Below are 211,774 nucleotides of genomic sequence, written 5' to 3'. Positions count from 1 at the left end.
CTTACGTGAAATATCTAGAAAACGCAGATTCACAGAGACAAAGTAGAGGTTCCTAGGAACCGCGAGAAGGCAGAATGGAGAGTTATTGCTTCATGGGTACAGAGCTGTTGTTTGTCGTGATGAAAGAGTTCTGGAAATAGATAGTGGTGATGGTTGCACAACGTTGTGAATGTAATGAACGCCACTGAATGGTACACTTCAAATGGTAAATTCTATAGGTTTTTCCAACTTCAAAAAATTAACAATGTATTCCATCAAATCATCAAAACTGTGTGCTTTAAATGGGTGAGTTGTATGGTGTGTGAATTATATCTCTGTAAGGCTGTTGTTGTTGTTTTCAAATCTAACAAGAACATCAGAGTTGGTCCGAGAGGGATGGCCAGGGGGAAGTGTCGCCAGGAGGCTATGGCTGTGCTTTGGGCTGGGGCTTTGCGGGCGCAGAGAGAAGGGGCAAGTGGCCAAATTGGAAAGGCATTGGGAGGGGGTGGATAGTGCTGGATGACCAGGCGGCTGTGGGACACGGGACGAGGGACCCTGAAGAGAAACTCCAGCTGCCCTCGGCTTTGCCCTTAAGCTGCTTGCTGTTAAGCCAGACTGTAGTCCTAATCTGATCTCTTTAAGGATTTTGGAAGCTTGGATGCCTGGGTGGCTCAGTCGGCTAAGTATCCAACTTTTTATTTTAGCTCAGGTCATGACCTCACAGTTTGTGGGTTCGAGCCCTCCATCGGGCTCTGTGCTGACACCGTGGAGCCTGCTTGGGATGCTGTCTCTCCCTCTCTCTCTCTCTCTTTCCCTCCCCCTTCTCAAAATAGATAAATAAACTTTAAAAAGAAGAATTTTGGAATCTTGCAAGAAAATCAAAGAATTCCATTTATCTTCCTCTCTGGACCCCACACTTCCAAGTCCCTTTATGCCCCGAACCAAATGGAAACCGGTTACTGCCTATGCCCATTCCCTCTCTGTAAATATCGTACAAACACCTCAACCCTGGGGCACCGTATAAACTCTAAGGACAGGAAGATGGGAAGAAAGCACGCACTTCAAAGACAAGGAAACTCTTGTAAAAATCAATCTGGGGCATGAAGAGCAACCTTTCCACCAAGACAATTTTCCCCTGAACTCTTTCTCCTATGATGAAATTTTAAAAATCACGAGTAATCACAGCCACTTGGGTAATTCAGCACTACTGCGGGAGCTGGAATCAAAGCAAATGTAGTCCGAGGAGAATGAGCCAAACAACAGTGCTCCTTAAATGTCAATACTCACAGCAGCCCTTTGAGATACGTACTAACCAGGACCAACTGCGTCATTTACTGGTCTAATGCAAAATGAAAGCGAGGGTTTTGTATTCAAAAATAATTAAGAGTTTCAAGATAGTGATAGCAGAGCATTAAGACAAACATGGGTGGGGGGCACGTGGGTGACTCAGTCTGTTAAGCATCTGACTCTTGGTTTTGGCTCAGGTCGTGATCTCACGGTCTGTTGGTTCAAGCCCTGCATCAGGCTCTGCGCTGACAGTGCGGTCAGTGCAGAGCCCGCCTGGGAGTCTCTCTCTCTTTCAAAATAAATAAATAAACATTAAAAGAAACCTACAAAGACACAGAAAGCAGGGATGGATGCTGGTACGGAGTAAAAGTGTTCCTTTCTATGCCATGGCACCATTGGATAGTCTTGACCCTCCTTGCACGCATGTGAGAACTGCCTCTGCACCTGCCACATTTATTCTGGGTGAAAGGCACCTGTGCAGGACATTGTAAGTTCCGTGCCTTTTTTCTTCTTCTTCTTTTGAAGCAATCCTGCCCCTTCTTTCCAGCTCTAAGGAGCATTCCTATTTTCCTTCCTTTGGAGACCCTGGCTACTTCCCTCTCCACGGAGGCAAGCCTATTTTGGAGGCTGTTTGTGTGCTGTGTGCTCAGACTCCAGTCCTGAGCCTGACCTCTCTCCTGGGCCATCAAGGTAAGGCTTTGGGCTTTCAACAAAGACAGGCTGTAGCCGTCCTCAGAAGACATAAGCCACCATTTGTCAGCCTCAAAGAAACCAACCTTTCAGCTCAGCAGAGTGAGGCCGAATGTTGTCCAGAGCTAAAAAGGCTTATTTTTAGAAAGCAACAAATGGTGGTTTGTTTATAGAGCTGGCACCAAAGAGCCACATCAATAGCAAAGAGTCTGCTCACTAAAACTGAAAGCTGGGGGGTGCACTAGGAAGGTTGTGTAGGGAATGTTTGGGCCCAGAAGCCTGTGGAAGGAGGCCTTTAAGAATATGCGCACAGAACTGATGTCTGTATGACAGTCCATTCAAAGTCAAAGGCATCAAGGGCAATAATGTCTACATTGCCATGCCTGGAGGCATTTAACCTCCCTGCCTTCATTGTTCCACATCTGCAAAATGAAAAGCTTGGACCATAAAGTCCACTGTGGCTCTGAAAGCCCGTAGCCTATTTAAATTAGATGTGGAATTTCAGAAAATTGGGCTAAGTCTATACTGATTCCTTGACATTCCTTGATGTTTTCTCAAATACGTATTTTCGTTCATTTTTTTTTTGTATATGCTATCTGTTTGTTTCTATGTGAATCATATTTTTTATCTTTCTTAAAGAAGAAAAGCAGCACAAGCAAACTTCTGGGGCTTCTTGGAGCATTGTGGATGATTGGTTGGAATCTGATCCGTGGGAGTTTTCAGGGTGAAAATTCCCAAACATGCAAAGCGGTAAACTCAATTCCTGAAGGGGAGCAGACCCTTCCCCCGCAAGATGTGAAGGTGCTGGGTTCCCACGGAAGCTCTAAGGCTTTCCTGCTGCCTTCTAGCAAGCGCTACAGGAAGCCAGATCTGCCTGAGAGAGACCGTAGTCTGCTCCAGGGACCCCTAACCGCCTCTCCACCCTCTTGTCTCCTCCTCCCTTCCCTGTTGGGGACCAGGCACCCTCCCTCCCCAGCTCTCCATCAGAAAGGAAAGTGTACTGATGGAAGGAAACTGTAGTATGCTGGAAAGAAGCACATAAACTAAGCTTGCCCTGCAGGCTGGCACAACCTAAGGCAATGGTGAATTGTATGGGTTTTGTGTTCGGAGTTTGCGCACACAGGTTCGAATCCTAGCTCCGCCAGTACGGACTCTAGCGGAAGGTGGTGCCGTTTAGAGCTAATGTAGCTGAAAGACTAATCAGAGTAGAGGCCTCATAGGTGGTAGCCGTGATAATAAGTGTAACCGTTTCAGGGACTTAGTGAATTATTATTTATTGAGCAGAAGACAGTGTTTGATTCCCATTTGAGCCCCTGGGAATGTCTTCGTGATCAAATATACTTTTCCTTCTTAGACTATAATTAAAATGTTTTCCAACTTGTTCCTTTCAATAACAGTGCCCCTGGTCCCCTGGTGGGACCCTGGAATGGGTTTAATTAGCAGAATTTAGTTTTCCTTTTCCTGTGAACTGACTAGGACACTCTCCCCAATCCTGGTTTTTGACTATTCCCTTCTTCCCCCCACCTCTGATCCACTCTGTCAGTCTCCTCAGGCTTGGCTCACCTCCTCACCCTCTTCCTCTGCCTGGAGGTGTCCCTGTTCCCAACCCTCTGTGATACACCCGAGTTCTTGGGACCGGGCTTTCCTTCAAAATGGCAGCCAAATCTGACACCAGCTCTTCAAAGCGTCAAAGGTCTGACACCGTAGATATAGATATAAATATACTTAGATAGATATTACTTTTGTGGTGATAAAATGCACATGACATAAAATTTAATGTCTTAACCATTTTGTAAGTGCAAAGTTCAGTGACATCAAGTACGTTCACATAGTTGTGAAACCGTCTCTCCCTCCATCTCCAGCACTCTCCATCTTGCAATCCTGAGACTCCGTTCCCATTAAATACTAACTCCCCGTTCCCCCCCTCCCTCCAGGGCCTGACAACCACTATTCTACTTTTTGTCTTTAGGAGTTTGACTAATTCAGATGCTCGTATAAGTAGAATCATACAGCATTTGTCGCTTTTGTGACTGGTCTGTTTCACGTAGCAGTATGTCCTCAAGATTCATCCGTGCCTTAGCATGTGTCAGCATTTCCTTCTTTCTCATGGCTGAGGAACATTCCATCGTATGTATGTACCACATTACCATCTCTAGTGACATCGTCTCTCCCCTAAAGCAGAAAAGGGGATGGTCAGTTTCCCCCTTGGTCAACAGCAGTAAAAACCCTTCAGCAAAAGTCTCAGGGAGGTGAGGGATTGGCCGGGAGGCCCAGGACTGTTGCACAGGCTCCGGGAAAGGAGAAAGCTGGAGCTTCAGGAGGTTCAATTACCGCTTGCCAAAGAAATGCCGCCAGCAACTGTCAATGGCGCCCTCTGTAGGCGAGAATCTTAATTTTTTCTTAGTAATGGTGACAGGAGCCCATGAACTCCAAAAATAAATTTTTTTATTGTGGCAAAATACACATCACACAACATTTACATTTTAGCCATTTTTAAAGGTATAGTTTAGTGGTATTAAGCGCTATCACTTCTATCCACCTCCAGAACTTTTTCATTCTCCAAAACTGTGAGATACTATACACGTTAAACACGAACTCCCCATTTTCCCTCCCCTCAGTCCTTGGCAATTCCCATTCTACTTTCTGTGCCTAATGCTTTGACGACTCTAGAGTGGAGTCCCATATGAGTGGAATCATACAATATTTGCCCTTTTGTGACTCGCTTATTTCACTTAGTATAGTGTCTTCAACGTTCATCCATGTTGTAGCAAATGTCGGAATGTCTCTCCTTTTTGATGTGGACTAATATTCCATTGTATGGACCTATCACATTTTGTTTATCCAGTCATCTATCCATGGAACTTAGGTGGCTTACACCGCATTGGTTACTGTGAATAATGAACATGGGTATAAAAAAAAAAATGGTTTTAATTTAAATTATCATTCCCAAGATAAAGGGTAAAGCTACCAAAAGGAAAACAAATACAAGTCCGTTGACAGGAATTCAGAATCAACAAAAGTGATTTCCAATTAAGGGTACAGAGCAGAGATTCCAGAACTTTTTCAGTTCATGGTATCCTGAGTGTCTCAGTGATTTTGCATAGAGCCTCTAGGTCAAAACAAACAAAAATCTGAACTGCTCTGTTAAGTAGCTAGATCCAAACTTAATAAGTATTTATGTTCCAACAATTAAGTAGTTGTTTGAAAAAAACACACATTTATTGAAAGAAAATGTTTTGTTTTTGTTTTCGAGAGAGAGAGTGTGAGCAGGGGAGAGGGGCAGAGGGAGAGAGGGAGAATCTTAAGCAGGCTCCACGCTCAGCACAGAGTTCGACGTGGGGCTTGATCCCACGATTGTGAGATCATGACCTGAGCTGAAATCAAGAGTCTTCCGCTTAACCGACTGAGCCAGCCAGGTGCCCCCCCCCAAAAATCCATTTGTATTTTGTTCTTATCTAACCACCATTATTTACTAGTGAGGTATGTGCACCTGTTGGGCATGTTGCTAACTCTCCAACCTTGAAATCAGATTGGACACCGCCATCTTTATTTTCTGCCCTATGTTGTTTTTTCTCGGTACTTGCTTTTTATCAAAATCGGGCGCTTCACTGACTGAGCCACGCAGGTACCCCTAGCACCAAATTTAAATGGCTAAGTGGGACAAACAGTTCTGAGACTGTTCTCCCATCGCTGATTAATTTAGGGGTGGTACGTATTCAGGTTTGTATTCATTTAGCCTTCTGAATGTTCTGGACAGACTTGGTGACCTTGCCAGTTCCGGCAGCCTTCTTGGCCACTGCTTTGATGGCACCCACATCACCGTCTCTCTCATGTCAGGAACAGCAAAATAACGCAGAGGAGGGTAGTCAGAGAAGCTCTCAACACACGTGCATTTGTCAGCAATCGTATCAACAATGGCTGCATCAACTGATTTCAAGACTTTGGAGCCATCTTTCTGCTTTTTCCCTGAACAGCCATCAATCGCCTTCAGCTCAGCACATTCACAAAGCAGTGGGAGCTACGCGACCATCCAGCACAGGTGTGTAGCCAGCACTGATTTGGCCTCGATGGTTCAGGATAGTCACCTGGGTCACACCACCAGCTGCTTAGATTGGTGGGTCATTTTTGCTGTCATCAGCGAGGTTGCCATGATGAACATTTTTGACAGACACGTCCTTGGCATTGAAGTCCCTGTTGTCCCCGGGAAGAGCTCCTGGCAAAGCTTCATGGCACATTTCAACACATTTGACTTCAGCTGTAATGTTGACTGGAGCAAAGGTGACCGACCACCATCTCAGGTTCCAGAACACCAGACTCCACTAGGTCCACGGGGACAGTACTAGCACCTCCAATTTTGTGGACATCCTGGAGGGGCAGACAAAAGAGCTTGCCAGGTGGATGAGTTGTGGCAGACGCAATACAGAATTTCCAGCAGCGTGGTTCCACGGGCATTGCCATCTTTGGGGGTGACTTTCCACCCCTCGAACCAAGGCATGTTAGCACTTGCCTCCGGCACATTGTCACCATTCCAACCAGAAATTGGCACCGAGGCTACAGTGTCGGGGTTATAGCCAACTTTTTAAATGTAGGTGCTGACTTCCTTAGCGATTTCCACATGCCTCTTCTGGCTGAAGAAATTCACCTTGTTAACACGGACAATTAGTTGCATCACGCCCAGTGTGTAAGCCCGAGGGCACGCTCTCAGATCTGCCCGTTCTTGGAGATACTGCTTCAAATTCACCGACACAGCAACAATCGGGACCCCACAGTCAGCTCGAGATGTGCCGCGATCACGTTTTTGATAAAGTCTCTGTGTCCTGGGACATCAACGCTGGTCACATAATACTTGTCTCCAGTTTCTGTGGAGAGCTATCAGTGGTGATACCAACTCAGGTTCAGCTCTCAGTTTATCCAAGACCCAGGCACCTTGAAGGGCCTCTTTCCCATCTCAGCAACCTCCTTTTCAATTCTTCAACGATTTTTTGGTTGATCCCACCACATGTGTAGATCAGATGGCCAGTCGTGGTGGACTTGCCTGAATCTACACGTCCAATGATGACCCTGCTGATAGGAATCTTTCCCTTCCCACTTGGCTGAGATTCAGCGGTGGTTTCCACCACACCTCTGTTCTGGTGGCCAACCCGTGACAAAAAAGGGGTGTCATCGTCACCATGCACCAAGTTGCTATATATGCATAGGCATAGGTCTTTGTTTTGGATAAACTTCCTATGTTGGAATATTCTCGATTTACAGAAAAGTTGAAAAGAGAAGGATTCTGTATACTCTCACCCAGTTCCCTCTAATACTTGTATTTTTCACACTTCTACGATACGTTCGATAAAACTAAGAACCCACATGCGTACACTGCTATTAACTAAACTCCCGACTTTATTTGTAGTTCACCAGCTTTTCTCTCAGGGTCTTTTCTCTGTTCCAGATCCAGCCCAGGGTATCATGTGCTTTTAGTTATCGTATCTCCTGAATCTCATCTGATCTGTGACAATTTCCAAGTCTTTCCTTATTTTTCATGGCCTTGACAGTTTGAAAGAGCACAGGTGATGTATTTTTTAGACTGTCCTTCAATTTAGATTTATTTGACATCTTTCATGTGACAGGGCTGGGTTATGGGTTTGGGGAAAGAGACTGTGAAGGTGATGTCCTTGTCATCATGTCACAACAAGGGGACAAGATAGCAACAGAACTTATCACTGGTGATGTTAGCCTTGATCACGCAGTTAAGGTAGTGTTTACCGTGTTTCTCCACAATAAAGCACCAATTTCCCTCTTTCCTAATCTAATCTTTGGAAGTTACTCAGTATACGTCTACACTGGGGGAGGTGGAGGGAGAGTGTGAATTAAGCTCCATTTCTTGGAACAGGGAGTATCTACGTATATTATTTGGATTACTTGTATAAGAAAGATTTGTAAGGAAACTTGGTTTGTAAGGAAGATTTTCTCCCCAATTGGTTTATTTTTGCAATCATTTTTATATCATTTTATATTACATCATTTTATATCATTTTATATTATATAGACTTATGTATATTTATTTTATACCTTAGGTGATAATCGAATACTATATTCATTATTTAGTCACTCATATTATTTTATTGGGAATTATTTCCGATTGGTTCCTGTGTCCCTCTGACATATTCCCTCTCCCTTGCTATTTTTTTTTCTCCAGCATTTTCTACTTTATGGTACTACAAGATGCTCCAGGCTTATTTTGTGTGTGCTCTGTCCCAGCCTTAGAATCAGCCACTTCTCCAAGGAGTCATGGTTCCTTTTATTTGATAATGGTATTAAACCCCAAGTTCCGGGCACTGGGTATGCTAATTACTACCGGCCCCTTCAGTGAACAGAACTAAAAAATATGCGTATGTACCAACCCAGGTAGAACGTACCCATATACTTATTTCAGTATCTATCCATCTCTGTTTACATTAAGCTAAACATGAGATCATACTGATGTCTCTAACTCTAATCCAGTCCTACAGGGTTCATTCTAGCCCACCCTTCTCGATTATAGGTAACTTTCCTTTCCAGTAGTGGGAAGCGTGGCCCACATCTTCTCCCATCCGTTTACTGATTTCCTCAACCCCAGGATACATGAAAAGCAGTTTCAGAGTTGGTAACCCGTATTGCCGTAACACGGGTCTGTTTTTGAGTCTATATTCTGTTCTACTGGGCTATTTGTCTAGTCTTTTACCATTCCCTGTAGAATTTGATTATTAAAACTTTGACATATGTCTTCATACATGATAAGGAAGATCTCCTTATTCTTTTTGGCTTAGCCATTCACAGACCTTTGTCTTCCCGTACAAAGTAATCATGATTTTTTGAGTTTCCTAATTTTGATTGAAATGGCAATGGCTTTATAGTTTGATTTAGGAAGAGTTAACAAATTTGCAACATGAAGACTTTCTTCTACAGACACAGCATGCCTCTTTATTTAGTCAAATCTTTTACAATGTTCTCCTTAAACATGCTGTGCACTCTTTTTTAGTTTAATTCTGAGATAATTTACTGGTTTCCCCCACTCCCCTTCGTGAATGGTGTCTTGTTTTCTATTACATTTTTAAATTAGCTACTGCTAAAGTAGAGGGGACGATACTGACTTGGTAATTTAATCTCATATCTGACGACCTTGTGAAACTCTAGTTACTATTTCTGTTGAATATTCTAACTAGATGACAGTTTTATCTCTTTTCATTCTTTCATCTCTTTTTTGTCTTATGTCATCTCATCACCCAAGATCTTTAGTAATAGACAGTAGCATAAACAGTGGGTATCCCTATCTTTCCTATTGTCCCCTATCACAATTCAAGTGCATCTACAGTTTTTCTATTAACGCCTGATGATTGCTGCAGGCTTTGGGACATAGAGCCTTTATCAAGTTTTTTCTATTCCTAGTTTTATGTGAATTTAATAAATCATAGATTTTTTCAAAAAATAGATTTCAAAAAACCTTTTTTTTCAAAACAATATGCCTTTTCCCATCTATTGAGATAATAACTTGTTTTTCTGCTTTAATCCATTAATGTGGTTAATGACAGACATGATATTAAACCATCCTTGTATTTCTTTTTTTTTTCAATTTAAAAAAAAGTTTATTCATTTTTGAGAGACAGAGAGACAGAGTGTGAGCGGGGGAGGGGCAGAGAGAGAGAGAGGGAGACACAGAATCTGAAACAGGCTCCAGGCTCTGAGCTGTCAGCACAGAGCCTGACATGGGGCTCGAACCCACAGACAGTGAGATCATCGCCTGAGCAGAAGGCAGATGCTTAACTGACTGAGCCACCCAGGTGTCCCTTGTTTTTTTAAGTACAGTGTTGGTTCAGGTTGGCTAATATGTTATTTACACATATGTATGTCCACAAGTGAGATTAGCCCATCATTTTCTCACTTTGTGTTACCCTTAGCTAGTTTTGTATTTAAGTTCTATTAGCCTCAAAAAAGATACTGGGACACTTTCCTTCTCTCTTGTTTTATGGAGCAAACTGAATAAGATAAAGGTTATCTGTTTCCTAAAAGATTGGTAGAATTTACCTAAAAATTATCTGTACCTCGAGAAAGGCTTGATTATCACGTCATTTTATTTAATGATTGTTGGTTTATTCAAATTTTCTGGTGCCTTTTGTGCCAGTTTTGGTACGTTTGCTTTTTCTAGAAATGTATCCATTTCTTTTAGTTTTGAAAGTTTCGGGGATCGGTGTTTCTAATATTCTTTATTATTTAAAATCCTGCCAGTTTTGCTTACTTAATCTAAAAAACAAAAACAAATAGCTTTTGGTTTCTGGATATTCTTTAGTTTAGTGTTTGTTTTTTAAAATTCTCTTTGTAATTGATTTCTCTCCTCATCTTTGCTTCTTTTCCCTTCTATCTTTGGGTTGTTTCTGTTGTACTTTTTCCAATTCTTCATTTGAACATGTATTATTAGCTCATTTGTTTTCAATTTTTCTTGACTTCTGACAAAAATATTTTAAGCTATAAATTTTCCTCTAAGAACTGTGCCCTGCAGATTTTGCTGTATAAAGTGTTCCTTTTGTTGCATTCCAAATCTTTCATGATTTTCCAGATGCTTTCCAAGGATTACTTAGGAGAAGATTTTTTCTCCCTCCCAGCCTTATGGGATTAAAAAAAAAAAAACTATCTTCTTATTATCAAGGTTAAATTTTATTGCTTGGTGGCTAGAGAACATGGCCTGTAAATGTTGATTTTTTAAAAAAATTATGGGGGCCTCTTTTGTGGCCTAGAACATGGTAAATTTTATGTCTTTCAATGTTATTTCAAAAGAACATATATTCTCTATTCATGGGTATAAAGTTCTATTACTATCAACATGAATATATTGTTGTTACTCAAATTTTCTATATTTTCTAAAATTTCTGTGTGATGAGAAGACGGTAGGTAGACCAGTCTCCATAATACCCTTGAAATTATCATTTGATATTTTATTCTCTAAGTTGGGTGTGGGTTTTGCTACATTTTGCTGTTCAAAGAATAGGGCCGTCAATTCAATAACCTTGTATTTTGAGTGGTCTAGTCTAAGATTCTGGTCATTGACATAACACATGTTTATTGAGAACATGGCTCTTGTACCAGGATCAGTGCAGACTTCCTGAGTGGATTTGGAAGTATATTTTTAAAAATTGAGGGGCACCTGGGTGTCTCGGTTGGTTAAGTGTCTGACTCTTGATCTTGACTCAGGTCATGATCTCACTGGTCATGAGATCGACTCCTGCACTGGGCTCTGTGCTGACAGTGCAGAGCTTGCTTGAGATTATCTCTCTCCGTTCTCTCTGCCCCTCCTCCCATTGGCGCCCACTCTCTCTCCAAATAAATAAATAAACTTTTTAAAAAAGGCAATAAAGGAGAATAGAGGAGGGTGAGAAGAAGGGGAGTGAAAGATGGATAGGAAGAGCCCACATGAAAGGAAAGTATGAGTCATGTGAGGTCTGGGCAGAGTTTCAGAAGAAACAGCAAGTGCAATAGCCCCATAAAGGATACCAGCTTAGAATGTCATGGGGGCAGTGGTGTTTATCTTTAACAGAGCAGAGTGTTCTTCGGGACAAATAAAGCCCTTTCTCTCCATGAAGTCCTTTAATATAGAAAGCCATGTCACTACTTGGAAGTTTACTACTTGGAAGTTTGGTAAGCCTGATACATGAACGAGTGGGGTTAGGGATCTGGCATCAGTGACTCATGGCACTAGGCTGACTGAGTCTGAAGCCTCCATCCACACACTTCTGAGCCACTTTAAGTTTTTACCTACTCATTTAAACCTCTACTTTACTGCAAAGCATTTAATTCGGCTCTCAAGTCATTGACATCTTACAAGAACACAGAACTTTTTGTCCCCCGTCAAAGCAGTTTTTCGTACACAATGTATTACTTTCTCAGCTCAGGACAGCCCCAAAGATTAGGTAGGGCTGGCTCTGCTGGCTCCATTTCAAGGACGGGAACTTGGATGTGGAAGCCGCTGCACTATTCACGAAGGGTTTTCACAGAAGTTACGTCTCTCCTCGCACCTGCCTGGCCAGAAGGGCTCACGTCCTCCCATTAGTTTGGGGAAGCCTGGGATGGAGGCCAGTGTGGGGCGACATCCCACCAGACAAGCCGGTCTGGTTCGGGCTGTGAGACAAGGTGCGGTCAGAGTTAAGGGCACCTGCACGACCCTCGGCCCAGGTGCCAGAGGAAGACCTCCCGCTCAAGCCCGCCTGGCATTTAGCCAGGGGCAGTCACCCTCCCGGCCAACCCGAAGGCCCTTAAATAGGGAAAGCATCGAAGCCCGTTGTTTGACAAGAGAGTTCTTCTACCGGCAGCGTCAGGGCGCCCCAGGTCGAGAACTGATCCGACTGTGCAGCCGCTTAGCACCTGGGCTCGTGCCCCCAGGGAATGGAGAACCCAGGGGCTCCACCCGCCAAGACCCTCGAGAGAGCCGCTGGGGCAGGAGGGCTCCTCCTCACTGTGGCAGGGCGGTGTCGGTTCGTCCTAAGAAGCGAGCGAGCCAGCGTGAACAACAGAAACAGGAGAAACCTCGGGGTTCGGCGCCTGCAGCACCTCCCCGAACGGTGTCTAGCTTCCCGGCCGCCCGCCCTGGTTCAGGCCCCGCCCCGCCCCAGGCCACGCCCCTTCCGCCGGCCCCGTCGCGCAGGCCCGCCCCGACCTCCCACTGAGGCCCCGCCCCTTCCGCTGGTCCCGCCCCTTCCTGCGCACGTGTGGGCACCTGGCACCCCGAGGTGGTACTCCGCTGTCCGCACGTCCTCTTGCCGGGTTTCCTGGTGTGTAGATCCCGGCGCGCCCCTGCCCTCTCGGCCATGGGGGTCCCCAAGAGGAAGGCCGCGGGCGGCCAGGACAGCACGGCTCTCCGCGCGGGCGCAGCCAAGCGGCCCCGCTCCGAAGAGCTCACGGGCGTGCGCTTCAAGGCTGAGCTGCGGGGTCCGCAGGGCGCGGAGCCGGGTGAGTGCGGGGCTGGCCGGGGCGGGGAGCACGTGCGGGCGAGGCGGGTCGCGGCCGCGTGCCAGGCTCAGCCCTCCTCTGTGCATTGTTCGGTCCCGGAGTCTCAGAGCTGGGCCTTCCGGTTTGCAGACGGGAAACCGTGGCCCCGGTGCTCGGGCGTCCAGGGTCCTGGGCGGCCGGGGCCGCTGTAGGGCAGCGCGCTGCACTGTCTTGCCCTGGGCTGTCAGCTGGTGGAATCCGCCTTGCTCGGTCGTGACAGTTCCACGCGACTGCACGCCTCCTTTGGCCGGGCAGCATTCCTTAGCAACCTCTAAAACTTCTATTGCAGTTGTCAGAGAAGCATATATGTATACTTGCAGAGTCCCAACTGTGAGTCAGCTCGGGGCCGTTCATTGAGACAGTTTGCTGGCTCTGTGGCCGTCAGCGCTGTTTTCAATAGCTTTGAGCCCCCAACACTCACGCTGATCCGATGACATGTAATAAACTACCGCATGAAGCGTCCCAGGGACTGGTCAGTTGACCAATATGGAACTGGTCTAGTCACTGGACTAGTGACCAATACGGAACAGATTCTGTAATTTCACTTTCTGAAAAGTGCGATCACGCTTCACAACCTCGTGTAATCCATTGGAAAAGTATGTAGGTTAGGAGGAAAATAATGCAATTGAATTTTTAAAAGAAATTTAAGGTTTTTATTTATTTTTGAGGGACAGAGAAACAGTGAGAGCACGGGAGAGGCAGAAAGAGAGGAAGACACAGAATCTGAAACAGGCTCCAGGCTCCGAGCTGTCAGCACAGAGCCCATCTCGGAGCTCAAACCCACTAACTGTGAGATGATGACCTGAGCCGGAGTCGGCTGCTTAAGTGACTGAGCCACTCCTGAGCCACCCAGGAGCCCCAACAATTGAATATGCTAGTATGTGAGAGCACTGGTAGTGTGTCAAAATAGAAGTGACAGCATTTCTCCCTGGTTAAAGAGATTATTAAGTTGATGGCCAGGATAGCCCCACTTAACAATTTGTCCTCCCATAAATTGTGTTTTTAAACATTTGATGCCTGCAACTGCCAGCCAGTGCTTTGAAGATGATACCTGCTTTAGCTCAGAGTGCTACATTTCAGTCATTTGTTCATTTCTGCGTTATTTACTAGGGGCTGTGATGTGCTAGAGAGAAAATGGTGAGTAAAAAATCAGACCTGGGCCTTGCCATTCTGGAGCACATGAACAGTGAGGTGGAGAAGGCAGGTGTCAATGAATATAATTACATATGAAGAGTTCCAAGTACCGGTCCTCCAAAGGAGGGGTACATAGGGCCTTCAGTCCTCAGACCTAATCTGGGGGATCAAAGAGGTCTCCCCAGAGGGAGTGGCTTTTCAGCGGAGTTGTAGGCTGGGGTAGGAACAGGGACAGGAACCATTCTGGCAGAAGAAAGAGCATGCTCAATGATTTCAAAGATTGTATTCATGTACGTGTTCACGGTTTTGCTCAGGCAGCTCCTTGGCGTTCAGGTGCTGCATTTGAACAGGTCTCAGAAGGAAACTCGGGTTGACGGGCAGTGGGTACAGATGAGGTAGTTGGAAGACGCGGCGAAGCTGAAGTCAGTGGGTGAAAGCGTGAATCCGTTGGGTGAGGTTGTGTTGAATTTGTGTTTGAATCTGGTGTCTCTCTTGGATTCTGTCTCCCTTTTCATGTGTTCTCATAGCTTCCTGTGATGCGATCTCCTGACAGATCAGAGAAGTAGAATTGACAGATGTTGGGGGTTTTGATTTCATCCAGGCATTAGGAAAGGTTTTTTTGTTGTTATTTTTGTGTTGTCTTTTTACGTAGCTTTATTGACAGACGATTGACGTAACTGATGTAAGTTTAAGATGTACGATGACAGGTGCCTGGGTGGCTCAGTCAGTTAAACATCCCACTCGTGGTTTTGGCTCAAGTCATGACCTCACGGTTCGTGAAATTGAGCCCTGTGTCGGGCTCTGCGCTGACAGCGTGGAGCCTGCTTGGGATTCTCTCTCCCCCTCTTTATCTGCTCCTCCATCGCGCGTGCTCTCTCCTTCTCTCTCAAAATAGAAAAACTTAAAAAGATGTACAGTGAGATGATGACACACATATACTGTGAAATGATTACCACAGTAAGCTTCAAGTATATACTACAGTACTGTTAATTACAGTCACCATGCTGTACATTAGATCCCCAGAACTTACTCATCTTTCTCATTATTTTTTTTCTTTTAAGCAAACTCTGGCCGCAATGTGGGGCTCAGACTCTCCACCCCCAGATCAAGGGTCGCATGCGCTACCTACTGAGCCAGCCGGGTGCCCCAGAATGTACTCATCTTTATAGCTGAAAGTCTGTACGCTTTGACTGACATCTCCCCATTTCTCCCACCCCCTCCCCCCCAATCCCTGGCCACCATTCTGCTCTCTGTTTGTATGAGTTTGGCTCTTTTAGGTTCCACCTATAAGTAGAACATACAGCGTTTGTCTTTCTCTGACTTACTTCACTCTGTGCCCTCAAAGGTCCATACGTGTTGCAAAAGGCAGAGTTCCTTCTCTCTTCTGGCTGAATAATATATATACACTTAGATACAGATCAGCTGTGCCACATTTTCTTTATCCGTTCTCTGATTTTACCCCCTTCATGGAGGTGGGTGTATGGCTTCAGGGTTAGATTGGTCTAGACCCAGAGGGTGCCCAGGAGTGGATCGATGTCAGCGGTGGGGAGGATCCCTGCCCCTAGAAGGCTTGGCTTCAAAGCTCTTCCTTTGAAAGTTGTTCCCCTTTACCTCAGTGGAGATAGAGAAAAGGCCATGTCAGAACTCTGGATGGCCCCGTCTCCGCATTGCTGCCGTGTTCTCCCTCCGGGTGAGCGGCACCTCCAGCCGCCTGGATGCTTCTGCTGGAAATCTGCCTCTGTCGCAGCCGCGGCTGTGATTGTTGCTAAGGAGACCATCCCTGTTAACATTTGAACGTTACTCTTATTTCAGCCTTGGAAGCATTTGTCGCTGCTGCCAAGAAGCTACCGAGGGAAGACGTGTATGATGTTGTGGAAGGGTACATAAAGATTTCGGTTGAATGTGCAGAGATTTTCCAGCTCCTGAGCGGGGAGAAGCGGCCGGAAAGTGAAGTATGTCATTCCTCACCTGGCTCGCTGAAGAGAAGACAAAGTTCACGCCACTATGGTGTTGAGCTTGATGGAGAGAAATGTGATAGAAATTTCCAGAACATTATCACCTTTCTGTAGAAGACTATGTTTTGTTCCTGTGTCATAGGAATACATCCAATTTTGCATCATGACTTTTTAAAGCATGTGAATGGAAAGTGCTAACTTCATGTTAGTGAATGTTACCAGAGGGAAGGACCATAGACCCTTAATCGCAATGCACTTGGTTTTGCCATGGTTTGTTTTTAAGCAATCTCTGCACCCAACCTGGGGCTCAGACTTGTAACCCCAAGATCAAGAGTCGCATGCTCCACCAACTGAGCCAGCCAGGCGCCCCCTTGACGTGGTTGGTTTGTTTTGACAAAAGGGAAATAGGTAGAAACTGCATGTCATAGTTGCAGACACATATTGAGTTGAGACTTCTGGTTCCAGAGAGGTTCAGAATTCGGGATATTTATGAACCTGTTGAAATCTCAGGGTTATTGCTGTAAGACTGTCGACCTGAATATCCCCAGAGCAGGGAGGTCCAGTCATGAGTAGAGATCGCTCTTTTCATTTCATTTTGTGTAATTATAAGCAGGGAAGAGTTCTCCACTTAGCTGGACCGTGGGAGCAGGACTAATTCCAGAGCTGGGGGTCTGCCGAGCAGCCTGTGAAGCTGTCACCTTCCTGCCTTTGGCTCAGGATCTGAGCAGGCCTGTCATGCACGTTGAAGGCTTTAAATGACTGGCTAGGACAGGAGGAGCGTATGTATAGAGGAAAACCAGAAATGAGCTGATTCATAAGCATTTTAATTCTGTCTTTGCAGACGCTATTAATATTTCAAGTTTTTGAGGCCATACTATTGCGGACAGCGAGTGACCTTTCCCATTTTCATGTTGTGGGAACCAACATCGTGAAAAAGCTGCTGAACAGCCACATGAAGCTCATCTGTGAGTCCCTGTATGCCTCGGGCTACAGGTAAGTTGCCCGCTGTTATGTGGCAAGACCAGCCGTGGGCTCGGTCTGCGTTCAGCTCTCTGGGAGTGCTCTTGACCTTTCCTTCCCTCGTAAAGCCATGGCTCTGCCTCTGCTTCCCGTGGGGCCAGCCCCTCACGCCATAGACTCCTACCACGCGTCCTTGTCATGCCTGTGCTGCTGTTCTTTTTGCTGTTATGGGAACACTCTGGATATTCTGCCCTTCTGCCCTAGCGGCTCTTTGTGGTCACCGCAGTCTCCCTCCCTCTCTCCTTCAGGACCCTGTGGTCCAGAAGTGTCATCTCAGGGAGGCCTTGCTCCACTGTCCTCCATTTGCTGTCACTTTCTGTCCTTTTAGCTGGCAGGCAGAAGTATCCATTTGCAGGTCTGTTCGTGCAGCCAGACATTTGACATAATGTTCTAGGTCCGTCTATTGACTGTCCACTTCCCTTTGCTGGGATGCAAGGTGCATGCAGGTGGGGGCCTTGAGTGTCGTATGAGATGCTGTCTTCCAGCACCTCGAACGGGGCCTGGGGTGTGGTAGGCACGCAGTCAACCACGGGTTTTGGGGGGCAGTGGAACCGAAAGGCAGCTGAGAGCTTGCTTTTGGAGACACCCACTCCGAAGATGTCTTTGTGCCCTCAGTGGCGGGGACGAGCCACGGGTCTCCCAGTTACATGATGAGTTAGTGGGGAGAGACCTTGCCATCTTCTTTGTGTCTCACATTTTGTATTCTTGGATCCTCTTCAGACTCTGTTTTTAAGCTTTATTTGGAGATTGTGTGAAGTTTTGGTTTTGGGTGTTTTTGTTTTTGTTTTTGTTTTTTTAAGCATGCCTGCCTATCTGTTTCCTTCCTTTTTCTGATTTGGGGACAGCAGACCGCGCAGCCTGGAGCGCACTTGGCTTTGCAGTGAAGTGGCTTTGTGCTTCTGCTCTTCCTCACGTGCCTGATGTTCCCACAGGATGGCTCGAGCCTGTCTCAACCTGATGGCCGCCATGGTGACCCAGGGTCCTGAGGCCGCCAGGGACGTCTGCAGCCATTTTGATTTGAATAAAAAGACCTTGTACACCCTGGCGACCAAGAGGGATTCAAAGGTGAGGAGCTCCTAGCGTCTTGTACCTCCCGTGTGTTTCCTTGCTCCCTGGAGGGCCGTAGCAGTTTGTTTCTTGTCCTTTCTTCGACTTTGGTCTTCATGTGGGCGGAGTAGAAGGCCTGTATGTGTGGCAGAGCCTGGATGACAGGGACATCTGAGGACGGCTTCTCTGGGGGCTCAGCATCGCCGTGCCCTCCTGGCCCGTGAGGATGACATAGCTCGTGAGCGTCTTCACAGAGTAGACGGAATAACTTCCCACGTACCTCGTGGGGTGTCCCGGTCCTGGTCCCATTCTGTACATTTTGGAGAAAACCCTTGGAAGTTTCAACTAGGAAGTGGCATCATCAAGGAAGATACTTAAGGCTTTTTAATGTTTCTTGTGCCTCCTGTTTGTACGTCTTATAAGGAGTAGGTGCTGGACTGTGCCAAAGAGAATGGAAGTGTGAATGGTTTTCAGGAGAGTTTTTTTTTTTTAAATGTTTATTTAGTTTTGAGAGAGAGGGAGACCGAGGAACTGAAGCGGGCTCTGTGCTGACAGCAGTGGGCCCAACGCGGAGCTCAAACTCACAATCCATGAGGTCATGGCCTGAGCGGAACTTGGACATGCCCCTCAGGAGAGCTATGTTTTTTTTAAAAAAAAAAAAAAAAAGTTCCCAGGCGCCTGGGTGGCTCAGTCGGTTAAGCGTCTGACTTCAGCTCAGGTCACACAGTTTGTGAGTTCGAGTCCCACGTCGGGCTCTGTGCTGACAGCTTGGAGCCTGGAACCTGCTTCGGATTCTGTGTCCCCCTCTCTCTCTGCCCCTCCCCCGCTCACGTTCTGTGTGTCTGTCTCTCATAAACATTAAAAAAAAAAAAAAGTTCCCTGGTGGCCCTAGAAGTTTCGCTTGGGTTGAGAGAGGTTCTTGAGGAGAAAGCACGAGTTTGAGGACACAGAAGCTGCAAAGAGTTGTGTGAGCCCTCCCTGCTGGCACGGCTGTGCCGTCGACAGCTGGGGCTCCGTTCTCCACACCCCCATCCCGAGCACAGATGGCAGACCGACGGTCAGCAACCTGTCTGCCCAGGTGGAGGGCCACGTGAGCGTGATTTACTTCCGCACCCCGTTCTCTAACTCTTCAGGGATTCGGAGTTTCCGCACCTCCAGGTAATAGACTGAAGGTTAATCATAGTAACACCAAGTAACTTGTATGGCTTCGGGAGGTTGGGCCCCGTGTTGAGGGTTTTCCTGGAATTACAAACAAGGTGTTCCCTGAGGAAAAAAAAAAAAAAAATCCCAGGTCTTAGTGTCTCGTGGATTCTCTTTTTTCAGTACCGTGAATTATTCACATACTCTGTGTCAACAAATTCCGTTCATTGAGTGATGGCTCCCGACGTTTAAATGCATCTCTAAAAAGAATCTGCGTGCCGTTTGCACAATAGGGCAGATGTAATGCTTCTTTGGTCTTACCTGGCAGTCAGCCTGCCAGTAATTACCCATCAGATTCCCTCCCTGCTTCCACTCCCTCTCTCTTGACCTCAACTAGCTCAGCCTCCTAAGTAAAATATGTCAGTGCCCAGACCACCCACCAAGACACGACTGGGGCGTCCCTGCCTGAACCCCGGCTGTAGGCCGCGCCCGCTTCACCTCGGGGTCTCGGCAACTTATTTTATGTTTCCTCGGTCTGTAAAATGAGAATTATCATCAAGATGAAAGTGTTTTTACTTTGTGGCATACCTTAAATGTTTTGTTTCAGGAAATGGTTTTAGACATTAATTTTTTTTTTTTTCCCATATAGGGATGTCAGGGACATTAAAAAAGAGAGCAGCACAGAGAATCCCCACCTACCTGTCCTCCAGCTGCAGGCACGGCCCCCTCTCCCACATGTTTGGTTGTTTCGGGACCGTCTAGTGCCGCAGATCCCACCCGGGAACCGCATTTCCCCGTAAAAATTTCAGCGTGTACCTTTAACAAAAAGTGAGCTTTTAAAACAAAACCACACTACCATCACCACACCTAACACTGCTCACAATTCTTAGTGTCAGTGAATGCCCAGTTCGGTCTCCGTTTTTCCCACTGTCTCAGAAATGTCTTAACGCTTTGTGATTCAGATCAGGATCCAGACAAGGGCCACCCATTGTGTTTGGTGGGTATGTTTCTTAAATTTCTTCCCTGGCTTTGAGTTTTCTCAAAGCCCCGCCCCCAACCTTTTTCTCCTGCCCTTCGGTTATTGAAGAAGCTGATAGATCTACAGATCTATTTTTTCTTAATGGGTGTGTTTTAGCATCTTGGAGGGAATTCTTAAAGCTTTGTGAAAAGAGTTATTTTTCATCCAGCCAAAGAAAGCGCTGTTCAAATCCTTTGCCAGAGAGCAGTTTTACCAAATATGTTTTGGTCTATTTTAGACAACGTTTTGTGGAATGAGCCGTAAAGAGCCCAGGATGCTTTCTTCCTAGGATAATAACGCTGTGAAGTCAGAGAGTAGGAATGGGGCATGTGGCCCTCTTGCCTTCGATGGAGCTTGCTGGGACGGAGGGCAGAGGCCCAGGGGACGGTGAGGGGCTGTCTGGCCGGGGGCGTGAGCGGGAGGCAGGGCAGTGGCTGCTTGGAGGGGGTGCGCACTGTGTCTAGGGTGATCTTGGTGTGTTCACAGTCAGGGGTCTGAAATTGGGGGCTGGCTGGGATATGCGAGATGGAGGCCGGGAGGTGAGGACCCACTTGCATATCAGTTCAAAATTCATTGCTGGGGGGACCCTTGAGGGGATCTAGTCCAGCTGCTGTGTACAAGCAGGATGGAAGGATCCAGAGTGGCACATAACTGCGACCGACCTTCCAGGGCCCTGACTCCCAGTACTTCAGTGGACACCCCCCCCCACCCCCCCAAACTTGTAGAACCTTTCCAGCCAGCCAGCTAGCAGTACCTCACTGAACCTCACCAGGCAAGTTTTGGCATGTCGCCAGCATTTTTGCAGAACACAAGGCACACGTGGGTCGAGATAACAAGTTACCTGTGCTTGAGTTAGTTGATGTGTTTCTTTTAACGAGGCATCTAGATAATTCGGGAGCGGTGGCTCCTTTAAGCTTCCTGAGGTCAGGGACGGTATCTTAGTCGTCTTTGAGTCGTCTCTCAGCCCGAGATTATGGCATCTTGAATATAACTGCTGTTTGCACACCACTGAATTGTTGTGTTTTTTTTTTATTTTTTTTTTTAAATTTTTTTTTTTTCAACGTTTATTTATTTTTGGGACAGAGAGAGACAGAGCATGAACGGGGGAGGGGCAGAGAGAGAGGGAGACACAGAGTCGGAAACAGGCTCCAGGCTCCGAGCCATCAGCCCAGAGCCCGACGCGGGGCTCGAACTCACAGACCGCAAGATCGTGACCTGGCTGAAGTCGGACGCTTAACCGACTGCGCCACCCAGGCGCCCCTGAATTGTTGTGTTTTGAAGGCACTAAAGCGTTGCAGGTACGCTGAGGAAGAGCAGCTCACTTTCAAGACCTTAGTGACCGTGGTACCCAAACTCTGTCTTGTGAGGAGGCCCACAGAGTCGTCCCCGGAATGGGGAGCATAGTTTTGAGCGCTTAGTGTATTTGGAATAAACCGGGATCGGTCTGAGAGGGTCTTGCTGAAATGTCGTGGGGCACGGATGGAAGTGGAGACCCAGTGAGGACAGTGAATGTGCAAGGCCTCCATCTGGATGTTGCAGGGTAGGGGTCTGATGGCCTTTCTTTTCTCCCTAAGAAACAGACACCCGACAAAATAAGACAGAATTAATTCAGTTCTCATGTAGAGGCCTAGGTGGTTCCAAGTGCGATCCTTGCAGATTGAGAAAAAGCAAGATGAAAATGCCGTGGCAGCTCGGAGAAGAAAGCACTTGTCCAGTCAGACGTAAAGTCGAGCACGAGGCAGTATGTTTGTACAATTATTTCCTGTTTTCCAGTTCCAGTACGTACTCACTTAGTAGCTGCATGTCCTTGAGTGAGTTTTTAAAGCCTGTTTCCTCATCTGTAAAATGGGCGTAGAAGGCGTCTCCACCTCAAGTTGTTCAGAGGAGTAAATGAAGTAACAGATGTGCAGCCTTTGACTTAGTGTCTGGTGTAGTGAATGCTCAGTAAATGACATTCGCCACCGCCGCCGCCTCCTCCTCCTCCTCCTCCTCACCACCACCCTGCCACTACTAAATGGAATGGAACCATCTGGAGGGCAGACTTCTTAATCTTTCCGGGCATTCAGGGAACTAATGCTCCTTGGCATTAACTTATTTCTTGGCAACCAATTAGGGTATCTTTGGGATAACTCAAGTAGGGAGGAGGTGACAGTTGAAGGAGTGGAGGATCCCAGCGTATGAGCTGCTGCTGGTACAGCCCGTGAGCGATCCACATGACTCCTGGCGTGTGAACCCGATGAGGAGACACGCGTGTGTCTTAAAATTACTGGGAGGGAAAGCTGACCAGATGGCCCCCGCGACTTCCCCTGAAGTGTTGGCTACTGGTCATGGCCTGTGGGCCTCCCCGGGGACGCCCTCTGTCTTGGGTCGCGGCTGACACTGTCTTGGGTCGTGGCAGAATAGTGCAGATGTCAGTCCCAGGAAGGCCACGCAGCGTTGGTAACAGGACAGCGTCTGGGCCGCGGTGTCTGGTGTGAATTTATAATACCTGATAAAACCCAGACAGCACCTCATTGGTGTCAGCAAGAGCAGAACCAGTCTTTCCATTGGCTCTGGATTTTCAAAAATGCGTATATTATTTCATTGGCAAGTGAAGTAGATGGTGTCTGGACAGGCTGGGAATCTTCTGCTCCATACCAAAGTGGTCCAGACACCCAAAATGTTTACGTTATGACCGGGAAGGGGACTCAGCCAAACTTTACCCATGCTTCTCTCTTTTTTTTTTTTTTATTTTTTTATTAAAAAAGATTTTTTTTTTTTTTTCGGGGCGCCTGGGTGGCGCAGTCGGTTAAGCGCCCGACTTCAGCCAGGTCACGATCTTGCGGTCCGTGAGTTTGAGCCCCGCGTCGGGCTCTGGGCTGATGGCTCGGAGCTGGAGCCCGTTTCCGATTCTGTGTCTCCCTCTCTCTCTGCCCCTCCCCCGTTCATGCTCTGTCTCTCTCTGTCCCAAAAATAAATAAAAAACGTTGATAAAAAAAAATTAAAAAAAAAAAAAAGATTTTTTTTTTTTTGATCTTTATTTTTTGAGAGAGAGACAGCGTGTGAGCTGGGGAGGAGCAGAGAGAGATGGGAGATGCAGAATTCGAAGCAGGCTCCAGGCTCTAAGCTGTCAGCACAGAGCCTGACGTGGGGCTCAAACTCACAACCTGTGAGATCACGACCTGAGCTGAAATCAGACGCTTAACCGACTGAGCCACCCAGGTGCCCCTACCCATTCTTTTCTATTTAAAAACAGCTTGAAAGACAAGGAAAAGTAGAGCAGAAGATTGAGGGAGAAGAGCAGAGAAAAGGTTCCATGTTCCCATAGAGACATGACCATTGTTTTAGCCTTTGAGCCTTCTGACGGGCACAAGCCCCAAGGCCTCTGTGCCATTGGGACGGGAGGGGCGTGCGTGCTGCCAGGTCGCTGCTTCCTGCACGTGACACGTGGTCTCCTTCGCCCCCCAGGGTGTGCACGACGTCCGGCTGGCCTACATTCAGTTCGCCCTCTCCTTTCTGATCGCCGGCGATGACAGCACGATAGCACAGGTGCTGGAGTTGAAAGGTAGGTGCGCCTCTTTGTCTCGTAGCAAAGCCTGGTGGCGATTGTGTTTTGGAAAATCCGCTGCAAAACATTTTTCCAGGTTGAGCAGTCTGCAACCTTTACGGCCGCTGCACACACTAGAATGGAGGACGCGTGTGCGGCGAAGCCGCGGTCGGTGCGGTTTTGATGTCGCTCGTGAGTACTGACAGAGGCATTCCTGTCATGCTACCTGGAATGCTGGGCGACGTGCTGACAAAGGAGAGATGCAAACTTGAGAGACCCGTACGAACAAAGGAGGCTCTGTGGCTCCAGAACATGCACAGATACGTAGCCCTGGCTGCCCGGCCCTCCTTAGTAATTGGCTTCGGAAAACTAAAGTTTAGTTACTTCGGTGGCCTTGCTGAGTGTTACCAGAATATCGGTAATGGAGCTTCAGAGAAGTCTGGCTGGACCACCTTCTGGTGGCTGTGGCCGAGAGCCTGTTCGGGCCGCTTGCTTCTCATCGAGAGATTGAGTAAGACGGAGAACGATGGCGCCAGAAGGCACTTCGCACGTAGCAGGTGTTCGGTGTGATACCAGGCTCTGTGCGCAGGTTCCACGTCCTTGCCAGAGCTCTGGGAGTCGGAGGAACAGCACGGTGCCTGTGGCCCGGGGTGGCCGGGTCTCCAGTCCTTCTCTCACCTCCCCCAGGGTGGGAGCCCTGAGCTGTCTCCGGACGACTGCCGGCGACCGTTTAAGAACAGGGTGGTGGGTGCCGGTCACTCCATACGGTGTCAGCCCTGGTCTGCGCAGGTAGCCCCATCGACGGGGGAGGCGGTGCCACGGAGGAGACCCCTTCGTTGCACGGTGCAGCAGACAGGCCTTAACCGCTTGTGGCCGCTCCTGTGTGAGGTCTGCTGCTGCTGCTCCCAGGGCTAGGGTTCTTCCGAATTCCCGTGGTCGTCTGCGCCGTCCGGCCTTTATTAAAGGACGGCGGTTTGGGGTTACTCATGTGCGCTGCTGATGGTGCAGGGTTGTACTTCAGTTAATGTTTTTGCAGGGCGCTTTGCAAAACTTGAGAAATGCGTCGAAACTTTAAAAATGTGTGATCCAGCAGCCATTCCACGTCTGGCCATTTATCCTAAGGGTAGAATTAAGGATGTGAGTGGAGGTTTTCTTAGTGGATAATTTTTTCATGTTCGCTGAAAATTGGACTCCTCCTATCTGTTGACCGTCAAGGGATTGATTGCAGAAACAAGACTAATCGTAAGGTGGAACGCAGCTGTTAGAAATGACGTAGAAATATGCTTCCCGATGTCAGCCTTTTAAACAACATATGCTTGGGTGTAGACCCAGTTATAAAACTGTCGAGTATCCCATTTTACTGAAAGATACATTTAATGGACTGTGGGACTATGAATATATCAGAAGGTTAGCGGTTAACTAGTTAGCTCTGGGTAGTGGAATTATGTTTGCTTTCAGATTTCATCCTTTTGGATTGTTTGGTATTTTCTGATTTTTCTTCTTTTGAGAATGAATTTCCTTTGTAGAAAATATGTGTGTGCCCTTTGAGCACCTCTGGAGCAAGCAAAATTCTAATTGCTTTGATGTTTCTGCCCAGTGTCACCATTACGTTAGTCATGATACGGCATCGAGCTGTGGTAGCTGATTCCTTGGAGATCAAAAGCATGAAAAGAAAGCAGACAAACACATCATCCCGAATTCTACCACAGTCAATAAAATGATTTAAAATATAAATCTGGGGGCCCCTGGGTGGCTCAGTCGGTTGAGTGTCCGACTCTTGATTTCGTCTCTGTTGAAGACGGATCGAGTTCTACATCTGGCTCCGTGCTGAGCATGGGGTCTCCTTAAGATTCTCTTTCCCTCATTCCCTCTGCCCCTCTCCCTGCTAGCCCTCTCACCAAAAAAACATATATAGATAAAGATATAGGTATCAGCAAATCTAAGCAAAGAGAGAAATTCAGCAAAATTGTACGTACATTCTCTGTCAAATAGTCAGTATGAAGGACAGTAAAACAGAACTAGTGAACCTCTTTAATGGCTCTGTCATTGTTTCACCTTTAGATACTGATTTCCCATGTCATGAAGTGGTTTATTCCTACTGTGAACATGTGTAATCGAAAACGACAAAACCTTCAAAAAATAAAAAAGGGAGCGAATGGCATTGTTTGCTGTGCCACTTTATGAAGTCATTTGTTCTCTCATCTGCTCTCGTGTTCAAAATATTTTTGAGTTTAATGCTTTGAACCTTTTCCTTTCAGAATTTATTCCTTGCATTTTTAGCTCGGGCATAAAGGAAGACAGGATTTCTACCGTCAATATTTTGTTATCCACGCTGAAAACAAAGGTACGTGTTTGGTACTCAGTGTTGTTCTGTGGTTTGTCTCCTCCGGGGTGTGACAGGACCCTAGAGCTACAATGTCTTAGGGCGCACAGGCTGTGGGATGGCAAACTGTTCCTTCGGGCTGCAGCTTTATCACCCAGGAGACACGCTGTTGCTCGCCCTTTCACGGGAAGCCACAGGGATAATTGGGAGCTGTAAGTTACGGCTGTTTTCATTTACACACCCGGCAGAATGTGACTTTGTATCGCCTTATATATTCTGCCTTTTACAAGCATCTTGTAGAAACTTTAAAACTGGCTGAACGAATCACTGACTTTAATACAGAAGCAACTTAAATGCTCAGTTAGAAAAACTCTATGACTCTGCCAACACAAAAAGTCGTTAAAAGCCATGAACTGGCAGTCCATATAAAAATGGCTGATTAGCATAGTATTTAAAACTGTGGTTCTCAGCTGGGGGTGGTTTTGCCCCCTCCACGGTAGACATTTGGCAGTGTTGGAAACATTTCTGGTTGTCATAACCAGGGAAGTAACAACTGGCACCCAGTGGGTAGAGACCAGGCCCAGCGTCCTGCCCGCACAGGTCCGTCCCCTGCAGCAGTTATTTGGGCCAGAATGTCAGTGGTGCTGAGAAGCCCCGATTTAAAGTAATACAGGTCATGAGGTACAGGTTTTTTTCGCCAACCAAATTAGCACTGACCTTTTCAAACAATGCCGTTCGGTGCTGGCAAAAGTACCTTTGAGTCGGGTGCTTTTGTGGAGGCAGTGTTCTAGCAGGTCTGGCGGTGTGCGTTAGAGGTCTTCAACATGTTCCCAGACTTGGGAACCTCAGAACCACCCAGGACACCCTGGGAGGCACCGGGAGTGGGTTTGAGGGGAGCTGAGGCCTTGTGCCACAATTCCGAGTGCATAATCAGGGATGCGGGCAGGACTCGGCTCAAGGAAGCAGACGATAGGGTGCAAACAACCTCACTTTGCACCCCCCGGGGAACGGTGACATAAATTATGGTCGCTAGAATGATAGCCTTCCAAAATGGTGTTCTAAAGGAGTTTTTAATAATGTGGGAAAAGTTTATACTATTTAAAAGTAGGCAGAAAACTATAATCTCACAGAGACAAAAACAAAACAAAACACAACAGTGATACACATACATCTTCTGTGTTGCAGGATGGAGGGATGAAAGGAAGTATACCAGATGCTAACTGTATCCTAGGACGGTTCAGATACCGATGAATTTTGTTTTTCTCTTTATGTTTTTCCTTTTTCTGGTCAAATATTTTGCCGTGGGCCCACAGGATTTTGGTAATGATGAAAAACAATACACACTGTTGTGAAAATCGAGCTCCTTGAAATTCATGTGTTTTATTGTTTTCAGGTAGTTCACAATAAAAATATCACAAAAACCCAGAAGGTGCGTTTCTTTACGGGGCAGTTGTTGAACCATATAGCAGCTCTCTACAGCTGGAATGGGATTGTTGACGTGAACCTGGAACATGGCAAGGTACAGTCCTGTTGGGTTTGAGTTGACCTCACTGTTAGTGTGTGAGCCTCACAGCTGGAGACTGGGGAACGTACCCCCTAAAGTCCCTCCATTCGATCTGTTTCTCTTGGCTCGTGGTTATATTGATTCTCCGCTTAGATGAAATATGATCTTTTTAAAGTTTTGGTTTTTTTCTTTTTTTTTTTTATAAGATTGTTTCTATTCTCTGAGGTATTTTGATATTAGACTTTTTTTTCTCCCTTGAAGGGAAAACCGTTACTCCTTTTAGCTGAGCGACATGCTGGTTTTCCCTGCTGGCCTTGCCCAGTACACGCATAGTATTGACCCAGGCTCTCTCCTCCTCTCATTTACTTCTTCTTTTCCTTCTTTCCATCCTGTTCATACCAGCTCTTAGAGTTTCAAGGCCCGTCGCTTTTACTTCCAAGTGTCTAGGAAAACCCCAATTTCCTCACCTACTGACATGTGTAATTTATTTTGTAATAGTTCCTCAAACGTTGAATTAGAACAGTTGCTTTCAAGTTGACCCAAGGCCAGTGTACATTTTAATCCTCATTTTGATTTTCTTCAGGGTGTTTCGGAACATGGACTTGGCCAGAGTAGTGAAGGCTCAGACTTCCTGTGAACTTTATAGTAATTTACCTCTCAAGAGCCCTGTGTTTTATGTCCTTTTATCTTTGTGACTGGCCTATGTCCTCTTGTTTTGAACATGTTTTGTATGCCCTATTATCAGGAAGCCTCGGGGGCTTAATAAAAACACTCCCAAATGTGGAATTTTATTCAAAAGACCAAGAGAAATTAAGTCATTCTTAAGCTTGTTTAAAACTACAGGTTTAAACTTGCCCCTCTTAAGAGTATTTTTTAATCTTTTTTTTTAATGTGTCTGCTTTATAGGTGAGGACATTCAAATTCAGGGAGGTCAGTAATGCTCTCACTACTGGTTACATTCTGGTGTCCAGCCAGAAGCTGTCCAGGAGCCTGTTAAGAGTTGCCTCATTAGAATAAAAAATGTTCCTACCACGTAGAACATTCCAGGGGATTTTGGAGCCCTGTGTGAGAATTGGTGTTACCCCCATCACACAAGAAATTACCGGGGTTCTAGGGGCTCTCCGCCAGGAGCTGGGGTTGAAGACCAGATACAGTTGACCCCTGAACTATGCAGGGGCTGGGAGGGCCGACCCCCATGCAGTCAAAATCCGTGTATAACTTTTAACTCCCCAGAATCTTAACTACTGGGGCACCTGGGTGGCTCAGTAGTTAAGCACCCATCGCTTGATTTCAGCTTGGTTACGATCTGGTGTTCATGAGTTCGAGCCCTGCTTCGGACTCTGTGCTGATAGCGCAGAGGCTGCTTGGGATATTCAGTCTCCCCCTCTCTCTGTCTCTCTCTCTCAAAAAATAAATAAATACACATTAAAAAAAAAAAAAACACTTGGGGTGCCTGGGTGACTCAGTCAGTTAAGCATTCAACTTCAGCTCAGGTTATGATCTCATAGTTGGTGGGTTTGAGCCCGGTGTCGGGCTCTGTGCTGATAGTTCAGAAACCTGGAGCCTGCTTTGGAGACTGTGTCTCCCTCTCTCTCTCTGCCACTCCCCTGCTCGCTATCTGTCTTTCTGTCTCAAAATAAATAAACATTAAGAAAAAAAATTTTTTTTAACTCTACTAATAGCCTACTGTTGACTGGAACACTTATGCGTAGCAAAAACAGTCAATGAACACATATTTTGTATGTCATATGTATTGTAAACTGTATCCTTACAATAACGTAAGCTGGAGAAAAGTAAATGTTATTAAGGAAATCATAAGAGAACACATTTATAGTACTGTACTGCATTCATGGGAAAAAAAAGTACACATAAGCAGATCTGTGCAGTTCAAACCTGTGTTGTTCAAAGGTCAGCTGTATTTCTTTCTTTTTTTTTTTTTTTAATATATGAAATTTATTGTCAAATTGGTTTCCATATAACACCCAGTGCTCATCCCAAAAGGTGCCCTCCTCAATACCCATCACCCACCCTCTCCTCCCTCCCACCCTCCTATCAACCCTCAGTTTGTTCTCAGTTTGTTTTTTTTTTTAAATTTTTTTTTTTTTTTCAACGTTTATTTATTTTTGGGACAGAGAGAGACAGAGCATGAACGGGGGAGGGGCAGAGAGAGAGGGAGACACAGAGTCGGAAACAGGCTCCAGGCTCTGAGCCATCAGCCCAGAGCCCGACGCGGGGCTCGAACTCACAGACCGTGAGATCGCGACCTGGCTGAAGTCGGACGCTTAACCGACTGCGCCACCCAGGCGCCCCTGTTCTCAGTTTTTAAGAGTCTCTTATGCTTTGGCTGTCTCCCACTCTAACCTCTTTTTTTTTTTTTCCTTCCCCTCCCTCATGGGTTTCTGTTAAGTTTCTCAGGATCCACATAAGAGTGAAAACATACGGTATCTGTCTTTCTCTGTATGGCTTATTTCACTTAGCATCACACTCTCCAGTTCCATCCACGTTGCTACAAAGGGCCATATTTCATTCTTTCTCATTGCCACGTAGTACTCCATTGTGTATATAAACCACAATTTCTTTATCCATTCATCAGTTGATGGACATTTAGGCTCTTTCCATCATTTGGCTATTGTTGAAAGGGCTGCTAGAACTATTGGGGTACAAGTGCCCCTATGCATCAGTACTCCTGTATCCCTTGGATAAATTCCTAGCAGTGCTATTGCTGGGTCATAGGGTAAGTCTATTTTTAATTTTTTGAGGAACCTCCACACTGTTTTCCAGAGCTGCACCAGTTTGCATTCCCACCAACAGTGCAAGAGGGTTCCCCTTTCTCCACATCCTCTCCAGCATCTATAGTCTCCTGATTTGTTCATTTTAGCCACTCTGACTGGCGTGAGGTGGTATCTCAGTGTGGCTTTGATTTGTATTTCCCTGATGAGGAGCGACGTTGAGCATCTTCTCATGTGCCTGTTGGCCATCTGGATGTCTTCTTTAGAGAAGTGTCTATTCATGTTTTCTGCCCATTTCCTCACTGGATTATTTGTTTTTTGGGTGTGGAGTTTGGTGAGCTCTTTATAGATTTTGGATACTAGTCCTTTGTCTGATATGTCATTTGCAAATATCTTCTCCCATTCCTTCGGTTGCCTTTTAGTTTTGTTGAGTGTTTCCTTTGTTGTGCAGAAGCTTTTTATCTTCACGAGGTTCCAGTAGTTCATTTTTGCTTTTAATTCCCTTGCCTTTGGAGATGTGTCAAGTAAGAAATTGCTGCGGCTGAGGTCAGAGAGGTCTTTTCCTGCTTTCTCCTCTAAGGTTTTGATGGTTTCCTGTCTCACATTCAGGTCCTTTATCCATTTTGAGTTTATTTTTGTGAATGGTGTAAGAAAGTGGTCTAGTTTCATTCTTCTGCATGTTGCTGTCCAGTTCTCCCAGCACCATTTTTTAAAGAGACTTTTTTCCGTTGGATATTCTTTCCTGCTTTGTCAGAGATGAGTTGGCCATACTTTTGTGGGTCTAGTTCTGGGGTTTCTATTCTATTCCATTGGTCTATGTGTCTGTTTTTGTGCCGTGTATTTATTTCTTATATCACAATATCAGTCACAACGCAAAAGCAAATAGAAGCTTAGGAAAATGATTTTCTAATTGAAGTGTGTGCTGTAAAGAGAGACTCTATTTTTTTTTTTTTAATTCATTTCTGAGAGACAGTGAGAGAGCACATGCACTTGCTTGCGTAAGTGGAGGAAGGGGCAGAGAGAGAGGGAGACACAGAATCCAAAGCAGGCTCCAGGCTCTGAGCTGTCAGCACAGAGCCCGATGTGGGCCTCACACCCACAAACCGTGAGATCTTGACCTGAGCCAAAGTCAGATGCTTACCCGACTGAACCACCCAGGTGCCCCAAGAGAGATTCTTTAATGATGGGGGTACGGATACTGATCTGCTCCGTATTTGCTAACGCAGTGGGGAGTTCCACTATGTGATCCATGGTTTGCCCTTACATAAAATGGTGTAATCATCTCTACCCTGCCAGACTCATAGGCCTGCCATAAAAATTAAACGAGAACCCTTACTGTGGAGTGCTTGGAAACAATGAGACATGACTTAAAGTGTCCCCTTACCTGTTGTTTCTTGTTCCAGCAACTCCCTGTTTGTTCAATGTTAAAAATAAATATTTTCTTTTTAAATTCAGCTTATTTAAACTAAAACAAAAACGGTTCACCCATTTTTTTTTCACTCCCCCCAACCTCTACCTCTGGCAACCACCAGTCTCTTCTCTGTATCTATGAGGTTTTTTTTTTTTTTTAATTTATTACTCAGTTTATTCTTTTTATATTCCACATATGAGAGTATTTTTGTCTTGTCTTGATTGGTGTTTCTGTTCTTTGGGGGTTTTTTTGAATGATACCAAGCATGTAAGATGTTTTCTAAGTCATCAGGCACGTGGTATCGCCCAGTTTTTACTCTGTAGATGTTACCGAGGCTCATGAACGTGAGATTTTCATTGAATTTTAAAAAACTCTTGTAGACTTCTTCTGAGGACGCAGGGAAGATCCTGGTGAGGGAGCTTGTTCACACCTTCCTGATGGATCTTTGCTGTTCGCTCAAGCATGGGATTAATTTTTACGACGCATCTTTCGGTACCGTCGGCAGGTAAAGTGGCACATTTGAGAAGCGCGGGCCTGTGTTCCGTCACGTACATGACTTCCAGCGGAAGTCTGTAGAATAACGGAATTGTGGTGGTTTACAACTAGAATTTTAGACATGACCTCACTCGTTATAGGGACGAACATTTGGAAGCCCAGAGACTCCCTGCTCATCACGTGCCCTTAGGGCACAGGGCTCAGGGTAGACGCTGACTTAGGCCCCCAGTAGGAGGTGGCTCACCCAGGGGGGTGCTGCGGGTTTCACTCGAGACTGTGGCGTCGGCTGGGTCCGAGGAAAGTCTTACGGCCACCTTGCCAGAGAGGGTAGGCCCCTTTGCAGGCCTCCACACAGGCCGGAGGCGGGAGCCACCGCTCTCCCAGTTTTGCAGGTGAGGGAAATGGGCACAGAGAAGTTGGGTCACTCAGCGGGTGTCAGAGCTCTGATTTACACCCAGGGAATCTGGGGGCCCCTGGCTGACTGACACTTGATTTCAGCTCAGTCATGATCTCACAGGGGACCGAGCCCCATGTTGTGCACTGAGCTAACAGTGCTGAGCCTGCTTGGGATTCTCTCCCTCCCTCCCTCTCTCTCTCTCTGCCTCCCTCCCCCTCCTCCTCCTCCACCTTCTTCTTCTCTCTCTCTTTCTCTCCCAAAATAAATAAACTTTAAACCCCGGGAATTTGGCTCCAAGTCTATCCTCATAACAGCTAAATAGTCCTTCCTCTCCTCAAAGCTGCCGATGTGCTGGGTTTTCAAAATTTGTTTCATGTTGCACACTTATGGCAATGTTTCATCAGTAAGGAAACATAAAGTCCCTACCTGATGGTTTAGATGATATTCTTTTAGATTTTCTTTTAGTCTAATGGTAAACACATATCCATGTTACTATTTTTAATAACCAAAATACTCTAATGTTAGATTTATCAACCTGCTTTTCTTCCCCCCCTGACGGCAAAAATATTAGGTATATTTTCTGTTCATTGTGAATACCCTCATTTTTAAAAAAAATTTTTATTTTACCTCTGTGGCGCTTTTATCATAAGGATCTGGATGGTTTGGTTTAGTTTCTACCAGTTAGGAAATGACTGATTCCTTCAGAATGGGATAACACCATGGAAATTTTTCTCTCTGCTTGTGACTTGTTTTGATTCTGAGATTATTATGACTTAATTTGCCACATTATTTCTTTTTCTTTCAACTTTGTTTCAGCGATAGTGTAACTTTGCTCTCATCAGGGAAAACAAGCTCACCTTCCTGGTAACATGTAACAGCAGACTTTTATCGTCTAGTATGATGTAACACCATGCTTAAAACACACTTTTTTCCCCCTAAGTAAGTAAGACCCATAAAATAGGTCATTTGATGAGTGTATTTGAATCAGCTTGTGGGTGTGGGTCTGTTCGAATAAGCTGTGGTTTATGTCAGTTTTTGAAGCCAGGGACAAAAGACAAATGTTTGCGCTTAGGGGAGAGGAAGGGAATTTTGTTTGTGGGGCGTTAATGGAAAGTTTTGGGAAAATCGACATGTGCGGTTCCCCAGCGGAGGTGAGGCTTGCTCCCTCCCTCCCTCCATTCAGGTGTCTGTGCACATGTCACCATATCCAGGAGGCCTTCCCCAGCAGCCCTTTTCTGAAATAGCCCTTCCACTGTCCCTGTCCTTTTGCCTTGCTCTTGACTATGACTTACCACCACCTTGCACATTTATTTATTTGCTTGGTCATTATGTGATAGATGAGAACCAATGTGAACAGAGGCTGGTCTGTTTGGGATTCCCAGTGTCTAGGACAGTGCCGGGCACCCAGTGGGTGTGTGAAAGCCAGGCATTATAGTTGGTAAACTTCTTCTCTAAGGGAAGAAGTAAGTATTGGAGGCGTGGTGTGCGGTCTGTATTGTGACCTCTCAGCTGTGACATTGTGGTGCCGGAGCAGACATGGTCATAAACAAATGGGTGTAACTGTGTTCCGATAAAGCTTTATTTACAAAGATAGATAGTGGGCCACAGTTTGCCAACCCCTGGAGTGGAGGTTGAGAGAACAAATTCTGGGGTCAGCTCTGAGACCTTGACAAGTCCTACTGCTCTCTGCCTCTGTTGCCTCATCTGTAAAATGGAAATAAAGTTGGCATCCACTTCAGGGGGAAGTAGAGCGTGGGGAAAGCCTAGAGCAGTGCCCGGCCCACGCTGTACACTGTGGAAATACGTTACTTTATTGCATTGTCTGTTAAAATAACGTGGATGTTTATAGTATTTTTAGCGTACTTTGTAGTATTCAACGTGTTTGTTTGACAGCAAAAACTGTTTTGTTCGTGAAATTTTCATATTAGGAATTTTAAACTTTTTTTTTTAAGTTTATTTATTTTGAATCGAGCCAGAGCACGAGCAGAGGAGGGGCAGAGAGACAGACAGACAGACAGACAGACTCCTAAGCAGGCTCCACACGGTCAGTACAGAGCCCAGTCGGGCCTCAAACCCATGAGACCAGGAGATCATGACCTGAGCTGAAACCAAGAGTTGATTGCTCAACCGACTGAGTCACCCCAGGCGCCCCAAGAATTTTAAGTTTTTGAAAAGATAGCTTTCTGATCAAAATTCCACTCTAATTAAATTTTTGAAAAATGTTTTATTATAGGTAAAGCTGTCATAATGCATCTTAATTTTAGTCAATTCATAAGGGGACACAGAACAGTGAGGATTCTGGAAGCCGTCAACGTGGCATGCTAGTGATACATTCTGAGATGTTTTGGATTTGGTGACTTCCCGGGAACAGGCAGCTCTGAAAAGTCATCCTCCCTTAGAAGGATCTGGGGGTAACCCTAGAGTACCGTGGGCTTGGCTGTGTAGATCCTGGGCTAGCTCCTTCCTTTACGCAAGGTTTAATGTCTACAGGTTTTCCTGATTCTTATTTTTATGATCTTTTGAAAACTGCTCACTTAGGGACAAGTTTTGAGTATTTTCACACAGTAGATTTTTTTTTTTTCTGCGTTAGCTTCTTGCAGCAGCTCAGTGAAGGCATAGGAATTTGAAATACGTTAGAAACGGAGGAGGCAGAAAACCTGTGGAAAGACTTGGAGCCATTTTGTCGAGTTTTAGAAATAATTTATGGCACTGTGGACTGTGGGGCAGTTCATTCGCCCTTCACGTAAAAGTCTTTTCAAAAGCTAAATGCGTTCTCTGTTTTTTTATACCTAATGCTTACACGTCTATTTATTTACATACATGCCTTTTCGTGTGCGGTTGGAGGAGAGAGGTCAGGAAAATCCCACGGGGAAATTAGGGGAGTGGATTCCTCCCTGTGGGTTTGGCCCTTTCTTTACATTAGCCTTGACTTCTGGGTAGACTGGTAGGTGGCCAGGGTGGAGACAGAGAGTGGGTTTCTTCCTTCTCTTTAAAAGTCAAACAGAGGAGTGCCTGGGTGGCTCAGTCTGTTGAGTGTCAGACCCTTGATTTCAGCTCAGGCCATGATCTCAGGGTCGTGGGATCAAGCCCCGTGTTAGCCCCGTGCTCAGCATAGAGCCTGCTTGGGACTCTCTCTCTCTCTCTCCCTCTGCCCCTACCCCCCGCCCCCCAAATAAATAAAATAAAAGTCAGATGGGACTCAAGGGAGGGAAGGAGAGGTTGGAGACAGGAAAGGAGAGACTTTTTCAGCTACTCAGAAATAGAGGAGAGAGATTCAAGCCCTTTCTTGGGGAGCTGGAACCCCGCAGGCCATGAAAACACCCCACTTAGTGTCACGAGGGAAATTCAAAGGTGAAATTTGCCGGTTGCCGTGTTTCAACTGTGTTTCCTGAGGGCGATTTCGAGGAGCTGCCGCTCTGACCCTGAGCTCTCAGTTTAAGTTTATTTGTTTTGAATAGAGGCTTGTTTTTATTCTGAGATTATTATGAATGAATCATGAATTACGAATTATCTCAGTGTGCTGTGGAAATTCCCTGCCGACCCTTGTCTCTCTCTCTCTCTGGCAGAGGGGGGAACCTGACCCTCCTGCACTTCCTGTTGGGTTTGAAAACTGCAGCAGACGACGAGCTGGTGGCCGAGCTGGTGGTGAACATCCTCAAAGTGTGTCCAGACTTGCTGAACAAGTACTTCAAGGAAGTAACATTTTCCTTTCTGCCAAGAGCGAAGTCCACTTGGTCAAATAACATCAAACTACTGAACAAGGTGAAACCCCTGGGGCTCTGGCCTGTGTCAGGGGCCGGGAGAGGGGGAGTGACGAGCCGACAGACTGCAGGAAGGACGGAGAACTTGTCCAGCCATTCTGCAGGGGCGACGTCAGCTCACATCGGGCTGGCGTCCCGGTCCTCTGAGGACATCCTGCTCTTCGCTGAGCAGAACTTCGAGGTGGACGCCTTTTGCATCTGTTAAGACAAATGCGTCTCCTTCGTCCAGATTTTGCTTAGAGGGAGATCTCGGTGAATTTTGGCACGTTGAGGCTGACGTGAGCGAAAGGTGTGAAATGGAGAACCATGTTTAAAGACCGCCGTCTTAAGTACTTAGAACGACGTAGGACACGCTGTGAAACGATGCTGTGTCTGTCTGGGTGCCAGCGTGCGAATGTCCTCCTGATCAGAGCCCGCCCTCCTTCACCCACCGCCGCGGACGTGCCTGCTGCACGCTCTTTCGCAGCGCTGCCTGGCTCGGGGCGCGCTGTCCAACTCGCAGTCTGGTGGTGAAATAGTGAGGGTTGCGGTCTCATGCCTCCGCTAGGCAGGCGCGGGTTATCTGCCAGACAAGCTCTCACCCACGCTGGCTTCGTTCTCCTTGAGCGCGTGCGGTCCCCATGTGGATCTTGGGGCGAGAAGGAGACCGTTTGCCCCTTACGTTGCGGGGGGGGGGGGGGGGGGGGGGCGCGGTTCGTGGCCACCCCCGCCCCCGCTGGGGGCTGCTCTGGTTCCGCCCTCCCCCGGGGAGGGGTGGGGGGCCAGGTGCGCAGCCTTTGCCGGCCTGGGTGCGAGCCCTCATGTCACTGCTTCCTAGCCGGGTGCCCCCGCGGGAAGTTACGGGATCTTACTGAGATCCAGCTTTGTCATCCACGATTGCTTTTTACTGTTAGTGTCCGAGGTCTCTACCCTAAAGGGTGGTCATGAAGTGTTAAAAAGATGACACAGTGTGTCAGGTGCCACAGCCGGTGAGTAGCGCTTAGATTGGATTGTAGCGCTGGATTGTTACTTCCAGCGGTGACTTCCTCACCATCAGAGGTTTTAAGAGGCTCCCCAGGCCGCAGGCAGAGCTCTGCTTTGAAGGTCACGGCCCTGCTAGCAGGCAGGCTCGTGAGCTGACTTTTCTCTGACTAGTAGAGTTGGGGGTTGACCGTCCGGAGCCTGTTCTTGGAAGTCCCCAGACGTCCGTCACTAGGACTGCTGCATTGGACTGGCTTCGCTGTGGGGTGCCTACAGTTGGCCTGGTTTGCGACGGAACCTGTAGCAGCTCATGCTCTCGTCTCTTTGTCGTAGATCTATGAAGCCCAGCCAGACGTTTCCCGGGCCTTTCAGACCAGAGAGTTCATCCCCTTGCCGCGGCTCCTGGCAATGGTGATGGTGACCACCGTGCCCCTGGTGTGCAATAAGACGATGTTCACCCAGGCATTAAATGTAAGTGGTCACCTTTCTTCTAGAACTTTCTGTTCACTGCACTGGCCATGCTGGGGATTGTTCCGAGAACGCCTGCCTGGATTCAGCGGCTGGTATTTTGTCAGCGAGCCTCAGGCTTTCCATGTTTCCACTCACCTGGACAAGGGCCCCTGGAGCCCAAGGCACGTTCCGGCCAGGGGATCTTCCTGCTCCAGCACAGCCAGGACCATGGACCCCTGGATGGCTCTGCACTCGCCTGGGGGTGGGAGCCTGTTAGACTCAGAGGAAGGGAAGTGTGTTCAGCTACAGCCCAGTGTCACGTATGAAAGTGTTAGCTCAGGGTTTGTGGAAGGGGTAGGACTGAAATTTGTCTGGCAAATCCTGTCTCTTGTGGTTTAAGTGAAGAAGCGTTAAGATTTCTGGGGAACATTTACTTTGAGGATGAGCTGTGTCGGACATTTTGACAGGACATGTGCACGGAGAAGTGAAATTCCATATCATTCGTGATGGCAGTCCCTGAGTCCCTCCAGAAGCCACCTTCTCAGGGACTCATGTGTCTCCCACCACAGCACCGTGGCCTCAAGCGAACGGCTGTGAGCTGTCTGCACACGTGGGTCCCGTGCCCTGCCAGCCCCTCCTAAACCCAGCTTCCTCAGCACTCAGCTGGGAAGGCCGAGTGTCCCCACACTTCTAGCAGGCTGGGTTGTTGTATGGGCACAGTGGGACCAGGGTCAGCCAGGGTGGGCCGCACAGGCAGGAGGGGGCCCCGGCAGCGAGGGGGCAGTCAGCACAGAGTGGTGAGGACCCCCTAGGATATGCAGCCGGGCTCAGCGTTGTTTTTAAAAATGCTTATTTTGAGAGAGAGAGGGAGAGCGTGTGAGCAGGGGAGGGCAGAGAGAGAGGGAGAGAGAGTCCCAAGCAGGCTCCACACTCAGCATGAAGTCCATTGTGGGGCTCGATCCCATGACTGTGAGGTCGGGACCTGAGCTGAAATCAGAAGTCAGATGCTTAACCAGCTGAGCTACCCAGGTGCCCTGGGGCTCAGCATTTTCGATGCCTGTCCAGGGTTTGTGCTGGCAGTGGGCTGTGGGCGAGGAGCAGGGAGGCCAGAACGAAAGGCCTTTTGTTCTGGTTGCCAAATGATAACAGTCAAAATTGGGACCCTGCTCGCTTGCCCATCTGTCTGGTGGGGGAGACAAAGTGTTTTATCTCAAGGGGCTTTCAGGGAAACAGCTGAAAGGCATGTGTCTAATGCAGTGCTACTTTAGCATACCGCACACGTACGAAATGAACCCCCGGCTCGCTGGAACGCCGAGGGAATGGGGCGTTGTAGTTGTTAAACTGAAAGCCCATCGGGTAGCCGTTTTGTGTCTCCCTGCCCCTCACTCTGCTGTGGCCCAGCTGGCTCGCCCCAGCCCACCCTGCCCCTGGGGTGCCCCTGGGCCTGAGTTGGTCGCGGCCGGGCCTGAGACGGCATCTCCCGGGAGTACCCTCGTTCTGGTGATCGCTCCGGTTCTTGGATTCTGTTCAACCTCTGCAGCGAGGGAGGATTCGGAAGTCTCCTGGCTGTCCTTATGAAGGTCCCTGGGCCCATGTTTGGGGGCTGCACGCTTCCCAAGCCTGGAGGTGGTTTTTCCTACTAAGTGTGTGGTGCCTTCTCTTGTCACCTGCGCGCCTGACAGGGAGTGCTAGTTGGGGCTGGGTGGGTGCTGGTGAGATCGTGGCCATTCTTGATGTGGATAATCCATGTGAGGTCAGTGGCTGTTGGAAAAGACTTACCAAACACAGTGAAACAAAATTGAGAATAACTCTCAGACTCTTCGTAGCCATCTCTTCAGCAGGTGCTGAGGTCAGATCTGTGGCAGGTCAAAGGGGCAGGGTCCCCAGGCCACCTCTTCTTGCAGCGTCGAGGGTACCCAACTCACGCAGCCTTCCCTGGGAGTGACCCCCGGAGAGGCCAGAGCCAGCCACACCCGGGGCTTGGGAGGTCTGTGTCCACAGTGCAGCCTACAAACGTGTGGATTTAGCTCTTTTTCTTCCCAGTTGGACAGCATATCAGTGAAGCACACAGCCTTGTCCCTTGTTTCCGTCATTTTGAAAAGAGCATTAAAAACGATCGAGCACTGCCTGAATAAAGAGACGTGGCAGGAATCAGGCGTGTACACGGCCGCGGCGATAGAAGAGTTTGTGCGCCTCTTCAGAGAAGCCCTGAGCAAGGTAGGCACGGGAGCTGGGTTTGGCCTTTCCGGGGAAGTTTCCGGGGCTTTCCTCACAGCTGTCACAGGTGAGCATGCCAGGTGGAAGAGGCAGCTCCGGGAGCACAGAGGGCAGGTGCGAAACGAAACGTAGCATAGGGGTCGGGGTGCTCCTCGCTAGAAGCTGACGTGCTCTCCCACTGCCGCACGCACGAGGGCCAGGGCCATGGCGAGGGGGTGGCTTGGGAGGCCTGTTCTGGTGAGTAAGGAAGGGCAGTCATCTGCAGACGGGGTACCTGCCCCAAAGGAGCCGAGGTCATGATGGACGCGGCCCCCGGCCCGTCGTCGGACATGTGTCTTCATTTCTAGTGTTTGGCTCAGGTGAAGGAGGCCTCGGAGCTTTGTCACAATTATCAGCGCTTGTGTTTTCAACCACGTCCTTGTTGTGCACAGTTGTGGGGATTCCAGCGCGAAGCAGAGCTCACAGAGGGCGCCGGCCCGTTCTCCCCCCACGTCCCGTCTCGTACACACTCACACCACGTGTGCTCGTGTCCTCCCTTTGTGTTTAGCTTCTCCTCAGTGGATTCATTTCATCCGCGTCTCTCTCTTGTTTAACGTGACTGTCTTTTCCCTTTCAGGTCTTACCAGACCTGAACACCATCGTGTGGGTCTGGCAGTCACTTCGAAGGCAGGAGACAAAACAGGATGATGAGAAAGGAAAGAAAAGGGGCATCCGGACTCCTGCTGCCTGCGTGGCTCCCCAGTGCGGTGAGGGCTGCGTGGGGCCCTGCTCTTTGCAGACAGGTGACACAGGCAGCCAGGGACCCCTCCAGCCTACAGGGGCTTTGGAGGCATCTGTTGCAAATGTGCCCAGGCTTTACACAAGCACTGTGACTCTCTAAAGATTTGAGCGATGGGCACCGTGTGCTCTGGCCTTTCCATGGGGGCCTCTCTTTGGCTGTGCAGGCAGAGGTGGGCTTCACGGTCCTCCTCCCCACCCCCCCAGTAACGAGACACATTGACTCAGACCTTGCTGTTGGCCTGCCGGGCAGTGGGCTTTGTACCTTCTGTCTATATCCTATTTAGTCCCCGTTGTTCACACGAAGGCGCTGACACACAGAGAGACAGTCGCTTTAACCTGTCCAAGGTTACAGCCCCGAAGTGAGGACTTACACCCAGTCTGTTTGAACAGTCTTGACTCTTGCCACGTAGACTCTGTAGGGATCCGTCCGCAGCCTCTGCCTGTGGCCGTTGACCGCATACCACCTGCTGACTAAGGACAGAGACCGACTGTGTTTCCTAATTTAAGGTGTTTTATCTTGGTTCAGATGATGCGGAAACCATTCTTCTGAAGGCTGTTCTGCTCCAGGTCATATGCCTGTACCAGAAGGTGGTCCCCCACGTGGTCCTGCAGTACAACTTCGACTTCAGCAAGCTCCTGAAAGGTGCGTCTCAGGAGACAGCGGGGGCCCCTCTGCTCTTTCTGCCAGCGGGGATGAAGGAAACGCTCGTGAACTGGAGCCGAGGCCCGGGGAGGCCAGTGGGCAGTTTGGCTGGTGCACACGATCCACCTGACTGGTTATTTTTATTTGCACTAATGTTTTTTAAATCGCCAGTTGTCCTTAAGTAAATATCGGATGAACATTTAGCAGCAGTGGGCACAGCAGGGAGAAGCCAGGCTGCCAGAGGTTTCTGCCTTAGATAAGTGACAAATCAGATTGTGTGCATTAATGCTAAAGCCCCTCTTCAAAGGAGCAGGGGTGCAGAAATGAGAGCCCCTTAGAAGGGATGTCCCCGTTCCCGCAGAGGCACTTTGGACATAGTTACTCATGGTTTACCCAGTGAGTCAGGTTCAAACAAACCACATCTTGTAAAAGTAACGTTACGCTTGTCTGGTCACGTTTCCTTGATGGAAAAGTGTGTCTAATAACTTCATAATTGGGCCCACGGAGGAAAACTTGCAGAAGCGTCATTCCTGGGGTTTATATAAGCTATTGGGATGGTTCCACTGAAAAGCTGTAATTAACTTCTTAATCGTTGGAAGGCGAAAGGTTCTTTTTGCTGTGAGAATACGAAATTTACTAGCACTGTGTCATTCCCAAGCAAAGGGAAATCCAGAAATCAGGCCAGCGGATGAGGACGCGGTCTTGGGCTCGCGTGGCCACAGTCTGTTCACAAAACGTCTGCGGTCTGGGGAGCAAGGCGGCGCCTCTCGCCCGAGACAACGTTAATGAGAGACCGCACCCAGGAGGCAGCGAGAGGTGTGGGCCTCACGCTGTAGGGAGAGGTCACTTCAGGCCAAGGGGCTATTCTGGGCAAGTGGAGTTAGGGCTTATTGCTGAAGATTTGGATAGACCACAGGAGGGGAGGTTGTGCCAGGTGGGGCGCACCTGGGCAGAGGAGAGGAGAGAGCCCCCAAGCCCCCTTCTTATTTCTACAGCTGGAGCTCCTTATCTGGCCCCCGTGGCCAGGGGCAGCCTTGCTGGGCGCCCCCCTGCACACGACTTCTGGTCTGTTTCCCTCTTTCTGCCACAGGAGTCCTCTCCGAGCAGGGCCTTCGAGAGGAGGTGCCTCCCGTTCTGCAGCACCACATCCTGAAGGTGGCTCTGGAGCTGCCCGCCAGCAAGTTCTTGTGGTTAAAGGCACAGGTAGGAAGCGGACAGCTTCTGCGTCTGTTAACTAACTCCCGGGCATGTTTTGGCCTGGAAGTTTCTAACTGGATCAGAACCCGACAGTTGGTTATACAGAAGACATGCACGATTCCCCTCTTAGATGCATCTAGAGCAGAGGCCAGGTTCCAATTCAGGAACCAGGAGGCCTGTGAGTCTGTTTACTTTTGCAAAATGGGATGTTGAGTGTGCCCTTACTGAGACAATATTGTTGGTGGGTATTGGGAGGGGTTTTGTTTTGTTTTGCTTGTTTTATCTTGATTACTTTATATTTTGTTTGTCATTTTAAAACCTTTTCGGAAATAGATACGTTTTGAAATACAAAATAACTCCTCTTCCTTTGTCCTCATCCTGGAAGAACTTAAGACGGAGATGGAAATAGATACCAAGCCGGGAGAGGACCGAGGCTGGTGCAAAAACCAGTAAAGATTGCTGGAATTTTTTTCTGCCTGTCATAATGTCTTCTAGGACCTTCTGGAGAATGTAATGCTAACTCATAAAGGCAACTCAGGCTGCAGCAGACACTTACCTGTGTGTTTAGGCACAGGACGCTCTATCATTTCTATCCAAGGAGGAAAAATAACCAGGCAAAATTAAGCATTTTCTAAGTGTGTTTCATAGTAGCTCTGATGGTGATTTTTTTTCAGTGATTTAGGTCTTATTTAAAATTTTATGGAACCACGGTTAAGTCGGTTAAGTGTCTGACTTCGGCTCAGGTTATGATCTCACGGTTTGTGGGTTCAAACCCCACACGGGGCTCTGTGCTCACAGCTCAGAGCCTGGAGCCAGCTTCGGATTCTGTGTCTCCCTCTCTGTCTCTGCCCTTCCCCCACTCATTCTCTCTTCTTCTTCTCTCTCTCTCTCTCTCTCTCTCTGAAAACTAAATTAAAAAAAAGTTTTTTGGGGGGCGCCTGGGTGGCTTGGTCGGTTGAGCGTCTGACTTCGGCTCAGGTCATGAACTCAACGGTCCGTGAGTTCGAGCCCCGCATCGGGCTCTGTGCTGACAGCTCAGAGCCTGGAGCCTGTTTCGGATTCTGTGTCTCCCTCTCTCTCTGCCCCTCCCCTGTTCATGCTCTGTCTCTCTCTGTCTCAAAAATAAATAAACGTTAAAAAAATTTAAAAAAAAAAAAAAAGTTTTTTTGAAATTTTATAGAACCAGTAGCATGGAAACGTATGTAAGTATTTTTACATGGCACATTTCCAGAAAAGCGTGAGAATGTGGGAGCACTGGCATCTGTGCATGTTCCTCGAGGTCCTCTCCTGAGGTTCACCTGCATCATAGTTGAGGGTTGACACGTGTGCCCTGTGCATCCGCGCCTTTACCACCACTTAAAGAGGCAGCCGGGGGGTGCCTGGGTGGCGCAGTCGGTTCAGCGTCCGACTTCAGCCAGGTCACGATCTCGCGGTCCGTGAGTTCGAGCCCCACGTCCGGCTCTGGGCTGATGGCTCAGAGCCTGGAGCCTGTTTCCCATTCTGTGTCTCCCTCTCTCTCTGCCCCTCCCCCATTCATGCTCTGTCTCTCTCTGTCCCAAAAATAAATAAATGTTGAAAAAAAAAATTAAAAAAAAAAAAAAAAAAAAAAAAAAGGGGCAGCCGGGGCACAGAGTAGTACAGACACCTTGCAGTGTGCCGGCCGTGACTGGAGGATCCAGGGTTGGCCGTGGGCAGTGTTGCCCACGGCCCTGCTCTCAACCTCTGCACCCACCATGAGGCCGTTGCCACAGACCCCAGAGAGATGACCAGCCCGGGGAGCCATTGAGTTTTTTACCGCAGCTGAACAGGGCCAGTGGGATCCTGGTGATTCATTTGGGAAGTGAACAGAGGGAGGCCTCTTAACTTTGAAAGAACTGGTATAAAAAATAGTAATTTATATTCTGTGCCCCACCTTCTGCTTATAAGATGAAGTCTGCTGGGCTTTATGAACACCAGCACTTCCCATGTTCAGGGTCACCCTCATTGCCAGGGGCTGCAGGGACGCCAGCCAAAAGCCTCGGTGGTATTTGGGCGGGGGATCTGGAGCTCCATGAACTCTGAGACGTATGTTCAAAGCTCACAAGCCTTTGTGAGAAGCTAAATTACGTATAAGGGATCGACTCTGTCGGCACCCGCATCTTGCTGAAATGCAGCAAATACAATGACCCGGCTGCTGTTGGGGCTTTGGTTGAGCACCTGGCCTCTGAGCCTCCTCGTGTAAAATTCCAGCCGTGTTGCCGAGTTGTAGTTAAAATGAGATAAGAGGCCTGGAGCCATATTGGGCTCCATGTGTATCCGTGACCTGTGTAATGTTTATCATCTGTTACTGTTCAAACTCCAGGAAGGCCCAGAGGCAGAAATTATTGGAGGAGAACGATCTGTGTTTTACTTGCTGATGAAAATGTTCGTGACCAGTAGCCATCTACAGCTCAAGTCATCCACCAAACTTCTGATCACAAAGGTGAATGTTCCCTACCCATTCCTAGTTCTGAGAAGCGTTTTCACAGTCTTCATTACAGAAGGTGCTTGGTAAACAGCTGTCGAATTCAGGAAGCGTCAGGGCTTCTGTAAATTTAAAACGCAGAGGTTTTAAGGCAGTTTTAATTTATCATGTCTAAACTTAGCTACGTTCCCGAGGCAGCACGGTGAAGTGGAGAACATGGGCTCTGAAGTCTTGTTCCTGGATTTGAGTCCTGGTCCTACTTCTTCCTGGATGGCATTAGGCAGATGACCCAACCTCTCTGAACGTTGTTTTCCCAGGTGAACGGGAAGGATGAAACGGTAGGGTTGCAAAGGAGGGCGCACGTGAGATCAAGCAGTAGATCAGGCCCGGCACACGGTAGGCTCAGTAACGTGTCCGGTTTCCGGCCCTCCGGGGAACTGTTGAATGGGCGGTGCCTTTCCGCACCTGTTCAGACTCCGCCTTCTCCAGGGGCTCAGCCTTTCTGACCTCCTTCGTCACCTGCAGCACAGGTATCCTCACAGTCGCTGGAAGGGATCGGGGAGTTGGGCTGTTAGCTTCTCTTTCTCACACGTGATCCTCACTCTACAGGGCTACTGCCCCCCCGTCTGGACGTCACTGTAGGAAATCTCGTTTCCGCCACCCAGCAAATGTCTTGGGTGCTACAGATGCAACAGACTGCACATTCATTGTTTGGGGGGGGGGGGGGTGCAGAGATTTTATCTTTGCAGCGTTGATATAACCTCCTCACCTGAGCTGCTTGAAGAGCATGAACATCTCAGCCTTGACCTTTACAAGCTGCCGTTTCCCTGTAGGCGTGCACTTGACCCAGACCTGATTTCGTGTTCTCTTAGTGCACGTAGGCGGGCTTGGCACAGTCAGGTCACTCTTTGGTGCGCTGTTGGGGCTCGTGCCGTGGGAGTCTGTGCCACCAGGCCATTTGGGGACATCATTTAATGGTGTTGGCTCAAGGTCCTGCCTCTTAACACGTTCCATTCTCTTAGAAACACCGCTGCTTCTTGTCCCGGGTCTGAGGCTCCAGGGGGCCGCATTGAGGTGACGTGACGTGACTGGTTTGTTACCTTGGAGAACGTCACGCAAGCTGACGGTTGGGGGCTGTGAGGGGCTGAGTCGTGCTCGTTTACCTGGTTGTGAAAATCCAGCTATAAAAATCAGCCTCTGAAGCAGCAGCTGGGTTTTGTTTTTTTTTTGAATCTTTTTATTGTTTAGGAGTTGAAGGAAAGGAGTAAGCAGCAAGACCAAGGATTATGTGGTCTTTAATAGAGCTCAGAATGGTCTCTTTTCCTCGTTTCCCTCAAGTCTGGGAGCGCTGTTGTGAAAGAGTGGCTTTTGGAGTAAAACTGCAGATGAGACTTTGACCCCCTCTGTGCTGTGCTGCTTTGTCTCCACGGGGCGCTGGCTCCGTCCTGACGCCCTGCCCCGGGTCTGCTTCCTGACAGATTCTTCGGGACACGGGGGTGTTTGAGCACACCTGGAAGGAGCTGGAGCTGTGGCTGGAGCACTTACATGACACCGTGGAAGAGAAGAGAGAAACCGTGATTCAGTTTTTGGAACGCGTAAGCACCTATTTCCAGTGTGAAGGAGCCTGTTAGTAAACGTGCCCTGTGGTCTTCAGCGTGACGAAGGCATTTTTGGTGCACCGGTGCCAGGAGCCCTGTGTTTCTGGCTTCTTTCCTAATTCCTGCTGAGATGTCAGAATCTGCTCAGTTTTAGAATCTGTAAAATGGGCCTCTATTACTGTGTACCGTGTAATTTCCTTTTGGGGATTTGTTTTTGCACCAAGAGAATAGAGGTGTGCTTAGCGCAATATTCAAAGCAGTGGTTTAAACCAAAAGGAAATTTTTTTTAATTCTGTAACAAAAAGTTAAGAAACTTTGCAGAAAAATTGTTCTTATTGGGGGCTATTAACATTTTAGCTTTTCCCTTTGTATTACTGGTGACTTTTTTTTGGCTTTTTTTTTTTTTTCCATTTCATTTGTGACCACCTAAGTGTTCTCTGCTTGGCTCTTCAACACCCAGGTTTTACTGACGTTGGTGGCGAATCCCTATTCCTACACAGACAAAGCATCTGACTTTGTCCAGGAAGCCAGCACACTGCAGGCCGCGGGGACGAAGCAGGAGGCTGATGATGTCAGCATTCCGGTCTCCCACATCGATGGTAGGCGCCACTGCCTCTTTGCTCCTCGGGCTTCTGAAGCTCCAGCCGCCGTGGCAGATCAGTGATGAAAATGAGAATTGCGTTAATGTCTTACGCCAAGTGCAGGTGTCCGTTTCTTTGAGTTAAAGATCAGCCTACTCCGGAAATGAAAATTGCCTTCTTTGCTCATCCAAGGGGGAGTAGGCACAGAGCCTATTTGCTGGGTTATTTTTGTTTGTGTAGTGTTCACTCTGTGCCAGGTGCTGATCCTAGCTCTTTACAGATCTAACTCCTGGAACCACATAAGCCGCCCTAAGCGGCAGATGTCATCATCCTCACTTTATACAGTGATAATGCAGCCGAGGCCCAGAAAGATTAGGGAATTAACTCAAGCTCACACAGCTAGTACATAGCAGACTCAGGATTTGAAATCCAGACCCGGGCTCTGGTCTGTGCTGCAGCCCCTGACCCTATTTTGCTTCTCCGATTTTGACTCGTTCACCTGAATATCCAGGTTAAGGTTTTGGGGCTTCTTAGGGTCACTTGAGGAAACTTCAGATTATTATTACACGAGCTAAACATCCTGTGTTTCGTCTGGCAGAGATCTTAAGATTTGATAGATGATGTCCTTGTGTGTTTAGAATCAAACTTCATATTAAATCTTTTCTCCCCAGAGATGTTTGGCTTTTATGCCTCCTTTTTTTCTCAGACATCCTCTTATGTATCCCTTCCTGCGGAGCTCTTTGCAGTGGGGTCCTTCGGTGTCTCTGGCCTTAGTTGGACTGTCCTTTTTCTGTCTCAGATGTTCTTGACATGGTGGACGTCCTGGTGGAGGACAGCGAAGGCTTAGATGAGGAAATTGGATTCTTACTGAACGAAGACATGATCCTGCTCACGTTCCCCTTCAGTGCGGTGGTCCCTGCAGCCCTGGAAGCCAGGAATAAGTTGCTCCTTGGGACGGAAAGTGAAACAGGTACCCATGTATAGTTGGGATATTCTGGGTGCACCCAGCTGGGTCTTTGTGGGGTAGGAGGTATGATTCCAGAGGCTCTGGGAATAATTGCTGAGAACCCAAGGTAGCAAGGTTCAGACCCACTGAGTGACAGCCACCTGGCCTTTAGAGCTAAGCATGTTGGGATAAGAATCTAGAGGCTAGTGGACTTCTGGGAAATTGGCCATTTAAGGGATAAGTCCATAATAATGCATTTTTTGTATGGCTGCACAGACACCTGTTGTAACACTGATGTTTTCTCTTCAAAGTTTATTCTTGCCCTCACCATGCTAGGGTGTGAGTCTTTCATACTTGTTGGAAGTTACTGGAACTTAGAGCCAAGGAAATACTCATAGATCACAATGGTGTAATTAGTCAGGGTTGCTCAGGCTTTGCTGCAGTAACAAATAAGGCCCAACTTAACAGTGGTTTAATGGGCAAACGTCTCTCTTTGGACCTTTTCATAGTTCAGTACAGGTGTGGTTGCTCTTTTGGGTGCCTGTCCTCAAGGAGGCAGCTCAGGGATCAAGGCCACTCCCATCTTGTAGCCGCACCATCTCAACATACGGCTTCCAAGGTCACTGTGGAAGAGGAAGACAGAGCGCGCAGTCAAGCAGAGGCTGTTCTGGCCAGGCCTGGAAGTGGCTGAATCAGCCACATGGTCCCAGCCTAACCACAGGGGGAAGCCCATGTGCCAAGGACCAAGAGATGGATTAGTGAGCACCAAGCAAGTCTTGGCCCCAGATGAGTTTTGTGTCACTTCTTCTGTGCCTGGGTCTCCACTCCCAGGCCTTGGGAACTGAAGCCTGACTGTGCATCACACGTTTAGTGAAACGGAGCCTGGTGTGCCGTGCGGTGATAGCATCTGCCCTCCAGTGTGTTTGCGTGACCCCTTGTGGAATTGGCGCGTGTTTTTCTGGATCTTGAATACCTGTGGGAGTTGGTGTTATCGACGGGTCACGGAAGGGTCCCGGCGAGCCACCCACACAAATCTCATTTCTTTGCAGGAGAGAGCATCGTGGCTTATATGACGGCGGTGCTGACAGACCTCCTCCACACCCAGAGGGACCCGCTGGCTCTGTGTCTGTTGCTTCAGGCTTATGACAAGTTGGAGCCTCCGGTGCCACCCTGCTGCCACCAGCTCTGTCGGTTCCACACGTACTACAGCCGCTGGATCCCAGAGCCAGTCCGCGAGGCCTTGGTGAGCCACGGCGTGACCGCCCCCATGGAAACCCAGCCTTTCCCTGGAAAACCCCACAACGGCTTCCGTGGGCCGCACCTGCTGTGCCCCAACGGCGTAGTCTTACCGCTGTGCAGCCTGCAGGGAGAAACCTGTTAGCCTTGTGCTTTCCCCGGGCGGGAGAGGAAGCCCCGTGGCCTCACTGCTGCTTAGCTGGTGTGACGGGGGCACAGATGGCTCAGTGGTGCAGCAGAATTGCAGTTTCCGCTGGCTGCAGGATTGCCTAGTCACCGTGCCAGCTTTGGGGCGGGAGGGAGGTTGCTTTTTCTGGTCTCCTCACCGAGTGATGTGGTGTGCCTGGGTCCTAGCCTCCTTTAGCGGGCCTCAGCCTGCCCCTGGGCTCCGCATGCTCCGCTGTGCGAGGGGGCCGCTGGTGGCCCCTGGCAGTCTCCAGTCTGTGAAGACTGGGAAAATGGAAGCAAAGAAAGAATGTTCTTTGCGTGGGGGCTACATACCTGTAACAGGGTCCTGCTCATCTGGCTCCAGCACCAGAGTATTTACAAATGTTGGGGGCTGGGGGTGGGAGAGGTTAACTTTGTGGTGTGCCTTTTGTGTATTCATTCACAAGTGTTAGCTGTTTGTGAAAAAGCAGGCGGCTGGGGACCTCTTTGTCTTGTGATAACTTGTGGCAGACGCTTTTGTTGAGGGCACATTTCCCGTTCGTCAGGGCCTGGTACCATGGGTACTACGTGTAATTCAAGGCATTTAATCCTTACGGCACCTCTGGGAGGAAGGTTAGGACCTGCTGTGCTCGTTACACGAATGGGGAACCTGAGGCATAGCCATTCCGCCACTAGGCAGCAGTGGTGGGGGAGGGGGGGTGGCCAGGATTCGGCTCAGGCAGTCCGCCCCAGCACCACGCCCTGCCCGGCCGCTGCTACCTTCCCCTGCAGGCTCAGCTGTGGTGCAGAATTGGATGTAGCCGTTCAGAGCTTAGCAGGTCAGTGCTGTGTCTCACGGGTACTCGAAGGAAGGTGTCCACTCTCTGGTGGGTAGGTCACAGCGGGGCTTCTCACCCTGGAGGGGACGTCAGTCCCCTGGCGGCTTGTTCAGACATGGTCACCGAGCCCCACCCCGAGTGGGTTTGGCTAAGCGTATCCGCGGCGGGCCTGGAGATTGGCCTTTCTCACCCGGTCCCGGGCGACCCTGCTGATTGGTCCAGGGACCCCACCCGGAGACCTGCTGTGTCTCCAGGCCTTGTGACCTGGTTTTGTTGGCTTTAGAAAGTAGAGTGTTTGTGGAGATACGGTAATAAAAGGCACGTGGGGTCAGTAAAGAAGGCAGTTTGGCAGTTATTGTAGAAGAAATTAACAACTTCAGTGTGAGGTAGAGTTCCAGAAATTTCTTTTCATTCTGTCCACTGTCTTGTTTTTCTCCCAACAAGAGAGTCCGACCGAGGCTCCTGGCAAGGGCCTTTGGAAGGCAAAGAGCTTGCTGAGCTGGCTCCTTTACAGGATTGGCAGTGATTAGTCACAGTGACTCCTCAGAGTCAAGTGAGCGCCCCTCATGGCTCCAGCCTGCGGCGTCTGTTCTCGGTGTGTGAGCACCTTCCTGATCCAGTGCCTTCGTGTTCACGCACTCTGGGAACGGATGTGTGACTGAAAACATTGGGCTTAACTTCTTCCTTAAATAAAATGCCGGGCAGTCACATATTTTTTAGTTTGAGGACACAATTGTGAAATGTCCCCTTGTCATGAATGCCACCCTGTACCTTTTTTAGCAGACTGTGCACCCTGTTCATCTGTGGTGGTTTTTCTTTCCTTCTGTCCGGGCTTTTGCTGCCTTCCCAAGCCCTTTCAGACGCCGGGCAGTCTCGCCCCCCAGGGTCCTCCGGCCTCCTCCTTCTCCGCCCTGTTGCAGACGGCCTACGAGAGCGAGGGCGCGCTCCTGGACGAGCAGGTTCAGGCGCGGCTGCGGGCCGCCCTCCCGCACCTCCCGATGCACCAGGTCCTGCGCTCGGCGAAGCACCTGCTGCTCTACATCAGGAGCACCGTGGAGACCTTCGGCCAGGTGAGCGCTGCTGCCCCCCGGGCCCACAGCCCCTGCGTGCTCCCACGTCTCTGCCTACAGAGTGGCCGCCTCTCATTTGAGTCCAGACCCAGCGACCGTGTCGATAGAGTATTGGAGTCTCGCTGTCACCCCATTGCACACAAGGGGACTTAGTGATGTGACACACGCAGGGCCACGGAGGTTCCTCCCCGCCCCTGCCGCTTCCCCACAGCTGGGAGCCTGAGCTGCTGGTTCACCGCCGCTCTGTGCCGGGCTGCACCCCCTCCCGGAGCAGACGTGCAGAGGCGGCTGCGGCACCCGTTTTCTGCAGGCCTCACTTGCAGATTCTGGACCTTCAGCAGGCGCAGACAGCATGGCCGACCTCTGTTGCTGGGGCAGCTGTCAGTCGGGCCAGGGCCCCTCCCACGGCAGACCGGACCGATGCGCGGCCAGATGCTGCCTCTCTCAGAAGCGTTAGTTTAGTAGTTCGTTGGTGAGCTTTCTGTCTCCAGTGTGGTTTACAGAGTTTTAGTTTGCGTTTTCCTCATCTTGGTCAAAATAAACCCGGTTCCTTCATGAAGGTTGAGGGCGCACATCTTCCTGAGAAAGGACCTTGAGGTTGTTGGGGTTTTGTAAGGACCGGCCGCGCTGGCCTGCCTCCCTCCTCAGTCCTTGTTTCTGGGAACATGGCACCTTCTGGTCGCGGAGGGACTCGGTCACTGTCGCGGTGACTGGGAGCCCTTCCCTGGCCTGAGCTCTCGTGTGTGTGGCTCTCATCCTCACAGCTGGGCCGAAGCGCAGGGCCCCCCGTCCTGCAGCTCCTCCTGGACCTCCTCAGGCTTCTGGTCGTCCACTGTGCGCAGCTGGACGCGCAGAACCAGCAGAAATGCGAGGCTGCCCAGGCCGAATCCGACCTCTTTTTGGACGTGGAGTCCGTGGCCTCGCTGGAGCTGGCCAGTGACAAGGTACCGCTGCCCTCCTTCCGTGGGTCTCCTTCCTGTTAGCCTTCTCCTGTAGAGTCTCGGACCCTGGCTTTCCCTCTGCTTCTTGCCCTAGACAAGTACGTGTTCATCGCAGGTAAGCAAGGAAACGCAGCGTAGAGGAGATGCTGCAAGCCATCCGTGACCCTCACACCCACACACAGATGAGCATGGTGCCATTGGGCGTTTCTCTTTCCAGTCGGTTCCCTGCTCCCACTCGCCCTCCCTGCAACTTGTTTCCCCTCTCCTTACACCGGGAGACGTGAACATCTTGAGAAACCCAGGAGGAATGTTTTTCTTTTGAACAGTTGCAGCCTGTGTCGAATAAAGGCTGGGTAGTGGGTGCGGCTCGTCCCAGCAAATACACGCTGGGAACTTGCAGCTCGGAGAAGGGGCCTTTGTCCTGCTGTTAACCTTGTGCGGCCTCTGTGGGGCTGGGGCCAGGGTGAACCCTTCTCTCTCAGTCTGCATCTCACCTGCAAACAAGTTCCTCATCTCACAGTCTAATGACAGCCTCCTTCCTTTGATCTCCAGGTTGACTTCCCGGGAGGTGGCTGGGGCGGCAGGACCACCTATGAGCCGTTTGACAGGGGCAGGGCGGTGCTAACATGAAATCACGCTTTTCTGTTTTTTTTGTGTTTTTTTTTTTTTGACGTTTATTTTATTTTTGAGACAGGGAGAGACAGCATGAACGGGGGAGGGTCAGAGAGAGAGGGAGACACAGAACCTGAAACAGGCTCCAGGCCGAGCTGTCAGTACAGAGCCTGACGCGGGGCTCGAACTCACGAACTGTGAGATCATGACCTGAACCGAAGTCGGATGCTTAACCGACTGAGCCACCCAGGCGCCCCACGCTTTTCTGTTTTTAACGGGCGCAGCTCTGTTGGAAGGTGTGATGGATTCCTCTTTCCTTCCTTGACGAGTAAAGGAGGAAGGACAGCGTCTTCCCATCCTCGGGGACTGTTGTTGGGACTTTGTTGGCTAGGAACCCTGTTCCGCGAGGCTGCTTACAAAGATCATTCCCTAACCTGGCCAGGCTGCTCACTGCTTTGTGCTCGGTGGTTTAAACCCAGTGCTAGGTCCGAGCGAGTTCCCCAGGGGTCACTCAAGGCTCAGCCTCCTGGAACGTGACCTTTAGTTCCAGACCGTGGTCTTGCAGCTGTGTCCCCATGTGCTGTTCCAGGCCCGGGGTCTCTCCCAAACCGTGATCACGCTGCTCCGGTTGACGGGAGATCCCCACGTCCCCCCAGTCAGATTGATGCTGGAGGGCAGGGCTGCTGAGCGGAGTCCAGATGACTGGCCTTCATCGCATTTCAGCTTTCCTACACAGCCCGTCCCCTGTCCAGAGGGACTGGAGAGCAGTTTCACTGTGCAGTAAATTCACTCAAGCTGAACTCCTCAGACACGTGCCGGTGTGGGTGGGGCCCCCACCGAGTCACGGTCGAGCCGTCACAGTCGCCCCGGGGAGGGGGTGTGCTGTAGTCGGGTTACAGCTGTGATGGGCTCAGATTGGGGTGCTGCGGGGCACCCCCGAGAAGGGCATCAGAACTCGGGCCGGGGGATGGGGTGGCTTAGGAATGCTCCTCCCTGCCCTTCATCCTACTCCCCGCTGGCCCTGGGCCGCGAGTGAGGTCTGTGCCTTGTTGCCGTATTTCAGACGCTGGAGGAGGTGCTGGTGGCCATCCTCAGACATCCCACGCTGGAGGGCTGGTACCTGGCCCTGGAGCGACGGGCCCTCCCTCCGCACGCCCTCAGCCCCATCCTCATGAAGCTCCTGGCGGCCCAGCTCAGTGCGGGGGTCCTGCAGCTGCTGCTGGCGAGCGCCCCGATCCTCCGGAGCATCCGTCAGCTGGGCCTCCTGGCCGGGTACTCGGAGGCCATCACCCGGAGCGTGTTGAACGAGCTGCAGAACAGGAGGGCGGGCCGGGCCACGTCTCGGGCAGAGACCCTCCCGCAGCTGGAGGCCCTGCAGGAGCTGCATCCGTACATGGAGGGCGCCCAGCTCCGTGAGGTCACCCTGGCTTTGCTTAGCCTGCCCGAGGCCCAGCTGGTGGCCCCGGGACCCCCAAAGTCCCCCGGGAAGGAGAGACACCTGAACGCTCTCGGCAAGACGCTGGTCCAGCTGTTGACCCACAGCCCCCAGGATCAGCTGCAGAGCTGCGAGCTCCTTTGGGCCTCTGAGTTTGTGAAAGGCCTGGGGGCTTTGCTCCCCACGTTGGCCGTGGACGAGCTGGACGCCGTGTTTCTCCACACTCTACAGAGAGAGCCCGTGTTGGTCCCCGTGGTCGGGGTCGACGTGCTGGACTACTGCCTGGCCCGGCGGACGCAGGCGGCCCTCAGCACCGCCGCCCTACTTGTGAGGCTGAGCTCCACCCACCTGCTGTGGTTTGAGCTGTGGTGCGGGCGGCCCGGCTCGGGACTCTGCCTCCAGGAAGGCCTCGACGACTTCCTCCCCCTCGTCCACGTGTACCTCCGGTGCAGGACGCGGGGACGCTTCACACGCCCGGCGGGAGGTACGGGAACAGGTGACGTCGGGCAGCTGGAGGCGTTAAGTCCGAGGATGGGGAGGTGGGAGCCGCAGGTCCGTTGCTGCGCCTGGAACGTCCACGTTTAGGCTGTGGTGTAGTTCTGTTGCTCCTTCAGCCGCTGACTGACCCGCCTCTGGACACTGAGAAAGCGGGGAGATTCTCACTCGCCACCCCTCCCCTGTCTGGGCCTGTGGCTTGAGGTGCCGCCCCCACGCTCCTGCCCACCCTGAGCTCCCCACAGGAAGGGGGCAGGGGTGGGTCAAGGAGGGAGCCGCACCGGGGCCAGAGGAGGCGTTTGGGATGGCCGTCCTTGTCCCACCCCGTTGTCCCCCCCCAAAGCGTCCATGAGTTTACCCGGAGTCCGGGCAGCTCGGGCTCAGCCCTTTCGCTCCACCCGTAGAGTTTCAGGCGAGTCAGCGGTTCTTGGTGCACTGCTGCTCACGTGCCTCTCCAGCTCCCGTGTCCTTGAGGCACGAACCCCGAGTGAGTTCAGGGCTTTGGTACTCACGCGCTCGTTACCAGCATCGAGCCAGGCGCTGTGCTCGGGACCTAGCGTCAGAGCGTCGACTGACCAGGTGACCTGTGTGTTGTGCTGGTCAGCATCTATCCTGCCGGCCCTTGCGTTTGCCACTTTGCACGGCATCAGCACTCCCGCCCTGGCCAGCATCAAGTTGCGAGCGTGACCTCTCCCCGTCACAAGATGCCTCAGGGTTAGCCACGGGCTCTGTGAGCTGCTGCACACTAACTCCAGCACAGAGTGGTGTGTGATTGTCCTTTTTGTCTCTGCCTAGTGTCCTCTGCTGTCATTCCCGTCTTGAGGAAAGCTCTGTGGAGGCAGCTACAGACCAGGCTTCTCAGTGCGGATGGGCCCCCAGGGTCTGGGCTGCATCACGAGGTCCTGGCCCAGCTGGTCCCGTTTGCAAGAGCCAAGGACCTTGGTATCCTCATGGACCGTTTGCCTAGCCTGCTTCAGACCCCAGGCAGGCACGAGAGGTATGAAGGCTTAGATTGTCTGACGGCCGTTCCTCTCCCCGCTTCACTTTTCCCTGTAGTTTTTACATAAACTAGTGAGAAATTGCTTCCCTGCTCGTTCGGGGAGAAGGCACTTCCTACAGGAAGTCTGCCTCCAGCCATCCTGCCTGGAGCGAGCGCATCTCCATAAGCGGATGGTTGGTTCTGATTCCCTGAGAGCGGCGGTTCTTATCTAGGGCTGATTTTGCCGCCTCCAGAGGACCGTTGCCAACATCTGACATTTTTTTATCATCGTGCTGTGAGTGAGGGGTAGTTGCTCCCGGCATCTAGAGAGTGGAGGCCAGGGGTACTGCTAAATACCTTACGCACAGGACTGTCCCGTCTTCTCCCCCACGAGAAAGAATAATCTGGCTCAGGATGTCAGTAGTGCTGACTTGGAGATAGTCTCATTTAGGCGAAGCCCGGACAATGTTATCTTTTTTTCTGGTGCACTAATATTGTTTCCCCTAATTGTAAAAATGCTGGTACCCCTGTGACGCCGGAGCAAGGAGGCAGGGGCGGCCTGTGATTCCTGTCTTCGGGTATTGTAGGGGCAGGGGACTCGGGGCACCAGTCCCAGGTGCCCAGTGTAATGGTGGTAACACTTAAGCTGGAAGGATTTAGGCCATCCCTCTGACTTTGTGCCTTTTGTCTGCTGCAGCTGGAGCGTGGCCGACTCTGTGTCTGCAGTCCTGGACGGGTCGGCAGAAGAGCTGCGTGCCTGGAGAAGGACTCTGTTGGCGTCCTGTGTAAAATGGCTGGTCGTGTCTTTCAGTGGCGACCAGCAAGGCCAGGACGGCACCCAGGATCAGGAGAGGCAGATGCTGCTGAGATTTAGTGAGCTGTTGGTAGGCGTCTTTCCTCTTCTTAGGGACCCTGGCTACGTTTTTAAGGGAAGGAGTGAAATAGACCAAGGTGGACAGACGGACCCCAGGCTAGGTGGCTTGAATGGAAACCAGAGGGAGACGAGCCGGGCCGGGCCGTGTCTGGGAGGCAGAGCGGCAGGTGACAGGCAGCCCTGAAACGGTGGGCCTCCTTGTACCAGCCACGGATGTTGGATCTTTTCAGGCACTTTTTTGCTTCTACTGAGATGGTCGTGTGGTCTCGTTTTTCGTTTACTCTGTTAAGATGACTTTCATAAATTGATTTCAGTCATTAACCCAACTTTACCAGGATATACATATATGGTTCTAACGTATTATGGCTTTTCCATATTATTGGATTTGACATAGTCATGTTTTATTAACAATTTTTTCGTGCATGTTGGGTATTTGTAATTTTATCTTCTAGCGGTGTCTTTCTTTGGTTTTAGGAACAGGTAACACAGCTCTCAGAATGAGTTGGGAAGAATTTCAGTGGGCATAAAAATCTAGATTTTATATATTTTTTAGGCTTTTTGAAAGAGTGGCTTTAGTGTTTTCTGGTACGCATAGGTTTTGATAAGAAATCTGTCATTCTTATCTTTGTTTCCTCCCCTTTAGGATTTTTTTTTTATTAGGATTTTTTTTTTTTTTTTAAAGCAATTTGATTATGGTGTACCTTAGTGTAGTTTTCTTTAAGATTTTTATGCTTGAGGTTCATGGAGCTTCTTGGCTCTGTGAGCCCAGGGCTATCATAAAATTTGGAAATATTCAGCTCTTATTTTTGGCCATTATTCCCTCCTGTTGAAGTGTACTTTTTTAAAAAAAAATTATTTTTTGGTACAGAAATAATATCCTGAAGCGAAGGCATTATTTCTCAATGCACGATGTCAAATTGTGTTAAAACTCCTAGAGTCTGTGACTAGTGTTAAAACCCTGCACCCAAAATTTAAAAAGTAATCCTCAGGAAAATAACCCCAAGTGACAGTTGTGTGATAAATGTTTATAGGTCATAGATCAAGCAGTGTGCTTAAGAGATCTTGCAACCTGTGTTTCAGTCTTAATTCATTGTTACAGGTTTATGCATTCGAGGCTCACAGGAGCCCAAATACGGCAGTGCAAGGAGGGAGGAAGGGACATCCCTGATATCTAGAGAGAGCTGAGCGTAGAGGAGGGTGCTGGGCTCCCCCACCACAGGTGACAGTGGACCCTCCTGTGCGGCCCCATGGTCAGCCCCCCACCCAGCAGGCCGGCTTGATAGCCGATGAAGATTTGTGTTCTTCAGGCATGCCTTCTTCCTCCCCTACCTTTCTTTCTCTCTTCTTTTTCCCTCTTTAATAGATGTAACATTTTTAGAATGGTTTTAGGTTCACAGCAGTGTTAAGCAGCCAGTACGGAGTTCCCCTGTGTTCCCTGCCCCTAGGCACACACAGCCTGCCCCACTGTCAGCACGCCTCACCAGCCCCCCCTTTTAAAAAACTTTTTTTTTTAACGTTTCTTTGTTTTTGAGAGAGTGCGAGCTGGGGACGGGCAGAGAGAGAGGGAGACACAGAATCCAAAGCAGGCTCCAGCTCCAGGCTGTCAGCACAGAGCCAGATGTGGGCTCTCATGAACCGTGAGATCATGACCTGAGCCAAAGGTGGGTGCTTAACCGACTGAGCCACCCAGACCAGCCCTTTTTGTTTTTGTTTTTTTTTAACTGAGGAATAATTTTCATGTTGGGAAATACAGGCTCTTAAGTAGAGTTTAATGTTGACAAACGTACCTACGATTGTGCCCACACTCCTGCCGAAGATTTTCATCGTCCCAGAAAGTTCCTTCCCTCGAGAGCATGCACCCCTCTGATTTAACACTGTGCCGTATTTGGAGATGTTCTCTACGTCAGTGACTGCGGACCTGCATTGGCTCGACTAGCGATACAAAGGTCTCCCCTGCAGATACGTGCTGTCTTGTGTTTAAGGAGCCACGTGTGGCCGGACCTGTGTGTGGTGCCGTCATCTAGTACCTTCTGAAATGGAGGACAAAGGGAAAAATAACACGACTGTTAAGAAATTTTTTTCTACTCCTTTCATGATCGTAGACAAGTAGCTCTTGACAGAACTACTAGCAGAAATAATAAAACAATTAAAAAAATTAAAGTCAGAAGCAACCACATGCTTTTGTAGATTGCTTGGGTGTATTCCATATTTGCCGAATGACTCTAATTTAAGTTCTGTATTCTTTATTTTAAGTTAATTGAAGGGGCGCCTGGGTGGCTCAGTCAGTTAAGCGTCTGACTCTTGTTTCAGCTCACGTCATGATCTCATTGTTCGTGAGTTCAAGCCCTGTGTCGGGCTTTGCACTGACAACACGGAGCCTGCTTGGGATTCTCTCTCTCTCTCTCTCTCTCTCTCTCTCTCTCTCTCTGCCCCCCCCCCCTCGCTTTCATACGTGTGTGCACTTGCACGTGCGTGCTCTCTCTCCCTCTTTCAAAATAAACTTAAAAAATATATATGTAAACAAAAACGAAAGGACAGTCTCCCCTGTATATCTCTTGCTTGTTTTATTCACAGAATTTCCTTAATGAAGTGGATCCTAGAGATTGGCAGAAATTTGTGAAGACTGGACTCAAGTAAGACGATTTCATTTTCTCGGTGTGATCCGGTAAGGGTGTGAGTGCACACCGCAGGGCCAGCCTGGGAGCTTGTTGGCACCGTGTCTGTGACGGAACAGGCCCTGTTCCGTTGGCAGAGATAACGAGGTGTACCGTGGAGAGGCTGAATGCTTTGCCCGTTGACGTGGAGTCTGCTTCTGTAGATGATGAGAGAAGCGGCCTTGAACAAATGAAATCCTCAGGGCACCTGGGTGGCTCAGCCGGTCAAGCGTCAGACTTTGGCTCAGGTCACGATCTCACGGTCCAGTTCGTGAGTTCGAGCCCCACGTCAGGCTCTGTGCTGACAGCTCAGAGCCCGGAGCCTGCTTCGGATTCTGTGTCATCCTCTCTCTCTCTGCCTCACTCCCGCTGGTGCTTTGTCTTCCTCTCTAAAATAAAGTAAACATTAAAAAAAAATTTTTTTTTTTAATGAAATGTTTTTTTAGAAACCAGAAGTGTGCAGAGGATAACACAGCAGCACCCGGATTTAATAAGTGCCGACCACTTCCTGTATTTGTCCCGATTTATTCTCTTCCCTCCCCCGAGAGCGTACTTCTGAGGTCACGGCCGTGACGGTTTTGGTACTTGGGTTGCACGCCGGCAGGTCTCTAAACAGTAATGGTATTACTTAGTTTGCTTAGCGTTCTGTACACGTTCACGTTGTGTGTCCTTTGTCTTTTTGGCACCCGAGTGTTTCTGAGTTACCCTTGCTGCTACACAGAGTCCTAAGCCCATTTGCTTATACTGCGGGGTGGGGTACAGAATTCTGTCTTAAGACCACACCACAGTCGATGTAGCCAGTCCCCGGCTGGCGGACGTCTCCCTCCCTCCCTCCCTCCCTCCCTCCCTCCCTCCCTCCCTCCCGTTCCTGCCCCAAAGGATGCCTTTCTTAGCGCCCTGTGCCGGCTTGTCTCAGGGTGGGGCACTCGCTGTCTGTTAGTGTGGGCACAGCTTCAGTTTCACCAGAATTTTAACGTGCTCTCCAAAGTTTCTGAGCCACCCTAGCGTGGTGTTTCCTCACATCCTCACTAGCACTTGATATGGTCAGACTCTAGTTTTTAGCAAGCGGACGACCATGAAACAGTGTTTTGTTGTACCTGTAATTTTCATTTCCCTGGTTATTCACCAACTTGGAGCAGAGGAAAATACAATACCCGAGAGGAGAGAAAGATGTGAAGGTGGGTTACGGGTTAATGACAGCCATGGATTACCATCACAACATGGTGACATTTTGTTCAGTCTTCAGTTAATTTGTATTTCTAGAATGCCCACTATATGCTAAGTGATTCTCAACATCATTCATATATGACTCAAAAGCTGCCCTTTTTTAGAGCACGATGCTTTCATTCCTTCAGGGGGTTCTGAGGGATTTAAAACAGAGAGGGCCTCTGAGCCACTGGACGGGCATATTGAATAGCTGGAAGGACGGAAGGAACAGGGGGAGGCTGACCTGGCAAGGTGGGCTGGGCAGCGAGCGTCATCTCTATTCAGGGTTGGCTGTTCCTGGGTCTCCTGACTTGTGAACTAAACAGGAAGTTCGTGTGGTGTTTGCGCTATCAGGAAAATAAATGCACCCCATGCCTGATTCACAAGTACCCCCTGTGATGGGTGGGTGGCTGGGGGTGGGGGGTGATAAAGCAAGTGTAATGGAGCGACAGCAGTAGAATCGAGATGGGGATATGGATGTGCACCGTAGACTTCTCATCTTTGTGGTGTGTTAGAGATTTTTAAAAAAATGTTTTAACGTTTATTCATTTTTGAGAGAGAGACAGAGCAGGAGAAGGGGAGGGGCAGAGAGAGAGGGAGACACAGAATGACAAGCAGGCTCCAGGCTCTGAGCTGTCAGCACAGAGCCCGACGTGGGGCTCAAAGCCACAAACTGTGAGATCATGACCTGAGCCGAAGTTGGATGCTTAACTGACTGAGCCACCCAGGCGCCCCTAAAGATGTTTCTTAATAAAACATCAAAAGTTTTTTCTTGTCTCTTGTGAAATGAAACTCCCCTTTATGAAGCTCTTTCCCCCTTTGATTCTTGCCTCCTAGATTTCGGTATCAGGACCACATGTTTTTAAAGGCCCTCCATGCTGCCATACAACGCCTGTACCTTCCGGAAAACTCCGTGTGCACGCAGCTCACCCAGCTTCCGGCGATCCACATGATGCTCACGCAGCATTCTCTGTTTTTGCCGACTCTACTCAAGTCTGAAGAAGAGGAAAACCCAGACAGTCAAGTAAAAGGTGACCCCTCACCCCACCCTCTCATCTCACATAGATTTTATTTCCTAATTTCGTGGAGCTCGCTGTGCACCAGAGTTTAGCACCTGTGTGTTTCCGGAGCTGAGGAGCATTACCCAAATGGCATTAGGCTATTTTGTTTCTATCAAATCCAAGCTAAAGCAGTGTTCCCTCTGACTTCGGGTCAAGCAGCAAGCACAGACCTTTCTTCAAAGTCTGTTATTACAGAAGTCACGTTTAAGGTCTTACTGCCGTATCGCAGGCCCATGTTATAATCTGGGAAGTAGGGGAAGTTAGATGGGTGTCTGCCCTGGGAGGAATTGTTTGCTTGTGTGAGATGCTTTCATGAAAAGATTGAGACTTTCATTGAGGGTGAAGGGTTCGAACGTCCCTGTTAACAGTTCCCTGTCAGGAAGGTCTCTGAAAGCCCGGGTTCTGAAGCTTTGCCCCTAGTTCAGTGGCATTTATTTTAGCCCCTGTGACCCTGAGTTTCGTGTAGGCTGTGGGAGAGGTCAGACGAGATGGTCTGAAGGGCTCTGTCCTCTTGAAGCCACGCTCTGCTTAGAGACAACATGCCCAACCGGGAGAAATCACCGTGGGGTCGGTCTGTAATAAACTGCTAAGCTGATGAAACCGTCACCCAGGTTACTGGTGTGGGTACTAGGAAAAGCAGAAAGGCCCCACCCTTTAGTTAGGCAGGAGGAGGGATGTGTTAGAGATTGTGCTCATGTAACCATGGAGGAAAGTGCTCAGGTTTTAAAATCTTCGGTGGGATGGGGAGTGAAGAGGGTGACGGCGGCTTGTCAGAGACCTGGGAAGAGAGACCATTGTGAAGACGTGTTTTTTTATCTTAAAAAAAAAGCAAAAGATGATCGAGGCACAGTCCAAAGACCAGTATTGTTCAGAGAAGGATATTTGAATCACTGAAGTGTTCCCTGAAATGCTTCCTCCTCTGCTTTTATTCTGTGTGCACGTCCCCCCGCGCTGTTGTGCATTTCAGCGTTCTTTTCTTCCAGAAGCGCTGGTGGATCTGATGTCAGTGGTGGTAAAGCTGTGTCCCTCTGTCTGTGAAAGCAGTCACTTTTCAGTGCTCCTTGGGGCCTATGGCGCCACTCTCAGTGTCCTGGGTAAGGGTGTGAGGAGCGGGTGGTACGGCCAGAGAGTGTGTGGGGACCGGGCGATATGATCGTGCGGTGTGTGGGACCAGGTAGGGAGTGTGTGAGGGGACCAGGCAGGCGATACGACCAGGGAGTGTGTGGGGACTGGGCCATGTGACAACGAGTGTGAGGTTTCCAGGGAGTGAGAGGGGACCAGGCGGGGTGACCAGAGTGTGTGGGGACCAGGCCATGTGACCGGGGAGTGTGAGGGGACAGGACAGGTGGTATAACCAGGGAGAATAAGGGCACCAGGCCATATGAGCAGGGAGTGCGTGGGGACCAGGCAGTGTTCTAAAGCAGAAGGAGCATGTGAGGGTTTCAGTTTTCTAAATGGACTTTGATTTGACTTCTAGACCAGAAGATTCTGCTTCTCCTCCGGGCGTATGAACAGAACGACCTCAGCCTTGTGAACTTCAGGTGAGCACTGGGCCTGGGGGTGTGAGCAGCAGGCTTTGAAGGGGCCACCCCAAAACTGGGGCTCGTAGCGCACAGCAGGCTCCGCGGATCTTCTCTCATGTGTTTGTTTGGTTTTTTAATTCTTTTTTACGTTTATTCATATTTTTTGAAAGACAGAGAGAGACCCAGCACAAGCAGGGGTGGGGCGGAGAGAGAGGGGGACACAGAATCCGAAGCAGGCTCCGGGCTCTGAGCTGTCAGCACAGAGCCCGATGCGGGGCTCGAACCCATGAACCGTGAGCTCATGACCTGAGCCGAAGTCGGACGCTCATCCGACTGAGCCACCCAGGTGCCCCTCGTTCGTTTTTGATTCTCGGGGGAAGGGTGAGATGGATGGGGCTCCCCTAACACACACCGGTTCTCATGAAAACTCGGCCTCATGCTCCAAGGTTCGCCTGTTGGCAGGGCAGCATTGGCGGGGCCACCCTCCTCACTGTCACAGACCTGCCCCCAAACTCACTTCGAGCTGGAGGGTCTAGTTTGGCTGATTTTTCTCACGCTTTACTTCAGATGGGAGTGACTTTGACAAGGCGCTGCTGGGGAGAGGAGTGAGGGGCTGACTGGATGTTAATCCACTCTCCCTGTGTCTCTCGGTGCACACGGGTGCTGGTCTGTCTCTGGACTTGTCTCTGTCCCTGTGTGTTTGTCTCATTCTGTGTCTGCCTCTCTGTCTGTCCCTCCCGAGTCCCCAGGGGCTGTGTCCTTGGGCAGCACAGCTTTGGCCTGAGGGGCCAAGATTGATGCCTTCCCCTGAGGGCCATGCCCCCCCCCCCCCCCCCCAGGGTCAAGGTTAACAGGGGACTTTTGTCCAATGAGCTGCTCATGGAAAGCATCTTAGCTTCTCTGTGCTGCCCTCGCATAGTCTTTTCTCCTTACCATTTAGGGCCCGCTCCCTAACATCTGCCCAGTACATACATGAAGAAGAGCCTGGTGTGTTAAGGCAGGAAGTGAGTGAACTGGGCCAAGATAAATACTTCGGGAGGAACTCTGCGGAGGGGAGAAAAAGATAATTTTCATGGTGGAATACTTTTTTTTAAAGTATTCCATGGCATACTTTATATATATATATATATATTTTTATTCTCTTTTGAAAGACAGAGACAGAGGGTGAGCAGGGGAGGGGCAGAGAGAGGGGGAGACACAAAATCCGAAGCAGCCTCCACGCTGAGCTGTCAGCACAAAGCCTGACACAGGGCTCGAACCCATGAACCTCAAGATCATGACCTGAGCCAAAGTTAGACTCAACCGATTGAGCCACCCAGGTGCCCTCCCCCGTTACCCCCTCCCCCCCCCCCCCCCCCCCCCCCGCTCCTTTTTGATTTAAAGATAAAAGCAGTATTAGCTGAGAAGCCACCCAACCCCCACAGGAGGAAAAACAAAAACAAAAACGTTTCTATCTCTTAAGAATGCCCAGGTCATGAATAAACATTCTTTTCCTTCCCCTAATGAACTGGCCTCACCTACTGCTTTGGAATTGGTGCCGCGTCAGCTGTACCCTTTCTGGAATAAATAAATGGTCCTCGTGTACGTAAGGGAGAGGAGAGCAAAGGGAAGAAAGAGCCGTTTTAGTCTCACTTGGGCCTCAGAACACCTTCTGTCTGAGAGAGTGAAGGAAGTTGAATGGGCTGCCCAAGGAGGGCGGGTCAGAGCTGGTTATGGGAGCAGCCGGCTCTCAGCCCAGGAGAGGGGAGGTGGTGCTCACACAACTCTGTGCGGCGAAGTGACAGAAGAGTCTCCTCAGAGCCAACGTGAATGTCACATCCATCCCTGGAGGAGCAGGCCCGAGCTAGGGAGCCACATAGGAGCCCTGCGGACGTTCAGCGGACGGATCTCATGCCAGTAAATGGTGCCCGTTCGACGTGCGTATCCAGTCTGTTAGCTGCTTGCCTGTTTACTCACCAGGGAACAGCCTCTCAAAGAAGGTTATTTATTTATGTGTTAAATGTTTGTTTATATTTTGAGAGAGAGAGAAAGAGCATGAACAGGGGAGAGGCAGAGGGAGAGAGAGAATCCCAAGCAGGCTCCACACTGTCACTGCAGAGCCCGACTTAGGGCTCAGACTCATGAGGGACCATGAGAACGAGACCTGAGCCAAAATAAAGAGTCAAGACACTCAACCAATGAAGTCACCCAGGCGCCCCAGACTATTTATTTTTTAACTTGAATGGCTGTTGTTGGTCTGCACAGAAATGAGCATGTATCGAGAATTCAAAGGTAGGTTCGTTGAGCCCTTGCCGGGGCTGGGTGCTGGGTCAGCGCTGTTGAGAATACCTAGAGGAATAAGACACAGTCTTGCTGTCTGTTGAGGGGGTCAGATTGTTGTAAGTGTAACTCCTTACGATTGGCCTTTGGTGGTGAAGGCCGGCGGTTATGGCACGTGAGGGCACCCTCTCCCTAGGGGAACCAGGGAATGCTTCGTGACAGGGTTGGCATTGGAGGGATTTGATGGAGCTGAAGTTGGTGGCGGAGCCTGGGGACACCATGTGGAGGGAACAGTGTCTCAATGGCTGTGAGTCGGGAAAGTCATCCATTTCTGGGCACGGTGAGGTCAGCTTCTGTGCATCACAGGATATGTGTAGGGACAAGGTGGTGGGAAAGCTAGACAGGCTGGTTGGTAAGGGTTTTAAATATCAGACTGAAATAATATCATTTCCATCCAGGCAACGAGATAGCTGATAGACATTTTGGGACAGAGACATGGCCTTCCTCTGAGCTCGGCTTTCAGGGAGCATCCTCTAGCAGTGGGGAGGTGGGGAGGAGGTAGTGGGGAGGGAGGGAGGAGGAAGGCAAGGTGGTTTCTTGGAGACAGCTGTAATGGGTGTTGGTGGCATAAAAGGTCGAGGTGTTTATATAAAAGACTCGAGGCAGGGACGGCCAGAAGGCTGTTCGTGCAGACCTGCTCTACTCGCGGCCACCTGTGAACAGGAGAAGGTTTGAATCGGTAAAGCGTCATCAGGCAGCCAGGATTCTGCTGCTGTGACCCAGGATGGACTCGAGCCAGACCCCCCCCAGTTTTGCCTTCCAGCCGTGCCACTAACCCGCTGGGCAATTGACTAGCTGAGCAACTTTCTTAACCCTCTTGGTGTCTCTTCCCCCGTTTGCAAAATGGGAGTAGCAACAGTACCTACCTTATGGAGTTGTTACACAGATAAGCAAATTAATGGGTGTGGGGGGTTTAGAGTAAGTGGCACATCATAAGCTCCATACAGGTGTCATTGCCCCCCCCCCCCCCCCAACGCCCTCTTCATTGCTGGCATCTCCACCACCCCTCTTCCCCCTGTGTCATGATGGAAATGAAATGATACATGCTCCGGACAATGCCTGGAGTGTGCTGGCTGCTCGACCAAGCTACCCATGATGGTCATTGTCATCAGCATCGATTCTGCTCCCGTGGGGCCCTGTGACCAGTGTGCTCTCCCTTGTGCCACTCCAGAGTGCTGCTGTGGGGCCCAGTGGCTGTGGAGCATCACAAGACGTGCCGGAGTCTGGGCAAGTCGCTGTGGCAACAGCCGAGCGTCGGGGACATCCTCCGCCTGCTGGATCGGGATCGGATGATGAAGACCATCCTCCACTTCCCCCAGAACCGGAGGCTGCTGCCCCCTGAGGTGCAGGGGGGCCCCAGGGCAGAGCTGTTGGGGAACGCTCCCGGCAGCCATGGGTGCCGTTGTGCTTGCCTGGCAGCTGTGAGTGCTGTTGTGCTTGCTCCTTTGAGGGTTCTGTTTGCACCCTCTACTTTGGCACACTGTACATCCTGTGACATGCCAGTGCTGTTTCTCTTAGGGTTTGTTAACATCAAGTTAAGTAAAATCCCAACTGTATGCAAAGCTACCAAGACAGGACCCCCATTGGCCCGTCACTCAGCTTCAACAGTTATGAGCACTGGCTGTGCGTATTTCATTTGTAACTTCCCCCGTAAGAAAGGCTAACTCGAAGCAGAGCCAACGATATCCATTTCACGCAGAAGCAGTTTTTTTACGGAGCCATTTTATTTTATGCTTTTGAATATTCACAATAATTGGAACTCTAGATACAGTGGGTGAGCATTCACATGCTATTACGTTTAAGAGGCCAAACCACACATTTTTTTTGTTTCGGGCTATTTCAGGATGGACAGGAACTGATCTTCAAAGACAGGAGCACAGTGGATCTAGATGGCCTTTATGACCCCTGCTTTCTCCTGCATCTCTTCAGTGAATTGACCAGGCCAGGTAACTGTAGCCTTCTCTGGTGCGCGGCTGGAGGAGCGGGCTTCTTTCCTAAACAAAAATTTTTTTTAATGTTTATTTATTTTTGAGAGCGAGAGAGTGAGTGAGCATGAGCAGGGGAGGGGCAGAGAGAGCGGGAGACACAGAATCCGAAGCAGGCTCCAGGCTCTGAGCCATCAGCACAGAGCCCGATGCGGGGCTGGAACTCACAAATCGTGAGATCATGGCCTGAGCTGAAGTCGGACACTCAATCTACTGGGCCACCCAGGTGCCCCCGGAGGAGCGGGTCTCTCATGGTAGTCCCCACTGTGATAATTGAGGATTGTGATTAATCCCAGGAGGATCCTCATCTGCCTTCTCACCTTTTCAGGAAAGTAACAGTGAATGTTTTGAATATGGTGATTTGAAAAACAAAAATTATAATTTTAAAGTTTGGGAGCGTCCCTTCACGCTTGATCTTTTTCTAACTCTGTAGCAAGAGGCTTTTCTGAATTCTCACTAGGTAGTGATCCAGTACCACCAGATTTTATCCTTGAGAATGAGTGAGAGCCTGCCGAGGTTGGCTTTTTCTTGGCTTAAGTATATTTTTGAAATTGTATTTTGTGTCTAGTAGCCTGAGGGTGGGAGTCTTCGTGAGTGAACGGGAGGGAGGAGGCAGAACGCAGACATACGCACACATACCCACTAGGGCTGACGGGTCTGATTCCCAGGTCAGGCAGCTCTGTTGGTTTGGGACATTTCGTCAGCGACAAGCGTGTCATATCCCATTGTGGTTTTAATGTGCATTTTCCTAGTGGCTGATGATGTCCGGCATCTTGTGGTTCATCTGCCATCTGTACATCCTCTTTGTTGAAATGTCAGGTCATGTCTTTTGCTCATTTTCTTTTTTTAAAAAAAAATTTTTTTTAATGTTTTTATTTATTTTTGAGACAGAGAGAGAGACAGCATGAGCAGGGGAGGGGCAGAGAGAGAAGGAGACACAGAATCCGAAGCAGGCTCCAGGCTCTGAACTGTCAGCACAGAGCCCGACGCGGGGCTTGAACTCACAGACCGCGAGATCATGACCTAAGCCAAAGTCAGACGCTTAACTGACTGAGTCACGCAGGTGCCCCTCTTTTGCCCATTTTCTAATAGGATTTTTTTTTTTTTTTACTGTTGAGTTTTGAGGGTTCTTTATATATTCTAGATACTCATCCTTCATTGCATATGCGGTTTACAAATATTTTCTCCCAATCCGTAGCTTACCTTTTTATCCTCTTCACAAAGTCTTTGACAGAGCCAAAGTTTTTTGTTCTGGCCAAGTCCAATTTAGCGGTTTTCCTATTTATGGATCACACTTGTATTGGTATTCCTGGCTGGAGAGGCTAGAGTGGCCCATGACTGCTCTTCACTGGGCCTCCCCCTGACAAGCCTCTGATGCCCAGTGGGGGGCAGGAGGGGCCTCTGGTTACTGCCTCCCTCCCCCTACTTCCATCTAGGCCTCCTCTGACAGACGCCAATCCGGCAGGGGACTTGGGGCTCTGTGTCACAGCCTGGCAGGCTGAAGGCCGGGCTCCACACTTGCCTTCACTGGCGCGGGTGGGCGCCAGCCCCGCGGCTTTCTGTGAGGTGTTTGGCTGAAGCAGAGCAGTTATTTATTACCGAGTTTTCTGTCGGGCTAGGCTGCTTCTTTTCTAGTCTTTTGTCTAGAGACTAGAAAGAGTAGGCTTTTGTTCAGGTATTGTCTGTGCCTATTGATTTTTGGAGTTGCTGGCTTCTTCAGCTCGAAGTCTGGGACACCAGAAGCAGAAAGAAAACACAGGGAACTCACCTGAGGTCCCCCAGCTGGTCAGCTTCCTTTCCACCTTTTAGAGTCGTCTTAACATCTGTCCAGTATATTTGAGTTGTACTTACTAGTAAAAGTAGAAAAAATATCGTCAACTCCATCGTCCCAGAATTATACATCTAATTTAAGTAATTTTTACCATTAGACGTCATAATCACAGTTCAGAAGTCAGGCGGTGCCAAAGGGTGTGCGGTGAAACTCTCCTTCCCCCCCGACCTCTCACCATTGTTTCCTCCTAGCGGGGACACGTTACCTGTTCCTCGCATGCGTTCCTGGGCCCAGCTTGCTTCTTTGAGACCTGTCATGACTCTAGCCGGGCCTGTGCAGACGGCCGCCCAGGGACAGGCGTGGTGTGCGGGTAGAGGCGCGCGGTCCACGTCTCTGCTCTTTGCCGTGGCCGGCGTGATGCCGGCAGGGACCCCAGGCTCCTTCCTGCTGAACTTAACATCCACGTGGATTTAGGTACACTAGGAGACCATGTGTCCTTATTCGTGCCGTTCTGTTCGTTTTTCAGCTTGAAGTTGCCTTTTTATGAGGCGCATGGGTGGCTCAGTTGGTTAAGTGACTTCGGCTCAGGTCGCAATCTCCCAGTTCGTGGGTTCGAGCCCCGTGTCAGGCTCTGTGCCAGCAGCTCAGAGCCTGGAGCCTGCTTCAGATTCTGTGTCTTCCTCTCTCTCTCTGCCCCTCCCCTGTCTGCGCTCTGTTTTTCTCTCTTTCTCTCTCAAAAAATAAACATTAAAAAAAAAAAGAAAAGATTTAAAGGTGTCTTTTTATGCTCCAGTGTGAACAGATTGGTGCTGCCTTTCCTAACAACAGGATGACAGGGCTGGGTCTCCTCAGGGCTTTCCCACTGGTGGCCCCTGGGGTTGCTGTAGTGCCCTGGCCTCCGGAGGCGTGGTGTTCTGTGGCTGAGCTAGATTTCATCTGCTGGAGAGCCAGGCATTTCAGGTCCGCCGCAGATCGCCGTAATGGCAAGCGGGTATCTTAACCCTCCCGGTGACTTCGCAGCAGGTTAACCTAGGCACATGGACCAGCGTGCGGCCCGGAAGCTCTCCTTCCCCCACCCCTGCCCTGGCAGCACTGGTGAGGTCTGTTTCTCATCAAATGTGAAAATAGATTTTCCACAGTCTGCAAATATGAGGTAACTTGAGTGGATTACAACAAATCATTTAGTCGGTTGCTTGGTCTCTTAATAGAGCTTTTAAGAGACAGAAGGCAGAGGCTTGGACGACACTAATAGAAAAGTACTAAAAATAGGACACAGTGTTTTTCTCGGAATCTTGAAGATTGCCCTTTTTGGGTCAGGAGGACAGTGTCTGGGAGGCCTTTTGTGAAGAGAGCTAATTAGGAAGTGGGCTTTTAAGTTAGGGAAATCTCCAAACACAGCCTATTTTAAGTTCTATTGGCATGATACAGGTAGGAAGATTTGCAAAACATGCCTGCCCTAAAAAGGATTTGTGGTAGCTTAAAATACCAGTTACACTAAAGTCATTCATAGTAAAGCAGAAAATTTTGAAAAGTATAGAGGTGGATAGAGATATGAAAGTAATGAAAATATTAAAAGAAACAAACAGACAAAAATTAGGTCATTAAATTTTACTTAGGAATACTTATCGTCCAGAACAAAAAGTAGAAACGTAATGTCTTAAATAAATTTTGTCGTCTGATAAAAGGAAGCATACCACTTTGTAGGGAAATTTCTAGCAGTAAAATGGTGAGTTGAACAGAACAGAAATCTATGAACAGCATATGGCCAATGTAGGCTAGGTTTATTGTTGTTGAATTAAATCATGAATCTGTTTTTCATATTCTTTTTAACACGTGTTTTTCTCTTTGCTTTTGCTCTGGTGAAGCAAGCATGAAGAATGTTTTGTTTTTTAACTTTTTTTTTTAATGTTTATTTATGTCTGAGAGAGAGAGCACGCGAACAGGGGAGGGGTGGAGAGAGAGAGAGGGAGACACAGAATCCGAGGCAGGCTCCAGGCTCGGAGCTGTCAGCACAGAGCCCGACGTGGGGCTTGAACCCACAAACTGTGAGATCTTGACCTGAGCCAAAGTCGGACGCTTAACCGACTGAGCCACCCAGGCGCCCCATCACAAAGAATGTTTTAAATGAACTTTAATTGAAGTGTGATGTAGAGAAACGACCACAAATCCTATGTGTGTGGTGGGAGTTTTGGTGAAATCACCAGCTGGATCAAGGAGCAGAACGTAGTGGGCAGCTCTCCCTAGTCAGTATCCCTTCCTCCCCAACAGGAGCCAGGGCCCTGTATTTGAACTTTATGCATTATGTGTTCTCTTGTCTCAGCTCCGTTTACCCCACATTATGCTTGTGAGTCCTTCATACTGTGCGTAGCACAGAAAGCTCTCAACAAAATGTTGTTACTTCCTGCAGTGACACCTGGGTCCAAGTGTTGCTAACGTCTTGCGATCCTAAATTGGGCATGTGATTAGTTTTTAAGCGTGACTGCCAGACTTCAGAGAAACTACAGTCTCACTTCTCCCGTTCAGCCTTTTGCTAAAAAGGGGAACCTGTTTTCTTAACCTTACTGCTTCCCTGCTTTGAGTCCTTGGCTGAGAAACAGGGTCAGCCAGGGCTGTTAGCAATGACAGTGACAGATGCTTTTTCCACAGTGAATTCTTGTCCTCAACAGAACTGGGCTGAGATCTTCAGCTCCTAAATCACGTGTGCCGCCAAACAGGGAGGCCGGTGTGCAGCTCTCTGAGCCTCGTCACCAGACCACGGGGACACAGGCCCCGTGGACTCCTCTCTCACCTGCCAGGCCGCCTCGGAGGGAAGTGGTGTAGAAGGAGGCGTCAGGAGGAGCCTGGCAGCTCCATAATACCACCACTGAAGCCCACAAAAGAGGGGCTGCTTTTTATTTTAATCCTTGAGAGCCATGCTGGTTGAGCCTGGTTGAATCTTTAATCTTCAGGTAGCATCTGAAGATCTGTTATCGCAAGGCCAAATTGCTGTTTGCAGGGCCCTGAAACAGAGTGGTGTTTATAACCGTTTTTTTAATAGCCTATTATACTTTCTGCACCCCCACGGCAGCTCTTTTCCTTAAATGTTACAAAGCCAGGACTTCTTGAAACAGCAGATGACGGCAGACGTGAAATTGACTTTTCCTCATGGACACGTGGAAAGTCCATTTGTCTTAGAGAATGTCGCTGATTATTAAAAATACCCTAGCCCGCTGAGTACTAGCTGTTTTCAGTGAGCGTGATATTAAATGTTTAGACTGTTCTCGGTCTCATATATATTCCATTTATGTGTGTTGGTTATGGAGGTGTGTAGCTGTATCTTAACACATCTCGTCTTTCCCGAAACAGTATGCTATCCCACAGTTGGATGTTTTTTTTAAAGCTTTTTGAGTTTTCCCTCCTCATCAAAACTAGTCACTTGTTAGAAATGATAAAATTTAGTCTGCACACTCTTGGAGCCCAAGAGGCTTCCCATTATTCTTTTTTCATCCTTTTACTTGTAATCTGCATGTTGGTATTAAAAGTGGTTTCCTGTTGACACATGGATTTGGGCTCTGCCTTTTTGAAATCCAGTCTGACCATCTCTACCTTTTAGTTGGAATGTGTACACCCTTTACATTTAGTGTGATTATTGGTCCGATTCTGTGTTGTTTTCTTTGTTGGCTTTTAGCTACAGTGCACGTGTGTGTGTGTGTGTGTGGGTGTGTTACTTTAGGATGTGTAGTACTCCCCTTCAGTTTATTGCAGTTCACTTTCAAATGGGATTATATACCACTCTGTGGATGGTAGAAGCACCGTACAACAGTATTAATCCATCCCTGCCCCTCCTGGTTTTCCGTGCTGTTCTTACCATACATTTTACTCCTGTGTGCTGTGACACCCACAATATGTTGTTGTTTTTGCTTCAGATCGTCGGTTACCTTTTAAAGAGATTTAAATGTCTTATATTTACCATTTTACAGTTGCCATTTCTGGTTCTCTTCATTCCTTTGTGTAGACTCAGATTCCTATCTCCTTGCTTCTGCCTGAAGTACTTCCTTTAAGAGTTCTTGTAGTTTCAGGGGCGCCTGGGTGGCTCAGTCGGTTAAGCGTCCAACTTCAGCTCAGGTCATGATCTCGCAGTCTGTAAATTCAGGCCTCACATCGGGCTCTGTGTTGATACTGGAGACTGCTTCAGATTTTGTGTCTCCCTCTCTTTCTGCCCCTCCCCCCTCAAAAAGTTAAAAAAAAAAAAGAGCTCTTGTAGTTGAGGGGTGCGGGTGACTCAGTCAATTGGGTGTCTGACTCTTAATCTCGGCTCAAGTCATGATCTCATGGTTTGTGAAATTAAATCCCTGATAGCACAGAGCCCGCTTGGGATTCTCTCTCCCTCTCTTTCTGCCTTTCCCCTGCTTGTACTCTTTCTCTCTCTCACACAGTAAATAAAATCAATAAAAAAGAGGGGCACCTGGATGATTCAGTCAGTTGAGTGGCTGACTCTTTGATTTTCAGCTTAGGTCATGGTCCCAACATTGTGGAATCGGGCTCTCTCTACAATGAGCATGGGACCTGTTTAAGATTCTCTCTGTCTCTCCTGCCCCGATTGCGCAGTCTGTCTGTCTGTCTGTCTCTCTCTCTCTCTCAAAAAAGAATTCTGCTCATTCATGTCTGCTAATCAGTTCTTTCAGGTTTTTCATAGGAAAAAAACCTTAACTTTTAAAAGGTTTTCATGGGGTATAAAATTCTAGACTGACAGGTTTTTTTTCTTACCGTACTTGAAAGATGATGCCACCTGATTTTTGGATTGCATTGTTTCTAACAAGCAACCAGCTGTCGTTCCTACTTTTGTTTCTGTATATGTTGTGTGACTGCTTTGAAGATTTTCATATTATTGGTTTCAAGCAGTTTAATTACGTGCTTTTTTGTGACTTTCTTTATGTTTCTTGTAGTTGGGGTATTCAGTGAGCTTGGCTCTGTAGGTTTATAGTTCTTGTCAAATTTGGAAAAACTTTGGCCATTGTTTCTTCCAACTTTTCAGGACTTCAACTACACATATATTAGCCCACTTGAAAATGATCCCACAGCTCACTGATGTTCTGTTCCTGGTTTAAAATTTTTTTTTTTCTGTGTGTTTCAATTTGGATCATTTCTGTTGCTGTCTTAGAGTTCATTAATCTCTTTTTCTGTAATGTCTAATCTGTTAATAATCTCCTTCAGTGCATTTTTCATCTCTGACATTTTAATTTTCATCTTTGGAACCTTGGTTTGGGTTTTTATTAGCTTCCATGTGTCTAGTTAACATTTTCAGTATTGTCTCTAGCTCCTTGTACACGTAGAATATAGTTATATTAGTTACACTAGAATTCTAGTTCTGTTACCTTTGTCCTATCTGAGTCATCTTCAAATGGTGGATTTTTCTAATGGGCTATATCCCTTCTTGTTTGAATGTCTGATAATTTTTTAGTGTAAAGCAGACACTATGAATTTTACCTTATTTGGTGCTGGATATTTTTTATTTTTTTAAGTTTATTGATTTATTTTGAGAATACGCACACACACATGCACGGAAGCTGGGGAGGCACAGAGAGAGAGAGAGAGGGAAAGAGGAATTCCAAGTGGGGCTCAAACTCATAAACTGAGATCTTGACCCGAGCTGAAATTAAGAATCAGATGCTTAACCAACTGAGCCGCTCAGGCGCCCTGCTGCTGGATATGTTCGTATTCCTGTGAATGTTCTTGAGCTTTGTTCTAGGACACATTTGAGCTGCTTAGACATGATTTGATCCTTCCAGCCTTGCTTTGAATCTCTGTTAGGTAGGACCAAAGCAGCATTTTAGTCCAGGACAGACAGACTTCACCTCACCACTGAAGAAACACCCTGCTAAGCAGTGTGCCCTCTCCCGGTGAATGTGAGGGTTTCACCCTGGCTGGTGGGACAGGACCCATGTCCAGGCAGGTGTGAGCCTGGGGTTGTCTTTTGTCCTCAGCCTCGGTAGCTTCCTCGTACACTCTTGCCGGGGCGGGGCACTCGGCCAAAGAGCCTGGTGCTCTCTCCGTGGAACTCTCTTCTCTGGGACTCTCCCTTGTGACATCTGGCCACCTTGGCCTCCCAGGCCTCCTGCTCCATCTCGCACAACTCCGAGCTCTCCAGTCTCAGCCTAGAAGCCTCCAGGCTGCAAGCTGGGACTCTCGGAAGGTTCATCCTGTTCATTTTCACTCTTGGAGATTGCTCTCCTTTATCGCTTCATGTCCAGTGTCTTAAAAATCCTTGTTTTATTTGTTCAGTCTGGTTTTTTAGTCGCTTCAGGTGGACAGGGGAATCCGGTTTCTGCCACTTTCGGCTGGAAGTGGAAATCCTGGTTCTCCCTTGAGGCGGCGTAAACATTGAGAAAGAGGAAGGGGGCTGTGTGGAAGCATCCACGCAGCCATTGGTTGCCCTTCGCGGGGCGGCAGTGGGGGTGGGGGGCAGTGCTGGTGGAAGTTACAAGGAGCTGTGCTACTTCCGAGGGACAAGGGCACTTTATGGTTTAAAGTGATTTCAGCACCTTTGGGCAGCCACTCATTGGGGACCATCGCGTGCCCATGCGTGTAGCTGTTTGGATTACAGTACAGAGGAGTAGCTGATTGGTAGTTTTTCTCTTACTGTTCATGCTTAACGTTTTTAAATTGCCAAAATTACCCTTTTAAAAGTCTCACTTCGGGAAAAGAAGAAAAAAAAAAAGCTTGGCTTTTTAAAAACATCATTAGTGGTGTATCTTTTATCAATAGACAGTATGTTCCAAGATTGCACATTTCACTTGGTTTCTGGGTATTCTTTTCACTTGGTTTGTATTTAGTGCCTCATTTAACTGCATCACCGGTGCCTCAGCCTAAAGAACATCTGCATGGGTGATGATCATGACCAAACCCTGCGTCATCATTTTTAAACACGGTGACCCATCTCTGTCCAATGGTTTTTCTTCACAGGTTTTATCTTCTAACTTACGACAGTATTTATGTTGTAAAAGGGCCTGGGTCTTTGTTAAAGAGGGTTTAAAGCGTCCTGAATTTTGTTATTGGTAACCAAGCCCTTTAAGTTGTGGTCCTTGGGGTCCCCTTGTATATCTGACCTTCCCGCTTGGTCACATTTCCTGACGTGATTATGGGTTTTTACAAGGCCTCACATCTAACAGATGGATATCAGCTAGCAAACTCTTTAGACTCTAACTTTTGCTCAGTGTGGTGAGCCTCTCTTCTGTGAGATTTTCGTGGTTTGCTTAAAGGAAGGACTAGGGTTGCAGAATGCATATAAGTTAATCCTTCATAGAATCGTTGGGCCAGGTTAGACTGGTTTGCACTGGCTGAATTTCCCAGCTTCCCTGCCTTTGGTATTTTCCTTAGTGGTCTTTGGAGCTGGGAACTCAGATGCTGCAGACTGAACAAGGTGGAAACGGGGAGCTGGTTTTCTCTGCTGGCCCCGCAATCGTGTCCCCCAGGTCACCAGCATGCTCGGATCTCATGTCTCGGGTCTGCTTGGCACCTCCGTTCTTCTCTGGCTCGTTGAATGTTGTGAGAAGTAATGAAATAGTCCTGATTGGGATTTATAAGCATTTTAGAAGTTGAAAATATAGCTTCTTGTCATAGAAGGGAAGACAGGCTTTTGTCCAACTTCAGCAGAAGCTAAGGGGGGCTGGAGAGACCTGTATTTCTTGTGTCTAGCTAGCACTTGTTGCTGATGATGGCAGAACGCAAAAGGAAATTTAATTGTCCGTGTTGCACAAGCATTGTGATTGTGTGTGTGTGTGTGTGTGTGTGTGTGTGTGTGTATTTAATGCTCTATTTTATTTCCCATAGAATTTGTGGTAGATTGTCGAAAATTTTTGGACTCCAATTCTCTGGGCCTAACCGTCGCGGCCCTCAGCAGCTATGACCCCCAGATGCGAGCTGCAGCCTACTACGTCCTGGCGGCCTACTACTCGCAGCTGGAGGGGGCACGGTTCCGAGAGCAGCCCCAGGTGAGTGCGCTTCAGGGAGCCGGTTCTCCCCCGCATCCGGTAGAAGGCCTTCTGTGTAACACAGAAGCGTGTTGTCTGATAAGGAGCCGAGGTCCGTTCCCCTTCAGGGAGTGATGATGCTGGGGGTTGCCTCTGGTTCTCAACTTCGGGGAGATTGAGAAAGCTCTCCCCTTTCAACAGTCTTCTTGTGCGGAGGTGGGCAGAGCAGTTTGGTTTCTTTGGCCTGGGCTGTGGCTGAGGCAGCTGTTACCCAGGACGCACTGAGGCTCAAAAGCGTGTGCCCCAAGGTGGCGGGGAACAGGAACAGACTGGGTTGTTGGGGTGTGAAGCCAGGGTTCTCTCCGCCCGTGTGCACCTGCCTGGCTCCTCAAGGGACAGCAGAAGCACTCTTAAGATGGCAGTGAGCAGGGACGTTGCCTTTATGTGCATCCTGGGATGTGAGGAGCAGGCCACCCGGCAAAGCTGTGGTTTAAGCTGCATGAGTCGAGGCTGATCACAGCTGTTCTGAAAATTCTTTTTTTTTTCCCCTTCTTTCCTGGTTTTAAGCTACTTTACCTGTTGGATGTAGTCCGGAATGGGATCCGAACTCAGAACATGAGACTCACCTTTACCTTGACTCTCTTCATTGCCAAAGCAGCCCTGCAGATTTTGAAACCAGGTACTGCTGGTAGGACTAGGTCGGGGTGAGGTTGAAATGTCGAGACTGATCACGTCCACTTGTCGGCGTCAGTCCCGCAGGCGTGGTCCATCACACGTGTGAGAAGGGACGTGTCCGGGTCATCCAGTGGCACGGTCGTATTCAAATGGGGAAGCAGCCCCCCGCCTGGAGCCCCCATGGTCACATAGCTTGTCCGAGGCCCCACAATTCATCTGTAGTCAATTCAGCTGTTAGAATTCAGATCTAGTGTTCGTTTACTCCTGTATATTTTTTCTTCTCCTTAGAAGTTACTGGATGAAAGCGAGTAATTGGTCATTTGTAGACTCTAAAGAAAAAGACTGTTCCGAGAAAATATCTTAGCAGAGGCCATGGTGGCTGGTCTTGGCCTTCTGTCCAGTGCACCCTCTCAGACCTCATGTCAGGGTCAGGGGCATAAGCAGCAGTGGGCACGGGGTAGCTCCGAGGACCCAGGCGTTTGGACAGGTTGGAGGTGGCGATCGAGGGGGAGGAAGCATCTGTCCCCATCGGCCTCGTTGCGTTCCAGAGCCAAGTGCCCCGGGGGTGTCTGAGCCTCCTGTGCTGTGACAGTGACCTTCAGTTGGAGGCCGACGGGGCTGGGTGTCAGCCATCTGTGTAACCAGGTTCCACTCTGCGGACCAGCTGGTTGGAGCTTGCGCAGTGGGCCGCTGGCTGGGGAGGGGCAGCTTGCAGTCTCGGAACCGTGAGCCAAAGTCTGCACGCAGCACAGAACTAAGGTGCCTTATTGCAGCCTGATTCTCGAGAGCTGCTAACCTGGATAAGGATGCAAAAGCTCCCCGGGGGGAAGGGATTGATGTCTGCCCCCCCAGATCCCGTTCCCCAACTCCAGCAGAGCACGAGGGTCCCGCTGGTGCCTGCTGGAAGCCACTGTCTGCCTTTGTCCTCAGAGGAACACATGTACCTGAAGATCAGCAAGTTCCTGCTGTCACACGAGTACTTGAATATGAACAAGGTTCCAGGCTTCTACCAGTTCTTCTTCAGCTCAGACTTTGAGGTAATGCTTCTCAAGTCCCCGGGGGCCCCCAGAAGACTCCTCTTTTGGACTTGCAGCCACTGCTGTCCTTCCTCGCCTTGCTCGGCACGGTTGGTGGCATGGCTGCGCGAGCTGTGTTGGAGCAGGAAGATCACGTGGTCGTGCTCGTAGAAATGCTTTTCACTCCACGCGTTAAGTTTTAGGTGGCTTCTCACACCTTAAAAAACTTCTGAGGCCTAAGCTGTGTGGCGTTCTCGTATTTTCTTGGCCGGGTTAAGCATTAAATGTGCTTTTGTAGGACACCTGCTCGAGTGGACACAGTGCAGTGTGTGAACTTGACCCGCTCCTTTCCTTCTGATCCGAAGGAACCGAATCGGGTGTTGAGGGATTCTGATCACATAATCAGAAATAGACAGACTGTTTGCTGCCATGGCTGCTTCCGTTGCCTCCACTTGAAAATAGTGGGGTCGGAAGAGCCGTCTTTCACTTGCGTAACAGTAGTTTCCCGTTTCTCCTGGGTCACAGCAAAAGACAGAACAGGAATGGGTGTTCGGGATCCTGCGGCAGGGGATGCGGGACAAACACTGCTACGAGCTCTACGCCCGGCGAGGGGTCTTCCACACCATCCTGGCCTTCTTCAGCAGCCCCCTGTGTGACGACGAGGCACAGGTAGGCGGGCACCGCGGTCTGTTTGAGAATGAAAGGTCCGTGCTTTTGTTCACGCTTTTATTTGGAAGTCAGACCCGTGTGAATTCTAATCCCAACCTGGATGTGACCAGCCGACTCATGTGACATTAAGCTGACTTCCCATGAGGGAAAAAGGCTGGCACTCGCTGCTGCCGTTCCCTGTTGAAATGCTGTTCCTTGTGGCTCCTCTCCCGTGCCCTCTCCTGGTGGTGAGGTCTGTGCAGAGGGCAGAGCCAAAACAGTGATCATGAACCTTTGGAGCTGGCTACGAAGCCTAGCAACAAATTACCCCCATAAATGACTGACGTGCTTTTGCGGAGACCTTTTTGAGCCACCAGTATTTCACTAAACGCACAGAAGCTGTAGGTTCTCGAAACTCAGCTAGGAAACAAGAGTCGGGAGTTGAAGCCGACAGTCTTGCAACCAAGGAGGGGAATCCCTTCAACCGAGAGCGTGTGTGTGTGTGTGTGTGTGTCCGTGTGTCCGTCCCCTCAATGCCCTGGGTGGCTGGAGGGAGTAAGTAGGTAGAGTTTTCAGTATCTGGATTAACTTCCAGCCCCGTCAGCTTTTGTGTCTGACCGGATATAAAACCTGTATAGATAGGAGCAAGTCAGTAGCAAGAAACACGCTGGAAGAAACTGGAGTCTGGGTATGATAGTTACTTCTCCTGATGAGGGAGAATGAGAAGATACCCACTTCACAGCTCCAGGGGCGGCCCCATTCTTATGTCCTCCCTTCCAGATGCTAAAACTGAAGGGACAAAATGGGCCGCCAGCTGTCTGGCCTAGAAATGGGTCCACATCCCCTGCCAGGCTCACACTGGGCCATGTGCTTTCCGAGCCGTGTCTTTGTGCCTGTGGGTTGGTTCCTTACGACGGGTTAGCAGGGGCGGTCAGCCCCAGTGCCTGGCACTTGCTGTGGACGTCTGTGTCCTCTGGCCGGCCACGGCCACCACTTATGCGGCAGAGCCAGCATCTTGTGCGGCCAGCGCCCGGAAATGGATACGACATACCGTTACGTTAAGTTGTTCCTTTCACCAAGTAAGTTCGGTTTCCCTACTGAGAAATAACTCTTCATTTTGGGTTTTCAGATTTGGATTCTGGAAATTCTACAGAACGCTGCCCGGGATGCCCAGTCTGCCTACGAGATCCTACGGGACTATAGCCTTTTAACGTGGGTTTTACACATCCTTGAGAGCAAGTAAGCGCCTCATGTGTGAGCAGCGTGTCGAGTGGGGAGAGGGTGGGGTGGAGACCGTGGAGTTTACTGCTGGCTTTAGTGGTGACTGGAAACGTGCCGAACAGTCCGTCCCGTCTAGTGGTTGCCCACTAGGAAGGAGAATCGGGGCCCCACCCTGGGTTGCAGCATTTGGAGGGCAGGCTCCCCATTTTCATGTGGATGCTGTGACTTTGGGGGCTGTGGTGGGGGGTGAGCAGAAGGAATCGCTGCGAGAAGGGATAGCCTGCCACCCACCACCAGGCGCTGCCACTGCGGGCATAAGTGTGTCCCGAGGTGCCCCCCACCCCTGCTCCAGCCGAGGTCGCTGAGAGGAGAGGACGTGGCAGTGAGCGTTCCGTATTTGGTTTCAGGTTTCTGGAGACGCAGCTCCTGTCCAACATAATCTCCTTGCTGCACACACTGTGGGTGACCAACCTGGGGGACAAGGGAGTGGAGTCTGAGGGCCCGCCTCCTCGCAAGCCAGGGTCCCAGGAGCCCCCGAAGCTGCTCGCCCTGCACCTGGTCAACGAGTTCCTGTATGTTCTCATTGTGCTCACAAAGCACCTGAGGTAAGCCCCCTGCCCGCCAGGCGTGACCGTGTCACCTGTGGACATCACCGCTCAGCGGTCCCCTTGGTCACAGCTTCACAGGGCTGAGCCACACGGCTGCTGTCAGTTGTGGGTGACGTCAGGAAACCTCTTAGCTGTTTCTGCTTTTCTACTTCAACTTTATGAGGCTCCTTTCAAGACGCCGAGAACTTAACACTCTAAACACCTAAAACCTGTCATACCAGATGGCTTTTAGCAGACAAACAACTCCCTTGATATTTTGATTCAAGCACTCGTGTATTTTGTAGAAAGAACATATTTTCCATCACCTTAAGAAAGTGTGTTCCCAGACTTGCTTCTGCCTTCGTTAGCCTGCACAGATTCACTTATCCCAGAATCTTCTTGAAAATTTCAGTATTTTCATATGACCTCTTAGAAGAATCCTCCTGGTTTCCTCAGAGAGCTACACTCTCCTCAGATCCCACCGTCTTAGAGAAAATAGAGTCTGTGCACTCAGAGTTCTGACTAAGGAACAGAGGTGTGCTAATTGGAACCAGAAGATTGATCACAAATGGATTATAATCTCAGAGTGAAAACTTTCTGGATAGAGGACAGGGCATTTGGTCTTAGGTTGTTTTGAATTAAGTTGTTAAGTCAGTGCTGACAGACCTGTTTCTTACTTCGGGGTCGTTGAAAGACAGGTTGGTTTTTGAGAACCGATGGCAATTTGAAATAATTCTAAAATCGCGTGGAGCAGGTGCTATCGTATTTTAAATTCCCTGGGGTTCAGAACGTATTTCTTACCGGTGCCCATCGTCGGGTTGGACCACGGATGGGGCTGAGTCTGAGAGGCCGTGAGGCACAGGGAGCCCACTGTCCCACAGTGTTGTGTCAGGTGGCTGGTGCCCAGACGCTCACACTCTCTCCACCTCACTCTCCCTGGTCAGCCGTGGTTTCCCAGAGATTTCTGTTCCTCCAGCATGGAGGTCGGACTCCAGTCTCCACTGTGCCTCCCCTGCCGTGGCTTGCTCTCTCCTGTTCGTGGTGCTGGTTCCATGCTCCCTGTGTGTTGTAAAGGCACACTCCGGCGGTGGGTGGGCCATTTGACCCTCTGGGCGTTGCCCAGCCACCCCCGTCCTGGGCTATGGGATGAGGAGGCAGCTTGGGCTCAGTCTGCGACGTTGGCTCCCGACAGGCCGACCTTGGCCCCCGCCCAGCTGACCGGCTTCTTTGGGGCGCTCGAGTCCGTGCTGAGGTACCGGGCCACCGTCATGCAGGCCTTCAAGGACATGAACCGCTTCACAGTGAACGAGACAGTGCTGTCCACCAAGGATGTCCTCATCCTCCTGCACAAGTGGAGCCTCATCGAGAGAGATGCCAGGCTCCAGGACGACCTGAGAGCAGCCATTGAGAAATACCAAGTCAAGGAGCTGCTGAGTGAGTGTCGGGACCCGACTGTCTGGCGTTCCCCAGACTGTGCCCAGCTCCCCACCGAGCACCCAGCGGTTTGCCTCTCTGAGCAGCATTTCCGAAGCTGTCGGGGCTTAGGAACAGGGCACACCCGTCCTCGCAGCCCTGCAGAGGTTGCTGGGGAGGCCTGGCTTTGAGCTCTGGCTCTGCCATGGCCGGTGCTCGCCATGAGGGGGAGGGGCGGTGGTGAGGATGAAGCGGGTTCATCGTGACGGCAGCGGGGACCGTCACAGGCCCACGTGGAGCACTCGCCGTGCTCCAGGCGTAGGAACGTGTCCTGTTGGGGCCGAGCCCTCGGGACCTGTAGGCCGCCCTTGCGGCACCCGCCCGCCACCTGGAGCTGCGTGGGGACGGGGGCGTCGGTCTCACTGCCTTCCTCTCCGTGTACAACAGAAATGTGCAAGGATAAGAACAAGCCTGCCGTGCCAGCCCAAGCTAAAGGCCCACGGGGCCGAAAGAGGAGGCCTGGGGAGGAGGAGGAGACGGCCGACCCTGAGCCGCAGGCGTCCACCTTGGAGACGTGCAAGGGCCTCTTGAGGTCCATACTGACCCACTGGGGGCCCGCGTTCCCTGGCCCTGACTGCGCTCGGGGCCCCGTGGACGGAGCTGCCCCTGAGAGCGAGGCCCCGGGCCTCGCGTGTGCCGCCGCCTCCCTGGCGGTCAGCTGGGTGCTGCGGTCGGTGGCCGAGCACCCGCCCGGCAGGGCAGAGGCTTTGGGACTCCTTGGCTGGCTGAAGAGCCACATCTTGCCACAGCCGGTGGTCATGGCAGAGCTTCTTGGGGACCGTGCTGTGAGAAGTAGCATCTTCAGGCTGTACAGCCAGTCCTGCAGCGCCGAGCAGCTGGTGGGCCCCGCGCAGAGCGTGGCCTGCCTCTTCAACACGGTCATGCTGCAGCTGGCGGCCCAGGGCCCGGCGGGGAGCGCCTTCCGCCCGGCGGTCGAGACCCTCTGCCTCTCGTCTCTGAAGGAGAAGGACGAAGCCACCCGAGGTGAGGCTGGTTCGCTCGTCAGAGGCTGAAGGAATGCACCAACGGGTGCGGGGTCCAGAGCAACTCCCAGTCCTTAGAGCCTGTCGGGGACCCTTGATGAAGTATGGATGGGGCCCAACCCAAACCCAGTTTGCCATGGGGCCGTGAGCGGGCAGGGAGGAAGCCTCTGCTCTCTGGTCAAGTGCCAGTGACGATTGTGTTTGCAGTGGAGAAGCGAGTGCCCCTCAGAACCACTGCACAGCAGCGGCTTTGCTACATTTCAGCCGTTACTCAAGTGAAGATTATGCTTCACAGCAGTGCGGATGGATATGTGTGTGTGTGTGTGTGTGTGTGTGTGTGTGTGTGTGTGTGGATTTGCATATATGTGCACAAGCACGAAAATACACACACAGTTTATGTGCTTGGCACTTAGCAGGTGCTTAGTGAGGGATTAAGTGCAGGAACGAATGAATGAACCAGCAGCAAAGGCTTAAAAGGCTAAGGAGAACAGAGGGAGGCTGACCATGTACACGTGGCCTCCTCCATCTGAGAGGGTTGTTCCTTTCACGGAGGGATGTAAGGGGACCAGGAAAGAGAGATGGGCCAGCAGCCGAGGCAGGTGAACTCACCCTGGGAGTGACCTCTTCTCTCATCTGGATGCCGTCAGGGAGTTGAGTCTGTGCCTGGGAAACCCTGTCCTCTGGCCCATGCTATTGATGAAATGGTGTGAAGGGATCCTTGGAACCTCTTCTCAAACCACGGTTCTGGTTCTCAGCACGGGTGGTCAGGACCAAGAAGAAACTTGGCTTGTAGTAACTTTTTTTTCCATTTCACACACATTGATCAAATAGATGAATTTTTTTAAAAGAAAAAAGATTAACCCCAAATTTAAGCAAAATTAATTTGTTTTGAACACCTGCTCACCTCCTGTTGCCAGAGGCACGTGGCACCGTTTACTTGGGTACCGAGCAAAGCTCCCATGCCCCCAGGCGTGTGGGTGGGGTGACTTGTTTTCCAGCGGAGTACCTTTGTGCCCTGATGGCCTTGTTGCCCTCTTCCTCAGCCTCCGCAGCGTTCCTGGTGTCTCTGTACATTAAGGATGTCTGGCTGGGGGCTCAGCGGCCAGACACCCTCCTAACCCACATCCAGATGATCCGTGACGCCACAGAGGACGCGCCAACGGGTGACGAGGCTGTCGTCATGCTCTGCAAGGACATCGCCGCCTTGGTCCCCAACGCTTGACGCCCTGCCCTCCGGCGCCTTCTGGCACCAGGTTCTAGAAGGTTAGTTGAGTCGAGGGTTTCCGTGGAAAGCACGTATAATGACAAGTTCCGTCAACGTTAACTCCGTTTCCTGACAGGCGAAGTTGGCTTTGTTTAACTCAACGATGAATGATAAGCTCCGGGGGACTGCGCGCACAAAGCGGTCAAAGCCGAAGCAGGCCTGGGTGCTTCCGGCCCACAGGCCCATTCAGTGTTCACACGGGGAGGACCCTTCCTCTTGGCTTCAGTGCTCTTCAAAGAAAATACCTCAAGTTGAGGTAACGCTTCTGAGCACTGAAGGGATTTGTGGATATTAAAGCTAAAGGGTCCAAGAATGGAAGGCGTCAGATAAAGGAGCATGAGGAGAGGTGCTTCAGCTTTTCTTTCCGGTGAAGTCTAACAGATGTGTACAACTTCTTGAGTGTTAATTATTTTAGTAAATAAAAGGGTATTATGCTAAATCCTTATAGTACAAAAGTGATTTGATCTCTGTCTTGGGAAGAAAGCCTGTAATTTTTTTTTTAATTGTTTCAAAGGGAGGATTTGGGATTCTGTAACTTGTTAATAAATGTCTATTTTTGTTACGCTTTTGTGTTTTGCTTGTGGATGGTAATAGGCCGTTTCATTTCACAGCAGCCTGCGTCGTAGAGGGTCAGCACCTGACTCTTAACCTTCCTATAGCAACTGGCACAGCGGCTGGCAAACCCAGTGGGGTTGTGGAGCCTGGGCGCTTGGAGCTCGGCGTGTGCCCGCCTCCCTCCCGCACGCCGTGGCCCCCGGTTGTTCTTAACGACCTCACGTTTTAACCAAGATACGAGTGACGCCTGTCTGCCTCCAGTCCCTTTACCACTTATGGGCTCATTGTCTAGAAAGCAGGGGGTGGACCCTCCCCTCTGCCCATCCCCCCGCCCCCTGACACAACACTCGCAACAGCGTTTTCTGAGAACATTTCCCATGTCAGAATCCTGCTTTTAGGTTCAAGTTAGAAGAGCCCCGTGTTCTTTCTCGCCCCTTTGCTGCGTCTCTGGAGCTCGTGAGCCTCCCCTCCCTCGTCTCCCTTTCTAGCCCACCACCCCCGAGTAAGGCGAGGCCGAGTCTGCCGTCAACTTGGGGAATTAACCGTCAGCCCGCCTCGGCGGCAGTGGGCTGTATGGGCTTTGTACTTGGGTGCCGTCTCCCTGCCAGGGCCAGGCTGTCGGGCGCTGGAGGACTGAGTCCGTCAGAGGGCTCACACCAGAGGTCCCATAAAGTCACCCAGATGGGACCCATCCTCCCAGCCCAAAGACTTTCTGTGGCAGCATTCTGATGCAGACCCCCTCCCCTTGGGCTTTGTCTTTTAAAGGCTTCGGGGTGGGGGGGGGGGGGTCAGGAGTGTGACCGCAGTCAGCTGGCCTGGTAGGTGTGCACCACCCTGTCTGGGAAAGAGTGGGAGTCAGTGGGGGATGGGAAGGAACTTCCCAGGCCCTCCCTGGGTGCCCTGAAGAAGGTTCCAATCAGCTTAGAACTCAGAGTTGCTAAATACTACGGCAGTTAGTAGTTGAAGCTAAAAATTGGCCCAGTGAAGAGCGAGCAAATTTTTTTTTTAATTTATATGTGTTTTATTTTTTTGCCCTTCCCAAAGTGCATAAGGAGTAAGTATGCTGGTGAAATGCACTAAAAATCCGCAACATCTGGGGCTACTTCCCCGTGCTAGCTGGGCTGCTGCAGGCCCTGGATGATGCATGCCGGTGCCCCCTTGTACAGCGTATCTTGACCCAGTCACGCTTCCTGCTACACGTAAGCAGGCTTTTCAAAGGCACTTGTGTGTCCGGGTTGGTTTGAGTTCAGCAGGCGTTTGCTGGTGCTCAGGCTACAGTTGAGGTTCTGTCTCCCGGGAGGGGTCCCCCCTCCTCGTCCCTGTTGTCAGCTGCTGCTGTGGGGGGTCCCCATCGAGACCCGGCTCCCAGAAGAGAGCAGGGTGGGTCTGCGGGGCAGGTGGGGCAGGGCGGAGGGGCTCCCGTCCGCAGCCACCACTCAGGGCGGGATGCTCTGCTGCCTGGCTCCTTGCCCGAGCCCGGGGGAGCCTGTGGGGTGCCTCCGGACGCAGAGCGGGAGGTTGAGGCTGCGACTCCAGGGGCGTATTGGGTGGTGCTGGGCGTTGTTCCTGTGGACAGAGCAGATGGGAGGCAGGCATCAAAGCTGGCGAGAGAACTTACTGGATGCTTTCCTGTTATACCCTGCTGCCGGCCCAAAGCCCGTAGAGAAGGGAGCAGACCCTGGGGGCGGGTCACCCGGCTCACAAAGGTCACCCCTGTGCAGAAATGGAAGATGACAGGCAGTGCTTGGCGGTGACCCAGACCCTACGTTGACTAGTTCTCTCCGAGGTCATGTCTCCCTCGTGTCCGTTCACGACAGGGAGCAGGCAGGCTGGCCTTCTGTCCGTCCACAGGTTTGAGTGTAGAGCTCAGGTACCTGTGCCTGCAGCCAACTTGTATCTTAGCCAGGAATCTGCTCTCTGGATGCCTCTCCTGAGCTCCAGGGGCAGTGGGCACGGCCGCCTGACGTGAGCCGGCCCGCCCCGTCCCGCCGGCCCTCCGTCTCATCAGGGACGGGGGACCGTGATTGCCTCTTAGGTGTCATCAGGGTGACGTGAGGTGATGCGTGGCTGGAGAACTAGTTTCAACTAGTTGCAATCCTGACATGAATGCGGAGGCTCAGAGAGGGGGCCTGAAGGAGCAGAGCCCTCCTTTCACATGATGCCGGCAGACTTTTTTTTTTTTTTTGAGGCTTGAAAGAGCACCTCCTCAAGGAGCAACCCTGCGTCTGTCTCCCAGATCTTACTGAAGACCCAGGTGGCTCCCCTGAGCCCTCCCTGCCTGTTACAGTGTCTGGAGGGTGCTTTCTCTGGTGCGGGGGAACAGCATGATCCATTTGGCCTGTAAAATTGCAGCGCTGAAGACACCCGGGACCCCTCAGCCTCGGCCGCCTGTGTGCCCACTGGGCCGGGAAGCTTTCTCTTGCAAACCGTCCCTGGCACAAGGCTGGCCACGAGCCACCTCAGAAAGCTCGTTTTGTTCATTTATCCCCCAGGTACCTCTTGGGGCTATAAATCTGCCCAAATTTCACGTGAGTGGTAAAAACTGGAAGAAAAGGACAGAGGTCTGCATTTGCTCAGAAGCTGGCCCGGCCTCTCCCCCCTGTGACCAAAGGGAACCGGAAGTGACTTGGTGAGTCACCCGGGCAGGGCAGGGTGGAGGAGGGAGACGGAGCCCCCTTGAAGCTAGTCCGGGCGTGCACAGATGGGCAGGTCCTCCCTGAGCCAGCGGCGGGACGCCCCCAGGTGGCGAGGCCTCCCTCTCGTCTTTCAGGGCCTTCCTGCTGCCTGCCCCCTCCTCTCAGAGCAGCTCTGCTAATCTGCCTGCTGCCAGCATCCTGTGCCGGCTCCCGGTCTCCACTCCCCAAGACTGCCTGGCCCATGATGGCGTCCGGCCCCAGTCTTCGCCCGGGATCGCTCTGCTACCTGGCCCCACGTTTCAGGGGCGTTTGGGCAGCCCTGGTCCCATCAGCTAAGGCAGAGACAGGCAGCCCCTTGTTATAGGGTCCCTTGTTAGGACAGTCATTTTAGACCGCAGTAGCCGTGGGCGCAGATTAAGCCAGAAGAGGAAATCGGATGTGGTAAGCCAGTTGTCTAGCACAGGAATTAGCATCTAATGAGCTAGGGTCGCCTGTGCGGCTCAGTCCGTTGAGCGTCCGATTTCAGCTCAGGTCATGATCTCACCGTTCGTGAGTTCGAGCTGCACGTTGGGCTCCCTGCTGTCAGCACAGAGCTGGCTTTGGATCCTCTGTCTCCCTCTCTCTGCCCCTCCCCTGCTCACTCCCTTGCTCGCTCTCAAATATAAATAAACATTTTCAAAAAATGTGTAACGAGCTAGGTTAATTACTAGCTAATTCTTGGAGCTCCTAGATTTTACCGAATTTAACCCTAAGGCACATAGTAGGTATTCAATAGCACATGGTGGTCATAGATGCCTAAGTTTGGGTCCCATTTTCCTGGTGAGTTGTTCGGCAAGCCCTAACTGGCATGTGGGGTCATTTAGGCTCTATTTTCTCTAACAACTTCATTGAGATACATACAGTAAAGTTCACCCATTTAAAACCTAAAACTCCAGATCTTCAGTATATTCCCAGAGTTGTACAAACATCAACACAATCTGCTTTAGAATATTCTAGATGTTTCATAGCAATGGAATCAGTCATACAATACAGGCCCTTTTGTGTCTAGCTTCTGTCCCTCAGGACAGTGACTCTGAAGTTCATGCGTGTGGCAGAAGGAATCGGTGATTTATTCCTTTTTGTGGCCACATAACATTCCGCTGCGTGGACGTGCGGCCGCTCGCTGTTTAGCCACGTGACTTACCTGTACACGCGCCCCCCCCCCCCCCCCGCCACCCTTACTCACCTCACCTGCGAGGACCCTGACCAGGACATGTAGAGCAGGATGAGGAAGAGAAGCATGACGAAAAATGCCAGGCTCACCCAGAAGGCAATGACAATCAGATCTGCGGGAGGGAGAGTGCATCTCAACGTCACTGTGACCCCACCAGAAGCCCACGGCGAGGGGACGTGAGGGCCCCCGAGCAGCGTGGAAATAGGGCCCCGAGTGTTGGCATTCTCTCATCTTCCGGCCTCTCAGCAGTGACCACCGGGAAGGTTTTTCCACTGACAAGAACCTTGGGAAGGAACAGGCCGGCAGGGAAGCGGCCTTTTCCCAGAGCAACTAGCTTCAAGGTCCGTTAGGGTGACCGTTGAGGGAAAAGCAGTGAATGAAGGTGGGTGGCACCCCGTGGATTTGCTTTCTCAGCTGCTGCTGCTGTTCCCCTCCTTCCCTTTCTCCCTCAGAGGGAGAAGCAGGGGCCGTGGGCCACTCACGTGACAGCCAACCTCCCCTCTGCTGTGAGGGCCGCAGGGGACTGTGGGCACCGCTCCGTTAGAGGTCGCTTCAGAGACCCCTTCGGAGTCTACATTGTGGTGCTGGGGTGCTCCTGTGGCGGCCAAGGCAGAGTTTTTCCCCCGGGCCTCCCTGCCCCCTTTCTTTCAGGGGAAAGCACCCACTCAAGCCAGGCTCTGCCAGGGGCTGATGAGGATTCAGAAGGGACCAAGCTAGCACACTGGAAATCGCTGCTGATGTGGGAAACTAAGGCAAAAGAAAAGCTAAATTCCCTTACTGCCTACAGCCCATTGAGAAGTCCTGAGGCAGACAGACTGACCTTCCTCTCAGAACTCAGTTGCCTGGATGATGACCCTTTGCTAAGGGGCAGAAGGTAACCTTAGCTTAACACTAGCCTGACCCCCAGGATCCTATAAGTGTCCTTTCACATAGAAAAATTCCTTTGGAAACTTCTTTTATCTCAACTCCCCCCCACCCCCCCCCCCCAAGATGTATGTTGGCAATCATACTCCAAGCTTATGGCCCCCTGATATACATCTGAAGGATCCCAGGACTGAGTTTCTACTAAACAGTAATGACCTTTTCCTAACAACAGCTAAGGCCTCAAGGTCCTGAAAACCTTGTTTCCAAAATACCTTAGAGACTTACGGTATCCCTAACGCCCTCCCAACCTGAGGGTGTATAATCAGTCACTCGCCACAACCCCACTGCAGCTCTTTCTGCCCCAAAGCCCTGGCCCCGTGGTCAAGTAAAACCACCCTTTTGTGGGGCACGTGGGTGGCCCAGTAGGTTAAGCATCTGACCCTGGATCTCGGCTCAGGTCATAATCTCACGGTTCAGTTTGTGGCATCGAGACCCGCATTGGGCTCCGAGCTGACAGCACGGAGCCTGCTGGGGTTCTCTCTCTCTGCCCCTTCCCCACTCACACCTTCTCTCTCTCTCTCTCTCTCTCTCAAAATAAATAAACGTTAAAAAAACACCCTTTTTGCACCCAAGACATCTAAAGAATTCTTTCCTAGCTGTTGACTCTGAACCCCCAACGCTTCAAACCACATCAGCGGCCGCCTCTGTCCTGCTCGCCCCTCCCCCAACACGCTCCTCTGAACTCCAGTAGTACTTCTGATGATACACCTGCCTGCTTCATGTTGTATTCTGTTAAACAAAAAGATGTTTATGAATGGGTAAACAAATGAGGAAATGAACAAACTGAATGAATGAACAAACGAACGAACGAATAATGGGGTATTAGACATTTGTGCATCACCTCCATGAATATGGAAGTAGAGGCCCCAGGGGTAAGTAATGGTACCTGGAGTAAGGGGTGTCCCCTGTCCTCTCCACGGCCCAAGACAGGTAGAAGGAGAAACTGAAGGCCTGTTGATCTTGGACCTTAACAGCATCAAAAAAACAGTCCCAAGGAAAAGATGCCATACTTGCCAAAGGAACCGAGCTCCCACTGCCTTGTAACAGGGCATCAGTAGCTTGGCCTTCACGCTCCAGAAAGACCAGGACAGCAAAGACCCCCCAGGCTCCCACATCCTCTCTCCTGTCTGTCCTTGAGCTGAGAAACTGACGGTGGTGCCCCTGAGCGCCGACCAGGCTAAGGCGGTGTGTGGGCTCCTGGGAACTCGGGAGCGAGGTTGTTACTGTCTGTCCTAAACTGAAGGACTTTTGGGAGGAGCCTCTGAGTTTCTCAGCATTCCGTGACTGCTCACCGCACATTATTCTATAACACCTGCTTCAGCCCCACTGGCCAGTAAACGTTTATTTTATAACTACTGCAAAGTATGACAGTATAAATGCTTTCAGAAGTTTGGGGTTTATTCCGTAAGGGTGTTTTATTTTTTTTATTTATTATTATTTTTTTTACATTTATTTATTTATTTTTGAGAGACAGAGCACAAATGGGGGATGGGCAGAGAGAGAAGGAGACACAGAATCGGAAGCAGGCTCCAGGCTCTGAGCTGTCAGCACAGAGCCCGACGCGGGGCTCGAACTCACAAACCGCAAGATCTTGACCTGAGCCGAGTCGGATGCTCAACCGACTGAACCACCCAGCCACCCCAGGGGTGTTTTAGATTTAGGCAGACCCCACTGCTCTTTCTCCTTCATAAAGAGAACGTAAGGTTGGAGATCTTCAGCGCCTATATGAGTGCCGTCGGGGCCTCTAAGAAAACAGCTTCCGAAGTTTGGCAGCTGAGACCCACCCCCACCCGCCTCCCCTTCTCCTGGGCTCACACTTGTCTGCTTGGCCCTTGGTCATTATCCCCACATACTGAGCAGAAAATGAAGCGACACCTTTCACAGAGAACAGTATCTTCAGAGAAGTGAAATTGGAATTTTTTTCATACCAAAAAGGCGATCAGTAGCTACTCGCCACTTCCTGTACTAAATTCTCTTTCGTTATGGTCCTGTTGAAAAGGGTGGCCAAAAAAATAGAGTTCTTGTTCCTCTTCCTGCTGAAGGTTCAGCCTTAGTGCTCGGACAGAACATGTTGTTCCCGGACAAGAGCTGTCATTCCCCAGCATTGGAATTGTTTAAACATCACTGAGCTTGTTTTTACAACAAGGAGCACCAGGCTGGCTTGACAACAATACTGGTCCAGCCGTGGAAAACTTCCCTTCCCTTTTTCTCCCTCCCCTTTTTCTCCCCTTCCCTCATTTACTTCCTTTTTCTCCTCTCCCTGTCCCTTCCTTCCCTCCTTCCCTTCTCTCTCTCTCTCTCTCTTTCTTTCTTTCTCTCTTTCTCTCTTTTTCTTTTTCTTTCTTTTCTTTCTTTTTCTTTCTTCTTTCTTTTCTTTATTTTTCTTTCTTTTCTTTCTCTTTTTCTTTCTTTTCTTTCTCTTTCTTTTTTATTTCTTTTCTTTCTTTACTTTCTTTTCTTTCTCTTTCTTTTCTTTTCTTTCTTTCTCTCTCTCTCTCTTTCTTTCTCTTTCTTTCTCTCTCTCTCTCCCTCCATCTCTCCCTTCCTTTCTTCCTTCCACCACACTGGCAGAATGAGGGGACTTAGGCATCCACAATTAACTGACAAGAAGAGGCTCTGATGGCATGGTGGGGCATCACACTGGGGAATTTCTCATCCCACCTTGGAGCTGACAGCTTAATCTGATCCAAGTACTTCCTACTCATAGCAGGCACCTCAGTCTCGTTAGATTTTGTTAACTGCTAAACCTCAGCTTTAACATTCCTTCAAACACTACTAACATTTGGGTCCCAGAGTCCTGGTTAGAGATTAACTCCAAGATCTTTCCCTTTTTTGGAAAAACAATGGGGTTAAGGGCCTGAGCTCTGGAAGTGGGTAGTTTTGAATTCAAAATCTAACTTGGCCATTTTCTAACCATGGGGTCTCAGGCAGGCTGGGATTTTTACATCTCTAAATCTGTCTTCTCATCTGTTAAAGGGGGATGTTAGTGTGTGTTATGTAGACTGTTAGGTGAATTAAATAATATACCATGTGTATGTAATGCACATAGCACAGTTCCTTGTTTAATGGTTTTGAAATGATAGGTAAATAGACCTAAAATTATTATTTCTGTTAAGAGGGTAGTGTGGCAAGTGATATCTCTGTGATTCAAGCTCCACTAAAATCAAGTGGATACCAGTAAAGGTAATTGTGATGTATAGACTGCTAGTTGTCAATCCTAATGTTTGCTCTCAGGTGCTTTCATAGTCCTAGAAGCCCTACCTTTCGCTGCCTGGGATAAAGACTACATTTCCCAGATGCCCTTTCAGCTAGATATGGTCATGTGACAAGGTTCTGGCCAATGAGCTGTGAGTAGGGAGTTACTAGGAGTCCTCCTGCAGAGACTAATAGATTTCTCATGACCTTGTATCCCTTTGCATGTCCTTACTCCATTTTGCTGGCCAGAACATGGATGTGATGATGAGGGACATGTCTGGGGGATGGCAGAGCAATGAGCTGGAAGGAAGCTGCTTTCTGAGGATCTCATGGACCAGACCCACCACGCTGTCCTGCAGACTTTTAGGTGAAAGAGAAATTAACCTCTGTTTTGTCCGGTACTCCATTAATTGTAACCAGTTTTCCTTATTGAGTCAGTAGAAGGAGCCAGCTTTTTAAACGAGCATATCAAAACTTACAAATCCAAATGAATGCTGACGTTCAAAATAATCATCCTCTCTCTATCATAGAGTCGTATAAATTTTTCTAAAATACATGTCTTGGGGCACCTGGGTGGCTCAGTGGGTTGAGCAACCGACTTCAGCTCAGGTCATGATCTCGCGGTTTGTGAGTTCAAGCCCCGCGTCGGGCTCTGTGTTGACAGCTCGGAGCCTGGAGCCTGCTTCAGATTCTGTGTCTCCCCTTCTTTCTACCCCTGCCCTGCTCACACTCTGTGTCTCTCTGTCTCTCAATAATAAACATTAAAAAAATAAAATAAAGTAAAATACATGTCTTGATTAAACATTTATAAACATTTATCAAACCTTCATAAACACTTCTAAATTATTCTTTTGGAATTACCGTCAAGGACACACACACACACACACACACACACACACACCAGTTTTGCTACTTTGTAAAGTCATATTTCCTTTTCAACACCCAGGTGGTATCAGTCAGCTCGATCGATTCACCTGATTAGTTTATGGGTGATTCCTAACTATTTCCCAAAAGCAAATCCACTCTCGAAAGATATACATAGTTTCACTGTGGACGTTCCATAGAATATACTGTCACTACCAAAGTCAGTTCCAAAAGAAGAGTCCCAGCAGTTTTTGAATAATAATAGTATCATTCAAGTGTAGTGCCTTCAGTTGGGGCTACCTTGATGGGAAAATCGTTACAAAAACAATCTCATATCTCTGTTTAAAAATCACTTTTTAAAAAATGTTTAATGTTTATTTTTGAAAGAGAGAGAGGCACACAGAGTGTGCTCAGGGAAGGGGCAGAGGGAGAGGGAGACACAGAATCTGAAGCAGGCTCCAGGGTCTGAGCTGTCAGCACAGAACCCACTGTGGGGCTTGAACTCATGAACCCTGAGATCATGACCTGAGCCGAAGTCGGACGCTTAATCGACCAAGCCACCCAGGCACCTCTAAAAATCACTTTCACTGCTTATATCATGCCCATAGGACTGACCATTTGAAGAAGATTTAGAAGTCTCGGTGAAAGTTGTAACATGAAATTGATTGCTCCGAATGCCAGAAGAGAGTTCTATGTAAGTTGTTTGTTCAGTCTTTTCCCTGAGCTCTCTGCCTTGCGTTCACAAGAGATTGGTTGGTGGCCTGTTTCTGTTCTTCCTCTCAGAGCTGACAGGGCAACAGGTGAACAGACTGCCTGATTATCGAAGGTGCCAGAGCTGGTGCATCAGTGGAAGTCCATACAGGCTATGACAAATTTTTCCTAAGCCATAATTAAAGGAAGAAGACATATTGACCCAAGAAGTAAATAACACAGCGTGAAAGCCAGACCCTACCCAAGGGAAATCAATCCATCTTGCTGCTCCGTGCAAGGGAGCATTAAAGCGGTATCTGGAGATTCATCGCATTAGAATAATGTGTGTGGTCGCTGTGAGGTTGCTATATGGGACTGGTTTTCTCCTAAGCTTAGCCTCTGAAAAGGGGACAGATAGAAAAGCAAACATATAATTAATTCAAGCAGAGACCCAGGAAACAGATTTGCATGCCCCACCTTTCTGACAGCATTGGAGAGATTCTTAACCTTTCCCCGAAACAGAAGTCACATCTGTAAAATCACAGGGGTGAAAATCCTTGTGAAGTCCCTGTAACAAAATCACACCAGATTTCAAGCTAACCCTGGGAAAGAGGAACCCAGATTCCTCAAGTCAGCACTGAATTCGCCATATATATATATGTATATGTATATGTATATATGTATACATATACATATATATACATATATATACATATGTATATATGTATATATATGTGTATATATATATATATATATATATATATATATAGGGAGATATATATATATATCTCCCTAGGTATTTCCAATGATCTGTCCATCCATGATGGAATAAACTCCAGTATATGGGCATGAACACAAAAGTCTTAAAATCCCTCCTGCTTATTAGGTATTTTCCCTCCTGTGTCGCCTCCTTCCCTACTTGGCACAGGAGTGAACCTCAGCCTTCCACGGTTCAAGCGGCTGCCCCAGGCGATCTTCCAGAAGCTTTGCCTTTGTCTCACCTTAAAGCATCCCTGGCTCCTGGCTCCAGTCCCAGCATCTTTCTGTCTTTGATGTGAACCTCTGCACAAGTGAAGCTTTCTGATCTGTTTGACTGGGTTGGAGATCCAGCCCAGAGGAACTGGCGAGGAGAGAAAGGTGCATCTGTCAGCAAAGAGGCTCGCCTGCTCTCTGCGGTGTGACCTCTGTCCTTCCTCGCCCGGACTCACGCTTACCTTGCCCCACCTTCAAAGCCAGGTCAACAGAGCCTCCCTGAGACACCCTGACACCGCCTTCTGCTGACCATTACAGATCACAAGAGTGACATCATCATAGCAGCACAGCGTGCGGGTGATGGAGATTTCTACTTTTGCATTTTGGGGATTTTTTTTTTTTTAAGTGAACTTTGAATTCAAATACTGTGGACACACAACAGGGGAAGAAGTTTTTTTTCTTCCCAAGTCCACTGCTTGTAATAGCAAAATCCTGGAACCACTCTCAGTGTTCAAAACCGCACATTTTTAGAACGCCGTGCAGTTATTTACAAAACTTTGTGAGAGAATATTTCACAACACAGGAAAACAGCATATTGTGAAGTCAATAAGGGCAAAGTATGAAAGAGCAGACACAGTCAAATCCTCCCTGAAATCTACAGGGGAGACGGGATGTTCACAGTGGACTCTGTAGAAAGGCCGTGCTATGGATCGAATGTGTCCCCCCACCTCCCGATTCGGAAGCCCTGATCTCCAGACTGGTGGTAGTCGGAGGTGAGGCCTTTGACAGGTGATTAGGTTTAGAGGAGATCATGAGGGTGGGACACCATGGTGGGATTAGTGTCCTTATAATAAAAGGAAGAATCTCTCTCTCCCTCTTCCTCCCTCTTTCTCTCTCTCTTTCCCTCTCTCCCTCCCACTTCCCCCACTCTCACCCCCTCCCACCTCCCCCCTCCCTCCCCCACTCTCTCCCTCCTCTCTCTCTCTATCTCTCCCTCTCTCTCTCCCATTTCCTCCTCCTCCTTTCCCCCAGCCCCTCTCCATTCACACGCACCAAGGAAAGGCCGTGTGAGCCCAACAGCAAGAAAGGACGTCCTCATCAGACACTGACTCTTCTGCCACCTTGACCTTGGACTCCCAGCCTCCAGCACGGTGAGAAATGAATATCTGTTGAAGCTCCGCAGTCTATGAAACTTTGTTATAGCTGCCTGAGTAGACTAAAATAGGCGTTGACTACTTGAAATCTGGTTTGGGTTTGCTTACCTCCGAGGGATTTCCTTTAGAGATGGTAGATGGTCCCGCACAGCCCTCACTCTGTCTAGGAGGGCAGCCGGTGCCCTGCCCTCCAGTGGGACTGTGAAGAGGCCGCTCAAGGGCACTCTGCACGTGACCTTTGCAGTTAGTGGGGCACAGTGGACTGGAGTCTGATGATGTGTGCTCGAGAACATCTTAAAAGCAAGAGACTGGGCCATCAGTGTCAGCAGAGTGGAAGGAGCCAGCCTCCGGCCGTTGAGGGGCAAAGCTGTGTCCCCGAGGGCCTCAGGGGAGGGTGGGGGCTGAGTGCCAGCCCAGAGCTGGCCCAGAGGGTCACGTGCGTGAGCACCGCCTGAAGGGGAGTCGGGCCTCTCGCAGAGTGGGTCCAGGCGGAAGTTGGCCTCAGAGCACAGGGGCCCGAGGATCGTCCTACGAGGCCAGCAAGAGAGAGCACTGCTTGTGGTGGGAGATCTCTTGCAAAGCCGCCGCCAGGAGAGAAGGAGCCAGCTTGCATCAAGGACGCCCCCGCCTGGATCAGTGCCAGTCAAGCTGGAGGGCAGGGAGGCCAGTGGGGAGGCCGGTGCAAGAGTTCGGCCAAGAAGTAACGATGGCTACAGAGGAGAATCGCTTCCCCACCCTCAGGTCATGGGGCTGGTGACCTTCATCCCAGGGAATGCACAAAGGACACCCGTCACACGGGCTGGTATGAAGAGGGACGGCGAGGGGCGCCTGGGTGGCGCAGTCGGTTAAGCGTCCGACTTCAGCCAGGTCACGATCTCGCGGTCCGGGAGTTCGAGCCCCGCGTCGGGCTCTGGGCTGATGGCTCAGAGCCTGGAGCCTGCTTCCGATTCTGTGTCTCCCTCTCTCTCTGCCCCTCCCCCGTTCGTGCTCTGTCTCTCTCTGTCCCAAAAATAAATTAAAAAAAAAAAAAATGTTGAAGAGGGACGGCGAAATCGACAGGAGACCCCGAGCCAAGTAGCGGGCCCCCCTTTGTGGACACGGCTGACGTACATCGATGTCCTCCTCACCCTCCAGGGCCGCCTGTGCGGGTGTGTCTGTTGTGATCAGAATCCGAGCCGCCTCACTGGCACACCCCCTCGTCCTTTCTGCCTCTCACCCCACACCATCCCTGACGCTCCAGCGAAGATGTGTCGCCAAACAGGATGGGGCAGGTGGCTGGGGAAGAGGAGCTTGCTGAGGAAAGAAGGAGGAAGCGCTCCTGCCCCCAAGCCAGGGAAAGAGGAAGTTCTCGCTTTGAATGAAGTTTGAAGGCGGTTTGGTTTTAAGTATTTTTGAAATTGATTTCATCGGCTTAGACATTTGCTTGGGTAACTAGACTGGCCGGTAGACATTTTTTGGTTTAAGTTTGTCTATTCATTTTGAGAGAGAGCGAGAATGACAACGAGCCGGGGAGGGGCAGAGAGAGGGGAACGGAGGATCTGAAGCAGCCCTACACTGACAGCAGAGAGCCCAATGCTGGGCTGGAACTCACGAACCCTGAGATCCTGGCCTGAGCGGAAGTCAACCAAGCGAGCCACCCAGGTGCCCTGAAAGACACATTTTTTAAAATTTGAGAGTAAGGGGCGCTAAGTCGGTTAAGCGTCCGACTTCCGCTCAGGTCACGATCTCACGGTTCCTGAGTTCAAGCCCCATGTCGGGCTCTGTGCCCACAGCTCGGAGCCTGGAGCCCGCTTCGGATTCTGTGTCTCCCTGTCTCTCTCTGCCCCTCCCCCACTCAAGCTCTGTCTCTCTCTCTCTTTCTCAAAATTAAAAAACAAAACAAAACAAAACAAAACAGAAAAAAACAACAAAAAAGAGTGAGCATGAGACCTACTCCAGGGAAAGAGCCAGCACCACTAAGTAGGTTTGCACGAGCGGTCAGAGAAAGATGAGAGCAGCATTCTGACCGCGCGCCATGAACTTGCTCTTTCCGTGCCGCAGCGTGATGGGTGCGTTTACGCAGATGCGGGAGAAAAAAGACATTGCGACTGGAAGGACATTGTGACAGGCCAGGCCCAGTCAGGAGGTAGAAATCACACAGCAGGTGAAACGGGAAGTCTAATATGAAAAATTATTCAGAAGGATTAAAGAGCGTAAGATATGAGGAGACTCTACAAGGTGTGCTGGGGCTGAGGAGGGAGGGAGGGGGGGACCCAGGTGCGTTTGCTCAGGCTGTGCTATGGTCAGAATGCTTGTGTTCCCTTAAACTCCTACATCAAATCTTCATGCCCCAGGGGATGGTGTTTGATGGTGGGCCCTCTGGGAGGTGCTTGAGTCATAAGGGCGGAGCCCCCATGAATGAGGTTAGTGCCTGTGTAAAGAAGGCTCCGGACAGATTGCCTCACCCCTTCCATCATGTGAGGACCCGGCAAGAAGATGCCAGCTATGAACCAGGAAGGGGCCCCTCACCCCAGTGCGACCATGCTGGTGCCTTCGTGTTGGACGTCCCAGCCTGCGGAACCACGAGAAATAGATGTTTCTGGTTTATAGGCCACCCGGTCTGAGGTGTTTTGTTATATTAGCCTGAACAGACAGACTAAGACAGTGGCTTAAGGAGCAGAAACTTATTTTCTCACTTTAAAGGCCCCGTCTCCAAATATAGTCACATTCTTTTAAAAAAAAATGTTTAATGTTTATTTATGTTTGAGAGAGAGAGAGAGAGAGAGAGAGAGAGAGAGAGATGAATCATGAGCAGGGGAGGGGCAGAGAGAGGGGGACACAGAATCTGAAGCAGGCTTCAGACTCTGAGCTGTCAGCACAGAGCCCGACACGGGGCTCAAATCCATGAACCGTGAGATCATGACCTGAGCCGAAGTCGGACGCTTAACCGCCTGAGCCAGCCAGGCGCCCCTACAGTCCCATTCTTAAGTATGGAAGGTTAGGACTTCAACATAGGAATTTGGTGGGGGAGGCTGGGGGGACCCAGTCCAGCCCATAACCCCAAGGAAGGACATACTTGAGAGAGGTTCAGACCTCCCTGGGGATGTAGTTTGGTTACCGGATAGCAGGGATGTTGGCTGTTTTAGCCAGGCCTAACTGGTTTGGAGCTGCTGGATGAACCATAGACTACCCAGATGACCAGCAACTGTAGTGGGGTCCCCCCCATCTGGGCTTGCAACTCTTCCCCCGACCCACCGGCCCCAGATTGCCCCGGGGGGGTTGCTTTTTCCGTCAAGATGGCTGCTGAGAGGTTCTTGCCACCGCGAGGCTGCAGGATCTCAGCGGGACCACGTTCTGGGCCAGTGACCGGGGCTGTTGGCCCTGCGCGTCCTCACACCCTCACTGCCGACCTCCCAGCCCCAGCACGGCCGTCCTGCTGCACCCCTGCCAGGGCCCCCTCCTGCGAAAGCTTCACTCCCGGCTCACTCTTAAGGAATTCCATCGTTGATCACGGAATTACAGTAAACTGATAACTGACACAGGTACGCATCATGAAAATGACCAGTATGTACAAGAGCTGCGTACCTCACAGCAGTTGATCTGTTCATTCTGCAGAGACTTCTCGTGTGCCTGAGATGTGCCAGGCACTGTCTGGGAGCTGGGGGTGGGGAGCAAGACAGGGAAGGGTTCCTGCTCCGCTGGAACAGTCTGGTGGAATCTGCCCACTAATCGTGTCAAGTGTCCTGGGACGAGTCCTAAGGGATCAGAGCCTGGAATTTAAGTCCCAGCTCTGCAAATATTTTACTAGGTGACCTTGAGCAAATCACTTGGCTCCTCTGGGCCCCCGGACCCCCACATACTTTTATTCCCATGTATGGGATACCATAGCATGCTCATTTATTTAGGCAGGCCCCTCCTTCCTAGACTGTCACCTCCTAAGGGTAGAGATCTTTCCAATGTTATGCTTCCAGATATTTCCCAGCATATGGCTGTTTCACCTGCCTATGTATCACCTGCCTCCCACCCAAACCTCAAATTTATATATTCACCAGAGGGATATTTTTAGCCAGCAAATTGGACCTTGTCTCTTCTCTGCTTACAATTTTATTAATTTTTTTTAATGTTTATTTATTTTGAGAGAGAGAGAGAGAGAGAGAGAGAGAGAGAGAAACAGCAAGGGAGGGGCAGAGAGAGGGAGAGAGATCCCAAGCAGGGCTCCACGCTGTCAGCATAGAGCCCTTCGTGGGGCTCAAACTCATGGACCGTGAGATCAACGACCTGAGCAGAAATCAAGAGTCAGCACTTAACCAACTGAGCCACCCAGGCACCCCTCTGCTTACGGTTTTGAATGACTCCCCACAGCTCCCAGGAATCTTCTGAGACTGACCTGCAAGAACCCGACCCCCGCATGGTCTGGAGCACATCCTCCATCACTCACTCTTCCCAAAAGCACCTCTGGCCTAAGCAGGAGTGTAACCGTTCTGCCCCCACCCCCACCCCCACCCCGCCGGACCGGCCCCTGTGGATCAGACAGGCAAAAGTCCCCCTGGGTCTTCTGACTCAGCTCAGCCCACCTTCCCTGTGAAGCCTTCCTTACGTCTTACTTCTCCCCAAGGGTGTCCTTCTCTGTGCTCTGCTGGCCACTTCTGCACATTCTCCAGCACAACACCGTCCATCAAATAGCAGCATATTCATGATCAGTAGCGGCCACCTCACTAAACAGTCGAGGATGGAAAGAGCGACCTGCTTGATTCCTCCCTCGAGTCAGTGTCTTCTACAAAAAGTTCTAGACCAAGATAGACCAAAGAGATGTCACCAGATCCAGTACATCAACATGGAACAGACAAAGTAGCTTATAAGCACCTTTTAGGGAAATGTGGGGCGATGAAGGTAGACTGTTGGAGGACACTAAGACATAATTATTGAAATGTCTGGGTATCGTGTTACGTTCTTTCCTGTTACGATTTTCCTAAATCCGGTGGAGGGATGCCCTGATGTCCGTAACCTACTTGGAAATTCACCACCATAAAACAGATAATAGTGGCCACAAAATAAAATCATTCTCGTAAAATATCAAGGACGGGGACTTGGTCTTTTTGCATTTGTGCCTCCAACTCTCGGTGCAACGCCTGGCCTGTCACAGATAGTTGCAAAATTTGGTTGTTGAATTAATCGCGAGCAAAAGCAAGAAGGCGGGTCAGGAATGGTGTGTTTCTAGTATGGTGTGGAAGTGGGGCTAGTTGAGATGAATGAAACACAGAATGGATAGCACCGAGTTTCAGAGGACCACTAAGACAAAATGGGGAGCTTAGACTTATCTGAGAGGGCAGGGGCAGGGAACAGCACAATGGGCACATGGTTGTGCCTGGAGTCCCTCCTACACAGTAACACCATGGAGAGTTGCACAGGTTGTGCACTGCTCAAGGAATTCTACCTGGATAGGTGTGATTAACTGTGTTCCCAGAGTAGGAGCCTTTTTCTGATTTCCCTATGATCTGGGGGTAGTGGCAGCATTGTTCCTGTCTGTGGGACTGGAGGGAGAAGAGGGGAGTTAAGATGACCATCCGATGTGCCTCAGTTCCCCAAGATGCATCCATCCATGTGACAGTCCTGTGCCAACCTAGGGGCTTGGTCACCCTAAGGAGAGTGAAACTAGGGAAAGAAGGAAAGAGGTTGAGAGAGATGACAGTGGAGCTGGAGAGACACAGAAACCAGGGGGAGGAAGGAGGCGAGCGAGCAGGGTGACTTTTCCGAAGCAGCTGTTTCGGATGACGGTGGATGCCGGGAACCAGAGAAGGGGAAAGTGCTCACGAGTTTGAGAAGTTTGGCAACCGGAGGTGAGAGAGAGGGACTTTTGGCCGATGGTCCAAGAGGGCAGCGGGGATGCAGATCCGTGTGTGTTTCAGACACAGATGAGGAAGCCGGTGGAAAGAAGCTGGAGGAGAAGTTCCCCCAGGCTCCGCTGAGGGGCCGTGGGGACACGTGACGGCATTTTGACCAAGTAACGAGTGGACACCCCGCTCGGGACTCCCGGGCCGGTTCACCTGTGCACATCCATCACCCCTGTGACCAGGTCTCTGCAACGTCCTGCTGTGGCGACTGTTCTGACTCCACACCACGCACTCCCAGTCCTCATCTGGTGACCCTCTTGGTTTACGCTCCGTGATGGTTAATTTCGTACATCAGCTTGACTAGGTGAAGGGATGCCCAGACAGCTGGTAAGACCCGATTTTTGGATGTGTCCGTGAGGGTGTTTCTAGAAAAGATTAGCATCGATTCGGTAGGCTGAGTAAGGAGATCTGCCCTCACCAGTGTGGGTGGGCATCGGCCGAGCCGTTGGGGGCTCGAATGGAACAAAAAGGCAAAGGAAGGGCAGATTCTTGCACTGTCTCCTTGCACTGGGCTGTCTATTTTCTCCTGCCTCTGGACACTGGTTCTTGGGCTTTTGGACTCCAGGACTCGAACCATCAGCTCCTGTAGTTCTCAATCACCACCGGCTTTCCTGGGTTCCCAGGCTTCCAGGAGGCAGATGGTGGGACTCGTCAGCCTCCCTAACTGCATGACCCAGTCCCCATAACCAGCCTCCTCTTATCCGCACCGACGTACCTCCTATTGGTTCTGTTTTTCTGGAGAACGCTGACTGATACGATCGCCATGCCGTGGGAGTTTACATCTCTGGTGTCAGGAGACTATCAACCTCCGGGTTGTTTTTGTAGTCTTAGCTACCTGCCGTACATTTCTTTCTGCCACAGAAAGCTCTGTAAACTGGCCAAGGGGCCTGCCTCCCAAGAGGGTCCTTGTCAGATTGAAGACTCCGTGAAATGAGCCACACGAAAGGGCAAACGGCGTATGATTCCCCTTCGGTGACGTACTGTCTTCCTCCGTTCAGGCTGCTGTAACAAATCACGTACACTGGGTGGTTTAAATCACGGGCATTTATTCTCTCACGGTTCTAGGGGCCGGAAGTCCAAGATCAGGGTGTTGGTGGGTTCCGTTCCAGGCGAGAGCTCGCTTCCTGCTTATGTCCTCACATGAACGAGGGAGAGAGAACAAGCACTCTTGTTTCTTCTCAAAAAGGTACGAATTCCACGGTGGGCCCCCGGCTTGATGACTTGGTCTAACCCTCATCACCTCCCAAAGGCCCCGCCTCCAAATGTTATCCCACTGGGGATTCACATTTCACGTGAGTTTGGTGGGGTGGGACCCCGGACTCAGTCCGTGGCAGATGGTCAGAACAGTCAGATTCATAGGGACAGAGAGCAGGAAGGTGGTTATCGGAGGCAGAGGGTGGGCAGAGGGAAAGGGGGAGCTGGTGTGTAACGGGTACTGACTTCAGTTTGGGGAAGATGGAAACAGTTCCGGAGATGGGTGGTGGCATGGTGTGAAGGCACTTACTGCCGCCAAACGGTGCCCTTAAAATGGCTTAAATGGTCCCGTTTGTGTTGTGCACGTCTTCCCTCAATTAGTAATAATATAAAAAAGAGGGTCCTTGTCAACATGAGCGAAATGTTTAAAATCCTGCCAAACTGCCCAGAGCGTGGGGTTGTTGTCCCCAGCCTCCCAGCAGGCTCAGGGTCCTTGTCCTTCCCAGCCGCGCTCGTCCATCCACTGGAGAGGGTGGCCCCTTGCTGCCCGCTGGGCTCTGCCTGGTAGTCACAGGCCCGGGGAGGAGAGAGGTCACTCAAGGCAGGTCTCAGTTTCCCCTCAGGAGTTATCACAGACGGCATGTGTGTATATGGGCGTGCAGGCACGTTCTGTGTTTTGAAGACACAGAAAAACCCTAAGGCAGCCAGGCACCAAAATGCTAATGCTGATTTTTTTTTTTTTTTTCCTGAATGGTAAAGTGCAGTAATTTACTGTCTGAGTCTTTTACGATGAGCATATTAACCTTTACGACTCACATTTTAGAAATTCGAGGGGCACCCGGGTGACTCGGTCAGTTAAGCATCCGATTCTTGATCTCAGCTCAGGTCACGATCTCATGGTCACGGGATGGAGTCCCTCGTCGGGCTCTGCACTGACAGCGCGGAGCCTGCTGGGGATTCTCTCTCTGCCTCTCTCTCTCTCTCTCTCTCTCTCTCTCTCTCTCTCCGCCCCTCCCCCACCCAGGCATGCGTGCCCTCTCTCTTTCTCTCAGAATAAATAAACGTTCTTGAAAAGTTTGAATTATAAAATGTTCCAAATTCATAGAAATACACAGAGCATGTATCCACCAAGTATTTCCCCCAGATCCTTTTTTTTTAAAAGGATATTAAGAGGGGCGCCTGGGTGGCTCAGTCAGTTGAGCGTCCGACTTCGGCTCAGGTCACGATCTCGAGGTCCGTGAGTTCGAGCCCCGCGTCGTGCTCTGTGCTGACAGCTCACAGCCTGGAGCCCGTTTTGGATTCTGTGTCTCCCTCTCTCTGACCCTCCCCCGTTCATGCTCTGTCTCTCTCTGTCTCAAAAATAAATAAGCGTTAAAAAAATTTTTTTTAAAAAAAGAGGATATTAAAATGTTAAGGGCATCATCCACGTGTGGCAATACAAATTTCTCCACTTCCTACCCCGACACACTGAGTATCAGTGTTTCCATGTTTGCGCATTGAGTGAGTGTGAAATGGAACCTCAGTGTCCTTCCCAGGGCGCTCCCTGAGTACTTGTGAAGGTGAGCGTTTTCTCACGTTCCTCAGCCCTTTGAGTTTCCTCTTCTGTTAACTGTGCTCTCGTATCATTTGCCCATATTTCTATTGGGTTTTTTTTTCTTGTTGATTGATGGGTTGTTGTTGACTTATGAAATAAGAAAATGGCTTCCGTTTCAAGGGGCAAAAAGGATATTTCCCAGGTAGTTTCCAAAATACAAGGGAATAGTCACTGCCATCGCTTTTCGTTCCTGGAACACACCAGATATCCCCCTGCCTCATAGCCTTTGTCTTCGGAGTTCCTGTGGCCTGGAAGGCTCCTGCCAGAGACGGCTTCGGGGCTTGGTCTCTCACCTGCTCACAGGACATCCTTGGGGGGCCTTTGCCAACCGCCCGGTTCCTCTTAGGGCCCCACCTCTCCCTGGCTACCCTTCCTGTTTTATTTTGCCACCTGCCATACTTTTTCTTGTTTGTGGTGGGTGGAAGGCTGCTTTGAGTTTTCAACACTTTTCCCACTGCAAGATAGGTTCTAGTTCCCTCCTCTTGAATCTGGCCTGGCCTTAGTAACTTGTTTGCCCCAAGTCACAGAGCTAGAAAGTGGCAGAGCTCAGATGTGAACTCCTGCCAGGTGGCGCAGGGCTCCACGCGCCCGGCCTCTGATCCGTGTGTCACTGCCTCCCGGCCGGTCCCCAAACACAAGCTAGACAACTACCCATCCGGGACAGAAACACCCTGGGAGAGTATTTTTGTCTAGCCTCAAACTCCTTTTCCAGAGAAGGTGGAGATTAAATTTAGAGGACACGTGAAGGCTGAGATACAAACAGAAATCAAGGAAGCCAGAAGGAGTACCTCTCTCCATGGGTGTCAAAGACTCCTGACCTCTAGGCTGTCTGGGGGACCCAGTGACTGGCCTCCCCCTGGGACAGCTTCCTCACTGAGATGGTCTATATTGCATTTGGGAGTTTGGGAAGGCGTTGCTTTTTTTAAAGTTTATTTATTTATTATTTTGAGAGAGAGAGAGAGAGGTAGAGAACAAGTGAGGGAGGGGCAGAGAGAGAAAAAGAGAGAGAGAGGAAGAGAGAGAGTATCCCAGGCAGGCTCTGCACTGTCAGCAAGGAGCCCAATGGGGGGCTCAAATTCACAAACTGTGAGATCATGACCTGAGCCAAAGTCGGACGCTCAACTGACTGAGCCACCCAGGCGCCCCGGGAAGGAGTTTCCTCATTTGTATGCCCAGCAGGCTATGAACTTTTTATCTCTAGCTCACGTGTGCAAGAAAAAGTACTTCTTTTAAAACCTCACACACAGCTTAGAGAACATCAACCACTTTCTCCAGAAATGGACGTTGTTCGTGGGTCATTACACAGGGCAGGAGGTTGAGACTGTAGGTCCGAAGACTTTGAATAAGCAAAGAGGGCTCCCACTCAGAGCAGGGGAGAGAGCTTTGGAGCCCAGGTGGTGACCAAGCGGGATGTCTGGTGTACAAAAGGATGGGGGTGTCTGAAGCTAACAGCATTTTATTTAATTCAGGTTAAAAGATTTTTTTGAGAGAGAGAAAGAGAGCACACGTGTGCGTGCACATCCTAAGGAGTGGGGGAGGAGCAGAGAGGGAGAGAGAGAGAATCTCTCCAGGCCCAGCCCCAGTTGAGGGGCTCGATCTCACAAACCACTGAGATCATGACCAGAGCCTAAATCAAGAGTCTGACGCTTAACTGAGCCACCCTGGCGCCCCTAATTTGTGTGAATTTAAAAACAACCTTCCCGAATACAGATTTACATTTTGTCCAGACCAATATGTATCCTGAAGGTCTGAACTTCTGACCATACATATCAGTGGGCTTCTATTTCAACCCTGCCACTTTCTCCCTGTTACTGTGAGCTGTCTGTGCAAAAATCTGCTTTTTGATTCGTGAGTATATACCCCGCATCAGGAAACACACACCAAACCTATCGTCCCCCGCAAAAGCTTTGCTACCAGGCTGGGGACGCAGCAAACGTGGATGGGTACCCGGACTCCTGGAGGCTGTAAATGAAAATGGAAACAGGTACACTTCCTAACAAGACATTCTAGACAACTTTCTCCAAGGGCTCTGCCGGGGATCTGCTACCTTTTATTACCGATAACATCCAAATGGATTTCAGTTTTGAGCTGATGCGTGAACAAGTGATCTTGCTTTTCATAGGAAAAGCATCCTGTTCCTTCTAGTGACTCCACTTACTTCTTGACACATTATGTGATCATAGGGCATGAAATAGCCAAGGAGGGGCTAGGCGTCCGACTTTGGCTTGGGTCATGATCTCATAGTCCGTGAGTTCGAGCCCCACGTCGGGCTCTGTGCTGACAGCTCAGAGCCCGGAGCCTGCTTCTGATTCTATGTCTCCCTCTCTCTCTGCCCCTCCCCTGCTCATGCTGCTCTGTCTCTCTCTGTCTCAAAAATAAAAATAAAAATAAAATAAAGAAATAGCCAAGGAGCCCGAGACTTGAGGATGGCAGAGCCCTGAGACTTTTTTTGGTTTGCTTTGCTTTTTCGTACTCATTCCCTCAGCTAACTTGTTATCTTGACCGAGTAGCTGGAATAATCAGAGAAGATTGTTCGCAAAGCACCAACTTACCCAAGGGATAGAGACTGGGAGAGAGAGGAGCAAAAAAAGCATGTTGGTTTGCTCTGGGGGTCCTTCCTGAGACCATGAAGAGTAAAATCAGTTGGTATTTACAAAATTTTTTTAACATTTGTTTATTTTTGAGAGACAGAGAGATAGAGCGTGAGCAGGGGAGGGGCAGAGAGAGAGGGAGACACAGAATCGGAAGCAGGCGCCAGCCTCCGAGCTGTCCGCACAGAGCCCGACGCGGGGCTCGAACTGACGAACGGCGAGATCACGACCTGAGCAGAAGTCAGTCGCTTAACTGACTGAGCCACCCGGGCGCCCCAATCAATTGGTGTTTTCATGGAAACCAGTAAGTCATATATCTTAGGGGTGGACACAGTAACCTCCCCCAAATCTGCATAGAGTGAGAGAAAATGCAAAATCTGCAATTTGAAGAAATTTCACCTAGCTTACAGGAACCCAGGCAAATCACACTCTAACAAAAAAAAAAAAGTCTGTCTTAAAAGCATATTCTGGGGTGCCTGGGTGGCTCACTTGGTTAAGCATCAGACTCTTGATTTTGGCTCAGGTCACGATCTCACGGTTTGTGAGACTGAGCCCCAAGTCAGGCTCTGAGCTAACATCACAGATGGAGCCTGCTTGGGATTCTCTCTCTCTTTCTCTTTCTCTGCCCCTCCCTGCTTTTGCTCTGTCTCTCTCTCAAAATAAATAAATAAACTTAAAAAAAGAAAAAGAAAACATATTCTAGGGGCACCTGGGTGGCTCAGTTGGTTAAGTATCCAACTTCAGCTCAGGTCATGATCACGGTTCATGGGTTCGAGCCCCGCATCAGGCTCTGGGCTGACAGCTCAGAGCCTGGAGCCTGCTTGGGCATTCTGTGTCTTCCTCCCTCTCTCTCCTTCTCTCCTGCTCTCTCTCGCTCTCTCTCTCTCTGTCAAAACTAAGTAAACATTAAAAATAAAAAATTAAAAAAATAAAAGCATATTCTGCTCCCAAATCATCCTAGTTTCTTAGGAGGTTAGTTCCAAACCTCTTACAGAAGATGACAGATAAGATTCTGCTCCCGTTTACTTATATCTCTCAGGGTTAGGGTTAGGGTCGTGTTTGGGCTCATCTGTGACATCTGTTGGGAGTAGGAAGTGGCCAGAGAAAGTCTTTCGGGCCAACCCCCAGCCTCTGCCTGGCTGGCTCCCCCAGTCGAGGACTCACATTTGTTGGCTTTCAGCTTCCTCTCATCCACGGGAATGAGGTCCACATAGTCCAAGTAGTATTCGTAGCTGTCGTACAGGGTGGAGGCGTTGGTCTGGTTGGCCATGTCCGCGGTGCTGGGAGGGGGCGCATCCGGAGCTAGTCAGAGCCCTCGGAGAGACCGGCCGAATGATTTCTGTAAAGTCATCCAAGTGTGTCTGTGGGTCTCGGGGCTCAAGGCCTGCCCACTTACTTATCGGAGCCGTTCAGCTGGGAGAAAGGCCAGGGGGCTGTGCTTGACATCTCCGCCCGCACGTAGAACTTTCCGCCCTGCTCCTCCTTGATAAAAGTCCAAGACAAACAGAGCCACAAGGCAGGAAACTGGGTTTCCAGCGCGGCTCTGGCTCGCCCCTCTGGGTGAGAACGGGAAAAGGGATACCTGGGCCCCTTGGAAGACAAGATGCCGAACAGGGGCTAGGAAGGCCACTCGCTGTTTGCTTTCCTGCTTAAAAAATTAATAAAACCCAAATGAAAGGCTGGCGGTGCCCTTGACGTACATTAGGGCGGTTCTTGGTGCTGTTGAGCAATCAGCAAGTCACTGGTTCAGATTTAGTATCTGAGGGCAGGAATTGAGTGATGGCAGCCCTTGAACTCGTAGCCTCTCTCATGCACACAGAGCCAATTAATTGCACCCAAAGAGCCCTCTTGTCCAATTGAGTATACCTTCCAGCTTTTGTTTGCTTGTTTTTTAATGTTTATTTGTTTTTGAGAGGGAGGGAGAGAGAGAGAGAGAGAGAGAGAGAGAGAGAGCAGGGTAGGGGCAGAGAGAGGGGGAGACACAGAATCCGAAGCAGGCTCCAGGCTCTGAGCTGTCCGCACAGAGCCCGACGTGGGGCTCGAACTCACAGACCGCAAGATCATGACTTGAGCCAAAGTCAGACACTCAACTGACTGAGTCACCCAGGCGCCGCCCCCCACCCCCTTCCGGCTTTTATTGAAGTCCCAAAGAACCAACCAGTCAGCTGCATTTGTTCTGACTGCCTAGGTCGTTTGCCTGGGCCAGAATCAATCCCACATGGATCCAGCTCTTAGGCAATAGGGCCTGAGGGTTCACCCAGCCCTTGGCTAACAAGTGTGAGGGGGTTTCTTCTGGGTTTCTGAAGGGAAGGACTCTAAGTTACAACTCATTTTTCTAAGAGCCCCGGACACAATCAAGAGGAATACTCCAAATATTTGGAATGAGCAAGACTGAGTGTGACAGGAGCCAGAGAGTGTAGCCTCCAGAGAATCAGTGAGGAAGTCCAAATTCCCAGAATGACGGGGCCTTTCCCTCCAAGATGCCAACTGTTGGTTGTTTCCGGTCTATATTCCAGAGTCAAGCTGGGCATCGATAGTGTGCAGCTATCCATCTGTGTTTGCTGAGGACTTTACCCTTCCCCCAGCACGCTACCCCCGACACGACACTAAAAACTTCTGCACGGACGATAGGGTTGGTGTGTCCGACTTTTAAGGGTGTGTCGAAACAGAAAAACAGTTAGGCCCCGGCTCTTCCTCAGCTTGGGTTGTACGTGTTTTGATACTTTTTTGAGCAGTTTGGCGTGTATCTGTTCAAGTCACTGTCGTTTTTTTTTTTAATTTTCTCATTCTAGAAGGTCGGAAGGTTGGAGTCAAGAGGGTTGGCAAGATTGGCAGGTGGAGTGGACGCAGAGCGTGAGGGTAGCCGAGTCAGGTGGGAGTGGTTGTCCTTCTCTCTGCCAGTCCCCAAAGCCTGCTACCTCCTGGTTCCTTCAAGTGTAGCTCCCCAGGGCCCCAAACGACCTCTGGACGTGCCAGGCCCCAGTGCCCCTCCCTGCTCTCCACTCCAATCACATGTATTTGTCATCACCACCACCCTTTAAAAAATTGTTTTACATTGAGGTATAACTTACAGTAAATTGAATGCATAAATCTTACAGACAGAGCCTGACGAATATCACATACACCCCCCACACACACATACACTAACACTCACACACGACCATCACTCACATCAAGATATAGAGCACTCCTGGGGCGCCTGGGTGGCTCAGGCAGTGAAATGTCCAACTCTCGATTTCGGCTCAGGTCATGATCTCACATTCATGAGTTCAAGCCCTGTGCTGGGCCCTGTGCTGACAGTGCAGAGCCTCCTTGGGATTCTCTCCCTCTCTCTCTGCCCCTCCCCTGCTTGTGCTCTCCTTCTCTCTCTCTCTCAAAATAAATAAATAAACATTAAAAACCCTCCACTACCCCCCGCCCAGACCAAGGAAACCACTGTACTGACTTCGATGGTCACAGATAGTTTTGCCCAATTTCGAACCTCAACTAAATCTAATCATACAATAATACAGTATGTCTCCTTTTGTGTCTGGTTCTTTTATTCAACAAATGGTTGCCTGTGCGGTCATTTGTTATTTCTTTTCCATATGGTGTTCCATCGTATGAATATTCCATAATTTATTTCTCCATTTTTCTATTGATGAACATTTACATTGCTTCCTGGTTTTGGCTATTATGAATAAAAATGGACTGAGAACATTTTTATCCCATGTATTTGGTGGACATAAGCACTAATGTCTCTTGAGTATATATCAGAAGTGGAATTGATAGCTTTACTAGGTATAGCTAAATAGTCTTCAAAAGCATCAGTACCGGGGCACCTGGAGGGCTCAGTTGGTTGAGCATCCGACTTCAGTTCAGGTCACGATCTCACCCTTGGTGAGTTTGAGCCCCGCATTGGGCTCTGTGCTAACAGCTCAGAGCCTGGAGCCTGCCTCGAATTCTGTGTCTCCCTCTCTCTCTGCCCTTCTCCTGCTCACACTCTGTATGTCTCTCTCTGAAAAATAAATAAACACTAAAAAAAAAAAAAAAGCATCAGTACCAATTTACATCCCCACAAGTAATAAATATATGTCATCTTGCAAGAAGAGCTACAATTCTTTTCCTTGTATACACTGAGACTTTGTATCTCTTCCCATCAAAAACACAAAGCATATTTCTCCATCCTTCAAATGTGGGCTGACCTTGTGACTTGTTTTGGCTTTGACTAATACAACTATTAAGAAATTGTATGAGACGCTCCAGGCCAGGGCCTTCGGAAGCCTTCCACGTGTCCACTTTCCCAGGCCCCTGCCCGGTTACTGTGTGAATAAGCTCAAGTTAGCATGCTGGATGATCAGAGACACGTCGCCCAGTCAATAGCCAATTGACCCTTCGGAGCAGAGCTCCCTCTCTGACCAGCAGCTAACGGCGGACCCATGACGGAGCACAGCAAAAACCCAATGACCACCTTGCTGAGCTAATCTTCAGAACTGTGAGATTTTGAGCTAATTGAGTTGTTGTTTCTTTAAGCTACTCATTTTGGAGTGATTTGTTACACAGAAAAACGTAATTGATAAAACATGAGAGTTTCTGTGTTCCACCTCATCACCAACATTAGCATTGTCAATCCTTTTCATGCTTAGCTATTTTAGTAAGGTCTACCACATTTTAAAATTCACTTCTGGACACATCCTAGCTTCCCTAGCTATCTTTTAAAGTTTTTGAAGACAGAGCCCATGCTTTACTCAGTAGCTATGATATCAGTATTTGTTGATAGTCTCAATCATACTAAAAGCTTTCCATGAGATAAACAAAAACTTATTCCTAATAACCAGAAACCTTAAGGCTGCAAAGAATGATGCAGTCGTCAACTAATCCAGGTCCTTGGCATGCAACATTATGAAATTAAAGCCCAGTCAAATGGTTCTCAATAATTGTGGCATGGAATGCATCACACTGGCCCACAGATAGCAGTTACAGAATCTGGAAAGGACATGTCATCCACAGTGTTCACTATACCATAAAAAAACCACTGGAATTACAAAGACACGGGAAAGCCGTGACTTCCGGTCTGGAGAAGAGGAAGTCCATTGAAACCAGCTCCAAGGTCATCTAGATACTGGAATTAGCAGACAAGGACCTTAAAGCAGCTGTTATAAATATGTCCGCCAAAGACCTAAATAGAAAACATGACCCAAATTAATGAACAAATGGGGGAATCTGAGCAAAGAAAGGGAACCTAACCACAGGACAAGAAAACAAATGGAAAATCCAGACCTGAAAAGTACAGATTCTATATAATGAAAAATTTACGGTGATGAAGACGGCAGCAGTCGGTATGGTGGGGGAACAGAGGAACAGTAATTAGAACTTCTCCAACCCAAGAAACCAAGGGAAAGATTTAGAAAATGGGTGCTCTTGTGATACATGAGATAGTAGAAAGTTGCCTTATATATATGTAAATGGTATCCCAAAGGGCAGGAAAGAGAAAACGGGGCAGAAAAAAAATTTGAAGAAAAAATGGCTGGAAATTCCCTAAATTGGTTGAAAAACAAATTTGGGGACTTAAGATGCTTGACAAACCCCAAAGGGAATAAATAGAAAGAAAATCACACCTAAGCATAGCATACCATGCAGGGATAAGATTTAACTCGAAGAAAGCATAACAGTAAAAACATCTTGTGTTCCTAATGAGAAAGTATAACATATATGAAACAAAAACGCATAGAACTAAATGGAGTAAGGAAAATCTACAAAGTTGGGTTTTAAACATCACAATGTCAATCTTTGGTAGAATAACTAGACAAAAAGCCCCAAATTCATATAGAACATAAACAGCTCTATTGCTGTGGGTTGAATTGTGTAACCTCTCAATTATATGTTGGGGCCCTAACCCCTAATACCTCAGAATGTGACTATATTTGGGGATAGGGTCTTTAAAGAGGAAATTAAAATGAGGCTGTTAGGGGGGCCCTACTCCAATACACTGGTGTCCTTATAAAAAGAAGAGATTACTGAGGCCCCTGGGTGGCTCAGTTGGTTAAGAGTCCAACTTGGGCTCAGGTCATGATCTCATGGTTCATGGGTTCGAGCCCCCACATCAGGCTCTGTGCTGACAGCTCCAGAACCTGGAGCCTGCTTCGGATTCTGTGTCTCCCTCTCTCTGCCCTTACCCCACGTGCACTCTCTCTCTCTGTCTCTCGAAAATAAATAATAAAAAATGTTAAATTTTTAAAAAATGTTTAACATCATTAGTCATCAGGGAAATGCAAATACAATCAGGAGATCCCTCTATACGTAACAGAATGGGTAAAATGAAAAGATACCGACAGCGCTAAATGTCGGTGAATATACAGAACAATGGGAAATCTCAAACACTGCTCATGGAAATGCAAAATGGTACAACCACTCTGAAGGAAAGAAGTCAGGCACGTACAGGCTCGTACGGTGCGATTCCATATATGTGTGATTCTGCAAAGGGCAAAACTGCAGAAACCATTTGTTTAATTGGTTGTGTCTGGGGGTGGCAGTCGTGGGGAGACCAGAGGGAACTCTCTGGGTGCGATGGCAGTTTTCTGCTTCAACACAGATGCGAGTTGTTTAAGTATATGCATTTTTCAAAACTCCCCGAATTGTACATTAAGAGTTGTGTTCTTTGCTGTATGTAAATTTACCTGTTTATCTGTAAACAAAGCAAATGCTGTTTTAAAAAGGGCCAATTCCAAAACAAAAGCAAAACAAGTCAAGTCAATTGCCTCCATCTACAGAATGGTATCTGTTAGTGTTGGGAATGTACACTTCGGTTTGAAGGAGTTCTTCTTCATGAGTGCAGTTTGTCAGCAAGGTATGGCGGGCGGGGTTCTGCTTGACCGTGTCCCAAGCGCACCGCGGGGCCTGCCTGCTGGGTGATCCGGAGCCTGGTTTCGTTCCTGGGTCCACCTCCTGGGAAGTGAGGCCGGGACATGGCTTGCGGAAGCTTATAGACTTTCCTAAATGTCGTCAAATTTGTAGAAGTAAATCTATGGATCGAAGTTAGGAGGTTGGTTGGGATTTAGGGGAGGGCTTTCTATCTTCACGTAGCCTTTTTTAAATAAAGGAATTGTAGATAACTTTACCCTTTTCTTTTCTTTCTTTCCTTCTGTGTTATTTCCTTCTGTCAGAGTTTTCTAGAGAAACAGAGCCAATAGGAGGATCTATCTATCTATCACCTATCATCTATCTATTTCCTAAGGATACCTGTCTGTCTATCTATCTATCTATCTATCTATCTATCTATCTATCTATCTATCTATCTATCATTTCCTAAGGAAATCTATCTATCTACCTATCCATCCATCCATCCATCCATCCATCCATCCATCCACCTATCATCTATCTAATCTATCTATCTATCTATCTATCTATCTATCTCCTAAGGAGATCTATCTGTTTCCTAAGGAGATCGATCTATCTATCTATCTATCTATCCATCTCTCCGAATAGCTGCCTGTGACTTCCCCTTTGCCTCCCAGTATCCTGTTAGAACCTAACTAACTGCCTCTAGCCCTTGCTTCCTTCCTCTTTCTCCTTTCCTCTTCCTTTCCCTCCTTCCTTCATACATCTTCAAGCTGATCATAATTGAAGTCCATTCGTTTGGAATTTTCACTTCTACCTGACAAAATACCGATTATTAAAAGGAGTTTCTTGGTCTGGTAATAGTCGTGACTTTAAAATACCCATGAAAGTGATGCGATTTGAAGTGTTGGGGTTCAGAGCCGAAGGCCAAGAAAGAGTTCCTGAAACGTTTTGGTGCAAAAAGGTGGTTTTATTAAAGCACGGGGACTGGGTGGGTGGGCAGAAGGAGCTGCACTCGGGTTGTGAGGAGTGACTGACGATACAAGGTTTTCTGCCCAGTGAAGGGGAAGGCGATCTTAGGACTCCAGGAAATTGAGTCTGTAGGTTTCTGGAGATAGCCTGTTTCCTTGTGAATCATTAAGACAGCTGCAAACTGATGGAGACTCCTGTTCTGCATGACCGAGATCTCTATCAGTTAACCATTTGTTTTTTCCATGGGAAAACCAGAAAGCGCCTGGGTGGCTCAGTTGGTTAAGCTGTGCTGACAGTGGGGAGCCTACTTGGGATTCTCACTCTCTCCTTCTCTCTGCTCACTTCCCCACTCTCTCTCATTCTCTCTCACAAAATAAATAAACATAAAAAAAATGTTTCCCCCCTTTGACGTGTGTAAGAACTAATAACTCCCATCAAGGTCAACTCTCCGAGATAATAGCAACATAGTTATATCAGCAGCTACCTCAAAGACCTTGTCTGTTGGCATTGTTTTTCTTCTCATTTTAATTTATAACCCAAAGCTCGGAGGTGAAGTTGTTTCTCCAACGGTGTTTTCTTTTGTAAGTGTTTATTTATTTTGAAAAAGAGAGAGAAAGAGTGTGGGCAAGTGGGAGAGTAGCAGAGGGAGAGAGAGAATCCCAAAGAGGCTCCACACTCAGGGAGGAGCTGGGCTTGGGGCTCGATCCCATGACCCTGGTATCATGACTTGAGCCAAAATCAAGTGTCTGATGCTCAACGAACTGAGCCACCCAGGTGCCCCAACAGTGCTTTCTTTTGTAGGAAACGTGCACACTTGTTAGCTGTCACTGTGACTAGAGATTGAGCGAAGGAGAGAAGGTAAGAGGAAGAAACGTTAAGAAGGGAGAACAGATATTTACTGATCGATGACCTGAGCACTTGGTGTGATTCTCACAACTTTCCACCTCAGCTGCTGGGAGCCCCATTTCCCAGGCAGAAAGCTGGGGTGCAGACAGGTGGGACAGCCTTCCTGCCCTGCCCAGTACCTGTGGGACTTGCAAACTGGGTTGTATTCATGCCCTACAGCTGGCACAACCAATTACCACACACTTGGTGGCTTTAAACGACACAAATTTATTATCTTATGGTCCTGGGAGTCAGAAAATGAGTCTCGGGGTGCTACAAATCAAGGTGTTGCTAGGGCTGGTTCCTTCCGGTGACCCTGGAGGGGGAGTGGGGGAGAATTTGTTTTCTTGCTTTGCTATTCTTCAACCTAACACATGTGAGCAAACAATGCTATGTTGTGGACACACAAACCCTTAAAATAAGCACAGCACTTTTCTCTAGAGTGTCCATTTTCCTCAAAGATTTTTAGTAAAGAGTTACATGTAAGCATAGGAATTGAACAGAGTGATTTTCGGTAAAGAGTTACATTTTAATATGAGGCAAACATGGGGATATAACAGAGTGAATACAAACTTTACATGACTTAAAAAATTTATTTTTGTCATAGGCAATTTCAAACATTTCCCAAAACAGCAAAACCAGAGTAACAAAACTCCATGTAACCACCACTCAGCTTCAACAACGATCAAGATGTGGCTAACTGAACTTCATCTGTACCCCCATCCACTCCCCCGCCCCCCCATTCTGGACTACTGTGAAGCAAATTCTAAATATTTCACTTCATCTGTAAACATTTTGGTATGCAAAAATTTTATACATATTGGAGGATTCTTTTTTTTTTTTTTTTTTAAGTTTATTTATTTTGAGAGAGAAGAAGAGCATGTGCACAAGCTGGGAAGGGCAAAGGGAGCGGAGAGGGAGAGAGAAAGAACCCCGAGCTGGCTTCGTGCTATCAGTGCAGAGCCCGACACAGGGCTGGATCCCACCAACCACTAGATCAAGACCCGAGCCCAAATCTAGAGTTGGATGCTTAACCAACTGAGCCACCCAAGCAAGCCCAGAGGATTCTTTTTTTTTTTTTAATAAAGCCATAAAACTCTTATCCCACCTATAATTTAATAATAATAATCTAATTGCATCCATAATCCAGTCAATGTTCAAATTTTCCCTGTTTGTCTCATAATTTCTTTTACAGTTAATATGCTCAAATCAGGAACAAATAAATAAGGTGCATATGTTGCTGTTGGTTGCTATGACTCTGAAGTCTAGTTAAATTTACAGGTTCTTTCTCCCTCATCCTTCTCTCTCTCTCTTTCTCCCTCTCTTTTTAAACTTGCAATTTATCTGTTGAGGAAATTGGTTCTATGTCCTGAAGAGCTTGCCAGTTGGGTGCCATGGTGGAGTTAGTCATGTTTCCCATGCCCCGTATTTGCTGGAAAGTAAAGTTAGAGCTAGAGGCTGGACCAGACTTTGGTTTGATTTTTTTTTTTTTTTTTTTTTTTTTTTTTTTTGCAAGAGTACCTCACAGGTGGTGTGGTGTCCTTCCTTTGAGAGGCACGTAATGTCTGGTTGTCTCTTTTTTTGTGATATTACCAATCAGTGATTAACCCTTGATGCAATTCTTTAATGTGTTAAGCGTTGTAAAAATGGTGACCACCTTCGTCTATCTCCTTCTTCATTCATTAGCTACTGTTCTTTAAAAAATAAACAGAAAAGAGAAACCTTCCTTCATGACTGTTCACTTACCTGAGGAGCAATTCTATCAGGATGGGATAGATGTTTGATTTACTTGTTTGTTTAATCGCCAGTTTTCAAAATATTGATTGGGTTTTCCAGCTTCTCCCAGTGAACAGTGAGAGGACATTTTTTAAGTCATTATGAGCTCATGCCATTAAATCTATTTGATGTTCCAATTCATTATAGCTGTTACTATTACTGATGCAGAAATTACCTATGTGGACAGTGAGAGCCTCTTCATGTTGATTACATTAGTAGTTGGCTTTGCCTTGGGTTTTATAGTTTCCTTCCTTCTGGAATGACAAGATGGTCCAGGCTCAATTTGTCTCTTTCTTACCCTAAACCGTGGATTCTGCTATGTCTCCAAGGACTCCTGGTTTCATTTATAGAAAATGGTGTTTAGCTATCATAATCTGGGTGCTAGAGGTGCTTATTGCTATTGGGTTGATTATGTGTTCAGGTCTATTCAATGTAGGGAGCTAGGATATATTTATTTTTTAAGATATAAAAACATCATGAGTTCATACCAATACTTACAATCCAGAATCACAACTGTAGAGTTTTACTTAACCCTATCGTACTTAGCTGTACCTCGACTCCAAAACTTAATATCCTATTCCAAACAATACTAACATAATTATTCAGTATATAATATACACACAAATAGTCTTGGAATAACAATTTCAGTATCAACAATAGGAGCAATATGATTACTAGAAACCATTTGAGACTTTTTATGAAGGGGGCAATTTTTTTGTTGTTGTTATTTGAGTATCTCCTATAAGGTATGTATAGTTAAATTTATGTTTTAAAGTCACGTGAAACAGTTCTCCCTATGAAGGCTGCCACCCACTAAATATATTAAATATTTCAATATTTAGAGATTGCTTTTTAAAAATTTTGGTTTTACAATTATGTAAAATAGTCACGATTCCAAAGTCAAAGACACAAAATAAGGTATATTCATAGAACTCTAGCTTCTGTTCCTGTCCTCCCTCCCTGTAACTTTCAATCAAGTAAGTACTTTCTAAAAGTTTTCAGTTTATCCTTCGACTTTTAAAAGCATAAGTATTCCGTCTTTCTCTTCCCCCATTTTGAAATGTCAAATAGCAAACTTCATTTCTTTAAACCTCGCCTTTTTCACTTACCAGCTTATTCTGGAGATCTCTCGTGGCATGGAGAGAGATTTTTTTCTTTTCCACAGATGCATAATGCCGCCATTTTATGGGTACAGTACAACTTATTCTTCCAGTTCCCAGTTGGTGGATGTTTGAGTTGTTTTCGATCTTTGCTGTTGCAAATAACGCTGCAATGCCCGTGTTCGTGTTTTTATCATATTCTTGGAATCGATTCCTGAAAGCAAGACTTCTGTCAAAGGCTACATACTAATGTAATTGTGTTAGATATCACCAAATTCCTTTCCGTAGATATTAGAATTACTTGTGTCTCTATCAGCAATGTATCAAACTACCTGTTTTCCTGGACAGTAGCCTGGACAACAAATTATTTTGTCAAGCTTCTAGATTTTATCAAACTGATAGGTGAGCTACTGGTTTTCAGCAGAGTTTAAAAATCAATGTAGAGAATCTTTTCATATATTAAATCTTTGCTTTTCTTTTAGTGAGACCTCGCATCTCGCATTTCTTGTTGCAGCACATTTTTGAATAAGAAGGGATGTGGTGAGGATATGTTTTCTTTTTTTTTTATTTTTTTTTATTTTTTATTTTTAAAAAAAAAATTTTTTTTCAACATTTATTTATTTTTTGGGACAGAGAGAGACAAAGCATGAACGGGGGAGGGGCAGAGAGAGAGGGAGACACAGAATTGGAAGCAGGTTCCAGGCTCTGAGCCATCAGCCCAGAGCCCGACGCGGGGCTCGAACTCACAGACCACAAGATCGTGACCTGGCTGAAGTCGGACGCTTAACCGACTGCGCCACCCAGGCGCCCCTGTGAGGATATGTTTTCTAAGTTTAGTTATGTCTGAAAATGTTAACTGTATCTGGTCATGATTTGAGTGGGTATGTAATACTTACCTGAAGCTTATTTGCCCTCTGAACTTTGACCTTTCTAGCTGCTGAAGTTGAATTGCTGATGAGACATCTAATGCCACTCTGATTTTTCTCTTTTTGAAACTTTGTAATCTTCTCTGAAGCACTGGAGTTTTGATTGCTCACAATGCTAAGTCTTAGTGTGAGGTTAATTCATTCCTTGGGCTGGGCAGTCGGTATGTCCTTTCCATCTGAAATGTTCATACATGTTAGCTCTGAGAATTTATATTGTATTATTTCGTTATTTGTTCTCCTTCATTTTGTCTTTCCTGTCCACTTGATCTGGCTTTAGTCAGATGTTGGACCTCCTGGACTGATTGCTTATGGGTTTGATCTTTTTCTCCCCCTGTTATATTTCTTAGTTATTTAATTTTGTGTTCTGTGAATTTTCTTAAACTTGATCTTCCAATTCTTTTACTATGGATGCAACAACATTGCATCAAATCTGTCTAAAGATCCATAATTTGTGTCTTTGATACTTACGGTCTCTCTAGTATTACTCCAGATCCGGGAGTTAGTCTTCACTTTTTGATCAGTCTCTGTTGAGTCTGGAGAACTTCCTCTTAGTTAAAAGGGAGATTTATAGGTGTTTGATACGGGCATTAAAGACTCATATTCGCTGAGTCCTTCCTCTGGTTGTCTGTTTAAAACATGGAAAGAACCAGGGGAAACAAAGGAAAGAATGTGAGGGACTGACTTATGAATTTTATACTGGAAATGCATTCTTCTCTTACAGGATATTGTAATTCTCCAGAATTAGCCCCCTTGAAAGACTGTATTTTGAAAACCACAAGGCACTACCAAATATATGGTGTTATATTTCAACAATTTGGTATAGTGCTGTGACTGCTGTACTTGGGGTCCAGAGACCTAGGTTCTGGACTGAAACCTGTGTATTAGTCAAGGCTCTTGGTAGACAGAAACCCAATTCTGACTAGCTTAAACACCAGCGGGTCTTTTATTTATTTTTATTTTTTTAATGTTTATTTTTGAGAGAGACAGAGACAGAGCGTGAGCGGGGGAGGGGCAGAGAGAGAGGGAGACACAGCATCCGAAGCAGGCTCCAGGCTCCGAGCTGTCAGCACGGAGCCCGACGCGGGGCTCGAACTCACGGACCGCAAGATCATGACCTGAGCTGAAGTCGGACGCTCAACGGACGGAGCCACCCAGGCGCCCGAACACCAGCGGGTCTTAATGGGATCATGTTGTGAGGGGTGCCCACAAATCTGGAGGGAGACCCTTGGGAATGGGGATTCGGCTGCTACCCTTGATCCACACCTCATATCTTGTGTCTCTCTGAGGGTCAGTGTCATGCCAGGATGTTCCACATCGCTGGGGACATGGCTGATGACAGCTCCGGGATCATGATTCAAGAGGAAAGGTGAGCAGAAGACTCTCCCTCCAAACTTTAGCATGAAACGTCCCAGGGACGGACTGAGACTGGCTCTAGTTCTGACAGCTGTTCACCTCGAACCAATCTCTGTGGTCGGGAAGGTCGTGGACTGGGATGGGACGTGCGTGGAGTGAGACCTTCAGGATGGAAAGCCCACCAGAGCAGCATTGTAGGAGTGAGGGAGGGGGTGGTGTGGTTTTCCCAAGAAGAGGGGAAGCGTGCTGGGCATATAACAGCCCAGATGTCCACTTATCTCTGCCGCTAATTAGATCCAGGACTCCCAAACCACACTGGGCCTCAGCCTTTCTATTTGTGGAGTGAGACATGGAGACGAAGCGCTTCTCTGATTCGCCCCCAGCTCAAATATATTATGAATTTACTGAAGATCAGATGCTTTTCTCCTTATTCTTTTTTAACTTGCGTGAGAATTAAATATATCTGCTAAAGACCGGAAAAGCATGATTCCACACATTAAATAGGAGAGGGAAACAGAACTATTTAAAGAACATCCTGCATCAGGATTGTGAAGAAGGTGAAGCATATTCCTGTAGTTATTGTTTCGCCCCTGCAGCACAGATAGAAATAGCTAACCAAACTTTTCCCACAGCACATTTTATCCCCCTGAGGAGGGCTCTGATTGTGCCAGGAGGTCCCTGGGGACTGAGTGCCCAGCATGGCATTCTCTTGGTTGCCAGCTGGTCAGGGCAGGCAGCTGTGGATGCCATTTGGCTCCCAGTGTCTGTACCAGTAAGAGTTGGACCAAGAGGTCCTCAAATTCAACTGCGGCTAGCTCTCTACTTACTAGTGGGACCAGCTGATGGACCCTGGGACCTGCAAACACTCCTCGCTGTCATTCTTGTGTAAGGGTCAGGAAGTGTAGCAGTTACAATCTAGGTCATGATGGTAACCAGCAGCCATTAATTTCTGATTTCCCTCGATTGCCGGTGCGCTTTTATTTTTATTATTTTTTTAACGTTTTTTTAATTTTTATTTTTGGGACAGAGAGAGACAGAGCATGAACAGGGGAGGGGCAGAGAGAGAGGGAGACACAGAATCTGAAACAGGCTCCAGGCTCTGAGCCATCAGCCCAGAGCCCGACGCGGGGCTTGAACTCACGGACCGCGAGATCGTGACCTGGCTGAAGTCGGACGCTTAACCGACTGCGCCACCCAGGCGCCCCGCCAGTGCGCTTTTAAAAAGGCACAAATTCTTCCAGCAAAATTGTCAAGGTCTCATTTGTTTCTTCTCCCCCCTTTTTTTTCCTGTTCCTTCTCTCTCCTAGTTATATTTTCTTGCTTTGTCTCTCTCTCTTTCTACTAGTGCTTGCCACAGATATTTGTTAGACTGGAATTTGTTTGTTAAACATGCCATGGCTTTTTAAATTTTTTTAACGTATATTTATTTTTGAGACAGAGAGGGACAGAGCATGAACAGGGGAGGGGCAGAGAGAGAGGGAGACACAGCATCCGAAGCAGGCTCCAGGCTCTGAGCTGTCAGCACAGAGCCCGACACGAGGCTCGGACTCACAAACTGTGAGATCATGACCTGAGCTGAAGTTGGGCACTCAGCCGACTGAGCCACCCAGGCGCCCCTTACGTGCATGGTTTTTGAACCCAGCCAGAAATGATAGTTGAATCAGGTAGTCTGAGTAATGGTATGTTGAGCAAGAAGGATGGAAGGATAGAATCAAAATGAAATCTTGCTTTGAATTGTGCTTCCTACTATGTTCTTAGAGCTTACTTGGTAAGGGGAGCCTGTTCTTTGCCCCTGGACGAGGACAAGGGCAGCCTGTGTGCGGGGTTCCCTCCATTGGCCACTCCAGACCCACTCACCAAGCAGACTTGTATGGGCCACATCAATATGCTGTGTGCCCTCTGGATTCTGGTTGCACTTGGGCAATGGAGAGCTCCAGCAGGAAACTGGAGGAAGGGAAGAGAACAAGGTCAGGAATTTAAAATCTCCTGACTCTCTCCAGGTCAACTCATCTGGCTGCGTCCCTTGATGGAAGGGTGATCCTCCCTCCGTGGTCTGCTTTTCAGAGCTCTCTTTCCCTTGAGAAAATGCCCTCCCTGCATCCCTGTGGGTCAAGGCTATGGATACGGGTTCCTGGGCCCTTGAGGATCTCTGCTACATGCTGTCTCTACCTTTCTCATTTGACACTTTGTAAAGAAACCCTCCCATATTATTGCAGTTTGAGTGTAACTCTCTTAGGGAGTAAATAATTATGCAGCTACTTCAGTTATAAACGGAATCTGTGACAGAAAATGGTAGTATCCAGTCCAAGATATTAATCCACACTGTAGTCTTTGCTCGAGGGTAAGAGTTATTATCTTCCTCCCCGAGGTGGGATTTGTTGGCGGACACCTGCCCCTAGTGTGGCTGGTTCTGCGTTCTTTCTCATCTTACCTGCTCCCTGCTATTTCCATTCCTAGGCTGAAATGGGGGACAGAGGGGGCAAAACAGTTTTCACTTGAATGGGTTCCATCATAACCTGGTTTTGCACCCTCTGGCCTGGCATGGTTAGAAGCAACTCCCCCCTAGCCCCCCAGAAACTCCCTGCACCCCCACCTGCAGCTGCCCACCCACGACCCAGGAAGGTCTCCCCTCGGGCTGGTCCTCCAGGGGCCCTTTCACGCTTGGATGCTCACTGCTGGAGAGTCTTCAACCTTACAGGTTATCTTGGGCAGAATTTAAGACTCTAGGTGGCCTTCCCACCAGCAAAGTCCATATCTGCTTGACAACCTGTCTGGCTCATCTCTGTTGTGCCACCAAAACAGCTCGACAGCCGGACTCTCCCGCCCGCCACCGGATCCCCAAACACCTGGGAGCCCGCAGGCCCTGCAAATGGTTCCTCAGTGTCTCCTCTCAGCCAGATGGAGGCAACCGGGGAAGATACCCTCCACCTTCTCTAGTGGGGAGAAGTGGAGCTCACAGCCCAGCCCGTCTCCAAAGAAATCCTTCTTAGGACGTCATCTTGGTCACTATTTTCTCTAGTCCTTAATCTTGATGAAACGTGGGAAGAGGCGTAAGGGCAGGAGGGAATTAATTTTCCAACATCCACTCTGAAGGATCCTTCCAGGGAGAGAGGCAATTTCTTCTCTCACACCTCTTGGGACGTCATTTTTACTGCATCTTGGAGTCTCAGTCAAAGTCTTCATCTTGACATACTGTGTCAGACTGTGACGTACATTTTGAATTGCTGGATAGAACAAAACAGTTCCAACTGGCTTCTACAATAAGGAGAATTTGTTGGTTCGTGTAACGGAAAGAGTTCGGAGGTTGGGGGCTCAGTTTCTCGTTGATTCTCTCAGTTCCCCTCTTCTCTGTGTTTTCAAGACGACTGCCTGAAGCACTCTGGGTATGTGCTTCTTTGTCCACATCCAGGCAACAAGGAGGATGTCCCTTCCCTTAACCACTGAACAAGAGTCTTGAGGTTTACTCTGGTCAAAACTTGACAGCTCACTGGGGCGCCTGGGTGGCGCAGTCGGTTAAGCGTCCGACTTCAGCCAGGTCACAATCTCGCGGTCCGTGAGTTTGAGCCCCGCATCAGGCTCTGGGCTGATGGCTCAGAGCCTGGAACCTGTTTCTGATTCTGTGTCTCCCTCTCTCTCTGCCCCTCCCCCGTTCATGCTCTGTCTCTCTGTGTCCCAAAAATAAATACACGTTGAAAAAAAAAATTAAAAAAAAAAAAAAACTTGACAGCTCAGGTTCAGTTGTTAACCTGAGCCAATCCTTATCACCGGGGGCGCCTAATGTGCTGACTGGCTTAAGTCTTGGGTGGGAGCCATCACTGCACCAAGACCGGAAGAGAGGTGGCTTACCCTCATTGGGTTAAACCTCTGGGGATCCATTCCTGGAACTGGGGGTGACAGTAGGGGACGTGAAACTTGGACTCAACACCTTATGCAAATCTCCTGGCTGTATAAGTAAGAGGAAGGTTTGGAATGGTTGTTCAGGAAGCCCCTGCCCCACCCAGTCCAAGGTCATCTTACTCGAGCGTCTGATTTTGTCCCCATGTAAGATATGGTTTTGTGGGAATCTAAATATTGTGTACTCATAATACAGACATACTTGTGACTACGAGAGGGGTTCATTTTGCATTGGGGCTGACTTCTCCATTAGGCACAGGGCCCAAGGCCCATGATATTTTTACCGCCCCATAGAAATGTTTTAGTTTCTTTTAAAATCAGAAGAAAAAAAGGAACTTTTAGGTTAAAGAAAATGTTTTAATATACAATATTTATATACTCACCTTAGTAGCAATACAGCTGTAAAATGTAATTTGTATTATTATTATTATTATTATTATTATTATTAGGGGATTGGGCCTAAAAGTGCATTGGTGAGAACCTGCTCAGGCAGCCACGCTGTGCATTCCTTCTTTACTGGGCTCTCCCTCCATAGAATTTAAGTGTTGCCAATAAGAACCCAAAGCCTGAGGCAAGGGGATCATTCCTTTGAATTCCAAGGTTACTACCCATTTGCTTAAAGAACAGATGTGGGTTGTATCACTGTTGTACCAGATATATTATTGTGCTTGAAAACAGCAGTCCAGGGAGGTCAGGCTTGCTTGCACACACACACACACACACACAAAAAAGAAAAGAAAAAAAAATAGAAGGAGGGAGGGCAATTTTCCTCCCATTGGAGGCTAATTAACATGGCCATGGTACACTAGGGTTAAAGCATTTTCAAGCCTATCATATCACTTGATCCCCGTTAACAAGCCCCAGGGGGTACTGACCCATTTAACCCATGAAGAATCAGACTCAGGGAAGGAAAATTGCCTTTCCATAGTTTGCTACATGGTTACTATTTAATGGAGGGTTAGGTCAGCCTGCCATTTCTGACTCCAAAGCTTTTGCTTTTGCTCCTGCCCAGAGGCAACTACATTGGAAATAAAATTTATGTAAACAGTTTAGCAGACCAGGTGAAGTGGGCAGTGTCTTAGGGTATGGGAGAGTCCCAGGAACTGATCTAGTCTTTGGTGGGAACCGTTTCTCCTACATGCTGCAAAGTTGTCCATGATGCAGCTGTCCCTTTGCCACCAACCTTTCCTGCCCTGACGTGGTCCTTTCAAGTCTGGCTTTTGGTGGATAGCTGAAGAAGTCTGTCCTTACCATCCATAAGGGATGCCCCCTCCATGCAAGGGACTAATGGCTCGCTCCCGGAACCAGTCAACAATCACTTCCAAACTTTCCATTAACACTGCTGCTGTTCACACTCGCTTCTCCAGCTTTTTCCTTGCATTGCTAGCCTGAGTGATCCAGAGCCCTTTCGAGGGTCTCATTCCAGCAAAAACAATGCACAAAAGAAACCTGAGAAGGTGGCTTCCCAACAACCCCTTTTTCTCCACTTCGAGGAAGCGAGACAGACTAGAGCAGTGGCAATCAAAAGTGGAGCTGGCAATACTGACAGCACGGTCATCGCCTAGGAGCTTGTTAGAGAGGCAAATTCTTGGGCCCAACGGACCTTCTGAACTAGATCCTGAACTAGATCCGAGAAGACAGGGCCTGGAAAGTTGTGTTTTAATCAGCTCCCAGGTAACTCTTAGGCACGCTAAAATTTAAGAGGCTGTAGCACGGAGGGTGGCGGAATGAGGCCGTACAAAGCAAGAGTGTGTCCCAACTCTCTCTCTCTCTCTGGGTGGAGTGTGTGGGGAGGCATATTCACTTTAGTAACCACTGTGAAAGTCTCAGTGAAGGGTTGGTAATTTAGTTTGGGACCTGTAAATTTCTCAAAGACACCGCCCCTCCTAGGTAAGGGGCTCAACACCCTTACCCAAGTAGACCAGCCGCCAGATCTCTAGCAGCCTCAATTTCCTAAAAGCTGGAAAAGCAGCCTCAACTTCCTCAAGCTGTTCAGCAGCGAAGAACAGCCGCCTTGGAGCAGTCCGACAAGGAGCAGGCGCACCAGCAGGTTGCCAGCCGTGTCTTCTCCCTTAGGCTCCGCCCCTCAGCCACGGCCCCCTTCCGGTCTCCGCGGCCTGGCCCCGCCCCGCGCAGGCGCTTGGGCGCTTTTCCCGTGGCGCTCCGCGGCGCGGGCGATTTGGAAGAATGGCGGGCAGTTGGTCGCCGCGTTGCAAAGGTTGCTCTTCTACTAGCTGTACGTGTGGCGGCGACAAGGGCAAGTGGGGCGACTCCTCCCTGTTAGGCAGGCGGCTCTCGGAGGACTCGGACCGTCACCAGCTGCTGCAGAAGTGGGCCAGCATTTGGACCTCCTTGAGCGGGGACCCGTCGGTGGCCTGTGCAGAGAGGACGCGGCGCGAGGAGGCTGTGGAGCCGGCCGAGGAGGAGGACAGGCCGCTGGTGTTTCTGTGCTCCGGCTGCCGGCGACCGCTGGGCGACTCCTTGAGCTGGGTGACGAGCCAAGAGGACACCAACTGCATCTTGCTGCGCTGTCAGTTGCCGGGCCGGGGGGGGGGGGGTTGGGCAGTGGGGTGGCGGGGTGGAAGCTTGGGGCCACCTTCTTTCCTAGCGTGCCGCACCTGGACGGCCCGGGAGGAGAAGGAGAGTGGGATGTTTTGGGGCTGTCTAGGGTTTTTAAAAGCAGAAAAATCTGGGAAGGTGAGCTGTCCCAGGAAAAGGGGAGAAGGAGGGTCACCCCTGCGTCTTGGGCTCATGAGACCGGTCCTTTTCTGGGGTCCCCCAGCCCAGAAGAGCAGCGATTGAACCAGCATCTTGTGGTTTTACATTGCTCAGTAAAAAAATGACCAACTAAATGAGGATAATACATACACGAGGTAGTTAGGAGGATTAAATGAGTTAATGTGTATCATGAGCTCAAAATGGCTAGTAAGGGCCACTTGAAGTGATTTTTGTAACGGAGATACCGTTAATCCTCCCAATCTGTCATTGTTGATCCTGGATTGCTTCCAGAGTTGCCTCCGTTAGAACAGCATGTACTTGGGTTGAGATTTTTGATACAGTAGGAGAATCTTTTTTTTTTTTTTTTAAGTAGGCAAGACATAATATGTATGGTGTTAAATCTTTCATTTTGCTTGTAGTTTCTGTTTTTACAGAAAGTAGAACTATCTTTTTCCACATGCTTTTTTGTTCTGTTTTATGTATAAAACTCCTTCTGTTACTTACTTTTTCTATAACAGTTTTTAAATTTTAAAAACTGTCAGCTTTAGACAGTTCAATTTACCCCACCCCCCACCCTGTGCCTTTCCCCATTGCTGCCATGAAGGATAAAGAAATGAACTCTTGGATTAATTTCCATTTCCTTCCGCCTCAGTTTGAGTTAGTTATTTTTACTTTGTCAAGGTTTATAACATCTATGTTCTGTTCTGTAGCCATAGCCTGGGCATTGAAGCTTAATCTAATGTTTGTATGAATTTGTTTCTCAACTCCAGGACTCTTATTAATGCAAGAAAGCTTAATAGCTTTCTCATTTCTGAGTTGTTTATTTCATTAATCATCATCAGTAGTCCCTTCCCACCCCCACACCAATCCCCAAGAAAACTTCAAATTTGAGTGGTTGAAAATGCCTTTCTGTTCTCTTTCACATAAACATCCTCTTGACTGCATGTACAATTCTGGGATCATGCTCTTTGCTTTTTCTAGGCAGGGACCAGCTAGTGCAAAGGCCCTGAGGCTGGTGTGACTGAAGAGCAGAATGAAGAAGGCGGCAATAAAAGAGAGGAAGGAAGGGGTCAGAAAATTCAGGGCTTTCGAGGCTGTTCTTCAGAATTGGAATCTATTCTAGTGAGTGAATAGAATAGAATTCTATTCTAGTGAGTATTAGAATATTCTAATCTATTCAGCAAGGGAGTGATATGGCCCAGATTTTTCTTTGGAGGAAGCTCTGAAGGGAAGTGGGAGGTCAGTAGGAGCTAGTGCAATAGTCTAGGCAAGAGGACGTAGTGATGGTTTGGGAGCAAGAGTGAGTTTCGTGAGGTGGAATTGCCAGGACTGATCGGTGGAGTGGATATAGGGGTTACGGAGGATGAGATGAATCAAGGGTGACACCTTGCGTTCTGATATGAGCAACTTGGTGGATGGAGGTGGAATTTACCCCGTTCAGGTAGACCGTAGGAGGTGAAACCAATTGCTTTGGACATTTTAAGTGTGAGGTCTTTTTCATCTCCCTCTGTCCCCCATCCCTTCCTTAGTGTATCCTGGACCTAGATCCTCTGGGAATGTTTCCTGCTTCTGGGGTCAGCTGTGACACCATCCAAGTCATGGCCTAAATAAAAGATTTTTGTCCAAGTCCCTGAGAGCTCTGCATTTGAAACCTGGGGTGTATGCATTGCCTTTTAACATCTTTCTTGGTTTTATTTTATTCATTTTTAGACTAATGAAAAAAAATGTTTCTTTATTTTGAGAGCAAGCGCATGCACACGTGCTATCAGGGGCAGAAAGAAAGGGAGAGAGAATCAGTGCTGACAGTGCAGAGCCAGTGTGGGGTGTGTGTGTGTGGCGGGGTGGGGGGGGTGGGGTGGGGGGGCTTGATCCCACGAACCCTGAAATTATGACCTGAGGTGAAATCAAGAGTTGAACCTTAACTGACTGAACCACCCAGGCGCCCCATCTTTCTTGGGTTTAATCCCAATTTTACTGTACCTTGCAGGTATTCTTGGTAATCTGTGGCTGAGGTTCTAGGTGTTCCAGTCTTTACTGGTGATTGAATTTTCCCCTCTAGTTTTACTTGTTAATGTCAGTGGTTTTCACGGATGAGAAAGAACTCTGATTCTGCCACCTTTTTTCCAGGAGATGTACAGAGGTACATTTTGTTTTGAGCCACCCTTGTATGCCTGTGGGACTTTGGGCTCTTATCTTTCCTGGTTCTCTGAGTTCTAAAAGGAAAATTGAATTAGAAGTTCTCTAGGGGCGCCTGGGTGGCTCAGTGGGTTAAGTGTCCGACGTCGGCTCAGGTCATGATCTCATGGTTGGTAAGTTCAAGCCCCACGTTGGGCTCTGTGCTGACAGATCAGAGCCTGAATCCTGCTTTGGATTCTGTGTCTCCCTCTCTTTCTGCCCTTCCCCCATTCACGCTCTGTGTCTCTGTGTCTCTCAAAAATGAATAAATGTTTTAAAAAAAAAGTTCTCTAAATACCTGCATGTGTCATATAGCAAACCACATTAATAAATTATTGTTACTTTGCTCTAGGTGTTTCCTGTAATGTTTCTGTGGATAAGGAACAGATACTGTCCAAACGTAAAAATGAAAATGGTTGGTGAGTAAGGCTATTATTATCTATTGGGATATGTGTATTTGAGAAAATGTTTATTTTTCAGCTAAAAATCTTTAAAAAGATAATTACCGGTAAGATTAGTTGGGATAAAAGTTTCTTTCTGGTGGTCAGTATGGAATCAGCCATTTTAATGTATTAACTCTTGAGCATTGGTGATCTTTTTAGATATTGCAATGGAAGAGTTTCTAAATTTCTTTTTTTAATTTTTTTTTTTTTAACGTTTATTCATTACCGAGAGATAGAGAGAAACTGAGCATGAACAGGGGAGGGGCAGAGAGAGAGGGAGACACAGAATCCGAGGCAGGCTCCAGGCTCTGAGTCATCAGCACAGAGCCCGACACGGGGCTCGAACTCATGGACCGTGAGATCATGACCTGAGCTGAAGTTGGATGCCCAACCGACTGAGCCACCCAGGCGCCCCGAAAGAGTTTCTAAATTTCTAAAGTCACATTCTGACACTCTCTTTTGGGTGTTTGGGCTTAGTGCTAAAACAAGTTGAAAATTAAAAAAAAAAAAAAAAGTCTATATCATAAAATCTTAGCCAAAGGATGCCTTAGACCAACGCTACCTACGTTTTTTTAATGTCATGCTACCCACAGAGAATGCTAGTCTCACACTTACACACATGTACATGTGGCCTGTTGAGGTAAACAGACAAGGCTGCATGAGGCTGCAGGCAGCCAGCACGGGGGCTCCAGCAAGCCCCAGGCCCCGTGCTCCCGCTCCCAGGGCTGAAGGCGTCACTCTCTTGGCATCCCCGTCATCCACTGTGCTACAAGTGGCATCTTCAGTAAACTGGATGGGAGGCTCTGCCTGTAAACTTGTTGCCCAGGGTGTGCTTTACCGATATATATGAAGTAACCATAGGCGGTACACAAACAGCTCAACAGAAATTAATAATCATGTATGTTTTTTCACGTGTACTTAAAACTTCTGGTTTGTCCTTTTAAAGTAATGCTAGCTAGAGTGTCCAATTCAAATAAAGTGCATTTCAATTAGGAGATTACTCTTTTCAAGGAGAATTACATTAATGGTAGTACAGGTAGTACGTGTAGGTGGCAGAAACGGTGCTGCTGGCAACGCAGGTGACCTCAGTTTGGAAAAGCCAGACTTAGCTTGTTTTGCAGTTTGTAGATGAAGAGAGGAAGGCCTGGGGAGATAGGCCTCAGGACGGTGCAGTGGTTAGAGCTAGCACAGTGCTGTGTCTCCCCTCCCTTCTTGCAAAGTCTTTCTTCTTTCCTTGCCGAGTTTACTTTTTTTGTTTTTAAGTTTATTCATTTATTTTGAGAGAGAGTGTGCGTGCACGCGTGTTCAAGCACGTGTTGGGGAGGGGCCAGGAGAGGGAGAGAATCCCAAGCAGTCTCCACATGCAACGCAGAGCCCCACATGGGCTCGAACCCACGAGCCGTGAGATCACGACCTGAGCTGAGATCAAGAGTCGGAGGCTTAACTGACTGAGCCATCCAGCTGACCCCAATTTTACTTATTTGGATGCCACTTTCACCATTTTGCCATATTCATATACCAGCTATCATGTACTTACTATCTTTCCTTACATTGACTCAGGATTTTATTTAAATTGATTTAAAAAGGAATCTAATGTATTACTGCCGTACATATATCATTTGCCATTGATTAGATGTTTACTACAATGAAAACAGATGTTATTAAACTCTAGCAGGGATGCTGTCGCCTCACTTGTTCTGAGCCCAAAGTCTGTTCTCTCACTGTAGAAAGAGTTGCACCTATGAGATTTGTGTTTGAGACTTCCTAGCACCAGACTGAGACTTTCTTCTTCTTATAATCGGGATTGATAGAGAACTAAAGGGGAATTGACTCATCCTCTGTCAGCCAGTGTTATTTAGTCCTGTTTACTTGTATCACCTGAACCCATCATTCATGCCACATTACACTGTCTTAAATTTCATCAGGGTCCCATATTCCACACTTGGGGAAATATCGTATCACTTTAGAATGCTCATTTGTTTTTGATAGGCCTGTCCTACTGAATAGCTGCTTGCGTCATTCTGCAGCTGGTCAACAAGAACACTTGTGGGTTTTAGAAATGTGTCGTTAAGGTAGGAGTGTTTCCTGGGTCCATTCTGTCGCTGTTAAGTTTCTTACATGCTAACTCATTTCTTGTCGAAAATCACCCTGTGATTTCTGGTACTGCTTTCTCAATATTGTTGTCCAAATTTAAGGGTAGGTTCTGGCCAAATCCTTGCCAGCTGTGAAAACAGAAAGACACTACAAAACTGGGGCGCCTGGGTGGCTCTGCCAGTTCGGCGGCCGACTACAGCTCAGGTCATGATCTCTCGGTCTGTGAGTTTGAGCCCTGCATCGGGGTCTGTGCTGACAGCTCAGAGCCTGGAGCCTGCTTCGGATTCTGTGTCTCCCTCTCTCTCTGCCCCTCCCCTGCTCACACTCCGTCTCTCTCTCTCTCAAAAATAATAAACATTAAAAAAAAATTAAAAAAAAAAAAAAAGAAAAGCCCTACAATAATTGTAGCTACTATCTCTTCATTGCTTCTCAAGATCACTCTGGAAGTGAATGGGTTTGCATGTATTCTGCAGTGGTGTTTACTTTGATTTTGATAATTTGGGATAAAACAATGTTACCCACTGATCAGTGTGTTTTGTATTTTACCTTTATTTAAGTATCCTTTCTTGGCTGATTACACCGGTATCATATGTTAGTTCACAGTCTTGGTAATTGTATATGGCAGCCTTATAAAGATTATGAGGTTCGATATGTAGTGTGGACATTTTCCTGTTCACCGTTGGTAGCATAGATAGCATTCCTTCCTGGGCTTTACACAGAAATATAAAATGAATAGAAATGTAAAATATTAAAATATCCAAAAAACATAAAATATATTTAAAAATATAAAGTAAAAAATATAAAAGCCTATAGAAGCTTAATATATGATCAATGGCATATTATGTAGCTAATTATATTACCAGTGAGAACTTATAATTTACTGGGCAGTGATTCATTTTGTTCTTGGCTCCCTATGGAGCTGCAGTAGTTAAAAAAGTCTCTCCGTATCTATAGGTAAACAATAACTAGAATGAAGGAGCAATTAATTATGTGGAGAACTTGGATCATTAAGTAGAATATTTGTGAGTTGCCTATGTGGAGCATGTCTGGAGTGAGTAGAAGAGAGTTAGGTCGAAGTCTAATTAAGAAAGAGAAAGCTTCTCTAACAGATGCACGATGAGCACATGTCCAAGATTTATGTCACTCATTTACTGAGGGAATCGGAACACGGCAAAGCTGGTTTAGAGAAGGACACTCTCTGGAGAGCAAATCTAGTTCGTGTCCCCCAGGACAATAAAGCCTCCGCCTTTGAGGTTATCTTTTGTACTAGCAGAGAACATTTGCCTCTCCAGCAGACTAAAATCATTTGTGGTGTTACAGATTGTTAATCCTACTAATCTGCTTTCTGTAAGTCCTCATCGAACTTCAGAGTCTGGGCCCTGATCCGTAGTAAGTAGTAAGCGCCCAATGTTACCTTTCAAGTAGAGCGAAGTGTGGCCCATGGGTCAGGCACTTCTTTTTGTAAATATATTTTTATTGGAACATAGTGCCTATCTGGTTATGTATTGTCCGTGGCTGCTTCTGTGCTACATTAGTAGGGGCGAGTCATTGCAACAGACACCATGTGGCCTACAAACCTAAAATATTTGTTCCCTGGATCATTACAGAAAAAATGTGTCCACCCCTGTCCCAGAGTGTTAATGATTCTCAGTGGGCTTGGTGGACAATATGAGATTAAAAGAGCCTGTGGAATCCTTCCCTTCTTTTCAAGGTTTAGATAATTTTTCTTAATACCAGATTAAGGGATTTACATTCTAGAAAAACTCCACATCAATATCCTCTCGTCACTTTTCTATGTGTCCCCCGTCACTAGGTGCTTAAGTCATTGCGGCCTGGAGGCAACTGTCCACACTTCTAATATATGTTACTACCATTTCTTTCCTCCCTTATTCATATGACTTAGTAAGGTTGAAATAACATATTTTAGCCACTTAGATGTTAAATGTTTCTGGATTTTAACAGTGGGATCTTTGTTATAACGAGTTGTACCCTGTTTGCTGAAGCACCGGCCTTTCGCTGTTGCAGTGTTCTGGAGACGTTGTACTGCTCTGGGTGCTCGCTCAACCTCGGTCACATCTACAGATGCACACCCAAGAGCCTAGATTACAAGAGAGACTTGTTTTGCCTCAGGGTTGAAGCCATTGAAAGGTAAGTTTGATAAATAAATGGTTATCTCCCGATTCCTCAGTTTTCTGCAGAAAAATTAGTATAAAAATAGCAGCACGAAATCAACGCTATTTGGTTAAAATACATTTTCAAGTAATAATTTCTGACAAAAAGCCAATGATTTTTTTTGTTTTGACCTGATATATTTGGCATGGGAAAATCAGACATACTAAATTATAAGGAGAAAGCACTGCGAGAACATTTTTCAGAGTAAAAATATGTTCAGTTTTTCCTAAAAAGGTTTTTAAGCGATATGTGTTGTCCATTTTATTTTCTCCCCCATTTTTTAGCCTAGAATATCATGAAGAATTAGGAATTTCAAAACTAGTTGGGTAAGAAGTACCTTTGGTGTTCTGGAAAAACAAATACAAAGTCTAACCATTTTCTTGAGTCTAGTGAAGAATCGCCTGCTTTCTCTGAGGATGCAAGGAAGTGCCTTCATTCTTCATGATTTCTAAAAAGTAAACATTTGGAAACAAGGCAAATGGGAGGCTGATGACAGACGTCAGTTAAAGAATTTCAGAGATCTTAATGGCCTTCTAATTAGCCTTTTTTTTTTTTTAATGTTTTTATTTATTTTTGAGACAGAGAGAGAGCATGAGCAGGGGCGGGGCAGAGAGAGAGGGAGACACAGGATCTGAAGCAGGCTCCAGGCTCTGAGCTGTCAGCACAGAGCCCAACGTGGGGCTCGAACTCATGGACCGTGAGATCATGACCTGAGCCGAAGTCAGATGCTCAACCAACTGAGCCACCCAGGCACCCCATAATTAGCCTTTTTTACTAGGAAACACACAAATAACTCATTTGACTCCTGCGTATTTTCATTTATCCTAGAAAAGATGTAATCCTCAAGACTTTAAAGATGCCTAAAAATCTTATATATCAGGAAAGAAGAAAAATTTAGGAAGAAATGAAAGAGCTTATACTTTCATTACTTGAGGTATTTTGTCACTCGTGCTGAATTCCTCAGCTTTTCTCTTCAAAAGATTTAAAACAGTATTCTTTTTATCAGAATTGTGATTTCTCATCAAATTATTCTTTGATAACTTTAGTCTGCCACCTTGTTTGAAACTAGACAGGTTCAGACCAGAATTTTAAACTCCGCAAACTTCTTACAGCCCTCACACAAAAGAAGGATGAACAGGTACTGTTCACTGTTGTGTGGATGGAGGCCTGTCTGGAGAGATAGCAGATCTGTTTTGGTTTTAAGCTAGGAGTAGAAGACCGAGGCCCAAACAGATGCTCCTTTAATCTCCATGAGGATTTTACTAAGATCTGTGAAAATTAAGTGAGGGAGAGGACAAGTGTGAAAGGACATGAAATCTCAGCTTGGTCGGCTTGGTACAAAACTTTCAAAGGTGGTACATATCTGTATAAAAGGAAACGTGGAAAACTTTGCCACAGGAGATTATAGTATTGAAGTTGTTTTTTCCTCTTAGGGTGGAATTTTAATGCCAAGGAAACTGCTTGGTTTTAGAAGTGTTTATTTACAGTTTTTTTGTTGTTTGTTTTTTTGTTTTTTGTTTTTTTTTTTAAGATTTTATTTTTGGGGCGCCTGGGTGGCTCAGTCGGTTGGGCGTCTGACTTTAGCTCAGGTCATGATCTTGTACTCTGTGAGTTTGAGCCCCACATTGGGCCCTGTGCTGACAGCTCAGAGCCTGGAGCCTGCCTGCTTTGGATTCTGTGTTTCCCTCTCTCTCTGCCCCTCCCCTGCTCATGGTCTGTCTCTCTCACTCTCAAAAATGAATAAATGTTAAAAAAAAAAAAAAAAATTAAAAAAAAAAAAGATTTTATTTTTAACTGATCTCTATACCCAGTGTAGGACTTGAACTCATGACCCTGAGATCGAGAGTCACATGCTTCACCCGCTGAGCCAGCCAGGAGCCCCTATTTACAGTTTTGTAAATTACTGAGTGCCACTTCATCTCCCACCTCCTCTCATTTTTTTGCCTTCTGCAATTTTGTCTCCCATGCCATTTTTCAGAAATACAATCAATGAGGTTTCCACGAGAAGATAGTTCTTATTTGACAAAAGAAGTGACATACTGGAGTTACTATGTGTGATAAAAGACTTCAAAAGAAATGTAAATTAATCAAGTTTTCTTTGGAGAAATACTAGCACCTTCTTGTTTGCTATTTTGATCTCTTGGGTTACCAACACTGGGCCTGTTTTCCTTGTTTCCAGGCCAGTTTTTCTCTTCCTGCGTATTGTCTGCACCACAGCATCCCCTAACCTCATAGAGCCGGGCACAACAACTTGGACGATTACTGTTGAAGTTGCCACATTGGGGTGACCAGAACTGACTCCATAGATTATTTACTACAAGTCCAATTTGAAATTATACGTGTTCCCCGAAGTTATAGAAACCAAAAAAGCAGTGGCTTCCTCAGGATCTTTTCAAATTTTTTAATCATAGAATTTTGAACTATGACTGTTAATGTTTTGGCACCCAGCTAACTAAAGAGCAAGTTCGTTCCAGTAATGAAATACTTAGAGTATTGGAAAATATTAGGAATATTGGGAACAAAGCTGTTACGGAAAAAAATATGATTTTCTGTAATACAACTTCCTACATAGGTTGCCGGTAACAAAAATAGTTATTTTGTGTTTACTTGGTACAAACGGATAGTGTAATATACTTAGAGTTTTAATATTAACTAAAATGAATTTAATATTTGCATCCTTTTCATATTTTAACCTCGTACTACACTGTACTTCAGTTATATTTTAGGGTCCTCGGAAAAGCAAATCGTGTCAGAAGATAAAGAACTTTTTAATCTTGAAAGCAGAGTTGAAATAGAAAAGTCTCTAAAGCAGGTAATTTTGTTCGGTACTTCGTATATCTTTGTATGAACCACTTCCCTGTTAGTGAACAAGGGCTCCTCCACAAATACTCCTCACAAAGGCATCTGTTTTGATCTTAGTACTTTCATTGTAAGAGAGTGCTTCTTTTATTTCAGTTGTTAGTAAAATTGATTTTGGGGGTGAGCCAAACTACAATTTAACCTAAAGCTTTATCAAAAAGAATAATAAGTCATTTCATGCCTCAATCAAAGCAGTGTATAATCTAAAACTAGTAAACTGTATTTCATTTGATTCAGTTCTCATGGTATAAACGACCCGATTTTTAAAAGCTCTTTGTTTATTTATTATTTGAGAGAGAGAGAGTGCGAGAGTGAGCATGAGTGGGGAGGGGGGACAGAGGGAGAGAGAGAGAAAATCCCAATGGGACTTGATCCCACGAACCTTGAGATCATGACTTGATCAGAAATCAAGAGTCAGACCTCAACCAACTGAGCCACCCAGGCGCCCCAACAACCTAATTTTTGAACGTTAACATCTTTTCATGGCCAGATAGGCAACATTCTGATGTGTGTATAAGAGAACTCCAGGTTAGAGACTGAGAACTACTGTTAATATAATGATGCCTTATTTATAGAAAATTTAGTTTATGCCTCTAAATAATTTCATTAAACACTGAATATGTGTAATGCATATCATAGTCATACATTTTATTAATGATACATATTTTAATCACTTAATGGTGCGATTTTAATCATGATCATATGTGTATCTTAAAGTACTTTTTCAATTCGATAGATGGAAGATGTTTTGAAAGCATTACAAGCGAAGCTGTGGGAGGTTGAATCAAAGTTGTCCTTTACCAGCTGCAAAAGCTGAAATGTCTTCCACGTGCCCCATTCTGGACTCCCTGCAGGTAGATGCTTTCTTTTGTAGCAATTCTAGTCATTCGATTTTGCTCGGAACGGGAAGAATTCTAAATGGCCGTATGAATACAGCGCACCCTCTTGTATTGATCAGATGAGAAGAATTGTAGCATTACTTTTAGGATACATTCTTTCCCAAAGTCAAAATTTAAAGCCGTTTTGTGATACTTGCTGAAATTGGAATTTTGGAGTTTTTATTTTGATAGACTGCTATGATTTTCTGTACTGTTTTCTCCTTTGTATCAAACTCATTGTTCATTTCCTTTCTTAAGAAAAACGTATTCACCTTGAATACTTTGGGAAATATTTGATATTGAAGGACAAGAAAATCTTGGAGGTTTTCCACCCACTGTGTGAGTGAATCTTTGAAGACCAACGCATAAAGCTCTGAAGAGACTGGTCGTTGAGTTACTTCTCAGAACTGTTTGAAAACTTGCACAAGAGCAGACGAGCGTATGTTCCAGTGGTAGCAGAATTCCACTTGATCTGCTTGTTTACTGCCCTACGCCCCCCAAAATCTGGAATAATGTTCACCAAAGAGATTAGTAGTCATCTCTGAGGGTGGGATTCTAGGGGATTCTCAGTTTTCTGTAATGTGGGACTTAGAGTAAACATGGGCTATTTTTAAAATCAGAGAGAGAATAAAGGTGAAAACAAAGCATTTTAAAGTTGATTTTTACGAAACTGAGTTGTGGTATATAACTGAACTCAGAAGTCCTGACGCCATGAGTTGTACATGTTTACCGGACCGGTTGCACTGGGGAAGGCTGCTCAGGAATATAAGGGTAACCCCAGATTTCTCCAGGCCCCTTTCTGTTTTTGGGTGCAGATGAGGCCGCATGACATTAGTACTCAGAACATAGGAGTAATTCAACTCGGTTTCTGCTCAGAAGTTCCCTAATTCTTTCCCAGAATACTTAAGGTACCCTAACCAAAGGTCCTAAGTCAGATCAACTGAATCATTTAAAGCTATTGAGTAATTTTTGACCAGTTGGCAATAGCCTCTAATAACTAGAAATCCGTGAGCCCTCTAGGGTAGAATGCAGGGGAGAGAAAGCACACACCCGTACCCGCTGGCGACGAGAGAGTCCTCTTGCCTCCGTGAGCTTGATGCAGTCCCGAGTGTCTTGTTGCCTTAGGTGCTTCAGGGGCACATTCAGAAGAGAGGGGAGAGGATGTCAGCAGCAGGATTCAGCTGACTTTCTGGTTGCGCAGGTAACAGTACGCCAACAGTCTCTTTGGGGGCCATCCCAGAGACAGGTGGTTTGGCTCCCTAATTCCGTAATATCCTGCTCATACCGGGACATGCCAATCCATGCGCCTTGAAAAGTGCTCATTTCACCGAGGAAGACTCATTTCTAGTCGCCACAGTGCTGACGCCTCCCTGTTGTGGGTCAGGAGAGAAGCATGGCTCCCGTGCCCTAGGCTGCCTCTAGGGCAGGCCTTTGGTCAGCTGTCCCCGGAGCTGTATGTCCAGGGAGGGGCCTTCACATGAAGTTAGCTCACCGGTCCTGGGTGCAGACGGAAAGCTCACACACATTTTGTCACGTGGTCTTCACTGAAGCATCTGACCGGAAATGCCAGGAAACCGTCATGTTCTTCATCTTTGGCCTCTGCCTGTGATGTCACTGAAGGGGTGTCCTTGCCACTGCCGTGGGACAGCGATGCCGAGGTTCCCAAACTGCTCACCCCGAGGGGTCCAAGTGGGACTGCTTTGTGTCCCCTGCATGCTGCCCTGTGACACTTGCAGAAGGAGGGGGTCTGCCCGACTCCGGGACAGCCTCTCCTTGGGCCACGTGTCTCCCCAAAGCCTGGTAAGCCTGGCTTTTCCGGCTTTCCGTGAGGTCTTGTCAGAATGCTGCTTTGTAAACTTCACCCTGTCTTTCCACCCTAAAACCTACAAGATGTGAGGCAATGGGGTCTTGTTTCTATTCCTTGCAACTGAGAAACACAGCGTGCCATTGTTTCTGGTTACCAAGCTCTGGTAAGTGGCTGCTTGCGAGCAGGAACAAGGGCGCCGAAGCAAGAAATGGTCGTTCCCCCCAAATTGCATAAGACCCGGCAAGGAGCCTTCAGGCGGATCTGTCCGGAAATTGTTCTTCCAGCCATCCCCATAAAGGGTGCGCCCCAGTGCTTCAGGGAGAAGATACGGAAACCGGCACCAGAACCCATTATGTGGTCTTTACAGACTCCTAACTATGTCTGTGTAGAACATTATATAGAGTTTCATCCCAGAATGTGGGTTCTGTCCTCAGCAAATTCTCCCATCGTGTTTATAAATTTCCGAGCTCAAGAGCCCCCTGAGGTCATTGTTCTGTGCAGCATCGATGCCTGGATGGATGATTCTAGTCAAGCTCTGGACATTTAAATTGGGCAAAATCGGGGAGAATTCATCCTTGAAGAATGGGGTCTAGGCATTTAGCGGGAACTTCTTGAACGAAGAAGCCGTGAGTGAAGGTTCCCTCAGCTTATTTTTGAGAGAAGATCTCACGGGTAGCAGAAATTCCAGGTCAGGGTCCCAGTTTAACTGCTTTATGAGCCGTGTGACCCTGAGCAAATTATTTAATCATTTTGAGCCTCTGTTTTCTCATCTGTACAATGAGGACATAATAGCCTTTCCTTGAATCACAGATCATCAAGTTAGATAATGCTTAAGAGCGAGTACTCTGAAAACAGTAAAGCATCACAAAAATAAACAACGATTTAACCTTGTTTAAAATGGGTTGATCTGATTCACTCTTCTAGCTGGTATACCCATGGGAGTCTATGGATGGAAAGGGAAACCTCTGAAACACTGTAATACAGATATAAATATTACCGTTTATTGAATTTCTTTCTCCAGTTACAAACATATGAACATTGTAGAAGATTCAAAAAATAGAAGCATGACACAAAGAAAATAAAACCTACACGTCCTCTCACAAGTAAAAGACAATTATTATTCACTTTTTGGGGTATATCTTTGTAGTCATTTTTATATGCTAATTTAGAATCCTACTGAACATACTGTTTTCACATAAACTACTTCATTGCTACGTTTCTGCAGTTATTAAATATCTTCTAGAACCTGATTTCTCCTGACTGTATTTTTAACGAAACACTGATTTTAGAGCCTGCTTAAGTGTAATCATACGGGATGATATTCCTCACATCTTTTCATTTAATGAATGGAAACACTGTATCTTAAGACTACAGTGATTACAGCCACACTCACTCTTCACCTCTTCTGGAGAAAAAGTGAAAATGCCTGAAAGCTGATGACTCAAAATTTTGTATCGATAGTCAGTGCTGTAGATCTTTTCTGTCCTTCCTGATTAAGATAAATAAGCGGGGAGCCGTGTGCCTGTGGAGAAACAGAAAGCTCGTTTGCAGTTACTGCGAACTGAGGGAAGATCATTTGATCTAACCCAGACTCGTTTTGGGGACTGGTCATTAATTTTGTTTAGTAAGAGCTGAGTTCCGTCTGTCGGGAGGGGGTTTTATCCAGGCAGGTGATCACGGTGGCCCGCCGTCAGGGTCAATCCGTGTAATTGTAGTCTCTTCAGAATGTTTACACTTGCCTAAATTCTTGTGATGATAACTGGAAGGCAGCGTGAAGCGAGGGGGTCAGAGGAGTGATAGGCTGGACAGGAGTCTTACTGGCCCAAATGTGATTTGAACTAGAATCAGCCTCCTTTCGTTCCAGTCCGCTCCTATTGACTTTTGCTAGCCTGACAACATTAAGCCTAACTCCCCCCCCCCCCCCCCCGCCCAAACAATTGCCACGTGGCTTTAGATATCCTCCATCTAATTGTAGGCAGAGAGATGGACAAGGTCCCCCCCGCCCCCAGGGTCCTTTCAACCTTCTAGCCCATTTGAGCTGAAGAAGGAGATGAGAAATAATTCAAAGAGAAACGAGAATCCACGAACTGACTTTGCAGACTTGAATTCTCTTCCCCACGCATGCTGTCACCTCCGTGTGCCTCCCCCTGACCACCGTACCGTCATCCAGAGCTGCGGGTTTAGGATTCTGGAAGCTTCCTGAGAATAGCAAATTACGAATACGCAGGGTGTGTGTTTGATGGAATACCATTTTCCAAACCGAATATAAGAGTAGGTAACCATTTTGAAGAGAAAGGTTCTGGAGCCTTCAAAGGATTTTCCCTAGGGGACAGACAGATGGCTGCTTTTTACTCCTAGCTGCTTCCCGGGGATGACTTCTGCTCTTAGGTAGCGTTTAACGATCATTTCCTACGTACCCAGCACTGTGCTTGGAGCTGGGGGCTCACCCCAGTCTTCACAAAACCCCCTTTCACGGGAATCCTTACTCCCATTTTGTAGATGCAGAAACAGATTCAGAGAAGTTAAAGAACGGCGTGACTCCCCAGGGCTCTACCTCACTTCTGCCTCCTCCGTCTATTCTGAGCTGCAGTTGGGACGCCCCCTTGGTTCTTAGCAATCAAATATGTTAAGGGAAGGTGAGTCACCACCGTGTTAGCAGCTTTGGTATCTAGAAGGGTTTAGAACCCTTTTCTATAAAATGAAGCTGACTGGGGCTCTTTGGCGCGAGTTCCCTCCACCTCCTTTGTTTCTCCCTTGAGGTTCCCCGGCCTGGCCGCTTGCAAGCCCTGCCCTCGTCCCGTGTTTCGGATCTCCCCTGCACCCCCTCCTTCCTGTCCCTTGTTTTACATTAGTGCACTTACCACCACGGAAGTCACAGATTACACTTGCTTGTTAGCTTATTGTCTTTCTGTTGGAGGGTGATCTCCACGAGGACATGGCTGGAAGGGGATGCGGCCGCACAGTCAGTGCTCGTTTACGATTCAGCAGGATGACTTCTGCCGAGTCACCTGTCTAATTTCTCACATCTCCAGCCACAGTCCACTCTGCGGACTCTACTCTTGCCCGGCAGGCGCGCTCAGGTGTCCTTTTGGTGGCGAGCGCACCTGCGGCCCGGCTACCTCGCTGCACGGCTCTCCCACCTATAGCCAGACCCGCTCGTGACAAGCCGTGGCCTTTCGATCGTTCACTCCGGGCATTCTCCTGAAACCACTCTCCTTAAGGCTAGCAACGAAGGTTCCCACAAAGTGTTCCTATCTGTCTGAAATCCCTCCAACTTGCAACAATTTGCTTTTTTTTTTTTTTTTAATTTAAGGTTTTATTTTGTTAAGTCATCTCCACACCCAGCGTGGCGCTCGAACTTACGACTCCGAAATCAAGCGTCGTGCGCTCTGCTGACAAATTTTCAGTTGTCCTCCCCTTTAGAATTCTCTTCCCAGTTGTGCATATTTCCTAGCCATGCGTGATGAAATATGCAGGGCCAAAATGGCACGGGGCCTGGGATCTGCTGTGAGATACTTCACTGAAGTCACCACACGGCAGGGGTGGTCAACACCATCGATCGTGGCCGGTCATCACTGACGAGGTGTGGAGGCTTCGTTATGGCTTGTTTTTTTGCGAGTGTTTGCCAAGATTTTGTCAAGCCAAACCACGAGTGCACGCTCATGCTCCATCGTTAATGACCTCTGACCTGCCCCTCCTGCCCTCCCCCCCTTGCCACCCTCACCTGCTGCCCTCCCCTCGTTCTCTCTCTCCAGTCTTCCCTGGACACTTCCCGCCCTGTCCTGACTTCAGTGGCCATCCTGGGTCTCCAAGTCCCCACAGCCCGGTCGGTCTCCCTCAGGCCCTGGTTCCGAATCCCCAGTGACCTGCACCGGCCCCCAGGTGCCCTCCGTGTGACATTGTCCTCTCTCGTGGGCCCTGGACCTGAAGCCCTGGTCACACGAACTCTTCGTTCCCTGCCCCTCCTCCAACCCACCGTTGGGTCCGCCCTCCTTTCCCAAAGTCACGTGTTCCCCCGCCCATTTCTCCCTTAGGCGTCCTTACTTCTTGCTTGAATTACAGCAAAACCTTGGATGGCGAGTAACTTGTTCCGCAAGATAAACATTTTTAATAAATTTTAATTTGATAAACGAGCAATGTCTTGCAATACAAGTAGAACGTGCCACCGAATGTCACATGATCACAACTGAGCCAATGGTTCTTCTCTCTCTCTCTCTCTCTCTCTCTCTCTGCGGGATTGTGGATGATCATCTCCCGTTCTTGGATGCTCCGTCTCAGGCCATGGCGTTTGGCAGAGATCAGTGATTTTTCAGGATGTTGGAAGGTGCCCACAACTGGCACTAGTATTTTTTTGTCACTTCAAAGCACATGGACAGTCTTTTGCTTTTCCAGACAAGAGAAGCCTAGGAATGCTCGCTTCATTCTAGGTCAGCTGCCTGCAGATAGGGACCCTTTCCTCTGCTGTCTTGTTGCCAGTGACATTCAACACAGTATATGACAAGAGTTTATTAATACCGTCCTGTAGTCAAAATCCGTTAGAGTGAAAATCGTCCTGTGCAATAACCCTCCTCTCTCTTGTCTCCCTCACACCAGCCCTTGTAAGTGCAGGCTAATTTATTTTTCTTCATAGTTTGTATTTTCTGTATTATTTTTTATTATATTGCAGTATTGTAATCATTTTTATATGAATACTTTTGGGTTGTGGAACAAATCATCTGAGTTTCTGTTATTTCTTATGGGCAAATTTGCTTTGATATTCAAGTGCTTTGGATTACAAGCATGTTTCCGGAGCGAGTTATACTCACAAACCAAGGTTTTTTTGTTTTTTAATGTTTATTTATTTTTGAGAGAGAGAGAGAGACAGACAGTCCAGGGGAAGGGGCAAAGAGAGAGGGAGACAGAATCTGAAACAGGCTCCAGGCTCTGAGCTGTCAGCACAGGGCCGGATGCAGGGCTTGAACTCGTGAACAGAGATCATGACCTGAGCTGAAGCTGGGCGCTTAACCAACTGAGTCCCAACCAGGGTTTTACTGTATTTAGTTGGTCTTCGTGCTTTAATTCCCTACCCCTGATCCAGTGAACACGCCATTGTCAAATGCGTGTTCCCATGCTCGACATTACCACGTAGCACCCAGAATGTAGGTCTCTTGATCTGACTCCTGGCCCTTGTTCTGGCCCCAGATGGCTTCCTGGCTCTGTCTCCCAATTTGTTTACCTGGGACTCTGAACTTTTGCCAACCAGAACACTCTGTGTCTCAATATGCCGTTTTTTAATATGTATACAGTTTTTACTTGTCCTTCAAAGTCCTGCTTGGATGTCACTTCCTCCAGGAAGCCCTTGTTGATTTCTCAGTCAGAAGTAATTTCTCCCACTTCATTCCTAAGTTCCCTCAGGATGTTTTTCTTGCCTCATTTGATTTCATATTATAGTTATGTGGGAAACTTTCCTGCAAGACTAACAAGTTTTTTTCCAGAGGCCCAACATGTAGGGACTCATATGTTGGAGGCAATTAATACTTGTTAAATGAAGAGAGAATTTTCATCTCCTCTCTACTTTGTACAGTCACGATGGTAAATGGAAAACTCTGAAAAGCAAAACAAAAATGTTTATACTAAAGCATTCTAGATCACTTTTAATATTTCAGAATTGACATATAAGGATGAAAGAAACTATCCCAATATGCATTGGTGGTGTGGGGTTAGAATTCCATGTTAACCATGTAAATAGGAACTCATGGGGAAAAAAATACCAAACTGAACTCATTTACACGTGTAATTACCCACCTGTAATCATTCTGCTTTATCTATTTCCTCGTTCTCCTCCCACATCAAGGTAAAAAGTACTAACCAACTACAATGAATTCTTGGCATTGGGTGCGCGTGCACATGCAACCCTGCGGCTTGAAACAAGGTGCAGCATCGCCGTGGGCCTCACGCGCCACGGTGTGGGTGAGAAGCCTAGCAGATAGACGTCATAAGCCGCCTTCAAACGTGCGATGCACGAGAGGAGATTTGGAAGTAAATGGCATTGGGAACATTCTGCCAGTGGATCTTCCGTGATCGGGAAAGCCATGAAAGAAACCCACCGCCTTTATTAACATGGAAATCCAACAGGCACAGTCCTGTGGCCACCGGAAATAGTTGCTTTTTTTTTTTTTTAATTTTTTTAAAAATGTTTTTTATTTATATTTGAGACACAGAGAGACAGAGCATGAGCAGGGGAGGGGCAGAGAGAGAGGGAGACACAGAATCGGAAGCAGGCTCCAAGCTCCGAGCTGTCAGCACAGAGCCCGACGCGGGGCTCAACCCCATGAACCGCGAGATCATGACCTGAGCCAAAGTCAGAAGCTCAGCTGACTGAGCCATCCAGGCGCCCCTGAACAAGTTGCTTCTGATGAGGTCTTAATAGGATAGGAAGGAGTCAGGGAGTGGGCTTTGCCTCAGGACCCTCTTTCCTTGTTGGGGGAAAGGATAATCCTAGAACTGGGGTAGACAGGCCCTTGAGCTTGAAGAGGCAAAAGAAAAGTGGTTACCCAGGCATCTTGGTGTTGGGGCGGTGGGGGATTGTAACCCCTCGGGATGCTCTCCAGGGGCCCGTGGTCCCTGCACGGAGGGAGTCTGATGGGGCAGCCCTGGCCCACCCAAGGGCAGGGGACTTCTCTCGAGCCACTGGAGACTCATGGTGGGGGGGGGGGGCGTCCCCTGGGAGGTTATTAGTCTGCTGTGATCCCGGACCTGAGTTCGACAAGACCCCGGGGTGGTCCCTATGCATGTTCGAAATTGAGATGGGCTGTCTGGAGGACAGTGAATACATATCCTTTAGTACCCTCATCTGTTCGGTCACAATTAACGTTCTCTGAATATCCTAGTTGTTTCCTCTGCGCCTCGTTGAACACCCCATGAAGCAGGTGAGGATTATGCTCCGGCTTGGAGTTGGATTTTTTTTCTCCCTAATCTGACCACAAGGGGCCGCATTTTACCACATAAATATTCATCGAGTCTGGCGGTCACCAGCTGGGGAGCTGCAGGAGGGCCCTTCCCATGGATGGGTTGCCTCATCTCAACCTGGAGTTTCTCCCTCTCCCTCGTAAGCGAGCCCCTTAATTAAAGTCACGTTCAAGGCCTCTCCCCGCTAACCCCCACCAGATTGCCAGCAGCTTAGATTACTCAGTATTCATTCCTGAAATTGTCTACACCTACACTCCCACGAGCATTTCCCCAAGAGACTTAGGTTTTACACTGAGAAGTTAATTATGTTTTCTCTTGCAGTCACTTCTTAAGTTTCCATGACTCAGGTTCATTACTAACTCCCCTCCCCCAGTGCTTTCCGAGGGCTTAATCCAGTGTTTGCCAGAGCACTTTGAAATGTTTTTTTTTAACATTTTTTTTAATACATGAAATTTATTGTCGAATTGGTTTCCATACAACACCCAGTGCTCATCCCAAAAGATGCCCTCTTCAATGCCCATCACCTACCCTCCCCTCCCTCCCCCCAACATTTTAAAAATTTATTTTTGAAGGGGAGAGAGACTGGGTGGGGGAGGGGCAGAGAGCAAGGGAGACACAGAATCTGAAGCAGGCTCCAGGCTCTGAGCTGTCAGCACAGAGCCTGATGTGGGGCTCAAACTCACAAACTGTGAGATCATGACCGAAGCCAAAACCAAGAGTTGGATGCTCAACCACCTGAGCCACCCAGGTGCCCCTGCCTGAGCCCTTTGGAATTGCCAATCAAGAGAGAGGACAGCCTTCCTGAAAAAAAGCACATTTCTGATCACCTTGCTAATATGCCTGACTCACGGGACTTCCCAGGAATCCTAGCCGGTGTTGGTGCCATTCGTTCCTCTGGAAACATGAAGGAACGCTATTATCTTTTTTTTATGGGACAAGTCTTCAAAAGCATTTTATTCAGTTTAATACATTTTCCAAAACCTTAAAGTAAATTCAACAATCCTATTTTAAGTCTGGCTCGAAATGGAAGTTTTTATGTATGGGTATATCTACTTAAGCATTAAATTATTTTACTCAACAGAATGTAGCCCAGGCAAAGAGGTGCTGTGAGGCCAGACCGGACTGGGAAGCCTGGAGCCTTGGGGTCTGTGTCCTGCGTGCCTCTGACTTGCAGAGCAAGACTTGTCCTTGGCTCCCAGCCTCGGTTTCCTCATTTGTATAATGAAGAGGCTTGACCAGAACGATCGATCACGTTCTTCCTTATCAGCGTACGTGTTTTGCTATTCCAATCAAGCATTGATTTGGAACGGCAAACTTGACCAATAGCTGATAGGTCAGACAAAGCATCTGGAAGCAGATGGCCATTGACAATACTCTCCCTTTTGGAGAACCGAGAGCACAGAAGAGCCTTCGAATGGAAGTACCACCCACATTTGCTGCCGCTGCTCCTGGCGGTGAGTCGTAGGTGGCTGCAGGTGGCGCGTCTTGAGGATGTTCTTGAATCAGCTCATGGAATTCTGAATAGAATTAACACGTGGGCACGTGAACACTTTATTTAACAGCATCTCCGGTCACCACTGTTTCATCACGAATATTAATCCTTTTTTAAAATCTTTTATTTATTTTTAAGATAGAGAGAGAGAGTGCGTGAGCGGGGGAGCAGCACAGAGAGAGGGAGACAGAGGCTCTAAAACGGGCTCTGCACTGACAGCAGAAAGCCTGATGCAGGGCTTGAACTCACGAACCGTGGGATCATGGCCTGAGCCGATGTCAGACGCTCAACGCACTGAGCCACGCGGGTGCCCCAAGCATATTAATCTTTAAAGTACGTTAGTGATTTCTTTGGTCGTTGCTTGAGTTTCTTTCAGGGGAAGAGATGTGCGCCCCGCTGTAGTCATCTTACTGTTGTCGGTTGTCGTGCTGGTGTCTGTTCCTCGCTCCCCGCCCCCATCACTGTAGCCCCTCAGCAAAGCCATAGCCAACCAGAACTTAAAGTCGTCAGGGCTGGGTGTCAGCCACAGAGCAGGGCCAGCAGAACCCCGTGATGCCAGCCCACCCGGCAGTTTCCACGGCAACCGCTGTTGTCTGTCTCCCCAGTCTGGAGGGGACCCTGGGAGACTCCATCCTGACGTGGCTCTGAAGAGAACCAGCACGGGGTGAGGCAGTCTGTGAATGAGGACACTTTGGTTCCAGCCCCGTTTTTGATTTTTCTCCATAAGGTTACGTCTTATTCACATGTATTTGCTCTAGTCCTGAAATGAGGATTTGAATTGAACTCTTCTGCGGTGGGCAGTTAACAGCATATTTAAAATAGACCCAGAGCCGTGGTCTGAGAATCACTGGACGGCCTTCCAATGATTAAGAAGTAACAGAATGCTCGCAGGAAAAAGAAAGACTTTTTGTCACTTAATGGAGGAAGCAGTAGCAGGAGCCAAGATGAGGGAGAAAGGGTAAGGGATAGCCCCCAACCAGAGCAGCTCAGGTCTTGGAATGTTCTTCTCGTAGTGAGACTAACATTTATTGTCCAAACCAGGGCTCAGGAGAGAGGGACAGGGGCAGACTTAACAATGAAGCCGAGAGGACAGACGTAAACCATCCGAGGCAAGCCAGCCTAGGTCACCCCACCTTTTGTGCTGCGTGGCAAGAAAGTCCTTGCAACAAAGATCCCTTCAGCTAATGGAGAGTGAAAATCACGAGGCTCAAGTGATCAAGATTCCTGGTCCTCTGATGAGAGGAGTTGAGTGGGAGCAGCATACAAGAACAGAGAAGGGGGTGGGGTGGGGGCGGTTGGCCAGCAGCCTGGGGAAATGCAACAGAGTCAAACAGAAGTGAACAAAAAGGACAGTGAGGTTGTCTCCGAGGAAGCACGACTTGGGGGTGGCCCCGGCCAGTGGTTTTGTGACTTCATCCAGTAAAGAGTATAATAATTATGATTTACGTTTGAACGGACATACATTCACGTTTCTGGGGGAAAAAAATCCCAACACAATTCGTGTGACAGCATTTGTGGTTTATGATTAATCCTGTTACCTAAAGAAATTCACTAAGAGTGAGCCTCAATACGCTTATGAAATATGTTTATTATTATCCTTGAAAAAGTAAACTGAGTTTCCCATACATAGGAAGCTTACGATAAGATAAAATAAACCGAAAAGGCTGTTTTATTATGATATTAAATATACTCACCTCGGGGGCAAGCATGCATGGTCTTTGATCAAACGAGCTCTCTTGATGAAATAATCTTAAAACTTTAAAAAGTATGTTTTAGTCTGTTTTGAGCTGCTCTCACAAAATACCATAGACTGGGTGGCTTATCAATACTGGAAATTTACTTCTCACGGTTCCGTTCCGCAGGCTGGATGTGAAGTCCAAGAGCAGGGTGCTGGCAGGTCAGGTTCTGGGGCTCCCTTCTTCCTGGGCTACAGGTGGCTGTTTCCTCACTGTATCTGCATGTGGTAGAGATAAGACAAGGGGGGGGGGTCTCTGGGCTCCCCCTTTTATTTTTAAGTTTATTTATTTTGAGAGAGAGAGAGAGCAGGAGGGGCAGAGAGAGAGAGAGAGAGAGAATCCCAAGCAGGCTCTGCCCTGTTTGCACAGAGCCCGATGCGGGGCTCAAACCCACAAACTGTGAGATCATGACCTGAGCCAGTCGGATGCCTAACCAACTGAGCCGCCCAGGGGCCCCTGGGGTCCCTTTTTTAAATAAAGGGCGCTGATCCCAATCATGAGGGCTCCATTTTCATGAACTATTCACCTCCCAAAGGCCCCACCTCCTGATACACCCCATCACACTGGGGGGGTAGGATTTCAACATCAATTTTGGGAGGGTCACAACATTTGGTCCATTGCAAAGTACTCAAGAAATGTATTTTTGCTGTAGAAAAAGTAGAAGACCCAGATAACCGAAAGAAGAAATAAAATCATCTGTAATCCAGATTTTAGTATATATTTTAGTATATATATTTTAGTATATATCCTTGCACACCATTTCTCATACATTTTACTTATACCTATAATTATTAAAATGATAGCTGTAATAATAATTATTACTACCGTATTAGGAACAGTTGTCAGCAAATGTCAGCAATTATACTCATAGAACATTGTTTTAGTAACTATATAATATTTCACAGTTTTGAAGAGTTCATTTAAGCAAATTCTTGGCATTAGGCATGAGGCTGTTTCCAGACGTTTTGTATTACAAACAATGAGGAATTGAACATCTTCTAGAGGAATCTCTGTGCACGCAGAGTGAGTGCATCTGGAATGTGTGACTTCAGTGGACCATCTGAGACCCGTTAACACTGGGCTGTACTTGAGATCTGATTGTGCAAAGCACACACAACACGAATGGAAGAGGGGACATAGTTTCTAGTTCCGGCCCAGACATATAACCCTGAGCACATACTGTTTTTTTCTTTTTAATTTTTTTTAATGTTTATTTATTTTTGAGAGAGCAGGAGAGACGGAGTGTGAGCAGGGGAGGGGCAGAGAGAGAGGGAGACACAGCACCCGAAGCAGACTCCGGGCTCTGAGCTGTCAGCACAGAGCCCGACACGGGGCTCGAACACACAAACCGCGAGATCATGATCTGAGCAAAAGCTGGATGGTTAACCGAGCCACCCAGGTTCCCCCTGAGTGCATACCTTAACTTCTCTATGTTTTAATTTTCTGATTCCTAACATCACAAAACTTAGACATAATTAACGCACCTTGTCCTTTGAACGGGACTACTGTAAGGGTTTGTTGGGTAATGTGTGGAAAACCATTTAACATTATAAAGCAGTTTACCCTTATAGGGACTTCTTATTTTCTTTTCAAAATGCCATTAAAAAAATTTTTTTTAACGTTTATTCACTTTTTTTGAAAGAGAGAGACACAGCGCAAGCAGGGGTGGGGCAGAGAGAGAGAGGGAAACACAGAATACGAAACAGGCTCCAGGCTCTAAGCTGTCAGCACAGAGCCCGACGTGGGGCTCGAACTCATGGACTGTGAGATCATGACCCGAGCCAAAGTCGGACGCACAACCGACTGAGCCGCCCAAGCGCCCCTCAAAATGCCATTTAAAAAAATTCTATTACATCGACTAAAACTGCTTCCAATTTTTTTTTCTACATTCTCCAGGAACACTGATTTTAATGAACCAACCCACAAGCATTGCGTAATTTGGAAGTTGTGGCCCCTGAATGAGCGCTTCCAGGGAGAAGCTACTAGAAGCCCTGGCTAATCAGACACCTGCCTGCCTGCATTCCAGCTAATGATCACAAACCAAAGGCAGAGGGAGCACAGGTTTGCAAAGGAAGTAACCCTTGGTGTGTGACCTGGGTGGGGGGGGGGGGGGGGCGGGGGAGGTAGCTAGCTACCCAGAGTGATCTGGGGCTGATCCCGACCAGCCTGAGAGAGACAGAGGCCAGCCCGCTGTCAGAGATAACCACGGCTGTTGGAAGGGAAGGCTGGGGAAAATATTTTCGTAAAGAATCCTGGGAATCCCAGCTCCAGTTGGGGGCAAGTCGGGAGCAGGAATGGAAATTGGCAGGCGGAATTAACCCCAAGGAGACAATCCTGTGGCTGGAAACTGCGCGTGCCTCCCTCACACCTGCCGTTCACCCACAGGATGGAAAAGCGAGGGGGAGAATTCCATCGGGCAAACATGCAGGGGTCCAGAGCCTCTCCTCCCTCTGCCCCTCGCCCGCAGGCCATCGGCGCACAATTCTGGGGGGGGGGGGTGTGACGGGGGGGTGAACGGTGCTCTGTGAGGCCTCTGATGATCTTTGCGCTCTCTGAACGGATGAGTGAACAGCACAGGACACAGAGAGGGGGCCGAGGGTCTCCCGCCCAGCGTGGCCGAGAATGCAGCTTGTGGGAACCCCGCAGTAATTCTCGGGGTCCCTAAAAAAACAATGTTTATTCCCACCCACAGGGGAAGACGTCTTGCAATTAGAAGGAAATGGTAACCCCCCAACCGTAAGGACAACATTTCTGAGTTCCCCGAAAGGGGTGTTGTAAAGCTAACGTATTTCTTCCCCCCCCCCCCCCCGCCCCCGGAGATGACCCGAAAACATGAGTTCCCTGTAGGCGGAACCTTCCACGGAAGGTGAACTTTGCTCAGAAAGGGAGCAGGAAGGGAAGGGTATTTCTGGAAGTGGGAGCGCTGGGGCGGAGGGACAGGAGGACGCCCACTCTGCTCGTGCAGAGACGGACAGGTGCTAGCCTGGAGCCCTTTCTTGGCTTAGCTGTGGCTGTCTCCACTGCAATTATTTTAGGTTCTCCCAGCTATTTTAAATATGCCATATAATGCTGACCAAGTGAATGTAGCAGCACATTCCCCCAGGTTTTAAGATTGATGAAAACGGGGCCGACGCGGCATCATACTGGTACAACGGACTTTTTATTGTAGTTGTTGTTTAAGTGCAAAGGAAGGCTGGTGGTACCTGATAAATAGAAAAGGCAAGAGTCTACTACGGACCATGAGCGGAAAACCACGGACGCTTCTGAGAGTAATTAATCCCCACTGCACAGTCTCCTGTGCAGAGTTTGGAGGAAAAACTCTTCAGCAGAGTTTGGAGGAAAAGCCTTCATTTGGAGCAAATAGGTAACTTTTCGGCTTGCCTTCAAAGATCAAGTTCCTAGTTTTGTTGGACGGCTTCATTTTTCAACTGCTGGCAAATCGGAAGGGGAGGGACAGCTTTTATTTGGGTTTCTTCTCTTACGTGATGAGGTTGAGAACAGATGTGCAGAAGGTTCCATTTGGGGGTTGAGAGGTTAAAGGTCATGTTTTGAGCTTCCTGGACTCGGCATAAGGTGCTTTGAGGGGGCTTGTGGTGGTTAGTGATCTGAGGGTTTGGGGTCAGCCAACTTGAAGGGAGGGGGTGTGGGAGAAGGGAAGAGATAGGAGAGAGAGGATGCGAGAGTGCGGAGAGAGAGAGAAAGATTGTGAGTTGACTTAGTACATTTAGGAGCCACAAGTCACCCTGGAAAATTGTTTCCTCAAGACTGTTTTCACACAGGTAAGAAATAGGCTCACTGAGGGGTGCCTGGGTGGCTCAGTCGCTTAAGCGTCTGACTTCAGCTCAGGTCATGATCTCACGGTTTGTGGGTTCGAGCCCCGGGTCGGGCTCTGTGCTGACCGCTCGGAGCCTGGAGCCTGCTTCAGATTCTGTGTCTCCCTCTCTCTCTGTCCCTCCCCCACTCGTGCTTGCTCTCTCTCTCTCTCTCTCTCTCTCTCAAAAATAAATAAACATTAAAAAAAAAAAAAGAAATAGGCTCACTGAAACTTCGTTGTTACCTCTTAGGGGGCAGCCTTGGAGGAATCTGTGTAAAACCCTTCTTTGGGGAGCCACATCCAGGGCTGTTAATGTTAGGGGGCTTTCTCAACTAAGAAAGAAGGGTGAGGAAAGGGGCTGTCCAAGGGTTGTGCCAGAGTGGCCCGGCCAAGGGGGGTTGGGGGGAGCTAGAGAGAAATAAGATTGTACACCATCCAGTCAACCTACGAGAAGCTCAGTCCTGCCTTCTGGAAGGCCCGAGGGCTCCTCTGGACGCCAGCCGGGCGGCAGCGAGAGCTTGGGAGGAGAGACAGGAACTGCCCAAGGGGTCTGGTGGGGGTGCGGCCTGTGTGTGCATCCTCTGGGGAGCTCCGGGAAGTAACTGGGGGACAGGAGAGACGTGAGGCCCTGTCTCAAGTGGGTGGATTTAGGGATTTGCTGCTGGGGGTGGGGAGGCTTGGTGGGTACAGAACATCTATATTATTCAAAAAACATTTTTTTTTTACAAGTGTGTATTTTTTAATTACGAAAACAAAAACCCAGTACAGGTATTCATTTGGGGGGGGGGCAGGAATCGGGGCAAGAATTGAGGCTTAGTTTGGTTCAAATGTTGGGGGCTGGTGGGACCCACACTGTTGGTCGGCTTATCTCAGGGTTTGGGGGCAGACAGCGTGAAAGGAGGGGGTGTGGAAGAAAGGAAGAGATAGCAAGAGAGAGGGAGGGGGAGAGACTGTGCGTTGACCTAGCACATTGAGGAGCCTCAAAAGTCATCCTGGAAAATGGTTTCCTTAAGACCGTTTTCACGCTGGTAAGAAGTAGGCTCACTGATACTTCTTTGTTACCTCTTATGGGACAGCCTTGGAGGAATTTGTTTAAAACCCTTCTTTTGGGGGGGGGACACCTGGGTGGCTCAGTGGGTTAAGTGTCCGGCTCTTGATTTCAGCTCAGGTCATGATCTCGCGGTTCGTGGGTTCGAGCCCCGCACTGGGCTTTGCGCTGACAGTGTGGAGCCTGCTTGGGATTCTCTCTCTCTCCCCCTCTCTCTCTGCCCCTCTCCCGCTTATGCGGGCTGTCTCTTTTTCTGTCTCTCAAGAATAAATAAATTAATTAAACAAAACCAAAACCAAAATACCCTCCTTTGGGGAGCCACATCCAGGGCTCTTAATTCTAGGGGGCTTTCTCAACTGAGGAAGAAGGGTGAGGAAGGGGGCTGGCCCTAAGGCAGGGAGAAGGGGGGGGGCGGGGAGGGGCGGGTTTGTTTCTGCCCTGCTCCTTTCTGTCAGGAAGCAGCTGGCTCCCGAGCCTCAGTCTTCTCCTCTGTGAAATGGGACTGTCGAGAGGCTCACATGGTACCTTATAGAGTGGCTGAGGGGCGATAATGAAGCCTCTCCATGAACACCGGTTTGTGAACTGCCACATAAACGCGGAGCTCTGACCAGCAAGTTGGTGCGGTTTTCTTCCCTGCGAGGATGGAGTATCCATGGTGCCTCCCCTTCACCTCTAACCCGTTAATCATGGCTTCTGGAGAACGGAAACACAAACATTGCCAATGAGCCCCCTGCTCAGCATTTTCCTGCATTCATGCTGTGTCTCTCCCTGCTGGGGCCCTGCGTTAGAGGGTGGGGAGCAAGGCGGCCCAGGCGGCAGGTCCGGGGGGCCCTGGATAGAGTGCCACGCGGTGGAGGAAAAGACCCCCGCGCTCAGCCTTTCTCCCCTGATCTGCAACGGGTCAGAGATTAATGAACCGCTCTCTCGTGGCTCCGTGAGGCTGCGTGAGAGGCCAGGCCGCCCCTCCCGAATTCCAGGCACCCCCCACCCCTCCCGCCTTGAAATACAAGATGGCAGGGCCGTATCAATCTTCCTTCTGTCTGCCAGCAGACTCTGGAGTCCTGGTCAGCCAGGGAAGTTTAATGACAGCTATATAAGTGATCCCGGATTTGTTTTGTGGGTTTTCCAAAGCAAGAGGGGGAAAGTAATTTTATTTTTATAAAGACGAGAAAACTACCCAGAAATACTTGCCAGCTGAGCCCTTTCTTCATGTTTTTATTTCCTAGCTTCTTGATCCCATAACTTCCCGGGCCTCGTGTGAGGCAAGTTTACTGTCCTAGACAAAGGGTAGTTTATATCCTTTTGCTGCGTGCCCAATGGGAGAAGGGGAGGACGTAAGAGAGACTCAGGGTGCAGCTGTTTCTTCTAGAAAATGCGAAGTCCTACTGGGGGAGTAGCTGCCTGCGTCCATAGATTAAAGAAACATCACACGCGGGGGAAGAGTTAGGACTTGTGAAGTCAGTGGGGCCCAAACCGTGTCTTCGTCTGCCCTAGCGTGCCAGAGTTCCACTGCAAACCCAGTTTACGATCTCTCGCCTCGTTAGGTCTGAGCAGAGAAGGAGGTCAGAAAGATGAACGAAATTCTCGCATGAGTTTTATTTCCTTTGGCTCCAGTTGTTTGGACGTGCCACACACTCATCTATCCCTTGGTCTATAAACAGCATGTAAGTCCATATATTCAATTTGATTAACAAGCTTTTATTGAGCACCTACGACACACCTGTAGGGGGACGCCGAAGAGATGTGCCATCAAGGACAGTGCGGAGAGTGGAAGGGACATGAGTACCAACCCCAGCTCCACCATCTTGTGACCTTGGCCGGCTACCCCCATCTTGAGACCTTGGCCGGCTACCCCATCTTGTGACCTTGGCCATCTACCCCAATCTTGTGACCTTGGCCAGCTACCCCCATCTTGTGACCTTGGCCGGCTACCCCTATCTTATGACCTTGGCCAGCTACCCCCATCTTGCGACCTTGGCTGGCTACCCCTATCTTGCGACCTTGGCCGGCTACCCCCATCTTGTGACCTTGGCCATCTACCCCTATCTTGTGACCTTGGCCGGCTACCACCATCTTATGACCTTGGCCAGCTACCCCTATCTTGTGACCTTGGCTGGCTACCCCCATCTTGCAACCTTGACCAGCTACTTCTGGTGCTGGGCCTCAGTTTCCTTATCTGTAAGGTGGGGCAGGAACACATAGGGGAGAAACTAACCCACATGAGATAACATACGTAAATATCATGGTTAAGGTCATTTGGGTGGCAGGCAACACAACCCATTTAGGACAAGTTTAACCAAGAAAGGGAGCCAGGCATTAGGAGGGTGTTGGGGTCTCTCCTGGAATTCGCTGAAAAGGAAAGCCTGGGGGCCTCAGGGAAAGCGGGGACGCAGGATGTTCTGGGGGTTTCAGCAACCGGAGTCTATCCACCTCAAAGTCTCCCCAGACAAGGTTCTGCTCCAAGTGCTGTGCTCTGTGACTCTCTCAGTCCTCACTCTGACATAAAGAGTCTGTGTGGCTCGGTTAGCAACAGACAGAGGGCAGGTCCCAGTCTAGAAGCATGCGTGGGATGGGAAGTGGATGTCTGTATTAGCCTGCTACAGCTGCCCTGACAAAATACCAAAGACTGGGTGAGTTAAGCAACAGAATTTTATTTTATTTTATTTTTTTCACAATTCTGGACGACGCTACAAGTCCAGGATCAAGATGTCAGTGGATTTGTTTCTTTCTGAGGACTCTCTCCTTGGCTTGTGGATGGCCGTATTCTTCCTGTGTCTTCACAGTGTGTGTCTGTGTCTTAGAAGGACACCAGTCATATGGGATTAGGGCCCATGATAATGGCTTCATTCTGACTTGATGACCCCTTTAAAGATGCTTTGTCCAAACACACTCACGTTCTGAGGTACCGGGGTTAGGACTTCAGAGTGTGAACTTTTTGAGGTATACAGTTCAGCCCACAATGATGCCGTCCAACAAAGAGGCTGGCTGAGGGCTGGGGAGACGTGCCCAAAGTTGGGCATCAGTAATGCCCCTACCCCAGGGATGGGAACATAGTAGGTTCTTTTCAAATGCTGGTCCTCTCCTCTTCTCCGGGTAACATACTAGGTCTCTGTGATCAAGGGACTCCTCCTCCTCCGGGGGACCAGGAAATCTCAAGCCATGGGAAGGACACGGACTTGGGACTCAGGGGCTCGGGGTCTTGGTCTGGGCTATGCCGCTGCTCACCAAGCGGGCAAGAGATGTCTGTCACCTTTCGAGTCTGTTCCTCAAGTGTAGAGTGGGGAGAGTAGATAGCGGTGAGTGGACTCAATGATCCGACGACTTAATGACTCTGAGCCTTGCAGTGGTTAAGGGCAGGGTGCCAAAATGAGGGGTAATAATCGGTGTTGGCTGGGGTGACCGAGAAAGCATTTGTGCTTGTGCTCGTGCTTGCTCAGAACGGGGCGTTTCCCATAATCTTTGTTTGGGCTGGAGCCAGCCATCCTCCGTGACTGACTGACCTTTTTTTGGTCAAAAGGAACTCATCTCTTTTTCTTCTGTGCTCCTCCCTCTCCCCCCTCCCCCCAAAACACCCCCCTCCCCAAAACCAAACAAAGAAACTCCGCCCTTTGGAGCCAAAGCAGCCTGTTTTGGGGGGGAAGTCTCAGAGAAAGTCACTTTCTGCGTGTTGCCCTCAGTCATCACCCTGTCTGCCAGGCTCCGGCTGTGGTCAGCACTGCTGAGATGTCTTTGCACAGCTCCCTATGCGGCCCTGGAAACTCTGAAGGCCGGTTACTGAGAGAGAAGGCTCTGGAAAGGGTCTGCCAGGACTCTGGCGACGGAGTCAGACAGAGATAGCCACTAGAAGGTTTCCTCATCTCTGTGCTCTGGAATGTTCCCACAGGGAGCCCGCCCTCGGTTTACTGTTTCCTTGGATGACTGTCGGGGCTTTTACTTTACACAGAACCCCTAGCTGGAGTTTGAGGGGCTCAAGGAAGCACACCCTCCCCTCTTTGCCTGAATCCAGAAATAGCAGAAGAAAAAAAGGGGCACAGTGATGAGTTCCCTCACAGAAACCACCGAATCATACCCCCTCCTGTACGACTGAGGAGGGACACACTAAATGCCCTGTGTCCCAGATCTCAATCTGGATCCAGCCGGATCCGAAGGATGAGGGAGGGAGCCAGGGGCTAAGTGATGACCAGGTGACTCTTTCCAACAAATGATAGAGTCACTGACCTTCTTTCCAGAGGCTGGAGCCTTATGCGAAGGGTCTTGCCTCATGAGGGGAAATGCCAGGAATGGGGAATCCGAAAAAAAAAACGTTTCCACCCTGCTGCTGTCCCCAAGACCACCCAGCCCAGACATTCAGGCTGAGAACTCTGTACGGACGATTGACGTGACAGAGGGGGAGGTCACGGAGCAGGACGACAGCCGCTTAACGCTGCATGTCAGCCCTTAGCCCTCTCGCTCTTTGGGTGTCCTTCGGGGAGCCTGCCACCAAGAATTCTTCCCTGCCTTCCTCCTGCCCGAGCTATAGCTTCTCTTGCGTTGCAAGATCCTGCGCTCTTAGAAGAGACTTCTCGCACAAAGTTCCTCTGGTTAGGCAGAGACAGAATTTTAGCCGCTCCCCCCGCCCCCCCCCCCCCTCTGCTGGACGTCCAAGCATGGAAGCGCCCCGTGATCGTCTGTCTCCTTTGGATTTCACCCTTCAGCATCTCGGAAGAGCTTGCAGACTCCACCATTTCTCTGTCCTTTGTGCAGGTGGCAGGGAACAACTTGGACAGTGACTTTCCCCGCTGTGATGAATGAGGCCGCCTCCCATCAGAAGGCAGAAGTGCCTACCGCTAGTGTGGGTGTTGGCTAGAATCCTTTTCATCTACGGGGAGACCTCACCATAGCGTGCGAAGCGGTCTCCTCAGCACTTAACGGGGTAATGAGATCAATGGAGTGAGCCTTCACGCTAGGTCAACGACCAATTAACCAGTGACGGTTTCATTTTTGAGAATGGTGTGAATTACGGAGCTGGCGTGATTCTTTTTCCAGATCAAACCCAGATGTCAACTCTCCTTATTCGATAGCCCATTTTTTTCCCCACTAACTTAAATGGCTTCTTAAATTATTTACTAAAAATCTACACTGATCTGGACCCTATAGGTTTCAGGCTCTATGTCAATTGATTATTGGTCTGCTGCTGCGTCATTGACACGCTTTGAAAATTATGATAACCTTAGGGTATATTTTGGTATCCTGGAGCCAATCCTTCCACCGTCGTGCCTTTTCCAAATTTCTTGGCTTCCCCTATGGGTTTTCACCTCCGCTCGATATTTTAAAAGGATCAGTTTTATTGAGGCATCGCTTACATACAACAAAATTAGTGGGAAATAAAGTTATTGTACAATTCGATGGGGTGTGACAAATGGATAGTCATGTGACCACCTTTACAGTTATGATATCGGACAATGTATCACCCCAAAACTTCCCTTGTGCCCTTTTGCAACCTGTCCCCTCCTCACCTCTGGGCCCTGGCCTGCAGTTCTGTCTTGTGTCATGGTGGGTTTTTTTTTTTTGTTTTTTTTTTTCTGGAATTTTATACTAAGGGAATCCTACAGGATGTAGTCTTTAGAGTCTGGCTTTTTTCACTGAGCGTGATGTTTTTGGGGTCATCCACGGTCAGTACAGGAAGCAGTAGATTTTTTCCTCTTTGTTGCTGGTGATGACCCAATGTGTGACTCTACTGACGCTTTGTTTCCCATTCACCCAGCAGAGGGACCTTTGGGCTTGTCTGCCGCTTCTGGCTATCATGAGTAAAAACTTCGAATTAACATCTGCATACAAATCTGTGAGCAGCGCTTACCCTTCTTTAGGGTAAATACCCGAGAGAGAGCGGCATTGCTGTGGTCACGTGCGAAGTTCATGGTTCCCTTTATAAGAACTGTTTATGTGTTCTGCTTTCTTTACATGCTCACCAGCACCCGCTCTTATTAGATTTTTAATTTTAGCTACTTTAATAGGTGTGCCTTGTGGGCGTTTTTATTTGCTTTTGCCTAAGGACTAATGGTGAACACCTGTTCATGTGTTTATCTGTCACCTGTAATTCTTTTTGGGAAAGTGTCTGTTTAAGCTTTTTGATTTTTTTTTTTTTCAAAGTGGGGTTGTTTCTTTCCTTAATGACTTTCAGCAGTTCTCAGTATATTTTAGATACAAGTCCCCTTGGTCAGCTATGTGATTTTCAAATATGCAGCCTGCCTTTTCATTCTCTTAACTGCTTTCCCAGACCAAAGCTTTTTAATTTTGATGAAGCCCAATTTAACAATTTTATCTTCTTTGGTGTCCTAAGAACTCTTCGCTAAACCGCAGATGCCAAAGGTTTTCGGCCATGTCTTCTTCTTAGAAGTTTAAAGTTTTATAAGTTTCATTTAGGGCTATCATCTACTTGAATTTCTTTCTTTTTTTTTTTTTTTTTTTTGGAGAAAGCGTGAGGTTTGTGTTCACGTTATGAATGATTTTTCTCTTTTTCTTTCTTTTTTTTTTCCATTGGCCTATGGACATCCAGTTTCTCCAGTGGTATGTGTTCAAAAAGCTCATCCTTCCCTTGAATTGCTTTTGCACCTTTGTAAAAAATCACTCGGTCTTATTTGTGTGGGTCTCTTTCTAGATCCTGTTTTGTTGCACGATTACCACACTGTCTTGGTGAGACAGATTAACAAAGAGTTCGCTCATTTGTCAGGACGTAGCTCACACGTCTATAGGAAGAATTATCTTAAAAAAATTTTTTTAATGTTTATTTATTTGAGAGAGAGAGAGAGAGACAGTGTGTGACCGGGGGAGGGGCAGAGAGAGAGGGAGACACAGAATCGGAAGCAGGCTCCAGGCTCCAAGCTGTCGGCACAGAGCCCGACGCTGGGCTTGAACTCACAAACCGCGAGATCATGACCTGAGCCGAAGTCAGACGCTTAACCAACTGAGCCCCCGGGCGCCTCAGAAGAATTCTCTTGCAACATTCCTGGGTAGTACCGTCCTCTCCACATTTGCCTCTTCGCCGGCCTGGTCCCTCTGCCTTAGCCCCACAGCCCTGTGAGTTTCTTGAAGGCAGGGACAGTGGCTTTCCTGATATGAGCCCAGTACAGGGCCTGTCACACAGCAGTGCTCGATGACACATGTTCAATAAAATGACTAACGGTGGATTAGCGGAGTGCTGTCTGTGTTCAAGAAGACAGACAGGAGGTCACCTTCAGAGGGAGGCTTCTGCCAAATAACTGTCACAAGTGAGGAACAGACAGAGGCATTTTGCTGGGCTGCAGTAGTGAGAAATATCTTTGTTTTTGTTTCGGTGTAGCCTAATTCAGATAAAGAAATATATTTATGGCCATGTTTTTTTTTTTTTTCCAATCCAAATGAAACAGTTCTATTCGATCCCAAGGGGGGGGAATGATATATCTTTCATATCTAAGATTACCTATTTTATTCAATAAAAGAACGTGAACAAGGAGACCAGGACAACTTTGCCTCTTCTCAAATGTCCCCATCCAGGTGTGTCTGAGGAGTGTCAGTCCACGGAAGCCTTATCGTCCTTCGTCCCGGTGTGGACTGGGGCTCATAGTGGGAAACTCGGCAGTGTCAGTCTGATTCTTGCTGCCGTAAAGAGTTTTTCTAGGAAGGAATTGATTGTCAAGAGATCAACAAAGCAAGACTGCTTTCAGCCTTCGGTGGGACACGGGAAGAGCTTGGTTAGGCAGTTTGCCTACCTGTATTCTTTATAATGAAATTCCGTCTCTGAGCTACTGAGGGTTGACATGGGTGTCGGGTGGGGGAGGGTCAGAAACTCAGCCTGAGACAGAAACCCCTGTCACTGCTCCGATGTTCAGCTCTTCACATCTCTGCTACGGTCTGTTCCACGTTTCCCTCAAAATGGAAAATCCTCGGGGCGCCTGGGTGGCTCGGTCGGTTAAGCGTCTGACTTCAGCTCAAGTCATGATCTCATGGTTCATGGGTTCGAGCCCCGCGTCGGGCTCTGCGCTGACAGCTCAGAGCCTGGAACCTGCTTCGGATTCTGTGTCTCCCTCTCTCTCTGCCCCTTCCCCATTCACGCTTTCTCTCTCTCTCAAAAATAAATAAACATAAAAAAAAAAAAAAAGGGAACCTTCAGGATCTAAGGCATCTTCCTAGTGCACTGCCTTCACTGATCGGAAACTGTTAGTGAGTGGTCATTTTTTTAATTTAAAAGTATTTAAATGTTTGTTTTTGAGAGAGAGAGAGGGAGGGAGAGGGGCAGAAAGAGAGGGAGACAGAGGATCTGAGGCGGGCTCTGTGTTGACAGGGCAGAGCCCCATGCGGGTCTCAAACTCACGAACCATGAGATCATGGCCTGAGCCGAAGTTGGCTGCTTAAGCAAATGAACCACCCAGGCGCCCCGTGAGTGATCGAGTGATCATTTTTAAGTCACCACTGCGGTGTCCCATCTACGGGAACTTGTCCTTTTCCATTCGTGAGTGTTTCTGACTGTCAATTAAACACTTGGCTTCTTCAAATAAAGCAGCTCTCTCCTGGAATGTTGCTGGATTTCAATTGTGTTTTCTTTGGTTGGTGAAGAATTTGAAGTTCTCCTTTCATAATAACCGCACCCAATGATTTCCTTAAACCCAAACGTGAACAGTTAGTTATATGTTTAATTTTCAGAGCCATGAGATTGTACATGAAGGTTATGAACAGGTAATATCATCGTTCTGACTTTGAAACAAAACAACAACAACCATAAATATAAAATCACTATGGCCCCTCCAAAAGCACTGAAAGCGAAATACAACCTTGACATTTAAATGTGACTTTGAGGGGTAGGACCACACTTTAGCAGCTTGAGCAACCTCATTTTTCGCTCCTTTCTTTAAAGAGGAATTTCTAAAATATTTAACCAGCATCTGTCAAGTCTCCAGAAGTGAGCCATGAATGAAACTTCCCGTGTTCTGGGACTGCAGTGGCTGCTGGGAAAATAAAGCACAAGTCAATGAATCCAGGGAGGAGGCGTGTGAATGGACGCGGCAGTAATGTTTCACTGGGAAGTGACTGCTGGAGACATTTTCTTGAGCACATAGAGAAAACAGCCACTTGGGTGGCGCAGTCGGTTCCTCATCTGACTTCGGCTCAGGTCGTGATCTCGTGATCCATGGGTTCCAGCCTCGCATCCAGCTGTGTGCTGACAGCTTGGAGCCTGGAGCCTGCTTCAGATTCTGTGTCTCCCTCTCTCTCTGCCCCTCTCCTGCTCACGCTCGTGTGCACGCGCTCTCTCTCAAAATAAATAAAAAGCGTTTTAAAAAATCTTAAAAAAAAAAGAAAACCCAAACGAACCAAACGCTCAAAGACGGCAATGAAACGGTGACGTTAATAACAAATAATAATAATAAATGTAATAATAAACCTCGGGGGCATTGACACTTGTGGCTGCCTCTAAGCCCCCATGGGGAGAGATGGGTGTGCCCCTGTAGAAAGCGGAAAGGGAGCCAACTTGTACGCAGACATACCCAAGCCTTAATTCTGACGACAGTGTCATGGGCTGTTATTATCCCCATCTTACAGATGCAGAAACTGAGTCCGGCTCTATCCCTTGATTTTGCCCAGCGCCACATAAGTCCTGCTTGTCTCCAGAACCTCCCGGCGTGCTGACACTGATGTTACCGAGTGTCTCCCCCCCCCCCCACCGCCCCCCCGACCCCCCGCCAGACACGGGCCTATTGTTCCTACAGGATTCCCAGCAATTAAGATTCACTTCCAACATCAAAGGTCCCTGTTTCTTTAGTTAGACCTGCCTTCATTTCCGCAGAATCAAACAGAGGCAGAAGCCTGTGGTTCGGGAAATGTGACTGGGAACAGCCCAGGAACCCCTTCCATTCAAACTGCACTGTATTTTCCCTTCAAGCTACTAAAGGTTTCCTTAGGAAGATGCCCCCGGCGTGTAATTAATGTGCCAACCCCGTGGCCCTTTTCCTCCAGGGAGGGCCAGACAGAGTTTGAGCTTTCTTTGTTTGAGAAGCTGCAAACACCAAACCGGAGGGTGGAACTCAGCTGAGGCTTCCTCCCAGTCTGGTTTTATTTTTTTTTTTTCTCGTGGCTTCTCTGCGGCCAGCTATTATGAAAGCACCACCCCCCCCAACCCCCACCCCGCGGCCTACAGTTGCTCAAGGATCTCATCTCCTTTCTGCGGCTGCTCCCACCTGCCTGCCTGTGATCCCCCCTTCACGGGGACCTTTTCCTGGTGAGAGTTTTACAAAGAACAGAGAAGCCGGCTCAAGGCCACCTGTGGGGAGCGAGCTCCTTCACCCTCTTCAGCCTTCTTGCCGACATTTGGGACAACAATGACGGGAGGCAGGTTGGAAGGTAGTGTCCGGAAACTGCAAATCGCGTAGATGGTTTCCACTTTAAGTTCAGGTAAAATATCCGTTCCCCTGTCCCCGGCTCCTGTCTCCCCAGCAGAAAACGAATCCCTGGTAACTATACTACTTGACCACTGTGCTGGGAATTAACTTCCCACGGTCACCCTCAGCACAAATGTAGGGAAGAGACACCTGGAGCTGAAATGAAGCCCAACTTTAAAAAAAGTCCCTCCCCTGTGCCGTCATTAAAGGGTTACGTTTGTATGTTAAGAAGAAAATTAAAATTATTCGTAACCCCATTGCACAGGTAGAAACACTATCAACATTGTGCTAAGGTTTCTCTTCAATGCACATAGAGGATCGTTAAAAAATTTTTAAAAAATGTTTATTTATTTTTGAGACAGAGAGAGAGAGACAGAGTGCACAGAGGAGGGGCAGAGAGAGAGAGAGAGGGAGACACAGAATCCGAAGCAGGCTCCAGACTCTGAGCCATCAGCACAGAGCTCAATGTGGGGCTCGAACTCACGAGCCATGAAATCATGACCTGGGCTAAAGTCAGATGCTTACCCAACTGAGCCACCCAGGCACCCCTGTTTTTTGTTTGTTTGTTCGTTTGTTTTTTACACAACTAAAATTATAAAGTTGGTATTATGTCAACAGGAGGGGTCTGTGTCTCTTTCGTAGAGCTAAGGTTTTGTTTTTTTTTTTTCCAGGAAATGAACCCTCGTGGTGTAAGGTTGGAATGATCATTTAAACATTTTCGGAGAAAGCAAACTGCACCTTGAAATGGGAGACTCCTGATGTCCTTCTTTGTCTACCTATAGCCCCCAAACTCATCCCTCCCTTTTCTCCACAGCAGCAACAACTTCTACTGAGTCAGTAGAAGTAGTTAGAAGCCATTAAGATTGTAGAAGTCATTAAGTAGTAGAAATCATTAAGATTCAAGGAGGACTCGGACCCATGGATATCTGAGGAAGGGAGAGATAACACAGGCCAGAGAAACAAGGGCACAATAGTGATGGTATTGGGGTTGATTGAGGAAGGGGCAAGAGTAACAGAGGGAGAGGTGTTATGAGAAAAAGCCAATATGGCGGAGATGGGGTTTCATCCATGTCTGTACACATTCAGGCTTGCTTGAATGGGAAGGCAAGGTCATGGGGCAAGGTATGATTAAAGAAGGTGGGAGTAGCGTAGATGACTCCCAGCCTGAAGTAAAGAACTGGTGCAGAACTCTCCACCTTCTTCTTCCTCTGCTGCAGGGATCAAGGAGGCCTCACATATAAATGGTGCACCTGGATCCCTAACAGACTTCAGGGAATTTTGGAATAAGCATCTGAAACAAAGGTGAGTTGCATTAAGCTATTGAGATTTGGGGCGTGTTTGTCACAGCAGCACAACCTATCCTGTCCTGACTATCTCACCATGCAGGTTCCCACGATGGAGGCCCACAGTGACAGAACTTTGCTCTCCTGGTCTTGCTCGTGGCTTGGCATGGGCAAAGTGCCTGTGTGGCACAGGTGGGGATCTACTGTGGGGCTTCAGAAAAGTGGCTTTCCTGCCTTAGGAGAGGAGACAAGGGAGGCGACACTATCTTTCTCCCACTTCTTTTGCCAGATGCTGTCGTAAGTGGATATGGTGCTTGGGGGTGTGGCAGCCTCCTTGGGACCATGAGGGGGAGATCTCACTGACATTCTGAGGATGGCAGAGCAGAAAGACGGCAGGCATCTGGGGGTCCTCGGTGATCCCACAGAGCCAGTGAACCATCCTGAAACTTCCCTCCCTCTCTGCTTTTGATGGAATTAGTTAGGAGCACCCATTTCATTTTAACCACTTTTAGTTGGTTCTTCCCTTACTTGAAGTCCCAATGTCCTAGGCACCCATTTAATGGTCAGTAGTACATCAACATTAAAATCATTGATATCATTTCCCCTAAATTATTGGGAATGTAATTTTATAGTTTTGCCATTTGTGAAAAGCTGAATGCAGAAAACATATTTAGAGGTAGGCCTTGTTCCCCAAAGATTCTTGTTTTATACAAGGATCCATCCCGTAGAGTTGTTTCCAGTAGCAGTAACCTGCATGGAGTTGAGTGATGAATTATAAAGTGAAAGCATTAGGTGACATCTGTAAATTGATTATCACCCCCAATGCCAATCATGTCATTGGGCTTAGCCCATCGTAAGTGATCGATACAAGGCAGCCCTTGGTACTGTTATGCTTATGTCGACGGGCTGTACTTTTCGAACAAAGATTCCACCGCAGATCCGCTGGCAGGAAGGCACGGGGGCTGAATCTGTCTGGCTAGGCTGGGCTACACTGCCATAATACACCAGCCACATGGCAATCCCACCGGCTCGCGGCAACGTCAAGATTTATTTCTCCCTCACGCTACAAGCCCATCTCGGGGAAGCTGGGGCTCTGCTCACGTCATTGGCAGCCTCTGTCTAGAACATCGCCGTCTCATGGCAGAGGGAAGAGAGACACCATGAGCCAGGTGCTGGCCGTTAAATCTTCTGCCCGAAAGCGACACACATCACTGCTGCCCGCATTTCACTGGCCGAAGCAACTTGATGGTGGGGGGAGGGTCGCCATGAAAGAAGAGCAGAATTTGGTGACCAGAGGCACTGACTTGGAGAATTTGACTCCATCAACCAGCCTACTTTCCCTGAGATGATACCATTCTTCTCAGGTCCTTGCCTGTGCTCCTGCCATTGAACTGGCTGTCCCCTAACATCCATTGTCTTTTCTCCCACAGTAACAGAATGCTCAGTTTCTAGCTGGACTCCCAGGTTAAACCCTTCCTTCCACAGGCTCCCATGGAGGTAGCTGTGGCTGTGTGTCAAACTCTTGGGTCAACGGAACACAAGCCACCATGATCCGTGATCCGGATCATTCTCTCAAAAGGAAGGGATAGATCCCCTCTCCGCCACCCTTTGCCACTTCCAGGTGTCTAAAATTTAGAACTGTGTTGGGCCATCGGTGGACAAGAGTGACACCCTAGGGATGACAAATTGGCAAGGTACTAGGAGTTTGTACCTCCTCAAAATCTGTGCTGTTGAGCCACCCTTCCAGCCTGGCCTTTTACATGAGAGATAAATAGATTTTGATTTATTTTTTGCCACTGTTATTTTGGGTTTGTATTTCAGCAGTCTTCCATTTCCTACCCAATACATTCCATTTTTGTAAAACTCAGCTGGCATTAAACAATAGCAGGGGGAAAAAAGCAAGGTTATATTTAGTAACAAAGATGCCCAACTGTGATAGTTCCCCGATGCCACTTGTAAGGATGCTCTTAAGACAGCATCCTGCTCCTTAATGAGAACACTCAGCCAAAGAGTGAGAAATGCCTTCCACTATTAGACATGACAGCTTCTTGGAGCAAGGACAGTACCTCTTTAACTTCACCTTTTCCCACTGTGTCTTGCAGACATCCTTCCTATAGAAAAACTTGTCCTGAATGGTGGACTGAAGAAGAAATACAGGTGGACAGGTCTCCAAACCCTGTGTCTCCACCAAGAAGTCACAGGCTGTTTACTCTATAGGCTGTAGGCTCTCCTCTGTCTTTGCAGAGGTCAGCGGTTAAATTGACAGTTCATCTAGGCTTCTGGCTTCTTTGTCGATGTTCCATTTTGTGCTGGTATATTCTTGGTTAGTATTCTTCCAGTAGAGATGCCAAATAGGTCTCACCTCCTGTGTCAACTCTTCTTGGTAGTGGCAGCATGGTCACCATGTTGAGAATTCTGCCTCATATGTCTCAGGTGGGGTCCCTGAAGCAGACCCTGAGACAGGGATTCAGATGCTCTGGGCTTACTGAGGGAGGACTTTCTGGAGAAAGCGATCAAAGGAAGCCAGAGAGGGTAGGGAAGTAGCTACAGGAAGATATGGTCTCAGCTGCAGCCCGACTTCAGTCTGATCCCCTGGGGGCTCCGGAGCACGTATCACACCTCAGAGTCGGTCCCACCTTGAGACAAGAGGGCTGGACTTTTGTAGCCCCTTATTTGTCAGTTGGTGGCTGTAGGCTATCTTGGGTGAGGCGCCTCCCATTTAGTTGAGGGCAATTCTCTGCAGATGAGGACAGCTGGGCACCTGTCGCAGCTGACATTCGTAGCAGCTGGGAGACGGGCAAGTGTAAATGCTGACAAAGAGGATCCGGGCGGGACACCCCCAGCATCTGTCACTCCGCATTCAAGCTCGGGGGATGAGTGCCGTGATCAATTAGCCATGTCTGCCACGGGCACGGGCACCATCTCTGTAGAGAAGTGCGTAGAGATCTGGTGCGATGAGGGGAGGAAGCGCTGAAATAGGTGCCGTTCCATGTCCCATTGCTAAAAATGTTCAGCTAGGAAGGGCGTGGAAATGCTAGAAGGTGATTTGTGTTACGGCCCAACCGTTGCCTTATAAACTGACAGCTGGCACCCTTCTTTCCTGAGAACTCAGAAGCAGGAACTGAGGGCAAGACCCTCTGATTGCAAGCAACAGAATCAGTCCATCCCGGGTAACTTCAGCACATGAGGACTGTGGGAAGGAAACTGGAAGAACTTACGGAATCAGAGGGAGCTTCTACGGCTGTCCAGGAATACAGACGGCTTCCTGGGGTGGTGCCATAATGCTCAGCTCCAACCACTTGTGGCCTCTGCGTTTCGGTCTCTCTGCCTTTTTTTTTTTTTAATTTTTTTTTCAACATTTATTTATTTTTGGGACAGAGAGAGACAGAGCATGAACGAGGGAGGGGCAGAGAGAGAGGGAGACACAGAATCGGAAACAGGCTCCAGGCTCTGAGCCATCAGCCCAGAGCCCGACGCGGGGCTCGAACTCCCGGACCGCGAGATCGTGACCTGGCTGAAGTCGGACGCTTAACCGACTGCGCCACCCAGGCGCCCCTGACTCTCCTTGTTTTTGATGACTCATCAAAGTCATCAGTTTTGAGGGATACTGGTCAAGGATTCTGTAGAACATCTTCCACTTTGTGCTTGGCCCGGTTTGAGTCCAGCGTCTCCCTCCTTGGATCAAGTGGCCATAGCTAGGGGCAAGGCGGAACAACAGCCCATGGGGGTGCGGTGCAGGTGAGGTAGAGGGGGATCTTCGTGAGTCCCAGCCACCCAAGCTTTTGCCTCCAACCTGGTGATCTAATTAGGGTCCCGTCCCTGCAAAATCAGATGACCTGAATTACAACTCCCAGCAAGACAATTGCATGTGCCCAAAATAGTAAAAAAAGAAGCAGCACAGAACCGATGGCCAAGGTCAAGCAATCATAGAGAAGAAACGTGAGTGATTCTGACCAGAACCAAATATGTGGCTGTTGCCCACTTTATCCTCTGTGCCTAAGCTTAAAAAAAGCCAGTATGCCTGCAATTCCTTCCCTGCTTCCAGTCATTTCGATTACAGTGCCACTGCACATAGCAATCTTCTCCCGTAAACAAAATAGCAAACCTCCACATGGTAGTTTCCTCCCGATTCCAAGATATAATTAATTTGTTATTTCTTTTGTTCCTCTCCCCCACCTCCACCCTGCAGATTACAGAACAATTGATGTGCAAGACCCTTGGTTAAAACAACTGAAGAAAATTCGGAAAAGCGATTATCTCTAAATAGGTCATTTGCACAGCAAAGAAGCTACTGCTCACTGAACTGAGCTGAACTCATTGAATTCTTTGACTCTTGCCTTTATTTCGAGAAACAAAGAATTTATCCAGGAAAGCAATTAAACTCTGGCCTATTTAAAGAAACCTGTTGCTCTTTTGTAAACCGGACTAGAATTTCTTTGCATAAGATGTAAATGTTAAGGGAGCTTGGACAATCGCCTCTTTGTGGCTACGTCACGTTGTCACGTTGTCACGTAGAAACAGTCACTTACTGTGACTACTGTGTACGTCAGAGCTGGACAAGAAGGATAAAACGATGATTTCTAAGTTCCTGATGATTCTTCTCATCTCTAATAGAGAGGGAGAGAGAGGGAGGAAAGGGAAATTTTGAGGTCACTGTCTTTGTGCTTGGCTTCTGTCACTTAGTGTAATGTTCTCAAGGTTGATCCCTGTGATAGCTGGATATAGAGTGTGTCCGGACTTCATTCCTTGTATTGCCAAGTAATCTTTCCTACTATTCATACACTCCCTTGTATTTATCCTTTTATCCACCGATGGGCATTTGGGTTGGTTTTTTGGTTTTTGTTTTTGCCATTATGAGTGGGCTGCTAGGAACATTTGTGTACGTGTTTTTATGTTTGTTTTTTTTTTTAATTTTATTTCATTTTTGAAAATTTTATTTATTTCCTTTGAGAGAGACAGAGACAGCGCAAGCAGGGGAGGGGCAGAGAGAGAGGAAGAGAGAGAATCCCAAGCAGGCTCCATGCTGCCAGCGCAGAGCCAGACTCAGGGCTCGAACTCACAAAACTGCAAGATCACGACCCGAGCAGAAACCAAGAGTCGGACGCTTAACCGATTGAGCCACGCAGGCGCCCCTTTTCACGTGTTTTTAAGTGAACTTGATGTTTATTTCCCTTGAATATATACCTGAGAGTTGAATTGCTAGGTCATAGGTCACACTGGATCTTTTAAATAATATAACGTGGCAACTCCGGAAGTCAGATTCTTGCCCCTCTCCAGGGTTTATTGTGTTGTTATCGTTTTAGTGGCTTTTCTGGATTAATCCTGTAAAGTCTGTACTCTTTGTCATGGATGGCCACGAAGTATCTGCTCACCTAGGTTAGTGATAGGCTAATGATTGAACAGAGGTTCCTTCACTGCCTGGAACCAGTGAGTCTCCCAAACTTTGACAGGTAGTTTACAACATTGCCTTAGCCTTCACTTCCTGGTTGCACAGAGCCTCAAGGTCAGTCAGAGGTGAGAGCTTAAGGCCTTCTCAGTCTTTCCTGAGCGTGACACAACACAGGGCATGCCTACGATCCTACGCATGTGTGTGGCTTTCTAGAATCCCGGGAATGTGCCCTAGCTTTTCAAAACCTCCTGTGAATAACTCATTTCCTAGCTTCTCGGTTGGCCCATTGTTTAGGGCACTGTAAGTCTACCTTATTCCATCATTTTTGCTGACATCCTCCCCAACCCCAGGGCATTTTTATGGTGATGACACCACAGAGTCTTAGAACTTCATCTTCAAATGTTAGATTTTTCGTCATGGTCTAAATTTTGGTATTGTATCTTGCTGTCTTCTTGTTTACATGGAGCTACAAATGATGGGACAACCTACCATCAAAACAACTTATACTAAACTGCATCTCTCAGCTCTTGGTTCAGATATCAGATCACTCTAATTATGGGACAAAATCATCACATGCCAGAGAAACAGGGGAGTGAATGGCTACTCCAAAGAAGCTGGGAGACTCTTCTAGATCTTCTATAGGACAAAGGCATGAGTAACAAGGCAAAGAAGAAAGACAGCAGTTAATTTTGTGTCCCAACAAAAAAGCTCTGAATTAGGGGCGCCTGGGTGGCTCAGTTGGTTAACCATATGACTTGGGCTCAGGTCATGATCTCACGTGGGTTTGAGCCCCTCATCGAGCTCTGTGCTGACAGCTCAGAGCCTGGAGCCTGCTTCGGATTCTATGTCTCTCTCTCTCTCTCTCTCTCTCTGCCCCTCCCCTGCTCACACTGTCTCTGTCTCTCTCAAAAATAAATACACATTAAAAAAAAAAAAACAAAACAACTCTAAATTCAGCCTGCTTCTGTCTTCCCCCTTGAGGTCCCACTTAGACGGACACGAGCTTACCCTACGATCTCAGCGAGGGTGACAGAGCCTGCCTTACCTTGGCCTTGTGTAAGTCCTAGACCATTCCCTAGCAGACATTAGCACAGGGCCCAACCCACCACCCACCTCGGACCTCTATCCCTTGCCTCTTGGCCTACCAAGCTCCCATCGTCTGGGAAATCAGCCTTGCTGGGAAGCTGCTATCTTTTCTGTTTGGAAAAAGTTAACGGTGAAGCTTTTAACAGCCAGGCGAGCGCCAGAGATGTCTCTTAAATGTTGCCCCACAATGCTGCCCTTGAAAGTTTGGGTGGAACAATGATTCAGCTCAGACAAGGCGAGTGCAGAGGGAAGAGGCCCCCTTGGGAGGGACAGCGGGGCAAACCCAGCCAGCAGACTGCTGACTGGCCCTGGCCGTGACCCTGATTTGCAATGTCTCCTTCGGGGGCTTTCAAATCACATTAGGCTCCGGCTGTCGCTGACTTGATGAGCTGTGTCAGAGCTGCGAGAGTTCTTCCGCTTGGCCTCACCAGGTGGCCCGGGCCCCTTGGGAGTCCATGTCTGCAGCCTCTAGGCCCCGCTTGGTCTGCTCCGCTCCCCCAGAATGCCCCACCTGCCTTCCCAGCTGCCCTCGCTCTCGCATGCAGGGTCCCAGGTGTTCCCCTCTGCGTCCCGGACCAGCCTTCAGACACGGGCCCCGGGTGTTCTCTGGGGTGGCTAGATCCTGGCCAACCAGTGGGCTTCAGATTACAGTCATCTGGGGAACATTTAAAAATACCAAGGCCTGAATCCCACTCTGGGCCGATGAAACCAGAGCCTTGGGGGAGAAGCCTGTGATTGTCAGACGAGGAGCCCGAGGCCGTGAGCGGGAAAGCGACTTCCCCACTTTGCACAGCTGGTGAGTGGCACAGCTCCGGGCATCTCCACCCCTCGGCCCGGTGCTCTTGGCACTGTTACTAACACTGCTGTTGGCTCCGTGTTATTTCTGTGTCTGCGCTTCCCCACGCAGCCTCCTTGGACCGTCCAGACTTTTATCCCTACATATGGTAATGGAGGTCTGTGTGTTTCTATTGGGTATGTTTGAAAGCACAATGGAAGTTATGCCTTCGTCTGTGATTAGAACGCATGGGCTACGCCTTCGTAAATGTAAATTGTTCGGAAGCAAAAAGCTTTTAAAACTCAAGAGCTGATAGAAGGACATGAATCAAGGGGTCAGTGGCCAACCTTTTATCCATAAAAAATGGGCTGGGAAGTGTGGCACAAAACCTCCCTGACCACGACCCTTGCGACTTTGTCTAAATCCTGGCTGTCTCACCCTCCGGGGCTCTGGCCGGTGCATCTGGCATTGTCCAAAGTGTCAACGGGCTGGATGCAGTGGACAGTCTAGGTAAGGCCTCCCTGGCTGCCACGATGCGGAGCTTTGAACAAACCGCCAGGGGAATGTAGTGGCTTCTCAGATGTCCTGTCCCAGGGTGGAGGCCTCCAGGCCTTGCAGGTGGACCTGATTACCGTGCTCGTCAGGGAAGAAAAGTGGAGGAGTGCAGGGTCAAGGGCACGGGCACCCAAGGAAGTGTAGGGGCGAGGCCTTTAACACAGTGCACCCTCGCACTGGTGAGCGGTGGGTGGTGAATGACAGGTGCTCACCAGGGTGGTCATCCCCGTTGCTAAGAGAACAGGTGAAAAAAGTAACAAAGAGAGAACAGAAATGTGTTTCTCCCATGCTCCCTGTGGTCGGCTGCCTCATGGCCCCCAAAGAGGTCCGTATCCTAATCTCCAGAATCTGTGAAATATTGTGGACTCTTCTGGGCCCAACTTAATTACAAGAGTCCTTCTAGGAGGGAGCCAGGAGGGTCAGAGTCGGAGAGGAGAATGTGACCATGCAAGCGAGGCCAGAGCGATGTGGCCGCATATCAAGGAAGGCACGTAGCCTCTTGACACTGGAAAAAGCCAGGAGCTGGATTTTCCTCTAGAGATTCCAGAAAGAACCACTCCGGCTCGTACATTAACTTTAACCCAGCCGCCAGATTCTTCTCCTTAGAAGGAACTGCAGTTAAGCAGTTTCTTGTGGACACTTTCGGAGTAATTCTGTGCACACACAAGCATGTATGCACACAGACGTATGCCGTGGGCTAATAGTGGCATATCATACAGTTTTGTGCCCTTTCTTTTTCCACTGCATAGTATTATGAGCTCATACTGTATCAGGGGTTGATTGCGGCAGGGCGGTGGGGCGGGGAGTGATTCTTGTTTGTAACAGCGATGTTGATTTCCTTCGTGTGTATGTCATCATTGACACAACCGGTCATCTAGTGATAGATATTTGGGCTGTTTCCAATTTCCTCCGGGTTCAAATAATACTGCAGCGAATATCCTAGTAATATGGCGCTTTGCATCCGTGGAATGGCTCTACCAAAGGACATGTGCATTTTTTTATTTGGCTAGATATCGCCGAGTTGCCCACCTTTGAGACAGTGTTGCCCAGCAACAGTGTTTGGAAGTGTCTGTCCCCCAGCTCCTGGCGACATAACATGTCATCTGACTTGATGTCCTCTAACAACTTGACACGTGGGAACTGGGAAACCGTGAGTAACTCTGGGAATGGAGTCTGGAGGAGACCTGGGTCCCTGTGTGAGGCCCCAGCGCCCCAGCCTGGAAGCCTCTTGCCCTGTGTCCCCTGCAGCTGCACACCTACCTGGGTCACGGGGCCCCTGGATGGAGGCCAGCACCCTCTCTCCCTCCTTCCCGATTGGCTCTCAGTTCTCCTGGAGAGGCGGATGTGAGACCCTGACCTCTCCAGCTCTTTCTTGAATAGAAAGCTCTTTCTTTACGGCTTGATAAATTTTAGGGCCTGAAGCTGAGAGGCAAAGTACGGGGCGTTCAGGGACAGGACAGCTGCAGTGAGCTGCTGTGTGTTCCCGCCTATGCTGGAATGTGGAAGGACAAAGGCATGACTGCATTTTCAGGACACATTAAAGCTATGCTTCCTGATTGCTCTGCATTTGACACTTATCAAGCCTCTCCTCGTAATCTGAATAACAGCTTTATACAAGGGACAATCATCCAGCGACTCAGAAACCACACCAGGTTTCCTTGATGTTAGCCTTTGCTCTCCGGCTTGCCTTGCTTCTGTCCTGCCCCCTGCAGGTTTATGTCACGAGGAGGAGAGTAATCAGCGCATACCCATGTTCCGGTTATAAGGCGTTGCTAATTTTAGACCCCCTCTCTTACCAAAGACTTCTTATTTACCAAATAGTTCCCCAAATGTATCTGTTATGCTAAAATCAGAGTGCGTATGGGGGATGCGGAATCTCTTTGTGTGTATTGAGATAGTGAGGACTGGGAGAGGAGAAAATGGAGTCTGAGGGCTTACCAGATACTTAATCTCTGAAAAACATAAACAGACTGTCAGTGCAGATGGGGATGAAATCGTGTTTGGGCCACACTCTTTGTACATGGTATTCTAGTCGTCTTTCTTTCCTCCTGCGTGTGCGTGTGTGCACGCGTGTGTGTGTGCTGTTATGAAGTCCATCAGAAAAATGTCTGGCCAAATGGTCAGCACTAGAAACAGGAAACTCACAAAGAGAAGTTTCAAATCCCCGTCTAATACAGATCCCCTCCTAAGACTTCCTTCACGGGTTGGTTGGATGTTCGGATGTCCCTCAGAGCAGAGCTCAAAGGTAGCAGGGGGGCTGCTGAGCATACTTCTTTCCCGGGCACCTTGCAAACAGGGTCAGAGCGAGGTGCTAGTCATCTCTGAGAACAGATCCTTTTGTTAGGAGCTGGTGTCTGAGGTGCCAGTTAGAGAATACAGCTGGCAGGGGGCACATTTAATTTCCCGACTGAAACTGATAAAAGAGAAAGAAGAGAGAGGTGTGATTTGCTGGAACAGTTCTACATCTACCCCTTCATTTCTCCCATTAAAAATCCTACCCATTGGTTGGCTTGTGTGGGCCGCAGACTGGTTGGACAAAGAAGGGACAGCAGATTGCATGTGAATTTAAAAGTCATCTTTGAAGAATAACTAGATCTATTTTTAATGCCTCCGTGAAAAATGAGTGGTCGTATTGTCTGCCTTCTCCCCACCCGTGGAGTTGTTAACACTCTGAGTTATCAGAGAAAGCATTTCTCTCCTCAAACTTTGCTCCAAGGGAACAATGACATTAATTTTCAGGAGACCGTTGTGTTCACGACAGACGAGTGTCACCGTTCAGTGCGCCGAATGAGGGCACGGGCACGTTAAAATAAATCAGTCCCATCCAATCAACAACGTCAATCCCAAACCCTTCTTGGCTCAGCATTAAAAATGCATGAGCACACAGTGAGGTCAGGCACAAAATAAATATAAATGGCAAATAAAGAAGAGCTCATCTCTCTAGGTCTCCCAGTGCGAGCAGCAAAACAACACCAAGATTCTTCTTTTTTTTGTCTCCTAATTGTTGTTGTCTCCAAACTGTAGAAGCTTTTAAAAAACGATTTCCAAAATTAAAAAAGTAAAATCGAAATAATTTCCAATATTGGTGACATTTAAGGATAACTCTGACAGTGTTACCGCTAATACGATCAACGAACACCACGGTGCTTACTGTGAGCCAGGACTTTTAAAAAACACTTTTACAAATAAACACTCATTTAATTCTCACCGAAATTCTGTGAGAAGGGTAGCAGTAGGGTTAAAGAGACTGAGGCACGGAGAGGTTAAGTGACCAACCTAAGGCCACACAGCGAGGGAGTGGGCACCAGAGCCTCCCAATAGAGCCTTTGGAACCAACTTCCAACTGCAAAGTCTGAGACTTTGCAGAGAACCCATCTGGGGGAGTGTTGCTGCCCGGATGTCCCTCAAAGCTAGAGAGGTAGGGGAAGGAGAATTTGGTGAGGGGTTGGCGACAGCATGCCTTATTCTATTCCATGCGTTCTAATTTTTTTTTTCTAATGTTTATTTATTTTTGAGAGAGACAGAGACAGAATGCGAGTGGGTTGGGGCAGAGAGAGAGGGAGACACAGAATGCGAAGCAGGCTCCAGGCTCCGAGCTGTCAGCACAGAGCCCGACGAGGGGCTCCAACTCACGAGCTGCGAGATCATGACCTGAGCTGAAGTCGGACGCTCAATGGACTGAGCCACCCAGGCGCCCCTCTATTCCATGCATTCTGTGTTATGCAGCTTCTCTGGGTTGTGATTTCTTTACCAGAACAATGGAGATGAGAAGATCAAATATAGTCATTTGGGCAGATGAAGCCTTTTGCTAACTCTAGACTCCTAGGCAAGAGACGGGAGCTGAGGCCCCACCCCCTGCTCTTCTGGGACTCTGTTAATTACACAACCGAGCCTGAGTGTTTGAGGAAGAAAGATCTCAAGGGTCCATTTAACCTGTCAAAATCACAAGACTAAATAAACTTTGGCAAACTGTCCCTAAAAATGCTTTAACATACGCTCAGCTTTTTGCGTGAGCAGCTCCCATCCGTCTCTAGGAACCCATCCAGTTTTAACATGCTTTGATTCTATTTTTTTCGGAGTTTATGATTATCAAGAGGATTCCATGAAAGGCAAGTAACTCTTAAAGCCACACTGTAGCAAATGAATTTTCCTTTTGAGGAGCTGCCTTACATAAATAAAACGACTCCTTCCAGACGGACGGCTTTGCTTCTAAGCACCTGAGTTTTTGCCCAAGAAGAGAATCTAACAGCTGTGCTATTTCCAACCACCTTAAACAAGGGAAGGATGCCCATTGCTTGGCCATGTCTCTTCCATTGGAAGGGATGCCTAGAGGGGAAATACAAGCACATGGGGTCAGCCTACAGCATGCACACATGATGTCATGATTTACATGCCACCCACTGTCAACAAAATCGAGAGGTGACTTAGGATGAACTATACATTTATCCTGCATTGTTAAAGAGGGACTGGAAGGTCGCGTCTCGTTGGCGGTTCTTAGACTTTCAAGGCTCACGGAATTTGGGGGAACCTGACAAAGGCTAAGAAGACTTGAGAAAAAGGCCTGGGCGCATGTCTACATGTCCACAGAAAAGACTGCGTGCAATTTCAGCAGCCCCCAGAGTAAGAATCCCTGAGAGAGAGAGAGAGGAGAGAGAGAAAAGAAATACACTAAACCCTCGACTAATGTGTCGTCTTTGTCTAACTCTTAAATTTAGTCCCGGACTTTAAGGCACCTGCAGGACAGGCTAGAGAGTTTGCAGGACCCAGTGCCAAATGAAAACGCGGGGGCTCCTTGCCAAAAAGTTATTAAGAATTTTGAGACAGCAATGGCAGAGCGTGGGGTCCTTCTGCACGGGTAATGCATGAGCAGAGAGGCACAGTGGGCTCTTCTGGTCCATCTTTGAAACCGCTCGAGTCGCAAGTCCTGGAAAGAAAGATGGAGAGGAAAGGGTAGTAGCCTTGTAAACTATAATACCCTGCATTGAGAAATGTTTGGTGAACTTGGTATTACAATTTTCTTTTAATCTTTATTTTTGAGAGCGGGACAGAGTGTGAGCAGGGGAGGAGCAGAGAGAGAGGGAGACACAGAATCCGAAGCAGGCTCCAGCCCCGAGCTGTCAGCCTGAACAACCGTGAGATCATGACCCGAGCTGAAGTCCGTCGCTCAACCGACCGAGCCACCCAGGCGCCCCTATAGTTTGCCTTTAAACTTTAATATGGTCTTCGTGTTTATGATGGGTGAAAAAAATCCAACAGAAACCAATCCGTTTTCCTACTCATGCCAATGCTGAACTGTTGGCGAGAGGTACAGCTGCTCCCTCCACGGCAGACAGCTGGGGGCAGATTAGCAGCAAACACATCATTGGGCAGCATGTGGTTGTACGAGGCCAGCCCCCCAGGGTATCTGAGATGCGTCACCTTTAAAGTTAGTGGCTTATAACCCGTGACCCTTTTAACAATTTTCTATCGATCAGAGTAGCACGTACACATGCCGTGAAACAAACGATCGCTTCCTGGCGACGTCTATGAAAACCCAGCTATCCCTTAACCTACTACCCTTTCCTCTCCATCCTTCTTTCCGGGACTTGCCACTCGAGCTGTTTCTGGTGGTATTTACCCTCCTCTTTCTGGATAAGATGCTTGCCTGCAATTTTTGGCTTCATAGGTTTTCGTCGATGCCTGTTGACAGTTGTTATTTGCCGAGGCTCGATATTTTTTGAGGACTCCTCGTATTCTGGTCATTTCCTGCATTCCCAGGATAGAAGCCACAAAAATTGCATTCTCAGCGGGGTGCAGGGATGTAATTTAGGCGTCATCAGTGAGATGCACCTGCTCGCATTTTGGTGCTGCAGGGGGCACGCGAGGAAAGGGGTCCCCGGAGAAAGGAGTCTGCCGGGGCCCATGGAGGTGGAGATCTGGCTTTTGTGAGGCCAAAGGGGCAGGGGCTCTGTCACGTGGTCTGGGTGCCAGGGGCGTCCTGGGCTGGCTGCAGTGTGGGTGCCTGGCGCTGGAGACAGTGCGGGCACCCACCAGGGCAGCCCGCAGCGTGTCGGACGCTGCTCCCAGAGAGATTCTGGAGCGCACCTGATATCCCCGACAACCTCATTTCCTGTTTTAACGAGCCAGACTGGAGCCTACTCTCGGCACCTGGGAGCCTTGACTTACACACGCTGCTCTTCATCTGCCATTATGTTCCCATCATCATTTTTGGTTAAATCAGTCTTCGGTGTCTACATTATTAGGACCTTGTAAAAATACTGTTTACCGCTGAGTCAGTTTGCATATCATGGGTAATAGGAAGTTAAAGAGGGTCCCCCCCCCGCTTTTTTTTCTCAGTGTAGGCTACGTTTCCAACACGACAGATAGTATTGATTCCCGCTTTCCAAAGTGAGGCATGGGGTCACCTGAGCAGGACTTGCAGCCGAGAATCAAATGACTAGATTTTGCCCTTAGCTGACCAGCCAGCTCCTGTCCATTGAAAGGGGCTATACAGGAACCCCTGGGTGGCTCAGTGGGTTAAGCGTCCAACTCTTGATTTGGGCTCAGGTCATGATCTCACGGTTTGTGAGACTGAGCCCTGCATCAAATCCCCCTTGGGATTCTCTCTTCCTCTCTCTCTGCCCCTACCCGGCTCTCACACACACACACACACACACACACACATACTCTCTCTCTCAAAAGAAATAAATGCACATTTTTAAAAAGGGGCTGTAGAAACCTAGGGAGTCGGGGATTAGATGAATAGTTTTGGAGAGAGCTGTCAGAATGCTGAGAACTGTAACACCAGCCCTCCCCTCCCCCATCCCACACCAACACACACGGGAGTGGTGGGAGGAATTCTCCCCCTCACTTGCAGCCTGGGGAAAGGGGCTTCGGTGGGTCCTCTGAGAGCCCGTTCCAAGTCCCCAAGAGCTCGAGGAAACCTAGTAGTGTCTGAATCACTCCTGAAAAACCTAAAAATGAGATGCTGTGGCTCTGGTGCCGGGGACAAAAGAGGTGACAGCTTTGGGGATGCCCTGCACGCCCAGAGTTTGTCAGAGCAAAAGTTGAAGGACGGGTCGCTTGGGTCAGATGGCCCACACGAGAGAGGTCACCTTATGTCCAAAAGGATAGTCTGGAAGAGCATATTGATCCCGACAGGAGGTAGACCACTGGGTTCCCAGGAAACAAAGGGGAAACAGTGGGTGGCCAGCCAGAGAAAGGCGTTTGCCTCGGGAGAATTACAGGGGCGCCCGGGTGGCCCCGTCAGTTAAGCGTCTGGCTCTTGATTTCAGCTCAGGTCATGATCTCGCGGTTCGTGGGTTAGAGCCCGGTGTTGAGCTCAGTGCTGACAGCACAGAGCCTGCTTGGGATTCTTTCTCTGACTTTCTCCCTGCCCTCCCCACTCCCACTCTCTCTCTCTCTTCCTCATAATAAATAAATAAACCTTAAAAAAAGAGAGAATTACAGGTGACAAAATCCCAAGAATCACTGGGGTGGGGGTGTCTCCTCCCTCTCCCAAAGTGTCCCATGAGAGAAGGCATCATCTCTAAACACACACACATCCAAAAAAAACCAAAAAAGTGGAGGTGGTGGGAGACTTTCTTATCCCCTTACCTCTCCCTTCTTTCCTCTGTTCCCATCCTGACAAGGCCAGAACTTTTGCTTAGCAAACGAGAAAACGAGGTGAAGCATAAGCCTGATAGCCAACCTACCATAGACCTGAGTATTCAGAGGGGCATAGCTTTAAATTTAAGTGACATCTGGGGAGCCTGGGTGGCTCAGGCGGTTAAGCTTCAGACTTCGGCTCAGGTCATGATCTCGCAGTTTGTGAATTTGAGCCCCGTGTTGGGCTCTGTGCCGACAGCTAGGATCCTGGAGCCTGCTTCGGATTCTGTGTCTCCTACGCTCTCTGCCCCTCCCCCACTTGTGCTCTGTATGTCTCTCTCTCTCTCAAAAAATAAACATTAAACAATTTTTTTAATAAATATTTTAAAAAATTAAAATTAAATTGCATCTAAGTTATGACTCTTTCAGTATAGTCATTACACATATTTCTATTTCCTTTCTTGTTTGAGTTTTTTAGCTTTTTCCAGAGTTAATAATTGCCTCATTTTTTCATATTACATGAACCCTTCTAATCGTCCCATCAGCAACTGGTTCTTTTACAAATGTGCAAACATGTCCTGTAATTCATTTGTTTATTTACTCTTCCTGCCGACTTCCTTCCCGGGGCCTCTATACCTTTAGCAGTTTGGTTGTTCTCGTCTCGCCTTTTTCTTGCTTCCTGAGACTTTCTTGTGCATCTCTCTGAGTTGAATCCATGAGTCTTATGCCTTCCTATTTCTTAGTTCACCTCTTAGTTCATCCCTTGGTTTAGCATAAAAAAAATCTCCCAGCATCTTCAACAACTGCTGCAAGGTAAAGTTTCTACTCCTTGTATTTTTAAAGATTTAAAAAAAAAAATTTTTAAGTAATCTCTACACCCAACATGGGGCTCGAACTCACAACCCTAAGATCAAGAGTTGTACGCTCCACCGACTGTACCAGCCAGGTGCCCCACACACCTTGCATTTTTAAATGTTTTTATTCCACCTTCACACTTGATTGATAGTTTAGTTGGGTATAGATTTCTAGGTTGAGACAAATTTTTATGTGGAATTTTAGAGATATCACTACCTTGTTTTCCAGCTTCCAGGGATGATAGTGAGAAGTAAATGGTCATTTTACTCCCTAGTACATAACTAGGTTCCCCTCTCACTCTCTAAAAACTTTAATATCTCTGGGGTCTGAAATTTCATGCTGACATATACTAAGCACTCAGTGAGCCCTTTCTATTTAGAAACTAATTTCGCTGGGGCGCCTGGGTGGCTCAGTCGGTTGGGCATCCAACTTCGGTTCAGGTCATGATCTTGCAGTTCACGAGTTCGAGCCCCAGGTCGGGCTCTGTGCTGACAGCTCAGAGCCTGAAGTCTGCTTCGGATTCTGTGTTTCCCTCTCTCTCTGCCCCTCCCCTGCTCATGCTCTGTCTCTGTCTCTCTGAGAAATAAATAAACATTTTAAAAAATGTACTACTTTCCTTAACTTTAGGAAAAAATGTTCTGCTCTGCACTTTTTAAAAAATGAAGACGATTTTTAAAAAGCAGTTTAAGTTTCACTGCAAAATTAAGGAGAAAGTACAGAAATTTCCCATATATCCTTGCTCCCACATGTGCATAACCTCCCCTGTTATCAATATGCCGCACAAAAGCAGTACATTTGTTACAACTCATAAACCTCCACTAACACACCATAATCACCCAAAGTCTACGGTTTATAGGTTCCTTCTTGGTGTTGTATATTCTATGAGTTGGGCAAATGTAAAATAACATATATCCATCATTATGATAACAGAGACAGTATTTTCACCATCCTAAGAATTATCTGTGCCCTACCTATTCATCCTTCCCCACTCCCAACTCCTGCCAACCACTGATCTTCCGACTGTCTTCATAGTTTTGCCTTTTCCATAATGTCATGTAGTTGGAATCGTATAGTATGTGGCCTTTTTATATTGGCACTTCTCACTTGGTAATATGCACTATTTTATTAATAACAATTTTCCTCTTGGGGTGCTTGGGTGGCTCAGCTGGTTAAGCATCTGACTTTTGATTTTGGCTCAGGTCATGATCTTGTGGTTCGTGAATTCAAGCCCCACATCAGGCTCTGTGCTAACAGTGCAGAGCCTGCTTGAGATTGTCTCTCTCCCTCTCTCTCTCTCTCTCTGTCCCTCTTTTGTTAGCTCTCTCTCTCAAAAAAAAAAAACAAAACAGCTTTAAAAAAGATAACAATTTTCCTCTTTATCTTCTCTATTCTTTCTTTATGAAACTCTTCCTAGTGAGATTTTATATCTCCTCAATTGATCCTCTATTTTTTTCCTCTTTTCTATTTTATGTTCCCAGTCTCTTTGTTTTTTCTTCTGAGAGAATGTTGTCTTACACCTTTATCTTGAGGATACTTATAAAACTTTCTATTGCATAAACAAAAGTTTCTAAGAAAACGGAATGGAGATTTTCCCCCAAATTAAAAATAGAATTATCATATAATCCAGAAATTCAACTTCTAGGTAAATACCCAAGAGACCTGAAAGCAGGGTCTTAATGAGTTATTCACAGTATGTCTTAGGCTTACAAAGCCTTATTCACAATTCACAAGCCGAAAGGGGGAAGCAACCCAAGGATCCTTTGACAGATGAATGGATAAGCAAATTGTAAGCACATACAATGGAATATTAAGGAGCCTCAGAAAGGAAGAAAATTCTGACACATGCTACATCACGGATGAACCTTGAGGACGTTATGCTAAGTGAGATAAGACACTCAGAAAAAGTCAAAGCCTATATGATTCCACTTATATGAGATACCTCGAGTCGTCAAAGTAAGAGACAGAAAGTAGAATGGTGGTTGCCAGGGCTGGGTGGCGGAGGGAACGGGGAGCTACTGTTTAATGGGTACAGTTTCAGTTTTGCAACATGAAAAGAGTTCTGGAGATGGGTGGTGGTAATGGTTGCACAACAACCCTGATGCCACTCAACTGTATGCTTACGAGTGGTTAACATGGCAAGAAACAACAAGCGTTGGCGAGGATGCGGAGAAAAAGGAACCTCCATGCACTGCTGGTGGGCCAGCAAGCTGGTGCAGCCACTCTGGAAAACACTATGGAGGTTCCTCCAACAGTTAAAAATAGAACTACCCTATGGCCCGGCAATTGCACTACTCGGTATTCATCCAAGGGATACAAAAACCCTAATTTGAAAAAAAGATACGAACCTCTGTGTTTACTGCAGCATTATTTATAATAGCCAAATTATGGAAGCAGCCCAAGTGTCCATCAGTAGATGGATGGATAAAGAGGATGTGGTACACACACACGCGTGCACGTGGGCACGCACACGCACACACACACACACAGGAATATTACTCAGTCATAAAAAAGAATGAAATCTTGCCTTTTGCAACAACATGCGTGGAGCTAGCGTGTGTAATGCTAAGCAAAATGAGTTGGCCAGAGAAAGACAAATGCCATACGGTTTCACTTATACTTGGAATTTAAGAAATGAAACAAATGAACCAAGGAAAAAAAAGAGAGAGAGAGATGCAAACCAAGGAGCAGATTCTTAACAATAGAGAACAAAGTGATGGTTACCGGAGGGAAGATGGGTAGAGGAATGGGTGAAATGAGTGATGGGGAGTGCAGAGTACGTTTGTGACGGGCACTGAGTCATGTACAGAATTGTTGAATCACTATACTTCACACCTGCAACTTTTATAACACTGTATGTTAACTATGCTGGAATTGACATAAAAAACTGAATAAAAAACAAAAATAAAATTTAAAGTATTTATGTTAAAACAGGAAATGGTAAAGATGGTAAATTTTATCCACATTTTGCCACAGTGTTTTTCACTTCCAAGAGCTCTTTTCTATTTTCTAATTGTTTTACAAAGCATCTTGTGCCTGTTTCATGAATTCAAAATCTTCTTCTCTTTCCGAGGAATAATCTTTTTCCCACTGAAATTTTTAAATAATACATTCTTCTGTTTCCAATATCTTCTGTTCCAGTATCTCTAGAACTCAAGGTCCCTTAGTCTAGTTTCTTCTGTTATTTATCTTTGATGTTGAGGGCTTTCCTCAAATATCAGGTAACATTCAGCCTTCTGTTCATATCTGAGTGAGGTAATGCAAAGCTGGATGGAAATCTCTGCGTTGGGGGTGCTTTTTGATGGGTAGGTTTCACCAGAGAATCAGGGGACAGTGAGGCAGCCATTTTAATTGGGGATTCCAAAATGTCAACATCTGCTTTTTATTCTGCTGTTTTTTAGAATATCTAGAGAAAAGTTTAATTGCCTTCCAGAGTTCTGAGCGGGGGGAGGGTACAAGGATCCCACCATTTTGTACACAGACTTTCACTTCGTTCCCATATGTTTTTTAAATATGAAATGTATTGTCAAATTGGTTTCCATACAACACCCAGTGCTCATCCCAACAGGTGCCCTCCTCCATGCCCATCACCCACCCTCCCCTCCCTCCCACCGCCCATCAACCCTCAGCTTATTCTCACTTTTTGAGTCTCTTATGGTTTGCCTCATTCCCATATTTTTAACCGTGTTTCTCCATCTGCCTCCTGCTTGCTCTCCACCTCTCCTCCTCCTTCCCTTGACAGTTTCCTCTAGAGAATGAATTTTCTAGATCAGATCTAAGAGACAGGGGTGGGGAAAATAGAGACTCACTTGTCCTGTATATACTCTTAGACTGTCCTCTTCTTTCAGCCTTGAGACTTGCTTTCACTTTCTGTGTATTTGGGGTCTCCATTTCCTGGGGTTTTCCATAGTCCATGGGGGTGGGGGATTGGCTTACTTCTCTGTCCGTACTCTGGAGCTGAACTCAATACTTACCACCCTCTTTCTACTTGGTAATCTATTATCTGGGCTCCTGCCCCATTCTTCTTGTCCTTGAGGTTTACAATGAAAATGTTTCCTGTTGTCATTTCCAGAGTCTTGGGAGCAAGAGAAGAAAAAATCTGCAAGGTTAATCTGTTTCACTAAATGTTACAACCGTTGACTTAAAACACCGTCCACATTATTAGGAAAATGTCATTCTTGTTTCTGATTCATTGGCCAGGATTCATCACACCCCATTTCACAGAAACTGGCTCTCTTTGTCCAAATGCTGGGCCAAACTTGCAAAATAAGTCGCTTAAGTGACCAAAAAAAAAAAAAAAAAAAAAAAATGGCATGGCATTTGCAGTAACAGAGCCTGGCCTACTTAGGTATCTGCCCTAAGGAAGTTTTGTCTTGTGTAGATCAGGTTCCCTTCTCTTTGCCCTCAGTCCAAAACTTCTGCAGTTTTCAAGTGTTTTCTAGGATACAGCATATATATTTTTTTTCCCGTAAGGAAAAGACCTCCACCGCAGGTTAGTAGTATATCAACATCACAGTGTATATGTGGGAAACATTTTGTGGCACTACACTTACTTCTGTCCCCTGTCCTCTACTTCCTTACCAACAGAACCTCAATTTTGTTTCGGACAGCAATTATTGAAAGTTAAATTTCCCGGGGCGCACGGGTGGCTCAGTCAGTTAAGAGTCCAACTTTGGCTCAGGTCATGATCTCATGGCTCTTGAGTTCAAGTTCCATGTCGGACTTTGTGCTGACAGCTCAGAGCCTGGATCCTGCTTCAGATTCTGTGTCTCCTCTCTCTGCCCTTCCCCTGCTCATGCCCTGTCTCTCTCTCTCTTTTTCTCTCAAAAATAAATAAACATTAAAAAAACCTTTTTTTAAAAGTTAAATCTCATCTCCCAGTCTCCTTTAGAGACTAGAGACTCCTGATACATTGGATGCAAACGGGCAGGACTTTTAGGAGAGCTGGGGTTTTTTTTAGAATTTTTTTTTTTCAACGTGTATTTATTTTTGGGACAGAGAGAGACAGAGCATGAATGGGGGAGGGGCAGAGAGAGAGGGAGACACAGAATCGGAAACAGGCTCCAGGCTCCGAGCCATCAGCCCAGAGCCTGACTCGGGGCTCGAACTCACGGACCGTGAGATCGTGACCTGGCTGAAGTCGGACGCTTAACCGACTGCACCACCCAGGCGCCCCGGCATGAATCCTTTCGATCTCTGTCCTTTCCCTGATTCTTGCCTAGACCGCAGACAGGACGCTGAGGCTGGCGCTGCCATCTTGCAGCTATTAGTTGACCAACACGAGGTCCAAGCCATACAAAAAGGATGGCTGATAGCAGGACAGACGGAGGCTGGGTCTCTGATGCCAATGCGGGGGCCGCCATGTTCGACCTGCCGGGCTTATGTCTTTCTTACGTGAGAAAACGAAACCTCTAATATATTTAAACCTCTGTTGAGTCACATTTTCAGTTATTTTGCAACGGAACACAGCCCGCGCTGACACGACTTTTCTCTTTTAGTAGAAATCTATGCGCAGTTATATGTCCAGAGAGGGTGATGACAGAAATTGTGGTCCGCGGTGACAAGGTAGCTCCTGCTGGTGCCCCAGACGTCACCCCTTGGTGCTCACCATTTCTCGGCTTGGCAGCCTGATTTCCATCTGGCCAGCACCTATGACTTTGCCTGAGGGCTTCCTTCAGCCCCTGGGGCCTGTTCTCTTTATACACGGAACAGTCTGGAAGGACATTTCAGGGAGTTAATGTTCCCCTTGTTCTCACTATTTGGGAACATCCTCTAACCAGTGGCTGGTGGGGTTGGTAATACCCCAGCTCCCTTGTCCCTCAAGTGGGATAATTCTGAAGCAGGCTCTATACTGGTTCCCAGGGATCATGGAGAAGATTTGAGCCTCATTTGCCCACAGTAGCAACCATTTTGATAGCACGTACTCTTGCGGCTACCTTTCCTTCCCTGTTTCACTTCCGCGCTCTCCTATCAGGGCTCACTGGTCTCGCCTCACAAGTAAACTGTCTGCCCTAGAATCTGTCTCGGCGTCTGCTGCCGGGGGGACCCGAACCAAGATAACGGAATTTTGCAAGGGTTGCTCTGAGGTCACGAAAGTTAAAGAGGCGAGAGGTATTGTGCGCCCTTCGCGTCAAACTAAGCCAGTCTCTGCAGTGCGATGTCAGGCGATGGTTCCTGCTAACCCAGCACGGCAGGGCCTCTGGCTGTCGATCTTTTCTTGGTGCTTCTTTTCCTCCCCTACAACTTTCTGTGATCCACCCCTCCATGTGGCAGACTAAGAAAGAGGAGTCCGAATGAGATCCGGGTCGGCAGACATCTGGATGGGGGTGGTTGTGGGCAGGCCAAAAGGCTGGCCATGAAAGGTGACAGGGCAGGGCACCAGCCCCACGTCTGTTGGTTTACAGCTGGATGAGAATGTTTATAAGCTCTGATGAGCTCCGTGGGGTTTACCTCAGGTAATTGATTTCTTCCTTCTCTGGTTCTCTTGCCTACGGAGGGTCATCTCAGGAGTGCTCCAAACAGCCAATGCACGAACAAACAAGTGCTCCAAAACACAAGTGCTCCAAACAGCCAATGCACGAACCTGAGTTTTTAGCATTTTTTTTTACAATAAGAAGCATATTTGAGGTACATGGCTAGATCACATGTCCTTGATTTTCAAAGAAAACCCCCTGATTTAACGTATTCTGCCTCACTGACAGGGCTGGGTTCAGAAGCTAGTGAGGCCCCACGTTTTAGGATCAGAGATAATGAAACCTGTGACTGGTCTAGAATATTCCATACCAAATGAAGACACACTTGTTCCGTGAGACCAGGGGTCAGCAGACTACTGCCCATGAACCAAACTGGGCCCAGTGTGTATTTTTGTGAAGTTTCGCTGGAAGAGAGTCGTGCCCATCTGTTTACATAGTGTCCATGACTGGGTTTTTTGTTTTGCTTTGGTTTGTTTTTTTTGCCCCACAGTGATATAGTTGACTAGTTGTGACCGAGACTGTATGGCCAGCGAAGCTTAAATATTTACTCTCTGGACTTGACAGAAGCAGCTGGCTGACCCCTGCCTTAGACAACCGCTGAGAATCCCATCCAAATCTGCCCCTTCAGGACGCACCTCCTGAGCCTTACCCCACCCCCTCCTACCACCAACTCACCTCCGTTCCAAGAAAGGTGCTTCTGAAACTTCAACGTGCCTGTGAGTCAACTGGCCATTGGTGGTTGGAAATACGGGTTCCCATTCGGTATGTCTGGGATGGGGCCCGAGACTATATGTAACAGGCTCCCCGGGCATGCTAATGCTCTGGTAAGAGGACCACCCTTCAAGGAGCAAGGTTCTAGAAGAGTAGGTTCTCCTCACTAGGACAGCGACTCCTTATCAGTGTCCTTCATTGTTTGGAATCTTCCGGCAATGCCATCCCCCTCCCTGACCCTCTTCCTTTCCCGACACAGACCCCAGATACAGGAGCCGCTATCTCCCCTTCCCAGTGAGCTCTGGTCTTCTATCTGGGGAGCATTTCAAGAGTTAACGAGCTATGAAACCAACAGCGGGAGAGATGCCAGAACTCTAATTAGTCCCCCCGCTTTATATTTAGTTTGCTATTAGATAATGCTCGACACCTGTTCACCAGACAAATCTGTTTTTAATCTCTTCCATTTCACTTTCTTGGACATGTGGCCGCACAGACATGTTGCGCTGCGTGAGAAATGGGGTGAAAGCCAAACAAAACAGCCATTTCTTTGGAATTAGAAGCACGGCAAGGGACCGAAAACGACTGAGGCCGGGTTTGGGCCAAGCGCGAGGTGCTGGTGGGGAAGATAGTTCCGTGGCTGGGATTCGTCGCTTCGAACTCAGGCGCCGATTGCTTTCCTTCCCTTGACTTTAGGCGCCCGTGGATCTTTGAAGTGAGTTTCCCGCCTTCCAGTGAAAAGGGAGGCGACTACAAGGAAACTCTCCGCGGGGCTTTAATCAGAGAGCAGGAAGACAGTTTTCACAGCAACGATCTAAATATTGCTAATTTGGATTTGATGGTCTCATTCGTGTGAAGTCGCCCCAGATAGGCAGTTCCAGCCTTATGGATCCTGAGACCTTTTCTTAGATGCCGCGAGCAAACCAGGAGTACGGAATCAATTTAAAAACCTTTCCTTCCTTCTTGAGAGTCTGTATGTGTGCTAGAAGTGGGAATTACCTCTTCCATGGAATCAACAGGATTGGCCATTTATGCGTGGGGATGCCGCTTTAACTCAGTGTGCTGGCAAAATGTGGCACCTGACTCAGTCTCGTCCAGTGATTGTGAAACCTTTGTCTTGCTGGGAAGCACTGTCCTTTCCAAGAAGGGTTACCAGCCGCAGAGGCCTCTGAGCCCATGAAATGTCCTTCTGTTCTTTTTGGTTTTTAAACGTTTTGTTTATTTTTGAGCGAGAGAGACACAGAGCGTGAGTCGGGGAGGGGCAGAGAGCGAGAGGGAGGGAGACCCAGAATCCGAAGCAGGCTCCAGGCGAATCATATGTCAGTACAGAAGCTTTTAGCATCTTGTCACTGTTCATGGTCAGCCGTCCCCAATGTTATAACATCACTGATATCTCCAGAAGATAACCCAATAGTGTCTATTGGCTATATAATTTGTTAGACATGAATAAAGACCGGAACTATCAGAAAGCAAAACAAAACAACAAAAACCCCTCCTTTTTTGGGTCCCTGGGCTTTGGTCGTCTATTATGCAGTGTGGCTAGAAAGGACCCACAGATGTGGAGACCCAAATCAATGCCTTTTTTTTTTTTTTTTTGAAATAATGAGGACAGAGAATCCTGAGCCCAAACCTCCCCAGAGTCTAACAGGGTGAAGACACGCTAATCCTGGATATGAACAGGAAGCTGCAGCCGGTCATTGTTTTTAGGTTGTCACGTGAGCATACATCCTTAAATGAGGCCTTTCCTGTCCTAACCCTCCCGAGATGTTGTGCAACTGACCTTTCACCCACAGAATGAAAAATGCGGTGTTGGGTGACTACATCAGAGTTTGCAATATTTTATGTTATTTTTTTAGTATTCTGTTTCATTTATTTTATTTAAAATTTTTTGAATGTTTATTTTAGAGAGAGAGATTGAGAGAGAGAGACTGTGAGTGGGGGACGGACAGAGAGAGAGGGAGAGGATCTGAAGCAGGCTCCAGGCTCTGAACTGTCAGCACAGAGCCCGACGCGGGACTCGAACTCACAGACCGTGAGATCATGACCTGAGCCCAAGTCGGACGCTCAAACGACTGAGCCACCCAGGCCCCCCTTTAGTGTTCTGTTTTAGACAGAGGAGAGGCTCTGCCCAAATGCTGTCTGGGGTGCTCACACCTGAGTGCACAGGGCCGTGTGGTCACAGATGGAAACTCCCCCCACCCCCGGTGGAGCTCTGGAAACACGGCAGGCAAAGAGCCCGGGCCTTGAGTCTGAACTGGGATTAATTACCAATAGGGGGACGCAGGATTTCTGCTCTCCGTGTGTCAACCCCAACAGAACAGAGGACTGGCTCCTGAACTGGCTCCAGAAAAGGGCACTGCGTGATGGCCACACCCAAGCCCAGAGCCCCCAGTGCCTGGCTCCTTACTTTCAGCCGCTGCCCCACAGTGTGCTGTGCTAGGATAATAGGTGACTCCCAGACAGCGGCCTGGTCACAGGACTTCCCCAGAGCCTCTCCCATTGTCTCTCTTGACTCTTGGACCTTCTCTCCAGCTTCTCTGAGCTTTCGGCCCCTGACCCTGCACTCCAGTTTATGATGCCTGCTTCTGGCCTTCCTCTTCCCCCCGACCTGGGCCACCAGCCTTGGATCCCTACAGATGAGACCCCGCACCCCCACCCCCCACCGCCACGAACCCTCAGCCGCAGCCCCGTGACTCCTCCCTGGGGAGGCTGGGACCTCTTTGGGGGCCAGGGAGCCAGGAACCAGAGGATGAAAGAGGTAGGGGAACTCTCTAGAACCAGGGAAGTCAAGTCATGCCCCTTAGCTACTCTGGCCAAGGCGTTTTCTAGCACAGCATGAAGGGATTGGCCCTTAACCCCAGAACCTCTCTTTAATTTTCTCAGGATTATTGTCTTTGCCACATAGTAAATCTTCATTAGTTCATTCCATGGGGAGGGAGGGGGGGGTGCTCAGTTGCTCTCAGCAATTTTATTTTTTTAAATCCTACCACCCTGGGATTAAAACATTATAAAAAATAGGTCTCTGCTTTAGGAAGTAGGTCTACAGGCTGTTTCTGTGTGTGTTTGCCACATCTTACACATTTGTATCACGGACCTTAGGCTCAACTGGTATACCACTCAGATTTCTCCAGAGAAATAAAACTGATAGGATATACATATATCCTTTATAAGGATATTTATATAAGATATATATAAGATATTATATATAAGTATATATAAGATATTTAAAGATTTATTATAAGGAATTGGTTTCCATGATTACGGAGGCTGAGAAGTGCAAGTTGGAGGCCCAGGGAGCTGAGTGGAGTTCTAGTCTGAATCTAAGTCAGATGGGATTCCTAATGCCCCGGTGTGAAGACAGTCAGGCAGAGAGAACGAGCCTCCCTCCCTCAGCCCTTTTTCTGTTGGGGCCTCCGGTGCACTGGAGGAGTGTCACCCATACTGGGGAGGGCTCTGCGTTACTCAGCTCACCGCTTCAGATGTTAATCTCATCCAGAAACACCCTCGCAGACACTTCCAGAATAATATTTGACCGAATATCTGGGCTCCCATGGTCCAGGCGAGTTGACACGTACCGTTAACCATCACAGATGGGTGGAAATGTGAAGCACCCTCCTCCTTCCTCCAATTCCTCCAGGCTCCTCTAGAGCGTGAAGTCCATATTTAAAAATACTTAAATACACCCACAGTATCCCCCATGTACAAAGACAATCTTCCTTGAGAATTTTGCCAGAAAAGTTCCAGAGAGGACTCTGATTGGCCTGGTTTGGGTAAAGTACCCATCCTTGAGAAACTCACTAGGTCCACAGGGAGGGGCTTTCGACGGGCCAGCTTGGGACACCAGGCACTCCCTGCCGTAAGGGAGGCAGAGCTCCTATACGAGGGCATAGAATCTGCTGGAATCCTTGGGCCTCCAAATTCCGAGAGTTTGGTGAACTTGATCGCAGGCCTCGGATTTTTATTTTAACCATGACTGAACTGAAATGGAATGTTTCTTTTAATGATAAACATAGGCCAGTGGTATTTATAGTGCCTGCAACTTTGAAGCCAATAGAAATCACAGATATATTTTGTATCACATTAAAGTTAAGGCAGAAATCTCAAAATATCATGTGTGTTCATCTCCCGTCTACCAGTGCTGGAATTAGGGGTGCCTGGGTGGCTCAGCTGGTTGAACATCTGACTCTTGATTTCGGCTCAGGTCATGAGCTCACAGTTCGTGGGATCGAGCCCTGCATTGGGCTCCATGCTGAGAGTGCAGAGACTGCTTGGGATACTATCTCTCCCTTTCTCTCTGCCTCTCCCCACCCCCAGATACATAAATAGACTTTAAAACAAGTGGCGAAATTATTGGGCCCATCCCAGAACCCTTTGAGCTAACGCATTAATAAATACAAGGATATAACTCTATCACAGAATATGATCTTTTTGATAACTGTCTTTCAATATACTTACTTGCCTTTGTAACCTTCTGTGCTCATTTTATGAACTTTAAAACATTTTTCTGAGGACGGGTACACAGGCTTCCCCAGAGGGTCAAAGAGGTCCCTGCTAGAGATTGACTGAGTCACTTGGGATGGAAGAAAAGGCAGTTCCCGCAGGGAAGAGCCGTGTGAACAGAAGATAAGCAGACACCTCCTTCCTGTCGGCCCAACATGAGTGTTCTTGCAGATTCCTACCTCCTGTCCTTTTGGAGATCCCGTTTGTACCCACCTCTGGACAAGGTGCTGATCTCAGCGCTGGTTAAATGACTGCGCCCTGCTCCCCTCAAGCTCTGGGTATTAGCGAATGACTCGAGTCCTTTCACTGTGGAAGGACTTATCCTTAGACATTCACGAGCCCCTGGGGTCCTGCTGTGGCTTCAGGGAGAGGAAGCAACAGGCCATGAGGCAGGGGTGAGGGGGCCCTGACCGGCTCCCTCTGCACCTCGTGTAGAAAACAGAAGCCTGCAGGGTTCAAACGACTCAAGTGTGCCGTGTCTCTTCACCGACTGTTTTGGATGTACAAATATATTTTGATATTTCTGTTTTCCTAAAAGTTTTCCTCTTCTCGCTTTTTAAAATTCTGGCCCCATAGAGGGACTAACAAAGCTGATGATTGTTTCCGTGTTTCCTGCGCAGGTACAGGGGCGTGTGTGAGAAGGTACAGGTGTGGCTCCTCCCACTTCTGGAGAGTTTAAAAATACCGGGCACCTGGGTGGCTCAGTCGGTATTCTCACGGTTCGTGAGTTCAAGCCCCGCATCAGGCTCTGTGCTGACAGCTCAGAGGCTGGAGCCTGCTTCGGATTCTGTCTCCCTCTCTCTCTGCCCTTCCCCCACACTCTCTCTCTCTCTTTCTCCAAAATAAATAAACATTAAAAAAACCTTTTTTTTAATTAAAAAATACTATGTCCACACTTCAGCGCGGGTGACTGAGATTCCTGTTGCCTTATTGCTTCAGAACAGTAGTTCTCCACCGGGGGCAATTTTGTCTCCCAGGGGACATTTTGGTTGTCACATCTGGAGAGGAGGGTGTTACTGGCATCAGTAGATGGGTAGAGACGAGGGACAGTGCTAGACATCCTCCAGTGCCCAGCACTGGCCTCGCAACGAGTTCTCAGGCCCCAAGTATCAGTAGGGCTGACACTGAGAACCCATCGCAGAATTTTACGCCAAAATTGTCACCGAATCTTTCCTGGCCATTTGCAAAGGCATGGGCTGAAACATCAGAAAAATAAAACAGAACCAAAGCAGTGAGGAACCTGCTGTCTCAAAAGAAGGAAGTTTAACAGGTTACAGTTGGAAGCAGCAGCCCTCTTGAATAAAATACATCTCTTAGAGAAAGAATGGCTACTGACTGAGGCCAAACGGGAAACGGAGATCGTTTCTACAGGTTCTTCTCTTGAAGTTATTCATAAAGTTCTAGAGGTCCTCCCGGTTTCAGCTTGGTTGTATGTCAGTATCTATCATTTATCTATCTATCTATCTATCTATCATCTATCTATCTATTATCTTTCTATCTATCATCATCATCATCTCTATTATCTATCTGTCTTTATTATTATTATTTATCATCTACCTGTCATCTAACATCTATGTACCATGTCAGGAACGACTTGCTTGAACTTTGGCAACAAAGTTACTCAAACCCGCAGTGGCTGGAAGGCCTGATGATGCAGAGCTGTGTCATGAACGCTTCAGGATTTGAGGCCCTTTTCTCCTTGTTGTGATGGATGAAACAGCACGCGGAGCCCCAGGCCTGGCCCTCTCGTGCCCTCTTTCGAACTGCACTGACTGTTCGTGGGGCAGAGGTGGCCAGGGGACCTTTTCAGCTCTTGTTAAAATAAAACAAACCAAAATAAAAATCTGAGACAGATTCTGGGCATAGGACCTTTGCTGTCTTCCCTCATCTTTCATTATCATGAAAGCGAAGTGTCGCTCGTCTTATTTTCTCACAGGCCCACAGGCAGCCCTTGATGTTGATTTAGTCTGACCTAATCAGGTAAACAAGAGAGGGGTGGGGGCCCATCCGGAAGCGGTTGCAGGTGCCTGCCTCGTGGCTCCTAGGAGCCCTGCAAGCTGTGTCCGGGGAGGACCTCCAGCTGCTCCGGTGGGCTGACAGGTGACTGTTCCTCCTTCCGAGGCCACGTGAGACCGTAGCACATCCAGATGAGGTTTGGGGAGGGGGCTGGTCTCTGTCCTACCGTCTAGTGTGGCTTCAGAGCCCTGGGAGGTTGGGGCGCCCAGCAGAACTGGCCAAACTCCGGACAGGGTGGCGGCGGGGGGCGGTGGGGAGCAGACACGAAGGAGGCCTGATGTGGAGACCAGGGAGAGAACTAAGTGAAATCGTCCCTAAGCAGAGGTCAGGCACCCCAGGGAGACCCCAGGGTGGGGTTAGGGTGGCGTTGCTGATCTGCAGTCAGTTAGAGGATTTGGTATGAAGGTCAGTATGACCACATGTGCATGTGGGACTCATGACCGTCTGGGACACCCAGGTCCAGGGCAGCTCATCCCCTCTGGGCTGGCTGATAGGACTGGGGGACTCACGGGGCCATTGAGCGGAGGGCGGATGCCCAGATACAGGAGTCAACAGAACCCAGAAAGCAGAATAAAAACTAGGTGATATTGGTACCATTGTCTTAGCCTGTTAAAGCTGAATAACAAATACCGTAGACTGGGTGGCTTATAAATAACAAAAATTTCTTTCTCACAATTCTGCAGGCTGGGAAGTCCAATATCAAGGCACTCGTAGATTTGTTGTCTGGTGCGAACCCGATTCCTGGTCATAGATGGCTTCTCTTCCCTCAAATGGGGCAACAGAGCTCTCTGGGGTCTCTTTTATAAGAGCACGGATCCCATCACAAGGGCCCCACCCTCATGACCCAATCACACCCCAAAGCCCCACCTTCTAACACCATCACATTAGGGGTTAGGATTTAACAGAAGAGTGGGCATTCAGTCCGTCACAGCCTTGGTTGATGGTGTCGCTTTCCTTTGAGAAGTTTCACTTTGCTGTTGTCCCCAAATTCTTGTGCCCCACCCCTTAAATGGGGGGGGGGGGAGAGAGCATAGGTAAAAAAAAAAAAACAAAAAACAAGAAAACAAAAATGGCATGACCTTTATGCTAAAAACTTGAGATGAATCTTGGACTGTGGGATACAGTCAATGTCTTCACGTTTGAGGACAAAAGACATTGAGGTAATTTAAGGCGAACTTGAGACCAGAAACATTCTTTCACTTGCTTATTTGTCTACTGGGAATTTGTTTGTTGAACGCCTAGTATATGTTGGGTCTGGGGGATGCAGACATGAACGCCACACAGTTTCTACCTTTGGAGGGTGCGCAGCCCAGGAGCTAGACAGGTGCCTACTGCTGAACTCGGATTATCAATCTGGTGTATGCGATACTTTGCTTCTTCCGTCTACACTTGTTCTGCTGTTCTACACATTCCCCGTGTGTGCCCCCATCCGCCAAAATACACAGGCGGATGTACTTGGCGGACGGGGGCACACACGGGGAATGTATTTATGGCACGTATGACTCACTTTTGCTGGTGCAGTAAGACTTGCAGTGACAGAGCGACCTCAGGATGGCCCAGGAGCAGGAGGAGGTCGAATTAATAAATGCAGAATTTCTAGGTCAAGCCGAACGTTCAGAGGGCTAAAGATTACGGAAAACCATTTTCATGGCTTCTCTGCCTATTTATCACCCCCACGCAGTGCGACCAAAGTCATCAAACGGTCACACACTACCTGCTCCTGGGTTGCTTCTGTCATATCCTATGGTTGGTTTAGTTCCCAAAGGGCTATAGGACCTGAGCCCCCTTCCAAAAAAAAGCGTCCTCTGTGCTCCATCACATCGGAGGCTCAGGATCGAGGGAAATTAAAGTAGGAAGGGGCATAATTTGGGCGCTTTGCTTAGTGTTTGGTTTTTTTAACCAGAGGGCTGTGGGCATCGACCAGCCCCAGGCAGTTGTTTGCAAAATCTTGAGGGTAGGTGGGCATATACATTTAGGGGAGGAGAAGGTCTATGGATGCATCAGATTCTCAGAGGTCTCTCTCCCCGGTGCCCATCACCAGCTCCCAAAACAAAACTAAAGCTTTGGAACCACCAGAAAACTGGACATCTTTCACTTCTCGCTTTTTCCTCTGCACAACAGAGGCGGGTGGCACCTTTATGCCTCCAGGAGACTATGCAATACTGTTGCGTACAACTGGTAGGATTGTGCACACGCAGGGAAGAGGGAATAAAGGAAAGAGAGAGAAAGGGAGAGAGACGAGGGATGACATAGCCGATGACTGCATTTCAGGAAAGGAAGACGGGGAAGTAGTCAAAGAATAAGAGTGGAGGAAAAGAACTAAATTTCACTGCTTCCTGACACTCTGGAGGCGACTTGCCAATAACCGAGCTCTCTGTAGCGCGTGGCTGAGTTCTGGAACCTTCACGTTTGCTAACGACCTCAGACCTTTGTGGACTCAGACCTGTCACGTCAAGGACAGGGTGGAAGAGAAAGTGAGAGCCATTCATTTGATGAGTGTTGGTTGGGCAGGTGCCTCTTCCTGTCTCACTTCTGCTGCATCTGAACACTGAGCCACGTGGCTTTCTGCACCTTGTCTGCTTCTCCATGGCTCCATCTACTCGTCCATGGGATTACAGCCGAGGGGGGGGTTATCCCAGAAGGGCCGCCATTGAATGCGTTTCAAGGGGATCCTACAGAGAGCCCAACCTGAGAGAAATGCAATCTTGAGAAAATCTCTACTTCTCTCTCTGCATGTGTCTTGGGCTTTACAAAATCTTTGGGCGGAGAACTGACAGTCATCGGTTTGATGACCTCTGTTGGGGGCCAGTTCTCCACGAGAGAATTCTTGGGTCATTTTGCACATCTGTGAACAGAGGCACTCACTATCTTTGTTCCAGACCCTCTTTTCAGGGGTATTTGTCTAGTGAATAGCCTTGGGGGACGGAGTGAATGTCTATACTACACTACCACTATAAAAGATTCGGGTTCCCTGAGTGCAGAGTTCCTCTGTTGCAGTGTAACTCTCAGGGGGCACAGGGGTCACCTGGCCTTCTTTGAGTCATTCTGTGGGGATTGGGCTTGGGGGAAACTGTGAGTTATGAAGTCTTTTGTCTCTGACTCAGGAGTCTCGTGTCTTCGGGAAGCATCCATGAAACTGGCTAGCTGTCTGTTATGGCTCAGGCAGCTATAACAAAATACCATAGACTTGGTGGCTGAGACAACAGACATTTATTCCTCACAGTCCTGGAGGCTCGAAGTCTGAGATCAATGTACCAGCCTGGCTGGGTCCTGGTGAGAGCTGTCTTCCTGGCTTGTAGATGGCTGCCTTCTTGCTGTATGCTCAGAGGGTGGAGAGAGAAAGCTCTGGCCTGTTCTTCTTATAAAACCGCTAATCCCTTGGGGGGCCTGGGTGGCTCAGTTGGTTAAGTGTCCGACTTTCGCTCAGGTCATGATCTCACAGTCTGTGAGTTCGAGCCCCGCGTCAAGCTCTGTGCCGACAGCTCAGAGCCTGGAGCCTGCTTCGGATTCTGTGTCTCCCTTTCTCTCTGCCCCTCCCCTGCTCTCTCTCTCTCTCTCTCAAAATTAAATAAACATTAAAAAAAACCCCACTAATCCTGTAGAGGGCCCTACCCTCCTGACATCATCTAAACCCAATTACCCCTTAAAGGCCGCACCTCCAAATACAATCATGTTGAGGGTTAGTGCGTTAACATAGGAATTTGGAAGGAGATATACACATTCAGTCCCTAGCACCAGCTAACCTGAGGAAAACCTCAGACCCTTCACAGTTCTGGAAAGCTTCCTCCTCCAACCCTCCAAGGAAGAAGGAATTACCCTCTCACTTCCAAGTCCGTGGCATTCTATGTTTATTCCTGTTATAGCTCCTGTCCCATCATTGAGATTTGTTACGTGAGGGCCTCTTCTGCTGGCCTGTCAGCTTTGACCTGAAAGGGATAGACTGCATCTTCCATAGTTTTGTTTGTATGTCCCAGAACATCTTCTCTAGAGGGGGCGCATAGTGGATTATCAGTAAACGTGTGTGGGATTCCATTGAGGCAGAAACGACACATATTGGTTCGGAAAAGAGAGAGTCGTCCAGAGGCGAACTTCCCCCCTCCTCTGGTCCCAGGATGACTTCCTGTCTTCAGGAAGGGGAACTCCACACACAACCTGTTGACCTCTCTGTCTACTCCCATTTTCTGCAGACCTCGGTGCTGAGTCACCTACAGCCAGCTGTTGTGCTCGTCCTTGAATTAGCTTCCAAAGACGACACTGGCAGGAGGCTAACTTTCCAAGTTCAAGCCCCAGGAAAATAAAAGTAAGTAAATAAGAATTCGACGCCAGATGGCTTGGAAGGACAGAGCGGGAGTGCAGGATTAACTGGCTGGTAACAAAAGCTGTCATTACGGAGTGTCATCGTTGGCGGGTTATTTATTAGCTCTTCCCTTTTGATACCAAATGTCAAATGTGTTAATGTGCAGAAACCGAGCCTTCCCCTCCCAGCTGCTCTGGTGTCAGGCTGCCAGCTGCATTGTCTCCCTTGCAGGAAGTGCCAGGAACTTAGCCTTCATATGTCATGTTATGCACATACCATATTGCCCTTAAAAAAGGCCAGATGAGGACAACGCGGCCTAATAACCAGCCTGTCAATCATTACGCTGCATTGTGCATGGCAGCGCTTTCTCCCGAACCTTTGTTCCCTGTCAAAATGGGCTCTCTCTGGACCCCACGCACCAGACAGGGACGAATGGTTTACTTTGCCAATTGTTGCCCAGGCTCGAAGAGGGATATCCACCCACTCGGCGCTCACGGAGGCTTAGGGAATTGTAAAACGGTTGCAACGAGAATTTTGCCTGTGTGAACAGTGCTTGGTCTTAAGACGGCCCTGAAGTCTCTCTCTGTCTCTGTACACGTCATCCCTTCTCTCTTGTTCACACACGCACACCCCCTAAGTTAGTTTTATGTGCCTCATTCTCTTCTTTCTGTATTCTATCTGCCGCTGATGCATAAAGTTTAACCTCAAGCAACCAAACTCCGTGCCACATAATCGGAGAACAGACCTACACCCGATCAGAGTTTGGAGAGGATTCCCATCGTTCAGAAAAACTTGGGTTAACACGTGTTCCCTGAGCACCTACCTGTATACAGCACCGTCACCACTGGGGAGGCCAAAAAGACGTAAGGCTCGTTCTGAAGGAGCCCACGGGCACACAGGAGATGGGAAGGTACCATGCCTCTGTTGTGTGCTCGTTATCTCGTATTTTGCTCGCTATTCGAGACACAACCATTCGGGACAGAACAGACATGTGGTCAGAGAAAAGGGTCTCTGAAAATCTCCTACGTCGTGGTCATCATTTCTCCATTTTTCGAGTGGAGTTGCCGTCCGAGGCCACCACAGTGTGAGAAGTTACAAGAACCACGCTAGTGTGGCCTTGAAGCCACGCCTTGGGCCTCGGAGGCCGGAGCCGAGACGGGGAGGCGGGAAGCCTCCTGGACACTGTCAGTGGCAAAATTAAACACCCAGCTACCCACAGCTTGCCTGGAACAGGACCCCATGCAGGTGCTGTGGAGGGTGAGAACGATAATGAGCCTGGGGAGACTGTACCTGCCCTCAGGTGTAATTTACCAGGAAGGAAAATACAAACACGTGAGAATTCCCACCAGAACGCAAAGTTTCCAGGAACGTCACATGGCAGTGTATGATTGCTAAGGAGCGGGAGCAGCCAGGAGCGGTGAATGCAGAGGAAGGGGACATTCAGGGACCTGAGAGGCTTCACGGCGATGTGGGAGTTGGGGAGGATCCGGAAAGAGAATGAGAACTAGACGTACAGAGGGAGGCGGTGGGTGTTCCCAGAAAGGGAGAAAGTAAGACGAGAGGCAGGGAAGTTGCCTTATTGTTGGGATAAAAGGGGGTCCAAGAAAGAACTCCCCTCCTCCCTTGAGCTCTACATTAATTGAGAGTAGTAAAAAGGAATAAGGCAAATGGGAGACACAAACGCATCACTTTACTACTGAAAAATCTGGGATTGGAAGACATGGGTGGTACTGACACCTATAGGAGCTGGCTCCCTAGCACCCGCAAAGGCAGCCTGGGGCCCCTATTGGCCTCCCCGCTGTGGGGGCTGCCTCTTATAATGTGGCCTGGATCCACTGAGTGCGCGGCCTGGCTCCTAAGATATAAAAGGAAGAGAAAGGTGCTGGGCTATGAGGCCCTGTTCCTTCTCCCAAACTAACCAGTTAGAGAAGTCACTCCTCCTCCCGGTGTGGGAGGAAGCTTTCCCCGGTGGGAACCACTTGCGCGGGAGATGGGATCCCCTCAAATGACAGGGTCCAGAGAATCGCGAATAGACCCATCTGAACTGCCCGGGTTGAATGGGAGCCAAATGAAGATTCCATTGGCTGCCAAGAGAAGGACTGTGGTGTAAACGTTGGGCAATAGAAACCATTGAAAATCTCAGAAGATGATTCAAGCGGCCTTTGGGGGAGATTGATCCATGACTGAAGAGTCAACTGGATTCTCCCAGGGAAGAGACAGTGGGAGAAAGCCTGGCAGGAGCTGGTCTGGAGCCATAGTAGGAAGGGTCTGAACTAGAGGACCAGCTGTGGGTGGCCTGGGAGCGGCACAAAAAGGCGGAATGGCTGGGACCTAGTGGATAGCCACAGGGGACGAGGAGAGGGAGCATCTCAAAGGAGCCCGGGTGACTGAGGGAATGGCACTCCATGGGCAGACATGGTGGCTTGGGCAGAGGGAGCCCAGCCAATGGTGGGGCGGGACAGGTGTGCATTTCTGGGCACTGAGTTGAAGGCGAACATAGGACACCGGTGGTCCTGAGGGACGGGAATGTAGGGGGTGGGGAATCTCTGTGCATCCCGGGGGAAGCTACCAGAACAGGAGCGGGTAGGTGTCCAACAGTGGGGTCAGATGAGGACGGATTGGGAACTGTTAAGTGTGGTGATTGGGATGTCGCTGGTGACCTTTTCACAGTCAGTGCAAGAATGGAGATTGAGAAAAGATTTCAAATGTTCCATTTCCTAAAGAAGAACCAATGTAACCTGACTCTGGCATTTTCTATTCGGCCTAGTAGCAGAACTGTAAGTGAGTAAGAAGATGGCGTTTCGACACTTTATTTGCTATCCCGTCAGTGTGGGAATGAAATCCTGGGTGTGTTAGTTTCCCCTAATGGTGCCTTGGAAAATGGCCTGCCTCAAGGTCTCATACCGGGAGAGGGAATGAAAAGCTAATCATGTTCGGAGGGCAGCATCAGAGTCGACAGAATCTCTTGACCCCTGACATTCCCACGGGGCAGTTGTGATGCCAGGGGCTTCCTGAGGTGGCTATTTTGACACGGCCATTTAGAAGGAAGTGAAGAAGAGGGTGAGGCAGAAAGGAGGGTTCAGAGATGGAGTTGGAAACACCCAATAGTCTCATAACTTGGTCATTCAAAATGCCAAGTGAATGCCATGCCCTTAAGTAGCCCATTAGTCAGCGTTCTCCAGAGAAACAGAACCAATAGGAGGTTACACACACACACACACACACACACACACACACAGATGAGGAGATTTATTATAGGAATTGGCTAATGGGGTTATGGGGGCTCAGAAGTCCCACCATATGCTGTCTGCAAACTGGACAACCAGGAAAGCAGGTGGTGTAAATACAGACTGAGTCTGAAGGCCCCAGAACCTTGATGTCCGAGGGCAGGGCTGAAAATGGACGTTCCCGCTCAACGAGGGCACATTTGTCTTTCCTCTGCCTGTTTGTTCTATTCAGGCCCTCAGAGGGTTGGATGGTGTCCACCTGCGTTGGTAAGAGCCAAGTCTCCGCCCATGGCTTTTAAACTTGAAGCAGAGTGAATCATGTGGGGCGAGCAGTTGTCTTGAAGAAATTGTTGGGTCAGCTTTTCCCGTTGCCCCATGTTTTGGATCCAAAGCACGGTGTGCTGAAAGTTTGGGACTGATCTCCCTGAGGCTCCTTCACTGGTTGAGGAAAGGAGGTTTCTTTTTTTAAGTTTATTTATTTATTTTGAGAGCGAGAGAAATGCACATGCACGAGCAGGGCAGGGGCAGAGAGAGAGAGAGAGAGAGAGAGAGAGAGAGAGAGGAAGAGACAGAGAATTCCAAGCAGGCTTCACGCTCTCAGCTCAGACCCTGATGTGGGGCTCTATCCCACGAACCATGAGATCATGACCTGAGCTGAAATCAAGAGTTGGTTGCTCAACCGACTGAGCTACCCAGGTGCTCCAGGAAAGCAGTTTTTAAGGAGAAGAACCCAGAATGGCCACATCACTGCAGTCAGGACAGCCACGCCCAGGGTGATCCAAAAGGGATACATCCCCCTTGATCAGAAAACCTGGAGTTATTAAAAGCCGTTCTTATGAGTTTATGTCAATAAATCACTATATATTACAGTTATCATCTCTGAGAAAAGTGCAAGACTCATTATGGTTTGGGGAAATTGCCATGATGTCTTCACGATAATTTCATATAGCTTTGGGTAAAATAACACATTTTATTATTTAATTTTCTTGGTGCCTTATTACTAAAACATATTCCAGAGCAATGGTTGGCTGCATGCTTTACGCAGCGTGTATGTGACAGATGCTTCGTCACTGTAGATTCACCATCAGGGCTTCATGACATGTACTGATTAAGAATTTTGCTGAAGTAGGTAGGGTCTTGGTTCAGGGGGCCAAGAAGTGTGTGTGTGTGTGTGTGTGTGTGTGTGTGTGTGTGTGTGTATGAGTGAGTATGTGGGGTAGCATGGCGGGCAAAGGGTACCAGTACATGATGTGGTTCCAACCCCCAAATTCCCCTCCCAAGGGGTCTCGTTCTTGAATCTTTGCTTTGACACAGTATCATCTTTTGGACTGGTAAATCTCTTTTCCACTAGGAAAACTAATCCACAGGAGAAATCTGGGTTGTCACGGCATTTCACTATTTGGGAATCTAGGAAAATTCCGGAAGATCCTTCAAGGAGGTCAAGGCCCTACTAACGTGCACATATAATATTGTACTTTCGTGCACATGTATACATTGTTGCACACTTCTGTCTCAAAAACGTAGTAAGTACAAGAGATGTGCCTTTCCTTTCCCAGAACAGAAAAACAAAAATTTTATGGGATCTTGGAGATCATTTACCTTATTTTAGAGACGGGATACCAGGTCCCTGAGAAGTCACCCGGCCCACCCAGCTCCATGCTGTTTTTGCAGAAGCTAGAATCCATGCCCGAGGGTCCCCCAGCTTTTTTCCATCGCATCATGTTCTCGTGTGAATCTCTCCCCCCCCCCCCCGCCCCCGGGGGCTCTCTGCTTTAGAGCAGCGACTGTGGAAAGACAAGGGCCACCTCTGCTTTTGATGAGCCCACCTGGGGCTCACCCACTATCCTAGGCACCAGTGCGGTGAGAAAATGGGAAAAAGGAAACTCTCTACAGAACTCAGGACAGAAAAGGAGGCAGGGCCTGCTTTCAATATATTTTAAAAAGAGCCGTGTGCAACTGACCGCACGTAAAAATCAGTCCTGTTTGGTCCATTCATAGATCCCTTCTTGGAGACTTGCGATGGGACATTTCCTGAATCGGTGTTTCCTTCCGGATTAGTCGTGAAATGCAGATCACCGAGAGGTGTGTGCATGGCCTGCCGCTGCTTGTCATTTTGAGCCATGGCAGGACACTACCGGCGGGTCACAGTGTCCTGTCCTTTTCCTGAGCCCAGCGGTGACCTTGGAATTCTCCTCGACAGGTTGAAAACCAGCTGCTAGTCCTGATCTTATATAGCTCGATCTGATGGAATCGGTCAGGGGTTTCACATATGTCTAATGATTTTATGTCCATCAGTAATGATGGCGATAGGAACGATAACCTTTATTGAGTTCCTACTATGGACCAGACCTTTGCTAAGCTTTTTATTTGTATTGTCTCGTTTCTTTTCATGCCTAACTTGCACATATGTTTTGAATATTTTCGCTTTACAGATAAGGACACGGAGGCAGGGAGAGGTTAAATAAAGTACCTCAGGTCTAGGATCTGTAAGTAAAAGACCCCAGATTAACTGCTTCTGAGGTCGCACCCTTACTCTGCTGCCTTTGCAGCCTCTAGACGCTGACGAGGGAAGTGACAGCAAAACTCTTGTCTCAGATACAGATACGCACGGAGATCTACCAGGACCCTTGTTTCCATCATTCCTGTTTCTGTGCCCCTTTTCTTACCTGGCCTTCTCTGGACTGCCATCTGTCGTCAAAAGGCCCGATGTCTCCTTGCTCTTTGGCCCTGGGACCTGGGATTTCCATTATCCTGGCCTCTCTTTCACTGGCAGATATGACATTTCGGCTCAGGTCATGATCTCATTATTTACGGGATTGAGCCCAGTGGAGAGCCTGCTTGGAATTCTATCTCTGCCTCTCTTTCTGCCCTTCCCCCACTCATGCTCTTGTTCTCTCTCTCTCTCTCTCTCAAAAAAAAAAAAAAAAAAAAAAAAAAAAGATATGCCCAAGGCAGCAAACAGGCTGGTTTCACTGCCTCAAGCCGCATGCTAGTAAGCAGTGGGGGGATGGGGGGGGGGCTGGCACTGACCCCCTGGCCCTCAGAGCCTCAGGAATGAATCCTCCTCCTTTCACCAGCCTGTGCTCTCACTCCTAGTAAGTCAGAGAACCACCCCCCCCCCCCTTCTCCCAGTTAGCCACTGGGAGCAATCAATGGACACCAGCTCACCCTGGAGGAAAACTGTGGACTCCTGCTTTAGTTCCAATGTCCAGAGGAGCCCAGAACAACACAAATGTGTCACTCATTACCCATCAGCAGGTCAGAGAGAGAAGTTCATTGGATCGGTTTGTAGAGAGAAGGTCCTTAAGAATTAAAATCGGGCACTACCCCCTGTTGGCAAAGATCTGAAACACCAGACTTGCCCATGCTTGCCATTGGGAGTGCCGTTGGGAAACCACTTTGACAAGCACTCTGGTGACATCTAAGAGGGACAGTGTGCATCCCCTATGATCCACCAAGTCTACTCTTTGGGATTTTTCCTGCAGCAACTTGCACGTAGGCACAAGAACATGAATGGCAGCATCTCTGCGATTGCGAAAAATTAGGCAAAATCAATGCATTAATAAGATCACGGAGAAGAGGGCTGTGAGGGAGGGACTCTGGGAAGGTTGGCTGGGAGAAGAGAAAGGAAGGTCCGTTGTGGTTGAGGGGCAGAGCGAGGGCATGATGGGGTCTGGCAGCAGAGGCCTTGGGAGCCGGCTTCTGCCTTGATCTGTGGATAAATGGGACTCTGACCTCAGTAGAAGCAGAGTTTCACCTTGACCATGTTTGTGAAACCAACCCAAAGAAGACCACTGTTTTTTCATGAAGTTACCCCTATCTGGAAGCAAAGAACGGGCCTGAGTGTCTGATCCATGAAGTTCCTTGAGAAGGGGACGTGTCTGATTAGTTTCCCAAATACATTTTGCTTACCATGCTGAATGTAGAAATTTCCAAATTCTTTACATTAATAAGCCTGTTCTAGATTTCTCTTAAACACATCCTTGTTCAATAGTCTTTTGGTTTGGTCAGCTTTGCTGTTGGCTGTCTTTTACATTTGTGGACATTTATTTTATGCCCAGGATATGGTCTATTTTTTTTTTTTTATATATAAATTTTTTTTAAACATTTATTTTGGAGAGACAGAGGGACAGAGTATGAGTGGGGGAGGGGCAGAGAGAGAGGGAGACGCAGAATCCGAAGCAGGCTCCAGACTCTGAGCTGTCAGCACAGAGCCCAACACGGGGCTCGAACTCACCAACTGTGAGATCATGACCTGAGCCGAAGTCAGACGCTTAACCGACTGAGCCACCCAGGCACCCTGGATATGGTCTACTTAAATAAATGTTTTATGTGTTCTTGAATGGAATGTATATATGTGTCACTGAGTGTCATGTTCTCTAGGTGTCAGTTAAGTGAAGTTGCTAAATCATGTTGCTCAAATTTTGTACATTTTTGCTGACTTTTTCTGCTTGTCTTATTAGTTACTGAGAGTAGTGTGGATTTGTCTACATTTCTGCTCACTGTTTCAAATTCTGCTTTCAAATATTTTGAAGCTATGTTACTACATGCAAGAAAATTTAGTTTTATCTTTATAGAAGATTGACATTGTATTATTGAGAAATATTCCACTTTATCTCTAGTAATGTTTCTTGCCTGAAAACCTACCTTGTTTGATAGCTACCCCAGCATTCTTTTGGTCAGTGTTTTTTCATAGTATACAATTCTCATCTTTTTTTACTTCAACTTGTATTTAAGGCGTCTTGTAAGCAGTGTATATATTTTTAAAAATCCAGTGCAAGAATCTTTGCTGTTTTTAAATAGCATCTTTATTGAGATATAATTCACACACCATAAAATTCACCGGTTTAAAATGTATGATCCAGTGGTTCCTAGTATATCCATAGTGTTGCAACTATCACGTTGATCTAATTTTAGATCATTTTCATTACTCCCCGAAGAAACCCCACGTTTCATTACCCTCACCTTTCACCCCCGGTAAGCACTGATCACCTTTCTGTCACCGTGTATTTACTTCCTCTGGACGCATTTCATATAAATGGAATAGGACCATCTGCGGTATCGGGTGACAGGCTTCTTGCATGTAACATAATGTTTTTGAGATTCAGCATCAGTACTCATTCTTTTTAATGCCAAATCACATTCCACAGTGTGGGTATACCACATTTTGTTTATTCATTTACCCATGGACGAACATTTGGGTTGTTTCTACTTTTTGGCCATTATGAAAAATGCTGCTAGGAACATTCAAGTACAGTTTTTTTTTAGGAGCATATGTTTCCACTTCTCTTGGATATATATGTAGGGGCGGAACCACTGGGTCATATGGTAACTCAACGTTTAACATTTTCAGGAACTGCCGAACCCTGTTCCAAAATTACTGCATCGTTTTACCATCTCACCAGCAACGCACGAGAGTTCCAAATTCTCCACATCCTTCCCCACACTTGGTGTGGTCTATCTTGCTTCTAGCAGTCTCGGTGGGTCTGTCATGATTGCCTGTGTTTTTGATCTATATTTCCCTAGCGGCTGATGCCATCGAGCATCTTTTCATGTGCTGGTTGGCTATTGATAGATCTCCTTTGCAGAAATATCTATTTCATCCTTTTCTTATTTTTAAACTGAGATGTTCGTCTTTTTGTAATTGTAAGGGCTCTTTATGAATTCTGAATAGAAGTCCCTAAATAGGTATATGAATTACAAATATTTTCTCCCATTCTGTGAGTTGTCTTTTTTTTTTTTTTTTTTTTTTTGTAACGTGTATTTATTTTTGAAAGAGAGAGAGACAGAACATGACCAGGGGAGGGGCAGAGAGAGAGGGAGACACAATCTGAAACAGGCTCCAGGCTCTGAGCTGTCAGCACAGAGCCGGACATGGGGCTCAAACCCACAGACGGCGAGATCACGACCTGAGCTGAAGTCAGACGCCCCACCACCTGAGCCACCCAGGCGTCCCACTGTGAGTTGTCTTTTCTCTTTCTTGATGGTATTCTTTGAAGCACATTTTATTTTTTTATTTTTTTTTTCAACGTTTTTTATTTATTTTTGGGACAGAGAGAGACCGAGCATGAACGGGGGAGGGGCA

At 48.2% G+C, this 211,774-nt stretch overlaps 3 protein-coding genes and 2 long non-coding RNA genes across 17 annotated transcripts; 2 read left to right on the top strand and 3 right to left on the bottom strand.

Annotated features, from left to right (window-relative positions):
- Window positions 1-12,679: 12,679 nt before the first annotated feature.
- On the top strand, window positions 12,680-94,162 carry URB1 (URB1 ribosome biogenesis homolog). Of its 8 annotated transcripts, none has more exons than XR_007155516.1 (41): window positions 12,680-12,918; window positions 15,904-16,043; window positions 16,888-17,039; window positions 17,999-18,131; window positions 23,719-23,815; window positions 26,056-26,141; window positions 27,514-27,639; window positions 32,145-32,269; window positions 36,223-36,418; window positions 37,711-37,848; window positions 39,871-40,044; window positions 40,661-40,790; window positions 41,351-41,467; window positions 42,558-42,670; window positions 45,006-45,125; window positions 46,586-46,702; window positions 47,166-47,304; window positions 48,086-48,256; window positions 49,282-49,475; window positions 51,306-51,524; window positions 52,289-52,468; window positions 54,141-54,996; window positions 55,803-56,004; window positions 56,684-56,870; window positions 59,435-59,493; window positions 61,558-61,751; window positions 62,765-62,875; window positions 63,259-63,322; window positions 66,795-66,966; window positions 67,467-67,569; window positions 77,189-77,349; window positions 77,896-78,007; window positions 78,934-79,040; window positions 79,545-79,688; window positions 80,797-80,906; window positions 81,296-81,493; window positions 82,668-82,909; window positions 83,336-83,932; window positions 84,975-85,194; window positions 88,243-88,379; window positions 93,968-94,162. XR_007155516.1 is itself a non-coding variant. In XM_047874351.1 (40 exons), exons 1-39 carry the CDS (start codon window positions 12,777-12,779, stop codon window positions 85,151-85,153), a joined length of 6,807 nt encoding a protein of 2,268 aa, XP_047730307.1. In that variant the 5' UTR covers window positions 12,680-12,776; the 3' UTR covers window positions 85,154-85,194; window positions 88,243-88,430. The 8 variants fall into 8 exon arrangements, 6 of the variants coding, with proteins under 6 accessions (XP_047730307.1, XP_047730306.1, XP_047730305.1 ...); XR_007155517.1 differs by lacking the exon at window positions 93,968-94,162 and adding an exon at window positions 88,521-89,005; XM_047874351.1 differs by lacking the exon at window positions 93,968-94,162 and having other exon boundaries at window positions 88,243-88,430.
- Window positions 67,489-69,463, bottom strand: LOC125174700 (uncharacterized). Its single transcript, XR_007155518.1, has 3 exons — window positions 69,377-69,463; window positions 68,248-68,448; window positions 67,489-67,617 (listed from the first exon to the last, which is right to left on the bottom strand). It is a non-coding gene; the product is annotated as an uncharacterized LOC125174700 (long non-coding RNA).
- MRAP (melanocortin 2 receptor accessory protein) lies at window positions 86,772-110,259 on the bottom strand. Its single transcript, XM_047874355.1, is given in 4 exon segments — window positions 86,772-87,246; window positions 87,249-87,316; window positions 89,612-89,711; window positions 109,812-110,259. Coding segments are annotated over 4 exon segments (498 nt in total). The 5' UTR covers window positions 109,918-110,259; the 3' UTR covers window positions 86,772-87,022.
- Window positions 95,393-97,733, bottom strand: LOC125174702 (uncharacterized). Its single transcript, XR_007155519.1, has 4 exons — window positions 97,507-97,733; window positions 96,274-96,392; window positions 95,750-95,840; window positions 95,393-95,461 (listed from the first exon to the last, which is right to left on the bottom strand). It is a non-coding gene; the product is annotated as an uncharacterized LOC125174702 (long non-coding RNA).
- An 18,276-nt stretch (window positions 110,260-128,535) lies between the features above and the next one.
- Window positions 128,536-172,605, top strand: MIS18A (MIS18 kinetochore protein A). 6 transcript variants are annotated; one of them, XR_007155938.1, is made up of 10 exons: window positions 128,536-128,899; window positions 131,615-131,681; window positions 135,762-135,947; window positions 138,687-138,783; window positions 139,567-139,684; window positions 153,588-153,752; window positions 167,613-167,774; window positions 168,159-168,243; window positions 168,328-168,521; window positions 172,414-172,605. XR_007155938.1 is itself a non-coding variant. In XM_047876517.1 (6 exons), exons 1-5 carry the CDS (start codon window positions 128,557-128,559, stop codon window positions 139,645-139,647), a joined length of 711 nt encoding a protein of 236 aa, XP_047732473.1. In that variant the 5' UTR covers window positions 128,536-128,556; the 3' UTR covers window positions 139,648-139,684; window positions 139,967-140,367. The 6 variants fall into 6 exon arrangements, 2 of the variants coding, with proteins under 2 accessions (XP_047732473.1, XP_047732472.1); XR_007155939.1 differs by lacking the exon at window positions 167,613-167,774; XR_007155937.1 differs by having other exon boundaries at window positions 167,613-168,243.
- The last annotated feature ends 39,169 nt before the right edge of the window (window positions 172,606-211,774 follow it).

This window comes from Prionailurus viverrinus, chromosome C2, assembly GCF_022837055.1.
Source record: "Prionailurus viverrinus isolate Anna chromosome C2, UM_Priviv_1.0, whole genome shotgun sequence".
Classification (NCBI taxonomy): Eukaryota; Metazoa; Chordata; class Mammalia; order Carnivora; family Felidae; genus Prionailurus; species Prionailurus viverrinus.
This window is presented reverse-complemented; position numbering and strand designations above follow the sequence as displayed.

Excerpts from the sequence above, each read along its gene's own strand:
- URB1 (XM_047874351.1), top strand. The coding sequence starts at position 12,777 with ATGGGGGTCCCCAAGAGGAAGGCCGCGGGCGGCCAGGACAGCACGGCT. Across the intron at positions 48,257-49,281 it reads TGGGACGGAAAGTGAAACAG|GAGAGAGCATCGTGGCTTAT; the intron begins GTACCCATGTAT and ends ATTTCTTTGCAG. Across the intron at positions 79,041-79,544 it reads TCTTCAGCTCAGACTTTGAG|CAAAAGACAGAACAGGAATG; the intron begins GTAATGCTTCTC and ends CCTGGGTCACAG.
- MIS18A (XM_047876516.1), top strand. The coding sequence starts at position 128,557 with ATGGCGGGCAGTTGGTCGCCGCGTTGCAAAGGTTGCTCTTCTACTAGC. Across the intron at positions 128,900-131,614 it reads CAACTGCATCTTGCTGCGCT|GTGTTTCCTGTAATGTTTCT; the intron begins GTCAGTTGCCGG and ends ACTTTGCTCTAG. Across the intron at positions 135,948-138,686 it reads AGGGTTGAAGCCATTGAAAG|TTATATTTTAGGGTCCTCGG; the intron begins GTAAGTTTGATA and ends ACTGTACTTCAG.